The sequence below is a fragment of the Callionymus lyra genome, chromosome 6 (genome assembly GCF_982586985.1).
Source record: "Callionymus lyra chromosome 6, fCalLyr1.hap1.1, whole genome shotgun sequence".
In the NCBI taxonomy this organism is placed as follows: Eukaryota; Metazoa; Chordata; class Actinopteri; order Syngnathiformes; family Callionymidae; genus Callionymus; species Callionymus lyra.
The window spans coordinates 9,355,958-9,644,315 of NC_141823.1; the positions used below are offsets into that span (position 1 = coordinate 9,355,958).

Below are 288,358 nucleotides of genomic sequence, written 5' to 3' on the forward strand. Positions count from 1 at the left end.
CACCCAAAATTCTAACTTCACTTTTTTTCTACTCAACCCTCATGTCGACTAAGGGTTGGGATTATTTTCAGTCATATTTTACTTTTTAGAGTTAGAGACACAAATGTTTGTTCATTTTAATGTAATGCCTGGAGCTCAGGTGTCTTCAGCTTCGTTCAAAAAGACACTGAAAAACATCCAAATACCTCCATACTGCTCGTCTGTAAAGTCCATCTTGTGTTGAAGCCTCGACATGAGAAATTGTTTAAAAAAAAACCCATAAATAATTCTATATTTTAATCTTGTTTTTAGCGTAAATCGTGTTTACTGACACTTGCAAATTTCTTTCATTGATGAGACTTTTTCTCATCATTTTTTTTCGTAACAATTCCTCATGTTGAGGCTTCAATACAAGAGATGTTACAGACGAGCTGGTTGGAGGTATTTGGAAGTTTTTAAGTGTATTTTTGGACAACTGAGCTCCAGTCGTTACATTAAAATAAACAAACATTTTTGTCTATAACTCTCAAAAGGAACAGATTACACCTAAAATAATCCCAACCCTGACATGTCGACACGAGGGCGAGCATAAAAAAAAGACAGAAATTTGAATTTTGAATGAAGTATACCTTTTAACTACAGTCGTGAAAATGTTATGAGTAGCACTTTTTTTCCTTCACCCTCCAGTAGAAGCAACACGACCTGCTCGCTGACCTGCACACACTTAGCCTGAGTAGTTGTTCCTGGCATCCTCCCACCACTTCCCTGCCCTCCGCAGACGTCTCTGCAAAGCTGCTGCGCCGCATGTACGCGTCTGAAGATTTATGTCAAAGTGCGAGTTTGTGTCCACAACATGACACTCCCCGTGTACTCCCCGAAGCGAGAGGCTACACTTCCTGATCAGCAAAGGCTGACACGCTGGACAGCTGACCTCCGACCCCTCATTTCACCTGCCCTCGCAACAGTGACCCCCCCACGGCCCGTTTCTGTGGCTGCTGAAGGGGTCGTCCGGGGTCACGGTTGACACAGCAGTACTGGTGTTCTGCTGAGCCATGAGCCTCCGCACATCGGCGCCTCTTTCACTCAGTAAATCAGTGTCAGGCCACGTTTGACGCCGAGACGAGGTGTCCAACAAAATATAGAGACAACTTTTTTTTAGAGTGACATGTTTTTGAAGGACATATTTCTCAACACGTTGACTTATTTCAACATAAGCAGAAATGCATTGGGACAAGGAAAAAAGACAGTCCCTGACAAGGGACTCATTTTTGAAGTTTTTTTTATCCATCTATCCTTTCACATGACTTTCAAAAAAAGGATTTTTAAAAATTGTATCCTCATGGTCATTATGTGAATTCTAAATCTGTAGTATTCCAGAGACAATATATATTTACTTACAGTCATGAAACACATTTTAAGTTTTTTTCCTCTTTTTTATTTTATAATTTGATTGAATAAACAGTATTCAAGTCAAGTTTTCTATTTTTTTTTATATAGATACATAGTACATATGGGTCGAAGCATATCAAAAACATTTATTCAAATTACTTTTTATATTTTATTACGATTTTTAAAAGGATAGAGTGTTTGGCCTGTATTGAAGTCATAGTAGCAGTTTCTTACTATATAGTTATGCTGTGAAAGCATAAGGGTTTTTATTTATACAATCTGTTGTAGTATTTCTCACGAACCATTCAATTACAACTAATTCCTCGTCAACATTTTAATTTATGAAGAATTATACGCTAAACTTATTTTAAATTGAGAGTAAAATTGTTCAAAGAAAGACATGGAAACAATATTATAATGATAAAAGCTTGGTGAAACACAACCCCCAGATTCATCTGCAGGATTTTGTTTAAAACATTTTGTATTGTTCAGGTAAGTTTCATAGGAAGTAAATGTCTAATCAAATGTTTCTGTTTCTAATGTAGCCCAACAGAGAGACGTTAAACCCGGTCAAAAGTCGGAGCAAGGTCAGAGGCATATAGTACATGGTGACCAAATAACTTGCATCTAATGTAGTCGAGGTGAGTGAGTCAGAATAATGAGAGAAAAACATCTTTGGACTCTTGGGTCAATTTCTAGATCTTTAAAGAGCGATTCCTCTTAAAAATGTCTCAACTTGAGTCATTTGTGTGGCCCTCAAGAGCCTGTAAAACATAGACACTGTTTTCTGGCAAGCAGGGGTCGTAAATATCAACAATAAATCTGAAATCTCAAACATTATTGCAGAAGAAAAGGAAGTTCAAAGACACTGAATTCAAGAATAAGGTGAAGTCTACAAAGATAGATTAAAAGTAATCAGAACTAATGGCACACGACTGGTCACCAATCAAGACGCCTCCTTCCACCACCCGAGTCCAAGTCATTTTTCCCTTCTATGGATTATTCCTGTTGGATTTATTGTGCTTTTATCCTCTTTGTTTCTTCACCGAGTGCTAAGGTTGATTCTTTCATAGCGAGAGTTTTGACCTCCATTTTTAATTTTCCATTTTCCCTGTAGTTTCTCGTTTGAATTCCCTGGTTTGGTGGACGCTTTGGTTTTTGGACATTTTGAGATTTTGGCCTTTCCATGTTTAGCATGTGGTTTTGTGTTTCTTGGACTAATTAATAAATTGTCGTTTATGCCTGTAGTAAAAGTTGTCTTCTTGTGTATATATATATATATAATGTGACATATATTTAAATAGTCTCAAATTTCCTGTTTAAACGTGGCTTGTTGAAATTTGTATCCGTATGGTAGTTTTGGTTATTATATCATATTCTCAATTAAACAAAATAAAAGCTCCATATTTGTCTCTAACGGTGATTATTGTTGATAGTGCACGTTTTACGAGTCCCCCAGTTGACGTCTATTGACCCTGGCATGAGGAATACTTCCATTTCTAAACATAGATTTTCCTCCCGGCCAGCTCCACATATCTCCAATAGTAATTAAGCTGTGATATTGTAAAACCAAGAGGAATGCTCGGTGGTCGGCGGACACAAAAGATTTAGCGCCTCCTGGAAACAAATGGCGGCGGCGTCGGCGAAACGAGCCCATCTGTATGATCCGTAATTGAGCGGGATGACGGACGGCTGGAGGTGCCGCGGTCCTCGCTGACGAATGACTGGACGCGACCTTAGAGGCCGACCTCGTGCGGGGAAGGGAGGGCGAGTAAACATCCGAGGCGGGGCGAGGATGGGGGGAAGAAGAGAAGAAGAAAAAAAAATCCATGCGGCTGAAAAGAAACGCATTTGGTCTGATGAGTGATGTTAAACAACAACTGGAGTGGACGACCAATTACCATGATTGGAGTGCGCTGGCGTAGATCCTCGCCGGCCACTCGCGCTCATTAGCATGTTACGCTTTTTACGGGGCCCCCGGCCCCCCGAGGCAGTCGATGCCGGACGTTTTATTTATTAGTAAATAGAGACAGATGGCGATGAAGAGGATGGTATCGACTTCCCATAGCCTTTTAAACAGGAATCAATGGAAGGAGTGGAGCAGCAGAGACAAGAGCATTAACTCACTAATACACTGTTATGAGAGCAGGACTCGACAACTCTTGGGCCAAAAGTAGCTGTTTTTTTTAGCTGTGTCTCGCGGTGAAAGGGTTAAGCAAAGGGTTAACCGGTGACATCTTACGATGTAGTTAAATTGGTTACAATACGCCTCCGATGGTATCGATCGGCTGAGTCGACATGTTGGAAGCGGAGAGTGAGCGGCGACGGGTCGGATCGAAGGTGGAGGACGTGTTGGAGACGTTTTGAAGAGCTTCAGTCGGAAGAATAGACGTGTATATCAGATTATATCAATAATGCTACATAAATCATGACACAAGAGCAAGTTTTATATATATTTCCCAATGTGTAGACCAGTAAGTAAGTTAGTAAGTAATATTTATTGATATAGCGCTTTTCGAGACCAGGGTCGCAAAGCGCTTAAACAATCAAAACAATACTCAAAAAAGTTCATACTTTAAAGATCAAGATAATACTGAGAACAACACAGGAGTTCCAGAAAATCAAGGAAAAGCCTGAACAAATAGAAACGTCTTAAGATGTTTCTTAAAGGAGTCAGTAGACTCCATCAAGCGCAAAGAGAGAGGAAGATCGTTCCAAAGCTTAGGAGCAACAGCCTGAAAAGATTTCTCTCCTCTGGTCCTGAGCCGTGTGCGTGGAACCATAAGTAGATTCTGATCCATAGACCTCAGAGCCCGAGCTGGGGTGTAAGGCTGGATCAGATCAGTGATGGAAGGTCTGACCATGAATAGATCTGAAAGTAAGAACCAGAATTTTAAAGTTGATCCTGAAAGAAACTGGAAGCCAGTAGTTAAACATTTAGAGTGTCTCCCAAGATCGGGGCGACATAATGTCGCTAAAAAGGTGGTTGGTTTATGGCCCAAGAATTTCAGTTAAATTCCGGGTGAGAATGTGACGTTGGTTCCTCAATGGTTGTGTCGTAGCCTACACCCATCAGTGTGTAATTGTGCGTGAATGGATGACTTTGTGCGAAGAACTTATAAAAAATTAGAACTTAGAATGAATGAAAAAATGAAATTGTGCAGAACACTGTTCAAATCCACGCCACTTGAAAGAGTGAAGCTAAAAGGCAAAGCTCTCTGTATGTCGGTCATTCTACGTCATTTCCCTCCTCTATGGTCACAAACGGTGGGAGTTGACCAGAAAAACATAAGTGGTCAATATTTTTATTTGGGATTTATTGCATTTGGGTTATTGGAAAAGCCAGTGGTTATAACTCCCTGGAGACGTTTAGGTATCTTGAGGTCTTGTACACGAGTGAGGGAATAATGGAGTGTGATGATCTTGGACAGATTGGGGGCCGGCGATCGTTGGTGGTGAAAAGAGCTAAGCTAAAAGGCAAAGCTTTGCTATACTAGTCCATCTACATCCCTACCCTCACCTATGGTCATGGACTGTTGGTAACAACCTACAGAACTAGGCCACAATTCATTTTCTTTTGAATTCGAAGCCTTTAAGAAAATATTATTTTGAGACTACCGATCTTGGGGCCTTGTTCTCGAGTGAGGGAAGAATAGAGTGTGAGGATGACCGAAAGAACAAGACAGTACACATTTGTTTTTCTTCCGGAATTTTTTGTGCATTTCCAAAGGTATTGCTAGGCCAGGTTTTTACTAAAGATTATTCTAGGCTTCTATGTCGGTGGATTCTTGCTCTGCAACTTCAACAACAGCAGAGAATCAGCGGGTCGAGCTCGAGGGAAAGACCAGGACAGACGGTGTGAGATCATGTCTTCCTTTTTCCCGTCCTGCTGCTGCGCTCCTGTCAGAGGTCATCTCCATCATCTATATTAATATGTCTTTAACTTCTCGCCGCCGACACAACGCAACACAGAACGACCGCTCGCCTCCAATAACCTCGCCTGCTCTGGGACCCGAGCGAGCCGGCGCCTTAAACCACCCACCGCCGAGGCAATTAAGAGTTTAACCTGGACGTGGCTCGGGAGATTCCGGAGAGAGAGAGAGAGAGAGAGAGACCCTCCAGTCGATGGAGCGAGAGGAAGACAGGGAAAGGAGAGAGAGAGAGACGGGGAAGAGCTGGGAACGTCGGGAAAAGGCTGAGAAACAGTAGGGAACGAGCAGGAATAGGCGATACGACAAGGAAGTCAAACTCTTCTCCACCATGAGAAGAAGGTCACCATCTCTCCGAGGACTCCCTTAAATAAAATCCCCCCCCTCCAGCCCACCCTGCACTTCTCTTGGCAAACAACCCTCTGCTGCTCTTTATTAACTAAATATGAGGAGGACTTTGACCGGGGGACAAAAAATTCAATATTTTTTCCCCCCCTCGCCAAATATTTAAACCGAGCAAATAAACAGACAAACAAATAGAGCTCCTCTCCGCCAGGGGATGGAGGGCCAGCCGGTCCCCTGGATGTAATTTGACGGCCCACTTACTCGGAGGGTCGGAGACCGGTGCTACTCGGATACCCATTTTGAGAAGCTGTCAATCAAGCGGCGGCAACGTTGGGATGTGTGTGTGGATCATGAGGCGAGTGTTGGAGTCGGTGTGCGTGTTCTAGGATGGGGTGTTTGAAGATGAAAGATGATTTTAAAATAGATCAAATTTTGAAAGTTTTTGTTCATGAATAAGGAAAAACACATGATTCCAATCACATCCATGCCAGACCTGGTGTTATGTGTGATAACCTATGTATCCAAGCTAATTTTAAAATGCTTAGCGATACAAAAGATATTTTTGGCATTTTTGAATGTAGATAACTTAGAAGATATCCCCCAATCTTAACCACTGTTCTTCTGTTTACATACTTTACATTTAACTTTTTATACAGTGGATCTTTATGACGAAGTTAATTTAAAATAAACTATATATAAATGTTTTCATATTTCACTGTTCAGAGAAAGAGTCACAAAGTGCTTTAGGTTTAACAAATGGCAAAATAGTACAACAATATCAAACCAGATAAAACAGGATAGATACCATTTTCTAAATAATTTAACATTCAAATATTAATGTAAAACACAGTAAAAAGTATACAATGAAGAAAAAAAAATCCAGTTAAGAGTTAAAAGGCTACATCATATAGAAGACAAAATGTAAACGTTTTTCAACAGGAAACAAACGAATAGTAGAAAACCCTCTAATGGCATATATTATTATCATTGATATTTATTTTACATATTTGTGTATAAAATGAGACCATTTTACCTCTAATGGTGACCAAAGTGAGCTTCTGATAAGGCATGATGTGCATCAATAGCAGATAAAAATGATGACCAGTTCTAAAATATTGAAGTTAATAAACATGAAGATAACTAAATCTGTGATGCCGTATATAGGCGTTTATGACTGACCTTCATGTAATACTGACAAAAACATGAAAAGCAGATAAATGCACAGAAATCAATTAGAAAATACGATTAAAAAAACATCCTAATTTATCTGTACGAGTCTGATGCATTACTTCATATCAGAAAAATCTGGTAAATAGTCATAATATTAATGTAGATTTTTAATGTTAATTATTTTATTGTGACACAAATATCAAGAGTCAATTTGACCACAACTGCCATGCAACATTAAGTTTCACAAAAAGTAACAATCAGATGTCTTCAAGAGACAAATAAATACACCCCAAACAATATTTCAGATCAAAAAAAACAGTTTTTAAACTCCACATTTTTAAACCCGACTGAACTTCGTAACAAAACACAACCTGTCACAGTTGTACTCGCTCTTTAGGTACCATGACAGAAAACAGACTTCCAGGCCTCGAAAAAAGGTGTAATTTACAAACAATTTTGACCCACAACTAAACATGTACTTGGGATAGTCTGACAAACTCAGACACCACATGTGTCGCCGACGGATTTTTGTTCCTTTTTTTTGCGATCGAGGTGTGCAGAGCAGCAAAGTAGAAGCAAATATTTGAAGGTTTAAGAGGCTAAAGACACGTGGAAAATATGTTGTGAAGTCTGATGTTTGTGAAAGTGAATTAAACCTTTAAAAAGTACTCACTCAAAAGAAGACCCAGAAACACTTTACAGGAGCTCGTGGCTGGAATGTTTTTCAAGATGGCCGCTGATTAGAATCTGCTGTGTTGATCACTGACTTCCTTCAGGTGCGCACATTACATATTAAACACCCCCCGACATGATCAAAAAAAAAAGAAAAAAACACAAACCCGGCACACATTCTTCAATGAATTCCTACAGATTCTCTGCCATCTCCATTGTTTCCATCCAGCGCTCCAGAAAGATCTCGCCCCCGAAACTCGACTTCCAGCTCCCGCTGTGAGAGCCAGGGAGCCGAGCGGCTGCTGATCTCGGATCAAAAAGTCCTTTTTATCAATTTTAGATGAGATGTAGACGACTCAATTATGCCTGGCGCTGACATCAAGATCACCCGTGAAAGTGATCCATTTAATCGCTCAGGATAACCGGAAGGTAAGAGCGAGAGACGCGGGAGAAATGTTTGAAATAATATGTTTTATTTCAGATTTAAGAAAGATTTTTGTGTGTTTAAAAGTGGGTCAGAATCTGAGTTGTGGGTCAAGACTATATCAGCCACGGTGGTCACCAGAGCCGACCCCCCTACCCTCCCAAACATGCTCTACATTCGGTCAAAAACCCCGGCGTTTGATCTGCGAGGGGCCGCCCCTCCCTCCGGACCTCCTCGACCAGCCTCGCTGAAAAAACCCCCCCAAAAACCTTCACCCTTCGCCCCGGGATCGCTCGACTGCCAGAATCTTCTGACAGCAGCAACATCAGCATCAAGTCGGACCGGAGCGTAATTCCGAGTGAACCGGGGACCAGTGAGTGTGTCAGCGGTGATCAGCCCCCCGACAGACTGGGGGTTGTTGTTGTTGTTGTTGTTGTTGTTGGTGCTTTGTTTGCAGGACGTTGTTTAGGAAGAAAAACTGAGGCTCGGATGGAAATCAAGAAATTAAAACGGATTGAACTGGCATTTAAGAGATCGTTAAAACGGTGACTGACGTAAAAGTAGGACGACTTTATTAAGTGGAGCACACTCAAGTTAATAAATCAACGTTCCTGAGCGTCTCGTAATTTCGCTGGAATAGACGGATAAATGACTGCTTTTATTAAGCCTCGTCTACTTAAAACGCCCACTCGAGGTTGGTCACCGCTTGTCATCAATCCCGAAAGCCTCCACCTCCCAAAGGGACTCGTTGTGTAAACAAAGCGGGGTGTGATTACAGCTGGCTGGAGGAGGAGTGAAGCCATTATTACGTCATGATGGAATCGGCTCTCGTAACCTCTCGTTCGCTCAGATTTTATACGGCGGAGAACTTTATATAGTAATAAATTCAAAACATGGTCATAATGAGGGACTTACTGCATCTTGGAGAGGAATATTTCTACATTTGAAACATGTGGGTGAGTCAGGAGAGTTGGGTTTAAACATTAGTTGGACTAAGACGGCCTAAAAGAGGGAGTGGGAAGGAGGTGGGTTGTGATCCATGTACAAGTTTTGCAAGTATTTGGCCCAAGTAAGATGGCAAGTTAAATCTAGTTTTAAGATTGGATTTTAATGGTGCGTCGGTCCTTCAGTTTCAGGGTCTTTTTTTGGTCCTCCAGGTACTCCAGTTTCCTCCAATAGTCCAAAAACAGAAGTTGATCACTCCATTTTCCAAACCTTAATAAAGACCAGGGGCCGCGTTCCTAAAGATTCAAGCTAAAGCTACAAAATGCTATTCATACACAATACTAGTTCGTAAGGAGGACTTGCAGATTCTTCTAGCAGAGAACAAAAAGAAGCATTTCTTCAAACATTAGACTACAGTAAATTAATAAAACACAAGAGATTGGATCATGAAGGAAACTTGTTTTATTTGGTCCCATAAGAGATGCACTTACTTTTCCAACCCAACGTTAAAATGGAAAATCTGGAGCAAATAAAACGTTAGAAAGGATAGTAAATTATACAAATATAAAGAATCATTTTAACGTTTAGCTTACAATTCATTTGACAGATGTTTTATTTAATGTAAGAACAACTATAAAGATAAGATTTGATGTTTAAATGTATACATTTTAGGGTCTTACCCTGGAATCACAGCAACAATTAACTGCTGCAAATCCACCAGAGAACTCACCTGAAAAACAGGAGCCCATTCTGGATCTTGTCAGGGATGTTGATGGGATGTTTCAGGCAAGAAATGAGTGATAAAAGTAAAGTTCGTCCGGTGAATTAACAAAATAAAACAACATTTCCAGATGATAAATGTTTTTTTATTAATTCATAACATTATTTCATAGCATCTTAAAGGATGATATCTAATGTCCAGACACCCTGTGGAGAAGAAATAATTCACCTGCTTATGTTTTTCTTCTGACCGTATCAGAGCAGGAACATGGATTGACAAAGAGCTTTCCCTTCTGGCTCAGCTCTTTTTTCACCCAGATAAATAGTCCTCATGACTTAGCTGTGTCTTCCCCTCACTTGTGATCAAAACCACAAGACAATTGAGTAGAAATCCCCTATCTTTGTTTTGGTAACGGTTTTAAAATGTTGCAACTAATACTAAAGCAGGGGTTAAGAACTAAATAACAAAATGGGTCCAAATCCTTCAAGATGGAACCAAAAAAATAAGCTAACAGGAAGTTTAATTTTCAACTTTTAGAATCAATTCTCTGCGTTTGTCCTCCTTCAACAAATACCTATAATAATAATCATTTCGTACCTTATCTTAAACATAAAACTAGAATGTCTTGGAACTTGTGTACTAAAGCATTTTGAATATACTGATTGTTAATAAGGTAAAATTGTCAAACTTTCATTTGATTATAGAGAATTTCAAGAGTTTCATTAAATCATTTGTAACCATGAACAGGAAGCAGGAGTTTAAGTGATTCATGTCAAACATGTCTCCACTGATTCAACCCATCGATTCCCAAACTGTCTTCTGAGTATTTAAAGTTGCACAAAAACTGGTTAATTATCGAAATGAGTTCAAGTCTCAAGACTTCAAAGCCTCGCAGCTCATTTAAAAGGAATCTACCTGAAACCCGCCGGCCTTTGTCTTCACATGAAACTTCATGCCTTCCCCGTGACCTTTAAAGTCCTTAACAGTTTCAAAACATTAGCGTCGGTGTTGCTTCACATGTAGTCAATCAAGCGCTGAGTGGTGTTTCTCCGCGGCGCTGACAAATGAGCGCCGCCCCGCCCACCGCTGACAGCCGCCCCCTGAGCCGCGATACTATCTCGGCCCGGCTTCTACTATTACTGGCCCGGCCTCGGGGCCCTCAGGAGCCGGCCCCCGATCCTCGCTGGTCCACTCAGAGGCTTTACTTCCATATGGAATGACACCTGTGCGCGGTTTACAAGGTGCACTCTTGGATGAATCATGATGTTTCATCTTTAAGAATGATAGAAAATGTGCATTTGCAGAAGAAAATGAGGATCTCAGTGAAAAGGTTGAGCAGAAGAAAAAAGAAGAAAAGGAAGAAAAAAGTACAATTTGTAGTAGAATAAGTAGAAGTAGAATAAGTAGTAGTAGTGCAAGTAGAATACGTAGTAGTTATTAGTAGAAGTAGAAGTAAAATAAGGAGTAGACGTAGAGGAAGAATTAGTAGTATAAGTACAAGTAGAAGTAGAATTAGTAGTAGAAGTAGCCGAATTAGAAGTAGAATAAGAAGTGGGAGTAGAAGAATTCGTAGAATTAGTAGTAGAAGTAGAATAAGTAGTATAATAAGTTGTGGGAGTAGAAGAATTCGTAGAATTAGTAGTAGAGGTAGAAGAAGTAATAGAAGAAGAAGTGGGAGTAGAAGAATTAGTAGAATTAGTAGTAGAAGTAGTAGAAGTAGTAGAAGTAGAATAAGTAGTGGGAGTAGAATAAGTAGTAGTAGTAGAAGTAGAATAATTAGTTGTAGAAGTAGAATAAATAGTAGAAGACGTATTTGAAGTAGAATAAATATAAATATAAGTAGTCGTAGATGTAGAAGAAGAAGTAGTAGAAGTATAATTAGAAAAAATCAGAAGTAGAATTAGTAGTAGAAGTAGAACAATTAGAAGTAGAATAAGTAATAGAAGAAGAAGTGGGAGTAGAAGAAGTAATAGAAAAAGTAGTGGGAGTAGAATAAGTAGTAGTAGAAGTAGAAGAATTAGTAGTAGAAGTAGAATAAATATTAGAATAACTAGTGGGAGAAGAAGAAGTATTTGAAGTAGAATAAGTAGAATAAGCAGTCGTAGAAGTAGAAGAAGAAGTAGTAGAAGTATAATTAGAAAAAATCAGTAGTAGGATTAGTAGTTAAAGTAGAAGTAGTAGTAGTATTAGTAGTAGTAAGTAAACAAAAGTGTTTTCAAAGTTAAATGAAGTTTCTAGGTATGAGTAGATGAAAGTACCTGAAGGTCAAAGTGGAAGGAATTGAAACATGAGTTGAAGATTTTTCCAATTCAAGTGAATGGAGAAATAAAGGGTAGAAAAAGAGGAATAAAAGAAAGAGTGGAAGAGATAAAATAAAGCTAGAACTTGGCCCTTATTTCAGGAACGAGCCGAGTGGATAGAAGTTTAAATGGTTAAAATTGGATCAAATTAGTTTGAGGAGATGCGTCACAAAGTTTGGATCATAAGAGCAACAGTGGCAACAGATCTTCATCATCTGAACCTCGGATGAAACACTGACTTGGACGTGACCTCGGAGCGACACCTTCCTGCAGCACACCTGGTCATCTGATCTCCGTCGCTCCTATTGTCGGCCCCCTCGCTGGATCGCTGACCCCGGTCGGAACAATGCATACCTGTGGCACTCACCAGTGCCGCTCTAATAGTGAGGCCCTCTTCTTGTCGGTGGGGGGGGGGGGGGCCTGAGGGCCCTTCACGCTCATCCATCACTCACTCACTCACTCACTCACTCGGCCTCTACAGGAAGTAGTTAACACGTGCGACCTCTGGGATGGCATGAAGAAAGAGGGAGGGGTCTGTTGGTCTGGCATTCAGAGCTTGAGCCTCGTCGTCATCGCCGCGATTGACACCAATCAATCAATCAATCAATCCATCAATCAATCCATCAATTAGCCTGTTGTGGCTTGTTTACCCTGCAAGTCGAGGCGGGTGCTTTGAACTCTGGGTAAACAAAGAGAAAAACATGAAGCAACCTGGATTAAATGTGACGCATCAAAGGTGTTTTTCAGGATTAGCGAGAGATAAAAGGAATGTCAAACTCGAGCCACTTTTGGCCCTCGATCTTTTTGATTTTTCTTTTTTTTTTTAATAGTAGGTTTGATCTTAATGTCTTTATTTTAAACTCAAAAACTTAAAAAAATGTCTCGAAAATGAGGTTATAGACTATTAACCCTTCAGTAAAGATCGACTTGATTGAAGGAAAGGGGGGACACAAGGGGGCGGAAGACCCCTGTAGAAATTCAAAAATGTCCAATTTTTGATGGAATATAAAACATATATATATATATAAAATTAATCAGGATTTCAACCCCTTACTTACTTACTTAAGGTATGTAAAGAGTTGCAGGAGACCCATGAATTATAGTCAAAATGTAGGAACATTTAAACCATTTTTAACACATTTGAAATAATGATTATTTTTTTCCTTTCAGTTATTGTGAGTCTCACTGGTAACGGCGGGTATTTCCGCTCGTATCATTATCAACTGGGAAAAAACCCCCCCTCATTAACGGAATCTTCGGCCAATTTTTGTCCCACGTTTAAAGCTCATTCTTGATAAGACTGTTGATCATCAATGAGATCATTAGTTACAGGAAAAACTGCTGCTTTCATAACATAAATAACTGTCGTGAAAGCATTAAGTCACAAATTCTTAAAAAGACTCCTGGATCCAGATGGTAATCCAGGAAAACACTCACCCTTTTTGAGAAATGTTTAATTGACTTTAATGAATTTAAAAAGGTGTTTTGTCAACAAACTAAACATAATTTTTTTGACATGAATCTCCTTTAAATTAGTTTTAGCTCTTCAACATTTAAACCCGTTGGAAAAAGTGTGTTTTTTCCTAATTGAAATAAATTAATTTCAGATCATTGGAAAATGTCGACCTGCAAATTGTCTTTTTCTGTTTTGACTGTAATGGATGGTGTTGACACAACTGTTGTGATTAATGTTGAACGTCTACACCAACAAGAAACTCACCTTTTCATTCTGAAGCGATGAAAATAGTATTCATCGCTGTGTTCCGTCCGTACTAACAAGAAATACTTAATAGTTTCAGATGAATCCCAGTGAAGCTTTTGTTAATTATTATTGTTTCTTGAGTTTAATTGAAGTATAAACTGACATAGTAATAGTTTAATTTAGGTTTATTGTAGCGACTAATTTATGTCCATTATACTTATGTCTGTATTATATCATGTTTTTGCAAAATATTGTATTAGGCTAGTTGAGTATAATAAGAATAGAATAGAAAATAGAATAGAAAATGTTATTCATCCCCAGAGGGGAAAATAATAATAAAATTTCTTAAGATTGAAAGTCAAACAAGTATTATTACTAAAATGTTTTATCTGGATACCACACTTTTTTTTTCGGGGAGTATCAATACAATTTAACCATTATTTTTTTATTTCAATCTATTTTTTGCTCTACCCGAGATGTTAAACTTATAGTTTATTTTGTACATTTCTTTGATTATAAATATTTAACCTGTTATATTTGCATATTTCTTTTTAATAAAAGTATGTATTTTAATTTATTTTTTTTTGTTTATCCTTTGATGGTTATGAAAATGGTGTATTAAATATTTTTCCAAGTATCGGTAGTGAATACTTCCTATCCAATTAAGCTTTAATGTTTTTTTTGTTTGTTTATTTACCAAAGAACTTATTTAAAAAAAAAGAATCACAGAGATACATTTAAATGGTAACTTGTTTCTGTACTTAAACGCATCACGTTTCTAGTACTTTAAGTTGTAAATATAAAACAATTATTTATTTTCACTTCATCCACAGTTTAAGTTTTTTTTTGTGCTACTTGCCTAGTTCTCACCAAAGTATATTTAAAAAAAACAATGTTTAATTAAAATATCTAATACCAATATTGACTCCTCGATACAGAGTATAGTTACAGTTGTTTAAAGTACTCATCTATTGTCGAGTCCATTAGCAGGCAGTGACACAAATGATATGTCGGGTAATAAAAGCGCGTCGCTCCGACAAACATTCATCATATTATTCATGAAATGCAAAAATAACAAGGGTCAAGCATCGTTTGCACTCGAATCCATCGACGCCCTTTAATTCCTGTGTACTTTTCTGTCTCGACTGCCAGACTTCTTGTGCGTTACTCAACCAATTTGGGGCGTGATGGAGCGGAGCACACGAAAGAAACACAAGTCACCGGATAAAACACTGTATTTTTTTATTTATTATTTACTGCCATTTCTATTGCTTCAGACAGACAAGCTGTGGCGCAGAGAGCACGGAGGGAACCGGAACGAATCAATGCTGCTGCCAATCTACAAACAAATCTCTGTGACAACAACAAACAACAGAGGTGCCGCAAAAGAACAGGCAAAAGACAACAGTATTTGGCAACCATTAACATCTGGAGAAAAGAAACTTGTGAAGATATAAAAAAAAAAAAAAGGAATCTGCATTTTTTTTTTAAAAACAGTAAACAGCGCGTCTACTTCACCGTGAGTCAAAAGATGAGGGCGGATGGTTTGGCCCTGATTTTTTCAACCCATCTCCTGGATCTCAACGTTTTTTTTCTCCATTATTTTTAAAGGGGTGGCTCGCAGCATTACAGGGGAATGATACGCCCGACAAAACCTTACGCTGTATTTATGAGTGACGGCGGGTCATCCTACCAGTGGCGCCATCTGTGGCCCCATGATTATCGGCTCTTTTATCTTTAAAACCCCTTCATATGGACGAGCGGTCGACTCACAAACACAAGACCGTGGATGAAACATACATTCAAAACCTTTACCTTCTTTGGTGTCTCTGAGCTTATTTTTCCAACTTTTGAACACGAACACAAAAATGACACTCGTCCGACACGAGACGGGTTGAAAGCAGAAACGTATACCGAGGAAAAAAGATTCTACTCATCTACGTGATATTGAAGAAAAAAGTTACACGTAATAAATAAGTGAAAAGTTTCCGTTAATGCCTTGTTAGCTGCGCCGCTATTGTAGCTTAGCTCGTACTGTTAGCGTAGTTACTGAAGCGCTGTCCTGGCGAAGAAATCAAGCGACTGTGGCTAAGATCGTGGACTAGTTAAGGAGAGGAAAAAAGGGTGGATGTGACCTTCATGGTGATTGGTTTTTTTCAACTACTGTCTTCCACGGGCGGCTCAGCTGGTGTTTCCGTCGTTCCGTCTTCACATCCTGTTGGAGGAGATGTGGACGTTATTCTTCGGATCAGATGTTTCGACGTCATTTTGATTCAGCCGATGGTTTTCGGATCCTTTGCCAAGGACCTGAACCGAGGGCTAACAATTGCTACGCCCTTTGTTGCATTCCGCATTCTGAGTATTTGGGTAGAGCAGGGCTGTGTCCCAAGTCGTGTACTTCTGCACCTACACTTAATATTTTGAGTGCGTTTCAATTAGCAGTGTGCGAAAATGTAGTACGCAATGGCTGGAAAATTGAGTGTGGATCGATGCTTTCCAACCTTAATTGCCGCCATCTTAGTGACGTAGATGACGCTAAACAGAAGCTACGCCGCTGACGACGCGTCTTTGTAGCGGATACTGATGTAAATGTCTCGAGAAAAAACTAATTTTACTACAAAAAAACACAACAACACTAATAACACAATGAAACACAACTTAATGACTTGTTTCAATTGGTGAAAAGCGATGTCAAGTGTTGGTGATAGTGTTTCCACTTCCGGTTGCGATCAGTGTTAAAAGAAGTAGAAGAAGAAGCTGTTGAGTCATTTCCTGTAAGTGTGTAGCGCCAGAGTTTGATTTGAGACAGTACTACACTGTCGAAAATTTGCACACTGGCCAAGTATGTGCACTGTCTTAAAGTTTACTATTAACCAGTGGACTTGTTAAGTGTGCGATTTGGGACAAAGCCCAGTGCTGCGTCTTCAATCTCATACTTCTCTTAGTGCACTGGTGGTTAGTATGCATTAGGATAGTGTACACACCAACTAGTACGCAAATTAAGTAGTCGAATCAACTAATAAACTAGTACGTAACTTCCGTTTACAGCGCAACGTCACTAAGCTGGCGGCCGTTGAGGATAGAAAGTGTCGATCGATCCATATTCAGTTTTGTGGGCGTTTTAGTACGACACTTTAGTGTGCATGGAGCACTACTTTTTGCAAACTAAGAATTGAGACGCACTTAAAAATACTTTTAATTTTAGACACAGCTCGGGGGATTTTGCAACATCAATTTGCGTATAAATCAGGAAAATGGTAATACACACAGCAAGAAGTTTTACTTCCAGTTCAGACAACTTGCGTCCTTTCTTTGTGAATTTTGTGTAGTTCAGTAGGTTTATTCCGGGCACTTTTGCTTCCTACTACCATCCACAAACATACAGAGGTGGAGTGCGTACTCTAAATTGTCGCTAGTTGTGAGAGGTTGTTGTGTTAGCGTCGTACCTTCTAGCTAGTCTTGGTGGGCATGTCCTTCGTAACATAGTGCAACGAAACTTGGAAGCAGTGGTTTACCTACCAGACACCAAAAAAGGTCTGGACCTGCACGGATTAACTTTATGGACCGACACACAATACTTCTACCCTTCATTTAAGATTGGCAGGTTTGTTTCTTGCGTTTGGTGTCACGCTGCTAACTCTTCAGTGTCATCAATGTCTGACCAACCAGTGGCTAGCAGTCGGTTGACGTCACCTTTTTTTAGTGCCCGCTAGCTTGGAACCAAAGCGGAGCGGGTACTTAAAATAGTATCAGACAGTGGGTTCAAATGTGACTGATCGCTAACATCGGAAGTATTTTGACAAAAGATCAAAATCAAAAGTAGTTTTTTCTTTGTGTAGTTTATAAAATTCTGTGCGTGAGAAGACCCACCTCCACAGCAGCGATTCCACTTTGCTGATGATGTCAGCCAGATCAAAGGGCAGCGGCATGCCGGGGTCATCCACACCCCAGAAGGGTCGGTCCACCGGGGCCTCCTCGGGGGGTAACGTCTGCGCCAGACTGGAGTGGCACCTGAGGCGACACAGGAAACAAACACACGGATGAAGCACTCCTCATTAAACTCAGCTCCGGCGTTATGACGCGTGGTAAAACAGGGAAGGTGTCTGGTCCACTGCCTTAAAGTCCCACCACTGGTGTGGACCCAAGGACCCCAGGGGGCCGACTGACAGAACCATAGCAGTTTATCAATGTGTTTTTTCAAGCTGTTTGTACAACAAACAAGATCTTGAGTTTCAGATGAAAATCAGTGTCCAAATATCACACAAAAGTGGGTATTTGTGGCCCTTGAGTAGCTTTCATTTGGCCCTCGGTTTCCCTTTATTGAAATAAATCTTTTACCAACAACATCCCATGATATATTTAAACATCCACTCATTTATACATCCATTCATTACCTCATCCAGATAAATAAAATCAACACATCGTCGTCAACCTTTGTCTCTTGGTATATTCTTTGGCCCTTTTTCGTTTTCCTTCCTTTTTTATATATTTAATCTACAGGGAAAAAAAACATTATTGTTTTCAGAAGTGCTTTTATATTTTTATTTTATATGTTTATTCTTATTAAACAAAAAAACATTAGCATTTAGTAACTCATTTTGTAAAAAGAAAAGTATTGACTGTTACCAACTGTTCACAAATCAAGCTACAAGTTACACCTCATCATCGTCAACCTTTATCTCTTGGTATGTTCTTTGGCCCTTTCTCGTTTTCAGTATCAAAAGTAACCCTTTTAGAAAAAAACGTTAGGGAATCGCTCTGAATAAACATGGAAGAAAATAAACAAATACTCATAATAATCTTCGTTGATCAACCAAATCCACCCAACAAGAAAATGGTTAAAGCCAAAGGGGTCTTGATAATTTGGACATTTAAAAAACTTGTTTGAAACACATGATTGACAAAGAAAACATCCTTTAGCAATTTCCCGCTTTCGAGATCTGTAGTTACTGAAAAATATTGAAAAAGTTCAACCAAAACATTTCTTGATGTGGTTAAACATCTCATAGTTTGACGTATGGAGCCACAGTTGGTTCACTCCAATACAAACGCAGCGATATGGTTTGTAGAAGAGACTTTTTTGGACATCAAAACTGCTATTTAAGTTAAAAAAAATGTCTTTGAACATTCGAAACTTAGTTGTACTTTTAGAAACATTGTGTTTTATCTTGAGAAACATCTGAGCATTTGAGTAGTTTCTTATCTCTTAGTCACTGTATGACATTTATGACAATTATGAATCAAATGATGAGCATTTTTAGTTACCAATTTTAAACATTAAAGCAACTAAAGAACCCATTTTCAAAACAAAAGGTATCAAGATAATTATATACTCATTAAATAAATAAAATGCTCAATACAGACTCATCGTTTTAAATGGACAAAAATGTTACTTTTGCATCTTTTACAGGAATAACCAACTTAAAAGTCTTAGTCTCTGAAAATCTATAAGTAGCTTAGCACTTTTTTTCCATGAAAAGCAATCAAATCAAGTTTTTTTTGTTGTTTTTATATTAAGTTAGTTACATGACCAACTAACTTTGACCCATCAGTTGCTAATGAAGTCAAGATTATCTCTTGAATCTTCAAATCAAAAAAACCTAGTTTTCTTGTTCAACTTTAACATTTTAAAGCAACATTGTGACAATTCTATAAGGTGCTGATCTACTGGTTTATTTCAAGTACAAATTAATTGTTAAGCCGTCAGAAGATTGAAAGTCAAGCCAAAAAAAAAGGTGAATCACAGATGTTGACTCAGCGAGGTGTGTGTGTGTGTGTGTGTGTGTGTGTTTTAACTGGTCGCTAAACACTCGTCGTGTGTTTGACCAGGAGGCGACCGGACTGTTTGCTTCCTCTTGATTTTTACGACGGCTAATTATATCGGCCACAGATAAACCAGCCTGAAGCACGAGTGTGTGTGTGTGTGTGTGTGTGTGTGTGTGTGTGTGTGTGTGTGTGTGTGTGTGTGTGTGTGTGTGTGTGTGTGTGTGTGTACACCAGCAGAAATCAAAAGTAGCACAAGTGTGAGATTAGCTTTCCAGTTAAATAGACATTTGATATCCTGTCTAATTGCTTCGTGACGGACACTTTTAACTCAATTAGAGCGAGTGTGTGTGAAGCAGGTGGAGTCGGAGTCACTGGAATGTTGAAGCGGCTGAACTGAAGCCAATGAAACATCAAAATCATCACACTGACCTATTTATCAACAGGTTTTCAATCATTGAAATAATAATAAACTTGAAGAATTTAGAAAACTCAAATGGGTTGGTTGTTTAGTGATCTCACTTTAACTTAATGAAAACCACAGAGAAGCAGATGGAGTGAACGAATGCTCCTCCCATGATGCAACACTAATAGACTCAGGGACTCATTCATTCCTCATGCTATCCATCTATCTATCCATCTAACTATCTATCCATCTATCCATCTACGTATCCATCCATCCATCTATCAAGTTAATTTACAATAAAAAAACAAACATTATTATTGTTTTCTTGTAGTTATATATTTTGTTATTTTTATATAAGCTTGGTTTATTCTCTATGAATTAAAATATGTAATACTTTTTTATACAATCTTTTATTAGAAAGTTTAATTAAAAACATTATATAAGATAAAAGATATACAAAGAAGCAGGACCTCTTAATAGTATATATTTGTATGAAATGTTTATATTTGTATTAAATGTCTGTTAATGCTTGTACTATAAAAGTTTACAGTATTGTGACTGATAAACTGTAATACTAATACTATTTAGTACTATAAAAAGGGCATCTTATATCAGTCATTTTATATATATTTGTTTATTTAATATGCACTTTTATATATAAAAGTGTGTTTCCCCCCTAGGGAGGAATAAAGCTTTTCTATTCTATTCTATTATACATGTTCATACTATACTGTATAATAAAAATGAGGTAAAAAATGTATTTTTTTTGTATTGTTTAACCAAATAAACCTGATTTAATAGTTCAACGCTTGTGCTGTTAGTTCATTTAACCGAACACTATTCATCATTATTTTCTAAGATATATTAATGTGATTTTTTTTTTACAATAGTTCAGTTTAATCTTTATTAATTGAAATCCATTCATTTGGAATTTAGTATTTAATATACACTTGTATTATACATTTTCATTAAAGAAACATTAGTTCCTTAAAACAAAGATTTTCAAAATATATATTATATATAAATATATAACACAGATTTGAATTTATAAAGTATTAAATATTCACAAATCAAGTTTTTTTTTCAGATTTAAGGAAAAATACTGTTAGTTTGTTTTTCAATTCCTTAAATTTAGGAATAAATCAGCTGAAACCAAATACTATCATCAAAGTTTGTGCTTTTCGAGTCGACAAAACAACGTTAATGTACGTCAGCGAGGACGTCCTCACGCCTCGACCACATGGACGAGTGTAAATATTTACCGCGGCGACGACTCTCTGCTGTCGTCGTAAATCTCTCGGGCAGACGACCACCACCACCTCTGACCCGGAGGTTCCGGGGGGCCGCGACACCGAGGGCCGGCTGCATGTTTCGAGTGTTTTTCCTCGCGAGCGACAATCTCGCCTCAGATGTTACGAACCCCGCGATAACCACCGAGTCAAGATAAATGAAGGAAATCGACCGAAGCACCAAGCGGCTCCTGCATATGGAAGCGGGTTCTACCGAGAGGGATGCGAGGTCAGGTATGGATCGGACAGAAAGGGGGTGGGAGGGGATGATGTTGGACCACCACAATTTGTGGTTCTATATTTTAAGCGGAGCCACTTAATGTTTGACTGGCTCTCGGCCCTAAGTGCTTACGTTTTTGGTGCGGTTGGCAATTTGAAGGGCCGCCCGCATTACGGACGTGAGCGGAGCCGCATTAACAAGCCGCCGCTCCAATATATCTTGGCCGGCCCTGGATCAGCGCCTGATAATAGCATCTGTTAACATGCGCTAAGTACCATTATGTAGCACATCACTTCATAAATAATACGATTAGGCGACCTTGGGGCTTTGCAACGAGCCGCGTGTTTAAATGTTCTCATTATTTATTTAGGCCGTGAATTAAAGGAAGCGCCACTTCAGAACGAGGAGGAGGACGAGGCCGGCATACGTTTATATCCACCAGAGTGTGAGAGAAAAAAAGAGAGAGACGTCGCTAACCGACCCGGACAACCAGACCCGCCGACATCAGCGTAAAAGACCAGGAGATCATTTTTACGCATCAGAGCTGGTTTTGGTTTGCTGATGATGACACCCTGATGTTTCAGTCGAGGGAAGTGTGGTGAGGACTATCAGAAGAGACAGAAAATGCAGAAAAAAAATATACATTTTTTTGTAACAGTTGCTATTATGACACTATGGAACATTTGGGCAACATTAATGTTCGTTCACATGATCCGCCAAATATAAAACTATGGTTTTAAGACATTATTTCCCAAATTTTGGAGACGTTGATTGATTTTTTACCATTTTTTCAACAAAAATATGTCGAATTTTCCTTTTTCCTTTTTTGATGCTTCAGAAAACTACTTTATCAACATTTTGGGCAACATTCATTTGCGTTCACATGATCCAGGAGATATGAAACTGTCGTTTTAAGACATTATTTCCCAAATTTTGGAGACGTTGATTTTTGACCATTTTTTTCAACTTTCTGCAACAAAATTATGTTGAATTTTCCCCTTTTTTTGATGCTTCAGAAAACTACATTTTCAACATTTGGGCAAAATTCATTTGCGTTCACAAGATCCACCAAATATTAAACTGTCGTTTTAAGACATTATTTCCCGAGATGTTTATTTTAGACCATAGGTGAAAATTCAACATATTTGCGTTACCGAAAGTTGAAAAACGGTCTGAATAATTTAATTTCATACCTGGTTTGGTAAACGCAAATAAAAGGTAAGTTCAAATCTTCGATCTTATTGGATTAAACATGACCTACATTCAGCTGACAAGTAATAAAAACTGTTTTATTTCATGATATTAAAACAGAAATTAAGACTGATATAGTGAAAAATTCCGACAATGGAAACCAAAATCAACATGAATGTCTTAATACACATTGACGATTTAAAAAAAACAAACTTTTTACAAGCAATTCTGGAGTCATTTTTGTCTTTTCAAGTTTTTAGGTCTCATTTTAAGTGATGATTGTCTTATTACACTGAACAATTAGCTATAATCACCTGAAAAGTACAGGAAATAATTTTATTTGAAGATATTTAGACAAAAATTACGCTGGAATTAGTTCTTTTTACTCTCTTTAATTTTTAATCATGTCAGTAGGGAAGTCAACCCTTTTCTTGTAAAGTTTGCAATGTCTTGTCAAATGTATGTATGGTATGTTTTAAAGAAAAAAAGAAAAGGCTTGTTAAAAGTACACGGCAGGTCCAGATAGGATCTTATTTTAAGACTATAAGACCAAAATGATCCTGAATCACTGAATTAGTTTGAAAATTTCTGTCAATATTTATTGTTAAAGTTAAAATAATGTATTTAAAAGAATAAACTTAAAGTAGTTTGAATTACATTAAATATTAATATTATTATAACCTTATATTAATAAAGTTAAAGTAGTTTTATATCTCTTTTTTTGCCATAAAAACACATAATTCTGTGTCATTTTGGACTTAATTGTACTTTACTTTATTAAGTTCAGAATTCATCTACGCACAGAATCCTGCTGCTTATATGGACAAATACTTGCTGAGACATAAAAAAACACTGTTTATTTTTGCACCTAACGTGTTAGAAACCTGACATGGCAGCTTCCAGCGGGCGGACGGATTTATCTAACAGGATCTTGTAACATTAGCGTTCTAATATGGAAAGTCCCTGCTTAACCGATGAGTCCAAAGATAAGGAGCTTGGAAAACCATCAAACAAAATACAGGAGATGAAAAAAAAACACTAACGTTTAACATAATGTATTAGTGTTCGTAGAGTCTAAGGCAAATGTTTTCCTTCGTATAAAAAAAAAACAGGAATGATCCAAACAAAGATCAAACATATCCAGATGTGAAATACAATATATTTAATTAAGCAATACATTCAAATTATGTGAGGGATGGTCTTTAAAATACTTTATTTTTACTTTCAACCCATAAATAAATACTATTTAGTAATTAAAGTGAATAAAATGACATCAAAATCTAAATAAATATAGTGTTATACTTATAAAATGTTTCTAAATTGATGGTACGAAGTAGTTAATTAATACTTATAATATAAATAAACTAAATAAATAACCTAACCAAGAATACAGAGCACAAAAATAAAAAATAATTACAATAATGGTTGAAAAAATATGTATAATAAATAAATAAACTTTATAATATTAATAAATATTAAGTTCTTTAAACTATACCGAGAGTACAAAAAGAAAAAAATACTCAATAAATAATTACAAAAATGGTTGAAAAAATATATATAATAAATAAATGAAAATAAACTCTATAATATTAATAAATATTAAGTTCTATAAGTTATACCTAATCCAAGCAAAATATTTCGGATTTGACGGGAGAAAATAAACAAATAATATATTTTAGCTAGTGTCACAAAGTACTCAAATAATACTTATAATATTAATAAATTAAATAAATAACCTTACCGAGAGTACAAAAAGAAAAAAATACTCAATAAATAATTACAAAAATGGGTGAAAGAACTGTTAGAATATTAACATTATTAAGTTCTTTAAGTTTGATATCATAGTTAATCTACACTAAAAACGGTAGGTGGTCTCATCAGGTACACGTGTTACTGATACCGGGGCTGAACTCGGGAGGCGTCGATAAGAAAAGTCCAAGCACTTAATGTGCAAGTCTGGCTGAATTTGGGACGGAATAAAAAGTCAATATCCAGTGAGAAGCCATAATCTCCCCGAGGCTCAAGGAGAAGACCTTCCCGCGGAGGAACAGCCTTCCTTAGACTTGAGGTCAAAGAAAATAAGGTGTGAACGAGGGGAGAATGTGTTTGTGAGTCCAGTCTGTTCCAATGGATTAACCCCAGACAGATATGGGCCTAACTATCCCATCTGGCGCTCGGTCAAGAGAGATTGGCTATACAATCACTCATTTCAATTTGCCTTGAAACCCTATAGCCCGGCGAGCTCAAATGGTATGCTAATGTGAAAGGTATCCAGGATTCTATCGCCTCTATTCCACAGAGGCATCTCCTTCCACGCGGCACTTGAACTGCGGCCGGGGTTGGAACTTGGACGGCGATGAACGGGGGGCCGGAGCCCCCTTTGCGCTCAAACTAACCACTTTAGCTAAAGTGAGTGTTAATTATGGACAGGCAAAGCAGTCAATAAAAGGTTAATGTAAAAGTCAAAGGATAAATTCCTTAAAGCATTGCATCATTCCACCATCTCCACGACCAACACGCCGCTCTCGCAGGTCTCCTAATCAATACGTTTTACTGTAATGCTCTCGCCATCGATTTTCAACCCCCTCCAACCCCCTCCTACCCCGCTCACCGCTCCACAGTCGTTGCCCCATCATCTTGGTTTAAGAAACACCAGAAGAGATAAGTAAATAAAATCATTAACCTTTGTTTCACTTTCACGGTGAAAGTGCAACATTGTCGCCGAACCAAGACACACAAAAAAAAACCAGCATCTTCAACAGCGAGCGTTGAGCGGTAAACTGGAACCGACCCATACATTAAAAGGACTCTGCACTTAACAGGATGGAAATTCACCTCCTAGACAACATCAGCGCTTCCGAACCCGAGCAATTACACTGATAAATGCACGATTGTGTCAGGCCCGAGTGAAAAAGAATCCACGCAGCGTAGATAAGACACAACACTTAAAGCCATGTTTCAGTTGCAGGTCATTTGTAATCTCATGGGATGATACCCGGGTCGGAATTTTTCTTGGGTGGGGTCATGCCGTTGTGGACTTTTTTTTTTTATATTTGAGTTTATTTGGGAGACGAGCTAAATGCCACGGAGATGAGACGTGATCGCTTTTCTGGGTGCGTCCACTGTCAGGTGAAATTGTTCAAGGTGTGGCAATGCTCGAGTGATCAAAAGTGACTTTGTGTTGACATCGTATGAGATCGAGATTTTCTTTGTCGGCAGAAGAAACAAAGCTTAAAAGGTAGAGAGAGAGAGAGAGAGAGAGAGAGAGAGAGAGAGAGAGAGAGAGAGAGAGAGAGAGAGATAGAACGGAGGTCGGTAGGTTTGTTTGAGCTCCATCCACACGTAAGTATTGAGCTTGTTGAATCTGTTATTTATTCTATAAACTCGTTTTCCCACGATAATCTCAACGCAACATTTCAAAGATTATGTCCTATCACTGATATACTGATAAAATCTCGTCCTCCAAGGTAAAAACTACAGTTCTACCGCACAATTCCAATCGGGATCGGTCGACTCTCGCCGCAGACATAACTATGGACACATCGAGAATCAACTTAAGACACTTTTATTCGTGCAGGCCTTTCCTTGATTCTCTGAGACTCCTGTGTTTGTCTCGATGGTGTCTTGACCTCTAAAGTATATATTTTATTGGAAATTGTTTTAAGCGCTTTGTGACCCTAGTCTGGAAAAGCTCTCTACAAATATTACTTACTTACTTGCCATCCTACTCTAGGTCAGGGAGTGTGTAACCAAAACAGCCCAATTTAAGTTGTGCGTTTACCCCACTTAGTGTGTTAGCAGATGCATCTGGACGGTTTGAAGATTGGTGGGAAGGTGGGAGTATAGGTGGTGACTATGAAGTAGCCTAATTGATTGGTAGTGGTGAACTAAGGCAAGAAGGTAGAAAGATATTAAGGCAGAAATGTGGGTAAAGAGGCTGTAACGTGTAAATACAGTACATACTGTATATCAGGACAGCTTCCAAGGCAACATGCTTGGTATTAGGTAGGTAGGTGATTCTGAAGGTACGTAGGGGAGTGGTTGAGGCCTATGTAGGTACGTAAGTAACTAAGCAAACAAGTATGCAAGTAGGTACAGTGGACGAGTCGGCAGGTTGCTTAGCCATATTGCTAAAGACGTGAATAGGTGGGGAGGCAAATTAGTTGTAAAGTGAGTAATATTAATATAGCGCTTTTCTAGACCACAGACCTCAGAGCCCGAGCTGGGGTGTAAGGCTGGATCAGATCAATGATGTAAGGAGGAGCCTGACCATGAATAGCTCTGAATGTAAGAACCAGAATTTTAAAGTTGATCTTGAAAGAAACTTGCAGCCAATCCATTTTTTGCATGAGTTTTAGGGAAATGTAAGTTCTTCTACTAGAGCGGGTCAGAATTCTCGCTGCAGAGTTCTGAATCAACTGTAGGCGAGACAGCTCCTTCAGCTCTTTATAGACTTGTGTAGTACGAGTGGTTAAAAAGTCGTACCATATAGGCGAGTGGTTTGATGCTTAAAAAATGTAAAAAAAAAGAAAGAAGGATAAACGTGAAATGACACGGGTCAAACATTGCAATGTGCAACGTCATCAGTGGGTATAGACAGTATGGACTGCTTGGTGTTGGACGATGAGGTTAGGGACAAGGATTGGTTGTGGGTAGCCTGGTTATTTCTTGAGAAAAAAATAATTGTAGGTAGTTGGCTGTGACTTAAAGAATTTGTAAACAAGCTCTACATTGATGGAATGATCACCTGCCAAATACCTCGCTCTGTAGTGTTCATTACAACATAAGTATAGTTGCAACGCAGCACATCAACAATCACTCGTCATTGGGTTCATAAAGGAAGGTGTAATGTCCACGTCACCCGAGTCTTCAGTCAAACGAGGCTCCTGTGCAGGTGTGAATTTTATGGCCTTGGCAGGCCCAGCGCCCCGATCTCTGAGAATGCAATCAAACAAGTCAAGAGAAAACAGGCCATGTACCATAAATCAGCCCCAGGGTACGTGAGGTATGCAAACCAGCCCTCAAGTGAGACGCGTATCCTCCCCGAAAGTTCAGTATCTGTTGCTGAACAATAAATGTCAAACACGATTTTACGCGATCCGTTTGTTTTTCCTAAATACTTCGCTGGAAATGGGAGGGTTTTAAAGATGCGCACCAATGATTTCTTAAGAAAGCTACGAGATAATTAAAGTGGTTTTCTTTTCGCCAACATAGGAACTCTTTATATCTATAAACTTACTGATAGTCTTGACATATATCACCCTATAAGTCATGTCCAACTGTTAACCTTTTAGCCATTATTCTCCTCTTTACCTCTGGGGATCTCTTTCCATTGGTCTAGATAAAGGGTCCCCAAAGTTTTTAATACTCACGGACTGACCTTTAGCTAAAAACAGTCAAAATAAATTGGATAAAGTTTGTAGCTCATTCATTTTTCAATAGTTTAAAGGTTCCAACAAGGGCCTTGACGAGTGTCAAGAGCCACAAGCTAATTTTTCTTAGGAGAAAACCTCATATGTAAAAACAAAACGCATTCCAGACTGTAATAATCAATCAAATAAATCTTTATTCTTTTTGTGCGGCTGGTAAAAAAAAAGGCCCTTTGGGACCCGTGCTCGGTCGGGGAGTTTTGGGGACAACTGGTCCAGATGACGGAAACCAAATACCTTAACCCGCTAGCAACCTCACTCCTGAATTAGGTGCACGATAGTGGTTGGCTGTGCAGCTTTTTAAGAAATCTGGACGGTAAAAAGGAACAATGGGGACCTTAACGGTGTAGTTTGATCTACTTTGGGTACCCACAAGTCCCAAACAAAGTCTAGTCACCCATGTTGTGTGTGTTCGACTGCCTGTTTTACAAGTCAGCGAGGTGGGCAATTGTGGGCAGCCGAAATAATCGGTGTGTTCAAATCCATGACATGTGTTCCTTTCATTTTAATGCCACCATCTAAGCGTTCTGCTAATAAAACCGACATCTGATGCACTCGATCCCCCTTTAATTAAAGGTTGTGCAAAACACACAAAAATGCAATGGGGGCGGGGGGGAGGGGGAAGGAGACGATCTGCTGTAAGGACTCCCCCGCAGTCCATGTGCCAGTGCGCTCGGAACAATGAGTCTGGGTACCACGGGAACCTCTGGGTGGGGCAACCCCTTTCCTTAAAGCTCTGTGAGGTCTCCTTGTTACCAGCTGCTGTCTGGGCTGCTCATTAAACCACATGAAACAAATAAGGCTCATTATTGGCATCACTTGCCTTTTGGGAACGCGGGGACTTGAGATTTCATTGGCCCTACGCACCCGAACGTAAAGTCTAGTCGAGTGACCCTCTTTGTTTGATGTGGTCTGGCTGCTTGCCTCATCCAGAGCAGGGCGATCCAGATGTAGCCGAAAAACACACACACGGCCAGGTAGCCGCTAAATTGCCTTCATAATTGGCGGCAATAAAACACTGTTGCAGTCTGGAAGTGCAAAGGAGGTAAACCCCTGAGCTGCAGCTACTGCTCTTGAAAACCAGGTGGACGTCCATTAGGTGCTTAACAGCGTAACAAATTACTGAACACCCTGGCCTGCTCCCTTTCTGCTCCTAGGGCTATGGGATGGAATGTGGCCCTAATGTCAACACCGGCGCAAAATTTACGAGCAGACAACGATGGTTCAAATGCAATCAAGCCCCAATAAAAAAAGAGGTAGGAGAAGGACAAACAAGATAGCACGCTCCTGGGCGTTTGCTCAGCCCCGAAGGGGGGTCTCTGAAAGTGTGTCTGCATCTCGGCGTGGGCTTTGGGCCGATCGTAAAACAATGAGGTTGACTGTGGCCTTTGGCCGACTCGCCACCTGTGTCAGGTATCTCTCGGGGCTTCCCTTTAGGGAGACGTTGAATTAAACAAACATTTGCACAGAGTTCTGCTGGTGACATCTCAATGTCTGCTGTCAGCGTGAGGCAAATAGCACGGAGTTCGCAGGTTTTGTAGCATTCTTCTTGAGATAAGAAGGTTTGATAGAAGTACTTGTTTTTAATAATTATACAACATTTTCAGGACCATTTGAAGTTGCTTGAAGAGAACCAAACAAGCGACTTTTAATTTTTTTTATAAAGAAAACTATAAAATATAAATACTTTTGATTATTTAGGGATATTTAAAAAAAAAAAAAAGAACATTTTTTGCGAAGAAATTTATCCTTGTATATATTAAATATTTGAATATAATTTTATTTTAGTGGATCCCTGTGAAGAAGTTTGATATTTAAAAAGTGTAGGAGTAAAAATTAAACATTATGAGTTGCTATAAGATTACCAGCAAGAATAAACATTATATACATATTATATCTATCTATCTATACACTTATATTTAATTTAATAATAAAATATAAATTAACATCTAATATTTATTCATAGACCCCCAAAAGTAATATTAATATTGTAAAAAAAAAGAAAAAGAATTTGAATAAAAACAGAAGCAACTTTTTTAAAAACATTTCTAAGAATGTTTTACAGCATAATTTTAAGTAGAACTTTTATTAAAACACATACATTGAACATTTTCTTTGTGTATTTCTCATCTAGAGACATATTGGTTATATTATTTATACTGGCATAAACAGACTACATTTCCAGGATCTGATAACTGCTTAAGATTTCCTACTCTTGAGCAAGATTAGCGGTGAACTTATACAAGATAAAGTCTCCAATTTTACATTAAAAGATTTCTTTCCATTCTTAATATCTATGTTAAATATATAATCGGCAGGTCAGTTGTTGTTGTTGAAGGTAAATATATGAACACCTAAACTTATTGTAATTCAAATACTTGCTTACGTCAGCAAGTTAACGTATACATTTAAATTTTGGTAAAGGTTTTTTAACTTCGCTGAAGTACCAGGTGAAGAGAAAAGTATCAGTGTGGCAGTCGAGGGACTAGTTACCTGATATATTACTTCTTTTATGTGGTATTTATTTCATCATCTCTATCAAAGATCGTTTCAGTTTCGAACCTGCGGCTGAACTGGTCGCTCGTCACCTCGACATTTAAAGGTTGTAAATCTGCCGAGATAGCATCAAGGAAGAGGTGAACCGTGAAGCTGAGAACTCTGGGTAAATCGCAGCTGCTTCGCGAACGTTTAAAAAATCTTCGTGTAAAACAATCACTTTAACCTCTTCGCAGTAGACCAAGTTTCGGCGCCCTGTGGGCATCCGAGGGTTGCAATAACAGCGGTGATGGATGAGCTGCGTCCTGACAGCTATACGGCCCCAGTCATCGGACGCCACCTGACCCCGGTCACATGACGGGGTCCGCTCTGACTCGGGCACAATTCCCACCTGTCTTCAGGTGACAAGGCAGGGTCAAGCTGGCCCGGCTAATTATAGCCTATTGTAGCTTTGATTGCCTGTGCGTCATGTGTCGCGCTCCGGGGCAGACAGTATTAAGTTCACAAGGCTTTTTTTTTTTTTTAGGTCCCATTGAGAGATGAAAGCTTCTTGTTCCAGTCAACAGGTTCCAGCAATACGAATGTTAAACTGTCTGACAAAAAGAGAATATGAATTTGTTGCAGACCGACGGGTGGAGAGCGGTGGAATAAGGGGAGGCTTTGTTCAAAAAAACCCCAGAACTGTTGCTGACAAGATGAGATCACATTTAAGGTTGAGACAGAGGTGACTGTTAACTTCTCCAGCGAAAAAGAACCTCATAAATCTTGAAGAAACCCGTAGATTTAAAGGCCGCGGGCGAATTTTAATCTGATCTTGAACACAGCAAAGGTTGTCTGTTGAAAGGCTGGAAATTATATCATCTTGTTCGGCGGCTGTTTTTTTTTTAGCTGAGCTACCGAAGCACTTGAAGCTCATCCAACAGTTTTATTGACAAAGATGTTATTGACAGACTTTAATTTAGTTGTCAACTTTATGACGGATACAAAAAAAGTAACGACCTGAGACAGTAAAAAGCAGTTACACAAATAAATGTAACTTTATGAAAACAATACGATCAATAAGCAGTTCAATGATTTAAAGCTCAACTCGCATGTTTCAAATGTTGAAGTCCTTCTCTCCAAGATGCAATAAGTCTCTCATCATGATGTTATGAACTTATTACTTTATAAAGTTTTCCCTCAACTAAAATCTGGGTGAATGAGAGGTTACGAGAGTCCATTGTGACGTGATATATAGCGCTTTTCTAGACCACAGACCTCAGAGCCCGAGCTGGGATGTAAGGCTGGATCAGATCAGATCACTGATGGAAGGTCTGACCATGAATAGATCTGAAAGTAAGAACCAGAATTTTAAAGTTGATCCTGAAAGATGGCAGCCAGTGAATAGTTTTAAGGATCGGACAAATGTGAGTTCTTCTACCAGAGCGGGTCAGAATTCTCGCGGGAGAAGCAGAGGACCCTGTGAAATAAAGAAGTTAAAGATGCCCAGAACTTATTTGTCCTGAAAATGTATAAATAATATTCAGGAAAATATTCAATAATATAAAAGAACTTTGAACATGTTTCCATAGTAATACACTTTATGGTTTTGGGGCTTCATTTAAAGAGTTGTGAACAACAATCTGTAAATAAAATTTCGGGGCAAAATATTGAAATTGCAACAGACAATAAGTTGCATTTTGCCAGAATATTTTCTAGAGAATTTTGTCTGCAAGAGACGACGTAAATGAGGGTCTTTGCCAGGCGAATTCAGACCCAAAAATTCTGGAAATCAATGTCATAACATGTTGAGAGTTTAATTACTGGGGAAAATGAGACCAGAACCAAAATGAGGCGCCGAAATCTGCGTTGTCAGAACCTGTGACATTATGGTACAAAGTATACTTTATTAATCTGTCAGAGGATTTCAAAATAGTTCTACACATCTCTACCGTCAGCTGGTCACAAGCGTTTTATATGACACATATAGACAGAAAGAATATTCACACACACCTGTGGACATTTTGACGGTGGGAGGAAACCAGATTAACCAAAGAAAACCCATTTAAAAAGCCAAATAAACTGAACATAAGAACAGTTGGCACAGACTATCAACCTTCTTTCTTTCAACTAAACCACTGCATCGCGACGACACCTTTTCTCATCCCTTCTTTTTTTCCCTTACATTCGTGGCTGTAATAATATTGTCACGACCCTTTCAATCACGATTCAACAGCTCGTCATGTGAACTTCATTTAACAACAACTAGCCATCGTTTCAAGTTTGCCATTAAACAAACGTCAAGCATAATCCAAACACAATCATCGTCACCTATTTTATTTGCATTAGAGGCCGAACCACCTTTTGGAAATGTCAAACCACATACACTCCAATAAAAGGTTAATGTGTGTGTGTGTGTGTATGTGTGTGTGTGCACCCATTGCCAGTGGAGCTCCTCCGCCAGGTGTTTGAACCGGAGCGTCACCTGGTGCGCCCGCTGCGAGAACACGAGTATTGTTTCACCCTATTAAGTGAAAAGTGTAATTAAAGGGCCTCGGCGTTTAAAACGCTGTGAACAGCCAGCAATTTGTTTGGAAGAGCAGGCAGCGAGGCCCCGGGGCAGATCGCTCGCTACACAGGCTGCTAAGAAGGGCGAACACAGCAGAGACTGCGAGAATAATGGTGTGTGTGTGTGTGTGTGTGTGTGTGTGTGTGTGTGTGTGTCAGTGTGTGTGTACTTGTACCTCCCTGCGAGTTAAAAAGCATGTTTATGCAGGTGTGTGTTAATAACTTAATGGCAACTCGCCGGGTGTTGAAACGAGCCGTTTGAAGTGGAACAGGTATTTAATCTGGCTCCGTTTGTTGTCCGCTGACGTAACAGAGCGCACGCTAATGTGGTATTTTTAAAATGCGACACGGTCGGAACAAAGACAAACACCTTCTTTCGCTTGACAGCTTTTGACTGACTCCCTCCTCGTCATACAACATATTGAGAGACATCCATTCATTTGACGTTATACCCTGGTCTAGAAAAGCGCCTTATAAATATAAATTACTTACTTACTTTATGAATCCCAGCTAGTCAGGGCAGAAGGCGGGGGTCACCCTTAAAAAAAGGTCGCCAGCCCGCCACAGAGACAAAAGTCATATACACACTCAAACTCAAGGGACAAATTTGGGTGTCGTCAATCAACCTCGGTGTGTTTCGGGAATGTGGGAGGAAACCGGAGTACCCGGAGTAAATCCAAACAAATACAGGGTAGAACGTACAAATCCACGACATTCTTGTTGTGAGGTTGTTGCAAATAAATGTTAAAGAAAAAAAAAGTTTGTGCATTAAGGATGAATTTAGTTTTGAAAAAAGCTCACTCAAGCATGTTCACGTAACTCACGCAAAGGATCATGGGATTGATGACACTCCACAAGGAACCTCACTGAAAAATGTATTTCATTCTTCTTAAAAAAATCTCCAAAAATACAGCCCGGCAAGTCGTTCTATGCTGATCAATGTTAATGTGCATAATATGACGCATAAAACTGCCAGTGTTTAAGATAAGATAAGGAAGAGTCAACAATTATACAGAGACTTTCTATAAAAGTAGGATGTTCAAAAATTGTAATTTGTGAGTGAGTTACTGGTGGATAAAAAGGGTAAAGCACAGAGATCATTAAGATCAAATATACCAGAATATAAAGATTGTAATCTTACCCACTGTCAAAGACAGTTTGGTACGTATATTTGTTCGAAACAAACCGAAAATTAGTTCAAATGTGACATTTTCATATGGACTTTTAGCAGGAGTAATAAAAGTATGAATTTATCACAAAATCGACCTCACATTTAGTCCATAACGGGCAGATAAAGATGATAAAAAGGGGAGTTATATGTGTTAAAATAGAAATTCTTATACATCCAAAAATGACTAAGATCCAATAGAGTCACAGATTTTGGGCGACGGTGACAAAAGGTTGCGATCCTGGCGACGGAGCGACCCGGAGACAGCTGTGGCTGAAAGTGAGGATAACTTTTCCTTCCGAGGGGCCAGATGGCGGCGGCGGCAAAGCCGCGGCTCCACCGTCTAGCTTACCGCTCCGCTGGCCGCGGTTCATCTGGTTTTACAGTTTAACCCCCTTCCCGTCCGACGTCAGCCAAGGTCACAGATGCTCGCCCGGAAGAAGTCAGTGGGCGAAAGTGCTGCCAGGGTCGGAGGAATTAGATCTTAGTGGCTCCTCGTCTGGCTAAGCCTGGTAAGCAGGCAAGACTAACAGGCTGAGGCACGGTCGCTTTCAGGGTTCACACACACTCGCGCGAGAGACACACAAATTAGGGGGTAAACACTCTCACTCTGAGGGGTACAGATGGTGCGCCCAGGGCCGGGTGGGCTCTGACTGAGCTGGTTTTTAGATCAAATGCCGCTCAAGGGTTAGGGGCGACAAAGACAAAAATGGAAAAAGGGGGCGCGACAAACACAAAAAAAAAAAGAAAAAAAGGGGGCGCGACTATCTCCCTTCTCAGCGTGAGGCCTCCGTACACTTTGAGTACAACGTCAACATGTCACCGTCCATCCGTCCGATTGCCCACGTCCGACTTCCCTCCGCGGACCTACAAGCGTTCACCTCACACACACACCCCCCCCCACACACACACACACACGTAAGGGAAAAAAGCCAGCGGCCAATTCGGCGATAATTCCGCCTGACTTCTGCCGCCTGACTGGCAGGAGACGGAGAGGGTGAGGACAACAAGCTGTGAATACGGGAAGAGACAGAAAATCATTGAGAACCCTTGCCTCTATGAATCTTTGATGAGAGAGAGTGAGGCTCGACCGGGGCTCTTGCCTCTGGTTAAATCAGAGCAGAGAGTGTGTGTGTGTGTGTGTGTGAGTGTGTTTGTGTACGACTGCCAACAGAGGTTGAGATAAACAGGGCCTGGACGGGGCCCAGACAACTGCAAACCTCACTGTTGAGAAACGTTTGTCGCTGCAATTAGTTCCTGTCTCGGCCGTTCACGTTGCAGGGATCTGCCCGGGAGGAGACGGCGGAGCGGCTGGAGAGGATGTTGGCAAGTTATTTAGAAGGATAAAAACATCTTTAGACGGACCATTAATTAGGTTTTTAACCAGTTTCTTTTACTTTTTGATCAACTCTAGGAATGCGATAAAGAATTTGTTCTGTAACCTTAAAAAACTTAATGATTACAGAAATAAATTGATGAGTTTGACTTCGGCAGTTTTAGGTCTGGATGATGAATGTTTGAACAAAGAAGCAACTCAATGAACTCCCATGATAGTCTTTTGGACTCTAGATTAAAAACAAAATTACACATTTTCCACCATACATTAGTACATTTTTATGTCTCCATTGTCATGCAAAACTAAAGTTGATTTTCCTTTGGTTTCTTTGCTATAAAATACATTTTTAATTTCCATTTTTTGTCCTGCATTTTTGTTATTATTTTAGATGTTTCTTCCTAATTTCAAAGCAATACACGTGATATAAAATCATTGTTTGCAAACTTCTCCAGCATTTGGGTTTAGCAGCAACAATTTTAACAGACCATCCGTAACGTTGGTTCATAGATCGCCAGGATGTTTGTCTTTAGGCAAAATATTTCAAAAACACAACGACTTCAAGTTAATAGAACTTGAAAAAAGTGGATCCAAAATTATTTTGGAGGATTAGGCAGTCGCAAATGTATTGTTTTTACCCCTAAATTTGTCCTATTTTAAAGCTATTATAATGTATTAATTTCCATCTAATTGAATTTGGCTGGATTTTGGTCATTTTTTATTTTCTATTGACGTCTTAAATTTTGTTTTCTCAGAATTTGAGAATTCACTTTATGCAAATCACTTGCAGGCTTTTGTCTTTAACCACAACAACATTTTTCATGACGTTCATAATGTTGGCACCAGCAGGTTTGGATGATTTCCAGGAGAGATCTTTTAGAAAAAATATTTAAAAACAGAACCACAAATGTAAATTATTATTATCACTCCCAAATGTTTAGTTATTACTAGCTAAATGTGTCTTATTTTATAGCTATTATCATTTAAATATATATATATATTTGATTTTCCTTTGTTAGCTATCGAATCTAATTTGGCTGGATTTCAATCGGTTTTATTTTCTATTGACGCATTTATTTTCTCATAATTTAAAGTGACACACATTATGCAAATCACTTCACAGGAATTTGTCTAACGTTCATATTGTTGGCACCAGCAGGTTTAGATGGTACAATATATCCAGGAATTATCTGTCTTTTTAGAAAATCAATTTAAAAACAGAACCACAAATGTAAATTATTATTCTTTTTAATTTCGTTTTTTATTTTATTATTATGGTTTTAGGAATGACCATCTGGATCTACAAATAATTTAAAGGATTAGGATTGGGTTTCTTTCTGCTACATTTTTGTATTTCTGAGCTATTATCATGCTAAAAGGATGTTACAATTTTTTTGCTATCAAATTGTATTTGTTTCTATTTTCTTTCCTGTATTATGATTATTATTTTTTTATTTATTATTTTTCCGATTTTAAAGTGACACATGTGATGTAAAATCATTGGAATTAAGGAATTAAAAAAAAAATGTTTACCCTTAAATGTAAAGACATTAAGTATAATCAAGTATAAAAGGAAGTTATTCATTTATTTTTCATTTATTTTGCTATCAAATATATTGTCTAGATTTCTGTTATTATTTTCCATTTACTTGAGGATGTATCGGTCTTTGACCAAAATAATTCAAAAGCAGAACAACCTATGTAAAGGGAATTTAATACAATTTGATTTTTAATTATTTATTTATTGTGGTACCATCTGGATCCACAGATCATTTGAAGGATTTGTCAATCAAATTTGTCTTATTTCATAGATCTTAGAATATAAAAACTACATTTTAATTTAATTTTCCCTTTTATTCCTATCAAATCAATGTTGTCTAGAGTTTAGTCATTTTTATTTTCCATTGACCTCAGAATTTATTTGCCTTTTCTTGATTTTTTTTCTTTCGTTTTTGTGGTACCATCTGGTTCCACAAATCATTTGAAGGATTTGTCAGTTCCCTTTTTTTTTTGGCGTTAGCCTCTTCCCACACTCTAATTTTGCGTTTTGTTCAAGCAAATTTTGTCCTAATTGTACTTCAGGTTTCAAATACTATCAATACAGTTAATAAAAAGCATCAACATTGAGAAAATGCTCTAGTTCTAGTTTGTTTTGCTGTATAATTTCACAAACGTATGGAATGAATGAAACAATTCCACTTCTCGTGTTCAATTATTCCGAACAATGGTAATAAATTTCCGAAGAAACGACCTGAGTCACAATATGCAAATCAGTCAGAGAAAAAAAAGTTAAAAAATAAAATAAACTGTTGTCATTGATTTATTATTTAACTACGACTTGTCAGCCTTTTTGTCAAAACCTGGCGTAAAGACTTTTTTATTCAACGGCGAACCTGTTAACCTTCGGGAAATCTTTCCCTAATGACACCTGACAATCAAACTATTTTGTGAGGAAGCGAAGAAGAGACACAAACGTGTCGCTTGTGTCATACATCAAAGTAATGAGACGAACAACTCCGGAGAATGCGGCCGCGACTTTAACGAGCCTTACACGGAACCGTGGGAAGTTTGTGACGCCCACGCCCTCGTCTTTTTCGTTTGTCGACATTTGTTCTACCTTTCACACCTGTCGGTCACATGACGGGAAAGTAAAGAAAAAAAAGAAGAAGCAGATGATGAATTATGGGCAGTTGTCTTAATTAAAAGAAAACACACAACGTGTTACAACAACCAGCTTTCAATACGTGTGAAACATTTTTTTTTTTTTTTTGAACAGACGTCAAGCTGCCAATTTTTTTCTCCCCAAGACGAGTTGAGTTACGAAAACCAGACGAGCAGGATCTGATCGGCGACAGCTCGCAACTTTCTCCAGGAAGTCATGTTCGTGTGACACCGAGAAGCCTTTTTTTTTTTTTTTTTTTGAAGACCTGATTTAAGCATCCATCAAAGCCGAGCTAAAAGTCACGCGCGCCGACTTCCGATGAGACGCGAAGTGTCGCGGCGAGATCAAGAGCGAGCGGCGCTTCTATCGATCGCTGTCGTGTTGATCACAAGTTCGCTCCAGCAAAGGCGACATTTTCAAACAGATGTTTGGACTTGATGAGGGACTAAGATCTCGTCTTCGTTTCAAAGCTGGAGAGCATGGATTTTTTTTTTTTTTTTGGGGGGTGATTTACTTTCGGATTTTACCGTCGCCTCCATGTTGCCAGGTCAGAAGGAAGTCAGTCGAGATAATGATACGACCAGCTTTACTTTTCCAAATAGATGCAGATTCAATATTACAAACTGAAAGAAGATAATCATCAAAGTCACTCGTACTTATACACGCCTTCAAAATAAGACCCATGAAAGTCAATTTCTATCTTCAACTAAATTCACCTTTTTTTCCCCCTTGTTAATAAAAAGTTACTAGTAAACTTCTCTAAAGAACTTTATGTAATCGTTGGTGTAAATTGAAATAATAAAAAGAAATGGATGAACACATGTTTCTTTTTTTTATTATGAAACGCCGGAACAGCTACATTCATTTTTGTGGTGTTCTCGATTACCATCTGGATCCAGGAATGTTTTGAAGGATCACTTTTAAGATATAATTGTATTCAAACAAATACTATCAAAAAGTTTGAAATATTTATTATATTATTAACATTTTACTTTAGGCCCATATTTGCAAGGTTGCTGGATTTAAATAATAACTTTTGAAAAAAATTATCATTATCATAATTAGTATTATAGCTTCTTAAATCTCTAAATAAATGGTGAAGTTTTATTCAGTCATTTTATTTTCTCTTTATTTTTTTTATTAAAAATGTTGATTTTCATTTATTTATTGTGGTACCATCTGGATCCCGGATCAATTGAAGAATTTGTCAATCCAAATTTGTCTTATTTTATAGATCTTAATATGCATTTTTATTTTCTATTTAACTCAGGATTAATTTTTTCTTTTTATGATTTTTTTTTATTTTGTTTTTGTGGTACCATCTGGTTCCACAAATCATTTGAAGGATTTGTCAGTTCCCTTTTTTTGTCAGTTCCATCCATCCATCCATCCATCCATCTATCTATATTTAAACAAAAACAAGAAGGTTGATGTTATAAGAGGAACATTCTTTTATTTTTAAAGCACATATTTGCAAATTTACTGGATAAAACAACAAATAATAAAAAAAATGTAATGTATTGAATAAATATCATCAATTATAACTGCTTAAATTTAGCATCATTTAGCTTTTTGTTTTAATTCTGTTCTTTTTATTTTCTCTTTGTTTTTTGGCTTCAAAGAAAAAAAAAATAGATATAATTGAAAATATTAGATTAGCTATTATTTTTTAGAAACTTTATTAGAAAAAAATATGTATTTACGTGAAATATAAATAGTATTATTTAAAAACATACATATATATGTATATATATATATATGTATATATACAGTACATGACCCTCCACTTATCTTCTGGGCTCGGTCACGTTCTGATCAATAAACCGCTCGGTTCCCCCTCGACCCCCTGATCCTCAAACGTGGTCTGGACTGTCACCCCGGCTCCCATTAAGGGGCGAGAAAAAACATGGCCACCTAATGTAAGACGTGGAACGGCCTTTGTTTGCGGCTGAAGCGAGGAGGGGAAAAAAAAAAGAAGCTGTTCTGAGCAGAACAACTAACCTGTGGTCTGCTGAACAAATCAATAGCAGTGTCTGAGAGCAGAGCAGAGTATGCTAGGGGGGAAGCTGGAGGGCTACCCTTGGACCCGCTGCCCCGCTCCCCGGGGCCCTCCCGGGGGGTACCTGCCTGTCTCTTCACCCTCCATCTCTTCTGCCTCGCTGAACCCGTCCTGCAGCTCCCACGCAACAAGACCGGTGTCCAGGAATAAAAATGCAAAGAGTAAAAAAAGGCTAAAAATGCTTCTGAAGTCAGACGTAAATGCAACTTCATAAGCTTCACTCCATCAGCAAGGATGAGGTTTTTTTTTTAAAAACTCTCGACCGCCTTCTACCTCTACTCTCAATCACGGTGAGCGTCACGGGACGGGAGGTGAGCCGGCTGCACAATGCACTTGTCTGGCAGCTGCTGGCTGCTGACATTTGAGGCCATGGGGACCTTGTTGAAAGAGCAGATGCTCGCTGATGTACAGGCGCAGGAAACATGGCAAGTACACATGCAGCCCAAGCAGAAGCGTCTGCGCTAACATATGACAGAGACGGAACAAGGGAACCGAGCTGGAGATGGATTGGGCATCCGAGTAAGAGCACGAGTACACGGTGCAGCGGACATGGCACTTTGACACCGACAGCAGATGGAGGAGGATGATGTATGAAGAAAAAAAAAGGGGGAAAAGACAACGACTTCATTTTTCAAACACAGAGAGTGTTGGGACAAGTCGTTTTTAAGAATCCTGAGTGTTGTCAGTAGAGTTCAAGACGGCTCTGTCCACCACTTCCTGTGGATTTACTTCATAATAAGAACCTCTTCTACTTCAGGAAGGAGGTCATTCCACTACTTTACAACAAGGGTATTTTAGAGACTAATGTAAGATGGTTTAGACTAGACGAAAGATCGGGTTTTATGATGCAACTGACTTGACCAATTCTGTGTTTTTGTTATAATTCCCAGCAAAATAAAAGCATGATTTCAAGCATTCTATGTTTCCTTGGTCGTGCCGGTATTGTTTGTATGACAACGTAGTGCGTTACGTGTTAAAGAGATCATGAAGGGTAATCTTGAATGTTGAAATCGTGTACAGTAAGTTCCTCATCACGACCATATTTTGAACTTATCACTTTATAAAGTTCTCCACCGTCTGAAATCTGGGCGAATGAGAGGTTACGAGAGTCCATTGTGACGTAATAATGGCTTCACTCCTCCTCCAGCCAGCTGTAATAACGCCCCGCTTTGTTTATACAAGTAGTTCCTTAGAGGTGGATACGTATGGGATTGATGACACGCAGTGACAAACATTGATGTTTGACCAATCACAGCAGAGTGGGTGTGGTTATGGTAAACACTATTTTATCACTAGAAAAAAAGGGTTTTCAGTGGGCGGAGCTTAAGATTGTTTTCTAATGTCCATATTTCAATGAAAATAGTTTTTTTTTTACAAACAGACACTGATGATACAATAGAGTCCAACATCTATTTAAGACACACTTAAATCAATACATTAGTTGCCCTTAGAAATTGATGAACGCAAAAGAAATATATAGAAAATGTTTCCCCCGATTATGTGAGCACGAAGACGCTCCTAGAGTAGATATTTCTATTCCAACTTTGTTGAGTTGTTGTCTGTTTTTAACCATTTTAATTAAAGGTTAGCTTGTGAAAACATATTTGTAACTTCTGCCAAGGACTTCATGTAATTGTTGGTGTCATTTAAAATAATTACACAAACCTGAAGAACAGATAAAATGTTTTTCTTTTGAACACACAATAGTTGACAACACAAGTGACCTAATAAAATATTTTTTGGCAAAGGTTTTTGGCAACTTATCAACCTGTAATTGAAAGTAAAGTTAGTAAGTAAGTAATATTTTTAGAGCGCTTTTTTAGACCAGGGTCACAAAGCGTTCAAACAATCAAAACAATACCCAATAAAAATTGCACTGTATTTCAGTATTAAAAACTTCTGAGTCGGACCGAAAAAAATATCTATATACAGGAAGAAAAGTTAATTTGCAAAGGGGAACTTAAAAAGACAAAAAAAATATCTTCTGTATATTTAGAAATAAAGTAGTTTTTATAGTGATGCCACTTTCTTGAGGGACATCCATTATATACGTACAAACCGAAATCAGTTCCTTTTTAGAGTTATAGGCAAAAATGTTTGTCCATGCTAATGTAGCATCCGGCGCTAACTTAAAAAATAAAAAACACTTAAAAACATCCTAATACCTCCATACTGCTCTTCTTTAATATCCATTTTGTGTTGAAGTCTCAACTTTAGGAATTGTTTCGACGAAAACATTTAAAATGAAGTCCATAATTTCGAAAGTAAAATAAGTAAGTAAGTAATATTTCAAGATTCAAGATTCAAGATTCAAAGCGTTTATTGTCAAAAGTACTACGTACCATGAAATTCTTACTGTGTACCGCCAACAAAAATGCACAGTAAAATAAACATATATATGTTTATATATACATACATATATTAATAACTATATATACAATTGAAAGAATAAAAATCTAATAAATAAAAAAAAACCGAGCAACAAAAGTACAAGTAGTGCAAATAGTTTGTAGTGCAATATTTGTAGAGAACTTTTCCAGACCAGGGTCACAAAGCGCTTAAACAATCAAAACAATACCCAATAAAAATGTCGCTGTATTTCAGTATCAAAACTTCTGAGCTGGACCGAAAAAAATATCTATATACAGGAAGAAAAGTTAATTTGCAAAGGGGAACTTAAAAAGACCAAAAAATATATACATTTAAGCGTGAAAAAAAGTACGTACACCTTTTTGAATATATTCTCAACTTGTCAATATGTTATTTTTGTTTTAAAAAATGAACTGCTTCCTTCTGCATATTTAAAAATAAAGTCGTTTTTATAGTGATGTCACTTTCTTGAGGGACAACAAACCGAAATCCGTTCCTTTTTAGAGTTATAGGCAAAAATGTTTGTCTATGCTAATGTAGCATCCGGCGCTAACTTAAAAAAAAGACACTTTTCAACATCCTTATACTTCCATACTGCTCGTCTTTAATGTCCATCTTGTGTTAAAGTCTCGACTTTAGGAATTGTTTCGACGAAAAATTAAAAATGAAGTCCATAATTTGGAAAGAAAAATAAGTAAGTAAGTAATATTTGTAGAGAACTTTTTTAGACCAGGGTCACAAAGCGCTTAAACAATCAAAACAATACCCAATACATATTTGCGCTGTATTTCAGTATCAAAACTTCTGAGTCGGACCGAAAAAATATCTATATACAGGAAGAAAAGTTAATTTGCGAAGGGGAACTTAAAAAGACCAAAATATATATATACATTTAAGCATGAAAAAAAGTACGTACACCTTTTTGAATACATTCCCAACTTTGGTTTATGTGTCAATATGTTATTTTTCTTTTAAAAAAATGAACTGCTTCCTTCTGCATATTTAGAAATAAAGTCGTTTTTACAGTGATGTCACTTTCTTGAGGGACATCCATGAAATACATACAAACCGAAATCTGTTCCTTTTTAGAGTTATAGGCAAAAATGTTTGTCGATGCTAATGTAGCATCTGGCGCTAACTTAAAAAAAAAGACACTTAAAAACATCCTAATACCTCCATACTGCTCGCCTTTAACATCCATTTTGTGTTGAAGTCTCGACTTTAGGAATTGTTTCGACGAAAATTTTTAAATTAAGTCCATAATTTCAAAAGTAAAATAAGTAAGTAAGTAATTTTTATTTCTATAGCGCTTATCCAGACCAGGATCACAAAGCGCTTAAACAATCAAAACAATATTCAATAAAGTATATATACTTCAAAGGTCAAGATAACACTGATAACACAACAGGAGTTCCAGAAAATCAAAAGTAAGTAAGTAATATTTGTAGAGAACTTTTCTAGACCAGGGTCACAAAGCGCTTAAACAATCAAAACAATACCCAATAAAAAATTGCGCTGTATTTCAGTATTAAAACTTCTGAGTCGGACCGAAAAAAAAATAAACGTCTACAACCTCCTCAGTTCAACCGAACAAAAACGCAACAAGAGCGATTGTGTTAATTGTGTTCCTGCAAGATCTGTGCAAGTACCGAAATAAATGGAATTATTCAAAAGTTTCAAAAGGCGACGCTGAAGGAAAAAAGCCGAAGAAATAGAGAGATGATGCGGAGATAAAAGGAGGAACACAAGATGGAGGAGAAGAAAAGTGGGAGAGGAGGCAGCATCACTCCGCATCTCCGGCAGAGAGGAATTAGTTTCCGCACAGATCCGCGGGCGGCGTTATGGAAATGGCTGGCTGGCAGCTTCTGTGCGCGACTGTAAACAGGATCTTGCTAAGGCACATAGCCTCTGGTGAGGCCCTGGGAGGCTGGCAGCGTCGCGCCGCAACCCCTCGGTTTCCCGGCTCCTCCGCTTCAACCCAACTTCCAATCGTGAGTAATTCATGAAGCGAAGAGGCGGGTGCAGCCGCTGCGGAAATGGTACGCACACATCCTGACACGACGGATACATGACATGTTCCTCGTGTCTTTGGCGTGGAACTACAAAGAGCTCTTTTGTCTCACCCAAGAAAAAAATAAATAAATTTAAAAGTGGTGGAGACGTTTTTCAGTGCTTTGCGTCAGCTGGAAAAAAAACAAGTGTAAAAACCAGCGTCAAAAGTTGTGAGAGTGAAGACGGCGGGAATTATTCATGGCGGGATAATTATGCTGATCTTCTAATGAACACGCCGGGATCTGACGGTTTCGTCCGTCTTCGTGGTGAGTTCAGACGACCGAAGTGAGCCAGATTACGAAAAGAAAATACGTACGTTTCAAAGATTATCAGATCAAAGACAAAACTGAATCAAACTTTTTCACAACCAGACACTTTGACAAATGTATTTTTGTATTTCCTTCTCCACACAACTGTTATGTCGGCTGGTTTGTCCAGTTTCACTTTAATTTTTTCAAACCCACGACATGCTGCCGCAAAAACCAAGATGGTCAAATAACTAAAAATCTCTTCTTTGCAGCACAAATAATAAAAAAAAAAAAATATGGATAAAAGTTTCAGAGCAAAAGTACGAAACCTATATCTGACTTTAATGTTTCATTTTATAGAAATCTATAAGAAATCTATTAAATATCTTTTTTACATTTTTAACTGCCTTTGTTGTCATTATTAACATAGAACATATCATTTAATTTGTAAAATATGTGAATTTAAGCGTGAAAAAGTACTTACACCTTTTTGAATATATTCTCAACTTCGGTTTATGTGTCAATATGTTATTTTTACTAAAAAATGAACTGCTTCCCCATATTAAAAAAATAAAAGAAAGTTAAATTATACATATAAACATTTCCGACCAAAAGTAGGAAAGCTATATCTGACTTGAATGTTTCATTTTATAGAAATCTATAAGAAATCTATATATCCAGGGGTGAAGAATATCTTTTTTTTTACATTTTAACAATCTTTTAACTGCCTTTGTTGTCATTATAAACATAGAAAATATATTTTAATTTGTAAAAAATCAGATACCACAAAGTATTTTATTTTAACACAGGCTCTCTTTAATAGACAATACTATAACACTAAATATAAAATAAACTACTTAAGAACGCTTTAAAACATAGAATATGAATTTTAAAATGAGATAAAAAATATCCATATACACGGAGAAAACTTAAATTGCAAAGGGGAACTTAAAAAGACCAAAGAATTAAGCGTGAAGAAGTAGGTACACCGTTTTGAATATTTTCTCAATTTTGGTTTATATACGTCAATATGTTATTTTTGTTTAAAACAATGAACTTCTTCCTTCTGCAAATTAAAAAATAAATTAGTTTTTATAGTGATGTCATTTTGTTGAGGGACATCCATGATATACGTACAACCGAAATCCGTTCCTTTTTTAGAGTTATAGGCAAAAATGTTCGTCCATGCTAATGTAGCATCCAGCGCTAACTTAAAAAAAAGACACTTATAAACATCCAAATACCTCCATACTGCTCGTCTTTAACGTCCATCTTGTGTTGAAGCCTCGACTTTAGGAATTGTTTCGAATGGAAAAAATTAAATTAAGTCTATAATTTCATAGTTTTAGTGTAGCTGGAGCTGAGAGACTGGTAGCTTCTTCTTCAAAGAAGCTTAAAATATACAGATTTATTTAAGTTTTTCAGGAACAATTTCTCACGTTGATGCTTCAATTCAAGATGGACGTTACAGACGAGCAGTACGGAGGTATTTGGATGTTTTTAAGTTTGTCTTTTTGGACGAAGATGACGAGCGTCAGTCACTACATCAGCATTGATATACAAAAAAAGTCCCATCACAAGTGTTTAGTCTTTATCATCCTCTTCTTCCCGAGTCACTCTTTGTTTGGCCCCAAAGAAGCCGTTCTTTCGATGTAACGTAACCGTAAACTAAAGTAAACAACTTCATCTTAGTGTCACTGTGTAGCTGTCCATCGCCTCAGCCGCCTCGACTCCCAGCAGCATCTCCTCATTAAGGAGAAAAAGAAACCGCTCCGTCTTCAAACAAACACTTCCTGCGGGACCCCATTGTTTGGACTGAGGCATCATGGGTAGCCTTATTTACAGATTTTAATTGCTCTGGTGATCTGCGGGTAAAAGCACCCGGGTTCGTAATCACCGACAATAGATTCTTTTTGGTACACTTTCTGACAATCCTAATAAAATGCTCGACATTGTCGGAGGGGGAGCGGCGAACACGGCGGAGGGCAGGGACGCCGATGGAACACCATGTAAAGGAAGGCGGTGAAACAAAAAATATAAAATAAATAAGGGGTTGGGGTTTTTCTTTTGATGCAAATACCCTCACACAGAGGAGCTAATCCGAGCAGGCGAGGACGGGACTGTTGTCCAATGAAACGATCGCTCTCGCACCTCGACGTGACAACCGTGAGGAGCTCACCGGTGCCGGTCCTCCCAAGCGGAACCGCAGAGGAGACACATCACACACACACTTACACACACACACACACACACACACCGACACACACACACACACAGATGGGATGGGGAGGTAGGTCAAGTACAGGAAGAAGATTAATGTCACCGTGTGAAGGTAAGAACACGGGACTGTCAGCTCCATCCAGGTGTCGCTCGTGCCATTTATATATATATATATTAAAAAAAGAAGATTTAAGTCAAGTTTGAGTCGTAACATCAAACATTAGGGAATATTTTCGGCGAGTTAGGATTCTTTAAAATCACCAGCGTGTGTTTCAGTTTCTCGGCTGACGCCGGTTATATTTGAACCTCCTAAATCCTGAAATGGACGAGAACACAAGCGTGTATTTAACTATTTCAACTTTTTATATCATTTTTTTTTGGACTATAAGGCGGAATATAAGTGAACGGGTCTACTTTCAAACATGAGGTCAGTTAAGTCCTGACTTCTCAGAGTACACTATATACTATGGCACCTCAACGAGTAATACCACGGGATGCCTTGCTTGGTAAACTACAGCGTCTTGCAGAGTATACTTTGCAGACTTGTAGGGTCATGCCATTGCATTACACGGAGAAATACTACTTAGCCTCATCGCTAATACCATAGCTCTTCACATTGTGTACTAGAGGACATTTCAGAGAAATAGCACAGTGTTCAAGGGAGTAATACCAGAGTACCGAAAAACACCGTGACGAAGTAATACAACGAGGCCTCACAGAGTTATACCATGGAACCTTGTGAAGTAATACGATGGGACCTTGTGAAGTAATACCATAGAACTTTGCGGAATAATAAGCGGGACCTTGTGAAGTAATACCACGGAACTTTCCAGAGTAATACGCGGGACCTTGTGAAGTAATACCACGAAACTTTGCAGAGTAATACGCGGGTCCTTGTGAAGTAATACCACGAAACCTTGCGGAGTAATACAACGACACCTCATAGAGTTATACAACAGAACCTTGCAAAGTAATAGCCCGGAACCTTGCAGAGTACTACGACAGGACCTTGTGAAGTTATACCAGGGAACCTTGGTGAAGTAATATCATTGTGTTTGGCTGGGTAATACTGTGGAGCCTCGGTGTACTACCTCCAAGCTAAAAAGTCAGTAAGTACTTTTGAAGTATAGGATCATAAGTGCTCCTTGTAGTCTGAACAATATGGAATTGCCTTGAGTCTTATTAACGTACACCCTTAAGATTTTGTGTGAATGTTTAGTTCACATTAATAGCTTTTCATTTGTAATCTTCAAATAAACTACAATATTCGAGTTGAACATTCAAATGATCCCACAAACTAAAAGAAAACCAGCTCATGCTCGTGCAAAAGTGTGTCAAACTTCATCCCATCTCCACGCCTGCTGATGAAGGTAATGCAAACAGCCTGCGCGGCGAAGGCTCCATGAAAAATTAAACAGCCAATCAGCTGGCAATTATTCTCTTTAATCTCCTGGAGGCAGCCAATGGGCTTGTGCCTGCGGTGACCACGGTCTGCCCAGGAATTTCTCGTTATCCAAACACTTTTTGCTCATCTCAGGCTAAAATGAAGTGCAAAGGAACTTTGAAAACGATGTTACTTTAAAGAATAAAAAGACAAATAGCTTGCTATGGAGTATCGTGTCGCTACCAATGGAGATACATCTAGTCAAGACCATTTTGACATCTGGTTCAGTGTGTTTGAATCCAGATTTGAGACAAGATTGTCCCTCTGGATACAACAAGATTGTCCCTCTGGATACAGATGTTCGTGCACGAGTCTGATTCCTGTCATTCCCGTGCACGCTGCCCTCACAAACACCAGCTCCCGTCACGTCCTCAATCGATGGGCATGTGGAGCGGCTCAATGCCAATGATCCAGTCCTGATCTCGCTTAGAGCAAGGCATCAGAAACAAACATCTCGGATCAATTGACAAGCAGCATCCACGCGGCAGAGGCTCCATCTTCCTGGAAATATACAGTTGTTTCGCCACTAGAGTACCACTGATTTAATAAACAAAAGCTATTCAAATGAGTACAACAAATGGTTAAACAAAGCAAATCTTTCGTTTAAAATAATTTAAAATATATAAATATTATAGATATTTTATTGTATAAACTTTCTAAATTGGTTTCATGTATTATTATATTTAGATGTTAAAAAGGATGGATGGATATACTTTATTAATCCCTTTGTATGTAGTTCTTATCAAAGGTTTGCCAAAGTGCAATGTAACACCTGATTCATTGTTTTTAGAGGCGATAAAAGACTAGAAAAATACCCTAATAAAAAAAAAAAAAAAAAAAAAACAGTCATTAAATATATATATATATATTTGTATTTTCTAAGGTTAAAAAAGTAAAGTGAAATTAAGAAAAAGTAGGAGTATTAGTCATGGATAAATATAATTACATTTTCTCAGGGGCCACAGCATATACTTTGGCCAGAGAGTTTAAAAAAAAAAAAAAAAAAATGGGCCCAAATCTGATGGAATAATCTTTTTTAAAGCTAGTAATAGATATATCTTAATACGCTAATTAAATATTAATAATTATAATCTCTTTGTATAAACTACGATTACATAAAACAATATCTTCTTCTAAATATCGTCTTAAAATGTACTCATATTATTTTTAATGGCTAAGAATTATCCACAAAAAGGACAAAGAAAAAAACTATGGAACATATATCTTAAGTAAGTTTTATTCAGAGTTAATACAATAATAAATGTGAAATAAAGTTGCTTCCTGTCAATAACATGTTCTATATATTCCACTGTCCTCGTGATAAATACAGATAAAGGTATTAGATACATTGATTGATTGATTGACTACTGACTCCTTCAGAGTCGAAATATTATTATCTTGACCTTTAAAGTATATATTTTATTGTGTATTGTTTTGATTGTTTAAGTGCTTTGTGACCCTGGTCTGGAAAAGAGCTATATAAATAACAATTACTTACTTACTTACTTATTATATTGTATTTATTCAGCTTAAATGTTAGTACTTTATATTTTAGAAATCTAATTATACATTTTTGTGTTACTATACACCAGGAAATGCAGTTTTTTTTTCCTACAGTCCCTCTCCGCCTGCCTGACAGTGGACGAGTGCTTCACAGCAATAATAAAAAAAACAGGCTGACAGGCTCTTTTGCTGCATGGCTGAGTGTATAACTAGCAACATTAGCAAACACCTCCACCCAGGATCCTCATCAACGACGGGGGTATTTAGCTCGTCGTCTGGGGAAATACACGCCAGACACCAAATGCTAAGTACACACATGTTCATTTTATAGGCACACGTGTGCAGATTGACGTTGATGGTATTGAGTGTGTAAGTATGCATGTGGACACATTGATGTGCTTGCTGAGGCAGACACACACACACACACACACACCGGTGAAGAAGGGACTCAATAGTGCTGATTTTCCTTGTCAGCTCCTCAACAAGCACTGGTCTAAAGAGACATCAATCTGTGATGTCAGCACTTACCTAATGAACCCTCTCCGATCGATGGAGGCAGTGGTCCGCTACATGGCCTGCCTTCACTGGCTGCCCTGCTTTTATGTATACACTCACTCTTCAGGGATCTATGGCTAACCAGGCCGTGCGGAGTGTCCGGGCCGTGTTTCTTTGTGTGGCGTCGACGAGAAAAGGAAAAAAAAAAAAAAGTCTGCTGATACGCTCGTTTATTGTGCTTGGCGTTGTCAAAAGAATCACTTTGCAGAGGGAAACTTGATCGTCGCTGTACTCTTGTGTGTCTCGCGGTGTTTGTCGGGCGAGTGCGACCCAATCGATGCTGCATTGTGGGCGTAAATAAAGTGACTGCGGAAGCAAAAGATACTTTGACCTCAGGATGAGACGTCAACGGACCGGAAACTATGAATCATGAATCAGTGTCTTGGTTTTTTACATGTTTAAATATGGCGTTTCAATATCATGTTCAAAGCACTTGACTGTAGAGAGTGCCATCTAGTGGCCTCGGAATAAAAGGTCGATGCTTCACGAGGCGTCGTCAAACCTTCAACTGCAATTATTCATCCCAGCTATCTGGGTTAAGACACAGGAGACAATTGATGGACAACCATTAGAGAAGGGGTCTTTAAAAAGACATTTCTGGCCCCATGGGGTGAAATTCTGCAGCCTGCCACTAGTCTTACCAGCACCTAAAAAACTTTATCTCTGACGTCCCCTCATCAATTTAAGTTTGAGATCTAGGCGTCATGAATGAACCTCGATATGTATTGGCCTGTGGGAAGTGATCAGAAAAGTTCAAAAATTAAATTTGAAAATTAGCAAATAAAATGTTAAAATTACTCCAGTTTATCTACTACAAAATTAATATATTACTCTTGGATACACCTCATGAAAAATATAAGAATAAAATATATTTTGCGATAAGCGAATCCATCCATCCACCAAACATTTTTCCATAGAACTACATGCTTAAAAACAATTTGATTAAAACTTTTTCTACACTTTTATACATAGATATATATTTGAACATCATTATTTATTTTTTTCCCATGAATCCTAAATAGTTTTGTACATTTTATTTATACATTTGTTTTGGTAAAATGTCAACAATAATAATAATAATAATAATAATAATAATAATAATGACTGTAGTGGTTCGTGCGATCGCCTCACGGCCAGGAGGTTGCTGGTTCGCTTCCAGCCATATTGTGTGGAGTTTGTATGTTCTCCCAGTGTTGCGTGGGTTTACTCTGGGCACTCCGGTTTCCTCCCACAGTCCAAAAACATACAGAGGTTGATTGGGAACTTGGGGAAATTGTCTGTACGTATAAGTGTGTGTTTGAATGGTTGTGTTTCTTTGTGTTCACTGAGACGGACTGGCTTCCTGTCCAGAGTGTCCTCCGCTTCTCACCCAAAGAAACTGGGATAGGCTTCAGCCCCCCCTCCTGTGACCCTCATAAGGGATTAAGCAATAAAGAGAATGAATGAATGAATTACTGTAAGTTCCGACATTAGGATCAATGAGGAACATTATTGGATATTTATTGATCGACACAATTGACTGGCAGGCAGAAAATATGGTTCTGATAACGTGAAGGATTAAGACGGTGCTTATTTAATTATTGTTTTTTATTTTATTTGTATATGTCACGTATTGTATTGAATTTGACTTGATGTCAATTCATTTATTCATTTCAATATGAATTTAATTCACTATATTTTCATCTTGTCAACACAACAAATCACTGTGTTGCTAAAATATTGGAAAATTAAGATTTTTCTGATTCAGATTCTTCTACTTTTCTTAACTTCTATAACCATATTTTCCCTTCAACGATGGCCGTGTACCTGGGAACACCTCGGGATCAGATAGGTGTCCCGTTTTCCCTTCGACTTCCAGGCGACACAGACGTCTCGAGAAGGCGGCGGCGGCGGCGGCAGCGTGAGCCGGCGCACAATTCGATTAGTTCCATTTACTTTGATCGGCCCCTCGCCCCGGCCCCCGTCTTCCATGTGACACTTCGGATGCAGGAGCCTTCCTGTGCCACTTAATTGACCAGAATAAACATATTATATTGTGATAAGTGTCACGATTGTAACAAATTGTACGGCGTGACTGACACAAATCATGGCATTAGCCTTGCATCTCTTATCAGCGGACCCCCCTTGTGCCTTTTCAATAAACAATCTGGTCGACAGAAAGAGAGAGAGAGAGAGAGAGAGAGAGAGAGAGGCGGCGGGCGAAGGGAGGGATTGATGGCGGGCGAGGCGAATGGGAGCGCCGCAGTCGTGATCTAACGTTCACCCACTTAACCATTCAAAAAGTCATCTTCCTCCATCAGCGCCTCACTCAGCGCCGCGCGAGAAACATTATCTTTCCCTAGGAGCTATCATTCACAAATGATTTCTCCTATCTCAGCAGCCTGCCAACGCACGCTTGCGACGCCGCCGCGTTCCTGCGTCTGTCGAGGAAACCAGTGCGGCGAAAAGAAAAGGAGGATTAAAAGAGACAAAAAAACGCTCAGGACAGAGTTCCAACGCCTTTTTCTTTTTTTGCTTAATTCATCGAAGTAGGAAGACGAGTTGAGATGATTGACGGGTTAAGAAGTGGCACCAGTTTAAGGCAATGGTTGACGCTACAGAAACATCGTAATTCACCATTTATTTGACTTACTTTACAAGGCAATCGCAACCAGGCAAAAGATATTGGGGGAGTCAGAGTTTACTAATCTTTAAAAATGTTTAGTAAAGAAGGAAAACATGAAGAAAACTTAATGCCTTAAATTTAACTCTGCTGCGGTGGAGAAATCAAGCCCCCCTTTGTGTCATTTTTTTCCTTGCTTGTTTAATAAAGAAGGTAAATCACAGAGTGATCAATTCTCTTAAAGATCTAATGAATAATGAATTTAGACAACTTTAAATGTAAAGGACATGACATCATGATTATCACCTACTTTTAAACAGGAAGTTGATTGTGGCGACCGATACACAAAAGCAGTTTCATAATTTCTAGTGCATTTGTGGAATTGCCGAATTGTTAAAGGAGACTAAATGAAAAAAGCAAGTCTCAGGGCTTTATAAAAAGGGAACATCTGTCAGAAAACATTCTTAGATAGATGAGTGACGTCTCAGGAAAAAGGGGAGGAGCTAAGGGAATGGGAAAGGTGTCATGTGCTGAGGTGTCAACTTTAATTAACAAATGTAGCTCAAAGACTTAAAAATACATTAATTACATCATTACATCGAGCAGGATCCATATTGTACTATTAAAATACTGTCAGGACCTTAACAACAAACACGATAAGTTCCTTCTCCAGAAAGAGGTATAGGTTGTGACAGTGAATCAGGAAAATGCATGTGATGAAAATGAAAGTGATGTTTGTGCTTTAAGGAAAAAGAAAACGCATGATTTCTCATTTAATGCACCAAAAACAACAAGTTTTGGATTAATTTGACATAAAATTAGTTCATGATTTATTTATTAATGAAGGCATTTTGGTCCGTGCATAAACAAGTTTGAGGCCAAAAGAGGAATCTTCAACTCTTAGACTTTCTTTTATTGTCATTACACAGAAGAACACAGCAGTGAAACTGGCAACGAAATGTCATTGCCTGGCAACCGTTAAAAAAACACAACAGCTTGAATGTATATATAAAAGTATAAATATAAATATAAATAAGTTAAAAATAGTGCAATATGGTATAAAGAGAATAATAGATATTTTTGTTTAAGTATTGCACAGAATTTATGGACATAAAAGTATAAATATAAATAAGTTAAAAATAGTGCAATATGATATAAATACTATAATACATAATGTTTTAAATATTAACGCGTGTTTTAAATATTAAATATAGTAGCTTGAGCTATGCAATGTCTTTCAGTTTGCAATGCATGCTGGGAAAGTAGGTTGTCAATGACCTATCATTTCCAAATGAATCTATTTAAGTATTTTTTGTTTAATTTAAAATAATAAAATGAAATAAACTCTTAATGCAAGAATCATTTAATTTAATCAAGACTCAAAATAATATTTTGTAAAATTTAGATGTACATCAAAATCAAAGATGTTGCAATGATTTCTACCTGTCAACCTGAACTTTTAAATAGTTTTTCTTTGAAAAACTATGAAATACATATTATCAGCATAAAGTTTATTTATAATAGGTTGTGTGTAGGATATGGTTGCAGGTGATATTGTGTATTTTTCGGTATTGTCTGACGACCCTTCAGCTAATGTGGCTAAACAAGCAGCAGCTGTCGAGCGACACCGAAGAAACCTTCAGTGTTTTTGTCGCTCCTGGCGTGGATCACGTCACCACCTCCCCGACTGAACCCACGAATACATAACGTCTCCACGAAGAGGCGGAAGAGGACCTGCTGGAGGGTCTGCTCGGGGAAGGGATGGAGGGCGGCGAGGCGGCTGACGTGTTAATCAGTGAATCAGCGTCCGTCCACTAATGTCTGCCAGTGTAAATAAGGCCCTCATCTCCTGCCGTCACATACGCCGGCTTTCCAGCCCATTAGGCCCGAGCTGGCTGGCTGAGACGGCCCACTGCTCGCTGGAGACTCATTTACGTGTCTATAGGCATCTGTGGCTGGTGATAGGGAGCCCACGTGAAATTAATGGGAGTGCGGGCGCTGCCAGCCTGCTCTCCAGTGCCTCTTCCCCCGACACACACACACACACACACACCAATCACCGGTGTTCACGCATGAGCTGGCACACCTACACACACACACACAGGGTTTTAATGTGCGCCGGGTAAACTAACCTTTGCAGTAAAGATTTAGCAGCTTTATTAGTTTAGGAAATGGCCGTAATTAAGGATAATTCATAATGGCTGCTTCTGCGCTCTCCGCGGTATTAAAACGGGGGCCGGGCCTAATTTAGCCGCCGCTACGTTTGTGTACCGAGGCGGTGAAGTGGGCGAGGCGGGCGAGTCGGCCTCTGCAGAACTAAGATACCAGAAGAGAACGGGCTAATGTTGCCGCATTGAAGACACAGTTTTAACGAACTAAACCCAAATATTTTCTTTTGTATTTACTCCCATCCAAGTTACTTTCTTCATTCAGGTTTTTATGCTTCTTTTAGTGTTTTTTAACGTTCTTAAATCCCCAAAATAACACTGATAAAGCTAATGCTAACAGACAGAAGAACGGTAAAAGGTATTATTCATTAATAAGAAAATAATTACATCCTGTGATACTAGCAAAGTTTTAGGATTCACTTAAGAAGACTTTATTTTTTTTAATCTCTTTTATGATGAGCTTCCATTATTGTTCTGCCATCGGCTGCTTTTGTCTGAACAGATGATACATTTTAAAGTTATAAAGGCCATTATTATGTTTGAATTTTTTAAAAAGTTGCATTTATATAAAAAATACCTATTTTGTATCTGTTGTTTAATTATTTTTATAGATATTTTTAAACCTAAGCAATATTTTAATAACTTTAACTAATTTTAATATATATATATATATATATATATATATATACAGTATATATATATAAAATATAAATGTATTTGAACAAATTTACAAAATGTTCTCACTTTAAACTGTTAAGTTAATTTAACAAATATTTCAGTACAATTTTGGTCTTTTTTTATGTTATTCAAAAAAATAGTTTAATTGAAAAGTTACACCTGGAATATATTTTAGTAGTATTGGGATTTCAGGCAATTTTACATTTGAGATAGAATTTAAAATATATATTCCAAAGTATTCGTAGTTGATGTTTATTCTTTATTATTTTTATATAATAGTTGTTATTGTAATACTAATAAATATTCATACACACATACATATGTCCACTGTAAATATTTGTGTTATATATATATGTATATATTATACTTAAATACTTGAATAAAATATATAATATTTGCAGATTCTCAAATAATATGAGATATATTGAGTATAAATAAATAAAAATAAATATGTTGAAATATGTCAGCACAGTGTTTACTAAGACATGTCTATGTCTCAATGATATTTACTAATAATATTATTAAACAAACGACACCACAAGGCCAGTCAAGGACACTTTTCCTCGACCCTAAAAAAGCCAAAGAGAACATTGCGAGACCACCTTCCTCCCCCACGCACTGAAGCTGCAGCTTGAAACCAGAGCAGTGGATCAATAAGTTCACAGATGATGCCAGGTCCTCTCATTCATTACCTCCACTGAATAATAGACGACCGACCTCAGCCTCCTCCAGACGAGTACACATGTGCAGTCAGACGGACACGCACAGGAGAGTCACGACACTTTCAGACGCACAACCACACACAGATTTGGTTTGCAGGAGAAGGTCGAGCGTAGTCCACGGAGATCTTTCCATCCGTACATCCATCTTTCTTTTTATGATTCTGTGTGTGTATGTTTATTCATCAACATCCATCTTTGTTAGGTTATCTATTTTGCACATATATGTATTTATCAACATCCATCCATCCATCCATCCATCCATCCATCCACTCATTCATTCATTAATTTGTCCTTCCATCCATCCATTTTTGTTTGGTTATCTATTTTGTGTGTATATGTATCTATCAACATCCACCCATCTGTGTCTGTCCACCCTTTCATTTCATCCATCCATTCATCCATGTGCCTGTCCATCCTTTAATGCATCCATCCATCCATCCATCTATGTGTCTGTCCATCCTTTCATTTCATCCATCCATCCATCTATGCGTCTGTCCATCCTTTCATTTCATCCATCCATCCATCCATCCATCCATGTGTCTGTCCACCCTTTAATTTCATCCATCTATCTACTCATGTTTCTGTTCACCCTTTCTTCCATCCATCCATCCATCCACCCATTTGTCTGTTCACCCTTCTTTTTATTCATGCATCCATCCATTCGTTCATTCACCCATGTTTCTGTCCACCAAATTAGTTTATCCATCCATCCATATACTCATGTTTCTGTTCACCCTTTCTTCCATTTATGCATCCATCCACCCATCCATCCATACAACTACCCATGTGTCTGTCCACCCTTTTATTTCTTTCATCCATCCATCCATCGACCATTCCTGTGTCCACCCATTCATCTTTCCATCCATCCATCCATCCATCCATCCATCCATCCATCCATACAACTGCCCATGTGTCTGTCCACCCCTTCATTTTATCCATTGATCCACCCATGCATGTGTTTTATTTCATCCATCCATCCATCCATCATCAGTCTGTCCACCCTTTTATTTCATCCATTCATCCACCCATGCATGTGTTTTATTTCATCCATCCATCCATCCATCCATCCATCCATCCATCAGTCTGTCCACCCTTTCATTTTATCCTTTCATCCACCCATGCATGTGTTTTATTTCATCCATCCATCCATCAGTCTGTCCATCCTTTTATTTCATCCATCCATTCATCCAATGTCGGTCTAACGTCACAGTCCATGGGCCTTCATTGATCGTCTGCATCTCAAAACTGTTTAGTTTTGTGTGTGCGGCAGAACAACCGACATACAATAGTTGCGTTGTGTTTATCAACAACAGAAACTGACAGTATTATTTAGCGCGGCATCCGTCTCACTCCCAGCGACCCAACGCACCGAAGCCCATGAAAAATACAACAGGATCAGCTTCCAGGAAATAACTAGGAGACGGATTCAAAGTAAGAGCGGAAAAAAACAACAACAGAAAAAAAAACATGTATCAAGTTGAAGAATCACACACAGAGCCTCCCTTTTGGCTCCGACAGATTCCTCCTTCTTCTTCTGAAGTCTTCACAGGAGCCAGACACTGACCCTAAAGCTTACACTTGATAAAAAGGGGGGGAAACATCGGCAGCTTAAAGCTAAACCCAATCAATTATGGAGTAGAAAATGTGATTTCCACACCGTCGGCCGCATCCTTCACACCCTCATCGATCAGCTCACTTGTAACGTTTTCTGTTAATTCGGTTCACCCGCACAAAATCCATACGTGTGTATTTCAAAGAGCTGCCTCGGCTGTGCAGGCCAGACAATCACTGTCAATCTACCTAATGACCGAGTGTCTGCCCAGGCATTCTCGTGAAGAGGAGCGGGTCCCCGGGTGCAACATGAAGCAGAATGGCGAGCATCCTCGTTGAAAGGGCATGTAAACCCCCCTGCTGGAGCCTTCCCGATGCTTCCCCACTTTCCCTCTGTAACTTTGGTTAGATAAAAAGAAATGAGGCCCTTAAGTAGTACAGATCAACGAGGGGTGGGGTGAGTTGAGTATTCTGTCAGAGGGCATTTCCTTGGCTAACGAAAAAGTGTGTTTTTAACAATGTATGGCGCAAGGAAATCCTTCCCCCCCGAGGGGTCCGGGTTCAGTCGGGAGGGAAGTTGCAAGGTGTGTGATGTCGTACAATATCGGCCCCCGTTCCTTATTTCTGTCTCAGCCGTGATGTAAAGATGTAGGGATTCTTACTTCCTGGTCCTACAGCCGGTCAATTTATCACCTTTTTTTTTTTTGACAGCCATGTCAAATGTCGACTTCAGATTTCAGATTTCACCGTTAGTTGGTGCAAAGCAGACATTGTTTAAGTGCAAACCTTGAGCAGATGACACGCAGACAGAAGCTTCCTTTTTAAACTGTGTTTCACAACCAAAGTACAAGTACCAGCGAGTAAAGTCAACCCAACACAACTCTTTTTGTTCACTAAATACTACATATATTTGTACACAATACAAAAGAATATCAAAACTAGAATCTTCCCAATGATTTTCTCACTTGATATTATCATCTCTCTTTAATAGCTTGTCATTAAATCCATCATATAAGCAGCGACATTAAACAAAGTTATGCTTCTAAAATTTAAAAATTCAGACTGCCCCAGCTACAATAAAAAGAAGATGAAACATACTTTTTTTAAATTGTAAAAATCAAATAAGAAAACCCCCCAAAAAAGTGAAGCAAAGTGAAGCTTCTAAGTGTCGAAGCTAAATCCCTAAATAATGGTTTGGCCCTCGTTTTTCTTTTTTATTCAAATGTGTCCCTCAATGGAAAAGGTTCAACCCTGGCAGAAGGTACTATTATATTTTATAAGTACCTTTTTGTTCATGTTTTATTTGAAATGGACATTTAAAATAAAAATGTAATGATATAATAGATACATGAAAGCAATATCATTATAGAAGGCAAGACTGTCATCAACCAGTGTGAAAACTATGAGTGCAAATGTTATTGTACGGTTATTATTATTATATGGACAGTTTTCTTTGTTTTATATTTGTATTTGTATTTATGTGTATTACGTCTAATTCTTCCGATGTGCTTTTTCATGGAAAACTTGACTAGGTTTTGTGCAAAATTGATTCTCAGATACATAATGTACAAAAGGGAACCTTATTGATTAACTTTCACTTTCTTTCCCATATTTTCTTTTTTTAATTGTCTGTTATTATTATAATGTTGAAAATCATTAGAATTGCCGATTATAAAAAAACCCCAACAACAATAAATGTATTTTGGAATTTGTTTAAATTAAAATTTAAAATTAAATACATATTTTTAAATGTTTAAATTAGTTCTTCTGTAGTGTTTGCATTAGAAATGTTTAATATTATAATTATATTTTTATTATCTTTATTATTGTTTTTCTATGAGAACTGCATGTCTTAATATGTGTTTGTACTGATAAAACAACTAACAATTTGGAATGAATAAAGATTTATCATTTACTTACAATGATTGGTTTTATAGTCTCAACAATAGCAATTTTAAATGCTTTTATTTCGTATTATTTTTGTATTACGCTTTAAAAAAAAACCACCAACAATATCCGACCGGCGTCTGTTGATCTTAACTTGTTTTTCGTTTTGAGAAAGTATTAACTCGGACCAGGAGCTTCTCTTGTCAGACACATCAGTCTCTGAATGAAGGAGATTGAATCAGAACCCGTCGCTTCTCCGGCCACTTCAGCGGTGAAAATAAACGACGAGGCGAGCGAAGGGGTGAGAGAAAAAACAAAAAAAAAAAAAGCAGTCTAAAGGTATGACCCCCCATTGATGTGATGAGAGGGAGTCCAGACCTGCCAGGCACACTATTAGACTCGGAGACACAGATAGGAGATGGAAGACAGCGGAGCAGATAGCGAAGGTCCTGGTATGACTTTATCAAATTCCTCCTTGGCACACGGTGACAAAGGTCAGCGGGAAGAAAAGCACGAGGCCAGAGTGTAAAGCTGAGTGAAAACACAGTGCTTCTCTAATACCTTTCATAAAGAGAAAAGCCTCCTCATCCGCTCGCCGTGATTAAATATAACCTGGGCGCTGAGAAACTAACCCCCGCCACCACACCAGGCTTACGGTCTGTGTGCATGTGTACACTGGCCGGGTCCACGAGGGGAAAAGCAATTTGTGGAGAACCTGGCGGGTGAGTGGAGGGAATGTTTGGGCAATGCTTGGAAAAGTGAGGAAACATTAACACATCTTGGCTCTTCAATAATAATAATAATAATAATAATAATAATAATTATAACAACTCTGAACAGATGGAATAACATTAGTTATTATTGACTGCGATTTTGCACATGGTACTGCTCGTCCAGCTATATTACACAGTTCAGTTTATTTTATTTTGTTCACACCGTTACAATCAGACGATATTTTTTTTTTAAATCAGCAGGAAAATCTTAAAAAAACCACAGACCTAATGAAACCTAAGCTTTTAAAGTTATAAAACCTAACCTTTGGAACGATCTTCCTCTCTCTTTGCGCTTGATGGATCTACTGACTCCTTTAAGAAACATCTTAAGACGTTTCTATTTGTTCAGGCTTTTCCTTGAATTTCTCGAACTCCTGTGTTGTTCTCAGTATTATCTTGATCTTTAAAGTATGTACTTTTTTGAGTATTGTTTTGATGTTTAAGCGCTTTGTGACCCTGGTCTCGAAAAACGCTATATAAATAAATATGACTTACTTACTTACTTACTTATAGAATTTGGTGAGAAGCAAGGATTGCGTATTTGTGGCTACAGTACCGTATTTAAATTCTAAGTCCATGTGACTATGAGAAAGGGATTGACGGCTGTGTTTGGTTGGCTGGGCGGCCAAGCATTACGGGAGCTGTTCAGGTCACCGTAACAGAGAATGTTGTTGAAAAGGATGGCACCTATAATGCAATGTAGAGTTTGCAAGTTCAAATAAATGTTGTTAAATACTTTTGTTAATGTCTAAGTTAGTATGAGAAAGTGAACGACGGCTGTGTTTGGTTGGCTGGGCGACCAAGCACTACAGGAACTGTTCTGGTCCCTGTTACGGAGAATGCTGTTGAGTTATGTAATGTTGAGTTTGCAAGTTCAAATAAATGCTTTTAAATAGTTCATAACTAACTGGGGCCACTCTACTATACTACTCTTTGCCGCTAAATTCTCTGGGGGCCGTCTATGCCAAACAAAGTACCAATACTAAGTAAGTATGAGTCTGGTTGTGATATTATGTTTTATTCTTAGAGGCTCAATTAATGTCATTTATCTATGGGTTCGTCCTTGACTGTGAAACAACGACCTGGGCCTTGAGTCGGTGCTCTAAGCTGCTCCTCCGTATGATACGTCTCGGGATATCTTAGGGATTCCTAGGGGCCTCCCTAGTGACGTGTTACGGCCATGTCCAACCATGAGGAGGCCCCAGGGCAGAGCCGAAACACACCAGAGAGTTCCTCTGTCAGGGTCAGACTGGAGAAGGTTCCCAGAGAAGGTGAGGGTGCATTGATGTGATAATAAATATTGTGTTTATTATATGTGATAAAAGTTATCTTATCATTGTTAGAAAATCATTAAAAGGAATATCATCAGTATGTAAAGTTTTCAAAACGACAAAAAGAGTAAAACAAATTGTGAAACTGAAATATGACGGTACTGACGAATTATTACCTGGAAAAATAGGGAATACAAGGTAATAAATCCAGGGTAATAATGTTGGGATTGATGTCAGCATTACTATCCTAGTATCTTATTCATCAAACAACAGAAGTGCAGCCCTGGGGCCACACGGGGGCCTCTTTGACTGTATTGATTTGGCCCTCATGAGGTCCAAGATAATGTGGATTTGATTTTGTGTTTTTATTTATTAGTCATGGTCAGTCTCTAATTATGACTATAGGGAAGGTTTTCAACTCAATACTGATACTCAGGAAAATACAACTGGCGCCGTTTTTATTACCACAAGGAAGAAAAAGTAAACCCATAATTTAAAATAAATATTTTACCATAATTCACTTTGTTATTTTTGGAGTATTTATTGTGCCTCAAAAAGAATGACGTGAATATAAAAGAATATTTGAAAAGTTGTTTTCATATTAGTTTATAAAATTGTATAATCCAATAATAATTTTTAGCGTACTTAACAATTAACAGAAGCACATGTTATAATAATAATAAATAAACAATTTGATGGTATCAATACTTTTTTTTTAGTTTCGATATTTTTGGCAATCCTACCATAGGGTTTTTGTTTTTGTTTTTATATTTATGAAAAGAATATTTGGAAAAAAGGTGTTTTTATATTATATATATATTACGATATATTAGAGGAAATGTAATTACCAACTATTGACATTAAAACTGTGTTTGTGGATGAGTATTTTCTTCTCATACTTTTCCATGTATAACACTAAACAAAAGTCTATTCAAACATGCAACCTCTATATCTGACTATAGGGTAGGTTTTCAACTGAATACTGATAATTGATACCTGATACCATATTAATTACCACAAGGATTAAAAACAACAACCAAAATTTAGAAATAAATATTTGTATCAACAATAAAAATGCAATTATATACCGTAGATAATGTTACATTAACTTAACAATTAACAGATCCACACATAAAATATTTATAATAAAAAAAACAGTTGTCCAGAAAGTAGTTGCAACTATTTAAAGAACGGTTTCTGGTCTTATTTAGTGCAAAATAAATGAATAAATTAACAATTTGATGGTATCGATACCTTTGAAAATGAGTATAAATACTTTTTTTTAGTATTGACACTTTTGATTATCCTACCATAGGGTTTTTGTTTTAGGATGTTTTTCTTGTTATATTTATGGAAAGAATATTTTGGAAAAAAAGGTGCTTTTATATTATATATATTACAATATATTAGAGGAAATGTAATTACCAACTATTGACATTAAAACTGTCTTTTCTTCTCCTTCTTATTCCATGTAAAACGCTAAACAAAAGTGCATCTGAAATCATGGATCCAAACGCGCCAAAGCAGCAAATTCAAAGAAGGACGATAATACCACTGACACTTGCATGCCAGCAGCCAATATGCAATAACCTTATTTCTTATGCCTATGTGGTCTTCAGACGGGGGGAGAAATTGGACCATCAGTGTCACTCTGGGCTCCTGTGTGGAGCCTTGTTTTCTTGATCTAATAGAAGGTAATGATCCAGAGAGAAGGGGGTAAGGCTTCCTCTACCACGGATCGGGCCTCGGGGGGCTACTCCACCCCTGACGACGGCGGCGCCGGTCGTGGCGGTGCAATAAGAAGGAACACGTGCAGGCAGGGGAGTCTATTTGGCGGAGAGTGATGGCCAGCTTGTTGCTTATCCGGGCCCAATAAATCTCCATACAGGGCCGAGAGATGAGCACCGCTTATCTCATCACCGCCGCCTCCAACCAGGTCCCGTCACTCAGACCTCTGATTTATCAGGAGCAGAGGAGCGCAGAATTTCCTGGGATACAATAGCAGGGAAATGAAGGGACGGTGCGCAGAAATGCACGGCGAAGGGCGGCGAGGAGGCGGAGGGAAAATGAAATAAACAGGGCGAGGGAGAAAAGACATATTGAAAAGCAGAGGGCAAAGGCAGGTAATGGAGAAATATAGAGCGCAAACAGAAAGGTTTTCAAGGGAGAACATGGGAGGCTTCAGCGCGATGCGACGCAATAAACTAAAAATAAAAACTCGGGAGTATGAGAGGGGAGCGCCGGGGTAAATGTCACTATCTATGTCAGGGGGTGGCGGTGAGGGGAATTGCACTTGACGGCTGGATTCTGCGGGAATCAGCACTTTTTTCCCTTCAATGAAGACGAGCGATGTGGTGGGTTTTTTTCTCGATATGAAATCGCAGCCAATAATGCGAGTCTCTCTCTGCCCTTCAATTAGGCAGTTTCCAGAAAGGTTTCGTCTCGTGGTCGTGGGCTGATCAGTCGCCGGATGTTTTTCGATGGGGTTAGTTAGAAAATAAAAGTCCTTTTATTTGTATACGAATATAATTGATAAGCTAGGAACACCACGGTGGTGTGTGTCACTAGTATTTACCATAAAAATCTAAATTGTGAAACTGAAAAACAACTACTTAATTATCTAAATGCAATTCATTTTTAAACCAAAGTAGACATATATTCTTTCTGATATGGTGATGCCAGAGTTAGAGATAAAATTGTCACTCTCCCCTTCCTGGGGCTTTTTTTTTGTACAGTCCTTTCCTGTGTTTCGTAGCTCCCTGACAGTCGGTGAGAGCGGTGCTCGGCGAGATCCACGATCCAGGAACACCACGATCACCGACTGTCGAATTGACAAACTATCAAAATAAAAGCCCCAGGAAGGGGAACGTGAAGAAGATAAGGAACAGAGATGATGGACGTCAGCAATACAAATGAGAGTAAAACATTGGCTTAGGTAAGGAACAAAGATAATTAATTAAGATGGACAATCACGATATCTGTCACAGACGGTAAATACATTCATTCAACGTTTAAAATATTTTGGACCCTTGCATGATTGGGTTTGAATCCCCTTATTTAGAGCCAGAAGAGCAGTGAGCTGCATCTTGTCCTAAGTAGCTGGGAAACGTACTAGGAAGTGACCAAAAGATCACGGATACAAGCGCGTGGAATCAGTTTTATTCGACTATAGATGACTGGATTGTGAAGATAAGTTGAGAGACTCTGTCATCCAAGAGAGACTGGTAGAAGAACTGCGACTACCAGAAGCCAAGAGAGGTCCATCTTGAGATGGTCTGGGATCAACCCGGGACACGCTCAAAATTCGATCTCCCAGTTGGTCTAAGAACATTTTGGTGCTCACCCCCCAAAAAATATTAGAGAAATCAAATCTTAATTTAGGGCTGATGACCCCATAACCTGACCTCTGATGAGTGCGACGAAAATTTAAATATCTACCGCCCAATAATGACACAAATTGCCAAAAGTCTTATAACACAAAAGCATAGAGGTTATTTGATCATCTATATTTATCCGTCTGTCATTAAGTAAATAACAAACAAACGAGGATTTCAATAAATACTTTATAAAATGTTGGCTAGTGGACAAACAACAGATTCGTACTTTGGTACCATCTGGATCAACGATGTTAGGTTCGAAAAAATGTTTATTTTTGAACAGGTTATGGACAATAACAGATACAAGTCAGACTTGTTAAGATCATTTTAAAATCACTTTTTTAAATAATGGTTTAAGGATTTTTAATAAGTATCAAACTGTGTAGAAAAATAAATGTAGGTCAATAACATTAATTAAAATCACGATATGGGTGAAACTGAGTAGGTTGGCAGAGGTCTGCGCTCAATAAGTGCTATTATAGTTTAATACGCGACTGTTTCTTTGCCCTTCAAAAATCTGAAAAAGTATTAAAATTCAAAATATCAAATTAACTCTGTTTAATATTTCCATTCTCAATGTATATTTACTGACACAGCAAATATGGAATTATTAGTATTGAAAACTTGATTTACCACATTCACCAGTCTTGAAAAACAAAATGTTACCAGACTGCTTGTTTGGTTCCAAATAATTTTTTAATTATTTCAACAATCGTTACAAATACTTGTGTATGTTATTGTATATATTCTTTAATCTTGTTTTTTTTTAATCTAAAAACAATTGAATCAATTCTAATTTTTGTCTTAATATCTTGATATAAGACCCTTTTTATGAACTTGTCAGGCAAATCTATCTGATTATTAACTAAAATATATGCATTTACATTAAAATTAATTTAACCTGTATACCTATAGTAATATATAAACACTTGCTTGTACTGTTTTGTAGTGTATTATTTAATGTATTTGGTGTAAGAGTCTACATTCGTGCAGCTCCCCTGGTCACCCTGTGGTAAAACACGGACCCGGTCAGTGCTGTGATGAATAGTTGGGGTTCGGTGACACCGGCTCTGTAACCCAATAAACCCCTTTCTCAGCAATATCTGAGCCGGCGGCGGCCGGATTGGCAAAAAAAAAAAAAGAAGTGTGTGTCGCGGTTGAAGTTGGCGGTGTTTGCCGTCCGCAGGAAGGGGGGGGGGGCGAGCGAACAATCACAAAAGACAATGATTGTCAATCACAATGCTGTGAAAGTTGAGGACACAGAGCCAAAGGGGGGCGACCGGTCGTTCCTGGCGTCGGCTTCATCCTTTTCCGCCCGCCTCGCCCTCCATCTCGTGGCCATGTGAATAAACGTGTAGGGGGTGTGAAGGAGGGGGGGGGCAGGCCGGTATAATATTCTCATCACTCTTCACTCAGATGTCGTCGGCGAGGAGCGTGGCCCAGGGCGCTCGGGCGGCCCTAGCCAAGCCGCCTCGCAGACCCCGCAAATATTCCTAAATCTCAATTTTTCATATTTCCCTGTATGCATAAGGAGATGAAAAATCATCCGATCATTTGTATTGTCTGACTGAGGTTATACACAAATATTAGTTTATATACTCCACCTAAGATTGCCTCCCTAAGCAAGATGGATTGGTCTTTTGGAGAGGGCAATATTCCCAGGGAACATATTCGGTCCATCTTTTATGTGCCGCCGCGAATTCACAGGAGCGGCAGGTACGAGGCTCTGTCTTCAGACGGGCTCGATAAAGCGCGAACGTTACCCCACGAAAAAAACCGAGACGCCGCCGATGACACACGACGTGGCTTTAATTGCCAAACAGTTTTTCCGTTGGGCGGGATTTAACAGTAAAAAACTGATGTCATGCTAAAGAGACGTGCTAGCAGGTGTCGCTCTGAAGGGAATATCCAAGGCAACAAAAAACAAACAAGCAAATCAATTTGAGTTTGAAAACGATGGGTGAAAAAACTTCAAATCAGAGGCGGCGATTGATTTCCGTTACCTCTTTTTCCCCCCCGACCCGGGCGTCGGGTCTTCTTGCTTCGGAGTGGAAAAAAAGGTGGAGCGGTGAGAAATTCTGGGTCAGGAAATCACTATCTTATTATTTACCACTCAGCCATGTGTGAAGCTTATTAGACAACACGTTTAATCAAATCGATGACACGACACAAACTAATGGTCCTGGTGGAAAACTCGGGAGCCGGCATGTTAAATTTCTCATTTACTTAGTGAAAACAAACGCACGGATGGGAATTATTCCTGCAAATAGAGTGTCGGAAGAATCGATAGTTTCGGCGGGGAATAAATGGCTCGGACAAAAATAACGTGGAAAATGGATAATGGAGCGTGAGGTCGAGGAAAATTATCACTTTTTCCACTTTCATAATCAAATAAGTATCGTTTTTAAACTTTGATAGTAATTTGTCGAAAACCGGTGTGTTATTATGAATTTATTTTTCATTACAGAAAAATGAGAACTGTGGACTTTCTCCTAAAAATAAGTGTCAAAATATGTTTTAGACACTTAAGAGGATTCGAGGTACAAATATTAGCTGCTATTAGACACAAAGTGATTTGTAATTTGTAAATATGCACTTTTTAGCTGATCTTATTGTTGTCGGACGACAACAAAAAAAGTCTTCTCGACTGAGGTCTGGTTCTGCTCGAGGTTTCTGCCTTTCTAAAAGGAAGTTTTTTTCCTACTGTCACACTGTGATTCACTCATTGTTGAGTCACTGGGATCCATTTTTCTTTTCTCCAAAATAGTCTTACTTAAACTGTAAAGTATGTCTTTTTTTATTTTAATTTTTATTGCATACCTTCACCAGTTAAACACAGATAAGAAAGAAAAATAAAAATCACAGGGTATAATAGTATTGTGTTCATCCTGTGGTGAGGTATCCATTGTCCAATACAGTTTTTCATAGATGGCTAATTTAAGCTTATTTGTTGTTGTGGTTCATCAAATATTGGACCTTTTAGGACCAGAGCTGCATAGCCTACATTTATATGTGTATAAGTGAGTAATCTTTGTATTATTTTTACAAAGATTTGATCATGTAACGTGTATCTTGAAATAAAGACTTAAAATAAAATTGAATTATACAGTATACTGTAGCAAGTAGCAGTTCTTAGAATAATTTATGCCCCAATTTGAAGATTTTGTGCTTTGTTCTGTAATTTATTGAAACATGTTTTGTGCTATTGAATCATGTGTTTAAAGGCTAAAATGTTAAATGTTGCAAATCACATTCCTAACTCTCAGCATGACATAACAATCGAGACGGTGCTGATGCAGCCCTTTCCAAGTAATGGAAAGCAGGCCGACTACTGTCCAATTAAATGCAAGTTGGTGACAAAATAAAGGTCTGATTCATTTAAAAAAAAAAAAAAACCTGGACTATTAATAAAAACGTTCCATCTCAAACATATACTCGGGGCGGGTTTCTACGCCCGATTGCTGAGACAGAACAACAAGTCAATTTCAGAGCTCAATGATCAAAGGGGTTTCAACCTCCATATTTTCACAAGTATTTTCTTCCAAGTGTGTTTATTTCACTCCCATTCGCTGTCTATGCACTAAAAACTCAAGGCAACATAAGCAAAACCACAGAAGATATCCACAATATTTCCCTTTTAAAAAGTCACGTTTTTTTGGAATGGAGAAGTAAAGCAGGCAGGTGATGCCTTCAGGGACTCCTGGCAGGCTCGGCAACATTTCTCTATTTGTTCGCGAGGGAAATGCCAAAGGCGTGGCCGACACACTGTCAACATACAAACAACCTCACAAGTCAGTGACGAGAGACAATACAAATGTGATGACAAAAGCAGACAAAAGAAAGTTATTAACCGAGAACAATAGACAGATAAACACCGAGACCAAACCAGAACATGACATGTAATATTACGTCTCTGTCGCAAGTGAAGGTTGGCGACAGATTCGGAGGTGGTCGGGCGGGTAGGGGGGGGTGTTGTTTCGTGGCTAATTAGCCGGTTTGAAGTACAGATGTTGGGCTGTGGACGACCCGGACCGGGGACACCGAGGCGCACTGGAGCGCGAATAACCCTGCATCTGCCAGCTCAAAGTCGCTTCTCTTTGTTAGAGACGGGGGTCTTCATTTTTTACCCCTGACAGGCCATGTTATTTCAGATATTTTGCGGCAGCTGGTTAGGCCGGGTGTGAGAATACGGGGGGACGAAACACACACACCCACACACACACACACACTTTAATTAATTGCAGGGAGATTACATGGTCTTCCAACCGTGTAGTTTGTCATCAGAGCCCATTACACACTTCTATTAGATGTTTCTTCACAGTGTCAAGTGTAATTTGAAGGAGAGTCTTGGTTGAGGATCTCAGAGTACGGCGAGAATCGGAGGCGGAAAAAATAAATAAACTCGGCCACACCTCAATTAGCCCGAAAAAGCATAAACAAATAGGTTGGAATTGGACGACCGCCCGTTTCCAACGCCGTGACATCCGGGGTCGTATCTCCAGACTCCGGTTCCTCATGTGCCATTGCTCTTCATCTCCGTCGGAGGAGCTTTATTTTCATCGGGCGAGCAATGAAGTGTCTTTGTATGACTCCGGAATCGCGCCCGCAATCAATCTTACGCCGGCCGAGTTAACAGAAAGCGATGCAGCCGTTACTCTGCACAGAACATTACCAGTGTATGGACTCATTATTCATCAGAGGCTCCATTAGACACCAGTCACTACACCGCCACGCTGGAGCGAAGACAGACAGCGAGTCAATGCTGCGTCACTGATCGCGAGGGAGAACGCGGAGGAAGTGGAAGCCACCGTGTTTTTTTTATCATCTTTACTTTAACTTGATCTTTTCATGATCACGGACGCAAGGTTACGTCCTTTCATTCGTCTACTGAGCCATTTGGATTTTTAGATTTCGTGCTTGAAAATTCAATCAGTTGATTGTAAAACTAACATTGAACGTCTCTAAATGTTCTTGATGAACTTATGTTGCTTCTGTTTTCTTGCTCAGAACAACAACAAACCCCTGAAACCCAGGCTGAGCAGTTTTCTTTTTAAATTCCTTACATTTGTTTTTATCTTAAACTGCTTTAATTTAGCTTTGAAACCTTGTAACTTGTGTTTTACTCTTTCGCACATTTCAACAGAAGATGATTTGGGCCACTGAAAAGAACAAAATCTCAAAATTCAAATGGAAATTCTTACCTCATAATTCTCAGTTTAACCACCATCTCTCACTTTGAACTCAGAAATCCGACTTCAATCTCACAATTTTCATTTTAATCTGACATTTTTCACTTTAGGTTGAATAATTCACACTCAAAATACTCATTTTATTCCTAGAATTATCAAATAAATCTTAAAATAATCACTTTAATCCCCAATATTCATTTCGAGCCAATAATTTTCAGATTTCTCAATTTAATCTTAGAATTATTACTTTTATCTTATAATTTCCACTTCAGGTCGACTATATTCATAATTTACACTCTGAGTTCTCAATTTAATCCAATCATTCTCTATTTAATCTCAGAAGTTTCACTTCAATCAGAGAAATATCACTTTAATCTTGGAATACTCATTTAAAAGTTTCACTTACAGTAATAAATACATTATTGTGATAATAATGACAGCCTTTGTGTTCCCACATTTGGGAAATTTGAGGTTATAAATACAATAAATATACAAATATATATATATTTTTTTTTTTTTAAACGAGCGTGACCGCAGGACGTGATGTGATGAGTAAAATGGTATCATCTGGTTCTTCTTAGCATACAAGAAAAACATTGATTCTGAATTGAAAAATCTGAATTCAAAGTGAAAAATCCGAGATCGTTGCAACAGAGACGTAATATTACATGTCATGTTCTGGTTTGGTCTCGGTGTTTATCCGTCTATTGTTCTCGGTTAATAACTTTCTTTTGTCTGCTTTTGTCATCACATTTGTATTGTCGCTCGTCACTGACTTGTGAGGTTATTTGTATGTTGACAGTGAGGAATTTAATGTCAGAATTATACAATGCAATTGATGCTTTAAAGAAAGACTTCTGATTATTTCTTTTTTTATTTTATTTTGAGTTACAACAATACATTCAAAATGGTAATACGGTGATTGAAACGAGAATTCTGCAATAAAGTGAGAAGTTTAAAGTAATACTTTTAGGTAAGATTCTTAATCAAAGTGAAATTAAAGTGGGAATTGTGATTTTTATAGTGAGAATTTTGATATTACAGATGTATTTTAAAGTTAGTTCTGACTATTAAGTCGCTTCAGAGATTCAAGTGAGAAATTTAGTATAATTCTGAGATTGAAGTCATAATTTAAAGAAAATCGATCTGGATTTAAATTGAATTTCCAGAGACAAGTATGAAATTGAAGTGAGAATTCTGGGATTGAAGCAAATTTCTCTGACTATAACGTCCATTTTAAAAGCATGATATAAAGCAGGAAATACATTAAGTTTCTCAAGTCAGAATTCCAGGACCTTTTTTTTTCTATTCTTGTATAATGTTTAGAATAGAATAGAATAGAATAGAAAAGCTTTATTCATTCGTTTACATAAAGTTTTGACATACAATATCTGTCAATCATCTTCCTCCCGACTTATGTCATTCATTAGGCGTGAGCCAAAGTTCTTTGCTACCGAAACTGAAAGGTTTACGTTTGTGACAGCGGCGCATACCAAACTACGTGTATTGTTTCCATTATGACATTTAAAAATAACTCTTGTAAGCAGTGTTTTCGGTTTGAATCCCGGACATTACGCGTCGTGGAGCCGAGATTAAGAAAACGTCAAGTCGTCAGTATTTCACGCTCTCGAAACAAAAGCTCGATTCATACGCGGTGAAAAAAAACTTGGGTGACAAGCCGAAATCCAAAAATTACAACATGGCAAGACTTTTCCAATAAAACCGATGTACTTGTGTGTTTTGATTTAATGAGAGCGCAGCAACACAGAGCGGTTTCTGGTCGAAAGGCTCCAGAGAAGTGTCACCGTTTGCGAGCGCATTCTTGCATCGGGAAAAGCCGCAGAGAAATGTGTCAGACAGACGGGTTTTTTTTCTTTATTTCGTCTTCCTGTGCCACCACCACAGTTGGTAAAGTAACTAATGACACAGCAGTTAATGGTCAACATTAGGGAGGAAGGAATAATAGACTATAATCCACGTATCTACCTCATAACCCCAGCTCTAATTGGCCACACATACTGTGTCAACTTGCACACGGTTTCAGTCGCAGTCTTGGCATCTGCCGCTTCGCCACAACAGACACCGGTTAATCGTCGCGGGGAGACAGAACCGATGGTGGCACTGTCGAAAAAAACCCAACGAGAGGGTTCTGCCTTTTTCGCCGTCACCAGAATCTTTTCCCGGGAACAGCTGCTCGCCAGAACCCCGCGACACACACTTAAAGAAGCAGCCGGCAACTACAACCAGGCCCCGAGAACCCTCGAGGTAATTGGGTTTCTTTCACGGCAACAACGGCCAACAACAAGTAATGGCGCATTCCTGTCTTGCCACAATGGCAGTTAAAAAATGGCGTAGTAAAAGACAAACAAACACGCCAGAGGACCGCCGACGGTGACGTTCAGATGCTCGCAAACCAGGCGATAAACACCAGAAGGAGGAGGCCAAGGCATATGGAGGCGATTCAGAGTTATAGGGTTTAGCTACTCTCGGGTTCGGGATTGAAGAAAACATATCGAATGTGATCCGTCATTAGATGTTTTTGGACGTTTTTTCATCGGGTACTATTTAGTGAACCATCTATTGACCAGTGCACCACCGTTACCCATCTTCAGTTTCTTGTTTCTACATGTAAAAAAAGTAAATGGACTTGGTTTCGAAGGGTTTTTGAAAGACATAGGTATGTTTTATGGCGTTAGATTAGTTTAGATTAGATTGACTTCATTAATCCCTCTGGAGATCTCCTTCAGGAAATTAGGTTTCCAGTTCACAGCAGACAATAGAAGGTACACAAGAACAAAGTGCAAAGACATACCAAAGTGCAAACAGCATAGATCAAAGGAGAAAAACAAAAAGACCTTAAAAGGAAACAAAGATGACCACACAATAGAATACATTCTCTCCTCCTGGTCCTTAACGCAAAGTTCTAAAGTCTAATAGCACGAGGAACAGGTACAGGTTGTTATTGAAGTATTGAAAATTTTAGCATGAACTTAGTATGTCCGTGAACATCTGGAGGAACAAAATCCCTTCTCATGAAGTCTGTGTCAACAAAAGAATGTACTGTAGATTTCCAAACCACCATCAGTTAGTCTACAAACTTTATTAGATTAAGTCTTGCCAGACTCTCTACTTGAAACTTAATGTCACAAATTAAAGACTTAATGTTATTTAAATTTGGGTTAATATTTGTTCTAAAGTTTTACCAAGTAATTGGTATTTTTCTAAAACATTTTTTTACACAGAGATAGTTGATGTTTTTTATTTATTTTAATTAATTGTGTTATTTTTTGTTTCTAATGAGGGAAATACACAAAACTGACATACATGTGAAATATTAAGTTAGTTATGATTATTTTTATTGCTGTTGATATTATTATTAATATTGATAACAATATTATTTTGACAGTTTTTAATTGAACATCAGAAAACAAAGATACATACTGTATATACATCGATTATTTTCACAAATGTTCATTTGGGGAATGATCACAAATTATGTATATTAAAATATATATATATATATTTAAAATATATAAATTAATATACTAATGTTTTTTAATCCCCAAAAAATCTGAACTTAAATAAACTATATAATTTATGACTGAATATGCTTTTTTCATTTTAATGTGAATAATAAAAACAACTGTAATAATAATTAATACATATTTAAGATTTTTGCTTCACTTTGGCAGGTTTTTCTTTAATATTAAATACTACAGACTTGTGAGGACGTCATGGAATTATTATTATAATCTTTGACTGCACATGTGATTCCTACAAAAACACCAGAGGAAGTTACCAAGTGAAGAAAAAGGACGATACTCATAGGAAAGTTATTAAAAGCTACTTATACATACAAACAATAAAACAAATACGTCTCTCAGTGCAGTTCTGGATCAAAACTCTACACTATAGTCAATTGATTTATGAATTACTAACCATCAAAATGGTCCTTAACCTACAATTATAAACATGTTTTTACATATAAATAAAAGCAAAATGACACCAAATATTAATAAATACAAAATAAATCAAAGATCACATCCAAATCATTTCCAGTTCTCGTCTTAACTTTCTTCTTCAATTTCTCATTTGAACATCAAAACCCGGAACTTTCACATCCGAGTGTTTGTTTTTTAGGTCGCCCGACACGTGACCCCGCCTCGACCTATTAAAAAATAAATAAAAAAAACGGCCTGGAAAACAGGGAAGCACAAACAGGAAGTGACATCGCTCCCTCTCATCTCAGCACGCCTAATACCACGAGGATAAAAAGAGAAACTAATAAGTGGAGAAAAGAGAAAGGTAGGGGTTGTTTACAAGTGTCTGCCTTTTAATTTGAGAGAGAAGTGAAAATGGAAATTGAGGACAAACAATCAATGCCTCATTATAATCTGGCATCTCGGTGCTCGGGCGTGTTTTTATACCCCTGTCAGTTTACTGTGGGAGACTAATTTTGGCTTGTGTTTGTTATGCTGTTGCAATTACAGGCCGACGTGTCCTCATTCTTAATTTCTGTCCTACTTTTTCTTTTTTTGTTTATCTTCTGCTCAAATATACTTTGTATTTACTTCCACCGTCCCACCCCCTCCAGTGACACACTTTAAACACACATATGTGAGCTTTACTTAACTTAATATCTCCGTATTCTCAAGGCAAAAAAAAAAGGTTGAAGTCTGCCGCTACCTTTTCGAGTCGCGCCCTCGATCTCGACCCTAAACATTGCTTAACAAGAAAAATATGCCGATACGCCGCAAAAAAAAAGGCTTTGATTCGGGCGCTGAGAATTAAACAAGCCGCTCGGAGCCATGTTGTAAATTACCCCGAGGAATGTGCAACCTGGTGCAGACACAAAGGGAACCGCACGACTCAACGGCAGTTTGTAACATTCGGAAGATCTTTATTTATTTTTTAAAAAACTGCTCTTTTGTCCGACCTCGGCGCACACAGATCTTATCTGATCAGGGGTGTCATGTCTGGGATTTGTCTGAAAAGAGTCGACACGGCACTTTTTTTTTTTGACGAGGTTTTTTTTTTTCCTCAGCGTGTGAAGACAAAGTTTTTTCGCCCATCGCTCTCCTCGGGCGATGTTCGTTTTTAATAACTCTGTCTTCGTTTATCACGATAAATCATTTGACGAAGTTTGACTCGAGTTCATGACGACGTCGCCTAGAGTCGACGGAATGAGAAGAAAAGCAGCGAAGAACCATTTTTCATTAAAAAAAAAAACCCAAACAAAAACAAACCTTTTACCGTTACGCATATCTTTACATCTGGTGCAGCCATCTTTTTAATGTAACTGCACATTGTCCTTTTAAATAAATAAACTGAAACATCACTACCTTTTGCTTTTACCCTTTACTTCAGGGGCCCCCAAACAGGGAGGCCTAAAGTAAACAGTTTTTGCCTGAGAAACCTGGGTGTTGTGTTTGAAAAAGACGTGTCTCTAGTTCAACACTGCAAAAAACTGACCAAAAACTGTTTTCTTCAACTGATAAAAATCTCTAAACTAAGAAAAATGTCTTCTCGTTTAGACTACTATAACAGTTTATTTTTGTGTCTAAACAAGAAGGATCTGTCTCGCCTGCAGATAATAGAAAACCCTGCAGCAAGAATTCTGACCTGCTCTAGTAGAAGAACTCACATTTCTCTGATCGTTAAAAATCTTCACTGGCTGCCGGTTTCTTTCAGGATCAATACAATTCTGGTTCTTACTTTCAGATCTATTCATGGTCAGACCTTCCATCAGTGATCTGATCCAGACTTACACCCCAGCTCTGGCTCTGAGGTCTGTGGATCAGAATCTACTGATGGTTCCTGAACACGGTTCCGGACCAGAGGAGAGAAATCCTTCCAGATTGTTGCTGCTAAGCTTTTGAACCATCTCTGTGTTTGATGATCTACTGACTCCTTCAAGAAACATCTTAAGACATTTTTATTTGTGCTTTTCCTTTGTCTTATGTTGTCTTGGCCTAGTAGAAGTTTATTATTTGTAGGTATTTTTAACTGTGTATTGCTTTGACTGTTCAAGCACTTTGTGACCCTGGTCTAGAAACTTGCTTTAAAAATAGCTATAATAAAATAAACATCTTAAAAGTTCATGCTGGGAAAGAAAGTAATAAATAAGATTCATAAAGATGTCTCTGGATCCAACAGTCATTACAAGCTCACTGCTAGTTTTACACAAACGTTTTACTTCTATTGATATTCCCAGACGATGTAATAACAATGTAATTATGGAGTGTCATGTTTACAAAGCAGCAGCTGCAACAACTAAAAAAAAAAAAAAGAGTTTGGACACTGCAGCGCCACCAGTCATCCGTCATTCTAACCCGCACTTGAACGTTTGGCGGGCGATCATTTAGAAAAAACGTTCCGACCACAAGGACCCGAGGGCAAGGACCGGGGCCCCTCAGAACAGGGCCCTTAATACCTGACTCCGTGTCCCGCCCCGGGCTGCTGTCAAGGCGTGATGGAGCAGACACACAGATGGCTTTATCTCTAACAAGGATCTCTGAATCCTCATCAGAGCACTTTACCCAATCGTGATTAATTCTCGGCAACGCCGCTGACAGACAAGGTGCTTCATCTGTCGCTGCTCACTTGCCTGGCAGGGCCCCGAGCAAGAAAACACACAGAGATGGAGACCAACACAAAAAAAAAGAAAAAAGAAGTCGGTGTAATGCAGTTTAGCTGCTGGTAAAACAAACAACATCACGAGGAGCGCTGAGAAAAGGTGGGGAAAAGAAAAAGAGTGAGTGATCTGTTGGCAAAACCTCCTTTAACAAAGGGAGTACTGTGAGACCAGCGGAGATGGAGAGACGGATGACAAGAACAAAGCAGGAGAGGGAAAAAATGAAGGAAGATGGCAGGCGAGCAACAAAAGGATTACGGGCGAGACATGATGAGACGCGGAGATGTTTGGTTACGCGGTAAACGGGGAAGACAAAGACAATCGGCTTCTGACACCTTTACACTTTAATTGCCAAAATAAGAAATTAGTGCTGGTTCTTTGGGGGGTTTTCTCCGGAGGAAATGAAGACAATGAGGGGGAGTGAGGAAAAAACACAAGTTTCGAGGAGAACACCCGGATGATCGGGGTTCAAACCCCACGTGGATATTCAGGATGTATGATACGAGTCGGCCATAGATAGACACGTATGAACATCAAACTATTGCAAAAAAGTTATTAATACCTATAAAATATATGTATTTTTTAATACATTTTTTGTTACATTAAATAATATATAACATTTACAAACAAAATATTTTCACTGCATTCACATCAAGATTCTGAAACTATATACATTTTAAAATGTCAAATTGTTGATTGTATTATTATCTTAATTGTATCTACATTTAATGCATCATTTTATCGCTTACATTGATTTAATATACTCAAAGGAACATTGTGCATTTATTCATCTGTTGTATTGCAATTATATTGGGAAATATATATTTTTAGGTTTGTTTATATTGGACATGCAACCAAAAAATATGTTTTTATTATTATGATTTATTGATTTACTATCAATAAATAAATTGTTTTTTTTTAAATATATAAGCTACTTTTAAGTCTTTAATTCCCCCCAAAAGGAATATTTTTAATTACTTTTAAATATATCTAAAAATGAAAACGAAAATCCAAGGAAATCATATTTACTAGATGAATACTACGACTACTAACAATAACAATTACAATAGTTTTTGGTAATTAACTATTAGAATGCAGTATTATATTGGGACATATTCATTTTAATATGTTAATATTGGATATATACCCCCCCAAAAAATAAATAAAAAAGTAAAACATTATGTATTTGTATATGTATATCCCAAGAAAATATTGTATTATTATCAATAAATCAATTTTTTTTTTGTTTTATTTTTTTATATTAGCTTTTCTCACGTCAGGGTCCGCATATAGCATTTAAATATTTTGTCTGTAATTACTAATAAATATATATACATATATATATAAAAAAAAAGCTTAAATTATATATAATGGATAAAGTTCATGCATACATTGAATTATTCTGATATTTATCTACAGTATATATCTGATATTATTTATATAAACAATATACCAATAACAAATTATAAAAAATAGAAAATTAATGTTAAAATAGAAATAAAAGTAAAGGTAAAAACAAAAGTAGAAAAAGTAAGGAAAAATAAAAGCAAAGAAGGCTGAACGGAAATATCAAATCCATCAAACGTACTTTTACAACAATAACTGGAGTATTGGGATCCATATTTGAAGTTCTATCAGAAACAGCCGGCTGCTTTGACTAATCGTTTCCTGTTAGCTACATGGATTTCGTGCTCGATTACAGCGTGAGAGGTTTTCGGGAGCAGCCGTTGCCTCGGCGGCCGGTCTCAGAGGCTGAAATGGAGCGTCGGCGAATCAATGGGAGCTGCTTTAGCGCTGTCATCGCTGATATCATAAGAAAGTGCTAATTAACTTACTGCAACCTCTGGAACAGCTCTGACCAGAGGGCTAATGTAGCCTAATCGCTCGTGGGGCCTCGCGCTTACTTCCCCAGGACTTTTGCAAACCCCCCCGCCCCGCCCCGGCCCCCTCTTCCCAGTCGGAGTTAATCGATTGTTAACTGCAGCTGGGGTCACGGAAGCCCAAGACTTCCCTCGCTGACCCTTCCACACCCCCGGGCGGGACCTTAATGGAGCCTTTGCTCGCCAGAAATCAATACTCAAACTGGGCATGGATCACGATACCAGTCTTTTTTTTTTTTTTCCTGATGGGATCCGACAAAAAGGTTGCACTTTGAATACAGGAAGCAAGAGAAGAAGAAGAAGAGAAAAAAAAACGCTGCTGTCAAATGTTCTCTCTTGTTAACTGGAATTTTTTAGAGCAGAAAATGATGACGAGAGCTGCTGCCAGCGAAAAGAAAATTTGAAACGGCTGCATTCTTCATCTGATTTTCATCGGCGCCAGTGTTTAGAAGGTCATGAGGCTCGAGCGAGACGCATGATGATAGTGACTTTATGGCTACATTTTTTGACTTTAAAGTAGCAGCTAAATAAAGAGAACTTTGACCGAAATTTCAGGCCCTAGAAACCAATATTGTGAACTTAATGATACAAGTTAAACATGAATGATGTTTAATCTAAGTGTGTTTTTTGGTTTTTCAAGATGTTGTTTATAGTTTTAACTGAGAGTTTGAACTTATTTTGTTTATTATAAGACAGAGGTCTCTAACACTTTTGACAGTTTTGAAGATACTTGGTTACAGGTTGTGGGATCTAAAACAAATTGTTAAAAAAAAAATGTTCTCGACTGATTTTCTTAGATTTAAAAACTTTACTTGGATTTTGTTATTCAATATATTGTGGATATTGTTTTGTTGTCACTTTGACATTTTTGACCATTTTTGACTAATGATCTAATCCATCTCAACAAATTTACAAGGGCCAAAGAATATGAACTTACCGGCCATAAATGCCAATTAAATTAAAGTATAAAACCAGGTTTCCAAGAAAGCCGTTGATAGTTTTCCAAGATCTTTTTCTACCTCTCTGGTATTTGCTGTCATTAGAAAACATGAATTGAAAATATAATCAAGAGTAAAAAGACATTTTCAACATCCAGACTAAAAATGATTTCCATAAATTGCCAGGGGAGTAAATTTAATTTAAGTTTACTATTGACATTTTTTTTTCCCTCTGGGTCCGAACGAAATGAGTATTCTTAAAAAAACTGAAACGTCGTAACAAGAATGATTGCGATATTGTTTTTTATTCTTGGAGGCTCAATTTATCGTGATTTTCTTTTTGTTTGCCTCTTCTATCAAACACTCACCAAGTGAATTCATTCCTTCAACGTTGTTTTTGCTCTTATTAGAAGCTTAGTAATCGATAACTTATGTTACTTATCTTATCTTAAAGAGTGGCCTCTTATATATCAAAATAAAAAATTAACTACCAGAAGAGACTTTAAACACCAATACATGTGTTATATATGTAGACAAATGTGACTGAATAAAGGATTCAGTATGTTTGAACTCAACTCCTTCCATTGAACACTACTACTTCTACTACTAATACTACTACTTCTACCACTAATTCTACTTTCATTTTTCTACTATTACTACTACTAATTTCACTTCTTCTACTTCAAATACTAATTCCAATTAATACTTCCACTACTACGTCTACTACCAATATTACTACTACTTCTACTTTTACTACTGGTTCTACTACTACTTTTAATTTTCTACTACTTCTACGTTTACTACTAATTCCACATCTTCTACTCTAAAAACTAATTCCACTTATACTTCCACTACTACTTCTACTTTTACTACTAAATTCTACTACTACTTTTATTGTTCTACTACTTCTATTTTACTACTAATTTCACTTCATCTACTTAAACTAGTAATTCCACGACTAATACCACTTCTACTTTTACTACTAATACTACTACTACTTTTAATTTTCTACTACTTCTAATTGTACTACCAATTCCACTTCTTCTGCTTTAAAAAACTAATTTCAGTAATACTTCCACTACAACTTCTACTACTAATACTACTACTAATTCTACTACTACTTTCAAATGTTCTACTACTTCCATTTTCAACTACTAATTCCACGTCTTCTACTTTAACTACTTACTCCACTACTACTTCCACTACTAATACTACTAATGCACAGCAGGGTCAGCATTCACTGCACTTTCTTCTGTAAAAGGAACTCTTTCTAGTGTAACATAAGACAGTATTTGTTGAAGACTGAAATACATCCATCACGACTTCCCACCAAACGAAAAGAAAAAGAAAAAAAAGAAAAAAGGCAGCCAATAACCAAAAAGGCAACCACATTAAATCCTCTTCACCTTGGGAGGACCTGTTTGAGTGGCTGTGTCCCGTTAAGATTAATTCCCCCCTAATACTAATTGGTCCTTTGGCTTGAAGGGCCCTGGGGGACCGGCTCCCTTTGGTTCACACTCAGAGGGGCTCGCCGCCATTGGAGGGGTGCTGATGAGCTCGCCTTTTTTATCAGTGGCAGCATTCCGCCAGAGCTCCCCCAGGGCTCGGCGCAAGCTATAATTAAGTCTCGCACAATCCATAATTGCTGTGTTTACAATTGATGTTGAGGCGCAACAGAGAGCGAAGAAGAAGGAGCGGAGACAGTGGTCGAGACACAATTGTCCCGCCACGTCCCCGTCCACGCCGGTAACCATTTTAGAAACGCTTATTTGTCGTGCCGGGAGAGAGAGAGAGAGACCGTGAGGAAAGTCAATCTATTAGTTCAAGGCGAGGTTAGAAAGTTTGAACTGTTTTACAGTCTAGGTGACCAGGAAAAGTGGCGTGAAAAAGAAGGTAAAAGGAAGTCAAAACGCCGGGAAATCGAGCGTGGCCCTGCATTAAAAGGTGCAAATTTCATATTAAAATGGCTTCTCGGGCGTCCTCGGCTCACTTCCCTCTGCCTTAATAAGCTCTCTGGGCTGTTTGGCAAAGGCTAAAACCCATCACTTATTTATTTTCTCCAGATAGCCCTATTAATTTTCCCCAGGCCCGGAGTGCTCCGGCAGACAGCGCCGAGGACTGGATCTGCTGTCCCTTGGGTGCTCCTTGAGGAAGAGCCATAAATGACCCAAATAAAGGGGTACTTTTGAAGGCTGAGGAGAGGCGCTGGGACCATTAAAACTAAATGAAGTGTTTATTAGCCGCGCCGACAGCACTCTAAACACCGCCAGATCAAGGGCGGGAACAGCTAATGCGTCTCACCAGAACCGCTAGCTGTTTGTTTAGCCTCGCCAATGCACCTGCATCTTTCTTTTTTTTCTCTTCATGTGTAGTTTTCTTGGCACCTATTATCTCCTTTCAGCACATCTGGCCTTTCTTGTTCTAGCCTCTTCACTGTCTAGTCGTACCTGAGGGGGAATCTTTCAGCAACAATTCAACGTTTGGTGTACAAATGAAAACGTGCTTCTCCTGGATTCGTTCCTCCCATTTTGACAAGAGACTAGAGATTTATCTTAAACTTTCTTTATGACTTCAGAAATTGGTCAGAAATACAAGTAGAGGGTAACAGTTAAAGGTTTTATTCTGACCCTTGATTGTACTGAAAGTAAAGCTTTCCATGCTTGTCGATATTACTCAAGATATGGTAAAGAGTGACCTGGGATTTAGGGTTATCTATAGGTACCTGGTTTTGAGGTGTGGTACAAACACCAAGCTCTTTCCCGTGAGCCTTTTAAAAAATGATTTTCCTGATGATATAATAACATTGACTCACGGAAAGATAAGATTACAGGGTACAGCTTGAAGAGTGGATCTTAAAGGGCAATAAGATCCTTGCCCCAAAAGTTTGGAATTGATACTTTAGAGTTGGGTCACAAGATCTTGCACATTACCTGAATAACTACCATGACGAATAGTTTCTACTCTTACTCGAGCATTGAAGATATTAGATACAACTGAGTTTAGATACTGTGGAAGATGAACTATTAGTATTCCCTATTATTTCCCTTGGTCAGTGCGCTGTAAAAATGACTGTAACAGACAAATTAAAGTTCAAAGTTGAAGCTACAAACATGTGCTGGTATGCAACTGCTTATCAATATTTGCCTTCCTTCGACTACAATTAAAGAAAAACAAGTACCTCAATACTAGGTTCACTAGCAGTACTGTTGGTCTTTTTCACTTCTACTTCTATTCCGTTTCATATAGAGTAACTTCCTTAACTAAAGTTCGGATTTTGGACTTCTCTTCCTACCTGTGCCCAATAATGCCCGATCAAAAGTCAACACACTAAAGTCGACCCTATGCACCAAGACAGTATAAAATCTCATAAGATGTATGTTTTTTTGTTTCGGGTTATGTTTTTACTATTTAGCACATTATTAATTGTGTTTAACTTGAAGTTTATGATCATCTTCAGGTCTAGCTACCACTGCATTGTCTTCTTCCACTGATCCAGGGTTGGGTCAAGAGAGGCCCAGACTTTCCTCTCCATAGCTACATCCTAGGCCATCTAAGGGATATCTCTCCAGCGTTATCTGGGTCTCCTACCAGTGGGACATGCCCTGAACACCAGGACCAGCGAGGTGTCCTGGAGGCATCTTAATCAGAAGCCCTGGAATATTCTTATTTCGTTTACTGTTTAAGGTTTTTAACAAGTGTCTTGCTGGGTAAAAAAAAGTGGCCACGTTCTCTTAGACAAACACATGGTCACACTTGGTCAATAGCATAGAGCATCAAAACGTAAACTCCATTTCCTCTTGAAAGAATCTTCAGAACGCTTCTCCCTTTAAGTTGGGGTGGGATTTGTCGGGAAGTACCCAAAAGTAACTCGACCATAAAATAGATGTGTTTTTCAAAAACCAACTCACTGGGGTCTTTTCAAAAAAAAAAAAAAAGGAAAAATGTGGGAGCTACACTTTAAGGAGGTGATAATGAGGTTTGAGGTTCTCAGTGTGTCATCTCAGTGTACCAAAAAGATCCATATGCAGCCATGCCAAAGAAAATGTGGTGGTTTCCTGGGACCCCTTTAATGTTAGGGAGGTGTGACAGCAGCAAAGCGCACCCCATTAGCGAGAAGAATAAAAACAGTGCGGAGTTGTACGCCTGCGAGCGCTACACTGTGTGCCCTGACACCATCTGTGGCTGGGCAAGAGACGTTCTGATGGGGAACCAAAAAGTGGCTTTTTTTTAAGGCTCTGATTGCTCGGTATTCTGAAATTCCCCTTAAAAGTCCCCCCCCCCCTAGTCCCTCTAATTACATTCTTCATCGCATTTAGGCTTTCAGACAAACTGCCAGAGAAGCTTTTGGAGAAAAAGTGAAGCTGGGCTCAATTTCACTTTTTTCTGCTATGAACTGCAATGAAAAATAGACTAGAATTAGTTGAAATATGGTATAAACTGTGTGTTTATATTCTATAAATAGTAAGTAAGTAAGTAAGTTATTTGTATTTGTATAGCGCAAACAATAATTAATAAAGTATATACTTTAAAGGGCAAGATAAAACTGATAACAACAGGAGTTCCAGAAAATCAAGGAAAAGCCTGACCAAAAAAAACATCTTAAGATGTTTCTTGAAGGAGTCAGTAGATCCATCAAGAAATAGTCCAACTTATATGCAGAAGTACTTCACACGTGGAATCCAACAAACGTTTACATTGATACATTTCGTGGAAAATAAATAAACAAACACCTGGAACGGCGGCTTGTTTCTGGAAATCCCTTCCTCAAGTCTTATTTTCTCATTAACTCATATTTAACTTCTTAACGTGATATTTCTTTCTCATAAATTCATGGTAATAGAGTGCGTGAGTGAGAATAATGACGCTCATTTGGAGCCGAATTAAAAGTTCAAACAAAAGAAAAAAGTTCCATAAATCCCCCCCCCCCCCCAAAAAAACACTCATACCCGATCTCTAATTATTTTTCATATCCTCAAGCAGTCTACGGCAATATCTCCACTTCCTGTTACGGGCGAACGTATGTGGAAATGCTTGCGAAACCCGTTTGTGAGGCGCCGTTTCTAAACCCCCACTTTTTCCTCGACGCCGTACCTGAAAGAAATGATGCGAAAAGTGGCAGCAAATGAAGTTGGCGGTTAAATTGCAAAAAAACGCTTTCTATGAAGATTGATGTGGGACACAGTAGACTTCTGAAGTCGGAGGTGGCAATTACGATCCGGAGTGATTATCCTCGCCCATTAATAGCCGCAGATAGCATGTCACAATCAAGGATGTGCATAATTAATCAGCGGTTACTCTTTGTAGCCCCCCCCTCGCTCTCCTCTGACTCCTTTTCCTCTGGGCTATTTCCAATGTAAAACAGGGTTACGGACAATTCCCCGGAGTGGAACTAAATGCGTCGCCCAGAGCTTACAAGACAAAGTGAATCCCGCCATTGACAAAAACATCGGTGGATGGTAATGAACTCAAAGTCAACTAAATAATGCCTTCATTCATCATCCTGGAGATTTACATACGGACAAAGTTTTCGAGACTTTCTACACTTAAAAGTCAGTTCATTTAATATACAGTATTTGTTACAGAAAAAAGGGGAAAAAACGACTTAACTATCCCAATATATCTGCATTTACTTTTGCCTCAATTTCATTTTAAGGACATGATTTTCCCAAAAGTCCACATGAACATCATTCATCTCGTCTGTCTTCATGTTTTCATTCATTATATCTATGATAATTTTTTGGGGTCCATCCTTTTCTTGGCATCTCAATATTACTGTGAATTCGGTCCCTCGCTTCACGCATTTAGCCTCCTTTACGTCATTTCCGTTTTTCTCTCCACATGAGCTAACACTTATTAAGGATTTCCATTTTCTTGATTTGTATTTAGCCACCTCTAAACATAAACTAGGAAATCATGAATGAGAAAAAAAAAAAATCTTTCTAGCTCTACTCATGTTCCCCAGAAATATGTGACCGTAATTTCATGGCTCCTCTGTTGCGCCATTTCCAAATACGGCATGTGTATTTGTTAACCAAAAAAAGGGAAAAGTTCTGATTTTGTCAGTTGATTTATCTTCCAAGACACATCAAAAAGTATCTCAGTGCTTCATATGAAAACACTGTCTCTAAACAACTGCTGTCTGCTGCCGTGGACACTCACAGACTTCATTTTCGTCCAAAAAGACACTAAAAAAACATTGAAATACCTCCGTACTGCTCGTCTGTAACATCTTGTATTGAAGCCTTTACATGAGGAATTGTATATAAATAACTTAAACAAGTCTATATTTTAAGATGTTTTTTAGCGACACTGCTAGGCCAACATCATACACAGACAGGAAGTACTCTTGCGAGCACTTCCAGTATACCGTCTACACCGGAAGCACTCGCGATGTCGAGGCGTCTTTTTGGACAAAGATAAAGACGAAGACAACTGAGATCCAGTGGCTACATTACAATGAACACATATTTGTATTATAACTTTAAAAAGGTACAGATTGCTCTGAAAATAATCCCAATCCGACATGAGGGTGAATAGAAAATCAGTTTAGTTTGAATTTTGGGTAAAAATAGCTTGGAAAGTGAAAAAATGTATTCAATTGTACTTGACCTTTGGACCCAACACAATATCTCGTCACACAGAGAACCATTCCAACATTCCACGCACACACAAGACTCTTTTCTGGCCGGCGAAGTAGAGAAACCCAGAGCCTTCCATCAATGCCAAAGAACTTCCAGCTTCAGCCAGAGTGATTTATATAAGTTATTATAGTTAATTATGGAACAAAAACATAACAAAAAGCCACTTCATAAGAGACGCAAACAATGGGTGTTTGGGCCGGTGACGTCCGGCACGAGCCGCCACAGCCGCACACTCGTCCTGCATTGTCTTTAATCAAATTCTACACATGGTTTCGTTTCAATCCGACTCAAAAGCTCTCGTGTTAACAAACCATAACAGATCTCCCTTAATCCGCCTGGCAACAAAAGATGGATGCAAGAGACACTCCGCCTCTCCATCCCTGGAATCACTCCTCATTTGCATACAAAACACTTGCTTGAGGTAAGGGCATATATTAAAGCCATTATTTCCTCTTGTTCTCATTGGAGAAAAAAAGTTTGCATAATTGTGTTTAGCACGATGTCTTATGAAGACGCCGCTACCCACGAGCAGCTTCGCAAATCCTTCCTGTTGCTGACGGCCATTCAAACTCTGTCCTGCAGATAACGAAGGCACTTCCACGTTCCTCTCTCTCGATAAATGAAACAAACTGAAAGCTGTGATTGATGCGCCGTTACGACTGGTGACCTTCCACAGCGAGCAAAATTGGAAATATGATTATCGTAGTTGCACAGGATGCCGGCTCGAAAATCGGAATTTTATGCCGACACAGGTCACGTGACTGTTTCGGTCCCCGAAAACATCTCGGCAAGTTTCTACCGAGGTTAGGCGTATCTAAGTTTCCAACGTTTATTTACGTATAATTCCTCAACTTTTTAAGCATTTGAAATATTGCTCAATATTATAAGCATCATCGGAAAGTAGGGAGCAGTTCAGTTATCGTGACACATGCAGTACAATCCAGGAAAACAGGGTGCTCATAGGTGGACAACTACATTTCCTCAGGGGCCACATTGTATACTGATTTAAAGGGGCCGTCAAGCTCAAAGAAAGATGGTAAAAAAAAAGTAAAAAAATAAATAAATTTCTACACAAGATTTAGTCTTAATCAAATTTGAGATCATTTCCCGTGTATAACGTATTTTATTTAAAGATTCTAAAGGAAAAAAAATGCATGTTTAATATATTTCAAAAGTTAAAACAAAGTACATCAAATTAAAAATAAATAAAACGTACCTACTACTTAATAAAATCTATTTCACTTAAAATGCTTTTCAAAAGGAATAAAAATACATGAAAAAAGGTCTATAAAAAAATCTTTAAAGAGTTATATATAGGGTCGAACCTGTAATGAAATTGTGAGATATCCGTCAGAAACATTTGCGGATGGTCAGTTTTACAGTAATACTAGACGTTTTAAATTATATATATATTTTCCTGCCCCTTTAACACGGTAGCATGGACTTAAAGGGTCCTAGCGTCATCTATTGGCCAATCATGACGATTCTGAAAAAGATGCTAAGAGCTAAAACATATTAAAACATGAAGGACTTGAGACTTAAAGGCTGTAACTTTTCTAATATTTGAGCTACACTAATATCAAAGTAAAAGTAAGCGCACCTTTGTGGAAGAATAAACCCAAAAACATACGTCTTAGTCCGGACACTGATCAGTTCATGGCGTCATTTGGGGTCCGAGAAGTTCTCTGTAGCCCCTGTGAGATGATTACGGAGCTGACTTAAGGGCCCTTTATAGATATAGATGCCGAGAAAAAAGAATATCAAGAAGTGTTATGATGACACGATGCTACAAGCTAAGTTAGCTGTCAGAAACATCTTTTCATTATTAGCTTTACCACTTTAATCTGTACCCTTGAGGGCAAAGTAAACACAAGCATGCGACCACCTGGAGGGTGTCCCGAAAACTTTTGGTTCTAGTTCGGAAGTTTGGAGAAAAAAAAAAGGATAGGTTTGACATATGAATGTCAAGGTATGCGCTTGACATTTTAACTAGGGGTTCACTTGAAGTACGACCCTCAATAAAACTCCAAAAAACAAAGACACAAATCTCATTACTGACTGACAGCTCAGCAGCTACTCCGCGGTTCTATAAGGAATATAAGAGGATGAAAGGATGTAGAAAGTAGCACAAATCCAATCCCATTACACATTCAGGAGAGGGAATGGAGAGTGTGCTGTTTTTTAAAACACAAAGCCAGGGGAATTAGTCAGCGCTAATGTGGCCACTTTGCTAGATCAAACGTGGAAGAGGTGCGTCGCTGGCACCGGGACGAGGGGGTAATGAGCGTCTATCGGCGTGTTAGTGCAAGAGGCCTTGTTTGCCCAGATCTTCCCTCGGTAACGATGAGAACCCGACGTGTACAGCTGTTCCTGACAGCCACCTCGGGCGACAGAGGTTCGATGAAAACATTATTCATTACACTTTTTTTTTTCTCTGTGAGTGTGTGTGTGTGTGTACAGGCTCCGCCCACTTTCCCGCACACCCCGGCCGTTCAAGTTTGTGTCGATCCCTATCCGTGGATGTGTAGAAACTCACCCGGCTCGACTTGCCCTGTTCTGTCCTCGCTGGCTCCGGGGTTGTTTTTTGTTTTTTACCGCACACCTGCGACCAGGAGGCATTTACAACGGTGTCCCTGCCTCCTGGTGGTTTTAAGCAGCATTAAAAAAAAAAAAAGGGATCTATTTGACCGTAATTGCATGGCTCCTCTGTTGCGCCATTTCCAAATACGGCATGTGCATTTGTTAACAAAAGAGGGAAAAGTTCTTGTTGTTTTATCTTCCAAGACACATCAAAAAGTATATCAGTTCTTCATATGAAAACACTATCTCTGAACAACTACTGGTGGTCCCGTGGACACTCACAGAGTCGCATGGGCAAAGTTAAGCCGTACACAGTAGAGTATCAGCTGCTTTTAAGAGTTATAGGAAAAAAAAAGTTCATTTTAATGCAACGGCTTGAGCTCAATGGTCTTCGTCTTCATTTTCGTCCATAAAGACACTGAAAAATACCTCCATACTGCTAGTCTGTAACGTTTTTCTCATATTGAAACCTGGACATTGCAAGTTGCAGGAGGCAGTTACAACGGTGTCCCCGCCTCCTGGTGGTTTAAAGCAGCATTAAAAGAAACAAAAGGGCTCTATTTGACCGGAATTTCATGGCTCCTCTGTTGCGCCATTTCCAAATACGGCATGTGCATTTGTTAACAAAAGAGGGAAAAGTTCTTGTCGTTTTATCATCCAAGACACATCAAAAAGTATCAGTTCTTCAACTACTGGTGGTCCCGTGGACACTCACAGAGTCGCATGGGCAAAGTTAAGCCGCACACAGTAGAGTATCAGCTGCTTTTAAGAGTTATAGGGAAAAAAAAGTTCATTTTAATGTAGGGGCTTGAGCTCAATGGTCTTAGTCTTCATTTTCATCCATAAAGACACTGAAAAAAACATTGAAATACCTCCATACTGCTAGTCTGTAACGTTTTTCTCATATTGAAACCTGGACATTGCGAGTTGCAGGAGGCAGTTACAACAGTGTCCCCGCCTCCTGGTGGTTTAAAGCAGCATTAAAAGAAAGGCTCTATGTGACCGTAATTTCATGGCTCCTCTGTTGCGCTATTTCCAAATACGGCATGTGCATTTGTTAACGAAAGAGGGAAAAGTTCTTGTTGTTTTATCTTCCAAGACACATCAAAAAGTATCTCAATACTTCATATGAAAACACTATTTCTGAACTTCTACTGTTTGATGGTCCCGTGGACACTCACAGACTTGCATAGGCAAAGTTAAGCCGTACACACTAGAGTATCAATTGCTTTTAAGAGTTATAGGATAAAAAAAAAGTTCATTTTAATGTAGGATCTTGAGCTTAGAGGTCTTCGTCTTCATTTTCGTTCAAAAAGAAACTGAAAAAAACATTGAAATACCTCCATACTGCTTGTCTGTAACGTTTATCTCATATTGAAACCTGGACATTGCAAGTTGCAGGAGGCAGTTACAACGGTGTCCCCGCCTCCTGGTGGTTTAAAGCAGCATTAAAAGAAACAAAAGGGCTCTATTTGACCGGAATTTCATGGCTCCTCTGTTGCGCCATTTCCAAATACGGCATGTGCATTTGTTAACAAAAGAGGGAAAAGTTCTTGTCGTTTTATCATCCAAGACACATCAAAAAGTATCAGTTCTTCAACTACTGGTGGTCCCGTGGACACTCACAGAGTCGCATGGGCAAAGTTAAGCCGCACACAGTAGAGTATCAGCTGCTTTTAAGAGTTATAGGGAAAAAAAAGTTCATTTTAATGTAGGGGCTTGAGCTCAATGGTCTTAGTCTTCATTTTCATCCATAAAGACACTGAAAAAAACATTGAAATACCTCCATACTGCTAGTCTGTAACGTTTTTCTCATATTGAAACCTGGACATTGCGAGTTGCAGGAGGCAGTTACAACAGTGTCCCCGCCTCCTGGTGGTTTAAAGCAGCATTAAAAGAAAGGCTCTATGTGACCGTAATTTCATGGCTCCTCTGTTGCGCTATTTCCAAATACGGCATGTGCATTTGTTAACGAAAGAGGGAAAAGTTCTTGTTGTTTTATCTTCCAAGACACATCAAAAAGTATCTCAATACTTCATATGAAAACACTATTTCTGAACTTCTACTGTTTGATGGTCCCGTGGACACTCACAGACTTGCATAGGCAAAGTTAAGCCGTACACACTAGAGTATCAATTGCTTTTAAGAGTTATAGGATAAAAAAAAAGTTCATTTTAATGTAGGATCTTGAGCTTAGAGGTCTTCGTCTTCATTTTCGTTCAAAAAGAAACTGAAAAAAACATTGAAATACCTCCATACTGCTTGTCTGTAACGTTTATCTCGTATTGAAACCTGGACATTGCGAGTTGCAGGAGGCAGTTACAACGGTGTCCCCGCCTCCTGGTGGTTTAAAGCAGCATTAAAAGAAACAAAAGGGCTCTATGTGACCGTAATTTCATGGCTCCTCTGTTGCGCCATTTCCAAATACGGCATGTGCATTTGTTAACAAAAGAGGGAAAAGTTCTTGTTGTTTTATCTTCCAAGACACATCAAAAAGTATATCAGTTCTTCAACTACTGGTGGTCCTGTGGACACTCACAGAGTCGCATAGGCAAAGTTAAGCCGTACACAGTAGAGTATCAGTTGCTTTTAAGAGTTATAGGAAAAACAAAAAGTTCATTTTAATGTAGGGGCTTGAGCTTAATGGTCTTCGTCTTCATTTTCGTCCATAAAGACACTGAAAAAAACATTTAAATACCTCCATACTGCTTGTCTGTAACGTTTATCTCATATTGAAACCTGGACATCGCGAGTTGCAGGAGGCAGTTACAACGGTGTCCCTGCCTCCTGGTGGTTTAAAGCAGCATTAAAAAAGGGATCTATTTGACCGTAATTGCATGGCTTCTCTGTTGCGCCATTTCCAAATACGGCATGTGCATTTGTTAACAAAAGAGGGAAAAGTTCTTGTTGTTTTATCATCCAAGACACATCAAAAAGTATCTCAATATTTCATATGAAAACACTATCTCTGAACTTCTACTGTTTGGTGTTCCCGTGGACACTCACAGACTTGCATAGGCAAAGTTAAGCAGTACACAGTAGAGTATCAGTTCCTTCTAAGAGTTATAGGAAAAATTAAAAAAGTTCATTTTAATGTAGGGTGGTCTTCGTCTTCATTTTTCTCCAAAAAGACACTGAAAAATACCTCCATACTGCTTGCCTGTAACGTTTATCTCGTATTGAAACCTGGACATCGTGAGTTGCAGGAGGCAGTTACAACGGTGTCCCTGCCTCCTGGTGGTTTAAAGCAGCATTAAAAACACAACATAAAGGCCTCGGTAAAGGCTTTTATCATGTTACACATTAGCCCGGCGCCGACTCAAACATGCGAGCGTATTCCCTCAAAGGTGCGCTCGTATCGTTTGTGTGCAGCCCTGTCATCTGCATAAAAGCAATCGCACACATTCAGAGGGAAAAAACACGGTAGGCATTAGCATGTCGCGGCGGCGGCGGCGGTGAGTGGCAGCCGGGTGTAAATTGCGCACAGGTCTACCGTAATGAGGACTGATGGCTTGTGCCGCCTGTATATTCCAGGAGGGGTGTCTCTTCTGACAGCTTTGGGGAGCCGATAAAGTAATAACTAATAATGTGCGGATAACGGCACCGCGGCGTGACAACTGCGCTGAGCGAGTGTGCGGGGTGAGTGATTGAGAGAAAAAGAAAGAGAAGGAAGGAGAGAGAGACCGAGAGAAGGGAAGGCTGATGAGCGAATGGGGAGGGAGCCCCCCGTTCTACCGGCGGCTTCCTTTCAAGTTTCAAACACAACCTCCGGTGACGGTTTCAAACCTAATTCGCCACCTCCAATAAACACACAGGCAGAAAGAGAATACATAAACTGTTTAACAATCACTCACTTTGAGAAAAGAACAGAAGGGGGGAAAAGAAGGTATCCACCTCGGCGTTGCTTTTTTTTTTTTTTTATATAATCCGTCAAAACTATAAACAGAAATTGAAATAAGAAGAGATAAGGAAGGTGTGTAAAGAGAAGCACCGGGGACAGAGGAGGCAGCTCTTCTCGTCTTTTCTTCCCGCAGAAGTGAGTGATCCTGCTCAGGTTCTTACAACCGGGAGACTTCTCTGTGAATCAAGAGTCCCGGCTCAGAAGTGACAGGAGACAGCGGGGATAGAGACATTTTCCATTCCCTTCCAAGCGGATTTACGGGAAGGCCTTTGAGTCGCAGTCGGATGGCGGGACTGATTTCGGTGTGTCCACCGTAGGACGACGACGCAAGGAAGTTTTCGTTGAAGGGTCGGCCATTTGTACTGTTTTGATGTTTGAGAACCTCTCGGTTCTGGTGGACCCAGTCCTGATGTTTAAGTCAATTCACAATAACAAACTTTTCCCACTGTTGTCTTTGGCAATACTCATCTGGAGGATAATGCTAACCATGAATCCTATGGGGTTAGGAAGCTTTCTTAAAGGCGTGCGTGTAAGTAAGTAATATTTGTAGAGCACTTTTCTAGACCAGGGTCACAAAGTGCTTAAAAAATCAAAACAATACCCTATAAAATATATACTTAAAAGGTCAAGACACCACCGAGAAAAACACAGGAGTCTCAGAGATTCAAGGAAAAGCCTGCATGAATAAAAATGTCTTAAGAAGTTTCTTGAAGGAGTCAGTAGATCATCAAACACAGAGAGAGAGGAAGATCGTTCCAAAGCTTAGGATGAGGAACCATCAGTAGACTCTGATCCACAGACCTCAGAGCCCGAGCTGGGGTGTAAGTCTGGATCAGATCAATGATTGAAGGTCTGACCATGAATAGATCTGAAAGTAAGTAGAGCAGTAAGTAGAACCAGAATTTTAAAATTGATCCTGAAAGAAACCAGCAGCCAGTGCAGAGTTTTAAGGATCGGGGAAATGTGAGTTCTTCTACTAGAGCAGGTCAGAATTCTTGCTGCAGAGTTTTGTATTAACTGCAGGCGAGACATCTCCTTCTTGTTAAAACTACAAAAATAGGACTTTTTTAAACTTAAACGTTTTTTTATTTACAAACTATGACGTCACAAGGTCATTCAACGGTCGCAGGTATTACTTATCCAACCCAGATACAATCAAGCAGGGCTTGAGCATGAACATGAATCATGCGCCGGAGGGAGATGGTGAAACGGCAGAAGAACATCAAGAGCCTTAAGAAACCCATGTTGTGACTCAGTCTCCGGAAACACAAGAACGTCGCTGATCAAAACATCTTCACAGAACCATTGATCTACAGATCTATTTCAATTGGTTCGGACATTTAGAAGGGTCGTGATGATCGTGAACGATCCATCTGGCGGAAAAAAGAAAGAGTTGGAAAGACGTATTGAGAGTGCGGTCCTGTTTCAAGAGGTAGACCACAGGTTGGGTCCAGTGTCGCGGCGCTGGTCCGACTTTTTTCCCTTCGGTGTGATGGAGCCGAGCTCGTAACTAGAGACGAATCTAATGTCTTGAAGTGTTTAAAGAGGCAGATGAAGATCCATTGTTCAAATATAACTCATTATACAATACAAATAAAATTTAGAATTGAGTTAAAGGACATTATTTATTCGTATTTATATTATCTTAACTTATATTTGATGTTCAAATCGAGAAATTGTTGATTGTTTTAACCTATTTCTAAGGAAATATAAACCCTATATTGACAAGCCATGACCCACATGTATTAAAATACCTTCTAAAATAATTAGACAATTACTCTCATATATATTTACTCATATCAGAAATTATGTTAAATTAAGCTACTTTATTGTTTTAACCAAGTGTCAAGTATACGAATTACAGATTCACAAATTTGAAATGCATGTATAAAAAAGAAAGCATGTTTAGAACAGAAGTGTACGCAGGTTTAAACTCATAAATAATAAAACATAAAAACAAAATTAACTTTAATTAAAGTAATTAAAAAAAATATATAGATACTGTTATGTATTTGTTGCTTAGATAAAACAGTTGAGTACAACATTAGCAGACATAACACACGAATAAAAAAATATATATAATAACAATCAAACAATGAAAAAGGTATCTACTCTGGTGTCTCACCAATACTTTCAAAACATTGCGAGTGCTTTAATGGGGTTCTGTCAGTATAATTTTGGGGCTTAATTGTGTATTTATTTCAAGTGCACCATAAATGCTTCTACCATGTCTGTATGTTTTAGTTTGTCAATTACCATTACTTGTTACTAGAACTGTTATACTGTAGTTATATACTAATGCCAGTATCTCATTTGAGTGCACACTGATATATACGAAAAGCAACTCAAACAATATGTTAAGAATATAATAAAACCGTCCTTGGACTTTGGTTTATAAACTCCAGATTCCTCTTTAGTTCCGAGCTAATTTGCAGTTAAACTGCCGAGGCTGGTTCATTCCACACAGATCATGTCACACGATAAGCAGCTGTCTTCCTCACTTATCTGCAGATGACTACTACTCTTTTTTTTTTCTTTACACAAAATGAGCTTGTTTTTGCGCCCGGAGCCGTTCGACTGTTGTTCAAGACAATCATGTATCACAAAGACTTTGGGCTGACACGAGTTCTGCTGACATCAACCGGCGTAACCTTGGAATTTTTCCATCCTAATGAACACGGCGTCTAAAGTGCTGACGCCGTCGTGCCCCGACTTGCACCAATCACCATAATGAGTGTGAAACTGTGTAGCCACTATGTTTTCCGTGTTCATCATCGAGGACGTTTCACGGTGGACGAGTCCAGTTCCCATGGCTCGGATGAGAGCGGGCGAGTCAGTCAAAGGGGTAACAAGGTTCGGGGTCAGGAGTGCGGGGTGTGGACGCACCTAGAGTTCAGAGCGCCACGCTCCGGGGGACAAGACCCGTCAGAAGGGGAACGGGCCACCCGGTTCAGAACGGCAGCCCGGGCCCCTCGGGGGCCCCAGCCAGTGACAGCTCCCATGTCACAGTGAGTGCTGTAGAACACAGGTAGTCCACCCTGGGGGCCCGCCCAGAGACAGAAATGCACCGGGACACCTGCGTCTGAAACTGTAATTTGTCTTCTCTCGTGTTCAAGGTGTTTTATGAGAGCAAGAGGACAAGGTGAAACAGCGAACAAAACAAGCACGTACGTATCCGAAAAATCCTTCTGTTTCCAGTTTTTCGTGTTTCTAAGAGCTTAGTTTAGTAATTAACTGAACAAGGTGTCATTTAATCTTTGTAATTATAGTTGTAATCATAGCTACATATGGGATTAGCTGCTATAGAACAAACCTGATGTACACTCAGCTACACACACACTAGTTTCTTTACTTGATATTGAACCGTGAGCAGAGACCGCAGTGCTTCATGGGAACCATCTGAAGAAGATAAAAACACAAAGATAGAACCCATGTTCAAGTGGACCGGTACCAGCAACCATACGTTGTTGTACAATGTTTCCAAATACTATAGTAGTCTAAGTCAGAATCAAAATAACTTCATGGGAAGTGATGTCAGAACAAAACAGGAATTTTGTAAAAATAAAACAGGGATTTATCGTACAGAAGTGAAACAAACACTCAAGTCGTGAGATGAATAAAATATATGTTTGCCCAGAAAGGGATGGTAGAAATTATATCCCACATTATATGACGTCAGCTTCACCTCCGAACCAAAGTATGATGGAAAAAATGAAAAAAAAGGGAGGTACAAAAAAACTAGTGAAAAAAAGATTTTAAAATTAGAATGAACCGAACTACACCTTTGTTTAAGTAAACATTTTATAGAAATTCAATAAAACGGCGCAACCTACAGTCACCACGGGCGCAACCTTCAGTCGCAGCGACACAACCTACAGTTGCAGTGACACAACCTACAGTCGCCGCAACGCAACCTTCATTCGCCACAGCGCAACCTACAGTCACCACGGGCGCAACCTTCAGTCGCCCCATCGCAACCTACAGTCGTCATGGCGCAACCTACAGTCGCAGCGACACAACCTACAGTCGCAGCGACACAACCTACAGTCGCCGCAACGCAACCTTCATTCGCCACAGCGCAACCTACAGTCACTACCGGCGTAACTTACAGTCCTTACGGGCGCAACCTACAGTAACCACCGGCGCAACTTACAGTTGCTACGGGCGCAACCTACAGTCACCACGGGCGCAACCTTCAGTCGCCCCATCGCAACCTACAGTCGCAGCAACAAAACCTAGTCACCGCAACACAACCTTAATTCGCCACAGCGCAACCTTCAGTCACCTCGGCGCAACCTACAGTCGCCACGGGTGCAATCTACAGTCGCCACAGGCGCAACCTACAGACTCCACGGCGCAACCTACAGTCGCCACAGGCGCAACCTACAGACGACGCGGCGCAACCTACAGTCGCAGCGACACAACCTACAGTCGCCACGGGCGCAACCTACAGTCGCCACGGGCGCAACCTACAGTCGCCACAGGTGCAACCTACAGTCGCCACGGTGCAACCTACAGTCGCCACAGGCGCAACCTACAGACTCCACGGCGCAACCTACAGTCGCCACAGGCGCAACCTACAGACGACGCGGCGCAACCTACAGTCGCAGCGACACAACCTACAGTCCCCGCAACGCAACCTTCATTCGCCACAGCGCAACTTACAGCCAGCACCTGCGCAACTTACAGTCAGCACCTGCGCAACTTACAGTCGCTACGGGTGCAACCTACAGTCACCACGGGCGCAACCTTCAGTCGCCCCATCGCAACCTACAGTCGCAGCAACAAAACCTAGTCGCCGCAACACAACCTTAATTCGCCACAGCGCAACCTTCAGTCACCGCGGCGCAACCTACAGTCGCCACGGGCGCAACCTACAGTCGCCACGGGCGCAACCTACAGTCGCCACAGGTGCAACCTACAGACTCCACGGCGCAACCTACAGACGACGCGGCGCAACCTACAGACGACGCGGCGCAATTTGTTAATGTCCAGGACATTTCCTCAACATTTGATTGAATTCCATAGAGAACCTTCCACATTAACAGACAGAAAGACGGACGCATCTAATAACCATCTACGCTGACCTAAAATAAAGTACAATTTCAGATCAAATTTTAATTACAACCTCCCACTCGTTACTGCGCCCGAGTTACTGACAAGAAAGTTTGGCACTAGTGAAACTAGCAGCAACACATTTGGGGAAAGTTGAAATGGGAATATTTTCCCTTGTTGTGTAAATGCGTGCGTGTCTATAGGCATGACTGTGTGTGTATTGCTCGGGGTGACTTCAGATCCCTGCCTCTTGCTGTATATCTAATGCTGAGGTATTAGTGAGGGTCCCTCCCAGAGGCAGCGACTACACAGGCTCTGCCGAGGAGGAGCTCATCAACGCCCCGACTTTCAAAGGCAAGCTTTAGCCAGCGCCATTCAAAGCAATCAGCCCAGTCAGGGTCTGCCCATCCAGCCCAAATCCCTTCATGGCTGTAAGAGGAACTTTGAGTGGAGCCCGCTGGGGGCGAGGCAGAGATGGAGGGTGGGATTTGCTTATAAGGGATTGTGAAAAGCCCGTGACACATGCTTATTCATGCCCCAATAACCCACAACAAAAATATAAACAGCATGTAAAGGCACTTCATGAAATAATGAAGAGTATGGAACACATCAAGGTGACCGCACTTTAAAGACGATTCATAACTTGTGGATGTTGACGAAGCCATTTAAAGTGTCAGGCCGGATGGTTGGCTGGAGAACAAAGTAGATGAATGTTCATAATGACGATATGTTAAGATGAAAGTGTCACAGATGATGGATGTTCACGGTAAGAGTACATTTCATGTTGAAGGGAAGGAATTTGTTTGAAAAGAAAAACAGAAATAATTAGTATAATTTCAGTCACAAATAATGAAAAGGTGACATTAAATTGAGACCGATACATTCTTTTAGGTGTGGCCCCCGGGCCCTCGTGATGACAGAGTCGATACAGATACAAATGAAATGAAATGAAATGCAAATGAAGAGCATTTTTAAACAACACTTTAATTTTGTATTTATTTTTGTTTTAACTCAATATATGACTCATTACATTCTTTGTTCAGGACATTTTCCTTTATTTCGTTGTCCTTTTAATGAATACCTCTTGCTCAGAGACATTGATTTTTTACTATTTTTTCTACTTTCTGTCACAAAAATACGTCAAATTTTCCCCTTTTTTACGGCTTCAGAAAACTACATTTTTAACATTTAGGTAACATTTATTTGCGTTCACATGATTCACCATAAATTAAACTATGGTTTTCAGACATTTTTTCCCGATTTCGGAGACGTTGATATTAGACCAATTTTTTTTTACTTTCTGTAACGTAAAATTTTTAGAATTTTCCCGTTATTTTGAGGCTTCAGAAAACAACATTTTAAACATTAGGACAACATTTATTTGGGTTCGCATGATACGCCAGATATTTAACTATTTTTAAGACATTATTTCCCAATTTCGTATATGTTGATTTTTGACCATTTTCTTTAACTTTCTGTAACAAAAATATGTCTCATTTTCCCCTTTTTTGAGGCTTCAGAAAACTACATTTTCAACATTTAGGCAACATTTATTTGCGTTCAAATAATCCGCCAGATATTAAACAATGGTTTTAAGACATTATTTCCTGATTTCGGAGAAGTTGATTTTTTCGCTTTTTTATTTTACTTTCTGTTACAAAAATATGTCCAATTTTCCCCTTTTTTTGAGACTTCAGAAAACTACATTTTCAACATTTAGGCAACATTTATTTGCGTTCAAATAATCCGCCAGATATTAAGATCATAATTAGAAAAAGAAAGTCCTCCTTTAAGAAACACCTTAAGACGTTTCTATTTGTTAAGGCTTTTCCTTGAATTTCTCGAACTCCTGTGTTGTTCTCAGTATTATCTTGATCTTTAAAGTATGTACTTTTTTGAGTATTGTTTTGATTGTCTAAGCGCTTTGTGACCCTGGTCTCGAAAAGCGCTATATAAATAAATATTACTTACTTACTTACTTTTATGCCCATTTTTCAGTTTCCATGAAAGGTTTATTTAGAATAAATGTCATAATTAGATTCATTCTAATTTTGAATTGACTTGTTTGTTGATAGTTCTGTTTAAATGTTTTCCATCGTATTTTAATTCTTCGCTGCCTTCTTTGGATTGAAGGAAGTGATGGATGCTCGACAGTTTGGACTGAAGAAGAAGAAGAAGAAGAAAAAAAGTGTTGGAAAGAAAAATCCCAGATAAATGGAAATGAGGAAAACAAACAATTAGGTTCATGATTGGGAAATAGGACGAAACTAAGTAGGTAAGTAAGTAAGTTAGTCAAGAACAATACAGAGTTAAACTATCGAACCACATAAGACAAACACAGGAGTCCCAGAAAATCAGAGAATTGTAAGTAAGTAATTAAGTAAGTAAATTATATTTGTAGAGCCCTTTTCCAGACCAGGGTCACAAAACTCTTAAACAATCAAAACAAAACTCAATAAAATATATACTTAAAAGATCAAGAAGTCTCAGAAAATCAAGGAAAAGCCTGCAGGAATAAAAATGTCTTAAGATGTTTCTTATCAAGCCACATTACTGTGGAATAAATGTGAAAGAAAAGAAGTTTAACTAAATTAAAGACGCACGCAAGACAAACTACAATACAGTAGAAATAAAAACAAGGGAGAGAAGATGTCAAAAAAAATAAATTGTACATTTTAAATTTGTTGACTCATTCAAACAACTACTGTTTGGCTAAACTATTTGGCTAAAACACTACAAGATTTGTAACAGATCCATTCTTGAAACTGTTCAACTGTCCACGCTTGGTTTCAATTCTCATTATTCCAAAAACCCTTTTTGATTTTCTTGACCTGACATCACTTGAAAGAGAGCGAAGGAGTAAAAAGGCGGAAACTTCCAGATACTACACGCTCGTCCAGATGAATCATAACGTACGAACAACAGAACAGGTTGACCTGAACCAGGATGAGGGGTCCAGGGGAAGGGCACCCACAGGAAGGAGGCTGTTGGCCTCACACTTTACAAAACAAAAACTCTGCAGAGGAGTGTTCGCCAAGGATGGATTCAATTCTCCTTTTTTTTCGAGATCAGGGAGGGTTTGGTCCTTTCAAGCCGGGGACAGTTGGGATATTAGGAAGGTAAGAGCCTTATTGAGTGTGGAGTTATCTGGCCCTGGCACTTAATCAAAGGGATGAGAGCATGGGAAGCCCGGCTCACAGGTTATCCACCAGGAAGCATACCAAGTAGTTATCAAAAACAAGACAGTTCAAAGCGGCTCCATTTTTTTTCTATTTCAGAGGTGTTTTGGTCCGAGCCCCGAGCAGTGATTACGGGAGGAAAGTGTTGTCGACGTTGAGGCATTAAAGGAGTATGACTTGAAAACAACACCATCGATCGCTAACAGAGATTAGCACAACAATTAAAGTGGTCTAACAAGGCCTTTTTTTCCTTTTATTTACAATATTATTTCATAGGTTGAATAATAATAAATGAAATTGAATAATAAATATATATCTATATAAATAAATGATAATACATTTGAATGATTTTGTATTGGTTTCTTACCATTTTCTTTCTCATTATGCAGTGGGTACAAAGTTTACAAAGTTGTTTTTTGGTGTGTATTCTTATATTACAACCAAGGTTCTGCTCTTTCAGATACACAATTACATTTTTTTTTTGTTTAGTTGGTTAGTAAAATTCCTTTATTAGTCCCACAAGGGGTAATTTCAGGTTTACGGCAGAAAAAAAGTACAGGAAGGAACAGAATAGCAAAATTGAAAAATAAATAAAAAATACAATATAATAGCAATAACACACAAAATAAATAAGAATACCCATTTTCTAAACAGAATTAAGTGGAAATAACATTTATAAATAAACTTTTTTTTTTTTTTCTTAAACTTTAACTTTGTTTATAGTTTTTAAGTGTGTTTTGCCTTTGAGTTATAGTTATTTCTTTCTTTTTTTTAAAATTATATTTGATTAAAAAAGACACAAAACTGCACTGTATAAATTCATGAGAATAAGGGTTGAACGAAGTGATGCCCAGTTCAGTACTTTAGTACTTCACTTGCTATTTTCTACAAAAATACAAATCAAGTTTTATCAGTAATAAACGTGATTTGTATTTTTGTCCAAATAGAAAAAATAGCTACTTGAGAAAGCTACAATAACATAAAAATAACAGCAACTATGAGAACAACTGCGCCTACAACTCGATGAATACAGTACTAGTTCTAAAACACAAAATGTTTCATATTAAGCATTAAAAAAGAAAAAAAAAAGGGGGAAAAAATGTTTCTTCTATAAGCTACATGTAGATACGACACTGTAGTAATGAAGTTAAACCTCGTCAACAGCATGAGGGATGTTTAAATAAAGTGGTTTTTGTCGTACTAGAGTCACATGAGCGAACAATTACTTTAAAAATTTTACTAACATCAACTAGTTATCAAATTATATAGAGATCTAAGTTGGTGAAAACGAAAAGGAAAAGGTTAATCTTTATTACCACTGAAACCAGGAAATTCCAATAATTGAAATAAGGAAAATAACCTCTTCCTTTTAAACAATTGTATTCTCAGATCCGATAAAAAGGATCATGTTGAACCAGACCAATGGGTTATGGGTAAGAGATTTAGCTTAAACTATATTTTGTATGTATAACATGTTTTTCAAGAACTTGTACTTTTCAAGTACTTTACAGACAAAAATATATTATCCTTGTATACATTTTTGCTTTGTATTTACTCATATGGACTAAATTTAGGATCAGAATAGGAATTTTAAAGTTACATCTGTAAAAATAACATGGGGAAGTGGAAACTTTTTGTGTTTAAAGAAGGAAAAAAAACTCATTGTGTCTGTATATGAGTTGATGGAAGATTTGTTAAGGATGGATCGATGATAACATATGAAATAAGTGATAAAGTCAAACAAACAAACTATGATTAACATGTAGTACAGCGTATTTAACTGCATAAAGTACATCTTTTATCGAGCCAGCTCTCCCTCTTTCGTCTGAACTTCAGAATCTCCCACAATAATCCAAAAAGAAGGAACAGCCGAGGAGACATTTTTATATATATTTCAGACCAAATCACACGACGGTATAAACAGTGAGCCGAGAGCACATCTCCCATTCTTTTTCAAAGTAAGTCCTGCTGTTACATTTCAAAAACCTCCGGGTTATGGGTCATAATGCTGCTCTCCCGCTTCTGAACACGCTTTATTCAGGCGGCCCACTGTAAATAGGGGGAGATCCAACATCAAATATCTCTATTCCCCACGCTGCCCCGCTCCTCTGTTCTTGCTGGATTTGTGCTTTTGGCGAACAAAGTAAAGGTTTCTACTTTTCTGCGAACAGACGGTGAATAGCGAGTGACAAAATAATTGAGGCGGGTGTGTGCGGCTGGCTTTGATGTCTCGCCGCATTAAGCAAACACTTTAACAAAAAAAAAAGAAAAGACTCCAAATCAATCAGTTTGGCAAACGCAAACCCAAAGACAACATAAAGCCAATATATGTCAGAAAAATTCATTAGTGTTGCCTCTGTTACGACTCAACGCTCTGTGGCCGTTAAAAGTGGTAATAAACGTGTTATAAAGCTCTCGCAAAAAACCCCGGAGGCCATTAAGGACTGAGAGTTGTTTACGAGTTTGGCTTTATTAGAGTCTGAGCTTATCACCGTTTACCATGCAGAGAGCCTCGAATAAACTTCATCAAAAAAAAAAAAAAAAAAAAAAAAAAAAAAAAAGGCAGGCAAAGCTGAACACGGCAAGAATATAATAATTGTTCTGAAATGCTTCACGAAACAATAAAGAGGAGGAAGTGGAGGAGAAGAGCGAGGATGGCACGACAACCCTGTGGCTTCACATCCCTGCTGTTGAGGAGTCACTCATTGAAGTGCGGCTTGACTTTGTAGATTATTGAGTTCAATATTCAGTTGGAGACCACAGTGTTCGCTGGCTAAATCACTTTATCGGGTCATTTTAGTCGACAAATACCTCAAGAAAATAAGTAGGATTGAAAAAACTTTTACCTTCGTAAGGAAGAGTCAAATCGACCAAATGCGATAGAATTTACCACAAAACGCCACAAAAGATTCACCATATTTCTCAACAAATCTTTGAACTGTGTTCCTGCAAAACCCCTTTTTCTATTTCTACCTTTTCTTTCATTTTAAAAGCGGTAGATTGTCCGCCTGTTATTGACGCTTTTTGTTTGGCAGTAATATGAGGAAGTTGTGTAGCACGAAGGGAACCCATCAGTTTATGTGTCTTATGTTGTAAAGTACAGGGGAAAACGATGTATTGTGATCCATACAAGGATATATTTGTAGTATTGTCGAGTACTTGACTCTGGTGTTGCAGTATTTACAGACCACATGATTCTTGATTAAGTCGTAACTGCTTTCAATTGTTTTGAAACCGAAATATGTCAAAATATCAACTTTAAGAGCTGCTGGAGTCGAGTGTATCCTCTCGTCCTCAGTCATCGCCAGGGTCTCGCAAGATTTATCCATCCCTTTAGATTATTAGCAAAACAAAAATAAGAAAACGCTGTGAATATTTGCAACATATATATCGAATTAGTTTATTTAAAACAAATGCTTACTAACTTACTTACGTTATATACAATAAGTAAGTAAGTAAGTAAGTAAGTAAGTAATATTTGTAGAGCGCTTTTCTAGACCAGGGTCACAAAGTGCTTAAAAAATAAAAACAATACTCAATAAAATATATACTTAAAAGGTCAAGACAACACTGAGACAAACACAGGAGAATCCTGCACGAATAAAAAGCGTCTTAAGATGTTTCTTGAAGAAGGTAAAAAAAAAAAAAAAAAAATTGATTATAATTTCAGAGCAAATGTATTTCGTTTTAGAGTCATTCCACCAGGATACAGAATTATGAACACTTACGGTCACTAACCTCCTCGGCAGAGGTAATGACGGAGATTTAAAGAGCCACAAATGGATAAATCAGTTACAGGCGTTCGCTCCAGTCACTCCTGGCGTCGACGGCTCAACCACACCTCATTATTAAAAGTAAACACCATCACAATTGCCTTCTTTATTGCATCTTTTATGCGCTCTGACCGTCACCCCCCCCCCCCCCCTAACCACCTCCTTCATCTCCGCTCCGTCAGACAACATAAACAGTCGTTCGCCTCATTTGGATTCCCGGTGAATGAGGGAGATTGGTATTAAGTCCTTTTCCGCGGCCCTGGCGTGTTTTCCATTTGCATATGAGAAACAGCGTTTCAAAGGACTTGTCTATAATGCATAAGAGCCTTTTAGGCTGTGTTTACCACGACACCCCATTCCTCCCACTGACAATCCATGCATAGGTTTGCATCATTTTGTGAGACATGCCACTTTTGAATTATTCAGCCCCGAACTCGTCTCTGCCACGGCACCGCATTTAACAAACACAAACTCACATGTGAACAGACAAGAGTGGTCTACAAGGAAAACCACCTCCTCCCCCCCCATCGGAGAGGTGGGAGTTTTTTTATTGCCTTCCGACGTCAGAACCGTGTCAGGAACTTCCTTTTTCAGATTGTGGTTTTAACGGGGAATAGCGTGTACACCGGCCCCGGTCCGATTAAGAGGCGCCCGGGTGTACTTTTAATGGGGGCTCGGGGCCTTGAGTGTCATGAGGAAAAAAATAAATAAAATAAAGTGTTTAATTTCCCCTTCGCCAGAGCTTAAAACAAGCGGCGATGCATAATTCAGCGGCTCTGATGTGCGTCTTAAACGCTGCTGAAATATACATGCCGGCATATGCAGATGTGGCTCATGCTGTAGCTGCTAAACAGACAATCAGGAGAGAGACGAGCGTGTCATGCAGGGAGTCCCTGCTGGACCGGAGAGAGTGAAGTGCAGTTTGGAATTGTACGTCTGGTGGTTGTTGTTTTTTTTTTAAAGATGGGGTTTAAATGGTGACGACTCTTCGTTTAGCTCAGGAAACACTGAGAGTGGTTTTTCGTGGTTGACTCGGGGGTCATCTGAGAAGTTTAGACTGGAATGAAAACATTTAGTGTTTGTCAATATTTATAATGTATTTTTTAAGGGGAACACGTGTGGATTTAAGTGTGTCTTAAGTAGATGTTGGACTCTATTGTATCATCAGTGTCTGTTTGTACAAAACTCTCTTTTCATTGAAATACTGACATTAGAAAATGATCTTAAGCCCCGCCCACTGAAAACACTGTTTTTTTCTATAGCTAAAACCTTGTTTACCATAACCACGCCCACTCTACTGTGATTGGTCGAGCATCAATGTTTGTTAGCATCAGTGTTATTACGTCGTAACGGACTCTGCTTTTGTAACCTCTCGTTCGCCCAGATTTCAGACGATCTTTATAAAGTAATAAGTTGAAAACATGGTCATGATGAGAGACTTACTGCATCTTGGAGAGGAAGACTTTAACATTTGAAACATGTGAGTCAAGAGAGTTGGAGTTTCACATGAGTTGCCCTTTAAATAAAGGTTTGTTGTTGTGAGACAGTTCTTTATAAATTGTTCATGAAATCAAAAAAAATCTATTTTTGTGTTGAATTTGGAATATCCCATAGGCAGGACTGCATTTATACAGTTAAAACTGAATAGTACTTAATTATCTGTATATATATTTACCTATGACATTGACTATGACAATTTTTTTTTTTACATATATAATGTACCTATTCACATATTTACATCTATATATACATCGTTTATATATACAGTATATATATATATATATATATATATATATATATATAAATATATATATATTCACACGTTTCATGATTATCAGCTTTAACATGAGTAAAATAATTAATATATTGATAACGATCATTGCATTTCATTTAAGACTAATAACAATATATTTTTCTGTTCGAAGGCAACTTTATATCTAAGGAAAAATGGTACATATTATGGTTGATGACAAATTAAAAATGAAAAAAGGCTAAAATAATGACAGTAACTGAGACAATTGTAACATTAATGCCAAGAAAAATGCAAGTGTGTGTGTGTGTGTGTAGGTGTGTAGGTGTGTGTGCCGCGGTGATGAGGCGGGAGGCGACGAGGCAGATTGCTGATGTCAAATTTTTATAAATGACTAAATATCTTCATCCCAAGTTTTTGGAAACCCCCCCCCCCCACACACACACACACACACAACCCTTACTTAACAATCCCACCCGGTGTGTGTGTGTGTGTGTACACACACATGTGTGTGTTGTGTCTCGGGCCCTCGCTCTGGCTCGGTCCGATTCCCAGCAGTGTATCTTAAACAGGGCCGTCCTGCCGTGCTGCCAGCCTGTTCCCCCCTGACAGGACAACAGCCCAGCTGACGCCCCTCAAACCTGCCAACACAACATGAGCCTTCGACCTGCAATCTGCTCCACTGATCCCGGAGGCGGGGATGGGCAGGAATATCAAGCTACAAAAAAAAAGACACTACAAAAAAAACAACTTTTTCTACGCGTTAAGATGTTATTAAGAGACCGTTGATGGTCTGAAGATACACAGTCAGGTGACTTTTTTAAAACCCAAACAGATCCGAAAAGTGAGTTGTAATTGAAAAATTAAGTGACCAATATTGAAGCTGAGGACAATGTTCGTCGATCAAGTCAAGGGAAAAGGGTTGTAAGGTAGACATAAAACCCTGTTTAAAAGTCCAAATACCTCCAATTTTGATTACATGTATAGTTATATGAATAGAATTCTAAGTAAAGTGGTGTGCTCCAAATCACGCTCTTCTGCACTTACACTTAGTGGAGTACACAAGTGTGTTCACAGTGAGCAGTGTGTGATAATGTAGTGCACTATGCGCGCTCAAGTGATGCACTCAAACTGACAGAAAATTGAGTGTGGATCGATGTACACTTCCCACCTTCGACAGCCGCCGTCTTAGTGACCTAGATGACGCTACTGTTGTGTCTCAAATCGCATACTTGCCTACTCAAAGTTAGTATTTTTAGTGCGTAAGTGCATCTCAATTCTTAGTATGCGAAATTTAGTGCGCCATGCCCACTAAATTGTCTTACTAAAAACGCCCACAAAACTGAGTATGGATCGATGGACACTATCTACCCTAAACGGCTCCATCTAAGTGATGTTGACGTTGTTAACGGAAGTTAAGTCATAAATATATATACAGTATATATATGTATATACTAACAGGTACATTTTCAGCAGCAGTAGAAGGATGAGACGTCTTTGGTGTTGATACCAGCTTAAATATCTCGCGAATATTTCGATTTTCATATTCTTTTTCCAAAATGTGCTGCCAGCAGGTGTCGGCGGTAGCGTTCAAACAGCTGGTTGCAACCATCTCTAAATAGTAGTAGAAGAAGAACCTGTTGTGTCATTTCCTGTTAGTGCGTAGCAGCAGTGACGTACTATCTGTTGAGAATTTGCGTACTAGTTAGTACGTACGCAATCCTGATGCATACTAACTTCTAGTATATCTTATAATCTATCTTATGAGAGAAGTATGCGATTTGAGACACAGCATAGGTATAGAGCTTGTTTTAATTTGGCGAAAAGCGCTAGTAAGTGTCAGTGATAGTGTTCCAACGGCCGGTTGTAATCAGGGTTAAAAAGGAGTTGAAGAAGAAGCTGTTTAGTCATTTCCTGTAAGTGTGTAGCAGCAGTGTTTGATTTGAGACAGTACTGCACTGTTGAAATGTGAGCATTACCCAAGTAAGTGCACTGTCTTACAGTGTTCTGTATAGTAGTGCACTTAGAGAAGTCGATTTGAGACACAGCAAGGAAGATTTTCAGAACTTCAGCTCAATATTTTTGAATTAAAATTCCGCCCATTTTCATGAAATACTAACTGTAAGTAGTACATGCCAAGAAAGATAAATTTCCAGAATTTCAGCTTATTTCATCAATTGTAAAGAGGCACACATGGAGGAAACGGGCTCCCAAGAATATTTGAATGGGTCAAAATTAACTTGGATTCAAACCATATTTAATACATATGAAATAAGAGTGATTTTCAGGCCCAAATACAGCTGAATTTAACATTATTTTACACATTATCATTACAAAGTATTTTCAAATATATATTTTTTTGTATTTATTCCTTTTATTACCAACCTAGAAAGTTACAATCGGCATATGTTATAAGCATATATAGTTGTTGTTTTTATAATGTAGCCATTAGCACCAACGGTACATTTCTGTAATTTGGAGTATAACATTAATTTATTTATTATATGTGGTTGGAATCAACTGGGATTCAAAGCTAGAATATAATGTAAGACTTTCTTGTCTCTCGTTGTCCTAACAAAGTGGTTCATCAAGTCACTTTGACTTTGACTTTGACAAAGATCAACGGGCCCCAAAAGAGCACAGCTGCCCGAGCGTCGGTGTCAAAGGTGTCGGCTGGTGTCGAACAGTGTGTTAACAGGATGCGCGAGTCCTGGCCCGCCGGAGCTGCAGCCGGAGCCGGGTCGGCGGGCGCTGCAGGACGGGCTGGGCGACAGTATCGCGAGGCAGTTATGTCGCTTCTCTGCTGGGCCGGTTTAATTACAGGAGAACAGCGTGCACCAGTCTGGGCCTCCAAATGGCACCATATGTTTTCCCAGACTAACCGGCTGAGTAAATGCCATTTACTCGTTCACGATGCTCCGTGTCTGGGAATCAGTCATTCACACTCTTATAAACCCCCCCTCGGTATAAAACTCTGTCTGCCATTTTCTCCTGACTGAGCTTCCTGTTCGGTTTAACCATTTACCAATCTCATCAGACGTGCTTAATGGAGGCAGATTTCGCTAATAACTGTTTGCTTAACCATAGGTTTGGTCGTTGCTTTTATTCACATCTGATCGGCTTAATTTAAAGTTTACATCATGTGAAAAAGTAGGTGAAAGTAAGAAATATTTAATGTTTTTACGACAATAGGATGCAATTATATATTAATTATACTATAATATATTATTTAAAGTTTTATATCTAATATAAAAGATTTGATTTAATAAAAATAAATCAATATATACTATATTTTGTTATTCAGATGGATAGATATACTAAATATATATATATATATATATATTTTTAAGTGTTTCAAAAGTCTCAGAAAAATATGCATGAAATAAAGTTGGAATTAACACCTTATGAAAAAAATAAATGAATAAATAAATAAAATAATAATATATAATCCATATGATATACAAGTGTTAATGCAAACTTTTGAAAAATATGCATGAAATAAAGTTTGTATTAACACTTTATGAAAAAAAAAATAATAATATATAATATATATGAATATAAAAGTGTTAATACGAATTTTGGAAAAAAAAGAAGTGATATAATGCACAAAAACATACTTTCAGATAAAACTATCCACAAAAGTACTTTAATACATATGTTTTTGTAGAGTCTTATAAAACTTGCAAGGGTTTCTTCTGTGTGCTCAGGTTTCCTCCCCCAGTTAAAAAAAAATATATATATACAAGTTGATGACTCATGACTGTCCACAGGTTTGTACGTGGTTTAATTAAATATACTATATGTGTTCCTAGTAGTGAACTTGTGACCCCCCGAGGTGTCCCCTGCCTCTCACCCTTAGTAGCTGGGACAGACCCCCTGCCAACCCAAGAAGTAGAAGACGTTGAGCGGATACAAATGGTTAATTTTAAATTGATTTATGAAACTATACTGCACAGAGTAGATGTCAGGGTTTACGTTTAGGATTCGTCACTCAAAATGTTTTAAAATACAATTTTTTAAATTTTAATTTACAATGACAGCAACTCAAGAAGAGTGACATCACCAACTACTATATAATAACTAGTTATAATCTGGGCCACACAGTTGAAAGTCTTTTAATACAGAGATATTCAACCCTGTGTGTACCAAAGACAGGTTTAGTATCTGCAGTATTATCATGGACCGACAAAAAAGATAAAAACAGGAAAAAGTAAAATGGCAAACACGAAAAGTCATGGAATGGTTTCTCTGCAACAAAATCACTAATTTTTTACTAGTTTACAAGTTTATTTTTTGAGTAAATGTGACTAAAAATAGCATCTTGACATGTCAAGAGTCACGAGGTAATGTTTCTTTTCTAGAAAATCAAGTATTTTGTTCAAAGTAAAACACGTTTTACACACTAATAATCAATATTAAATACAGTATGTTTCTTATTATCTCTCTAAGATCGGCAACAGGCTCTGTGGTCCGATGGTTGTCCAATTTCCAACTGTTCATCGCAAGCTTTAAAAGAGCCTAAATTAATTTGACTTCAATTTGAAAACAAACATTTCCTAACTGGCAAAAAACCCCACAATCACACTGTCACTGATAACACGAACATAATTCTTTGTGCTGACAACATTTGTATCGTGACCTCTTTTTTTTTTGGAGGGGGGGTGTGAGAGATAGACCTATCAGTTAGTTAATGAGAAGCGACCGAAGCGAAGTGGCTCGCAGATGACTATCGAGGGCGGAAAACAAAAAAGAGATTGTAAGTAAATACGGACTGTAATTAGTATGACAAGGTTGAAAAAACAGATAACACGCCGCGGCAGCCTCGGGGGCCGCTTCTCTTCGTGTACGAAAGGAAAAAAAACGGTAAAAAAAAGTGGTGCCGACACTTGCCGATCCGGGCTCACTCTGGGAAGGAATCACATGTTTTAATCAGCTTGCTACAGCACCTAATTAGGATCCACTAAGCCGCGGCTATCAGTCGCCATCGGCCGCTTCCTCTCGCCTTCAAAGAGCTGGTTTTTCGACTTCTTCTGCGAGCGACGTGACGCGGCGAGCTATCGCCACCGAACACTCACATGTGCGACAAACCTGAAAAGTGTAAGTGATGTTTTTAGGAGAGAGAGGGGGAAGAAGAAAAAAAAAAGAAGGGAGGATGTGTAAGTAGACAAGACGTGCAGCCTGCAGGGAGAGGATGAGTCGCAGCACGTCGATGATAATAGGATTTGAGGGATTCGAACCCATGTTTAATGCTGGACGTACGACGCTGGTCTCTCCTCCCGCTGCCGTCTGCCGGTGACCACATGATGCCTCGCGGTGATTCCTGACTGATCCAAAAAGTCTTCAGGAGATGATAAGGAGGAAAAACTTGGGACTAAGAAGTTTTTCCAGGCAAAGGGGAAAATAAACTTGAGAGTTGATCTTTAATCAACGTTAAATGAGAAAAAACTTTAGTACACTTCTGAAATGTACCTGTATGTGCTTCCTTGACCTACATTTATAACTACTTTAACTATATAACGCCTATTATTAATGTGCTGCTGGACCACTTATAGTCAAATACCCATATTGTACTGCCACAATCGAAGCTTCAGGGTCTTTTCTAAACATGTTTCCTGATTAAACTACACTTCTGCAGATTCAGATTCTTTTTTTTTTTTGCATTTTCTTTAGCCCTATCGTTCACAGCCATTCATAATTGTATTATAATTATTTTTTTAAACAAATTGTTTTAATTATTTAAAGTAAAAAAAAAAAAATCACTTAACTCATATGCTATGCTACTGTGGTGTGTAGCATCCTAGCTCAACACTGCGCCTTATTTTTTTATTTTAACATTTTTTAAATCTTTTTAAAAACATAATGAAAATGATCAAGCAAAGAACTATTTAGATTCATTTGGCTAACTCGGCCTTAGGCTTATATCACACATTACACCTACTACTTTGAATATTTTTACTCATCACCGTAATATATACTTACGTTTCAGATACAAAAAAAAACATATTATTGGTATTTTAATGAAAATAAAAGACAATTATTTGGTTTCATCGTCTTGTTTTTGTAATAAAATGGCAAATTTACTATAAAATTTGACCGAAATTGATTTAATATATATATATATATCGTTGTGCAAGACTTAAACTCCAACTGACACTTATATTAACACTCTAATTCATTCAGAATTACTAAGCCCTCTTACTTGTTAAGTAACTTGGCGACTACTAGTCAGTGGTATGTTTATGAACTTGTGAAATCTAGTTAGAACTGTGTCTGAGACTTGGTTTGGTTGAGGCAAAATCAATATAACATTTAAAAATCATACAAAAAAAGTCACTGATGAACAATCTTCCTATTTGAGTGACACATGCATGACCCGAAGAAAGATGTGAATGTGATCCGTCCATGCATGGAGTGTTAAGTTTCCTGAATTAAAGGCGTGTTTGTCGATCGTGGGAACGTCACAGGAAGACCCCGAGCGATCGTCGACCTCCAGGTTCTGTAGTTGAGATCCTTAAGTCGGAGGCGCTCGAGTGTCAATGTAATCAAAACTTCCCTGAGACGCTCAAGCATCTGTGATGTTGATCATAAATCTCTTAAGTGTCTCTCATAACTACAGCAGAAGTATCAGGTGTATCCGTGAGCACCTGGACGCTCCACACCTGCCGCTGGAGCGCGAGGTGAACGCATGAATCAGTCAAATGTAGACGTCAGGCATGTAGAAAACATGTTTTACTCAACATTCCAGGTGTGTGTGTGTGTGTGTGTGAGGTGAGCAGGTTTTCGGCTACGATGACCTCTGAGGAAATGACCCCCCGCCACCCAGCTGGAGAAGAAGTGAATTATTTTCAGAGTAATCTGTTCCCTTTACAACATAAAGGTCTTCGTCCAAAAAAGACACTTAAAAACATCCAAATATCTCTATACTGCTCATCTGTAACGTCTCTTAAAGACTGGAGTCAATCCCAGTTTCATCGGGCAAGAGGTTGGGGACACCCTGGACAGGACCCCAGTCCGTCGCAGGACACACAAAGACAGACAACCATTCACACACACACTCATACCTACGGACAATTTCCCCAAGTTCTCAGTCAACATCTGTATGTTTGTGGACTGTGGGAGGAAACCGGAGTGCCTGGAGTAAACCCACGCAATACAGGGAGTACATACAAACTCTACACAATGAGGGCCACAAGTTGGCTCCTTCCTGACTTGGAAGGTAACCGGCAACCTTCTTGCTGTGAGGCCCGGTGAGAAGTTGTTCCGAAAACATTAAATGAGTCTAAATTTTAAGATTGTTTCAGAGATTGATTGAGAAAATCTAAAAAAAAAAAAAAATGTATTTGGATGTTTACCTCGTGTGTCTTTTTGGATAAAAATGAGTGCCATTTGCTACGTTAGCATGGACATACATTTTTGGTGAACTATCTCTTTAAGGGGCCAAAATCTTGTAGCAGTGAAGAGCATGGGCAAGAAAAAAATATGTATTTAACACAAATTAAAGTCCGATTGTGACGTTAGATTTACCGTTTAACTCTTACTGGATGTCTCTTTACATTTAATGACATCAAATATCTTTGTTTCTTATCTTACCTTAACACAAAAACGTATCTACTTATTCTATTTTGAACCATCTGCCGGGGCCCCGTGAAATGATGGCGTTGCTGGATCTAAACCCGAGCGCCGTCCATGCCAGAGACTCGTCACACGATGTGAACTAACTCAAGCCTCTGTAGCAACATCCGGAGCAGCATCCGCCGTAGAATAAATGACGTTGTTAGCTTCCATCTCGCAGGTGAGACGCGGCGCTCGCTACAATCACTCCGGTGCCAGAACGCCAAATGCTGCCGTCAACCCAGGGGTTTAATTAGTTTGGCACGTGAGCCTCTTATAATCACCTGCCATTACCAGACCTGGCTGCATCTGCTTACACTGCTGTCAGGCGGCGGCAGGTCATGCGTGTGTGTGCGCTGAGAGGAAGGTGTGTGTGGGTTGAGATGAATGTGTGTGTTGGACGATGGGGTTAAGGAGGAGCAAACAGGATTTCAAAATCATATATGGGAAGCTTCGCCTCAGCTCTTTTTTTGTTTGCATCGACAACAGAGAGAGGAGACTCATTTATTTTTCATGATTTAAGTTCTCTTCCTCTTCGTCGGAGTTGAAGTGGAATTCTACCCTCACACTTAAAAAAAAGTCACTCTGAGTTTAAAGAGTGAAAAATAACCTGCACTGATTTTAAAGTGATGTGCTACACTGTTAAAAGATGAGATTTCCAAGTGAGAAAAAAAAAAAACTTGATTCCGTATGAGTCACATTGACTTGACAAGTGCAAAAAAAATGTAAATTTTCCAAATATTGAAAGACAAAAATAAAATAACTACTTTTAATGAGTTAAATACTCAATAAAATACTTATGGAAGACGTTAATCTAGTTTTTAAGAACCTAACAAGAAAGTTTTCATTGTAATTTTGTCAGGATTTTCAACAAAATTGCTTTAAAATTCTCATTGAATTTTAAAGCAATTTGAATTTTAAAGCAATTTTGTTGAAAATCCTGCCAAAATTATAATGAAAACTTTCTTGTTAGAAAGTTTTCATTATGGGGAAATGGGGAATAGAAAGAGGGCATTGAAATACATTCTGTATCGATTAGATTTATCTCTCTACATACTGATGTATGATACATTTTTTTCATTGTAAAGGGGCTCAAAAGGGGGCAAAAGACACCCATGAAAAAGTTATATTAAATTTTGTTGACTTCTTAGTGAAGGTTTTAGTGGGGAGAGCAACATGATCATGTCAATAGAAAGAAGTTACAACAGGCCTAAGGTTTTGATGACATTTACCCCTTGTTTTATTCCAGGGTCAAGGTGACCCTTAGGCTGACAAAACAAACGTGTTTGTGGTAATCCCTTGTGTTGCCTCAAAGTCAAGGGATAAAACAAACACATTTGTTTTTCTTGTTAAACCATATACAGTTTATAATGCATAAGAAATATTTGAAGATTTTCAGCATATTTTTGGGCAGAAAGTGAGACCCCTTGAATATTCAAATATGTCTTATTTCAATTGAATTCAAAGACATTTATTACATATTAAATAAGGATGATTATCATCATTTTACCAACTAGTTAAGTCTTTAAAACTAACTTTGCAGCGTAAACTTTTGATCACCCAAATCAACACAATTTAACAGAAAAAAAGGACTTTTTTATTCTCTGTTCAGACAATTTTGGACATAAATATCGCTAAGTGTAGTCGGTGCGAGCTCCTACGTATCCAGTTGTACCTCGGGCTGAATACATCACATTGTGATTTCATGAGCGCTGCGAGGAATAAAAAAAAACTTCAGCCCAAAAACTGCAGAAAACCGAAGTTTAAAGTGATCATCCAGTCCCGCCGGCGTAGCAGCAGCTACCTTCAGGGCTGAAGGAAGAGGCCTCCCATCCCCTGATAGTCGACCACAAAGGCGAACCCGAGGATATGTATTCAGCTATTAGGTCACGAGCGCGTGTGTGCACGTACAGGTGGTTGTATACACTTGTGTGTTCTTGACGTTTCTTTTCTTCACCTCCAGCAGCACAATGGCAGCTCCCTTTTATTTCCACTAAGTTTCCCATTGAGCACTAAACCGATGCTTCAATATTGTGCTGCCTCGAAAACATCTGTCGGGGACTTGTGTGGCTACACTAATTACAAATATCTGCAGTAATCCGCCGCCGATAACAGAGTCATTACTCCGGCAGACATTTATCACTATGGGATTGATGACCCATTTCACAGGGAGCCTTTGTACCGGGGAAGTGAAATCGCGGATATCCCCCTTTATCCTACATCGTGGCTGAAACCATCCATTCGTCAGGAGGCGAGCTAGTTAGAATTGTAATTAACGGCGATGGACTTTGCCCCCTAATAGAATTTTCACAGGAAACTGGAGAACAGAGAGAGCGAGAGGAGGTTAAGAGCAGTTTTCTTTCTTTGACTAATTAAGATCACGAGAAACTGTTGGAGAAGGAGAAGGTTAGAGGTGCGACCAAAAGTCCATACCTTGACCATTATTGAAACACTAGGACGACGCTGAATGGTTGTGTATGTCAAGGGTCCTTCCAAACTTTTTCACTCCATGAATTGGTTTAATGATGGTTTTCTTATTCACAGACTTTAGGTGAAAATTCTAATAGTCACTAAAAGCAGAAATTATCGGACATCAAGACTATTTGAAACCAAGAGACTACCAAGACTGAAGGGAGTCAGTCTAGACCAAGAAACAAACAAGACCAACATAGTTTAAGTCCAAGTCTTGCGAAAATGACACCTAGACCTAGACTGAGACCCCCAAAAAAAGCGAACGAGAGCCAGCATTGTACCTTGATACTACTATTCGACACCAGGCCAGGAACCCAAAAGAACCCTAACCCTAAAAACAGCAGAGACCGAGACAAGATACAAACCACAGACGGCTAAGAAAGCACCCAATACCCAAGAGTGCATCCCTTCATTTTTGCATCTTACTTATAAATGGAAAAATTCTCAGCTAAAGGTGGCAACAGATTTCGATAGAAGGGATATCATGGAGAGGGTCTCAGGACAAATCCGGGCCACATATCGTCAGAGAACTTGGTCAAAAAGTTACTGTTACATTTTAGAATGAGTTATGGGTGACTTAAGAGTGTCCTCCAAATCCTGGGTCGACGTAAGCTGGATAGAAAATTCACTGTCCACCCATTTGTCTGATATGGGACCTAGTTGGATGCCAATGGGACCAACCACAGACACATTGGCATCGTTGAACCTGCCCATGTTTAAAAAAGGAATGTGTATTTTATAGCTAATGGTAAGGGTACATCATATATGATAAGGTCAAACTCTATAGCTTCACACCCCAATGGAAATGTGGTGCTCCGTATGTCCCTTATCTTAATAGTACTATTACCATAGAAACATCCATCAGATACAAACCCAGAGTCAACATTCAAAGAGGGGCCTCTCTCCCGACGCACAAAGTGGAGCAGATGATCACAGTGGGTGGAGAGTAAAAGGTCCGGCCACCTGCTGGCCACGTCCCGTCTCCGTGGCGGTAATGAACAGAGACAGCTTGGGGACCGCCCTGCGAGACCCGTGTCCCCCCCACTCCCCAGTCTCAGAGCCAGGGGGGCCCTCGGGTGACAGGGGACGCCAGAGATGTTCGGCGGGCGCTGACAGCCGGGGTCTTACCTGGACTCAACCCCGGGCCAGGATGCACGAAGACAAGCCCTGCACACAGGAGTGTGTTTTCAGAGCGTTCACACACACATGCGCTGACCCGGTTGTAATTCCTCCAGCACGCGCCCGGTGACAGCAGCAGCTGCGGCCGCTACGCCAGACAGATGAAATTTTCATAACTATCTCCTCCAACTTCCATCCTCACCTTCAGGATAATTTATGACCTGCCTGCCAGCCTTGAAGAGACAATATGCTGGCGATGAAATGAAGTGTTCCAGCGGTGTAGGTTATAATTAACACGGGAGGGTAAGAAGGATGTGTGTGTGTGTGTGGGTGTGTGTGTGTGTGCACATCACCAAGGGAGGAGGGTGTAGGGGCGGCGGCGACCCAGGTGGGGTGATGAGGTAGATCAGGTGTGTGTGTGTATGACGGTGTATTACATACTGGTCATTACTCCGTCTAATATTATGAGATCAGCAGGTGATTTCATTTCAATCTGCACACCCAAGGAAAGTATGCCAGATGCAATTTAGCTTTATCATCATTAGCTCGGGTCAACGGGGCAGCGGATTAAGCAAAGACGCCCAGATGTCCCCCACTCCCATAAACCCACCATATAAAGCCACCAAAAATATACATTTTCTCAAGCTGGTCCTGGGTCTGACCGGTGACTCCTTCCATTTGGACATGTCGATACCAGCTCACAAGGGTTGGTAATACTGGAGGCGGTTGTGAATAGCTTCCCGGGATCTACTCTAGGCCTCTTATGGATGGCCATCTTCTAACTGGGTATTCATATCATTATCCAGAGAATTTTTTTTTATTGCAGTTCAGGGTCCAGTCGCCGCCCAAAGATTGTGATCGTGGTAAGAACTGGTAAATAAAGATCCTTCACCTTCCCTTCACCCATAAACAATAACCCTAGATTGAGAACCATGGTTCAAGACCTAGGAGAGACCCTCACAGTCTCTGGAGTCTGCAAAATGGCATATATAATCTACGAGGTAATCCTTCACCTTCTAGACATACTTAATACGTATTAGAGAATGAATGAATACCAATGAAAACCCGTTTATTGCCAGTGTTGTATTTATAACTAGACTACTTATTAGCGAGAAAAGTCCTATTAATGCTTAAAATCAAATCAATACAACAACTTTTGGGGTTCAAGAATTCCGGTCCCGAACCAGGGTGTCTTGGACTGGTTCTGGTCCGTGATAAAGGGTTTGTGACCAGGATAAAGAACTTTATCTGATTTCTATTTTAGTGACTATTATTTCTACATCTTGGTGCCATCATTAAACCGGACCATGGAGTGGAAAGGTTCGGAAGGACCCTTGCCCTACAAGACGACTTAACACATGGAAGGTCAATATATCCGAAGCCAAAGAAGGTCTAGTTAGTAGGGTTAGGGTCTGAGGGTTTGAGCCAAAATTCTTGAACCCCAAAAGTTGTTGTATTGATTTGATTTTAAGCATTAATAGGACTTTTCTCGCTAATAATTATTCTACCAGAACCAGTCCAAGACACCCTGGTTGGGGACCGGAATTCTTGAACCCCAAAAGTTGTTGTATTGATTTGATTTTAAGCATTAATAGGACTTTTCTCGCTAATAAGTAGTCTAGTTATAAATACAACACTGGCAATAAACGGGTTTTCATTGGTATTCATTCATTTCCACTCCATGGTCCGGTTTAATGATGGCACCAAGATGTAGAAATAATAGTCACTAAAATAGAAATAAGATAAAGTTGTTTAACCCGGTCACAAATATATCACGGACCAGAAACAGACCAGGACACGGTTGGTTGAGGACCGGTGTTGTAGGTAGCCAGGTGCACGAGCAGCAGTAGGATGCCATTAAAATTCAATGACAAATTCTTCAAAGCCATTCCGGATCCAGGTGGACACCACCAAATACTACAATAAATCGTCCCTTGTACAGACGCTTGTGTTGCTAACGCCTTAGCAACAAGGAAAACACAACCACTTGAATAACCTTTAAACAATGTACACAAGTTTACAATGATATTTCACTGATACACCAATTGGATACACATACAAGAGAAGTAACTGCTAATAAGCAGAATACTTTGCTCACATGTGGATCCTAACATGCCAAAGAAAGAACACCCGGTCTACGTTAAGACTTTTTGAACCAGAGCTCAGTTTGGTCATGGATAAAAACACTTGAAAGTTTCCAGGCCTAATATAAAGTTTATCTTTAGGGATTTAGTTCTGATATCTGACAAATAACCAACTCTAAGCTTTTTTAACAAGGGTGTGTTTCGCGATCACGCCCCGTGTCCCCTTCAAGGAACAAACCATGTTATTTTTTTTAATGCCGTTTATTCCTTGCCAACACATTCCCGCCAAATCATACTCTATCAGCTCTCCGGGATGTCGACTCGGACCACAAGGAATGTCCTCATTTTCTTAACTGGCAGTAAAACGGGCAACAAAACCCCGTTTCTCTTCACCACACACACTTTTTCAAACACAAATCTTGTTTCCATATTAAAATGTTTAACAGGCATCTGTCTCTGCGACAAGTGCGTTTAAATATTTGCGGGAGGATTTAATGGCCCTTTAGAAACTTTTCCTTTTTCTCTCTAATTTGGAACGAGGCTTGGTCGTTAAAAAAAGAAGGAAGGGAAAAAAAGAAAAAAAAAGAAGTTGTTGATCGCTCGATCAAGAGATTGATACGGATTATATGACCGCAGTGTGAGAAAAGAGCAAACGCCTTCTAATTACTGTCTGAGAATCCCTGCATATTTACACAAGCAGAACATGTTTGTACAGTAAGTGGAGGGTGAGGGAGCAGCTAGCATCATCCGTCATCTCCCTCAAAGCACATTCCTACATGTAGAAGACACGCTCGTGGACTTTCCAGCCTGGAAGCGATAGCAGGGGATGAGAGGAACGATCGCCGCGATAACAGCAGCTGCCGAGGTCACGACGTCGTCATGCATAACTGAACCATTCGCTCAACCCGGGGTGGGATCTTTGACGAAGAAATTCATAATTTAACAATCGCAACCAAACGGACCACGGTTTTTTTTTTCCGGGCTCTCGCTGGATACACATGTACCTTGTCGGCGAGGACCACACAGACATGTTTTAGATAAAGACAGACAAATTAGACGACAGCGTCGCGGCCTAACCGCCGGGCTAGCGGCTAATTACAAGGCTGGCCGGCGATGAAAGAGACAGATGACATGTCCTTATTTGTTTTCTCCCACCGCAGAGCGAGTAAACACGGGGGGCCGGCACGACAACTTGGCCCGTATCGATGAGGCGTTCACCCGCCTGTGTCGGGCGGAACATCCCACAACTGTTTACTGTAATCACGTTTGTTTTTGGTGTGGAATGTGGCGATGATTAAACTTCTGTCGTCAATAACACGATTACTGGTGTACTATTTTTCTATTTCTTATTGCGTTTCTGCTGCCGTTACTTGAAATGAACCCCCGTGAGATTAATAATGTACAAACAAAATGTAAGGTAAGGTAAGGTAAGGTAAAACTTTATTGATTGAAATTGTTTTTTTCCAATAGCCAGCAATTTTTCATAAACAATAAAAAATAAAATAAGAAGAAGAACATAAAGAGAACAAGATGACACCATCTAAGTCTAAAGATAAAGATAAAGAACATAGGTCAAAGAAAAACAACAAAGACAAAGGATACAAAGACTAACATAGAACAGAACATCCAGATACTTTCACTCCACTCCTGCCCCCAAACTCAGAATTGTACAATTTAATAGCCCGAGGAATGAATGAGTCCCTGAGTCTATTTGTTTTGCACCTGGGTAGGAGCATTCGTGCACTCATTCTGCTTCTCTGCTCACTGATGACAGTGTTCAGAGGATGTAATGTATATTCACTTATCATTTTAGACAATTTTAAAGTAGTTGTAACTAAATCATTTAATTATCATGACTTGAACATGTAGAAAATGAACATATTTTGAATAACAAAAACAAATATTTATGTATAATTAAAGTCTTTTTTTAAAAATATACTAGTGCACTACTTTGCAAAACTATAAATAAATGTATATGTATTTATTTTAACCCAAATAATTATTTCTCATGATTATTAACTAGAATGAAATATAATTTGAGTTTGGAGAGAAGTACAAGGGCATATTCATCATACTACCATAATAGAATAAATGTTTTGTTGCATGACAATGAGTGATAGATATAGAAATACTTCTGTATAGTTGGAAAAAAATGTTTTGAATTATCTATTGAATATGACATAAAAACACAAATAATTGATTTATTGTAAGGAAAGGCAAATGTTGTATTGAATGTGTTAAAAAACAATAGAGATTCTGTCTAGAAACATGGATAGACGTTACAGTTACGTTAAGTGAATGATTGAACTTCTGTCGTCAATAACACGATTACTAGTGCGATGACTGAATGAAATATAGTTTTTGTTATTGTATGTATGGGTGCTTACAACACAATTTTTCTATTTTCTATTACGTTTCTGTTGCCGTAACTTGAATTTAACCCCCGTGGGATTCATAATGTACAAACAAAATGTACATTTACTTAAAATTTTAGTCAACTTTAGAGTAATTGTAACTTAATCATTTAATTTTCGAGACATAAAAAAAGAAAATCGACACATTTTGAATAAGAAAAACAAATATTTATGAATAATAAAGTGTTTTCAAAACATAAACTACTGCACTACCCTGCAAAACTATAAATAAATGTATATTTATTTATAAATCTTTCACCCAAATAACTATTTGTCATGATATTAATTTTAATAAAATATAATTTAAGTTTGGAGGGAAGTACGAGGGAATATTTCGTCATACTACCATAATAGAATGCATGACAATGAGTATTAAATATAGAAATACTTCTGTATAGTTGAAAAAAATGTTTTTAATTATCTTTTCAATATGACATAAAAACACAAATAATTGATTTATTTTAAGGAAAAGCAGATGTGGTGTCGAATATGTGTTTAGAAAAAATAGAGATTCTGTTTAGAAACATGGGTAGACGTTACAAAGTATTTCTTATAAAGAGGTGTGAATATAAACATGATGTACTATTGTGAAATGTACTAACTGAGTCAAATTCTAATCATAAAAAGGCCCATAGTTGTGAACTTTACCAAGATACATTCTAAAACCAGAGTAGAAGTCAAACTTGACTTGTTCTAAACGTTAAAACAATATTGCAAACTCAATTTTATCCTCTTTAATTCATCACCTCCAAGAACTGGAAAAATGTCTGTCTCTGAAAGTGATAATACACGAGAAGATAAAAATAAAAATCCAGAAGTCAAAGCTCAAAAGCGAGACAAGGAGAGGTCAACGACTCTCCGAAACCACCTCCTCATCTCCATGCGGTGAAAGACAGCGTCACATTGTGGCGTCGCCGCTCCATCAGTGTAATTGAAAGCACAACAGATGTCCTGAGAGTGTTTAAGGAACTTGAATCGAGGGCATTAATGTAATCTCGGGGCCGTGTTGTCGCTCCATTACTTAGACTTTCAAAAAGTCATTCAGCAAATTAGACAAGGCTGTCCTCTGTCCGTCTTAATAGACGGGACAACACTGACGATGTTTCCAACTCCCATCTGGGACCGGGTTCTTCCATTGTGCCCCTAATGCTTTGTCCCCTCCCCAGCGAAGCAATGAGGGTGGGATGTAAAAAAAAAAAAAGACAAAGGAAATGTCACCACTCTTGGAATGAAGTGCGAGCCAATGAGGGTCTCCCTGCTTCTTTTCAGGGGTCTCCTCGGAGATGAAGCCGGCGGTGGACAACACCAGCGGGGTCACCTCCAGCCGGGCACCGCCGTGACTCCGGCCCTCGCTGACCTTTTGGTTTTGATGACAGACTGGCGTCTTTTGTGGGGTCCCGTCCAGGTGAGGACAAGAGGAGAAGACAATGCCAGGAAACATAAAGCTGGAAGAAGAAGGTCCAGCTAGGGAGGGGGGGGGGGGTCACAGGTCAAGCCCCGGACAGCTGAGTGACGAGCGCAGCTGTGGACGTGAAGGACCTCCGTCCGGGGTCCCCTCGTACCGTGTCAGCTGATGATGCCTTTTGTTTTTGGGATAAAGACCTGAGAAGATCTTAACGACTCGGGGAGAAGTAATAAACACGAGTCGACAGATGTAGTGAGCGCACATCTATCACGCTGACACACAACCACTGCAACGATACGACACACCCGCTCAAGATGTTGGACGTCAGTGAGGTCATATACAAATGTGAGGCTCAATTCTGTGTCGACGTTTATTCACTTTTCTATCTTTTACCTCCTTCTTCAGCAGGATTTACTCGCTCCTGATACATTTAGATTCAGTTATGTTGAATCATCTGTTCAATCCTAAAGCAGATTCATGCTAATGATGGAACATCAAAAACACCACTTTAGTTTGTAGAAGAAAAGGTTGTTTTCAAAAAATGTCTATCAATCAATCTATCCATGAATCCATTCATCCATCAATCCATTAATCCTTCCATTTATCCATCCATCTATCCATTCATTCATCCATCTATCTATCCATCCATTTGTCGATCCATCCATCCATTTATACATGTATCCGTAAGTAAGTAATTTGTCTATCCATCCATCCATCCTTCCATTCATGTATCCATCTATCTATCTATCCATCCATACATTTCTCCATTTATACATGTATCCATCTATCCATCTAACCACCTATCCATCCATCCATCATTGTATCCATCTATCCATCTATTTGTCCATCCATCCATCATTGTATCCATCTATCCATCTATTTGTCCATCCATCCATCCATCCATCCATCCATCCATCCATCCATCCATCCATCCATCCATCCATCGAAATAATCACAGATGATAATCGGGAGGCATAAAAAGTTGAATTTTTCTTCAATACAATAGATTTTTTTCCCATGCAAAGAGTTTTTTTTTTGTGTGTTTTTGTTAACTTCTTAACTAACTTAACCCATGTACAAGGAAAATCTTACCCAAAATGTTTATCTTAAAATAAACTGAACATAACTTTGTAGTTCACTTAAAATATTTTCATTGACTCTCATTGTTCAGAATTTGAGAAATTTCCAGAACAAAGTAAACTGTGCCTCATACCTGCTACTACTTTCAGCCATGAAGAAAAAAAAATGGACAGAAAGAAAATTCCCCAAAAATGTACACTTTCCTACATTACTTGAAGCAAACATCTGACGGAGCATCTCATGTTGGTTCCGATATTGTGATTTCTCGTCATTCAGTAAATCATTAAACATAAATAAATTAATGTAAATATTCGCCACATGTAACTTCCTGTCATTTATATTTGATTCAAGTGTAGCTGAATAAAGTTATACCGTTGCTCCTCGTTTATTAGGTGTTCAGTATTACACAAGCAATATTTAAACTAATACATTTAATGATACATTACTGTCCAAATGAAGTGATTATTTGAGATGTTACTCAAGAGAACGTATGACTACAGCCTAAAAAAACACCAAACTACCGTCTACACTCTGACAAAGCCGACAGTCCAGACGCGGGAGGTTTACCAAGTCGGGCACAAATCTTACTCGGGTCATAAACACTTCCGCCTGTCGCCCCCCCCCCCCTCTCCTCGGAGGTGAGTCGGGGTTTGCACTCTGTTAATCGTTCACTTCAGGCCCCTCTCTTTTTCAGGCTGGCCCACTGGAGAACAGAAGAGAGGAATGAAATGGGGTAGTAAAAGATGTGGCTGGATAAAAGAGCTGGAAGAAAAAGCTATACAGAGGGCCAGATGGGCACCTTCACAGTCCATTTATCAAACCCAATGTGGCCCGTCCCTCCCCTCCCTGCTGCTCTCATGTCCTAAACCCCCATGTAATTCTGTAATGATTTTCATTATCATATAATGACCTTACAAAGCCTACAGCAGTTTGCATGGTCAGTACAAAACTCGCAGCTGTTCCCTTTAGTGTTTGCCCGACGCTTGTGACAAGCTTTTCTGGGTCGCTCTTTTCAAAACACCGTCGGTCAAAGACGTGATCCCCGGGCTCAGGAAGTTCAGGTCGAGGTCAATGCATCATAACCCCCGGGTGATGACACCGATGACGACTCGTTTGAGGTATTTTTAGTCAAAGGAAACTTGTATGCGTGCATCTCTCCAGTGTAGAGTATCAGGTGCCTTTGGTTTTTGATGAGAAAAATAAACAGAAATCATATGTTTGTTTGGCAAGAATTGGAAGATGTTTAAGGACTTTAACACCTTGACTTTACATTTAAATGCAGAACATTAGTCTTAAATCTCAAGTAAACACTGAATAGATTCAATATGAGTCACATTCACCTGATAGACCGAAAAACATCTTATTTCAAGAAATTGAAGCTTGTAAATAGTCAAGAATTATCTTCCTTTTAAGTGAAAATTCTTGGAAATTCTTATTTTTAGAAACTTTGCAATAATATGTTAATTACTTTATCGGCAATATTTTTTTATATTAAGTCTTATTAAGTAAAATATGCATTTATTCTACTTCTTAATTACATAAATTCACAAGTCAAATGGACAAGTCCATCTTATCTCAAGAAATTGAAGCTTGAAAATAGTAAAAAATAATTTTCCCATGAAGTGCAAAAATACTACTTTTTGAATTTTTTATTTAAAAAAACTTTACAATAATATGTTAATTATATCAACTGTATTAAGTCTTAGTTCAAGTAAATCATTTATTATTCTACTTCATAATGTGATTAATTCAACCAACACATCCAGAAAAAGTATTTGTTTTAAGATATTTAGAAAGAAATAATGCCTAAATTACTTTTATATAGTTATAAATTCTGCTAATTCTGATATTATTTTAAAATAAAGATTCATGATTTAATTAAAAAAAACTTGTCACTCTATTTCAGGATTCTATTTACTCTTAAAAAATGCAATTCTGGTCTATTTTTTGTCTTGAAATACTGTAAAACAAGACTTTATTTCAGGATGTCAGGTAAATTATTGTCTCATATTTAATAAAATCAGGGACTTTTGACTATAAACAAGACGTACTCTTATATTTTAGTTTTTTTAAGTGTAAAAGTAATTCTGGAATCATGTTTTCTTTTTAACAAAATGTGAATTAATTTACTGGCAATATTTTTTTAAACTGTATTCAGTTTTATTTCAAGTAAATCATGTCTTATTCTACTATATAATGAGATAAATTCAACCAATACATCCAGAAAAAGTTCATAGTTTAATATATTGAGAAAAATAATGCATTTATCTCTTCTATAAAGTTAGAATTTCAACTAATTCAAATCAAGACTTGATACAATAAACTTAACTAGTGTTTTTCTCACTCCATTATAAAACAATTCTGGTCAAATTTTTTTCTTTAAATACTGCAAAACAAGACTTTTTTTTTTTTTTTTTTAGGAATTTCCAGGTAAATGTGTCTCATATTTAATCTAATCAGAGACTTTAACTTATATTTCAGTGTAAAAGTAATTCTGGAATCATGTTTTTCTTCATAAAATATGATTTTATATACTCGACTTCAGGTGAATGAAGATAATAATCAATATTTTATCTCATAATGACTTAAGTTTCAGCTCATATCGATCATATCACCAAGTTTTAAAAAAAAAACTGTTCTTTGCTGATTCTCCTGTCCTTTGTTTTGTTTTTTTTCCCCTTGTCCTCACGACTCGTGCAAAAACTCTCTGAACCGCCGCCCTCTCCTCATATTAATCCATCTATTTCCCGGGCCACTCAAGGGCCCTTCACCACAGGGACGCGGAGGGCGGCATCTATCAAAGAACTCACCGTATGCACGGACGAGAATCCGGTTACTGGAAAGACTCATAAGAATAAAGAAAGATCTCATAACTTTGTTGTGAATGAATGGACTGCTGCTGCACGCAGGGCGATCCCAAACATCACTCACTCTGAGTGCTTATGAAAAACCACTGGTCACTGAGCGCAATTTTTCTTTCTCGACTCCTTTTTTTTTTCTCGCCGGTGCTAAAAAAACGCCCCGGAGGCAAGAAACGAAAAAAAGGGGGGAGAGAGCGAGCAGGTCTCTGCTCCAGCTCCGCTTTAACTGGTGTTTAAGAAACAAAAGTCAGCAAGAAACTTAATCAATCAGTGCTGGTTGTTTATGTTTATCTGCCTTGAGCGAGCCGTCATCAATCATGCTTTTTTTTTTCTTTTTTTTTCAAAGAGCTCAGCCATTCGCCGGGGTTCGGAATTGAATGAAAGCATGAAGGAAGGAGCCATTATTATGATAAAAGTCCGCCTGTTGTGCAGGAAAACCTCGTTAGAACGGACCAATCGTCGCAGGGAAAGTGAAATGAATCAGCAAATTAATTTCAATTGTACTTTTCGGTCGAGTGCTTTTCGTGAAAACAAGTCTCTCTGTGATAAACAACGGCGAAAGAAAAACAGTTGTTTGTACAAATGTATGACTTCATTAGTTTTTTAAGAAAGTCAAAAAGTGGATTGAAAGATGGAGGGTTCGATTTTTAAAGTGAATATGATGGTTTAGTTTTGGTTTCAAATATCCTCCATTACTATAACTAATATTATTTCTATTTTATAAAATATGTATTCAAGCTTTTTAGTCCACAGAAATATCCTTGTTATTTGGATGAATACAGAAGAAATACATCTTTCTTTTTTCTTTAATTATTAATACGTTATAATTATCTTGAGCCCAACAATCATACACAGCTTTTTTTCAAAAGGTGTGTTTGTGTGTGTATTTGTGTGTGGGTTTGTCAGTGTGTGTGTTTCTGTGAGTGTGTCGGGGTGTGTGTGATTTTTGTCAGTGTGTCGGTGTGTGTGTATGTGTGTGTGGGTTTGTCAGTGTGTGTTTCTGTGAGTGTGTCGATGTGTGTGTGTGTGTGCATGTGTGTGTGATTTTGTCAGTGCTGGTGTGTGTGTATGTGTTGGTTTTCGTTAGTGTGTTTGGTAGTGTTTGTCTGTGTGTGTTTCTGTCAGTTGTTCTAATAGTTTTTATTGTGCATGTGTGTAGGTTTATCAGATTGTGTGAGGTTTTTTTTCTGTCAGTGTGTTGATTTCTGTGTGTGTGTATGGGGATGTGGGTTTGTCAGTGTGTGTATATGGATTTTTTTTGTGTGTGTTTCTGTTAGGGTGTGTGTACACGTGTGCAAAAACGGTTGCCTTCGGAAAAACACTAAGTAAATAAGTCACTATCGTGTTTTTTTCCGTTATTATACAATATTTGACTCAAACGTGTCCAAATAAACCTGCCTCTCGCCCCGAGGAGCTGGGATAAGGCCTCCAGTTTAAGTGAATAAGCGGATAATAACATTTCCATCGAAAGGTTTGCTCACTGCAGCCTCACGATGGAAGTCAAAAGTGAAATATTCTTGATCTAAAGACACATATTGGACGAAGCGCCAACGATCCCTCTGATCAGAACCAGCGCTCGTCACTTAACATAGCAGCTCGGCCATGTGTTTTGTTTTGTGTAAATGCTATCTGTTGACAGCCACTTGAAAGGATGACCTCTGGCTTCTCGTGAGTGGTGTGTGTGTGTGTGTGTGTTCCTCCAGCACTGATATTTAATGTGGCTGATGGCAAAGACGAGCTATCAGGAGCAGCTGGAGTTCAAACACATCGTGTGGGACGCTCGCCCTCCTCGACAACTAATCTAATCAGTCTCTCGCTGCCGATAGAAAAACCCTTCGCTGACAAGGACGAAGCACTTCCTGTCCCGGTGTGATACGGCGAGTCGAGATCTGAGGGTCAGAACCTGGCAGAGATTGTAAGTTGCATTGTGGGTGGTAGGGCGACAAACAACATAGAAGGCGGGGGGGGGGGGGGGGGGGGGGGGTGATGATGATGATGATGTTTGGGGGGGGCGGGGCCAAATGGTTTCTAGCTTTCAGCACCTGACGCTGGAATGTGCCATCAGAGCTTCCTTGAGAGGCGGTGGGCGTCCATGCAGCAGAGCAAAGGTGTGTCAGAACAGCGTGTTTACAGGGCGCATATGGACCGGACGGAGCCCCGGGGTCAACCAGAGGGGACGTCACAAGAACTCACGAAAAATAAAAAACTAAATAAAATAGCGACGCAACTTAACCGACAGCATCATTTTCAACACATCCTTCATAACAAAGACTTTTTTTAATCATCAACTGTCATTTTACTCCGACCAAGGGAGTGAAAAAAGTGATTTTAAAAACATTTAGGAATGCAACTTTAAAAACTGATCACCTTTGTTCTTAAGAATAGAAAAAAAAAACTAAAGTCAACTTTTGGAATGTTTAAAAACACTGAGAAACTAGCTCGCACAGCGTTTTTAATTATTTGGTTTTTAGGCGTGCTGTGACCCTTAGATTGTATGTCTTTAATAAGTATTAGGCATTTATTTGTAAATCACTGTACACAGTGAACCAGGTCAGTTTATTTTTACGCCAGGAAAGTAAGTGAGTAAGTACTTAAGAAAGTAATGGTTATTTCTAAAGCCAGGGTCACAAAGTAGAACTAATACAAATATAGTAAAGTTTATCCGGTGACTTGACATAATAAAACAACATGAATTTTTAATTCAGTGACGATGGTCGAACTTTACTTTTTTATAAAAATTATCATGAGTTTATTTTCATCTTCAAAACGCCAAATCAGCTGTTTTGATTGACAGCTGACTGATCAAATTAAATATTTCAGTGCTACGACTTAATAGGAGGAGCTTATTACAAATAAAAGCGTCCCATTGGTTCTTTTACAATCAGCTGGACCTTCACACACATTGTTTTCTGTGAGCGTGTAGTGTCAATAGAGTTGTTAATGTTCTTATATTTACAGAATTAAATAGTCAAAGATGAACAAAGATCAAAGTTATATTTGACAAGTACAGTCCCATCATCTTTTCGTCTATTTTTAATTCTAGGGGTCTTTTATTTCTCTTAATTCATTTTTTAAATTAGGATGTTATTGTTATGTATTAAGGTATTTTGCTGCAATAGGTGTTAAACTGTAGGATAAAGTAGTAGTAGTAATTATTATATTATTTATTATCAATAATTTAATAATAAATATATACAAAATTAATCTTGAAAACCAAGTGATCTTAAAAAATACAGTAACCGAACAAAGAATTAATGAACTACAATATTTTGATTCCGAAGTTGTCTTGATCAAATACCTTTACGGTTTGAGATTTAAGATAAGTTAAGTCGACCCACTTTATAATTGTTTATTTTTTTAATCGTTGCTGACTTTGCAATTTTGAGTTTGTCTCGGTTTTGTTCTCGAAGTCTACTCATTACTACTTCAATAAAATCTAAAGTAATTGGTCTACAATTATTCTAACAAGGCCAAAGTATGCAACAACGACAAGAAAAAAGTCTAGTAAGTCAACAGTTAGTTTGTGTGTATTTGTGTATTTCTACGAGACACTGCGGTCGACTCTGTTAAGAAAGACAATAAGCAACGAATGGAGACATGGTTTACGCACACATGCCAGTGTTTGTGTGCGTTCGCCAGTGCTGAAGGGCGAGTGGTTGAGAGAAAGAACAGCTAAAACAACACAGATGTGTGAGTGTGTGTGTGTGTGTGTGTGTGTGGCCCTGGCGTATCTGAATGAATGGCCAGTGTTCCGATCCATTCGCTCCTTATCTTGCAGGAAGGAAGTGAATCCACTTATCCCAGACGCACGTGTCGTCGGGAAGAAGCTTTGATAGCTTCTCACTCAAGGACCCGAAGCGAACATCAAAAAAGTGTGAGTGAGTTTGTGTTCAACAACAACACTCCAGATGTTCCAGGATCATGCCTCGGTTACAGACAGGTGTTCACCAGTTTGTTGTTAACGGTAGAAAAGATGAACTGTGGCCTAACCTGTCCCTCCACGTCTGCCTCTCCTGTTGTCTCTCAGTCAAGGCGGCCAGCAGGATCTCGGCCATCTCTCTCCTGCCCTCCTCGGCCTGGCCTTCTTCTTCTTCTTCTTCTTCCACTCGAGCCAGGGACAGCATCGTCTGAGGACCACAGGTTTCAAGTTGAACTGACAAGATCCCTCAAAGATAATCTCAGACATCGATGTTTTAAAAGATGTGTTGATTTGTCGTAATTCACATATTTGAAATGACAGATTTTGGGAATTTCTTTAAGGATATTGCAAGAAGAATGAAACAAGTTGTCAACTTAAAGGTTAGATATTCCTGAAGAAGACATTCCTGAAAAATAAATGACAAAATCAAAATACATTTGACAAATAACAATCCAAAATATTAAGAAAGTGTCATAGTTTAGAATAAAGAAAGTAAAATCTGGTGAATAATGTACCTTACAATTGCCCAAACCCTGAAAATCATTGTTATTTAATATGTACTAAACATGGTATACAGTTAATGAACATTGACCTATTGACCTTATGATATAAAAAGTAGCCCATTGGTTCATTTCCTAACTTGTAGGGTGGGACTGGTACAATCACCTCGACATTCACATTTACATGTTCATCTTTTTTTGTGACCATGTGTTGTCAATAAAGAATAAAATCTCCAAGAGGTCAACGAAGAAAAACGTTATATTTGACAAGAACTATGTGACTGAGTGATGAACTGTGACGTGCGAGTCTCATGACTCTCTGGTCGAAAAATATATTTAAAAACAAATAATAAAAAATAAAAAATAGTGTTAAACGTAGGATTATAGGCCTTACAATTATCTAAAGATGCTAAAATTCTGAAAATCATACCTGTTAAATAAGTATCACATTTGTTTACATTTAATTTAAAGTTGAATTCTCAGGGGAGGGGAAACTTCACCACCTCAAAGCCCCCCTTACAATTTGCAAGATGACATTTGGTAAATCTTCTTTACTTAGTATCATAAATATGGTTTAAATTCAATCGAAATTAGACTTATTTGAGTTGTCATCGGGATCTTTTTCCCACCGTTATTCCCCCTCTTTCCCTTGACCTGATGGAGTTGCATTGCATTGCTCAGATGATTTATATACGTTTAAAACCTGGCATCCCTTCTATTAGGTGGAAAAAAAATATACAATTTTGACCCCTGGCATATCTGACGCAACTGCGATGACCTCGCCGGTCGTAATGTCACGATTCTCTTGGCGTACCGACAGCGGTTCAGTTCGAAACCGCCAACATCTCAATTAAAACACATTAAAAAGGACGACATGTGTTTTAATACATTTGGCAGCAGACGATGAGTAACTGCTGCGGATTCCATTGAAATACTCTTGTAAACATTTACGGCTTAATTTTCCTCATCAATATTAAACGAGATGAAATCAAGCGGGAGGAAAGACTCGACTTCGAGAAGCTTCTTTTTTTCTTCCTCCTCTTCTCCATCCTTCAGTTCCATTAGAAGATCCCCGGGACAGCGTCGTACAGCGAGTCTGGTATGAAGTCAGTTTCACATCAGAGGACGGGCAAATTACACCCAATATTAGAGTGTGAGTCAATTAATCACGTCCTGCACAGCGCAGTGTAATGTGCGAGTATCCCCCTGTTGAACATGAATTACAGGCAGGCTTAGAGTGTGACGTGGCACATCAGCGCTAATCTGAGACATCCTGGCAAACCTTCGCCTCCAAGTCCTCTGCAGCCTCTAAGCCGGTTGAGAGGGAGTCAAATGAAAAAGGATCTGGCAGTCCAAATTAAATGCAGCGCTGTCAGCCGCACTCAAATCCCCGTTTCCCCTCTCCCTCGTCTTCTCTACCCTTCACAGACTCCCCTCTTTGAATATCCTTAAATGCCCCCCCCCACCCTCCTTTCTTTCTTCACTTCTGAAAAGTGATGGATCTGTAACTCTGACTGACTCTGACGCCTTGTTAAGAACAGTCTCTTCCTGTCATATGCACCAGTCGAGCGCATTCATTCTCCCCCCATTAACAGTCGTTCGCCTCCCGAGTCATCCAACACTTCTTCTTTTTTTTTTTTAAAACCCCACAATGTTCAGGAGCCTTCATTTCTTCTCCTCTTCATCCTTTCTTCTAATCCATCCCTGACAATCTACCTGTCTGTCTCCATTCACGTGAAGCCGGGGTTTGATTGTCTCCGTGTGTTTTCCCGGCGAGCGGCTTTTCAAACAGTTACTTCTGAGGGTGTCAAAAAAAAAAAAGATGGTGGCGGCGTCGTGTGACTGATTACACTCGACTCCGGGCGGACGCCACGAGTCACGGTGAACCGGGGAAGGAGCAGCCGGTGTTTCCCGATGGAAACTGTACATCTTTGTTTGGATCAAACTCGGGGCAGAAGAGTTTATCACGACCACGTCTCTGTGTGTCAGGAGTAAGTGGCAGTTATGATACATAGATGAGGCTCGAGTGAAGACGGAGACCGGCTTGAACCAGGAGAATCCAACCGTTATTGCGTATATTAGGTTTAAAAAAGTAGGTTTTTATGGCAACTCAAAACAAGTCAGGGATCAGTGTCTAGATATAGCAACTCTGTCCAAAATTAATATCTTGTCGCCCAAGGATGAAAAAATAACAGTTGAAAATGTATCTTTCATGATTGACACATTAATAAATTGCATTAATATTAACATAAATTGAAGGAGATTTTGTTTGTAGTTTAGATTGAACCTATAATTTAATAGTTGTTGAAAGCTCCATTTTAAATTATCTGGGTTTTTTCCCCAGTTATTCTATTAAAATTTGATTCAAAATTCATATTGAAACATAGTTATTGTATTAATATATAAGTATATTTCATAAGCTATAGTCTCTTTAAACTTTGTATTATGAAAACAAACAAATTTAACTTTTTTTTTTACATTTTTAATAAATTTACTAACATGTTATTCAAAACAAAAAAGGGCGACCATTTTTTTTTTAATGTAATAGTTTGTTTTTATTTGGCTTTACATCCAAACAAAAAGTAGTATATCAGTCAATTATATATTACTATATCTATTTTGTGATTAATTAGAGATAAAGAGTATTTTTTCATTTTACTAAACGTCTTATTAAAGTCAATTACATTTTCAATGACTTTGATATGTCCGTTATATCATTTTTGTTATTAATCTTAAGTCAAAATATAATATGAGTTTTAATAAATGCTACTTTCTATCAGTGGTTTCTGTTTGATGTTTATTTGAAAGTAGAAAACATAATAATTTGAGGATTCTTACGATGTACTTAGGGTGGTGTCGTATTCTTATATCAAAATGACTACACTGGGCTGCCGTTTATTAAATAAAAAGTCTCTTTAGGGAGCACAACTCCCAAAAGAAAGTAATATTAGTTGAGGGTTTCAAATTCAACACATCCAGATGCTCAAGATTGTCGCTCTCTAGTGTTGGGACATGAAGATAAATAAAAAATATAAGTCTCCTACATATTTATGACTGGATAAATGGATAAACAAACAACAAAATATGCTTTAAATATATCATATTTATGTAAAATAGTTTCACAATGAGAAACATTATCTATTATTAGAATGCTGGAATGCCAAAGAGCTGCGTAGGTGTCACTAAAAATGAGATCCTTTGGCTTTCAAGTACTCCGTGAGCCTCGCTATCCACCTCTAGAAACAAACAAATCAAGCTTGTTTCTTTGTTAAAGCCGAACAATCCCCATCTGCCAACCTCTCCATGCAAACTTGCTAGATATTTGTTTGTGTACCAGGGGTGTGTTTGTGTGTCATCCTGTGTCCAAACGACTGTGCGTTGAGAGAGTCCTTCAGGGTTCGCCCTCGGGCTGATCCCGGGGCCATTCAGACACCCCGTGGGTTGTTTACTGGTCAAGTCTGGCCTGGGCTCAGGCTGAACGACGGCCCTTTATCTCCGAGCCAGTGTTAGCACTAATCAGTTCCCTTCTCCCGGTTCTATTGACCGTGTGATGGCAGTAGCTGTCGGCGAACCCTCGGCCTCCCTCCGCCCGACGCTGACCACAGATGTCCGCCTCGCCCCTCGTCGCCACCTCCAGGTGAACCGGAGGACGAGCCGGATCGGATGCCCCATCATCTCGAAACCAAATACCCACAGCTACCCCCTTAAACGTGTATCTTCAAATTTACATTGAAACTGCTGAGAATTCCGCAGATGATGGCGCCTCAACCTGGCCGGAGGGCGGCCCGGGGCGGCTCACCAACACCTCTCGCATGGACCGCAATTTAACACCAACAAGCATGTGTCTATTCCATCACACAACAACACGCCAGTCACAGCGCTGGATGAGAAACAGGCTGTCGAGTAGACGATCACGTAATGATGCGCGCTAACAAACACTGCAGAGGCCGAGGGCGAGGAAAAAAGAATTGGTGGGTCGCGGAGCTGAACTGAAGGTTTGCACTCTATAAAAGATTACAACCAGCTGACCACCAGCATTTTAGAAATTGTTACCGCCTCACGAATGCTTCAGTCGACTGAAAAGAGAGCTTCGGGCAAACCGGAGCGCCCCAGAGAACATGCACTACTGCTGGGGAACTTGAAAAAAAAATGAAATTAAAGAGATAGCAAGTGAACAAGATGGTGGAAACAGTAGAAAGGAAAAGTACTGACATACCTTCATAGGATCACAGCATATAGTCGAAACTACTTCCATGATTCAAGAATTGTGTAGGAAAAGAAATGTACTCGGAGATTATCGCACCTACATTTGAGTTCAGCAAAATATATATTTTTTAAAATGTTCTCATTGTATTTTAATCATTTGATCGTTTAGTCGAGGTTTATTTGCCATCAACATTTTTAGCAATCCAGATGATCCTATCTACGTATCCATCTATCCATCCATCTACGTATCCATCTATCCATCCATCTACGTATCCATCTATCCATCCATCTACGTATCTATCTATCTATCTATCTACGTATCCATCTATTTACTTATCTATCCATACAGATAGATAAAAACATCTATCTATCTATCCATCCAACTACCTATATTCTATCTATCTATCTATCTATCTATCTATCTATCTATCTATCCATCCTTCTACATATCCATCTATCTATCCATCCTTCTACATATCCATCTATCTATCCATCCTTCTACATATCTATCTATCTATCTATCTATCTATCTATCTATCTATCTATCTATCTATCCATCCTTCTACATATCCATCTATCTATCCATCCTTCTACATATCCATCTATCTATCCATCCTTCTACATATCCATCTATCTATCTATCTATCTATCTATCCTTCTACATATCCATCTATCTATCCATCCTTCTACATATCCATCTATCTATCTATCTATCTATCTATCCATCTATCTATCTATCGATCTATCTATCTATCGATCCATCCATTCATCTATCTATCTACATGTCCATCTATCTACTTATCTATCCATCCGGATAGATAGATACATCTATCTAGAATACCATCTAAATATAATCAATTGAAAATTAGCCAATTAGATGGAAGGATTGGACAGACTGATGGATGAATGAATGGATGGAGGGGACAGACTGACGGACGGATGGATGGACAGACTGACGGACGGATGGACGGACGGGAAAGACTGGACAGATGGATGGATGGAAGAATGGACGATGTAGGATACATCAATACATAAATAATTCTAACATTTCTTCCATCCAAAGAATAGATATGTGTTTATAAGTTTGATGAACACAAAAATAAGTATTTGTATAAAATATGTCCAGTTTCCATCAAAGAAGATTCTTTGGTAATTTCTGGGTATATTTTGGTATTTGATTCATACGTACAAGTCATGAATGTCAGGCAGGCTGACGAGTGCGACATATACATTTGTGAATACTGTAGAAACCTGCTAACACATATGAGGGAAATAAAAATTTCCCTATGCTTGCAATACACTTTCTTATTGCCTATTTTTTTTACATCTATATCCTATAACAAATAATGAATAATTGTTTTCGGAAGTACAGGAAAACTCAATATAATGTATATAAAAAACTAAAACAAAATGTTAATATTCCATTAGTAAACATTTTCATAATCTTTTGGATTTGATTTTGCTTTCACAATAAAAAAAGAACGGTGGTATGTAGATAAATGAACTGATTATATTGACCACTAAACGCATTTTAAATTAATAAATTAACTTTTATTTTAATTTATGAAATGGTATAGTTTTGTAATCTTCAGATGATAACTGTATGGTCCAGAATAACTTTTTCATTTCAGCCGGTGTGTAGTGAGGACTCTGTGGATGAAAAATCATTTTCAAGCATTTCAAAGAATTCTACAAGTTCGCCGTTTTGTTATAGTGCAAGTTAGGGTTTCTCGCAAATGTACTTGGCAGTCGACCCAGTCAGCAAAGAGCTTTCTACTGGCAGGAGAGTCGCTGATCACAATCTTTTATCCAGGGAGGATCTGGACTCGGCTTTCATACAGTGAAAGAGAGAAACCTGATTTTGAGCGAACAGAAGGTGCCGGAGTGTCACGCTCATCAAGTGCGTCTCTGTCCACTTCTGTCTTCTTTGTCTCAAATGAGTCAAACCGAACTCTCGACGTCCTCCTGATGGATGGGTTCTGCATTCCTGCCAGGGCCAGTAAAGAGTGGGCGGGCGCCCCCTCTCTCGCTGTATACTTATTTCTTTTAAAGAAGAGCTTGATGGTTTGGCCCCTCAAGCTCCTAAAGACCCCGACTCGGACCATGCTGGTAGACTTTTATGGTATTTGTGGCCCTATTGGGACCGCGACCCGACAACAGATTTCCCTTTCCTTCCAACTGCCAAAAGAGAGCGCCTCGCAACAAAAGCCCGAGAGTTCTGCTTCATTTGATGCTGTGGAAAGCATATGTCGCTCCATCCCGCTCTCATTCTGCCCAGAAGATGGACTGCTGTAGGGGCCATAGAAAGTGTCCCTGCCCTCTTGACTGTTCCACAATGCCTTCAAACGGAATCACTTGTCTGAGGTCTTCCCTCTATGGGAGTGGCCTCTTTCTCCTCGGCCTTTTGTTGCTTCAAACATGTTGCTCTGATGTTTCAGACACATTTTTCTAATGTTTTACACTCCATATAATTTGCTGTGTGTGGTGAACCCCCTTTTTTTTTTTACTGCTGGACATAATTGATGACGCCCTGCAACGCTGCGAGGGTCAATCTGGCGGAGTGGGTTCAGAGCACCAGTGGAGGCGTGATCATGCGGCTCAATACCCAAACAATAGCTCGGAAACTTAGTCCACAAGTCTACAAATATGTAATTTGTTAGGTTAGAAGTTTTAAGTGTATCCAGTTGTCCAATTAGGAAGTTTTACAATTTTGTTTCTAATAGATCGACCGACTCGTTTCATTTTTAAAGAGCAGAGGTTTGATCAGTTGGCCTACATTTCCAAAGGTTTTCCATGAACAAAACCTCCTAAACATTAGTCCAGCAAGTGTGGCATGGACCAGATGTATGGTTTTATTTTGATTGAGCCGCTGATTCAAAAGGGGGCGCTCTTTGTTCACTCGAGTCGACTGAATAAAGTGAAGAAGACGCATAGCAACCGCTCTCTCTTGTTGTTTACAAAGATTACATTTAACCAAAAACTCTTTACATGATGTCAAAAGCGGCCCTACAGTTTTTATAGTTAAAGCCTGCTCTAGATTTCCCGTTTCTCCGGAAGATTAGCTAAGTTTTCGCCGCCGGATCAGTTCAACTTCACCGAACCGGAGGACTGGCCGGACTGTAAGCAACGCTTTGCAAGGTACCGGATGCTACCAAGCTCAAGAAAGAACCGGTGTGTGCGTTGGGTCCGGACGTCGAACAACTTTACAAAATCTTAGGGTTGAATAAAGAAGAAGCCAGGGATTATCCTTATGTTTTCAGACTGTATGACGTCTATGAATCACTTCCAAATCTGAGTCCATAGTTCTTAGACGTGATAAGGTGGGGTGCACTCTCTGGGGCATGAGATTCTCTTCCAACTGGAGGGGTTCAAGTATTAAATTAAAAGCTAAAGCTCTTAATATACCAGTAGATTCATGTCCCTACAATTACCTCTGCCATCAGGTAAGCAGCTAACATATACATCTCAACTGTGATTGGTTATTTGAAACTTGGTCATCCTGGATACGCTTTGAGGGAAGTCAGTTGAGGCGGCATCTGAATAGGTCGCTGTGGTCGGAGACCACAGGGAAGAGTCAAGGTACGCTGCAGAGACTATTGGTCCTTTTCCACTGTTGTCTTAGCCCTACTTGAGTAGCGTTTACACTATAACGGTAGGTCGAGGCCACGTAGGACCTGTGAGCTGAGTCGACACTAAAAAGGTGACGTCGATCGACTGCCAACCACTGATTGGTCAGAGAGTGACAACACAAGAGTATCAACAATATAAAGTAGCCCGCCATTAAAAAACAAAAAACAAACACTAGTAGAAATAGTACGTCGGCCTGAAAAGTCGTTCTGTGGTTCATAGGCAAGGTCCAGATTGTTTCCTGGTAAGTACTCAATTGCCTCCTAATTTTGAGGGGCTATGTTATGACTGGTCCGCCAATGGCTTTTCTCCTCGATGCATAAATCAGCCTCTGCCTCATCTGTCATTTGCTCACTTTTAATTGATAAGTTAAGCCATGTTGAACCAGCTACAAAGATGTTAAGGTTCCTTTTTGGCCTCTTGGAAATACTCAACGCACCAGTTTTGGCCCCAAAATCCTCGAGTCTGAGACGATCGTAAAGCTGACCGTCATCCGTCTGAAATGGCAGTGATTGAAAACCGTCACTCTCGCTGCACCTTCAAACCCTATTGATTGGCCTCCAGATCTCTATTTACCTTTGAGATGTCAATTCCGAGCTTATCGATCACCATGTGACGGCAAACAGAAAGCGGGAGGTACGTGACAATCCATACACACTCACACACACCAACCAACACATTTGTGGATACTTTAGTGACACACACGTCATAGTAATACACACAAATTACTGATATATTAAACAGAAATTGAACTATATTAAGTGATCATGCATCATCTAAAATATGTATATAAAGTATGTTAATACATTTTGTGTTACAGATATACCTTTTTCTACCTAAAATTATGACTTTTGTAAAAGCGGTTGCAAACAGTGGCCATTATTTAAATAAAATGCAAAATATGTCATTATATGAATCAGAAGAAGTATTAAAACATTTACATAAAGATGTGTAGGCTGTTGATTTCATTTATGTTTTTATTTGTGTCATCATACACAGTGTATTCAATATTTTATCAAAACGAAAAACGTCAAAATCCAGCCTACAAAATAATATTAAGTCTAGATTTTGTCATGATGATATAGTGACTTATAAAGATGTCAATTGAGGTCAACAGTAAGAGTAATACTCACATTGAAGTACATTTTTTTTGTTTTGCTGAAGGAACACAAATGCAGTTATAATAATAATAATCAAAGCCTCGGAGAATGAAAATGGAACACTAAAATCAGAGTCATACTTCTTCTAAAGTTAATGTCAATTTTGTTTAACGCATGACTTGAGACTGAAGTATATAAATCACAATAAATAAGAGCACCGTTGTTAAATTTGCTGCTACATATGAAGGTTTCTTTACAGGTTTCCATGTATCATTGGTCGGCTACTGTGTGGTGTGTGCGTGTGTGTGTGTGTGCGCGTGTGTGTGTGCGTGTACGTGTGTGTGTGTGTGTGATGGCTTCACCTCCCGTTGAGGCTGATGAGGAGAAAAAGGGTGTTTATGAGACTGTTAGCCAGTGGAGGATGCCTCCCTGCAGCTCTTACCCAAATAAAAGACTCATTTATTACATCCAACATGACCCTCTCATTATACACAAATAGGAATTAATGAGTGCTATATCGGCTTCTCCCAGCGGAGCCGAGCAGTTCCGCTTAAGGACTGACGGTAATTATCCCGTCCTACATCTCACCCATTTAACACCATGCATCAGATCTCTCTACCGAGACACGGCGGAATCAGGTGTTTTACTCGCGGAGGACGTTTCAAAGCGACGAAGATTGTTTTTAAATTAAAGAGGTTTTTCTGTACATGTTGGATGTGGTTAACGTGTTTTAATTACCGTTTGTTTGTAGGTGCTTCAGTTTAAGTGTTTCACAAGAGTCTTAGTTCTCAAGTCTGGGGAAAGAAAGTGAATCCTTCTTCTAAACTTTAAGGTTCTCTGAAGGTTCATAAAAGAAGATAACTTTATTTGAAAACAACAAATTAAAAGTAGTTTTTCTGTTTGGCAGAATAAAATGTATGACTATTTTCTTTCTTTTGAAGGGTTTTGGGCAGAATCCTCTGAATCCTTTTGAAAAATTTCCCACGAGAACTTACTGCAGGAAGATGGACCTTCAAAAGAGCCTTATTTGCTTTTTATTGTGACGGTAAATATTCTCATATTTGTTCATAGTGAACATCAAAATGTGTGAGAACCCTTATCATGAAAGCAACAACTACACAAAAAAAGATAATTTTCTTTACATATTTATTCAACTGAAAAGGCAAGAAGATAATGTGTTTGTGAATATATAAGAGCAGGACCGGTTAAATGTCAGCGTTAGATTCATGGGCCGACATTAAGATAAAAAGATGTAAAAATACCATAGAATGACCTAAAAAAAAACTCCATTAAGTGAAAAAAAAAACCTCAACTATGGATCTATGTATATATGATTGTATGCTGACGATGGTGTTCTCTATGTGTGTGTCTCGTAGCTTTAAGAGACTTTGCCAATGTGTGAGCATGATTGTGTTTAAGCATTTTTTTTCAAATATAATGATTCTGAAACAAAAGCTTTGTTTCTAGAGTTTGTATTTTACTCATATGTACCAGTCAAGAGCCACAGGCTAACGATCTTTTAGAGAAAATATTTTTCTAAATGAAACAACAATGAATATCTTTTTTCTTTCTGTGCGGCCCTGTAGCAAATACATCACGGGCCGGTACCGGTCACCGGACCGGGGGGGGATTTTTGTGATCACTAGATAGATAGATATATAAATAGAAGGGTCTCCTTGGGGAAATTGTTACACTACACAAATTGTGTTTGTTCAATTTTTTGTTTCAGTAGAAACCAGAGACAATTCATCCTGAAAATGCGTTACATTTTAGATGTTAGCAACCCAGTAAGAAAAGGCTATTGCCCAATTTCCCATTAGCTCTTCTTTACCTTAGTTACTTAGGTTACTTAGTTTCTCTTGTTCGACACTGCAGAAAACTGACTGAACTGAAACTGTTTCCTTCAACTGAGAGAAATATCTAAACTTAGGAAAATGTTGTCGGAACATGATCTGGATCTTGTAATCCACGCGTTTGTTTCTTCTCGTCTGGACTATTGTAACAGTTTGTTTTCATGTCTTAACAAGAAGGATCTGTCTCGCCTGCAGTTGATTCAAAACTCTGCAGCAAGAATTCTAACCCGCTCAAGTAGAAGAACTTACATTTCTCCGATCCTTTAAACTCTTCACTGGCTTCCAGTTTCTTTCAGGATCAACTTTAAAATTCTGGTTCTTACTTTCAGATCTATTCATTGTCAGGCTCCTCCTTACATCACTGATCTGATCCAGCCTTACACCCCAGCTCGGGCTCTGAGGTCTGTGGATCAGAATCTACTTATGGTTCCACGCACACATGTTGCGCTTCCACCAGCATGGTACGTCGAAGCAGATACTATTTTTACTATTACTGTTTAGTACCTGCTCTGCTCCGGTTCTAAGAACCAAATCAGCACTAGAAAGTCGACCGAACTGCCGGCCACTGATTGGTCGGAGGGTGAAGTCACTGACGAATCAGTAGCTCACCTCCCAACACAGAAAAAACTGCCAAACTTAAAAGACAGTACAAGAAGGAGTACGATATATCAATCCCAAAAGTTGTACCACGGTCCTTAGACGAAGTCCAGACCTTTTTGTGTCTGGTAAGTAGTTTCATGGCGCTATGTTATGATGGCCCCGTCCCTTGTGAGTAGGTAGAAGGGTCGATGGAAACACAACACAACATAGTAGTGTCAAGTAAGGCAGGAATTGTGTAGTAGAAGAGCAACACAACTGGAAAGTCGTCTAGTGGGACTATGGAAAAAGGTTGTTGAAATTTTCATGTAGATAACCAGAGAAAGAAGGAAGTTCGAGTTTTTAGATGCATAGTTTCGGAGATAAATTAACCAACAAAGAAAGGAAACATCCGTGTATCCAAGTCTGCTGTCTCGGAAAGTCAATAAGCTATTATGATCGACACTGGCTTGTTCAAAACAGCAACAGCTGAACCCTAAAACTGACACGAGCGTATCAAATATTAAAGTAATCAATAGGAAGTAGTGGTTGGAATCAGACTTGTGTTGTCGGATCGTGGACATTTTTCTATTCAGTTTTGCTCTAAGATGGTGTTTTACCAGGAAACTCGGATATGTGTCTTGATGTCTGTTTGGTTATTCTCTTCACACCTCGTATTGCTTTGTTTTGCAAGATGCACAGCAGACAACAACATTCCCCCGGAATGCTCGCAGGACTTGTTCCTCTTCCCGACTCCACTCATATCCACTTCTCCACTGGAATCACTTTCTTTGTGTTTCTCTCTCGCGCTCAGATTCTCACTAAAGTCTCGACTCTTATCTCTTTCCTTGCTTTTCACCTCTGATAACGGCAACTTTTTTGTTTTTCTTCCTCATTTCATCCTAATCCTCTCTAACCCATTAAACAGAGGGAATAATCAACAACATCTTTTTCTTGGGTTTTATTTCATATCTCTTCACGCGAATCAAAGACATTCACACCGTCTTCCATCTGGATCAAGTGTTTATTTCGCTCATTGTTTTCAAAGCCGGCTTTGTCTCTTAAATCCCGAACACGATAGACGCTCTAATGATTTTGAAGAATTAGAGGTTGCCGTGGCATTAAATGCTACATGTTTTCAAAGTCATTGAACCAAAAGCTGATTGCGGATCAGCTTATCAAGATGTCTTGTTATTTTAGTGCTGCTTATTTTATGTATCGACGATTAGGACGGGCCCTTCTTTTAAAACCACAGGACTCAATGAAAATAATTGAAAAATACTCAACAAAAGGGGTGATTTCAAGTGAATTTAGTCATTTAAAAAATGGTCATCAATCCCAGAAATGATGTATTAAGTATGTCAATCCATCACAGTTAAACTGAGGAGATTGAAAGAGTTCTCAAAATAAATCAACATCATTTTATTTATTCATAATCATTCTTTTGTCTATGTGTTTTGATTTATGGGGGTCGCAGGAAAGGCTGGGTCTATCCCAGCTACTTAGGGCATGAGGTAAGGGGAAACCTAAACAGGTCAAAAAGCCTGTCACAAGGCACATAGAGACACACAACCATTCATACACACACACACAAACATCTATGGACAATAAAGAGTGCTCAATTGACCTTTGTATAATTTTGGACTTTGGGAGGAAACCGGAGTCCCTGGAGTAAAACCACACAAGCATGGGAGGAAAGGATGCTTCAAGCTCTACCGATTATTTTGTTTGAATTTTGCGAATGTGTAAATATTTTATATTTGTGTGCTTCAGACAAATACTTTTTACTGCAACGGAAAATAGTTCTTTGTGTTGGATTCCCCATGTTAGTCGGAAAATGTGTGAAGTTAATTTGATTTGATTGAAGCATATTTGTTTCTTTTGTAAATTGTAGAGAAAAAAGGTACCTAATTTTGTATCCAAAATAAACCTTTAATAAAATCAATTAATTTGTATTTTTTTCTGTATTCTTGGTAAACTGTGCAGCGAGAATTCTGAGTGCTCTAGTAGAAGAACTTACATTTCCCAAAACCTTAAAACTCTTCACTGGCTGCCAGTTTCTTTCAGGATCAAATTTAAAATTCTTGTTCTTACTTTCAGATCTATTCATGGTCAGACCTTCCATCAGTGATCTGATCCAGCCTTACACCCCAGCTCGGGCTCTGAGGTCTGTGGATCAGAATCTACTGATGGTTCCACAGACTTCTTTCCGGACCAGAGGATAATGGCCCGCCAGTATTAAATATTAAAATCAGACTCGCATTTACTCATCCTTATACTTCCTCATACTTCTTGTCGTAATTTCCATTCCCATTTTATTGATATATTTCAAATTAGAGACACAAAACTTAATTGTATTGCAAGGCACTATCTCTGACTCCAACTATAAAATTGAACATTTTAAATCATTTCTGAAGGCTATGAAACATTTTCTTTTACGAGTTCAACTTTACTTTTTTCTACCCATTTATCTTTCCTTTTTAAATATTTATAGTACTAGATCTATTTTATTGAAAACTGTTAAATATATTAAATATATTACATTTGTTTAGAAATTAAATGAATAGCAAAATTTATATAATGTAATCTACACAATAACATTAAGACTAAACTTTATTTTAGAATGTCATTTTATTTATTATTAATTCTTCCCATCATATCAAATCATTTATTTATACTTTATTTATTTTGGCTTTGACGGCCCCATACAACCAGATCCAGTGCATAATGTGGCCCCCAGGATAATTAATGTCCCAGCCCTGGTCCAAACAATGTTGTTTTATGACATTCAGGAGATTTTATTCCAATCTATACTTTTGCTCCGACAACATCAAGAGATTAAACGATTTGGTCATCTTGAGTGTTTTACCCTCAAGTTTTAAATACTTCAAAAATACACTTGATTGACATCCGACCAACATGTGATCACAGATCAGCCTCAACATCATAATTCAGCTCTTAGTCAACAGTCTCATCACAACATGTTGACAAACATATCTATATTTTCTTCCCCCAGATATCCTCTATGATTAAGCTTTCACACAAACGCATCAAAGACCATAATTCCGATCTTATCCGCGGTGACAAATCCATGTGGTTTCTCTTGTGTTCGTCTCTTGCTCGCCACTTTGACGCGATTGCCTGCGAGAGAGTAAACAATTACACCTGGATCAAAGCCGCCGTATAATTATACGTGTCTGTCTATATATGCCAAGTAAGAAATATGTCAAGTGCTGATTAGTGGTTATGTCTCCAGTCGGGGAGTTTAGACGAGGGGCGGACTTTCGCAGCGAGATCCTCTCGAATCTCTCTTTCATCATTCCATACTTTTACACCACATCAAGGCGCTTTTTTTTTATAAACACACACACACACACCATCCTTGCATCTCCCTCCCTGTCGGTGCGACACAGGAAGGAGCCCACGGCGAACCCCGGCGTCCGCGTTGAATGCGATTAAACTGAGCAGTGATTAATCTGCGCTGCCCCATAATTCCTCTTTACCACTTTAATGGATGTTATCTCTCCTCCTCTGAAGGCTTATCTTGCTGATCGGGGGGCCTGGGATGAGGGGAACGAATGGGTGAAGTGGAAAAAAGGGGGGTGGGTTGGAAATCAAACCAGATCCATACAGGGGTGAGTAAATAAACAAGCGAGTAAATAAGTGAGGAAGGTAAATAAATGCAAAAGGATTGAAGGAGCCGCTAAGCGGATAAGGGAGATCAGGCGCTGTAAAGTGCTCATTTGTTTTCTAAGAAGACGAGACAAACCGCCCACAAAGCCTGACGACACAGTTAAAACGCCGTCGACGCTACAATTTGCCGGCTGACTAAATGAATGATCCGGCGCCGCTTACCAGCAGATCTACTTGGAATGATAATAGAATGTTTCACGGAAGTTGGAATTAAAGAAAAAGTCTTGCGGAGTTTCTGTGAATTTCCGTTTCTGCTCTTGAAGGAGACGACTTCTTAAGGTACTCTGGAAACTCTTGAAACTTTTCGTGATATATTATATTAACAGATGGAACTCTCGGGAAAAACCGGTGTCAGAACATTTGAGAAGGGGCCATATTTGATAAAGTAAGAGCAGGCGGGGGCCAAATGAGAACACTGACATGAAACCATAAGTTATCTGTTTGATTATTAAAGATATAAAATCTCGGATATATTCAACCAGTTTGGATCTAAAGGGAAATTGTTTTCGGACCGAAAGGAGAAACATTTTTAAAAATCACTTTATGGTGTTTTCACTCCACTCAGTAGTTTGTTTTCAATGTTGCAAACTTTACTTTACTATTGTATTTTACTGATATCATTGTTATTCATTCATACTATTTCATTATTTTATTTCGTAATGTCACCACAAAAAAAACAGTTTGCATTATAAACATAAACACAGGTTATGGTTAGCCTTTAATGAGTTCAATATATTTGTTTCAAATGAGACAATTGTCTCCTTATGTTTAGATTATTCAGAATTTAGTTTTGCATATATGAATCCTGTTCAACTTCTTAACATTCTAACAAAATGCTGATTGTGTTTCCACCTTTAAATCTTTTTTAGGTAGTTAAAAATAAGTAGTTTGAGCGCCTACAGAAGTGTTTATATGATATAAAAGCGCCACTAACATTAAACAAAAAGGATTTCACTCCTCAGACCTCAAAGCTGTTGACTTGTCTTAAGTCAACAAGGCCGATACTAGGGTTACTATTACTCTGAAAATAATCCCAACCCTTGGGGTGACTAGAAAAAGAGTCAAATTTGGTCAAACCAGCCCTTTAAAGACGACTACAACTTTGTGAAATATGGTAGAGTAAATTATTATCCTCATTTTCCCAAGGGTTCCGCACTGTTTCATATTTATATATAATAGAAGACACAATCGAACAAGTTTATTTGACAAAATGCAGCCCAATAGAACCTACTTAACACATGTTTTTAGCATCTTTGTGAGTGACACAGAAAATATATACCATCACAGTTATCTTAATAACTCCTATCAAATGACTTGGACATCAAAGTGCCAGATAATTTTTGAAATCCAAAATGGCATCACTACATAAACATAAACATCTACACTCAAATCAACATTCATTATCTACTGGTAAAGACAACATGAGAGATTGTTGTGTATTCACCCTGTTATTCTGCTTTTTACTGTACATCTTTACATGGATTAGATTCTTCTTCGATGGAGCAAAAGTCAAAGCAGCTCCCGACACGTTCAAACTTAAATCCCGGCAGCGGCGAGAGTGTAGTCGCCGACAAACCTCTGCGGGATTCTGCTCACGACGAGTAGTACATCTGGAGGTAACAAAGCCGCAGTGGCTTCAGGTAACATAAACGCTCCTTTTTTTCTTTTTTTATTTCCCGGCCACCACATCTCTGCCCATGGAAATTCTCCAAAGGGGTTTAAGCATTTACGCAGAAACACTATCAGGCGCTGCTGAAAATTCAGCTTACCCTGTTGAATGGGGGACTTCAAAGAGAATAGCAAATACCTTCGCAACCGCTACGTCTTCCCTCTTCCTCGCTCATTCTTTCCATTATATATTGCAGCAGGATGTAGAAATGTATTATCAGGCATATATTTCCTCTTTAAATGAATAATAACAATAATCTCGGAGTAATTTTTTAATACAGCTCTGTCTAAATAGGGCGAGCCGTGCTCGCTTATACAGAGTTAGCAGGTAAACAACATGTGCAATTATAAATCCAGACCAAGGTAATCGCACAAGCTGGCGTTTAACTACACAAAAGAAAATATAATATGGACCAGCGCTCGTGGCTGCGCGAGCTGAGGAACCTTTTTTTTTTTTAATATATTTTTGGTGAATCTTAAATCAAAATATTGCCGCTCATCTAACTCTGAAAAGCTGCTTAGTATGTGATAAATGTAATATTTGCATAATACTTTGGATTAAAGCGCTGGATGTTGTGATGTCCGAGGAGACGACAAGTGACAAGTAGATTAAATATGGACTCAGCAGAGAAGCACAAACAACTTAAACATGTTTATTTTAGTGTTTATCCGGCGATAAAGGAGAGAATGTGCCAGTATTTACTGTGTTACGTATCACATACAGAGTGCACTATCCTAAGCTGTTGCAAAATTGAAGGAATATACAGAAATAAAAAGTGACCATTTTATATTTTTGGATACTGATAATATATCTTCCATCTACCCGAGCTTGTATGGGTTTTGCCAGGCACTCTGGTTTCCTCCTAAAACATGCAAAGGTGAATTAATAATCCAAGTTGTCTACAAGTGTATGTGTTTTTCTTTGTAAATATTTGTTTCAACGTTACTTTTTACTGTAAAACACTGATAAAGGAGAACTTTGGTTCAAGTCGGAGAGACAGCATTATATTTTATCTTTTGTGGCCATTTTAAACTTTTCCATTCCATTTATAAAGTTAAATGCATTGAACCTAGTAGCACAATTTAAACATGGATTTATTGAACCTATGATTTCCTTTATGTCTTGATGCAATACAGTAACAATAGCATATGTTAGCTTTGACTCAGTTAGCTTTGACTAACATGTTCTAAAATTAAATATATAATAAGAGATTCAAAGAAGTTTTAGCATAACTTGTTATGAATGAATTATCTAGCTTGAAAAAAGAGGTTAGGAAAAGTTTAAAATGATATTGTTCCTTATTACAGTGGGAAGATGACCGAATATTGCTAAACGTAGCAGGTTGTTAAAAAAAAAGAAATCGCAGAATTGCTTTTAGTTCGCCATAACAGATAGCTGCCTAGTTTTCATGTACTTGATGAATTGTAGATTTTTTTTATGCGGCACCTGAAGAAAAGCCATTCACACCTTTAGTGTGTACATAATCATCATCCTTAAATCATCCTTGATATGCGCACATGCTCCTGACTGGACACACAAGATATTCCATAACATAATTTCTCAACATTTTATTTCTACTATAGAACAACAGATAGTTTTGAAATCGAAGTACTAAGATTCAGGTCTAACAAATCTAAAGTTCAAAAATATCAATGAGAAAAATGTGTTACTGCATTTCCTTTTAAAATGATATCTTTTAACAACCGATGCCACAAATGATAGTGAAATTAAATTATTTTCTCATTTTAATTCATAATGTATTTTATTATTATTATTATGATTTAACCAGATAAAAGTCCCAATGAAATCAAGATCTCTTTCACAAGGCGACATACAGTAGCCAAGAAAGGCAGCAGCACACATCATATATGAACAAAAGTAAGGCAACAACTGTAAAACAAACACTGAAAAACAAGAGAGTAAACCAGACAAACAGAGTGCAGTGAGTTTTTGTTACGGTAACTATTTTAAAACGTAGGCACTGTTGACTGGATTTCCGTTGTCTGCCTTTTAAGATGGAGCTCCAAGCGAAAATAATTTGCTATTTTAGTTCAGTTTGGAGAGTATTCCAAGATGATGGTGCCGAGGAAACTGAAAGATTTACTTTCCAATTTAGGTCCAAACATGTTGAATTTAATCAATTTAGGGTTTAGCTGCTAGCTTAGCATTAAGACTGACCATTTTTTACATATTTATAAATTTATTTTATTATTTATATATTTTCTCAGAAGGGTCGAATATGGCACATTAGAAAGGATCTTAAACACACATGTATATAAATATCGTTTATATAGATCAAAAATGCCGATAATAAAAAAGAATAATGACATTTTTTCCATAGATTTAATGTACTTTTGGGGATTATTGACCAAATAAACAGTTGCCTTATCTTAACTTTTGTGTGCAAAAATACATTTATAAAAATAAGTTTTTTATTTTAGAGACTGATCAAGACACATGCATTTCCATCACATGAGATGATAAATAATGTTTAAAAATACAAAATATGACTAGGAAACCACAGCTCGAATCCCAAATAAATGATTTTATATTGTGTGGTTCAATAAGACTAGTAGAGGAGCATTTAAACGTATGTTATTTCCATGAGTGCTGCATTAGATGTAAATATAATATATGAATAAGCCCATTGAAGCCTGAGAGGGCTTCAAATGCAAAACAAAATAATGAATCAACACAGTGTGATTGAATGTAGGAGATAATAAATGGCTTCATAATGAGCAATAAAAATGCTCTTTAAACACTTTACTGCTTAGTTCACACTTATAATTAATCTGGGTTCCATGTGTGCATATAAAGTGGGTATAAAAAGTGGAGAGAAAAATGAGTGCCGGTAAACATCTGCAACAATGATTCAGCGCCGGGCCTCTCAGCACATGCTGCCTCTTTTATTTCCTTTCGGCTGGTGAGCTTCGACAAATAATACATGACACGCCGAAAAACCAACAGAAAAACCATAACATTTATAATGTTTTACAAAGCCATCACATAAATGGAGTCGGGATTAATTGCCCCGGCCCGACCTTAAAATAATTATAGCGAGCGGCGCGGGCTCCAAACTTCAATGAAATTGATACACTTTGATAATTAGATTCTTGGCACTGACCCCTCCAAGTCAATAAAGGTTATTAAGGCCAATTGCTGTCTAAACGCATTACAGGCGGGGTAAACTGTCCGTCCGAGGCCCCCGCTACTCCGGTGCCAATATGATAATCCATTCCCCCGTCCTGGGGGGTTCTTCGCTCGCGCCTGTGTCTCCACTCTGCCATACAGAACCAGATTGGATTCGCTTAACCTTTCCAGGACTTTGATCAAATGAGCTCACACAGCAATAACATTTACATTGACCCTCCCCTCGCTATCTCTCCCCCCCCCCTTTACTCACTCCAGACCTCCTTCCACTATCACAACACCTGCCCCTCGCACACCGTCGCCCATGATCGCAGGAGGAAGTGGACGTCACACAACTTCAAGAATAGCTATTATTACATTACCTTTTCATTTATTTAATTGTAAGTTCATCATAAATATCGCTGAAGGTTCGTTTTTTTAACTGCTTATTTTGTATCTTATCTTTTATTTCATTGTTTTATTTTGTAATGACACCACAACAATTCTTATGATCAGGTTAAAATACAAGTTTCTACAAGAGTTTCCTGATTCTGATCATCATTATTGTGGTGCAGCGCCTACTCCCATCAGTATGTGTGAATGGCTGTCAAAGCGCTTTGTGACCCTGGTCTAGAAAGGCGCTATATAAATAGAGATTATTATTATTATTATTATTATTATTGATGAAGTATTTACTTTCCGGAGCTCCAAGTTAAAAAAAATGCATTTATAAATAATTCTACAATTTTGTGTCAATGTTGTTTATAGGTTTTGAGAGAAAATATCGATACACTGTTAAAAACAATGTTTTTTCAGGAAACTGTATCTATATTACGCAGCAATGTATACATTTTTTGGCTTTCAAACATTGATTTTATTTTTGTCTTAGTTTTTCATGCATTTATTGTGTTGCAATTAAACTCATTATGCCGTCTGCAGCTAAAGGAAACATGAAATCCAGCGAGATCCCGGCGATGACTGAGGACGAGAGGATACAGTCGACTCCAGCCGCTTTAAAAGCTGATGTTTTGAACATATTTTGGTTTCAAAACAAATGAAAGCAGCTACGACTTTAAGAGTCATGTGGTCTGTAAATACTGCAACACCAGAGTCAAGTACTGGACAATAGTACAAATATTGACTTGTTACCACAGTATCGCAATATATCGCAAAACATGGTATCTTTGACAATGTAAATTTAAAGTTGTTTTTTTTTGTCAAAGTTGGTCTTTTTTGTGTTGCAATTTAACTTCTGTCCGCTGGATGGCAGTAGCCCCCTGATGCAAAAGGAGTCATGAAATCCTGGTGATGACTGAGGACGAGAGGATACAGTCTACTCCACCAGCTTTTAAAGCCGATGTTTGGACATATTTTGGTTTCAAAACAAATGAAAGCAGTTACGACTTCATCAAGAGTCATGTGGTCTGTAGATTCTGCAACACCAGAGTCAAGTACTCGACAATACTACAAATATATCCTTGTTACTACAGTATCACAATATATCATTGACCCTGTAATCGTGATACGCATCATATCACACATCATCCCTCTCTCTCTCTCTCTTAACATCCAACCCTTACTTCATAAATCACTCGTCTAAATGATCATAAACTGTAAATTCTGATTCCATTAAAGCGTATAAATGTTATTATAATATCTTATGAAAGTGATCATAACGTATTATCCACGAGACCTTCGCGGCGTCAGTGTAACCTGATGTTTATTGAAAGACACAGTGTTGTGGCTGTGCCGGGAGGAGATGAAAATGAATAATTCCAGTAAATAATGTAAACCTCGCACACACACACACACGCACACACACACACACACACGGAGAATAGCTGTTGTCGAGCAGCAGAAAGAGCAGCGAGCGTATGCAAATGACATGTGACCAAACTGTTAGGAAACAGGCGCCGACAGTCGGGGCGTGAATGGAGAGCGAGCGAGACACGTTGGCCCCCGATACCACTTCCTGTTTTGTACATCTTGAATTATACAAATGTATTCAAGTGAGTGGCTCCCCCATTTTTTTTTATTTTTTTTTTGAAAGTAGATTAATTTCCTTGATACGCGTCCAACGATCCGACGAGCGTCGCTCTCCTGTCGCCGCCACGGGTAGGAAGAAGAGAAAACAAGCGAAAAGAAAAGAGCGAGGGGTTGCATTGAAAATCTCGCCCCGTATCCACGGTGGGCTTTTTGAAGTTTGAGCGAGATGAGCAGCTACAGAAGTCAGGAAAAGTGACAAATTAGCGGCGGGTGGAGAAAAAAAAAGGCTGTAGCTTGCGAGCCGAGCTGCTAAATCAATTAAAGTCATGCCGAGTGCATGCATTAGCATCACACACTCTTTTTTTCTCACCCTTTTTTTTTACAGTGGGAGGATGTGCGCCACACAACAAAAAAGATATTTCAAAATATTCTCCATGAATATGGTTATTGGAGGGAGATATCGGGGTCAAAAAAGTGGACGCCGGATCCCAGGTTCAAGATTATTCACAGAGCTGTCGCTTTTGATCAGGAGAGCATATGCAAGGCCGGTTTGTACCGGACCGGTGAGAAAACATTTATTTATGGATTTTATCAGAATGTCATTCAAATGGAAGGATGAGTATTTGCATGACAGGAGCAGAAGGGACCCCCCCCCCCCCCCCCCCGACAACCCTGAGGGTGAAAGAGTGGAGGGGTGGGGGGGTACATCAACAAGAAGGTCCAACCAATTCTGAATTAGATTCATAAAAAACGAACCCGATAAAGAGACGCATGTTTAGAAAATGACTTTTTTTTTAAGCATCTCCTCGTTGAAAATAAATAAACGACGCAATAAAAGAACGAGGGATCCCCAACGTTCATTTGAATAACTCGAGGTCGTAGGCGAGGATTTTTTAATCTAAACCGGGGGGGGCCACTCGGCGAAAAGTAAAAGCTGCAACAAAAAAAAAAGGATCCATAAGTCACATCGATGAAGTGCTTTTCATCACCGTATCAGCGGAGGTCGATGCATGTATGTAAATATTGCTTGTGAGGGCAATAACGCTGCGGCGCGAGCGACGGGGAATCATTACATCTGGAGCCGTCACAAGTGTATTATTTTGGCTCAATAATCATTCCAGTGTGGGGGGTGTGGTGGGGTGAGGGGGGGGAGAAATACTGTCTGAGGTGACACGACGTGATGCTGCGGTAAATCATGGGAATAATGATTTTAATGCTCGATATATTCGACTTCAAATTCAAATCTGTTTTACTTAAACAGGTTTAGCAGTTGAAGAGGCCATCCCACACACACACGTGCACACATGCTAGCAGTAGCTTTTCATATATATTTATTTATTTATTTTGTACGCAGTTTTTTGTATTATAAATCGCCTTAAAACACACATGTATATAAAATACATTTATAGAGATCAAAAATGCAGATATTAAAAAAATAATATTGAAATTATTTCCATATGTTTAATGTATGTTTGCATATTTTGGGGGATTATTGATCAAAATAAAAGCAGCTTTAAATAAACTTTTGTGTGCAAAATGATTTATACTATCCTACACACACTTACACACATGCTAGCAGTAGTTTTTCGTATATATTTATTTATTGTATTTTTGTATGATGTTTATTTGTGTTAGAAATCATCTTAAACACACATATATATATCAATATATGTTTATATAGATCAAAAATGGCAATAATAAAAAAAATCGAATTATTTCCATATGTTTAATGTATTTTTGAATATTTTGGGGGGATTATTAACCAAATAAACAGTTTCCTTATCTAACCAGTGTACACAATTATTTATACATCTATAAAAATAAAAGAATTTTATTTTGGAGACTGATTAAGATTTAAGTGATACAATGTCGAAAATCTTCTTGTACATATAAATCAAAAAATGTTTTGTAGTACTATAGTAGTACTGTAGTAGTAATAACACAAAATGTGTGGTAATTGTTGCTATAATGTAGGTTATTTTGTAGTTTTGTATTGAGATACTTGAGTTTATTTCAATATTATTTCATTTTAATTTGTCATTAATTTTATTTGAATATTTTGAGGATATGTCGACGGGGTAACCACTACTCTCTGTAATTTCTTAACTGAATGCAAAGAATAAATAAGATATTACTCAATAATTACTCAGGACTTAAGTAAAAAATTACTTGGTGAAAAATCTACCCAAGTAATCATACGGTCGACTACTCTTAACTCTTACTCGAGTAATATTATTCTGAAGTACTCGCGTACACGTTGTGGCAACTCACAAAAACATCTTAGATCCACACACTAATGCAAAACATTAACATAGAATTAGTTATATATATAAAAACATGTATATAAGGTTCAGAAAACCTGTTAAAATGTAGAGTAATTCAAGCTTTCTCTGCAATGATGATGGATAAAGGCGAGAGCCAGCAGACATTTGACCGATGCTCTCTTCTTAACACACTTGTGTGTGAGTGTGTGTGAGTGTGTGTGTGTGGGGGGTGGGGGGGGCTCTAGATGAGTTCAGTCTACTAAACCGGACCCCCATAACCACCCACCTCTCCTGTGCCAGAGAGAGCCAGAGTAGAACCATGACTGCAGCTGAGCGGCACTGCTCTCCTCCAGCTCCTGTCTTTATCCCCGCCTGAGCATTAGATGTGATTACTGCTCAGCGCTCGACACTGACAGAGACGGAGAGCTCCCCGAGACAGCAGGAGTGGGGAACAGAAAGAGATGGAGGGAAGAGGAGGAAGAAGAGACGTTCCCAAGCTTTCGGTGATGCAAGAGTGCCCCCTGCTGATTCTCCTCTCCTGGATGTTAAACACACACTTGCACCGGAGTGGCTTTTTTCTTTTGACACAAATCCAGTGTGTGTGTGTGTGTGTTGCACAAATAGTCTCCGTGAGCCGCTGCAAATACACCCCATGACTAAGGTGACTTAATTACAAGCCGGGAAAAGTGATTCCTCGGCGCGTGCGGATAATCACGTCTCTAATAAAAAAAAAACCTCCGGGAGGCCAAGATGAAGCCAGTGACACATCTGTGATAATGCAACGGAAAAGTTAGACAAGTCATCGTCTAAACACACACACACTCCCTTATGTGTGTGTGTGTGTGATGACGGTAATAATAGTGGTGAGTTCCTCCATTATTACGGCGAGCATGATGAGTGTTATTATCTCTCAAGTAGTTGATATAAAGGGAACTGAGAAAAAGGAAAATGTCGGGATTGACGCCTGCGGCTGCAAGTTTTGTGTTGTTGGAGGAAGAGAATGAAGGATTCACTTTCGCATCGTGATAGAGTTTTAAGAGTCGACAGGAGTTGGTTTTAAGTGGAGAAATACATGGTAAATAGTGGTTGTAGTATTTGAGAAATACACTCGTATCATACAGTAGCAGTTTGATTATTTAAAGTGGGTCTGAAGAGCCAAACTATAACCACCATTATTGTTATTTATATTGTAATCATGACTATTGATCATGAATATATACATATACTGTAAATATACTACACATGATACTCCAGAGAAGGATATTGTTCTTAAGAAAACAATGGTAATAATAGTGAGTGTTCAGGGTGGAGTCTTTCAATATAATAATAAAATAACATATAATAATCACAGTCGATCCATTTAAATTCAGTTCTCAGCCCTGATTCCTAGTAGCCGACTAGCTTAGCAAAGAAGGTGGCGTTGGCAGTAGGATTGTAGCATAAGTGTTTGAAGTAAATGTTGCAGGTATATTGTAGAAGTCGAAGTGTTTAAAAGGAAGTACTCATACGTTAAAATGTACATGGAAAATAGAGGGTTTAATTTGATCTATTACGGTTAGTTGTTGAATCAATAATATACAATTCATTTATTCATTAATTTTCTGTACCGCTTAATCCCTTATGAGGGTCACGGTACCCCAGTTCCATCGGGCAATAGGTTGGGGACACCCTGGAAAGGACGCCAGTCCGTCACAGGGCACACAAAGACACACAACCATTCGCACACACACTCATACCTACAGACAATTTCCCCCAAATCCCGATCAACCTCTGTTTGTTTTTGGACTGTGGGAGGAAACCGGAGTGCCCGGAGTAAACCAAAGCACAAATCCACACAGAAAAGGTCACAAGTTGGCTCCCTCCTGACCTGGAAGTGAACCGGCAACCTTCTTACTGTGAGGTAATCACTTTTATGTTGTGTGCGTTTTTCTTTGTGTTGTTAGATAAAATGTTGATTTACTTTACTAATGAAGCAATAGTTCTTGAAGGCCCAGAACTGAAACAAGTCATATCTCTTTTATAGTACTGTGTGCAGATTTGTATTCTTGCGTGTAAAAGTTTTCAGTTGAAACTGTTTTTAAAACAATTATTCTCACATTTTTCATAAAGAATTCTACTCAAGAGTTTGATTCCGGAACGTGGTCCTACCATGGTCTCCATCAGCTTCCAGTCCTTCTCCAGCTGCTCCATGGGCCCGGTCCACCAGCTGCAGAAGCGGGTGTAGCGCTGCCCCTGGAACCAGTACTGCCTCAGCCACTCGAACTCCACCTGCACAGACGAACCCCATCGTTTGAACCCACTTTTCTTTATTTTCGATACATCATGAGGTACAAGATTACAGTAGTTTTTGTTGGAATCAAACCTTTGAAAATGTAACACAGAATCCTGTCTCAACACACACACACACCTTCCACTCGGCACACCTGAAAGCTCCGCCCCCGTACCCCCTCATTGTCCTCCCTCTCGCTCCCTTCCTCCGTCTGGAGATGACAGTCCCGCCGCTCCCCTCTCCTCCGCCGGGACTATTTTTGTTTCCTGCTCGTTTGAAGTGCTGATTTAAATCCTCGCTAAAAAGCAAGCCTGCTGCATCCAGGTGTAGCCTATCTCTAAGTGTGTCTGTTTCTCACGCTTTGCATCTGCCTACATGAGTATTTCAGTGGCTTTGTTAGCGCCTCTGCATAAAAATTTGCCGATGTAAGCGTTTATGTCAAAGGGGGGCGCCCCGGTCTCCGCCGACGTAAACGCAGCGCAAGGTGAGTTGCCCTCCCCTCTTTAAGCGCCCCGAAACAATGCAGGTTTGATTTTTATTTTGACGTAGACGACGATGCATAACAAGGTGTAGTCGCGTAGAAAGGGATTGAATATCAAATAGAACCAAGAGCGCCCATTGTTTCTTTTATATGTGTTTTTTTTATGTACAGACTTGCTAACAGAGCATTAGCCACGCGCCGCTGCCGGGTTAAGATGCTGCGGAAGAACAAATCCTTGCAAGAAGATCTTGACGTAAAGAGTTCGTTCACTTGTTTTTTTGGCTGAATGGACTCTTTTCAAAGAAGGCGAAGACAACAATGTACCTTTAAACCTGCTCTCTATACAAGAGGCTTGAAAAATAATAGACAAAAACAGAAAATGTTTTTTTTCTCATAATAAAACGTCATTATTAGATTAGATTTTTTTTCATTTAAAGGCTCTTGAGTTTTTGAATGTTTGTTTGAATTCAACAATATTGATCTTTTTAACGAATATTTTTCTTATGTTATAACTTTAAATTGATAGTGTTTTTTTTATTTTGAATCAGTTGATTGCCACATTACAAATGTTTTTACATTTTATATTATCTTACATTTCTTTTCTTTTTTTAATAATCAAAAATAAATTTCAAGAAGGTTCGCAATTTTCTCTATGCAGCAGTATTTGTCCATACGAGTGTTTGTTTTTGATTTAAGCATTAATATATATATATATATATATATATATATATATTTCCGGCCCCGTTGGTAAGATGATATTATATATATATATATATATATATATATATTATTCAACATATTTAATATTATTTATAAATGGTTGGAATGGCACACGTTTTAGATTTTAAACAAAATGTTCATATATATCATATATATCATATATATAGTTAAGAATTAATTTCCATTTTGTTGTATTTTTATTATATATTTGATAATATATATTTTAAGTTGAAAAGCAAAATGATGTGAATAAACAACAGTATATGGCCTGACAGAAAAAATAAAATGTCCATCAATTTTTTTTCTTTAGTTTAACTTTCATTAACATTTAGATATACTCTGATAGAATAAATCTTTTGTTATCGCAGGGTCAAGTTGACCCGAAGGCCCGAACTCACACGTGTTTTGGTATCCATCATGTTGTCACTGGATCAAGGTATTTATGGAAGCCAGGGAGGTCGTTCACCTTGACTCAGAGACAACACAAAGGATACCACAAACACATTTGTTTTCAGGCCTATGGGTCACCTTGACCCAGAGACAACACAAAGGATACCACAAACACATTTGTTTTCGGGCCTTTGGGTCACCTTGACCCAGACACAACACAAGGGCTACCTCAAACACCTTTATTTCCGGGCCTCCGGGTCACCTTGACCCAGAGATAACACAAGGGTTAACTGTTCGTGGGAAGGTCACAACCTTCTTATTCTCAATGATGGAGGGCCTTAAAGCATGTTTGATGTCCACATATCAATATGATATATTTGGCATTTTTGGATTAAAAGAAAATAAGCATTTTCTTTAAACCAGTAAAGCTATTTCAGCAGCATGTGAATGCACAAATCAAATTAGATAAATATATATAAGTTGCATAATGAATATAAATGTTAAACAAGGTTGTAATTAAAGAAAGAATGAGTAATAGTTAGTCATAGTCTATGTAACCTTATTATCAATAAATGAGACTCAATCATTTATGATGCTGTCAAACTGCAAGTATGATTGACTGTCACAATACAAATTATTTTACATTTTACACTATATTTCGGGTATTTGTTTGGTGCCTAATCAAAAATTTATGTAATGAAAGTTTGTCCGTATGATTGTTTGTTCTAGAAAATCAACAAATATACATAAAGGCTAATATGAAAAGCTAAAGTCGTACATTTGAACGTCAAATCTGTTCAATTTAAAATCAATTGTAGAAACTATAAACCATAACGTTGTTGCCGTGACAGAAGAATAACATGTAAAAAAAAACCTTCAAATATCTGTTGACGTCGGAGTCAAACAACAACAACAACGATAGGAAGAGTCATCAAAATTCTCAAAGACATCACCGCGCATTATCCGAGCACGAGCCCGACAAAACAAAGGGCGAGGGATATTTACACAAACAACTTGAGTGAAGTGTGTCGACGCTTTGCAGAGAATCGTCGGCGGGAAAACGCTCTGATCACAGCGTGGGTTGACATGCAAAGACCGGGGCATGTCAGGAAGAATACACAGCCAGTGGCAGCCCTCGCCAGCCCCTCACTCGCTCCACACAACACACCCTTCAAAGAAATGTCATCCTTTATGGTTCCCTTTTCCCCCCAAATCCACCGCGCTTCGATCAGCGCGGCTCAAACGCGAAACAAAGCCGCGAAATATCGGACTTCCTTTTCCTCGCCGTCCGTCCCTGCTCTGATTGTCTGCCTGTCCTTTAGTGGGGAAGAAGCCGGTCGGCGTCCTCCCCGCTTTGAGTTGACATGGTTGCCGGTTCCCCGCTGAGCAGGCCCGGCTGCGGTCGGAAAAAAAACGGGTCAGGAAAAGCGAGCGAAGGGTGGAATGGCATTTGGAGCTACCAGCTAGCGTTAGCTCGTTTACTTATGGGTCGCAGATCCATGACTTTAATGAGTCACTTATATACCGTTAGATGTGTGTATTAGCAAGAATCTGGTGATACGATATCACATTTGTTTTTATAGTCACTTTGTTCTTAATCTTATTTTTATGAATCTATCATCTGTGTTGCTGTGTGCTAATTGGAAAAACTGTGATAGTGATACTGTAGTATCAAGGATATATTTGTAGTATTGTCGACTACTTGACTCTGGTGTTGTATAATTTACAGACTACATGACTCTTGACAAAATCGTAACTGCTTTCATTTGTTTTCGAATCAAAATATGTCCAAACATCAGCTTTAAAAGCTTCTGGAGTCGACTGTATCCTCTCGTCCTCAGTCATCGCCAGGATTTAATTTTTCCTTTAGCTGCTGAGGGCTACTGCCATCTAGCGGATAGAAGTTAAATCACAACACAAAAGAGACTAACTATGACAACAACAAAAACAATCTTTAAATTAACAGCGTCAAAAATACCATGTTTTGCGATATATTGCGATATTGTAGTAACAAGTATATATTTGTAGTATTATCGATTACTTGACTCTGGTGTTGCTAAATTTACAGACCGCATGACTCTTGACGAAGTCGTAATTGCTTTCATTAGTTTTGAAACCAAAATATGTTCAAAACATCAGCTTTAAAAGCTTCTGGAGTCCACTGTATCCTCTCGTCCTCAGTCATCTCCAGGATTTCATTTTTCCTTTAGCTGCTGAGGGCTACTGCCATCTAACGGATAGAAGTTAAATCACAACACAAAAAAGACAAACTAGTACAATAAATCTTTAAATTTACAGCGACAAAGATAGCATTTTTTGCGATATATTGTGATACTGTGGTAACAAGAATATATATGTAGTATTGTTGAGTACTCGACTCTGGTGTTGCAGAATTTACAGACCACATGACTCTTGACAAAGTCGTAACTGCTTTCATTTGTTTTCAAACCAAAATATGTCCAAACATCAGCTTTAAAAGCTGCGCGAGTCCACCGTATCCTCTTGTACTCAGTCAACGCCAAGATCTTATGGGATTTAATTTGTACTTTAATTGCGGGGGCAGCTGCCAGAAGCTAGATTGTAACATCAAAATAAATTTGGTGAGTATTTGCATGTTAGTTGCCAAAATAATTTGAATTATTTTATATACAATTTTTTTTATATACAATTCATTTAAATATAAACAAAAAAATAAATATAACAGAAATAAAATATGACAATGAAAATCATCTAAAAAAATTGCTACGATGCTTTAAAATATCAGTATCAAAAATGTTTTCTCATGTTTCAAACTAACTAAGTGAAAAGACATGAAAGTCAATCATTTTAATTGATAAAGAAAAAAAGGAAACCATAGCATTCATTATTAATGTAGCCATTAGTTGAATTATTTTTATTTAATTTGGCAAAAGGACTACTTAAAAACTGCTGCCTGATGATAACAAACACCAACAGAATAGAGTTAAACTCTGATCCAAGCCTCCCTGTGTCATCTCTCCTGATGCTGGACACACTAACTGCACATTATCCCCACATTAGTCGGCCCTGATGCCCACCTCGGGAGTTAAAGAAAAGTAGCCCCTTTTTTTTTTGTCATCCTCCAATTTAAAGAGGCCCACACTTCTTTTTCCCCACCTTTACGGCGGTCCCTGGGCGGGCCCAATCAATTTACAGGGCCAGACCCCGGAGGTGAGAGCTGATGAGAGCGAAGATCGATTCCTCTCAGCTGCGCCGTGTTTACCTCTCGATACCAGATGGAAGGAAGTTGTCGCCACCAGTTCCTGAGTAAACACACTTTCCTCTCGGACACTGGGGCTGATTCGACACACTGACCGTGAACACATCACGTACTGACAGGGGGGGGGGGGTTATGACCAGTGTCTCAAGTCGGTGATGACTTCTCAAAATAAAGAATAAAAACAAATATGAATATATATATTATAGCAAGCTGCAGTCAAGAACGACAAAAGCTCATTTTTGACACTAGAAACAGGTGATTAAGAACTTCTGCCAAAAAAACGGTGAACTCCCATGATGCCTTTCTACACACCGCTTTTTTTTTTTTACTGATGACTGATTGGTGGCTTCAATACTGTTTTTGAATTATACCTCTGTAGCCATGTAAAATGTTATCGTCAACTGTGATTGAATGATACACTAGGTAAGAGAGGTTTCCATTATTTAATAAAAATATATTTTTAATTCAATAGGGTGTCAAGGTTTCAATGATATTTTCACCAAATTTAATAATAAATAAATAAGGATCATTTACTTATTTTTAATTTCAAACAATTCCATTTTTTTAATTAACTTTTATTAAAGTGATCGACAACTGTGATTGGTTGGCTGGGCGGCAAAGCATTATTGGAGCTGTTCAGGTCACCAATACTGAGTAAGTGGTTGAGAGTGATAGAACCTCATTTGCAATGTTAAGTTTAAAGTCCAAATTCAACCCATATACAGTGTATTACATACTAGGTGAGTGAGATTTCAAAAATGTCAAGTTTCAATGTAATTTTCACCATATTTAATACCCATGAAATAATAATTTAAGCAATTTACATATTTTCAATTTCAAACAATGACGTTTTTAAATTATGATTCTGCCAGAAGTGCAGCTAATGACACCTGTGATTGGTTGGCTGGGCGGCAAAGCATTATTGTAGCTGTTCAGGTTACCATATATTTTTATATATATATATATATATATATATATATACACACACACACACAGACAAATAAAATCAGAAGTTATTTATTTTGACATTTTGATATTTAGTCAAACATTTATTTATTTATTTATTTATACATTTAGTTGTGTATTTATACATTTATTTATACTTGTGTCATTTATCATCCTTCATAGGATGGCAACTCCATGCATTGTTGAGTTAAAAAGTTGAAATAAACGATGGTAAATGAAACAAGTTGAAATTAAATGGTCATAATTCAGAGAATTCTGATAAATGTTTTTAAAACGTAACCTCCAGTAATAAACCGGGAACCACTTTATAAAGAAACAAATGATATAAAACATTATATAGAAAACATCCTTCAGGAAACGAAACTATATTCCAAAAAAAAAAAAAAAAAGGAATTAAAGACATTGTCAGTCGATCGGCGAAGGAGTTCCTTCAGGGATTTTGGCCGCCACACTGACAAGGTCACACTTATGAATTTGCATTCAGGCTTTCTGTCAGAACATGTGGGGGGACCTCGTCCCTCCTCTGAATATTTGCTGTTGAGGAGGGGGGGGGGGGCTTAGGATCATTAGAAGGGCTCCCTTAGGGTCCTCTGTCACACACCCACCTGGGAAGTGACACAGTATCTTTCAACGAGACAAGACGTTTGCATCTCGGATTAGCATTTCAAAGCCAAACATGCACTCCATGGCCCCCCCCCCACACCCTTCGACAGGAGTGGAGATTAAAACGAGACAGTGACTGGGACCACACTTGGAAACAGGTGGGAACTGCCTTTGTCTCGGGGTCCCCCCCCCCCCCACTTTAACATCCTCTGGCAAGTGTCCACCTCCATCCCTGCCCACCTTACACCACATTAGCGCCACGTCTGCGCGAGCTAGTTGAGTGTTCAAGCAAAAAAAAAGGCCAAAGAGACGCCGTGTCTCGGTGTTTGTTTCGCTTCCATGTCGAACACGAGTCCACCCACAAAAAAAAAAAAACACACACACCCGGAACACATGCCGAAGTGGGCCGGCATCATAAATAACTCGGCTAACAATACATCATTTAAGTGGGTGTTCTACTCTCGTGGGCAGCTCCGAACAAATGGCTACATCCATCATCGGCGGATGCCAGGTAGGGTGGGCCGGGCCCCTGAGAACGACTGCAAACACAACACAAACGCCGTATAAAAAGCTTTTTTTTTTTTCCTCCAAATACATCTTTAGGAAATGAAAAACTTTATTAATAACGCCATCAATTACGCCAACATAATGATGACCAAATTCTCTTCGTCATCGAGTTTGTTGACCCCATAACCTCCTTTTATCGCAACATTTTTTTTACTTTAAAAGACTTTAAATTATCGCTACAGAATGCATATTGCTAAAGAGCTACGGCGACACGTACCGTATGCCGTTAGCCAGCGACTACCTGAGCCGTACCTGAATAATTAATATCGCCGACAACCTTTAAACAACCTCAGGTCGAGCTCATCTGTCATGGCGTCGCACCGAGGGGTGCTCAGGGTTGTCTAAAGGGGGGAAAGGTGAAGTGCTATATTAACTGTTGGCCTGAGGCGAGCTCACACCGAGGGCAGGCGTTGCCCCTCGTCTTCCCTCTCCGGTGACCCCGATCTGCCTCCCGATACACCAGGACCAGGCCTTCGGAGGAGGAGGAGGAGGGGGAGCGGGGGGGCAACGGCTCTATCTTTAGACAACATACCAGAAAGCCGCCGCTTCCTCCATCCATCACAGGCAGAGCGAGGTATTGTGGTTGAGGTTCGGGAAGGTAAGACGAGGGTGAGAAGCTGGAGTTAACAGTTAAACTGCTGTCGGAGCGCTGGACGAATCCCAGGATGAAGAGGAACCGTAGGTGACGTGGTCTCAGGGAGAAGTTAAAGAGTAGATGTAAAGAATACGTGTTTTCTATTTGATGAAAACAACACTGATGATTTTGAATCCGTCGTCCTTTAATATGAAATTATCTATTTAATTCTCTGAACTTTGGTTTATATGGGTAAGATGCTTACTATACATTTCACTTTCTATACCACGATATTGTTGTCGACCAACAGTATCATTCTTTAATCTTGATTTTTCATTTCACAACTAGTTTTCTCTACCATTTTAATGTTTATTGTGGAAGACAGAAGTCAATTAAATGTAGACTCACAATCGGCTCGTCAAAATGTCTTGAAAAATAACGACAAACTGGGGGGAGGGGTCACAGGATGATTAAATAAAATATTTAAATAAAATTTAAATTCAATTAAATAAAATTCAGTTGTATTAGATACCAAAGTAAGAAAGATTTCCAAGAACCGCCTTAAAATTCAAAAAGGTCCAATGTTAATCTAATTTTCACTATTTTTAAAACATATTAAATAAGGATTATTTTCAAAAAAAATGTATATTTCCAATGTATTATTTTAATATCCAGGCTAATCCAGGTATTTTGGCTACTTAAATATAAATGTGGAAAATAAGGGTTGACTAACACAATGTTCAAAAACATTATTATTTTGAGATCTAGACATTTGGAAGTGAGAACCTCATGTTCATGAGGTCTTTGATTTAGATTTTTAGTAGTACTTTAATAAAATGATTTGAAACGGGTGAAACAAGAGTAAAATAAATACAAAAAGCCTTTGAATTAGCTTGATTTAAAGGTCAATTGAACATGGTTTTGTTTCATCACCGTCTTATTTACAGCATCTGTGATGGTATATTCCATTTGTAATTGGACATTATTTTCATTTTCTTTTCATTCCCAATACTGGCAGATATATAAATATTTTTCATGAATAAAAATCGATTAGCGTCATAAAAGTTTGATGGAAAAAAACTTTCTCAACTGGTCGCAAGATTAATAAAACAAAAACCAAACAACACAATGTAAAACAAGCAAAACAGATGTTTCAGAATTAATTTGTTCTTCGCAGACATCTGAGTTCAATTTTCATTTCATTTTTTTTGGGGTGAAACAAAAGCCCCTCGAACTGCAGCCGAGACACTTAACTGCAGCCAAATGTTGTAAAACTTCCTTCGATATTCTAACATATTAATGAGTTAGTCTTGACTTTTTGTGTCACATTGAACCTCCTCACAGATGGGCACGAAACACACACACACACACACACACACACACACACACACACACACACACACACACACACACACACACACACACACACACGCACACACACACACACAAAGTCGTCACCTCATTGTGAATCTCCTCACAGTGCTGCAGCACCGAGGGCCGCAGGGCCAGCAGGCTGTGGGACCCCGTCTCCGGGTCGACGTGCAGGCTGGACAGGGCGTCCTGGCAGCGCGAGCGGATGTAGGTCAGGGTGCCGCTGGAACACTGACACGGACAGCAACACACAAGTGTAAAACACAAACTTGATGTGTAGCGATTAGACACCTGCGCGTGACCCTTTGTCTCATCGGATAAAAAAAAGTTGAATTAAACGAGAGAGAAAAAGTCTATTGGGTTAAAATATTACCGGGGAAAGTACATTCGATTAAGTCAGGACCTCAACGTTCTCTTAAATTGAATAAATAATAAAGTGTTTATTAACTGATTAAACACACGCCTTTGGAAATGTGTTTTATATTTGAAAACTCGCATAATTTAGCAACAGTTTCATTTACTATAGAAGCACTAGTACATTCTAACAAGGTTAGGTTTCATGCTAATGCCGCTAATGGCTATTTAAAATGGCTAAAGAGGGAATTTTTAAAGATCACCTCTGCAACTCTGTGCGTGGAACTGAATCGTGCGACGTCTCCGACGAGGACACAGTGTTGGTGTGTGGTGTTCAGGTCGTCTGAAAATAGAGGAAAATGAGGAATATATGGACATCAATCCCACTTGGAATGATCCAAATATCATTATTAGAACATGTTTATTACCAGTGATGATGAAAGTATAGAATAAAACCTCATAATGACATGAATACATTAAAGTGGCATATATATATATATATATATATATATATATATATATAATAAAACAAGTAATCAGTAAAATAAAATACATTTTATTCAATACTATTAATAATATTTAACATGATTTTCACTATAAAACATATTGAGCTATACAGACCAATGCTGCTATAGGTTCAGGACCTGAGAGGACTCGTTCTGCTCAAGGTTTCTGCGTGTTAAACACATTTGTTTCTTGCCCCTGTCGCCAACTGTTTGCTCGTTGGGATTTTCTCATTGTTTTTCTCTCCTTTTATGCATTTTAGTTTAAACTAAAAGTGTCTTAAGATGTCTTGGTTATGATTTGACAACTTTGACAAGTTAAACTAATGTGTTGATTTAAGTGTGTCTTAAATAGATGTTGAACTCTATTGTATCATCAGTGACTGTTTGTACAAAACTCTTTTCAATGAAATATTGACATTAGAAAATGATCTGAAAACACGTTTTTTCTTGAGAGGAAAATGTTGTTGACCATAACCACACCCCCTCTGCTGTGAATGGTCAAGCATCAAGGTTTGTCACTTTGTGTCATAAATTACAGGAGTCTCTACCTACAAGGGACTCATTGTATAAACAAAGCGGGACGTGATTACAGCTGGCTGCAGGAGGAGTGAAGCCATCGATATGTCATTATGGACTCCGCTCTCGTAACCTCTCGTTCGCCCAGATTCCAGACGGGGGATTAACTTTATAAAGTAATAAGTTCAAAACATGGTCATGATGAGAGTCTTACTGCATCTTGGAGAGGAAGACTAGTTGAAACAAGTTCATTCAGGAGAGTCGGAATTTCACATTAGTTGCCTAAAATATGGGGGCTAAGGAAACAAATACACATCTATTAAGAATCAGATTCATCAAAGAAGCCCAGAAATAACTCCAGAAAGTATCTTTATGGACAAGGTCTGCAAATCATGTTCATAGCACTGAACATAGTTATTTTTGCAGTTTCTTCTCTCAAATGTAACGACAACAGATCTGTTAACAAAGAAAAGGAAAAGCTTCCTCGCTCACACCGGCGACGGCGATTAGGCGAATCATTCATTAAAGAGGGATAAATACGAGGACTAAATGACAGATTGAGCTCGGTCCGTCCAGGCCTTCTCAGATTGCCGTCCTCGTCGTCGTGCAATAATTTTAATTAACAAACACAAGCAAATCACTGTTAATCTGTCAAGATGGAGAAGCCATACCAACAAACATTTGTCCAATATCGCGGCGGCTTAAGCCGGCAGTCGTACCGCGGTTCTCCGGCATATCCCTCAATGTGTTTCTCTGTGTGCGGAGATGTTTCTCAGCGCCGCCCGTTATTTGCCTCATACCAATAATTAATTTAGCCGTGACAGAGCTGTCATTCTCAGCACATGTGCATATTTACACCTGCCTTGAGCGAGAGGACACCAGCTAATGCCTGTGATTTGAAAGTCAAACAACCAAATGCTTTTGGAGAGCGATATTATTGTTTGGTTGAGTCGAGGCGGCGGGAGGTGGGGGGGGGGGGTAGAGAGACGGTGACAAAGAAAACAACTTGGCGTTGTTTTCCCCTCACTCTGATGAGATTGTGAGGGATTAGGTCTCTGGGCAGAATTACTCGGCGTCTTTAAAACTGTTTATATCCAATAACAAATTATCTCCATCAATCTGCTCTTTTCTTGGCACGTCTGTTGCGTCAGTGGGATCAGGAGGGAGTCGAGGCAAACTCAATAACTGTAATAAATATTTATCTTTCTTTCAACCCCTGCGCCTGCTGCCACTTGTCCTCCTTTTCCAGAAAGCAGGGCTTTTAAATATATTGGGTCAACTCTCTTCTCGAGTCCCCCTCTGTGCTTTGGGGAGCCGGGAATCTGATTATTGAACAGTCCCGGTGTCAGGACTTGCATTGTTCTTCTTTAACCAGCGAGATTCCATTTGTGTGGAGATGATGGTGATTGAATTTGCCCGAAGAGGCTCAGACATTAGCGGTTCAAGAGGGGCCACCAGACGACAAATGGTGCAGGGGAGAAAAAATGACATGGCTGCGGTGAGACGCCGCGGTTGAATCGTAACGCCACGATAACCTTTGATTGGATGATTGATGTCTCAACATTGTTTTCCTTTCTCGTCTATCAGCTGTCGAGCTTGAGACTTTGTTGGGATCCGCTGTATTCAGCACAATGAAGCTAAGAACAGAAAAGCAAACAAAAAAATAGAAAAGCACTAAGATAACACATACCTCTGCCAAGGTATTTAGTTCAAGTTCAATTAAGAAACGACTTTTCGAAACGGCGAAATCTGCCTTTGTGAAAATGAACTCATTTACAACCGGATTGTTGAATTTCTAAAGTTAAGTATTTTTACGAAACATCAGCAGGTCAATTAGCTACCTTAGTATTCAAACTTTACCTTTACCTGATACAACTTGAACTTTCTGAAACACGTGAAAGATGACTTATTGTAGGCATTTGATCTTTGTTTGTTTTTTTAAGTCAAAGTTCTTAGCAGGACAGGCCACATTAGCATTAGCAGTGAGAATCCATACAAAAGTCCATTCAAAACAAAAAAAAAGGAAACAATGTTAGTGAAAACAGAACGACCTTGGATGCAGTAGATATATAGTCAACAGAGTGGATAACAAACCCAAACATCTAGAAGCCTTTTCAAGCATATTTAACCTAAAGGTTTGCACTTTAAATCTGCATTCTAAAATGCATAAGATCAAAATATCAAACATATTTTAGGAGTTGAAAATTTAACTAAGATAACAAGAGGGAGCGCACACAAATAAATACAACCATTCACACACACACTCATACCTCCGGACAATTTCCCAAAGTTCCCAATCCACTTCTATACGTTTTTGGACTCTAGGAGGAAACCGGAGTACCCAGAGTAAACCCATGTAACACATAAGAACATACAAACTCCACACAGAAGGGTTAAAGGTTGGCTTCCAGCAACCTTCTTGCCAAAGGCGATCATCACTGCTCCACCATGCGCCCCGTGGTGTATTAACAATGATAGCATAATCTGGTACCCACCCAGTAATTTTTTGGTGGGTATGCTCAAAAGTAAATTAATGTTCACGATATCCTGAAGTATAAAGATCCCAGTGATTAAGGTAAGAAACTAGAGATTATAGATGTGAACAGTTTCGCTCTAGTAGAAGAACTCACATTTCCCCAATCCTGAAATCTCTTCACTGGCTGCCAGTTTCTTTCAGGATCAACTTCAAAATTCTGGTTCTTACTTTTAGAGTCTGCGCTTGATGGAGTCTTTTTACTCCTTCACTTCCAGCAGGCTTTTCTTGATTTTCTGAGACTCCTGTGTTTGTCTCAGTGCTGTCTTGACCTTTTGCGCATACAACTTATTGGGTATTGTTTTGATTTTTTTAAGTGCTTTGTTACCCTGGTCTAGAAAAGCGCTCTACAAATATTACTTACTTACTAATTATCTAGAGACTTACAATAGCTACAGTATATATAGTGAAAGTGAGGTTGAAAGACAAGAAATAAACGAGTTACTCATAGTTTGAGACCGTTTGGTAAGTATTAAACTTAACAAACTAAACAAACCAATGAGAGGCCTTTAGAGCCCTTTAGTTCTACATCTTCAACATTAATAAATACTTTAAAAGCCGTTAGGAACCGCAATTCGCAATAAATAATCCCTGTGTAGCAATGCATGCTGGGAATGCCATCTAAACTTCAAAATATGAATATGATGAGTCCATTTTAAATGCTTTACAACCATCACAGCAGCACTTACAGTCTTAAAATCAATCAGAGTAGGTGGTTGTGAGTTTTTTTTTAACTACAATTATTATTTTTGCTTTTAAAGTGCATCTTTATACGTCATGTACGACGGTCTCGACTCAGACAGACGAGGTCTGTGCTAGACACTATCATGGCGAAGCAGGCCGACTCACCAAGTGGAGCATAAATCCCCGCTGATCCGCGACAGTCAGGTCCTGTTAGAATATTCGGCACAACAGCCCATCACTCTATTATCATGGCTGGCCTGAAACTGACTGTTCTATTGTAAATCTCATCCCCGCTAAAGGAGGTCAGCTTCAAGCTCTGTCAAGACGAATATTAGGTGCAGACGTCTCTGCTCTCGGAAGAAAACACAGCCGCTTCAAAGAGTCAACTTCAGGAATTCATTACAACCTTCCTATGTTTTACTTGTTCAGAATGATTCAGATTGACAGACGCTTATTATTGGGCTTTTGTGAAAAGCTGCTCGACCCAAACCAAAAAGGAAAAATTAATCTAATCATATAGACCACAAACGAGTCTTCGACATTTTGCTGATTTCAACAGAATCTTTGGATTTGTAAGCAGCAGTTACACAAGTTTGTGTAGAACATCTGGAGCGTACATGTGTTGCTGCACCTGCGACGTGCCAGAGCTACAGCCACTTTAGCTCCAACCATAAATCACTCGCACATCTTGGATCCTGACGCCCTACCTGGGGAGATTAAAAGAACCCGAAGAAGGGCCAAAACAGAAGACAACGGTATAAATACAAGTGTAAGCAACATTGTGTGTCAACATCTGCTGCGCTTGCTTTAAAGTCCAAAACAAAAGTTGTATCTGAGAAGATCAGAGCAGCTCAGGTCATTATTGGATGATAAAATATGATGAGGTTTGAAAAGATTTTTGAATTAATTGGCCCTAAACTATTACATTAAAGTGATTAAATAATATATTTTTTTGTATTGTGGATTTGCAAGTATGGTTTTAACAATCTAAAAACATTTTTTTGTTACGCTAAATAATGTTAAACTTACACAAGGAGTAGGCAAAGGAAAACTTGATATAGAAAATAGAGCATTCATATGATTGGTAAAATGTAAGGAAAATACTCACCAAAGGACAAAAAATTCTGGTTATGTTGAGTTTTTAACTAAATTAAGTTTATTGTCAGCAACATTCTTATGATCAGTCTAATAGTTTGATTCTGACCTCCATGTGGGCCACACTTTACCCAGGTCTGTAGTACACGTTAAATCTTACACAGTAAATAGTATAAAAAATAAAAAAGGAATCGTATTAACCGTATTTTCTGGACTATGACAGACCGGCCAAAAATGTGAAAAAATATGGAGGGAAAAAATGTTTAAAATCAATTTTTTATTTTTATTATAAGGTAATTATTTTCATAAAATAAAGACCAAGAACAGAAGTTACAATTCGAAGGCAATTCTTGGAAATAATAATAGAAAAGAGAACAAAAGGACGAACATGAATGTAGACAAAATAACAATTAAAAAAACTATAGCATAAACGACATAATAAAACAAGTTGACCATAGTCTAGGATCTCACTTCAAATCACTAAACCCATTTAATTCTGGATCTTCATGTCTCTTCTGAGCAACTTCGCCAACTCAAGAGGAAGACGAAGCGAAACTTCCTATTCTGCGTAAAAGCCTAAAGCGCCCTCTAGTGGGTGTCAGTGTAACATAAAAGTCACACCTAAGTATAAATCGCAGGAGTAGCCACACTATAAAAAAAAGAGTAAGCTACAGTTTGAAAAATACGGTACCTAGAAATCAATCAAAACTTTTAGATGCTTTGAGAACCGTAACTCAATATGTTAAAGACTTCAGTCTATAGAAAATAAGTCAATTCAAATATAGAAATTAAAGACATCTTAACTTTAAAAGGATAGCAAACAGTGTCAGGCTTTTTCCTCGCCCACAAACGTCTGCGTGTTAAAAATGTTTCACTCTGTATAAACTAAGTGAAATAATAGTTTTACAAGGCAAATCGGAGTAAAAGAAATCAGCCCAGTGTGCTCCAGCCAAGGGTCCTCTGTCCTTGTAAATCTCACCAAACACTTCTCCTGCAACGCAGATAAATGTCTGCACACTAAATATGAGAACACTTGGGATTTCCCGTGGAGACTGAAAAGAGAAAGTCTGAGGTGTCCGCTGAAGCCAAACGCATTAAGCTTTGATTTACACTCTTGTGGCTTGCACTTCGTCCTCTCCATAGAGACATAGACACCGCTAGGTCGCAAAAAATAACGTTTTTCTAACCTTTTAAATGCACACAATTTCATGGAACCTTAAAGCGCCTTGTGTTGGCCATAACACGTGCCAGACTGTCTGATCTGCTCCAACCATAAATTACATCGAGCACTCTCCTCAAAGGAATTCAGGGTCTCATGTCTCAGGAAAGTGAAAAAAAAAGAGAATTATCTTGGCAACAGAAATTTTTCTTACACATTGACACAGCCACCGACTTTGGCCCAAAGGCACGTGAAACCACATCAGCTGTGGTGGGAATTGGGCTCGACTCAAAAGAAAGTGCCAACTACTTTGTAACGGTTCGGGTCATGTAGACGTCGCAGATGAGTTCCACGAGCGGAGAAAAAATAAATCAAACTAGTTAATTTTAATAGATATGGAACTTAGAAAACCACCAGCACGTACAGGTCACTGAAGGCCACAGACAAAAAAGTGTCTCTTACAATGAACATTGAGTAACAAAACAAAAACATTTTGAGATTGATACTGATGCTTTTGGAGTAATTCTTATCCTGCAAACCTATGTTTGCTCTTTTGTTGCTTAATGCATCAGTTTCTAATAAACAACTACAGTCCTTGATTGTTTTCCAGTTGAACCTCGGCCTCTTAAGATCCATTGTTTTATTGTTATATATGGTTGATGTGCTTTAGGGTTTCAGTTAAACAGGTACATCCAAATCGCAATCGAAAATCCACCAATGAGGAATTTGTTTTGATAAAATAGTGCATCCATGAACATGAAAAAAAATAATATCAAGAATTAACTTAAAAAAAACAAAAAAAAAACATAAATAAAACAAATTTTATAATGTAAAAAATACAGTTGAACTATTTACAAAGTGCAGAGAAACGATTGAAAAGTGTGAACAGTAGCAGTGAACAGTAAAGTTTGTGTCCATGAGTCTGATTGCCGTTTTCTATGTACTAGTTCTAATCATAACGCGTTCATCCACTTTTCTATTTGAAAAAGATGATCATGTCCCACTTTCTCCAATTTCAAAAGTACTATTTAACTTAACATGCTTGTGTTTTTGCTTTCTGTCATTTGTATACGGCATGTCTTTGTCACCGACCCAAATGAAGTGTTTCACGACGCCGCAGTCAGGCCTGGTATCATTTTAAGGAAAAGTCTGAGAATTTTTGAGTTTTTTATATGTCGTGCTTTTAAATCCAATTACGTGGTATTTCTTGGACAACGCCTCAATCACTCAATGAGTAGATCTGAACATTTTAAAACCGAATGTTGTCATACCAAGTGGGAAGGTCATACTTTCAACATATTTTATAGAGTTTACGGAACTAGGTCACACAGATCAAAATATATCTTGTTTGATTTAATATTTAAGTAAGTTTCTCATTGTTTTCTTGTGTAGTCAGTTCAGTGGGGGACTAAATAAACATAATACAAATATTGAGTTTAATTTGTCAACTTCAGGAAATTTCCACTTCAAGCTGTTTCCTTACAGAAATAAATAATTTCCAGTGCAAAATAACACTAAAACGTGACAAATAAATCTGATTTTTACTTTTTATTTTTACTTACTAATAAAACACACACTATTATAAGTTTCGATCACGTGTCGGTATCGGAATTTGGCACCAAAAGACAAGGTTTGTGTTGATAATATCGAAGCATTTAGGTCGGTGCCACAAAAGAACAGAAGTTTGATACCCAGACCTACCCATTCAAGCACACACACTGATGGAAGTAGGCCGCGACGCAGGTTGCCAGCTCAACTATCAATAACAATCAAGGTTAAATGTCTTGCTCAGGGACAAGATAGAAACTGGAGATTGAACTGGTAACCTCTCAGTCACAAGCTGATCAATAGTTTTCACCATCATCACTTGATACTCAAGTTACGGTAAAGCTATGGGTGAGTGTAGTTCAGAGTCAGTACCTCTCATGTAGTAGCAGTCTCCAGACTCCAGTGGCAGCATCAGGCCAGGTGTGTGGATGTCCCAGGCCACTTTGAGTCCAACCCTCCAACATGCCTTCTCACCACTGCCTCCTTCTGCTTTCTCATCTGTGGAGCACATTTGTTCTGGTTATCGTTCAGAAAGTTCACGGCTTCATGAAAATGTGTCACAACACGATCTGGAGCTTATAATCCATGCGTTTGTCTCATCGTTTGGACTAACAGTTTATTTTGTCTCAACAAGAAGGACCTTTCTTGCCTGCAGTTAATACAAAACTCTGCAGCGATAATTCTGAGCCGCTCTAGTAGGAGAACTCGCATTTCTCCGATCCTTAAAACTCTGCATTGTTTGCCAGTTTCTTTCAGAATCAATTTTAAAATTCTGGTTCTTACTTTCAGATCTATTCATGATCAGACCCCTCCTTACATCAGTGATCTGAGCCAGCCTTACACCCCAGCTCGGGCTCTGAGGTCTGTGGATCAGAATCTACTGATAGTTCCTGAACATGGTTCAGGACCAGAGGACAGAAATCCTTCCAGGCTGTTGCTCCTAAGCTTTGGAACGATCTTCCTCTGTGTTTGATGATCTACTGACTCCTTCAAGAAACATCTTAAGACCTTCTTATTTGTGCTTTTACCCTAATTTTCTGGGACTCCCTTGTTTGTCTCTATGTTGTCTTGACCATTAAGAGTTTTTAAATGTGTATGCATTTTAAACCGTGTATCGCTTTTGATTGTTCAGGCACTAGAAAGGCACTTTACAAATAACTGTTACTTACTTACTTACTGAAAGACTTTTAGAGTTATTTAACTTAATATAAATTACTTACACGCCACTTAATGCGATAAGGATGTCCGCGCCAAACACCAATCACAGCAGGTGATGCAACCAACAAGACTATTTTAAATAGAATAAAAGAGGCAGACTTTCAAGTGTTAGGAGTGCGATGATTCAATTTCGTCCTCGCAAACAAAGTATGTACCGAGAAAGAAAGAATCACTTAACGGCAGAGAGAAGCCGATACGTGTTTCTGTGGTATGACTAGCTGTTAGCGCCAGGATCTTGATGATATCATTATGCCGTGCAAGAGGAAATTGTAAGATAAAAGCTCCTGATGTTGTTTCGTAAGTGTGTGAGGTTGTGTTATTGGGTGGTAGCGATCCCATGATATCCCTGTTTCTGAACCCATTCGCTGTAACCACCTCGCCTGTTCTACCTTCCATCGGAACACGGAACACTGAGACAACAAGATTTAACCGGGCCGGCCAACACCCTTCACGAAAATCAATACTAAAGTCTTTCCGCGCCTCTCTGCACGCACAGCTGCCTTTTCCTTTACTCAGCACGGATAAATAGTAACTTAATTTCCAGCCATCGGGCTCTCAGAGCCAGCTAATGACAGCAATCCCCAAGGCCTCCGGGATGGTGGAAGATCATCCTCGGTGCCGGAAAACACTCAGCCACGGCAGATTCCTTTGGATCGGCGGGCGGCTGGGAAAAACACATTTCGGAACATTTCTATTGTTGAAACTGATCCTACATGTGGGTGTCGTGCTAGCGTAAAATGGAAGCAGAAGTTGATGCTAAAAGAGGTTCAGGTCTAGATTGATACGGTACTGGTTTCCTAAAAGTCTTAACTCGTCTATTCATCAAAAACTATGGGCACAGTTGCATATTAAATATAAAAAAAATTATATCAACCAATCTATCTTTCGTTTAGTGTTCATTAAAGGTTGGGTTTCGAGTTAAGAACCCTTCTCTAACCAAACACCTTCAGCCCTTATGGCTGCAATTATTTTGAAAACAGTCACTTGAACCCCGATTGATGTTAATGATAAATGTCCAAATATAAGTAAGTAAGTCATTTTTATTTATATAGCGCTTTACCAGACCAGGGTCACAAAGCGCTTAAACAATCAAAACAATATTCAATAAAGTATATAATTTAAAGGTCAAGATAAAACTGATAACACAACAGGAGTTCCAGAAAATCAAGGAAAAGCCTGAACAAATAGAAACGTCTTAAGATGTTTCTTAAAGGAGTCAGTAGACTCCATCAAGCACAAAGAGAGAGGAACTGAAATGTTGGATAATTATTGAAAATGAGCTGCTTGGCAGAGGTATGCACTATCTAAGTGCCATATTTTCAAAGTGTTTTGCTGCAAAAAGAAACAAATAGTCAATACAATACCATATTTTCCAGATTATAATGACCGGGTCTATTTTATACACAAAGTTCACTGGAATATAAAGTGCAATAAGAGTGGTGTGGCTTTGTAGTAAGGGTGTTAGAAAACATCAAAATATCGTGACAATTCTTTTTTATGATTATTTATCGATATGTTATACTTTTGTGTCGCAATTAAAGCTAAATGGCCAACGCTAAATACAAATGAAATCCTGCAATATCCTGCTGATAACTGAGGACAAGAGGATATAGTCCAGCAGCTTTTAAAGCTGTTGCTTGGACATATTTTGGCTTCAAAACAAACTAAACCAGCTGCGACTTTGTCAAGAGTCATGTGGTCTAAACTGAAAAATACTCAAACAGTGCAAATCAACAGCAAAAATACCAATTGTAACTGAACCAAAAACCAAGAAACTCAATTAATTCAAATGAAGAAAAGAAGTTCTTCCTTTTGAGAATTGTATTCTCAGATCAGAGAAAATTAAAGGATCTGGATGAACCAGACCAATGGATTGTGGGTATATAAATTTAGCTTGAAATATTTCTCGTATGCATAACATGTTTGTCAAGATTTGTTATTTGAGTATTTTACATAAAAAAAACCATTGTTTTTTAACTTTCCTTGGATACATTTTTGCTTTGTATTTAGTCATATGGACTAAATTTAAGATCAGAACAGGAATTTTAAAGTTACATCTGTAAAAATAACATGGGGAAGTGGAAACTTTTTGAGCTTAAAGAAGGAAAAAAACTCAGTGTGTTTGTACCTGAGTTGATGGAAGATTTGTTAAGGAAGGTAGATGCTAGCAAATGAATTAAGTGATAAAGTCATACAAACAAACTATGATTAACATGTAGTACAGAGTATTAAACTGCATCAAGAATAGTTGTTTTCGATCATTATCATTATCAGCATGAAAGGTTATAAATGCTGATAACAGTCAATCATAAAACCAAATGTTTAATTGTTGCCACTTATTGAGAATAAAAAGTCTTCAAAACATGATTGATCCGACAGTTTGTTTACATCTCGTCTCATCAAGATACTCTTTATCGACCCGGTCGGCCGCTGCGATGGGCGGTCTTGAGCAGGACCTTCCATAATTAGCTGACACGGCATTATCCATACAGTAAAGTCTGGAGACACTTATCCAAGTTCATTATTCCATATCAGATAATTGCACATTGATCATCTCTCTGTGAAATGATTCAGATGAGATGCAGGGAGTTTGATAAAGGCCTGTTTGTGAGATAGCGCCATTCAGAGAGTGTTAAGTGCTCGGATCCAAATATCTAGGATCTCGCGGCGGCACAGCGAGAGATAAGAATGTGTGCAGTTAGTCAGTGATTACATTTTGCTAATGCTTCTACAGTATCGCACGCATGGATCTGACGGTCTGCACACCAAAGGCCATGTCTAGACTGTGTTATAGGGTCATAATAGAGAAGGTTAGTAGTTTGAACTCAACTAGACAAGGTTGACAAAAGCAAACAAGCAGGAACTTTGAAGACCATTTTCACATTGGAACACTTAGCGTTTTTAAAACTCATCTTAAAACTCATCTTTTTAAACTTGCTTAGTCGCCGTAATTTTATATTTTCCTACTTTTATTGTTCCCTTTAAGAACCTTTTTTATCCTTCTTATCTTTAAAACTTCTGTTTTTACATGTTGTCATTTTGCACCGTTGTTTTATAATCTGTTTGCATGTGTGTATGCGTTTGTAGGCGTTGTCCTAAAAGGCACCTTTATAAATAAAATGAATTATTATTATTATTGTTGTTTTTCTCCTATATTACTCAATCTGAACCTTCGAGTTATCTTCTAATTTATACACAAATAAAGTATATTTTATTCGCAAACTAAGTATATTTTATCCTCAAAAATATACAAACATGAATTAAAAATAAGTAACAATTGTGCTACTAGCGTGTCATGCAATGAAGTGCTACCCATTGGTCAGTTCCACATGCATAAATATAAGACAAGATAACCCTTATTTAAAACATTAGATTGGGGAAATTTGAGTTTTCACAGCATCAACTTTTAAACCTATATCTGTTTCTATGCCCATGTGATCGACAGCTCTCATTGGCTGGGCGGCAAAGCACCACGGGTTGTGTAAGTCACCGTTAGCAAGAGGGTGGTTGAAAGGTATGGCACCTCCTATGCAATGTTAGGTTAAATGAATGTAGATTTTACTAAATTAAAATATTTCAAATAGAAAAATATTAAGAATACAAACATATTACATTAAACAAACTGCACAAATATTTAATTATTATTTAAGTTTGAGAATATGAAGCAACAATAAAGGAGTAAAACAACTGTTATGAATTGAGAATGAAGGGATTAACATGAGTGCTTCAAGTTTACCTGTACACCCAGGTTGGTACAAAGGCAAAAATGTCCTGCAATTATTTTAACTATAACTTTTCCTCATGCCTGTGAAGCTCACCTGAAGCGTCGCGACAACTGTAGCTGTACACCGCCACGGGCGAATGGCTGATGAGATTTTCATCGTGGTGCCACCCGACGGCCATCTTCCCCATGCCGTAGTACGGCTCTTCTTTGAGCTGGCCCACGGCTCCCGGGTCCATGTAGTTGAGCAGGGTGACGTTGAACTTGGTGGGAACGGGCCTTGAAGAAGAAACCTGCTCGCCCGGCAACGTCTTGGCGTCCTCGATATGATAATCGGACAAGCTGTGCTTGAGGTGGTCCACGGGCATCTCCAGAGACCCCGGCGCCACGGGTTCGCACGGTGGTTTTCCTCCGCGGCTTCCTTCGATCAGTTTGCTTTGAGAGGATTCTCCTTCCTCGCCGCTGGTTTTTGAGCCGCTCTCCCACTCCTGTTTGGATCCACAGCAGCCTTCCTCGCTGTGTTTCGACTCCACGTCCCACTCCTCGCTGTGCTTGGACTCCATATCCCCTTCCTCGCTCTTCTTGGAGTCGTCTCCGTCGCTCGTCTTCGAGTCTTCGCTGTCCTTCGACTCGGAATCGCTCTTCTTGATCTCCGCCAACTTGGGGTACGGCGTGAGCTTCTCCCCGTCCTTCAGCTGGTTGACGTCGGTGCAGAAGTATGTGTTGAGCTCCCATAATGCCTTGCAGGCGGCCCTCAAGTCGAGGTCGCAACAGTTGGGCCCCTTGGCGTCGGCGTCCTCGCTGTGCCACGGTATGGCGAAGAGTCTGGTGTCCAGGTAGCGGTAGGTGTGGCCCGGCTCGCCCAGCAGGAGCCGCGACACGGAGGTGAAAACGTCGCGGTCCCGTATGCGGACCAGATCCCGCAAGAGGCAGCCGTTCCGTCGGAGGGTGAGGAAAGCCGCCCCGACCTTGCTGTGGAGCTCGGACGGCAAGGAGCCGGATCTTCTCAACGCGAGGCCTGTGTAACTGGAATCCCACTGGAAAAAACCCCCACAAAACACTGGTTAAAAGAGCACAGAGCGAGCTTTTGTTCTCGACTGAACGTTGGCGTCGACCTACCAGCTCTTGAAAGCCATGATCTGTAGGACCCAGAAAGGGAATCTTCTGGTCTCCCAACTCCTGAAGCAGCTTCCGCCTCTGTCGAATAGAAAAATATATTGTTTTTAATAGGTTTTTGACAAAAGGAGAACATGGATGATTTAATATGAAAGTCATACATTGATATATCGAGAAATAATTTTTTCTACGATAAGTTTTATAAGTTCTTTTTTGGACTTATAAAACTTATAAAGTTGCTGATAGTGGTGTAAGAAAATATACACTTAAATATCACAATATCAACATGAAAGGGAACTTAATCGATTTTAGTTTTTTGGTTTATTTAAATTGTGTAAACAACAAAAGCATGATTATTTATTTATTTTAACCAACAAATAACATGCAAATATCAATGGCGTTTGTTTATTTTTGTGTTTTATGCAGTTAGGGGCGACATAGCTCAGATGGTAGAGTGGTTGCCTGCAGTCCAAAAGGTTGCAGGTTCAATCCCAGCTCCAGACAAGCTTGTGTCGTTGTGTCTCTGAGCAAGACACTTCACCCTGATTGCTCCTGATGGTGAACTTGGCGCAAGTGTGCAGCCTACTCCCATCAGTATGTGTGAATGGTTGAATTACCCCTCGCGGGACTAATAAGGGATTCTAAAAAAAAACTAAAAAAAACTTCCAGCCCGCTAGATGGTAGCAGTCAGAACCTTGATGACTGAGGACGAGAGGATACAGTGACTCCAGCAGCTTTTAAAGCTGATGTTTGGACATATTTTGGTTTCAAAACAAATGAAAGCAGTTACAACTTCTTCAAGAGTCATGTGGTCTGTAAATACTGAAAAACCAGAGTCAGATACTCGACAATACTACGAATATATCCTTGTTACTACAGTATGATAATACATCGCAATACATTTTATTGTTGCTCCTTTATTTATTTGATTGTATGGATGTATTTTTACTGCTGGACAAAATCATTTCTGCTCCACGATATCAATAAAGTATCTATCTGTATCGCGATGTGTATCATATCACCAGATTCATGTCGATAAGAAAGAATTAAAAACCTTCTAAAACCAGAAAAGTAAAATATAATCAAAAGTTAAACAATTTCTTACCAACCCGATTAAATTAAATTACATTGACTTTAAAGACAAAGAAATAGAGAAAAAAAACTAATATTTAATTATACAAATGGAGGAAGTTCCCAGAAATATCTGATCAGTTCCACAGATGCCTCGTAATTTTATGATTTTGTGAAGACGACCAAAAGACTGGTGAAATCTCAGACGATACCGTGTCTGTGAGAGTTATTCAATAAAATAAATACCACCCTACTGGAAGATTTAATCGCCACATTCCGGCGTGACCCGTAAACTCGCGGGGAAGCGGAAATAAAATTGACAACTGTTCCTCTTCCCTCTGGCCTGTGCCCGTGTGAAGCATGTAGATAATCCCCTTTTATCGGCGAGCATGTGGCTTCATATTCCCCGTAAATGACGCGCAGGTGCAGGTTATGGAGGTCGTGCAGCTTCTGGATGACGTTTAAAAAAAAAGAAAAAAGAAAAAGCTCACGTGTGAAGGTGCCATTTTGAGATCTTAAAAAGCTTCGAGGGAACGCTGCGAGAATTAACGACATAGATGAAGGAGACTTTCCATCTATATTCACTTTTCAATGAGTGTATCATATTCTCAATGACTCAACAGGGAGAAATGACTCTTGAGGTATTTAGGAACTCAGCATGGATCTGGGAAAAGATAAGTTTGTACTGTAAGTATTATAAAAACCTTGTTTATTTATCTATTATAATGTAATATAACAATGTCTCTCCTGAGAAAACTTTATTATTATTAGTTACAAAGTATTTTCTTGAGGAAGGAAAGTTTGACTTTTTCCGTTGGTGACATCAATTATTTATTTTAATTCAAAGCATACAAAAGTAAATGTATATATAAAAATAAAAAAAAGTTTATTTTTATTAAGTAATATCCCTCCTTTTTTGTTTTAAGGGCCAATTACCTTATATAATGTGGCCCTTTAGGTGTTTATTGCCAACCCAATGGCCCAAAGAATACAGCATGGCAACACTAATTCCACCATGCCTGCATTTTCTTCTTCGCCTCACTCAATCACTTTATTTGAGCGATACAGAAAAACAACTTTATTGAGACGACGCAGTTATGGAAGTAATGTAAGTGAAAGTCCAACCGATTGGACCAAAAAAATTAACCAATAAACCAGTTTCTTTTTTATCAAGTCCCCCCATATCGAGTCGGACCACTAAATAGTTTGATTGGATCCACTACCGCTCTATTAAAACAGCTAATTTGGTGTTTCAAAGATGAGACTATCATCGTGGAGTAACGCGTTAGCTCTGGTTACGAATTAAAAGCCATTAAATGTCAGTAAATACATTTTTATTTTGAATTAAATTCACCAGACGCACTTCACTTTTATCACTCGTTTCCTGCCAGAATGACCGTGTCAACATCGACGCCAAGAATTTTCTGAGACTCCTGTGTTGTTCTCGGTTTTATCTTGACCTTTTAAGTATATATTTTATTGAGTATTGTTTTGATTGTCTAAGCGCTTTGTGACCCTGGTCTGGAAAAGCGCTCTACAAATATTACTTACTTACTTACATACATGACGCGACTAAAATAGAATCCAATCCAATCAACCAATCTTAATTTAGGTGTTGAAAACTTGCGGATAAATGTACCTTCGTAAGATTTTCCAAGTAAAGTGACTTAATTTTAAGTCGATGTCATGACTCAAACTTGCATCTTGTCAAAGGTTGGTTGATAAAGTTACGTAAACTTGTTGAAGTAAGTAAATTAAGAAAAAATATAACTTTTAAATTATTTCTGATTTTAACAACGCTACCCCTTATTATTTTGTGACATTTTGGTGGTAAAAAAAATCTTTGTGAGTGAAAGAATCTCCACTCACTCCTAGACAACACAACACCTGCCGACTGTTTTCCTAATGCTCACATCAGAGTGCTTTGGCTCGTCTGAGTCTCGCTGAAACAAACAGAAACAGACTTGCAGACAGTTGGATCCCGACTACAAAAAACAAAAACCCAACACGGATTCTCAGTCCTGAAGAATCCGACACATTTATTCCGTTAAGTATCCGATTCTTGACAAAAAAGATTAAGGTATCAAGGTGAGGCTGTGACTTAGCAGGAGTTGAAATACTTTTGTTGTTATTTTTCGATCCAATCTTTTTATGTACCGAAGCTTCTTCCTACTACGCTTTAGGAAGTGGCGCTAGCAGTCGCACACCATCAGGGGCTGTCACACATATGTCAAATACATCAAGCACCAAAGAAATTCCTCCAAAAAAAAAAAAACATGCCAAGAAAACCACAGATGGACTCTCACTGCGTCTCTTTTTTCTGGTCTGCACCTGAGGAAAACCACAAGAAGAAGAAAAAAAAAAAAGAGGGTCTGCATTTACACTGGAAGCCAGGGAATGAGATTACCAATCCCATAATAACACGGATGCTTCATGGACGCCACGCCGGCCGTCTGCGCTGAGTGATATATCTGATGTTTTTTTAATCTCTCCCTTCCTTGATGGGATTATCCCCTCGACCGGACTGTTTATCACAGAAAAACATATTAGGTAGAAAAGAACTCAATTGGTTTGCTTTGATCCCGGCCTAGAGGAGATATCAAATTGTGTACCGTAGATTTATTAATTTCATTTATTGCCATCTGTGACACATCAATGGACACTTTCTTCAAAGCTCTCCTTTCAGAGTAGATTAATGTCCGGCGCTTAGCATCAGTGGCTTAGAATAGCCTGATAACTTTGCCGCCGCAGGGATAAAAAATATTCCCGTCCGAGTGATGTCTGTGTCCGCCGGAATGTGTCGCGAGGCGAGTGGATTTCCAGCGGGTTGTGTAGGTTCAACAGATTAACGTGAGAATGTACCCGAAGAGTGATTGTACACATTTAATGGTGTACTTTTTACCACTTGCTAGAAAGCTGTGAATAGGAATTTACAAATTAAAAAATATTATTTTATTTCAATCTTATCTTCTCCTTTTACTCCCGTTTACAGTAAACATTTTTAAATAATTGTACACTTAATTTATTATTTAACCATAAACCAATTTTTGTTTGCATCTTATATGTCAAATAACTTCCTTTTCAGATGTAATCTGAATGTAAAACTTTACAGTTTAACAACTTAAATCAAACAATGTTCAACTGTAATCGAACAATTTTCAACTAAAATCGAACAATTTTCAACTAAAATCAAACAATTTTCAACTACAATCAAACAGTTTTCAACTTAAATTAAATCATTTTCAACTTAAATTAAATCATTTTCAACCGTAATCAAACAATTTCCACTAAAATCAAACATTTTTCAAATGAAATCAAACTATTTTCAACTATAATCAAACAATTTTCAACTTAAATTAAATAATTTTCAACTTAAATCAAACACTTTCAACTGTTATTAAATCATTTTCAATTGTAATTTAACATTTTTTTAATTAAATCAAACAATTTTCAACTGTAATCAAACAATTTTCAACTGTTATTAAATCATTTTCAATTGTAATTTAACAATTTTTTAATAAAATCAAACAATTTTCAACTAAAATCCAACATTTTTCAAATGAAATCAAACAATATCCAACTGAAATCAAACAATTTCCACTAAAATCAAACATTTTTCAAATGAAATCAAACAATTTTCAACTTAAATTAAATAATTTTCAACTGTTATCAAACAATTTTCAACTGTAATCAAACAATTTTGAAATGTAATCAAACTATTTTCAGTATCAAGGTGTCAAACTCAATCACACAATGCCATCAAAATCTCCTCTAGAAATGAGAGACACCCATTGGTCTGAATCCTTGACTCCACGACCATCTATGAAGAAGACATTCCGTTGCCTTCAGGCGAGGCTCAGAAGTACGTGAAGACGACCCTGACATGATGAGCAATGACTGTGTAAAGCCCTCTGTGTTTGGACGCTAAACCATTGGTGCTTGTGCGATACCCGTTTCAGAACTGACCCGCTTTTGCAGAGCGAGGTTGAATCAACAATTTTGACATGTCGGCAGTAAAGAAAAAATAGTCTGAAAACGAAACAGACCGAATACCTTGAGGACATCTAAGGAAGCTTCCGTCCCAGTCTGTTTGACACCAGGTCGTGGAACATGGCGAGGTGCTGTGAAGTGACTCAATGTACTGGGAAGGCGGCGGACTAGCAAACCGAGGAACATTTCGTTCTACTGAAGGGAGTAAAGACTTTGAATATCAAAGAAATCTAGTTAATGGGTTTCTTTATTAACCTTAACTGATGTTCAAGGTGACTTTTTTATTTTTACAGACTCACTGATGGGACCTGAGAACAGTTACTTTAGTTATGATGAGATTAAATCAGGAGGAATTTCTCTGTTTCTGAACAATTTTCAACTGTAATTAAACCATTTTCAAATGAAATCAAACAATTTTCAACTGTAATCAAACAATTTTCAACTGTAATAAACAATTTTCAACTGTAATTAAACAATTTTCAACTGTAATAAAAAATGTTCAACTGTAATAAACAATTTTCAACTGTAATCAAACAATTTTCAACTGTAATAAACAATTTTTAACTGAAATCAAACAATTTTCAACTGTAATAAACACTTTTCAACTGAAATCAAACAATTTTCAACTGTAATCAAACAATTTTCAACTGTAATAAACAATTTTCAACTGTAATTAAACTATTTCTTAACTGAAATCAAACACTTTTCAAGTGAAATCAAAGAATTTTCAACTGTAATTAAACAATTTTCAACTGTAATAAAAAATGTTCAACTGTAATAAACAATTTTCAACTGTAATAAACATTTTTCAACTGTAATAAACAATTTTCAACTGTAATCAAACAGATTTGAACTGTTATCAAACAATTTCCAAATAAAATCAAACAATTTCCAAATAAAATCAAACAATTTTCAACTGTAAATAACTATTTTCAACTGTTATCAAACAATTTCCAAATGAAATCAAACCATTTTCAACTGTAATTAAACAATTATAAACTATAATCAAACAATTATCAACTGTAATCAAACCATTTTCAACCGTAAATAACTATTTTCAAATGTAATCAAACCATTTTCAACCGTAAATAACTATTTTCAAATGTAATCAAACTATTTTCAACTGTAATTAAACAATTTTCAACTGTAATCAAACAATTTTCAATTGTAATTTAACAATTTTCAACTATTGTTTGTGAACTTGTGAATACATCCTAAGCAAACCAGTGTGTTCACATGATGTCTAACTTGGGCAAACGGGTATAAATGAGTGACAGGAATGTGTCGGGAGTTGACCCGTGAGCCGGGTCGTGGTTCAATGTTTAACACTCGACACCAACCTGAGGCTGCCATGTGAATATAAATGAGGGTTCTGGGATTCAATGAGTGGCGAGGATGACCTGTCTTTTTCCAGTTCCGTGTCAACAAACATGGATCACATTTTTATGTTGGTAACCTGCTAACTAGTCTTACGCACTGGTGTTAAAATCCATGAAGTATAAATGGTATACATACTTATGTACTCAGCCCTAAGGTAAGTTAAGGCAGTGACTGATCTGATATGTCGACAGCTCCGTTAATTGTTGTCGGGAGCGAGAGAGTTGATCATTTCACCTCCCGACAGGTCGACGGGGGACGAGACCATTAATATCAGAAGCGTCTCATCCATCTACCTGAACACCGGGGCCGGTCCATCAGACCTGGCGCTGGGCAGACCTTCCGTGCCATGTTCCCAACACTGATCCTGGCACATTACCGGAGCCGTGGGGGGTTCGGTCATTAATTAAACTCTCTTCCTCACGCGGACTTTACATTACAGCCCGTGTTGTTGCACAACCAGCACGGGTTTTTGAAAAAAAATGATACAGATGCTGTTCTAATGTAAGACACATAACTGAAGTTTTAAAAGTTTGTCATTAAATGGTCCTCGATTTGAAATTAAAACATAAGTCGTGTCATTTACATTAAGATTGACCAAATTTTGATTCTAATCTTTAAAACATGCAAGGATATAAGATGTTACAAGGTACTATATTCTTACACTTGAATGTAAGTATAAAGTTCAGTTTAAAATGGCCTTATTATTTTTAAAAGTTGTCTATTTGTGTTAAGAGTTATCAAGGTTAAACTTCTGAGACAATTTTCAACAGAAATCAAACAATTTTAACTGAAATCAAACAATCTTCAACTATAATCAAAGCATTTTAACTGAAATTAAACTATTTTCAACTGCAATCAAGCAATATTAAAATGAAGTCAAACAATTTTCAACTGAAATTAAACAATTTGACTGTTATTACACTATTTTCAACAAAAATCAAACAATTTTCAACTACAATAGAACAATTTCAGACTGAAATCAAACAATTTCCAACTGAAATAATACAATTTTCAACTGTAATTTAACAATTTTCGACTATAATCAAACAATTGTCAACTGTAATTCACTTTTATACAATTTAAACAAACAAAAATCTTCACTTACTTTATTTAGACAGAATGTCAGACCAATAAGCCAACATGTAGGACTTGATTTACCTTGAGGGTTTTTTTTGTTTACTTATTTTGTTTTTTTTGTTTATTGTGGTCACAGCTTGTTATTACTGGATCCCAAAGCCAAGACAGTTGACTTAATTTATTGATAAAGTCCTTGTAAAGTTCATGAAAGGGTGGTTACTAGGTGCTGATTCTAGGTAGGACTTTCCAGATAAACAACACACAACAAAATAATGTCCAGTATAAATCAAGATGTCTTTGGCAAAAGCTCTTGCTTGTAAAATACGCTCAGGCGAAGAAGAAAAGTAAAAAGGTCTACGACGTCATGGTCTTTCTTTTGACACTTGGGTTTTCAGATCAATCATTCAAAAGTATTTACTTTAGCACAGGAGCTGTACACATGGCCACTCAGTTTAAGTGCTCTTCTCAGTGTCTGAAGTGTCAACATCTATTTCACACTTATCCACACCTCAAAAGGGGAAAAGAAAATCATGTAGCATGTGACCTTTAGCAAGTGGCAGAGCTTGAGAAATGGAGATGGACAGCTGGGAAAATGTGGGGGAAAACTTTTGTATTTGTGTAAAAATGAAAGGTCTGACACAAATATAGACTATGGACTCAAGACTTACTCGATTTTTGCTACAAATGGTAGAATTGCGTATCCAAATGTACATGTTTTGTTCAAGGGTATGTTAAGAAACTCGTGATCTTGTTGAGCAGCACCATTTCCGTGAACTTTTATCATCCCGGATATGTCGGGGGGGCCATTAGCGATTTTGCCTTAATTGTTAGTTTGCAGGACAGGACGATAATGTTTCCATTAAGCCCGTGTCGATCGACAAAAAGCGTTTTAGTTTTCACCTTCGAATTACACAATGCTTTCATGAGGTCAGCTGTTTTCCATGCGGAATGGCCGGTTTTAATGCAGACGCAGTCCCTTGGTATTCACACGAGGTCCGGCCGAGAAAGAGGGGAACGGGAGTGAGAAGATGGGGTAGAAATGGAAGGAAGAGATAAGACGAGAAAGTGCACTGTACTTATTGAAAAGACCGTGATTAGCAGTTTTCACCCGGAGAGCCACCAGAGTTTCTTCTAACAGGGTTGTCACATCTTGAGGTGCAGTCAAGGAGAAGTCAGCTCTTTAGAAAGCATCCTCCCTTTCTCCCATTTTCCCCTCCCCTCCCCGGATTGCTCTTACCATCCAACCACACTTTCCTGCACCTCCAAAAAAAATCAATATGGCTGTGCAAAGTGCAGCTTGGCCCATGGGGGGGGAGGGACGACTGACTGAAAAAGTGGACTGTACCGCGAAGACAACAGACGTCCTCTAGGCATGTCACGAAGGCAAAGCCAAGGACGGAGCCTAAAGACCAAAGGATCCTTATGTCGTACTTTCCCTTTGCATCTCACTTTACCCCTCTCTCCCCCCTGCTGTATGGGCGGTCTCAATGGGGTGGGTAGAGATCGATAAGCAGGTGGAGTGTAAATAAAATCCCAGGCTCATCCTTCTGGGTGTGATTCTTCCCAGAGCCTGAGCAGAACCAAACCGAAAACACTCCGACAGGTTGAGTGAACGGACGAGTGGCTGTGTACAGTGTTTGGCACCAAAGTGTTGTGATTCATGACGAACGACGATTCAGAAGCACTTACCGGGTACGGCGAGATTGCGTGTTTTTGCTAACATGACACAAATCACCAGCGATCTCAGACAGAACAACATCGAAAAGGACAACGCACACAAACACGTGCACACAAAACGGTATATACAGCAACAGAATCCTTTATATTCAGCAAAGGAGCCAGCCTTTGTTTGTTGTGGTAATTCCCGTCTCAAGTAGCTAGGTATCATAGGTATTATCTTAATGCTATTTCATCAACCTTCACAGCTTGCTTTTCCACACCAAAAAGGTCAATCTTTTTGGATTAGCTTGAGTAACTTTTCCCCCCAAAAAAAGTATATGTACCCATACATACATATGGGTATGTACAGGTTTATCCATATACCGTATTTTCCGCACTATAAGGCTCACTTAAAAGCCTTTAAACTTGACAGTGCGCCTTATAATCCGGAGCGCCTTATATATGAACATTACCTGGTGGGTGACTTGTTTACAAACACTTTCATGACCCTGCGCCGACTGAGCCGACACACCGTGAGCGGGATTAGGTCATTGCGTCATCGTGGGGTGGGATTAACGACACGTCACATCATGGCGGACAATTATGGAGTAAGATTACTGCCACGGGTTTGAGTGAGTGTGTCTTGGTTGTTGTACACTCAAAACCTTTTTTTTTCGCGCAAAATCACGTTGCTGCACACTAAACCAGTCATACACGTGTGTTCAACATGTCAAAGACACGAGCACTCTAGCCGTCATACACGCGCTCAACTTCCCTGCTGCGCACTCAACATGTGTCTGCTCACAACACCAGTCTCACGCGCAGCTGCTTTAAGCCTTTTAAACATCATTTGAACATCGTTACCATGGGAGTGAATGGAGCTGTCAGAACGCTTAATAAAGTTTGACTTAATCTGACTGTTTTGTTGACATTGCCTTTAGCACAGCTTTATCTAGTAGATGCATAACGCAACCCCAGTCAAATGTTTGACTTTATCTTTTATTCTATGAGCCTTATAATCCGGTGCCCCTATTTATGAAAACATTTCTTTAATAGGCGATTCATCGAAGGTGCGCCTAATAGTGCGGAAAATACGGTATTTGCCATACTGGAAGTATGCGTCTGATTTTCATGTTGTCTTTTTCATTTTTTGAGACTTAATTTTTCGTAATTATTCCTTCCTTTCATTCAAAATCAGTTGTACTCTTCATCTCTGTTATCTTAAATACTGCCATCTTTATAGGTCACCACATCAACATGAATTTCTGGACTTCATAGCAACCTAGGATAGCAGCATCAGAGACGAGTGCGACTATGTTGTCTTTGTCAAGATCGTCTTAATTTCAAGTAGAGTAGGTGAACCACGATGTGGTTGAAAATGCGGAAGGGAGGATTTCAGCCCTGCCGGGTGTCTCCATCTGTGAGTGACTGATCACAGCCGGAGTGGCTTGTGTCTCTAATCCAGTACCACTGTACGACAGTGCAAAGACCCGGCTCTGTGTACCGCGGCACCGGCTGATCAAACCAATCATGTGACAGGCAAACCTCTTTCGAAATGACTACGATTTTCCCAGCTCTGTGTCCTCTCAAGCAACACATCCGATCAAACCAAACCCCCCCCGCCGATACCGCCAAGTTGGGTACTTCAATCCGGGATAAAGACGACGCGCGATCCAGCCCGAAGAGGTTGAGAGTCAAGGGTAAACCAGGGGTAATACTCGGGGTATTGTGCTTGACAACTGTGACAATTATCGTGTGGAATATTCTAACCTTATGCTAAACATACGATTTGAATCCGAATGTTCGCCTGACAAAATACTTCAAGTGTTGTTAAGCTATGTGAGTATCGCGATGGTATGAATTAGACGCACAGTTGAAAGAAAAAAAACAGACGTGACGATTGAAATACAGAGATCATCTCGCCTCGTCTAAATTACCGGCGAAACACTGCCAATCCCTGCGAAGGCTTTTTATTGCAATATCTCTTGTCTCTCCTGCGGACAACTAGGACAAACTCCTGAATTATTTATGGAGTCCATCGCTTTTTTTTCTAATATGGCATTATTAACACGTTGGAGCAGAAGCTGACAATCACCTCTAAGCCATAAGGAAAAACACGAGGCTCAAAAATGAATCTAGACGCAACATTTAGGTCAACTTCATCCCATGTACCTATGACCCAAATAACCTGGTATTACGATCGCCTCCTGGGATTAATATGAAAATAATCTTCATAATCATGTGCGTCTGTTTACATTGTTTTCCCCTCTTTCTTATTCTCTCCATACTTGACGTCAAGCAGACGGCGCTTGTCTTGCTTTTCCAAAGCCAATTCTTTATTTATTTTTCCTTCACTCATTGCGAACAAAGGGAAATATTCAACTAGGAATTGAATAGCTTAATCCTCTTTTTCACTCTTCCCAGTAGCTTGAATGGTGACAGATTAACACGCCGGAGGTTTACAAACCCAGCCATTTGAAAATGTAATTGCTGGTGGCACACGGCACGCATGTGTTTAAGAGGAAAAAAAAAAAAGGTTAATGCTAAAGCTCAAACACCTCGGCCCCCCCACGAGGAGGAGGAGGCACTGGGTCCCAGACCCGGGACCGCTACCTGGACCCGAAAGCGTCCCCCCGCCCCGAATGGTTTGCCGGGTCCGCATAGTTACTGTTCACTTCTGCTAATTATTACAGCCAATCAGTGAGGTTAACGGGGCGGAGCCTGGCCAGACCATGTTCTGGGGCATTTAACAGCTGGCAGCAATGGAGGTGAATGCATTACACACTGCCCTCATCCAATAAAAATAAAACACCCTGACATCTGAGGTGTAGTTAGCGCAGGAGGGGAGGGGAGGATGTGATGAAGACCAGAGGGGGGGAAGAAAAGGAAGGGAGGGCAGCAGAGGTGGACGGAAGAGATATGATAACATGATGTCCAAGTGCCACCTAGTGACAAGTCCCAAGGTTTATAGCGTTTTTGGATGTGAAGCAGGACCGACTCATCTGCAGGACTTTGTTTATAATCATTTTAATGGTAAACCATAAACAATAGAGTAGAGATGGTTACTGTTGTTAAAAAGTAAAAAAAAATAGTAGCGTTATTTTCTGTCCTTCTGCCTGATATTAATGTCTTATAGACTTTTTAGAAATAGATAAATGTCTTGAAGATAAGGATCTAAACTACTTGATCTCTTGAACCCACTTTACATTGTTTTAATTGATAATATACATTTTTTTGCTAGCAGTGTTAAGAGTTACAACAGATTTTTCATAATTTTAATTTATCTTACAGATATTTATTATTTGTATAATGCTATTTTAACGATGTAAATAGATTGTAATAAATACTTCTTATACCATTTTTATCCCTTTTCTTCTTACAAACAACCTACGATATAACAGGAAATACTTTTATTATCTATAATTTATATATTAATTTCCACGTATAATGAACAGGTCAGGTACAGTACACTTAAATTAAACTTGATCTTCACAAAAACAACCAAGATTGTACCTTCCCAGGTGTACTGCAGAATGGAGAAGCTCATATGCAAAGGAAAAGACAGGATTTGATTTGTTTGATCCAACAGCCAATAACCTGTCGACTTCTCTCCTGCAACCTGACTCATCCGTTCTGATCGGGCAGCAGATCCGTAACAGTGTACTGGAAGAGTCCACCGGGGCCCCGGGGTCCCCTCCCCTCATTAGCCCCGGTATAAATCACACTCTGCCAGTGCCCGGAGGTGAGAAGGATGAGAGTGGAGGTGAGTTTGAAATAATGCTTATGTCACGGCGGGTCAGGCCTCCATTATGGCCGTTTCAAAAACTATTAATCTTGCTTGTAGTCAGCGGCCTAGAAATAATTACTTCATCCAACCCATGTAATACAGCATGACCAGCGGTCCAGCCTGGTCAATTTGAGACTGGGGAGGCATGATGATGGGGGAGATGGAGGGAGAGAAATGAGGAGGGAAAGAAGGGGCAGGGCCACAAATTATGGGGGCCAGTTTCTATCGCCTCGGTGACTGATGGCCTGCTCGCTTTAGCGACGGCCTCTTGATCCCACAGCACTGATTTACAAAGGTACGCACACGTCAAGAGCCACATGTATGCATGCATACTAGTGTACCATATAGATCTAGAGGCGGAGCCACAAGTTACATTCCACACACATAGATATTGACAAAAGATGTCTGATATATATTTACATGCATTTTAAGTGTCAGAGAGAACCTAGTAACATATTCACAGTGGTATTAGTCAATATAAAAGCTGATATTGTGTGGCCGTCTTTCTCTTAATACTCTCAAATGGTAAAACCTGGTCAACAGATTGAGCGACCCAGGTCGGTTTGGTATCACTTAAGGTTTAGCTTTTGATTAGAGAAAAAAAAATGGAATGTCTTGTAACTGATTTACAAGGAAATGTAGCATAACAATTCCTAAAACGTTTAGGGACAAAAGGCTTTAATATAAACAGATACAATATGAAGATAAATGCTGTGTATATTGGAAAGTATCTAGCGACGCAATACATGTCACGATACAAAGTCAACAATACGATACATAGTGATACTGTAGTAACAACTATATATTTGTAGTATTGTCGAGTACTTGACTCTGCCTGTTGCAGAATTTACAGACCACATGACTCTTGACGAATATCCAGATGTATCGCCATTGCGATATTTTCTGACACCCCTTATCCATACCCCTAACTTCAACTTGACTTAATCACGTGATTCCAATGTTGTAGTCTTCCTCTCGAAGATGCAGTAAGTCCCTCATCATGAAGGTATTTTGAAGTTAACTTTATACATTTCTCCATGTCCAAAATCTCAGCAAACAAGAGGATACAAGAGCAAAGCCCATTATGATGTGTAATAATGTCTTCACTCCTCCAGCCAGCTGTAATCACGTCTGCTTTTTTTATACAACAAGTCCTTTGGAGGCGTAGACTTCCGGGACTCATGACATGCGATGACATTCCTTGATACTTGACCAATCACAACAGAGTGGGTGTGATTATGGTAAACAAGATCATATCTCCAGACAAACAAAGCCTTTTCCGTGGGCACATATTCTAATGTAAATATTTCAATTAATAGACCGTTTTTTTTATACACACAGAAACAAACTAATGAGTACAATAGAGTGTGAGTGTCCTGTGTGAACAGACTTTACGTAAAGAACACGAGAAGCAGGAACTCATTGAATTTAATTATGGCCGCACGTTATTGAAAATAAGTGCGATATTTCGACATTAATGTCTCAAATTGCAATATCGATATTAATGCGATATTCTTTTACTTTCACCTAAAAATTTAGCCTCCTTGTACACGCGTACATAACAGGTTATAAATGACCTGAAGCTAACAACTTAGCCCATTAGCATAGGGCGAAGACGGACAGGTTTACACTTGTTTGGAAGTTCCTCGATCATATAAAAATTGCTGAAAACAACTGAGACGAGATGAAAAGTACTGACAATATGTTGCTTTAGCAAAAGGGGGTCGAAAGAGATGAGTGACTGGATCACTCGCGTTTGAGTAGCACTCATTAGTTAGTCTTACTTCTGTGTATAAAATGATATACTTTATATACTTTCTTTTTTTTTAACGAAAAATTGCTGTATTTGCTGTTGCTAATTAGAAAAAAAAAAAAATCATAAAAGTTCTACCTAACCTATATATACAAGACGCGTCACCATAGCAACCGAGCTTAGCAAGCTGCGCCGCACAGCTCCAGACGGACGGGGACGTAAACAACAACGAGACATAGAAGTACAAATTGACAACTTTACAGAACGTGACACCGATGTTCGCGCCTGGTTGGTTAAAGAAATGCTTGATTTATACAAAAACAAATTATATATTGTCGAATGTTTGCATGTGCAAATATCGCGATATCGATATTTTTTTTTCGATGTATCACGCAGCCCTAATTTTAATATCATAATATTTTCCACTAAAGCACATTTGCAACCAACTATGCTATAGTAGAGTGCAGCTTGAATAGCGGTCCACATGCCTTACGCCACCTTCTCCCTACGTTAAGACGCCACAGATCCGATGGCGCCGACATCACGGCAAACGCAGCGGTCGGAATAAACTCCGGCGCTTGTGCAAACTCAGCCTGGGTGAGCGTCACAGGAAGTGACTGCGGAGTGACACAAATAAATGCGGCGCCGCAGTGGCTGTCACAACTGGCATTGCAGGTGCAAATTTAATTAGTCAAGGTGAAGTCTCCCTTGTTGTCTGCGAACGGTGAGGGGTTGGGTGGTGAGGGGGGGGAGGGGGGGTCCTCGCCATGCACGACTGTAAACACGAGCAATGTACTAATCAGGTGTCACCGCCGCATTTGATCAACCCGCGGAAACTTGTCACGAATCCCCCTTCGCCAGGGACCGGGGGGCCGACGGGGACGAGAACAAAGGAAGGGAAGAGCTGTCACGGGAGAACACGGTGGCGCCGAAGTGTGGTGGATGAAGAGGAGTCTTGCCCATTAGTGGTCTCCATCGTCTCTCTTTTCCTGCCGCCTAGCATCGTGCCTCCCCTCGCTCCAACTTGTTTTTCCCTTTCTTTTCTAATACACTTCCTTGTCACCGAGTATATACATCCAAAACGTGTGGATTTCTTATCCCGCTTACTTTTCAAACAACAAGGCAGAACGGAGGGTGGGTAGGCGGGTGGAAAGAAGGAGTTTTTTGTTTACCCTCAATAGTACCACAGAGATATAGCTGCGCTCGTTTTGTTTTTGTCAAGCCTCGCTTCAAGTTTTCATGTTAAAAATCTGCAGAACTAGAGCAAACATGACTTCTTTTTTTTCTTTTTTTTTTGTTGGCTCTCAAACAAGAGCAGGACCATTTACTGTTTACCTTTTTTTCCGGAGATATTGAATGCATTAGCCGAGCGAACCTCCTCGGGAACACGGGCGAGTGACAGGGCCTCGATCGTCTTTTCTTTTTTTTGCGCGACTGTCGTGGTAACGGGCGATTACGAACAAAGAGAAGACGGGAGGAAAGAATATTTAAAACCTTCCGACTAGTGATACATAAATTAATTAAAGGACAAAAAAAAAACAAGTGGAGAATTAAAGTTGGAACATCTGTCAGCGACTTAGCTTCCCAACGTAATACCAGTGTTAGAACATTTATACCCTTGAAGTTAATGATCCCCTCTTTAATTGACAGTCAAGAAAAACGGGCTGCGGCAGCATCCTGCCGAGGCGCCGATAAGAACGCTACCCCCCCCATCACCACCACCACTCCTACCTCCTTCCCCAAAAAAAAATAAAATGGAAAAAAAAACAGTTTAAAGAACCTTGGCACTAATCCCTATTGTCATCCCAGCGAAGCAGAAGGACTTACAAACACAGATAACTCGGCGGAAGCTGTCTCTTCCTCATGAGTTATGGGGACAGCGGAGCTGCTGCGCTCCTCGAATCAGTCACTCAGATTAGCCCAATCCCTCTGTGCTGTCAGTCAAGCGAGACACTAGCCTGTCAGCACATTTACATGAGTCCATCTCACATGTGACAATGGCCCCCTATATGTGACAATGACGGTGAAAGAAGGGGTCCACTCGCTGATAGATAGCGCCGTGTGCCGCCGGATTAAGCTTCTGGTGTCACCGACAACTGTTTGAGGAAAAAGTCTTCGGCGTTGCTGTATTTTGAAAGGGAAGCATGTGTGGATGATGCGCACGCCTTCACCCACGGATGAATATATCATCAGAAATATATATGTTACAGTATTGCAACCTTGGCTTGTGTATATGTTCTATTGCGGGTCGTGCATGATTGAAGGATGAAAAATAGTATTTTTGTTACTTTTAACGCTCAGTTTTGCGGGACTTGCTTTGGATTCGGACATCAGAGAGGAGCCGCCAGCGCGTCGCCAACCAAGCCTAGCTAGCTACGCCACACAGCTCACAGACAGACGGAAACGTAAACAACAACAAGACTTATAAGTACAAATTGAAAACTTTATAGACACTGATTGGTCGAAGTGCGAATTTAAGAAATGCTTGATTTATACAATAAGAAATTGTAAATTACCGCACTTCTTCAATATGCATATCGCTCGTGCAGATATCGTGATATCGATATTTTGTCTATATATCATTTAGCCCTAATTTCAAGATTGGCAACTTCAACTAAACAGTTCTGTTATACCAAGATTTCGGTAGTCGATATAAATACCAGTACATTTCTTCAACACATTGAAATACGCACCCGCAAGCATATACCGTCTACGTTGGTTCTGCCCAGAACACGTGTACTCGGTACTTACGGTAACAAAACAAGCTGGTATCCTTGCATTTTTGCGTGCTGCTACTAAATTGGTACCGAAGTATCGGTTCTTATCACAACCCAAGCTTCTAGTGTCAGAGCTACACCTATGAACTGGACACCATAGCACGTCTTATTCTTATTCGTCAAAGGTGTCACGGCAAGTTATCTTCTCCTGTTCTTAATCTATTGTGACCCTTCCTAAAAACACCTTTACTCTTCATATCTTGCTATATCATCTCCATGATTGTCGTCCCATTTTACACAACGCTACACTTTCACTTCATCTTCCGTCAACCCAATTACCATGTTGCACCCTGCCTGCACTCTCCTCTTAGCTTTTCCTGATCTGGTTTGGAAATTAATATCAATACTTTGGTATGTTAATAGTAACTCAAATTTATTTGTTTTGTGGTTCAAAGGTCATACTACAACACATTATGAATGAAGAATGTTATTAACCATTAATCAAAGTATGACACAAAACGCCAAACGAACCCCCAAAAGATTAAGTGGAAACCGTGCTATGAATTATTGTCATTATTATTTATTTATTTATTTATAAATATTTTTGTTATAATTTCTTAATAAGGGAACTTTTTTCTAATGGCCATCATCTAACGTGTATGCATGTTTAAACGTTCTGCTGTGAAAACTCAAATTTCCTGGCTGCGAGACAAATAAAGGACTATCTTATCTTATCTCCGAGTAGGCGTGTACATCACTGCATTGAATGGTGATCAGATACAAATCTCAATACATGCATTACTCATAATACTTATCAATTGATGTGATTGCAGTTAATCTATTTGTGAGGAGAAAATAAAGAAATAGTTATTATAAAGAATTGAATTAATTCATCAACATCAAAAACTATTAAGAAGAAACTATTCAATGTTTACAAATAGGGCAAAAAAATGTAATAAATGAGAATGAAAACAACCCTTAGATATTACCCTTAGATAAGTTGCTCTAACTTTTTCTTTCAACTAACCATAGTTCGACTTTTCAGATACCTTTTCCCTTGTTGTTACTCACAAGCGAGAGCCATACTCTCGTAATATAATATCATCACAAACGCCCACAGAATTAGAGTTGCTATATTTTGAAGCTTCAATCCACCGAGTCACACTTTTCAAACGAGCAGTCGGAACTAAAATTCAACTGATCCAGAAACTATGTATTCGTATTATAGACATTTAAAATGTAAATAAATTACCCATTTTCGTATCTGTTAATCTTTAAACCTCTAGTTGTTTTTTTACACTTTGTTGCATCATACGTTTAAAACATGCTTGGATAATATTTCTATTGTTGTGTTCGTCAAACACTAAGAACAGTTAAGACGATTATAAGGAATTGTCTGGAATAAAAATAATATAAAAGTGTGTTTTTCAAGTCGTCCTTGTACCGTTTTAAAGTTGTGGCTCCCTGACAAAATAATCGTTTGGATCCTCGCCTCGACAGCTGGCGGGGGGACCTGTCCGAGGATCGGTCCGTGAGTTCCGCCCGGTCCGTTTGTACTTTCAAATAAGAATACGAGAAGAAACCCAACGGCACCTGAGAGCTGGCGGCGGTGCGGCTGATTTGGTATGCTTGTGTGACTCGCTTCTCTTCAAACAGTCCTGCAACAAATGACAGTGGATGCCCTCTACATAACAGGGCCAGGGCAAGCATGACACAAGGGTTGACAACTGAACCCCCTTACCACACTCCCTAACCCCCGATGCCAAGGGTGCACGCACATACACACTCTGCACTGGAAGCAGCCCAGACATGACCGCTCACGAGCCCCTTTCCTAACCCCTCCTTGTGTTTCTTTTTTTTCTTTTTTTTTTTCTCCATCTCACTGGAGACAGCCCTCAATTCAGGACCACTTTTAGCCCGGGCGAGTGGATGTGACCCGCTGCCCCCCAGTCAAGCTCATCTGAATAAACAGAGCCGAAAGGAGCAGGCGAAAAGGAGGGGAAAAATCTGCCTACATTATGAAAGGAAGCAAGGATTCAGCCAAGGGTGTGCTTTTCTTTTATGCACGTCTGATCAAGTGCTTGACAGCGCCAGTGGCTGGAATTACGGACTGTTGAACAAAAAGTTTAAGTGTGTGTAGCCCCCGTTTTGTGCTCGGTTTTCGGATTTCCGCCGGGAATGTGACAAGCCCTGAGCGTCACCCCAAAAAAAACATAGAACCCGCCCACCGACCATAGGTAGTCCATGACCAGGTATGGCCAAAAGGAAAGTGCCGGGATGAGAGGTCGGATGTGTAGGCGAAGGGAGGGATGAAGGAGGAGAGGAAAAGGAGGGGATGGTCGGGCTGGTCAGGGGTTAAGTGTAGAGAAGACAGCGATGAAAGGCAACTGTCATGCACCAGTGCTCGCCCAGGAGCACCTGTCTCCAGAAGAACATGCAAAGTGTGCCGGTCACGTCCTGACAATACCACCCTTTTTTTTTTTTGCATCTCAACACACATTCGATGGAAGAAAAAAAAAAAAAAAAAAAGGGGCCGATGCTCCACCATTGGAAAAAAAAAAGGCATCACGGGCGCTGACAGCATGCCAGTCAAGCTGTCATTGGCTTCTTCGCATATGCAAGGAAAAGTTAGGCTGATGAAGGAAAAAACACAAGAGGTGCTCGGAAGCGAGAACCACTGAGACATGAACGGACTACCTGAAGTGAGCAGACACTTCTGAGACACTTGATGCGCAGTAAATTCCGGGCACGAGAAAAACAAAAAAGGCTCCACACCGATCGAAAAATACAACATTTTTACCCTGAAGTTGGAAGAGTGAACTCAAGTGTTATGAGAAGATAAAAAAAGGATTAATGCCAAACGACAAATTACATCACAAAGGGATTAATCAATGATCTGTTAAAAAAATTAATAATAATAATTGAACCTGTGTCGCACGTTCTACATTTTAAGACTTAGGTCTTGGTTGAAAAAAAAAATAAAAAAAACATATTTTCATCATAATTGTGTTCTTTATCTTTAGGATTAGACTTAGATTGTATCATCTTGTTCTTTCTCTTTATTTCTCTTTGTTCTTGTTCTTATTTTATTTTTATGAATAATTGCTGTATTGCTGTGTCTAATTGGAAAAAAACTATTTCCCAAAGGAGACCTCCTGAGGGATCGATAAAGTTCTACCTAGCCTAACCTATAATAAAGACAACATATTCCATGTGTGCTTGCTAAAATTAAATATCAGCAATATCCATAAAACTTTATATATATTTTTGACACACACTCGAAAAGAAATCAATAAATAAAATCACAATTAAATAATTTATATTAATATAAAGAGGATTTCCTAAATGCAACATCACACAGTTGAATTACCAGTTCAAAGGTACTTTCTACTTGATGTCTATTAGATGTTGAGCTAATAAAGCCTCAGATAAATATGAAAAGCATATGCGTATCAAGCCGTGGAGTGACTTTGTGGAACTGTCTGGAGACAGAAATAAAGTCAACTTATAAATTTGTTTTTTTGTAGGTAAAAAAAATACCATTTCTAAATAAGTTTAATGGAGAGAAAGCAAGGATTATAAAGGGATACATCTAGAAAAAGAATATTGTTGATAAGTACCATATTGCAATTAAATTACCATATGGTACTTATGTATAGTGATAATAATAATCATACTGTAGTTTGTATGTGTATATGTCACAGTACAGATTGGAATTCCAATCGGAATCAGGACAATCTCCAATTCTAATAGGAGAAATTCCGATTACATCAAAATGTTTTAGAAAATAGACTGAATCAATTCACACCTAAAATTAAATCATAGGTAAGCCTACATTCAGCATTACTATTCTAGGTGAATTATTTCATATTTTAGATCTGATAACCCTTCTGTCAATACATATTGGAATTCAATCTCTACTAGTAGGATTCAAGATCCTACTGGATTCAAACCTGTAATACATTGATATCTGCCAAGTTTATCCATATAAAAGATACTATATCATGTAATATAGATAATATAGATAATACCAGATGAGATCTATGTGATCTTTTGCTATGAGTGTTTGTATATTTTGTATTTTATGGATATGGATGTGCAGAAAATATGTGGCAAATTGGTACGAACTGAAGAATAATTAAAAATGTGGTAGGACATTTTCCTACTACTTTTATCAAACAACAGTGATTTGTTATGTTTTATTTGGCTTTATTTTAGCTTAACTTGTGATTATAATAGATGAAATAGTAGTAATAGAAAAAAAAATGCATTTATAACAACAACTAAACAGATATTTATTGTTTTGTTTTTTGTTTTCTAGAAATATATACGATCACCTGCTGTTGAAAATATCTATTACTGTGTATCACATGCTTAACGATCCGTAAAACAATTTATTACTAGAGATAAACGAGTTTTCCCCTTTTGTAAAAGCTTCATACAAAGTCAACAAGATGATCTCACCACCTAACAAGAAGGCATAATAACAGCAACAAGAATAAAACACAACACCCCGAAACATTCCTAATGACTATCCGACAGAAGAAGCCGATTATCACCCGCTGGCCGAGCCAATGGCAAGTCTCAAAACTTGACTCACTTCCTATTTATGTTCTGCCACTTAAGAGCAATAAGCCAGGTATTTTTACACACTTTCATTGTTCACGTTTATGGCCAAAGACGTTTTATGTACAAATTAGCAGCTAGTCGTTACAAGGCCTCGTGAACCTGGACTCCAGCGGCTTTTCCTAAAAGAACGGTTTTTGGACTTCGCATTGGATCCAGATGTTGACCAGAGGTAGTAGCAGGTGTTTCGCTTTAGTGGAAAGGTGAGTCATTCCTGAGCAAATAAACCTATAAATTAAAAGTGCACGTTGAAGTCATGTTTGCTGGCAGACGTTGTTATTTTCTTTTACTCTCAAACAAGAATTGCTCATTTTAAAGCGTGTGTGAGTAATACTGTACAGTTTTAAAGTCTTTACACCGTCAATAAAGCGTGCTCGATTAAATAAACATACTGTCTGGCAAATATACGTTCAATTACAGCTTGTGAAAAAGGAAACATGCAACAGGTTGAGAAGGATAATTACTTATAGATGATTGGCAGGCTTTTCTATACAAATGGAGGCAAAAGGGACAACTTTTCATATTTCCTGTAATGATTGGTATAATTTCCTTTTTTCATTTAGAACAGACCCTATAACCACGTGACCACAAAACAGTTTTACGGCTGTGGGTCAGAGACGGAGGTTGCGTTAATTTCTACCAGTTTCCAGGATGAGAAAGTGGTCGCAACAAGAGTCCCCGTTCTCATTTTCATAAGAAAAAATAAGTACATTTAAAGGTGAAAAGGCCTAGCTCTGTCGATGTCGGAGAAGAGGGCAGTGTCGATGGAGAGATCGAGATGTTAGATTAGGAAAAATATATGGACTACTGCGACAAACTACGGGAGATGAAGTACCCCTTCAGTAAGAGACGTATCATCCCCAGGGTCTGTGTTAGTAAGTAAGTAAGTAGTTTATATTTGTAGAACCCTTTCCAGACCAAGGACACAAAGCGCTAAAACAATCAAAACAATACCCAATAAAATATATACTTAAAAGGTCAAGACAACACCGAAAATAACACAGGAGTCTCAGAAAATCAGGGAAAAGCCTGCACAAATAAAAATGTCTAAGGAACTTCAGTTCTTTGGAGGAACATGCCTCGTCTTTCGCGGCCAATTGTAGTACCCAGATGTTCATCATGTGCTCAAGACTTGATAATGCTGCCGATCATTGAATGGTAAATGTCTCTTTTTCATGCTTATTTAGCAGCCAAAGCACTTTAAACCAAGTTACACATTCACCCATTCACACACTGATAGGAGTAGGCTGGAGTAGAACAACCAGGGTAAAGTGTCAAAATCAGGGACACAACGCCACATCCAGAACTGGGATTGAACCCGCAACTTCTCAGGCCATAAGTCAACCACTCTACCAACTGAGCTATGAGGCCCCCCCCATTGTAATGTCTTCTCTTTGTTAAAATTGATCTTATGAAACTATTATCTAGAAAAAAAAGGTTTTCTCAGGAAAAGGGATTGGAGTGACGGTATCGGTACTTGTATTAAAGGTTTCGATGGATACCCAGTCCCATAAGCCTCTGGGATGAAGACATTCAGTGCTACTTTGTGCAAACTTCACAGGACTATTTTTCAGTTCACTGAAGTAAAGCGTTGCTTATTACATATTTGACGGTAGTTTTTGGATTCAAATATATACTTTACTAATATTTAGTAACTGACATCTATACTTAATGTACCATATTTTAACTGCTTTAAAAACATGCCATAAAATACTTAAAACTGAATGAATGTTTAAATTAGTATTAATTGTAAGTAAGAAAGTAATTTATATCTGTAGAGCGCTTTTCCAGACCAGGGTCACAAAGCGCTTAAACAATCAAAACAATACTCAATAAAATATATACTTTAAAAGATCAAGACAACACCAAGACAAACTCAGGAGTCTCAGAGAATCAAGGAAAAGTCTGCACGAATAAAAATGTCTCCAAGTAAGAAGGAATTAGTACATTTGAAAATTGAATATAAAAAAATGACAAATGTACGTCTTAATAAGATATATTGTCAATATCTTTAACTTTCTTCTTCTGACATCCTGACTGGAAATTGTAAAAACGACATACGAACATGGCTACGACAACACAGATATGGACAAAGATAGCCTTGAGTGTCTAATGAACCCCCTGGAGGCTGTTGCCTGTATGTTTGAGGTGAGTGGGGTCACCCCCATGTTTATTCAGCAGCATCCAAAGAGCCACCAGCGTCTATTGATTGAACTGATTATTCCCCGTCTCTCTTGTGACGGGACACACACTTGACAGACGAACCCTGCCTGAGCAGGTCCGACTCGCAGTAATCTCATCGAATCTGACGGCTGATTTCGGCCCGTACGGTTAAGCATGATCCACGCGGTGGCCTTGTTTGCGAAATATACTCTTGACATCCGTGGCTAATGGCTCAACACTACGATGAGCTGCTCGGCAGGGGCTGTCAGGCGCGTAAGCTGTCAAGAGCTGTTTGGACAATGAGTGTATCTGCTTTTCCGTGGGAGGGATCGTTGCAGGTGGTCAATTGGAAGTCTCGCGAGTAGGAATCCGTCAATCAAGCTACCATCATCTACACCCGATGGACGGGACTGTCCGAGCGTTTCTAGAACGAACCGTGTTAATCAGCTTTAACGTCACGAATACCACCGACAATTATGTGGCACCTGAAGCTGTCAGCTGTTGATTTACCTGATCTAGAAGAAACCTGTGCATTATTCTACTACCTGCTGAAACACATTAATGGTCAGCTTTCCAAAGGGATGATGGCACTGGACAGACGTGTCTTATCTTGTTAGCCGAGAGGTTCTGCAGCGAACTAATGAACATCCTGAGAAATGTCTCTTTACATTAAGTAATCATGTGTAGAAATGAAACCTTAATATAAGGTAAAGTAGAACTTTATTGAGGTCTCCTTCGGGAAAATGCTTTTTTTTCCAATATCCACAGCAAATATGGCAATTTTTCATAAAAAATAAATCAAAATAAAATAAGAACAAGAACAAACAGAAATAAAGAGAAAGAACAAGATGATACAATCTAAGTCTAAAGATAAAGAACATAGATCAAAGAAAAATTAAAAAAAAGACAAAGGATACAAAGACTAACATAGAACAGAACATCCAGATACTTTTCCTCCACTCCTGCCCCCTAACTCAGAATTGTACAATTTAATAGCCCAAGGAATAATAATAAAAATAAATAATATTCATTTTTTTTATTATTATTGCAGTTTAAGTAGCCGATTGTGATTTAATTTAATTTTCTAATCAGAATCAATTAGTTTTCACAACTGGGTAGTTAACCATTCTGTAGACTGTTATATGCATTTTGGTCAAACAAAGACAACAATTTTAAATATTTTTAGAGGAAAAAAAACAGGGAAAGTTATTAGAAAGAGAAAGACAGAAAGTGCCACCTGTACCTAAATACATAAAAAAGTATTTAATACTAATAAGTCATATTATAGGGTGTAAGTTGAACTGTTTTTTTTTTAAAAGAGATGTACAGTAAACCAATTTCCATCCTTGATACATATTTCTTTTTCTTATTTATTTGTGTTTGTTTTGTTTGTAATAATTTCTGGCCTCAGAAATAGCACTTTCTTGCTGAAAAGAATAAATAAAACATGGCAGATGTTTGATTAGAATTAGTGTTAAAACAGATAAATGTATTTTTCTTTAATCTGCAATCCCGATACGATGATGATGGGGGCGGTACTGAGAAATTTGTATCCTGTTCAAATAGAATTATTATAAATTATGACACTGTGGATTGTTTTTTTCGTAATTTTCTTTCAGTATTAAGTAAGTTAATTTATATTTATAGAGCGCTTTTCACAAAGCGCTTGAACAATCAAAACAATACTCAATAAAATATATACCTAAAAGGTCAAGATAGTACAGAGAACAACACAGGAGTTCTAGAAAATCAAGGAAACGCCTGAACAAAAAAAAAAGGTTTTAAGATGTTTCTTGAAGGAGTCAGTAGATCCATCAAGCGCAAATAGAGAGGAAGATAATTCAAAAGCTTAGGAGCAACAGTAATAAAATGTTTGTTTTTAGGTCTTGACAACTGGGTACTTGATTCAACTATAGAGACAGTTATATTGTACACATGTAACATTAAATTATGTTGAATATTTGACTGGCTCACCGGAAGTTTTTATCCTTTCTTTGACAAAATCTATAACAACAAATTAAAAATATTTTTTACTTTACTCTTTTACTGACGATCTATCTCCAGAAACACATTCAGATACAATAACTACATGATAATGCAACATGAAGCCACTCAAACCACTGCTACACAATCAAAACGACACAACTAATAGAAAAAACATCCCTGGCGCCAAATCTGTTTTCGCCATTTTTTGGTCCGAATCGCAGCCCAATTACGACACCACGGCCATCTCAAAGACGGAGAGACAACGCAGACGGAGCTGTTAAAGTTGATACCCTTCCAGATGCAAACCAAATGTGGACACCGTGAACCTTTTAAAATCATCCGTTCAACACAGGCCGTTGTAAAAATGGAAACAGAAGAAAGAGCTTCTAAGGTTTCTCACATTTATCACCGAAAAGACGATTGAGCCCGCGATCGAAAAAACAGACATCATCTTAAGGATAATATCACGTTTCGATCATTTGATTTACGTCCTTCGGATATAACGCGATCGGAACATATGCTTAGAACTTCAAAGTATATCGACTTCAACCGCTTATCCTTTGTCATGAAAAGTCCCGTTTATGCTGAGGTTCCAAAGACGCCTCAATTCAACCTTTCAGTTAAGGATAGGAAAAGTCTCTACTGTAAGTCACTTATGAATGAATGGAACACGTAATATTTAAGTAGCTTAGATCACATATTATCATATATACAAACTCAAGGAAAGATCTGGGAAACAACAACATTTTCCTTGATCAATGATATCTAACCTTCAACTTGTGTAGAATAAGTTCAAATAAGTATGACCCGTGTCTATTTTAGACTTATTATAAATGAAAAATAAACTTAAAACATATGCTTAGAACTTCAAAGTATATCTTCTTCAACCGCTTATCCTTTGCCATGAAAAGTCCTGTTTATGTCGAGGTTCCAAAGACGCCTCAATTCAACCTTCCAGTCAAGGATAGGAAAAGTCTTTAATGAAAGTCACTTATGTATGAATGAAACATAATAATTAAGTATCTTGAATCAAATGTTATCCTATATACAAACTCAATGATGATATACAAACTCAAGGAAAGATGTCTATCTGGGAAACACAACAACATTTTCCTTTTTTTGTTGATATCAATAATATTTAACCTTCAACTTGTGTAGAATAAGTTCAAATAAAAATGACCCGTGTCTAAATATGTTTCAGGTAATGTTCACTCCAACAAACCAGGCTACTTACTTGACACCAAAACATCTATAAAATAAGCCAAGGATCAAGACGGCGAAGGCGTAGATGCTAAAGAAAAACATCATGAGTGGCAGACTAATCAGCCCCTTCCAATGTCGACATCGCCGATCAATGAAAGACCCCTGGCCTCGGGCCCCCGAACCATATTACACACCAAAAACTTCATATTCATTCATTGATTTTGATTTTCAGAATAGTACATCATTGAACTCCAATGGGAACAAAAAAAATAGAAGCCGGGGCTGAGGTCAAGCCCTCATTGGGCGAAATGTTTCCGCGTTATTGATGGTTCACGTTGAAAGAAATGACTCGGATCAATAGCAAAAGGGTTTTCCCGGCAACGACAGGTTGTTCCAGATGGAAATGTATAAATACATCTTGGAGTGGCTTCACCGAACGGGGCTAAATGCCTCCCCTTAAGGTAAACTCTTTGATTAGCCGGGGCCAAAGGTGAGTGCTGATGCTAGTATGCCACACTTCCAATAGCTCAAGGACGCTAATGCACACAGGGGCCCTGTAAAGAGGCCACGAATGTGACAGGAAGCACGCCCTGGTGGAGCCCAGAGCCAATGACCTGACCCGCCTTTTCATTTGTAATAATGTTGGGCCCTGGCTTATCTATTCTCTGTCATGTTCATATAATACTTTCTATTAATTATGAAGCAAAGTTGCTATTTTAATGGAATAATAGTTTTTATAATTCAAATGAAATAAAAGCAAGAATCTTTTAATATATATTTTTAAATGATATCAAATTTACAAAATGATTTAAAGCTCATTTAAAGACGACTAAATTGGATATTATACATCTTTTTTATTTTCCCTTGAACCAAGCGCAGGACTCTCAGGTAAGGGAGCCCAACCTTGCTCACACAGGGGCCAGATTTGATGGAGAAGAATCAAAAATAGGTCCTAAGGACCTAAAAAAACACTCCACCCTGGACGTGCCAAGAACAACTGACCAGAGAAAGTGTGAACCCTGCAAAATATCTCAAACAGCCCTCTCATTTAGCTCTCTTATTTCATATCCCAAGGTCATGTATTGTTATTCTTTTAAATAACTTGAACCTTGTATATACCATTAACTAGTTTGACTAACCTTGCCCATCATACAGGATTCAGATTAAGTCATTTTTACAGATGTCAACATCATTGTGCAATTTTCACATATTTTAATGGACTTTCTATGGTTAAAAAATGCAGATGAACCATAGATAATAGAATTTATGCGATGAGCAGTGAGCATCAAGACATTTTCGCAAGTGGGATCAATTGTACCCCTGGCCTAAAATTGGGGATTATTTTGCGAGTTATCAACTACAAACATGTCATTCACTGACGCTCCCTTGATCACTGGAGTATGATTTAAAATGCCAATGACTTAAAGAGTTCATCGCCAGGATTATTGGAACAGAAAAAGCGATTTGATGATTCTATCATCCCTCAACGTCCTGAACACTTCCAAAGCATGCATCCCTGGCGTGCACAAGACCTGAGCTGTGTCTCAAATCGCATACTTGCGTACTTAAACTTGGTATATTTTAGTGCATAAGTGAGTATGCATTCTTAGTATGCAAAACGTAGTGGGCTATCCACACTAAATTGTCACTAAAACGCCCAAAAACTGAGTATGCACCAATGGAAACTTTCTACCCTAAACGGCTCCATCTTAGTGACGTTGATGTTGTAAACGGAATTTGCGTCACAAACACTCAAATGAAGTGCATTTTCAGCAGCAGTAGGAGGATGACACGTCTTCGGTGTTGATACCGGCGTAAAATATCTAGCGAATATTTTGTTTCTCATATTTCCTGATCCAAACAATTGCTACCAGCAGGTGTCGATAGTGTTCCTACAGCTGCTTGAAATCATCGTTAAATAGTAGTAGAAGAGGAAGCTGTCGCGTCATTTCCTGTTAGTGTCTAGCAGCAGTGTTTGATTTGAGACGTACTATCTGTGGAGAATTTGAGTACTAGTTAGTACATACACTATCTTGATGCATAGTAACCGCCAGTGCACTAAGAGAAGTATGCGATTTGAGACAATACTGGGCTGTGTCCCAAATCGCGCTCTTCTCCGAGTGCACTGCTTTACAGTACACTGTAAGACAGTGCACTTACTTGCGCAGTGCTCAAATTTCAAAAGTGGGTAGTACCGTTTCAAATCAAACACTGTTGCTACACACTTCTCCGGGACGCACTTGTGTACTCAAAATATTAAGGGTAGAAGTGCAGAAGCCCGCGAAAATAGGGAGGACCGGCTCACTAGCACCGCTTCAGTATCAGTTGTGTAGCTGCACAATTTAAACCATGTTCACCAATCGCCTTTTTTTCTTTTGTTGACCAATATTATTTTCATTTGGCGCCAGTGTATCGATCATCACCGTATATAAGGGCTTTTTTTTTCGCCTCATCGATATTTCCGCCGCACGCCTCGTAATCTGAAGAAAGCAGCTGTAAATCCCGTGGCTAATAGCAAAAGAGCTGCTCGCTCTTATTTACAGCACAATTACCGGCAACAACAACCATCCTCACAGCTTCCCTTTTGCTCAAACAGCAGCCAGTGGGGCCATAAAAATGGGAGGAACCAAATCATTGCCTACTCCTTAATTAAATGAAAGCTGTTAGCTTCATTTGCCTGCCGTCTTTTTTTTTCACTGAACCGAACGGCCCACTCTTTTAAGACCTCCCAGACGCCATCCCTGCTCGGCCTTAAATCACGAGCGGATAAATGGGGCCGGTGGGGGGGCGGGGGGGGTCCCCTGCTGGACTCGCCGGTTCGGGGCCACCCAGCGGCAAGGCCGGGGCTAGGGGGGGGGATGTGGTAGATCGACACCTCGCCGGCGATAAGTAATTCTGTAGGAGGATTAGCAGCATGATAGCCTGATCAATACTGTGTGCTTAGGCCATTAGGAATGCAGCGAGGAAATGACCCCCTCCGGTAATAAAGTAGGGCATCAGGGTTCTCCTTCATTTGCCAGCTCCATTAGTGTAATGGTATCATTATCTGCCACAGCCGTATTTTTTGGAAGTCTGGCTTTTCCAAAGCTCGACCGGTGGGGGTCTGATGAAGCTGTGAGAGCCCCCGTTGTTTGCTCCTTTTTATATTTTTTTGGCCACGAGGCTGAGGTGTAAATCCGGCTCTGTGGGAGCTCATGCGATACTCAGCCTCAGGTTTTCGGTGCTCATGCTTTATGTCGCCATCCAACACTATTTCTCCATTATTGACTCATTAATAGAGCGTGCGGCGTAGAGCTCGGGTTAAGAGGTATAGAGGGAAAAAAGATGGCGAAAACCTGCTGAACGTGCAGAATCGGACCACCCCCCCACTACCCCCTTCTTGCTTAAACACCGGGTCTGACATGACAGGACGTCGGCATTAGTCGCCATAAATCGTTTTCCTTTACACTAATTCACCGGCGAACATTTTGTGGGCGAGAATCGATTAACCAACGTCTGGATGCGCGGCCACATAATCAGCTTTTTTTTACCTTTTGCTAGTTGTTAATTTAACAGGATTGCCAAGGGAAACACAAACCATTTTAATGAGTGTTCGGAAATTAAAATCCCTAAACAGCTTGCACGATGTGCCACGACCAGAACAAACCAATGAGGCTGATCTAAGCAATGAGGCTGAGGCTGAGCCCAGGACCTCACAACATCTGGTGACCCTGTGCGATCATTACTTAGCCTGCTGCTCGCACACACACTTCCTGTTTCGACACCGCACTTTATACTTGTCATCGCTCTGCAAATGGTGAGCGTGCATCAAAGACGGCGTTTACAGTTAAAGGGACGGGGGTCGGTGTTTTTTGCTCACACTTGCCGAAAACACGAGCAGAAATCATTCTGCGTTGACATGGACGATATAACATAATGAATTTTGAATTTATTGTGATCACGGAGTGACAGTTTTTACCCTTTTATGAAGGACACCAAAAAGTATTTCTATTATTTTTGAGGCGAGTGTGAGAAAATATAAATCATAATTCAACAGCATGTTCGAAAAAAAATGTTAAAATACATTTTGTATGGTTAATATTTCAACAAGGTGTGTATAAAATAAAATGAATTGAATCATGTTATTTACAATTCACGTGTGGTTATTCGCAGTATTTGTTCATTTTTGTGTTGCGTTTAAAATTCCAGCCACTAGATGGCAGCAGTCATTACGTCCTCTGTAGCTAATGGATCAATAAGATTCTGTAAGATCCCGATGATGACTGAGGACGAGAGGATACAGCTGGTTTTAAAGCTGACATATTTTGGTTTCAAAACAAAAGCAGTTACGACTTCGTCAAGAGTCATGTGGTCTGTAATTTCTGCAACACCAGAGTCAAGTACTCGGACAATACTACAGTATATATTGTTGTTCCTGCAGTATTGCGATACATCGTATCCTATCGTAAGATTCTTGCCAATACACACCCCTATTTTAAGGTGTAAAAAATCCTTCATCATAATCAGAAAACACTTGTTAACAAAATCAAGAATGTGTTGTGGTGGCGTTAATTAAAAATGAAACAATACAAGTTAAATAAAAAGACATTCACTAAAATAAAATAAGAGGCATTAACAAGTTAGTTACTTGTTATTATAATGGCACCGTCTCTGACATAAACATTAGCAACCAGACTAAAAATTGTCTTGTTTAAATGTGCTTATACACTTTATTCATTACAATATCCATTACAAGCAGTTGCAGAGCGCACTCTCACTTCGCTCTAGAACTCCCCTGAAAAAAGGGTGTCATATGTTTTTGGTGAACTCAAAAAACACAGCATACAATCGATAATAAACTTAATGATTCAAGGATTATATTGGCATTAAACTCACTCAAACTAAGTTTTTTGACGGCAAAAAACACAAACCAAAACGGAGAATTGAACCCGGACCAAGGAGGAAAATGCAACAATACTTATTGCTGGACAATCAAGTGATATTTGCTCAATCAAGGTCAAACAAATTAATTGAAAATTCTTCAAATCCCCCCTGGATCCAGGTGGAACAATAGAACACCAACAAATTGCTGCAATCCAAGTTATTTTTTAACTAACAAAAAGTCATGATCACATGACTATTAAATGGTTAAAGTTATAACTAGATACATTTAAACCACATGGGGTGCTTCTGCACACACTTCTCTGACGGATGTGTTAACATCTGATGGTTGGAACTTCAGGAGGATCAGTGTGGTTTAAATATAAAAAGCAGTGTCATCATTTGACTCTTTTCCTGTTTCCACACTCCCAATAATAACAGCATCTCAATCACTGCGATCCCATCCAAGCCACCATCTTAACTGTATCATCGCTAAATGACAATTGGTACAATAACAGAGAATATAATTCGGGGCAGATCTGCAACCATATACTCATGTTGGCTGTTCCTCTTGCTCTTCTTTTTTTTTTTTCTGTATTTATCTAAAGAGAGAGGCAGATAAGCCATTAGGTTCTGTGCTGCCTGAGCGCCCGAGGGCCAGCTGGAATGAGTTCCCTTCTCTGAGCCGCTCATCTGGCCGCCATGGCTGCTTTCATAAACAGGAGGAACCACGTCCTACATAGTTTCACTGCTGTCTAACATGATCCAAACACATGTGCCACAGCAGACAGCATCCAAGTCCCGAGATAAGAGCAGAAACAGATGGAACAGTCAACAGTAAGAAAGATAAGATTGATGACTTAAGGCTAAATATATATATATATATATATATATATAAGGATGCCTTGGGCGTAGCAAAGTCCTTCCTTCCTTTCTGTCAGTGTTTCATCAGTTATAGTCAAGTTTAAAATAAGAATATCCTACTAAGAGCACTTTAAAGCAGATGGTTCTTTTCAAGTTTATGGAATATAAGTAGGTAAGTAAGTAATAGTTATTTGAAAAGAGACTTTTTTTAGGCCGTTGTCAAAAATAGTAATACTTTAAAATGTATTGGTACTGAAAACACTGTAACTGGATATGATAGCGATTTGTTAATAACACACTACTATGGTCCGTCCTAGGTAGTTTGCTGCTCATTTGGGTTGTTTTATTAGCCATTAATTGTGACGAGCAGCCAATTAGATAAGAATATGAACTTTGTACCGCACGTTTATAAGTACCGAGTCTACCTGAGAAACTGGATTGAAGAAGACGGAAATTGATTTGCAACTAAACCCAAGAAACCACAGTCAACTCTACAAGTATTGTTAAAAAAATATATATATAATACCTCATTAAAACGGTGTCAGATTTTGTTCTTAATTAAAATAATGTTATTTTTTTGCATTTAGAAGCAGTAAATTTAAAAAAAACTGTAAAGATATTTTTTGGATTGTTTTTTTTTCCTACATTTTATGAATATGTTATTATTTCTATGTAATTTATTATTTTTATGTTTCTACATTTTCATTTTATAACTTTTTTTTTTTTTTATTTATCTTTCTTATTTTTATCCCCTCAAGATTAAAAGATTAAAAATGATATCAGGTATTGAATTCCTACTAGGGTGTTGACATGTTTTTTTTGCATCTTTAATAAACCTTTAATGAAACATAAGCACCTCAGCAGGAGGAAAACAAGACAACCTACTTTTGATTTAATTTCCTCAAATATCCTTAGACATTATATGGAGAATGTTAAGAGGCCAGATATCAGCATTAAAGCATGTTTTATTTTAAGGTAATTTAAAACTACATTTCAAAATTACATTGACAACATAAAAGTTGATTTTATAAAATGAAATTACATTTAAGAACAACATCTTATATTATTTCTGGAAAAGCCTTTGGTAACATGTTATTATTATTATTATTTACATTAAAAGAAAAAATATATATATCAATAATAATTAAACAGGGAAACTGGTAAAAAAATATATATATATATTTGATTACTTGTATGGAAGTACATCAGTGCCATCAGAATATTGAATGGTTGAATTTATTTTTTCAAATATTCAAATAATTTCAAATATTAAATATTTGTTATATTTTAGTTTGAATTATTAAATATTTGTTATATTTTAATTTAAATTATTAAATCTTTTTTTATTTGTATCCTTTTGAATTCAATATTAAAAAAAATCGTAACATTTGAAATTCAATATAAAAAATACGAAGCCCTTTAAATTCAATATAAAAAATAAATGAAACACCAGCCAAAGCTAAACAACTACCGAGTTACTTAATAGCACTTGCATGCATAAATGATCAGGTGACAACATCACTGCCATTACTGAAAATATCTAAACTGATGCAGCAGTGACGTTGTCACCTGATCATTTATGCATGCAAGTGCTATTAAGCTGAATTTAAAAGGCTTTGTATTTTTTAATATTGAATTTAAAAGGCTTCCTATTTTTTAATATTGAATTTAAAATGCTTCAAATTGGTTTTATATTGAATTTAAGAATCTTTGAATTGCTTTATTTAACAAATATTGAATAATTGAAATGAAAATATAACCGATATTGAATAATTGAAATGAAAATATAACCAATATTGAATATTTGAAATGAAAATATAACACATATTGAATAATTGAAATTAAAATATAACCAATATTGAATTATTTAAATTAAAATATAACAAATATTGAATTATTTAAATGTATAACTTTTACCAATATTAAATAATTTAAATTAAAATATAACAAATATTGACTAATTGAAATTAAAATATAACAAATATTGAATAATTTAAATTAAAATATAACATATACTGAATAATTTAAATTAAAATATAACAAATATTGAATTTTTAAATTAAAATAAAACAAACATTGAATAATTTAAATAATTCAACCATTCACTATTTGAAAAAAATAAATTCAACCATTCAATATTCTGATGGCATTGATTTACTTCCATATACTTGGATGACAATAAAGTATATGCATAAGGATGAAAGGTAATCAAATACAAATACACAATATCCACTACCAACTTCAAAAAGTTACCTAGTAAAAAACACATGTCAATACAGTGAAATATAGATTTCTCAAGAAAACACATCAAATACACAACTAAAATAAAAAACAATCAAACTAAATACAACATTATTTCTTCAGATGTCATTTTTAACCAGTGCATGAATCCTCAGTAGAATAGTTATTGACACGTGATCACGTGACTGCAGGAACTCAAACCAAAACTTGTTGAACCTTCAAAAGTGTCAACAACGTGGTCGTACTGGGGTGTGTGTGTGTGCGTGTGTGTGTGCGTGTGTGTGCGAGCAGCAACTGGAAACGTTGTTGCAACTTTTATTATCATTTTTGTGTCGTTATTTCAGGCATCATTGTGTCGTGCACGTACACGCAAATAACGGCTCTCGCAGTGATGCACTTGTTTGTTGTTGTTTTGTGTCAACAATGTTGTGAAATGGACACAAAAGAGCCCAGAAGACAATGTGAAGAATGCGCTGATATTTCGCCACTTCTGCGCCTTCGAAACCAGCGGAGCAGCTCAACACCCGCCGCCGGAGACGTTCACTCGGACGCAGGGCTGAGAAAGAAAGCAGACCCGTCGGAGGAAAAAACGCTATCAATACCTTTCTTCTCTTCTCCCTCTCACTGTCACCCGATCTTTTCATCTTCCTGGACTTGTGTTTACACCGCGTCGCACCCGCGCGCTTCTGCTTGTGGTTGTTGTAGTCCGCCCGAGGATTTAAAGATACAACTTATTCTCGTCTCGCAACGTGTTTCTACTTACAAACATCATTTAAGTAACTATAAAATATAGCTCATGATTAATTATTGGCGACATCTTAACTTTAAAAGACGTAAGCGTGGCGGAGAACCGGAAGTTTCAGTTCGGTGAACTACATATTCCAAGATGCTCGTCAGTTTAAAGCGGAAGTGGCGTCAGAGAGCGCCAGATGATGAGCCGCGCGGCTTCAGCGTAACATGATTTATTTATTCACCTGTTACGCACTTAAGTTTGAATTGTTTAATGAATTGACATTTTATTTGTTTATCCCGTATTATTTTTGAAAAAATGTTGGTGCTCTTTATTTATAGATTTAAAAAAAAATGTATATATAGAAGCTGTATTTTCAATCACCATTTTTGCAGTTAGTTATTTTACAAACTATACAGTTAAATAACAAGAATATATTTTCCTCTAAAGAGTAGAATATATATATATATATATATATATATATATATATATATATATATATATATATAAAAAAAATAATAATAATAATAATAATAATATATATATATATATATATATATATATATATATAATATATATTATATATATAAATATTGAATGCATGCATTTTGTAATGAAAAAAATATTATTATTTGAGCAATTGATTAATTTGTTGTTTGATACATTTATTTTTCTCACGTTGGATACATTTTGAGTTGTCACAGCAGTTCACAGAAAAAGATAATCACCGTTCAATCTTCTTTATTATAAAATTATGCAGGTTAATGTCAACACAGAACACAAAAACAGTTGATGTTAAAAAAGTAAATAAATGAATACATTTAAAACATATATATAATTCTTAACTGGTAGTGTTTATACACATTTAATAAAAAATAAATAAATAAAAAGAATAATAATTAGAACCAAAACCATCAATGCTAATAAAGTAAGGGATTTATACTGTAAACATTAATTAAGAAGTTTTTTCAAAGTTAATTTTTTCATGAAATATCTTAACACATTTGAGTGACATTAGTCACTGAATACATTTTTGTTCTTTTATTTCTATTAATGAAATTCAATTTGAAAATACCAGATATTTAACTTATCAGGAATGTTCATAATGAGACAAGGGACAGTTGATGTTGGTGTTATTAGGGATTACCATCTGGATCCAGAAACATTTTGAAGGATGTTTTACTCACTCTGGAGAAAGCTGTAGCTCTTGATTTGATTGTTTGCAGTGGGTGTTCCGGGAAAGTTTCAGAATAAAAGTTGACACCTGCTGTAACATTGAGACGTGGTATTGCTATCAATGGATACAAGCAGTGCAGAAGTCATAATGTTGGGTAAGAAATGGAAATGGGCCACTTGGGTATTTTTTGTTGTTGTTTAGAAATGTAAAAATAAATGGTAAAAGTTGTGCAAAAATAATGCAAATAACTAATTAAAAATGCCTTTATTATTGCTCGTATTATAATTATCTTTTGAGGAGTTAGGATATTTGTAATTTACACCAATTCTGTATTTAGATGCTGAACGCCAGATGTATACAGATGTGAAAATGTCACATACAGGTCAAGCCTCATCCCACAAATATAACATGTCTATCTTTATATTCTACATTTCCCTCATTTGTTGAGTGCGTAATGCAAAACAGTGCCAGTTTTATTTAATAAAACTCCTGCTTTGAACACGCTCCAGCTCACGTCCAGCCAACCTTCTTTCCCCCCCTGTGTATAAATCTTAAATCCAGGTGCTCATCTGCCGGTGTGGGCTTCAACCGAGTCAGTCCTTTCAACTCAATTCGGGTCATGAACGAGCTCAATAAACACAAGGCATCGCCGAGGCTGGATTTATGTCTCAGCCGCAGTCGGGGTTCATCCAGATTTTCTCTTAACGTGTTTTGAACGCTGCAGAAATGTGCTCTGTCTGCTGTTCCCGGCATCGCACATGTGATATACATGAGAGATTTTCACGGATGAAGCAGTCGGGACGGTTGGAAAAAAGGAGAACGCTTCTGAACACCTGCTATGTATTACCGTAACAGACTTTGATCAGTGTCTTCATCAGTTTCCTTTGTAATTTCTGTTATTTCTTTCATGGTAAAGCCGTCCCAAGTTCTCCGGACACGGCAATTCAACACACGTTTCTTTCACCTGTCTTGTTAAAATGCTCAAAAGCTTCCCCTCTTTCGAAGTTCTGGAATCCCTCTCTAATAAACCGAGGGGGTTCTTTTGATACCTATTTATAGCATACATTTCCTCTCCTCCTTCCTGCTCTTCCGAGAAGAGCGTCTTTTTTAAAATAGTCTTGGTTCCTTCTGTGAAAACCAACTCCATGTGCGTTTCCCTTAACCACCCCCTCATCCACCCCATGACCCTCACCACCCCCCCCTCACGTGGATGTGTCCGATCAAAAACAACCCCTTGCAAAGTTGTAGATTTTAAAATTTCCTGCCACAATCAGTCATTCTCTTATATTCCCTTTTATGTGTCAAACCTTCATTCACATTGTGTGCTTGTCTGTCGTCTTTATGGGAAAACATTTTCATGGTCCAGGGATTACCCTGTAAGAGCTCAGCGATCATTGGTAAAATATAGGGTCTTCAGTTGCAAGAAGTTACATGTGCAACAATTCCAGCAGAAGCTCATGTTTCTATTCCACGACTGCAGGTATTTACAATTATCAGAAGTACCGTATTTTTCAGACTATAAGACGCAGTACTTTGATTTTGTGTGCCTGATAATTTCACTGAACCTTATGTATTATTTAAGGTTGTACTTACTGACCTGTTACCTATTTTATGTGTAACAGGGTACAGAAAAATAATTTCAAGTATTGGTTTGCTCCAGTGCCACACCGCAGGGCCCCCTGGTATTACTCCGAGAGGCTCTGTGGTATTACTCTGCGAGGCCACGTGGTATTTCTTCGCAAAGATCTGTGGTACTGGCCCAACTACGTGAAGCAATGTGGTGTTACTCTTATTACTCTGCGAGTGACTATGGTATTACTCTGCGAGGCACCGTGGTATTACTCCACAAGGCTCTGCGGTATTACTCTGCGAGGCTCCCTGGTATTACTCCAAAAGGTGCAGTTGTATGACTCTGCGAGGCTCTGTGATATTACTTGACAATGCTCCATGGTATTATTCACAAGACTCTGAGCTATTAGTCCGGCCAGGCAACGTGGTATTACTTTCCAACAATCTGTGGTATTGGGCGTTGCCCAACTACACAAGACAGCGTGGTATTACTTCGGGAGTCGACTTGGTACTTGTCCGCTAGGCTCCATAGTTTTACTCTGCGAGTCACCACGGTATTACTCCACAAGGCACCGTGGTATTACTCCACAAGGCTTTACGGTATTACTCTGCGAGGCTCCCTGGTATTACTCCAAAAGGTGCAGGTGTATGACTCTGCGAGGCTCTGTGATATTACTTGGCAAGGCTCTATGGTATTATTTACAAGACTCTGGGGTATTAGTCCGCGACACCCTTAGGTATTACTCTGCCAGGCACCGTGGTATTACTTCGCAACAATCTGGGGTATTGGCCGTTGCCCAGTTAAGCGAGGCAACGTGGTATTAGTCCGCTATGCTTCACAGTTTTACTCTGCGAGTCACCTTGGTGTTACTTCGCAAGGCTGGTGGTCGTGGTATTACGTCCCAAAAATATGTGGTATTGCCCAAGTACGCAAGGCAATGTGGTATTCAAGGAGGCGATGTGGTATTACTCCACAAGGCTCTGCGGTATTACTCCACAGTGCGGCGTGGTATTACTCTGACGGGTTGCGTGGTATTACTCCGTAATCCAGTTTTTTCTTAGGCCCAAATGTACGGTACATCAATCTTGTGCACTCACAAAACAATCTGGATTGTAATTCTAATATTCCATTTAAATAATCTCTTTATGGTAATAGTTTATAAACTATGATGAGATGAAAGCAATTGTCAGTACTATAACATCAAAAAGCAGTACAGCACAAGGCTTACTCCACTTGTGAGTAGATCTGCTTGACAGCTTGTCTATGTCAAGAAGGGAATTGTTCTTGAGGCGCAGCATTCCCGCTTCTCTCCTGCTCTCCCTGTTTAGCTTCACATAAAAATTGGCAACATCTCGATCAAATCTGTCCCAGATTATCAACGTTGCATCCAAAGACCCCGGCGCCGTTACCCTCTTCAACCTGATCTATGACCAATCATGTTAAGAAATGAAAGTTTCATACTCATCTTCAAACTGCTTACAAGTTGCCTGATCTTTCAACGGGGGCCATCAAAACAGTCCCTTCAGCCAGTACCGATGAAGAGATCCAAAAGCCAGTGAATGCATAATCGTCTCCGTCTTGGATTTGTTCTTCATTGTGGCTTTCTTCCCGCTGGACGCTTTTTGGAAAATGCAGACTTGTGACATACCCACTAAATATTCTTCTTAATATGTGGATGAACTTTCCAGTGAAAAGGTCGACTGAACTTAAAAAAGTTAGTTGACCTTCGGTTGGAAAAGATAGTCCGATGTGCCAAGTTGCCGTTGTTGGGTTCATTTCTGAATACTCTTTTTGGAAAACAAAAATGATTCAGCTAGTAGCATTAGCGCTCAGGGCCCAATAGGAATAGTCAAAATGATTATCTTGCATCTTAGGACTGAAGGTTTAGTTGATATTACCAGTATCAGTTTTTAAGAGGTTCAGTAATAAAGTAATAACATGTTTTCTGGTTAAGTCCTATTTTATTTTTGCTTTTTGAGTAAAAATATAGATCGGGCCTATTATAATGGTGGTGGAACCTATTGACAAACCATTGTACTTACTTACTTACTATCTAGGGTCAATCTAATGTAAGCATGTGTGTGTTTTTTATGCAATAGAAAAAATACATACAACTACCTGGAAAGCAGGATTTCAGCTTTTACTTTGACACATGCCGCCTAGACTTAAACGTCTGTTACCATCAAGTGGGCTACAAATAATGACCTGATAAGCCAGATTTGGCCTCCACACCTTGAGTCCAACTCATCTAGCCTATACTCTTACAGTAGTAACTATTCACTGGGCCACATAAAATGACATGTTGGGCGGGGTTTGGCCTTCACACCTTGCTGTTGACTTATGTAGCCTGAGCCAGGGGTCTTTAAGGTAAGGTAAGGTAAGGTAGAACTTTATTATGCTTTAACCCTTTTTTGTACTTCTAACCAGTTAAATGTCAGGATTATTTTCACGGATTTACGGTCAGATGGTAAAATGAAAATACAATAGCTTGACCTGCAAAAAAACTACAATTAAGTGCATGAAAAAAAAAATCTCACCATAACGCTGAATCATCAAGATCTCTGGACTGGTTACGACAAGATGTTTGTGTATTTGCATCTATGTGTATTTTATTGTATGCCGACGATGGTGTTGTGTATGTGTTATCTAACTCTTTAAGCTCTCTTGGCAGTATTTTTTTTTTCCGGTTAAATGTCAGGATTATATTGACGAACCAATGTGAATATAACGCTGAATCAGCAAGAACTCCTGACTGGTTACAACAAGATGTTTGTGTTTTTGCATCTATGTGTATTGGATTGTACGATGGTGTTCTGTATGTGTGTCTCTCTCTATCTTATAGATATATATATATAGTCAGTAGTCACAGTAATAACCATTATAATCAGAAGGGATTTCTTTTTTTTTCTTTTTTTTTGCGACCCAATAACAAATGTCTCCCGGACCAGCTGAACGGAGTACCCAAAGTAAACCTAGGAAAACACTGGAAAACATACTCACCAGTCCCCAAACTGTTGGTTGGGCACCACTAGCTTAGGCTGCAACGGTGGTTACCATCCGGAGGGCAACATAGAATGATCTGGGGGGCCAGGTTTGGCCCCTAGTAATTGAGTTGGACTCATATAGCCTATGCTGTAACCATGGTAACTATACAGAGGGATGGAGAGTTCTCCCCTTTTTGCGTTGGTTTACTCCAGGCACTCCGGTTTCCTCCCACAGTCCAAAAACATACAGAGGTTGATTGAGAACTTGGGGAAATTGTCCATAGGTATGAGTGTGTGTTTAAATGGTTGTGTGTCTTTGTGTGTCTAGCGTCCTGTCCAGGGTGTCCCCCGCCTCTCGCCCGATTTTAAAAACTGGGATAGGCTCCAGCCCCCCGCGACCCCTATAAGGGATTAAGCGGCATGGAAAATGAATGAATGATCTCAGATATCCCTTGATATTCCCGTTGGTAGGAGGCATTATGGGAAAGTTCAAGGTGTAATAATCTTTTGACTAATTGGGAAAAAAATGGTGAAAACCATTGGTCAAACCTTAAACGTGCTATTGTATTATTTTTTGCATTGCTATGACACTGGATCAGAGGATGAAGATGTGAGTTTGCACATAATGTTCCATTGTGATGCTGAGTTTCCAGGCGTCCGACCCGGTGAGGACATGTGTTCGAACCGTTGGAAGAAGCTTTGAAATGAATAAATTAGTAACTGAGGTAGTGCTTATGACGGAAAGCTGTTTTGGGTTACCTTCAGAGGGCTCCAGGGTTGTGTCTGGCAGTGTTTTGCTCATATTCACTGGAACGATATAAAAGCAGCGTAAAACTTCACATCTTGGTGTAGTCACTAAGTTATTCGCAGTACGCTGTCATAATAAATTAGGTATTATATTTTACAATTTTAAGTGCGCTCCCTTTGTTCTCCTTACACCCAGGACCGCTTCCACGGCCCGAGACGTGAAGTAAATCCGTCATTACTTGATCTCACCTCCGTGCACATGTCGAACTCTCATTCACATGTTGTTGCTGTCAGACGCATGAAAGCCGAGCCGATGCCGATTTCAACTCGGCGGTCGGACCCGAGTCTCTGCGAACGATTACAGTTTACAAGTCCTTTACAAGGAGACAAGCCAATTACCTCCTTCAACAATGCCTGTCATTTGTCCCCCAGTGAATCAGCCTCCGCGGCAGACACCTCTCCTGTCATGTACGGCCTGTATGGAGGCGAGGTCGACCCTCCGCTCGCTCTGATGTGGTATCATATGGGATGGATGGGTGCAGAAGAAAAAAATCACTTTGAACTTTTTTTTTATTAGATTTGGTCTGGTCCGATGTTTCCACTCTTGATAGCGGTATGTTTTCTGTTATTGTTCATTGCATCAGCTCTGGATGACCCTTTGACAAGGCTTCTTTTTTTTTGTGATCTAATGAGCGTCTATAAAAGCCGTGGAGGAATAAAAGATGAGGCCAGACTGTACTAGAGCAAAAGTAAAAGAAGACAGAGACCATTGTGTTTCGTCTGAATTAAATCCAGAGCTCGCTGGACGGCAATTATCTGTTGCTCACGCTTCAACTACAGTACAACATGAAAAGGTTTTTAAGTAGAGCCTCCCTTGGAAAATATTTTTGTTATTCATGAATTGTTGCTACGCCAGTTTGATTCCAGAATCACAGAGTTAGTGTTTGAAGAAGGTGAATAAAACATTCTGATCGGGATATTTGCTTGCATTGATCAGTCCATGCATCCAATGTTTATATGTTTGAGGATCTATTTATACTTCATTGAATTAAATAGTTCGGATGGATCCCTACATATGGTTGATACAAGAACAATAGTTTCAAGCATAACAATGAAGAGCACAATTTGGGTTGGACACAAGTGACCAGAGACCAGATGACCAGTAGGCTGTACCGCACAGTGTCAGTGGAGATTACAACGACTGTTGCTTCTGATAAAAACGACCAGGAAAATGACCAAAAGTGACATTAATCCAGTGCAACTTCCAGATAAGTCAATTGAGACCCTAATACCCACTTTTCATAAGTCTGCATAGATGTCGTATTTACCTTAGAAAATTATAAACAATCTCATCAGTGTCACGTTAAACTGCAGAACAAACATTAGTAACAAGTTTTATCAAGTCGACAAAACCATGTGGATTTTTGCTCCGAGGCTTCATATCTTCTTTATATTTACATCATCAATCCCTAAAATATATATTTATATCAGAAACCTCCGACCCTTCATGTATGACGTTTGTATGTTCTCCCCATGTTTGCGTGTTTACTCTGGTTACTATGGTTTCCTCCCAATGTGTAAAAACATAAAGACCATCAGTGTGAGTATTAACGGCTGTTTGTCTCTTTGTGAACTACAACAGGCAGGTGACTCTTTCAAGGTTTCCCCCCTTCCTCTCGCCCTAAGTAGCTGGGATAGGCCTGAGTCCATTTGTGACCCCGATATGGGTCGGTGGAAAATTACATTAATTATTATGTCCAAAAGGCCCCTGATGCACTACCTCCACATGCTCTCAAAATGATGTTGCCCTAAAGTAATACTGACATATTACTAAACAATATATGTTAAAATGGAAACATTTTCAAAGTAAAATTAGATTTTGGACACATTTTGTATATTCTTTTGCATTTAGAAACTAAGAGAAATTACTTGACTGGACAAAAATGGGCACCAAGGGAACTTAGTTGGAAGGTTAATTTATCAAACATGTTCTTTAAGCAGTTTAATAAACTATACTCTAGTATTATCAACCTCCTGGAGACATGCTAAATTTTAGATATACTGTAACTATAACATATTAATGAATAAATATGCAAGCAATAAGCAATTTAAATATAAATTTAAATGAGGATGTAAACATGGACTCTTTTTTTTTTAATTGTATAAAATTTAATAAATTGGAAGAATAAAAACAATGACAGCAAAAATGCAATTGAAATGAAAAGCAACATTTTAAAAATATAAAGTTCATATAAATAATTGTGATGAAAATTCAAAAACTGAAGAAAAAAAACACTTCCATAGGACTGTTAGCAAAGTGTCCTTAAGTTTCAAAAATCTCATTTATTTAATCGTTAAATGACGAAGTTACTTTAATAAACTTTACCATTTTAATTAACGCATTAAGAGAAAGGAAAAAACGTTCCCTTTGAATCACAATGAGAATCAATAACTAGTAAAACGTCTTTTCAACAGGCAGAACTTCGATTAGAACCGGACTCATCACCTGATTTCAAAAATAATTGGTTTTGTTTGTTGGATTGTTGATTTTGTAATAGTTAATAAAAAGAACTTTATACTCAAACTCATCACCTGCTGTGACCAAAATCACATTGTTGTGCTTCATGTCGATCTTGAGTCAGATCCTGTGCCCAGGTTCGTGTCCACGTTAGTAAAGTTCTTATTAAGAAAGAGGATTCTCACGCATCATAACTTAAAGCGAGGACGATCCTCCACATGCTGCGGTGACGTGACTAAGACAAGCTTCTTTTTTATTTTTATTTACAAGCAGAGAGCAGATGGAGCAAGTATGAGTCTCTTCTCCGGCGTCGACGCTGAGCCGTAGGAAACTGTTATTAGTCGGCGCTATAAAGCAGATTGCAGGCCAGTGGTTTCAATTATCATCAAAGAGCTCTTCACAGGCAGTAATAGCTATATCAAAACCTGAAATCTATTATTAAGGTTACGTGCCGGAGTAAATGATTACGTCCCCCCGGTTCTGAAGAGGGCTTTTCTTTTTCTTGCCGACTTTTTTTCCATCCCATATATTTCGCAGCCCTCGCCACGCTTCTTTGAAGCACGCCCACATCAGCCCTGTGTAGTCTCTTTGTAGCAACAGGGTACCTGTGTGGCTCTCGCCCCGGCGGCCTATTAGATCCCCGAAGCTGAAAGAGTGCCTCTTCAGGGCTGAGACGCAGGAGATCAAACGTCCTCGTGAATGGATAAAGGGGTTGATTTAGAAATGTATATTTGGGGAAGATAAATCCGCCATCTGTAGCTGCTCAACTCCCTGTGGATCTGACGCTTCATGCGCATCACTTACGCGAGAGTTTATCCAATTTCTACAATATTCAGGTCTGACAATGAAAAATTCTGTTTTATTTTCATTTCTACCACTTATTCACAGGGTGGAAGGGGGGCTGGGGCTTATCCCAGCTAGTAAGGGTGAGAATCGGTGGACACCCTATCATACATAAAGGCACACAACCATTTATACTGACAGACAGTGTTGAGTTCTCAATCAACTTCTGTATATTTTTGAATGTTGGAGTACCCAGAGTAAACATTTGGAAAAACAAACTGTCCAAACTCCATAAAGTTTGTGTTTTAATGTTCATTGAACTGTGGTCAAGCTTTTCATGGTGATGAAAAATTGTGAGAGAATGAGTTTATTAACTGGGTGGTTAAGGAAGGTCGTTCAGGGAGTACTCAAAGTAGAACAGCTGTCAAGAAAAAGCCAGTTGAATTATCTTTCAGGATGTCTGCAGGGTTCTTCGTAGGAAAGGTAGAAACCTTTGAGGAAAGGAGGGACAGTTAGATTGTTTTTGAATGTCATTCTTTATTCATTATTCATTTTATTCAGATAATGTTAAAAAAAAACATAATACCATTTGGTTTAGTTTTTGAAAAAAAGTTGTTTGTCTGATTTTTATATACAGTTTAATGATTTACAATATACCCCCTTTAAGACTAAAATAAATATACTAAATAAATACATAAAATAATACATACATTTAATGAAGAAGAAAAACAGACAAATATTTTTAAATTAATAACAAAATATTATAAACATGTTCATATTCCATAATATTTTTAACACTGGAAAAAGCCTTTAAACATATCATTTAGAATTCATATTTATGTATCGTAGTTGTTCAGGAAGGTGTTAAAATTATCACTTACTGAAGTTGTCGTCAGAAAATCTCGATTCTCAGGTACGTTAATGATGATTCATTAATTAAAAAAGTAACTGTTTAATTCCTGCTTTTCCAGATTGTATACTAATATCGGAAATTATTTAATTAATAGAAATCATTTTTATATTCCACTTTTAGGCGTGTGTACATAGTACTTCAAAAAGAGATGTATATATTTTATGTACACAGTACATGAATTCTGATTTACTTAAAACTATATTGGATAATATTAAGAAACACTTGATTACAATTTTTAGCCTAACTAATAACATGTTCTGAACCATAACTGCACCACTTAATGGAATAAATACATTTAAACCAAAGGTCGTCATTTTCAGGCCAACATTTTAAAGTTTTATTCGATGTTTCCCCATAATAAATGTACATATATATTAACATTTCAACTCTTTAAAGAGCGTTGGCACGGCTACATTAAGTGTGCGTTTCTAAGTTATAAAACATTCTACCTTTTTCCCTAACAATGAGTGACAACCGAAGGGCCCCAGACAGACCGCAGTGGCGCTCAAAAGTTCAGGACTTAGCAGAACCTGCAGCTCATAAAACTACCTTTTCTTCAATTCCTGGGGAAATAAGATTCTTAAACCACCATGAAAGTTCTGCAGTTCTGCTCCGAGTCCTCAGCTGGATTATCATTAAAACCCTCACCACCCCGTGGCCGGGGCTTAGAGCGCACACAGGGCCCTTTAAAAAAAGCTTGAAAAAAAAAGTGCATACAACGCTCAGTACATGTTGATTAAGCCTCCATAAATGATCATATAGCACCACAGGAAAGAGCCCATCGGTTAGCGAACAGTAAGAGCATGCAGCTTTCCTCTAAGATGTGGTACACCTCCTCGCCCGGGATCTCTTCCAGATACCGAAACGAGGAAGCGCTTTGCTTTTGCTCTGATCTGAATATCATGATCACTGAGTACTTTTATAAGAAACCTATTAAAAGTGAGGTTTTGACTTACAAAAGAGGCTGTGTTTAAAGCTCACGCACAGTCTGGTGGGAAACAAAAAAAAACACATCCACCATCTCCTCCGTCGATATTTGATGTATCTCCAACATATTGTTCGACACTTTGCTTCAGATTAATAGCACATTTGTTCGGCATGATAACAGGGGGGGGCCCCCCCCTTGAAAACTAGACTAATAACAGATTGAAACACACGTTTGTCAAAGTAGGATCTAAAGGGAATCAGTCCCTCTGAACAGGACCAGCTGAGGTGGACACGGCGGCCCAGCCTGACCTCACGCTTCACCTTCTCCTGACAGTGTTTATAAAGTGCCAACTCCTCTCATTAGTGCTGCTATTACCCCAGAGTTATAGCAGCCGCGCACATCAAACGCGCTCGCAACGAACAATGGCTGAAATGGCATTAATACGATATGTAAGAGTTCAACAAATATCCCCCCCCCCCCAAAAAAAGATGGCTTTGATGGGGGACTGTTTTACATTAGAGGCTTTTATTAGGGCTTTTTTTTAATGTGCATGTTTTCCCCCTGACTCATTGTTACCGCGGCTTTAGGGTCTTGTTGTGTGACCGGTCGCTGAATTAGGAAGCACATACGGCGAACATACGTCAGACAAATGCTTGTACAAACTGGAGCTGGATGAAGATGATGATACGCAGAGTTGTCCCGGACTAATCCGTTTTTTCTATTTTGTGTCTTCCAATGGGCGGGTTCTTCGTGTCCAGGCTTAGCCATGACTTAAACATACTTAAAGAGTGTTTTCAAAAGTGGGAAATGATGATATATCTTTGCGTTTCAGCCTCTTGTTTAGATGAAAACAGTTTTTATCACAAAAATCCTGAAAAATGCTACGTATGTGTTTCCGAGTTTATTGGAAAAAACTACTTTCTCTTCCAAGAAGGGTTGCCAGATCTGAGTCCCCGGTCCAAACACAACACAAAACCTGGCCAATAAACTGAACAGTAGTACACAATAAAGCTGTTTTTTGGACAACAAGTTTTAAAGAAGCCCACCTGGCAACACCGCGACGCAGGTTCAGATGCCTATAAACAAACTATAAACTGCATTGACGGCTTAATACGTCACTGTGTGTTACTATGGCAACAAGAGGCTTAAGTAACTAGTACTTTGGTACTTCAATTAATCAATAGTTATGATAAGGTTCTAGGAATTTTCAACTGGAGGGAAGTTTCTACAACAAATATGAAGTGTGTAACATTTTGACACAAACTTAGTGAGTCGTAAAGTGCACTGGTTTGTGGTAAATAATGACTTCTTTTTTTTTACATTATAATAGCTGTCATGTCTTCTGGCGTTTGATTGGCAGTTGTATTCTTGGCTCAGCATGTGGGGTAAGTCGGCCCCTATTTGCAGAAACCTGCGTCCAAAAAAAAAAAGGAATCGCCGGGTGTCGGAGCGGAGTTGGCGAGTTGATCCAGAATCCATCTGACAGCCCGAAACCCACTGGTTTGAAACCAACCCTGAAGAGTGTTTATTTATCCATTCACGTTTCTCCGCGTACTTCCAAATGAGTTGACATTACGGCGTGTGCTGATGGTGACAGGTACATTTAACACACGCCGAGAGTTGTAAATCAAAACCCACAACTTCACATATACACACTTTTTAACGCTGCCTTCGCATCTAATCACCGAACATCCAAATGAATGTCAAGTGTGTTTACAGCAGGGAACCCCAAACTTTCAAGGCCCTGGCCTCAGAGGTTAAGATTCTGTCTTTTATGGTTTCATTTTTTAAGCCATTTCTCTGTACTTTCCTTTCTTTGAGAACTTTATTTGGGTCATTTTTCCATCCTTTTCATCTCAGCTGTGTCGGAACTGTCCCCCCGTCCGGAATATGGCTCAGTATAAAGATGGAAAAAGACGTAGCTTTGATTATCTACGCAGTATTTAAAGAAAACATCCTTTGTACGCGAGGCCACATGTGTTTGCATGTCTGTTTGGTTTGGCCAGAAATTGACAGCAGCTTCTGGTTATATCCAGAATCCATTAGATGCTTTGATCTCAAATGGGCCTTGTTTCCATTTGCTGGGAATAATGTTCCGTATTTGTGTTGCGGTGCGCGGACGGAACCAACTGTGATTTGTTCCAATGTGTTAACTCGGGTGTTTAGCGGGATCGTTTTACATACGGCGACAGTCGTACGCACCAAGTTGTCTGCTTCACATATTTCGGATCAACAACAGGACCGAACTTGTGGCCGCTGTAGGAAGAGGTCAAGACTTTTTTAGAACTTTTTTTTAAATGACCATCTTAGAATGAAGTCATTCTTCTTGTGTTAGCCTTGATCAGAAACAAAAGTGTTGTTTTACGCAACAATTTAATTGTTTTGTTGCCAGACATCTTGGTACGAGTGACATCAGTGAGTATTGCTCATTGTTATGGTAACAAAACAGTTTTTCTCGTTTCAGAAAAAGCGTTAAAAGATGAACAGATCTCCACACGACATCAGTTAAAATGTTGTAGTACACTTCCATCAACTGTGTTTATGTGGTAGTGCTCTTGTAAAAAATGAAGAAAAAGGCCAAGAGCTAGTGCTTCGTATACACATGGATATAACAAGAGCCTGACCAAATCGAGCAAAATTTAACTAGGTTTAGATGTTAAAACATAAGTTAGAGAGTGTCCTAGGATAGTAGTGGTTATGCTAAGGTAATTCATTGAAAGACATTATTTGGAAACTGTAAAAAAAATTCTTCATGAACGTCAAAGTTTTAAAGTATTAATCATGTTTTTGTGATTCAATCTGTTTGCTGCTCATTATAATGAAAGTGAATGAAGTGATTGCCTTTATAGTAAAATGGTGGTATTTGGAAGGGAATTATAGCATTATTGTTTATCAAAAGCTCAATTTCTAAAGAAAAAAAACATGGTATTGCCATTTTCAAATTTATCCACAGACTCGTTTCACTGTCCCAGTAACTAAAGTTGGTCGTTTTTCGTGTTGACCAAAAGTTTCGGGCCACTTCGCCTGATTTTCAAGGACACAACTTCATCAAACACAGTGTAGCACAGAATCATTCAGTCAAGTTCACTTAATCACAGAGTTATTCCGACTTTTACAGATCTATCTAAGTATATAAGTATCTTGATGTCTCCAAAAGAAAAATACTCAACTGAACTTTAAAGTGACACTAGAATATCAAAAGTCAACTGTGGTAAGTCAATCAGAACAGGTCGATTTACATTCCCAAATTGCGCACTTCTACACTTACACTTAATAAGTGCATCCCGATGAGCAGTGTGTGAAAATTTAGTGCGCAATGAGCATTCAATTGGCGCACTAAAATGGTGTGGATGGATAGATAGTTTCCAGCCTCACAACCTACGCTAAGCTACATCACTGACGACGTTATGAAGTCTTCAGAGCAAATACTGGAGTAAATGTCTCAAGAAAACGCAAAATTTGACCAAAAAACAACACAAGAACAGTAATAACAAAATGAAACACAACTTAATAACTTGTTTCGATTGGCGAAAACACTGTCAAGTGTTGACGATAGGGTTCCAACGGCTGGTTGCAATCATTGTTAAAAAGTAGTAGAAGAAGAAGATGTCGAGTAATTTCCGGTAAGTGTGTGTAAAAGTGTGCGATTGATAATGAGACACAGCACTTGTGTCATTCTGGACCTCTTTCTGCGAATAGAAGAAACTAAATATTTATCTCCAAATGCCCCCAAAAATATTTTACAATTCTGATATTTGAGCGTATAAAGCGTTACTGATCTATAGGTATAAACAAAACACCGTTGTTGGTTTAGACCTGACAGCCAGCTCGTTTCACACCTTAAATCTTTACCACGGTTTTTAAGAGTCATGTGTGACGTCGGTTGCGAACGGATTTATGGCGAGAGCCTCAAGTTCACACTTGTCTTTGGATGATGTCACAGAGTCAACTAACGTCCTGACCTCTGGAGATCTGTGTAACATCCACCGCGGCACCACACACCTAGAAGTAATACTTTCCATGCGCCCTCGACACAAACGCAGTTCTAGTTTCGAGGGCAATTATCGTGAATTATGTTGTTCTGCGGTGGACGGTCGGGGCGGATTAATAGAGAATGCAGTTTGAGGACGGGCGACTGACAAAGTCTTTGTTTTTTGAAAAGCCACAGCTTTTATACACATGCAGATTCTGTGTCGGCGAGCCAAGTCCCCCATTTCAACATGGTGTCAAAGGCTGATCTGGACCGCATCCCGAGCTCTTTGCTTGTTTGTCTTTTGTAAAATAGGGACAACTATCCTGCCAGAGCCAGAATCCTAAAGCACCCCGGGCTCTTTGATACCAGAAACAGTGGGACGGCTCCCGACTCAGCTGGTCCACAGATGTGTGAGTGTGCACGAGGCGAGCCCACCGTCTGAACCCAAGCTCAGATTAGTGACTCCTTTTTTAAAAAAAAAAATCCTAATAAATAAACCCCAGTGCATGCTGGGGTATGTGTGAGGGGGAAATAACATGCCACTAGCCAATCAGAAGCAGGTGGTCGGGCTCGGTGGCTGAACAAAAAAAAACAAAAAAAAAGCCTGAAGCTCTTATCATAAAACAACTGCACTTTAAACTTTAATTGTAGTCGTGGATAAATGTTGCGGTTCGGGTTGGAAGTGTTTTATTACATCAGGCCTGAATCAAAGTGGCAGAAATGTAATTATGACAAAAGACGATTTCTGCTGGCACGGTAGGCGCAAGTTATGGCCGCAATAAAAGATCAAAACTGAAACCAGAACATGCATTTTCTAACATAAAGAAAGAGCAGCGTCGAGCTCAACTTTTAAATACATTCATGTGCAAACGTTAAAATGATGTTTTGGCCGGAGGACGAGGTTCATGGGTGTAATCATCATTAGGTTCAGTATTTACAAAACGTACTATTTTAGTGATGTCAAGCTAAGAAGCTACAGGCTAAACAAGAATGTTGTGGATCTATTTGACATTTGGACCTGATGGATCTACTGAACAATCAAGAGGAATCTGGCTGAACTAATTTACTACCCGACCATGATAATAAAAACTCAGAACATGATTTAAAAAGTTTTAAAATACATTTTATTTCTAGTTTTACAGCCATTTCTGGACAGTTTTATTGCAAGTATCTTTTGGCAAACAAATTAAGAAAATACATATTGAAGGACAAACATCAACTTGAGAAAAAAAAGTTATAAATAAAATAGATTTTCAACTTTTAACTTACTGACCAAACAGAAGTTAGTTTAAAGTATATTTAATTCACATTTTTCTGTATAATTATTAATTTTGGATTATCACTTTTCTATATAAAATGAAGATTTTAAATTAAGAAAATTAACTATGAACTTATAGGTAAATACATATTGAACATTTTTCATCTTATTACACATTAATAATCATAAGTAAATCGTTATATTCTTGAAACACCTCAATGTAACTCTGCTTTAGTAGCTGTACCTGAAAATATAGTGACAAATATTTTATAGATATACATTCAATGCAATGTGTTACATTTTTGATACGTTGGAAGTTATTTAGTTTCTCTTTTGCTCAACATTTAATTAAATAAATAGCGCAAAAATTGATTGATTGGTTGATTGATTGTACTTTATTGATCCCACAGCGGGGAAAATTCACTTGTGCAGTAACATACATGTAACAAAGTCAGAACAGAACACTTCAAGAAACAAAAAAGAAAAAAGAAAATGAAATGAACACTATGCATTTTGGATATGTAGAGTAGCCAGAATACAGTGAAAGAAAGTAAAGCTTACGTTGTGACTTATGCAACTAAGTATTGCACAGACTTTGATTTGATTTCACGGGGCTAAATTGCACTAATATAATAAATTATATAAATTAAAATAAACTTTTTTTCTAGAACTAGATTGCAACAGTTTGGATAAGCAAAAATGGAAAACAAGCTTTATTTCATCTCAATTATTGAGTTTATCATGACAAAGTTATCTCAACACAATTTACAGTTTAAGTAAGTAAGTAAGTAAGTAATATTTATTTATATAGCGCTTTTCGAGACCAGGGTCACAAAGCGCTTAAACAATCAAAACAATACTCAAAAAAGTACATACTTAAGACTATATTTGAGAAAAGAAAAACAGATCCCAGCGACTCAACGAGTGAATCACAGTGCGACAGTGGAGAGGAAAAAAATCCTTTAAGAAGGCAGAAACCTCGAGTAGAACCAGACTCAGTCTTGAGGTTTAAGTTACTTAAAACAACGAGACGTTGGATTTAGAGGCGTTGAGGCGTTGATTCGGTAAATGGCTCGGAAAGACATCGTACATTTTAATTCAAAAACAATGCATCCGTGCGCCCTAAAATTGAAAATTGAAACTTCAAAACAAATAATTAATGCTACAAAAAGCTTTTTCCCTTAAACTTCCAGCCAAAGGCTTCTAAAGTAAAACTTAAAACAGACTCTAAAGTAAAACTTAAAATAGAAGCTCATGCCATGGCTTTTGAAGACGTTCACCGCACTTCCTGCTCCGCTTCTGCCGTGAAGTGAGTCTCCATTGATTGGCCGTTATCAATCATCTTCACCGCTCTGTGATCAGGGTTTTCCACGAGCGAGGAAACCTGACGTCGCGCCAGAGCTTCCATTGATGTGCGTGTGAAACACCTGAGGTGACTGACTCTTTTCGGCTAGCCCAGTGCGTCGTGACATGTATGATTCTCCGGAGAGGAAAAAAAAAGAAAAAAGAGGAGGCTGCTTAATGCCTCTGTTCATGATGAAGCCTGGAATTATGGAGACAGGGTGTGTCATCTCATTCTCTGCTCCTTTCATCATAATCTCCCCCACCACGTTCAGAGAAAAGCTCACTGGAGGCCATCAGCCCGCATTGAACCCTGGGACATCAACCACAGATCTACCTATGGCCCAATTCAACTCTTCCCTCTAAAGACAGATCCTGGATTAAACGCCACCATTTTCTCTCTTTTTTTTTTTAAAAGTCAATCGTGACGCATTCATGTGTCAGTGTTCCTGACAGCTTTTTTTTAAGGAGTGTTACTTTGAACGACGGCTCCGATTTCGTCATGTGGCTGATGATTGACAGATGCTCACTTGCGTGATCAGGAACTTAAATGTAGCAACAGCTGCGAACGCTATGAAGGTTTTACGCTCTTAGTTTTTTCTAATTCATTATTGAAGCCTTTTCGTTTAATCATTGTTGACCACAGCCCGTCAAGTTGATGCTCTTCATGTCTCTGACATCAGACTCCCAATGGCAACCTCAGGATCTCCAACTCATACACAACTACAAACTCAAGAGTCTATATGTTTCTCTCTTTAAAGCAACAATTTGTAAGCTTGAAAATATTGCTTCTGGCTCCCCCCGGTGGCTGCTGATGCGGTGGTGCCGTGGATTCTCTCAGACGCCAGGGGTTGGTTAAAATATCCTTAAAAATAATTTATATAAACTTATATAATAGTCTTGGAAATTAGTGAAGGTTTTAGAGGGGAGTGAACGTTAGGTTAGGTCTAGAGAAAGGGGTCGTAAAAGGGGCAGAAGACCCCCATAAAAGTTCAAATCTTTATGAAATAAAACCATAAGTATAACATAAGAATGTAGGGAAATTTCAAAGGGAAGTGCAAATTACTTATTTGAATCTTCATTGGGGAAGAAAACCAATTATTGTTGAAGTTTATTCCATATTTAATACTACTAACTACATTTAAAACCCATAATCCACCTGGACCTACTTTATTCTGTCCTCCCTGTGTCTCTTGGGGTTTTCATTTAGATTTTATTTCAGTGTTCAAAGTTGGGTAAGGTGGTTGTTTTGTGGCCTAAGAAGTTGTGGGTTCACTCTTTGTGTTGCTGAACAAGGCACTGATGGTGAGCTGGCTGCGTCGCAGCCTACTCCCATCATTGCATTTGGGTTTCTGAATGGATACAAAAATGCTTAGAAATGTAAATTTATCTCTAATTTCTATTTAAGTGACATGTGTGCCAAACTTCCTTGGACATTTCAGCAAGTATTACTTTTTTTTTAAAATATCCATAGAGTTCTATTTCTTTAGTCATGCTCTAAGTTTAACCTTTATATTGTTACAGACCAGAAAGTACTAATGTTATGTAGAGCTGATTTAAGAGGCAATAAGAGTCGACACAGACTTTCGTTTCATGTTGTCATAAAGTTATTATTGAAATTCCCTTCAAGATCAAGAATTATGTTTTCCCATTTTGATCAAATATGAGCTAAAAAACAGCTTGTTCAGTCTTGAACATCTCACAGTGTTGAATTACATTTCAACCCTATGTGTTGCTAAAGCTCTCGGGGGCCACATCAACTGGCCAGGATTGTCCCCTCGGTCCATCAGTTTGACACATGTGTTCTTTCTTTTTAACTCATAATGGGTGTTGCTTCTGTTCCTTGTCACCATCATAGCAACAATTTTCATATCCCAACCACATCATCGCATTTCTGTTTCCTAACGTCGTCCAGTCCTCGTCTAATGACGGAGCGTGGCGGCCATATGTGTTTACAACGCACATCAGTCCACGCTACGAACCGGGGTTTGACCCCGGAGTGACCCCCGGGTTCACATCTGACTCCGGTCTCAGCGTGTAAATCAACAGACAATTTGAATAAATGTTTAAAAAAAGTCAAGCCGTGCAAACTTCCTCGCCGCAAGAAACATCAAGACTGCCACTCCAGTTTCGGGGGCCCTTCCCATAACCCCTTGCACTCGGGAATTAGAGATAAAGTGGGAGACGGTGAGGACAACGTGGAGGATTCCTTCGGGAGGAGACATTGGATTTAGAGGCGTTGATTCGGTAAATGTCTCGGAAAGACATCGCCTTACATTTGAATTCAAGAGAGAGTTTGGATATTTGAGCGACACATAGAACAGTCGTCACAATTGTTCCTAATTGTTGTCTTTGCAAAGTTTTTTTAAAGGATAAATAACATGTTTTTCTTCATGAATCTCATTTAAGGTTCAATTGTAGTATTAAATTACAGCATTTTAGGTGTCAGGAGTTTTTCTTTATATCGATAAAGCCATAAATAAGTGTTGATATTTGATATTTTTATGATTAAATTGAAGGAATATTGTAGGTTAGGCCCATGAGGTCCATTATAAACTGTGTTAACATTTCAAAATTAAATTAAAATAAATACATTTTAAAATAAATAAATAAACCAGACATTTAAAAAAAAAAAATTGACTTTTGAATGCTAAAGAAATGGTCTTTGTTTCATTATTATTTGATTAAAAAAAAGTATTTAATCTAAAAAAATTAATTTAAAAAAAAAGAAGGTTTCTTTAATTAAATACAATCATATAATTGAATCACTAAAAAGTAGATCGTATTTAAAAAAGAGAGAAAAGAGAGAAAAAAATATTTTAAAATAAATGTAAATATATTTCTCTTCTCTTCATAAATTGTCGCCCTTCTATGAAATAAGTCTGTAGGTGATTATGTTGTGTTTTTTTCCGTGTGTCATGGTCTTTTTTGTGTATTTCTGTGAACTGACAACGCCATCTTTTTTCCCGCAGAGACAGTGTTTTTGTGAATATAAAACTAGAAACTGACACGGTCTTGATCTTGTTTTTTTAAACAAATTCACATGCGGTATTTGGCAACAGAGGTTTTGTGACATTACAGTTAGACTGTTTTGACAATTGTTCTGCCTTTAAAATAAATTACAAATACAATTTGAACCAGGCATCTGAACAAAACTGAAACGTAGGAAACAAAAACAGCACTGAATTCGAAGACCTTGTTTATTAATACCTTTTTAGGTTTTTATAATATAGTGTCTGCATATGTATTGTATCGATATATATCATATTTGTCAATACCTTTTTAGCATTTGAAATAGCATTGATATCAATGCGATCAATGGCAAAAAAAAAAACAGCACTGAATTCCTAGTCCTCTATTACATTGTTTTTAATACCATTTTAGGTTTTAATTTTTTTTTAATATAGTGTCTACATATGTATTTTATCGATAAATAGTATTTATCAATACCTTTTTTAGCATTTGAAATAGCATTTATATACAAAAGAAACAGTGTCCATGAGAAAGAACAGGAGATTGTGCTGCAATTTTTGGATAAATTAAATATAAAATAAAATAAAACAATAATCAAAGTAATTGATAAAAACAAAACATTATATGTTGAAAAGCGAAACCAAATTAAAAAAACGTTTAAAATGTAAATATCTTTGGATATTTTCATATAATATGTTTAGTTAAAATGTTTTTAGATAAGCGATAGATGTCATAAGATAAAGACATTTCTATTTAATTCCATAGTTTATCATGAATTCCTGACACACAATTAGTCCCAGCAACACAAAGAGCCGAGTTTGTTCCTTTCTTTTATTGTTGTCTTCCAAATATAACTCGGAAGCCTCGGTTTGATCTGATCTGAGAAAGAAAATTTGACAATTTAATCGACTTTGTTTTGACGACTCTAAAAAACATCCATTCATTTATTTTACCCCGCTGTTCCTGCGGCTTGACAAACGACTCTCACGGTCGCCACACTGTGTTCCCCAAAAGTGTTGATAAGTGCAACACAAGTCACTTGGCAACCGGAGCCGCTGTGGTGGATGAACGTGTCCGGGCACCGTGTTGTGGACGGATGTGTCTTCTTTTTTTCTTTTTTGGAAATGTGTGAACCAGAAGTTTGTGCAAGTGCAGTTTCTAAAGTCTTAATGACATGTGTGTGCGTGTGTGTGACAAGTGGGCGGCCCTGTGGTGTCAACAAACAAACAACAACAACAACGACGACGACGACAGTTACGCCGGCTGCTGCTGAGCCTCAGCTATGTTGTAATTAGAAGAGGATGAAAGTTTTTCCTTCTAAACCAGAACCAACTTTTCTCTCTCCGAAGGACCAGGATTATAAGAGGGGGAGCGAGAGGAGGAGGAGGAGGAGGAGGAGGAGGAGGAGGAGGAGGAGGAGGAGGAGGAGGAGGACTCTGCTCTGTGGCCCACATGTCGCCACTCTCTCTGGACGCCGATGCAGTTTGTCTTCTCAGCCACCGGCTGCAGATGTTATGGTATGGTCACCTCTGATGTGAGTCACACTAGAGTGGAGTGTTAATCCTGTTTGCTCCAGTCTATACTGCCCCCCACAGGAGGGGTAGGATAGTGACGGCGTCAGAGCTCCCTTGTTGGGACAGGTTTGACTAATTTTGGGGGAAATAAAGTTAATTTTAATTAGTTTGGTTTGTTTCAAATCACACTAAATAATATAACTGCATATTAAAAAGTAGTTTCACATCATCACATTCAAAAACATTTTTATACAAATTAAATCCCTTTTTTTTAAATTCATAATAAAGTGTTTATTGCTTTAGAGTAACTTAAATAATTTAATTTAATTTTAAATAAACCTGAAAATGAATTCAATATTTTTGACAAATGGCTATTCTAGCACAGATTCTACTATTTACCAAAAATCATTTTAATCAATTAAACACTTTTGTGAAACTTTAAAAAACAAAAAATGTAATTGACTAATTTCTCAAAATAAATGTATTAAATGTAATAGTTTTATTAAGATATGTTTCACTAAACTATAAGACAAATACAAATGGAGTTCACTCATTTTACAAAATACATTTCTTTAAAACAATTGTTGTATTACTATGTGTGTTACAAATCTATAACAAAATAAAAATGGAGTTTACTCATTTCACATAATAATTTATTAATTACAGTAGTTTTATGAATGTGTTTCCCAAACTACAACGGATACAAATTAATTTACTTATTTCACAAAATTATTTAGTAAATACAATAGTTTTATTACAATGTGTTTTACAAAACTATAAAAAAATTAAAAACGAGTTACACAAATTTATAGTTTTTGTTTTATTAATAAATAAAACAAAAACTATTAATTTGACAATACATTTTTGGTACTACTTTTGTAAATATTATTGTTCCAAAATACTTTATTATTTTCTTTTAATATACAAGTATAAAAATATGGATTTAATAGGTCAATGAAATTAAATATTAGAAACATATTTCAACAAAATAACTGCATTTTGAAATTCAATTGGACACAGAAAGGATTTATTAATGATTTAAAGCCAATAATATAAAATTCATGAGGAGTCAATAAAAAAAATGAGTCCACAACAAAATATTATGAGCCCTCAGAGGACCTATCAACACTTTTAACTATTAATAAAAGTTATCACAGGTTAGTTTGTTGTTCAGTTTTCTGCCTTGACTTGTTAGTATCAACCAGTTAACATAAAAAAAAGAAAAAAAAAGTACTTATTCAGTCACAGGCAGCAATAATTTCATGTTCTACCTAAAAAAGAATGCAAACCTGGTCAAACTGTGACCTTTAATATCAGGCTGTAGAACTAACCACTATATCCAAGTTCAGCTCATTATTTGGTCTTGTTTTGTTTGTTTGTTTTCATTCCTAATGAAGTGCTACATATTTTCACAACGTCTAAAATGGGTTTTTGATGAAGACAACATTTGTCCTAAGTCGTAATAAAACATCATCTGACGGTTTAATAGCATCTGTTCGACGACAGAAACGACTGAAGTCTGTCCTGGAGTGACTCGTATCTGTAGTTGGTTAATAACAAGCTCACGGTTCCGAGCGCCATCTTTTCCTCATTCTCGAGGGCAAACGACAAAAAAACACTGACGTTTTCCCTTCCAGTCCATGTGAATCTTTTTCTTGTGACTGAATAAGTGCTTTTGAGCTAAAACAAGACCACCACATGTGTGAATGGATTTTTGGGGCTCTACCACGATGTCCTGGCACCGAGAGCAACGACTGAGCAAACTTGTAAACAGTCGACCATAATCACATGTCGCTTGAACGGATACACGATTAATCTAATCCCAGGCTGTCTTTTCGGGAACCCCGGGGCTCGCCCACTGGGTTCCACCGACTTCTTTTCGGGAACGATCGAGTTTCCGCCGAAGGAGCGTTCGCCCGTCTCCGCTTCCCCTTCCTTCGGCTCGTCTCGGGTCGACCCGTCGTTCCTTTTACAAAAAAGGCGGATCGAATTTTGAGAGTTTAATTGGCGGCGATGAAAAAACACAATGGCTTCTTTGTTTACCAAACACTCCGGTAATAATGAGGTTCTCCAGAGATCTGAGCGGGGGGGAATGGATCCCAGTGGGAAAGTGGGGGTACCGGGAGCGGGTCAGGTGGGCATGGCAAAAAGGGGGTTTCGAGTGTGGACAGAACGGTTTGCTCGACAAGCCTGTTGCCGGTGGTTTTGTTCGGAGCTGCGGTCCCTCTTCTGGAATATGTAACCGAATTCCTTTCCCTGTCCCACAATTGGGAGTTCGCTGCCAGCTTTTCTGGCAATGAGGCCCCGAATTAGGCCCCAGTCCTCCTGCTCATCCCACAGACCCTTTCATGTTCCCAAAACCGCAGCCTGAGCGCGGCGCCTCGGTTTCAACAGCAGCAGACCGGCATATGTTTGCCTAATTCCAGAGACATGATGACAGTGGTCTCCTCGCCGCGAGAAGAAAAAAAAAAAAGGTTCAGGTTCTTCGACGCGCTTGAACTTTAATTATTTTTGTTGTTGTTGTTGTTGTTGATGATGACTTCCAATAGTCGCTCGACCACATGTTTTCTCATTACGTTTCATGAGCGATCCAAACCCACGCCTAGTCACCCGTCCCCACGTACCGTGGACCCCTCTGACCCAGGACCAGCAGGCGGGAGGATTCCACAAACTATCCCTGGTTATTATCCGCCAGCGTTGGGTGTAAGAGCAGATGAGATGGACTCGGTCTTGCCTGACACGGGTCACAGTGATTATCCACAAACAGGCCCGGGCTCATAAAGTCGGGGCGTTAGAGGGACGACGCCCAGCGGCTCACCCGGAGATGCACTCTTGAACTTGGATTCACACTTACTAGCAGAGAACAGCATCGTAAAAGTCTGTCTGAGCTCCTCATGCGAAAGTGAAATATCAGCGATTCAGTCAGAAATATAAAAAAAAAAAGATTTGAGGAAACATGTGTTCGGTTCGATGAACACATTATAGATAAATATTATTTAAATTGAAAGTAAAACACAACGTTTGGTGACCTTTAGAACCAAATATTAAGTTAGCATTGATGCTAAACAGTATGTCGTGCTCACCGATCAAGAAGGTCGGAAGAATAAAACTTCTTCAACTTACAGAAAATCAAAGCAACAACGTCGTTGATGAACTAAAAAGATCAAATATATTTAACAACAAGCACTCCACGTACAACTGGTTGCTATCACTAGTAGCGTTAAAAAAAAGGAACATGTTGTGAAACATATAGTTAGTATTTGTGTTGATAAAAGTGCTAATTCTTTAGTATACGTAACATCACTTTTTAAACTTTTTTTCATAATTAAACTACTTTATCAACGTGCTATTAGCCTATTAGCATAGCATGCAAGGGCTATATTGTTTACTCTATTTCTGTTTATTTTTTGTAATTTTTTTTACATTTCTTTGTTGTATACATCTTATATATATTATATACGTTTACATCACTTACGTTTGCACACACACTATGTATATATATTTTTTAATGTAATATTGTTTGGGATTTTAATGACATGATAATAATGCGTACATTATTCCAATGTTTGAATAAGATTTACTTATTTATGGCATAAAAAAACCTCCGGGCTTCAAAGTTAATGTACATAAAAAAAAAAACATTTTCCAATATGTTCTAGAAGAAGTAATACTAAGTAGCAATAGTCACTGACAAAGACGCTGAGTGAGTTTGTGTTTTTCAAACACTAGGTTTGCAAAAACTATTTTAAATAGAGTTCTATTGATAGAGTTTATAATTGGTCTTTCTGAAGATATTATTTTTTCACGCTTTGTCTTTAGCTATTAAATGAAAATTAAAATGATATGTTAAAGGTACACTTTAAGGGGGTTGCCTTAAAAAAAGGTCAATACCTGTAAAGTATTTACTCTACATTATCAACGTGCTATAAGCCTATTAGCATAGCATGCTAGGGCTATATTCTTTACTCTATTTTTGTTTATTTCTCATATTTTTTTTACATTTCTTTGTTATATACATTTTATATATATTATATATGTTTAGATCACTTACGTTTTCACACATACTATATCATTTTTTGAATGTATTATTGTTTGGGATTTTTCATAATAATGCGCACATTATTCCAATGTTTGTATAATGTTTAATTATTTTTGTCATAAAAAAAACTCCGGGCTACAAATTAATCGCAATGTACATAAAATAAATACATTTACGAATATGTACTAGAAGAAGTAGCACTAGTCACTGACAAAGACGCTGAGTGAGTTTGTGTTTTTGACACACAAGGTTTGCAAAAACTATTTAAAATAGAGTTCTATTGACAGAGTTTATAATTGGTTATTTTACAATGTGTCCTGCTGAAGATATTATTTATTCACACTGCAGCTATTTTAAAATAATCTCCTATTTGTGGGGTGGAAATACGCTTATTTTTAACTAAGAAGAAAACAAATTGGTATTTTTGCGGACGGTTGGACTTGAGAGTCTATTAGAGGCTCTAAAAAAAGTCTCATTGACGACAGAAAAAGAAATTTAACAAGCCGAATTAGACCATAAAAATACAAGATACAAAAAAAACAGGATCTGAAAATAGCTGACAAAAATACATAAGGTCTAAATCCAGAAGTCTGAGCGGGTCACTGAATCGAATGAACTCGGCGAACTCCTCGAAAAACTCCTTGATGACTATTTTCAAAGAATTAAAGTCGTAAAATAACAAGAGCGACACCCATCATCCCTCCTCGACCTCGGCCTCACACTCGCTGGCGCCTGCAGAAGTGGAGCATTTATATTTTGTCTTTGCCGTCTGTTGTGGCTTCAAAAGATGGTGTGATGATCGTAAAAAGGGGGAGAGAAAAAGAAAAGCCGCCATTAAATGCCCACACAATCTCCCGCCTCATCATCAACCTCTGTCTTATTAAGAAGAGAAGTTTATATAATGGCGAGGTGAAACGGTGAGCGTTTCGGCGGCGGCGACCGTCTGAGGCCAAGGAAAACAAGCAGGCGAGTCGCAGTGAAAATAATCAAAAGATTTCAAGGCACAGACTGGTTCACTTTGAAGGTATTCATATTTTTTTTTTCTGCTCCTCGTTGCATTTATCAGTAGCCCTCCTCTTTCCCCTTAAGGCCCTGGTCTTTTGGGGGAACTTAGACTCCTTGGCTCGCTCGGAAATCGCCCGTGGCTGTCGTTGCATGTGTTTAGTTTCACCGCCGGTTTCCGACCGGCTTAGGGTGCCCCCGCACTCCCCTCGGAATGGCGTGTGACACGCTCTTATCCACCGGCGAATCGGCGCATCCCGTCCTGCCAAGTCAAACAGCTCGGCATATTGCTGACGTCGGACTCAATATCGCTGGATTTTCGAAGGATTTTTTTTTTTTTTACTCGTAAGCATCGGGCGATACTTTCAAGACGATTCTCAGCACTTGCTTTGCTTTGAGTTTATTTTATTCCTGCATGTTCAGACAGCCGCAATACATTTTTAGCAGCCGCAGAAGGAGCCCGTGTGTATTTTAACGCACCGGCCATATGTGGCACTCTGACCTCTTTCATAAACAGAACAGTCTGCAGTGCGACCGCAAGTTTGATCCACCGGTTTTTGGAAAAAAAAGGAAAGAGAGAGAAAGGGAGTGGTAAAGGGGGGCTTTGAGAACGGGGATCTGTTGGGTTGGCTTGAATGGGAGTCATGTTGGAGCCGGTCCCCCCCTTTTGAGAAAAAAAGATGGGCAACACTTGAAACTTTTTTGCGTTTTAACTGAGGTCCAGCTCATTCTTGTATCCCATAAGCCAGAGACTTCATCCGTCTGTTCACCAGAAGGTTGACAGAATTAACTTAAAAAGAATTGCCTGTCGCGGAAACGGCCAAGAAACAGCCAGTCCTTCAGGCGCGTCCAAATATATTGGACTATTCCATGTCCAAAATCTTCGCGCTTTGTAGTTATGCTCTTGGACGCGGAACAGTGGCTAAGGTAGAACAATTAGCTTCCCCATGAATAAACAACTCTTTCTCTTCAAAAACAAATGATCAAGTCTCTGTGTTAGGGGGTCCGCCATTGACGTGGGTGGCCAAAGAGGACTTACTCTAAGGCCTCACTTATCATTGCCGAGCCCCCCTGGAGCGTCTACCTGCGGGTATCAGGTGTTGGGAGAGTTTCTTTTGGGGGGGTGGTCTTGGGGCAGGGCGGGGTGTAATTACACTTGCATGTGAAGCGAAAAAGTCCTCCGAGGGTAATGAGGTTTGGAGGATGCTGCCATCTCAGCGGGTGGTCCCGTCCTCCTCCCTGACACCGATCCCCCTGTGTCTCTGTCTGCGGCTGCTCACGCGAGTCGCCTCCATCCCCTCCTCCTTTTTTATTTTTTTTACCAGCGCTCGGACAATCCCTTTTTTTCCTCGCTGCCCCCTATCACCTTCTGTTGCTTCAGCCAAGCAAACCCCTCAGAGTGGCTTCCAGGCATTTCATCACATTACATCCGATCAAAAGCAATAAGCTAATTACAAACGACTGCGGGCGCACGAGCGGTAAACACCGAATCAACATAATTGATTTAATCCTCTCAATTCCGAGTGAAAAAAAGTATCGACTGGCCAAAATAACCTGCTGCCGGCCACGGTTGTTTTGACGTCCCGGCAGAGCCCGAAGGACTTCAAGTGTCGCGACACAGTTCTAGGAAAGTAGAGGTTCAATGTTGACGATGTGTGGCGGCAACTGCATTTTGAGGCCTTTTGTCTTCAAAACTAAACCAGAAAAATGCTGTACTGTGTTAGCTGTTTGAAATAATACTAGTTGATACTAGGGTTGTGTATTGGCAAGAAGCTAGCGATACGTATCACGATCCAGGGGCAACAATATAATATATATTACGATGTATCTTGATACTGCAGTAACAAGGATACATGTGTAGTATTGTTGAGTACTTGACTCTGGTGTTGCAGAATTTACAGACCACATGATTCTTGATGAAGTCTTAACTGCTTTCATTTGTTTTCAAACCAAAATATGTTCCAAACATCTGCTTTAAAAGATGCTGGAGTCGACTGTATCCTCTCGTCCTCAGTCATCCTCAGGATCTCCCTGGATTGTATTGTCAATTTAGCTGTAACGTAATATTCCTGCAAAAATAAATGAACAAACGCTGTGAATATTCGCTTGTTGATTCCAATTAAATTAAAATTAAATAAATAAAATTACTTATTTTATAATGTTTTAGGAGAAAAAAACAACACTAAATAACTATGAAAAATCAAATAAAAAATTGCAATATTTATATTTTCTTACGTCTGTAGTTGAAACCAATGTACAGTATGTATGTTATTCTGTGTTAATCCGTGTATCCTTTTCTTTTTGTTATTTCCTTTAAACTGTGTTATTTATATTTGCACTTTCTCATCCCTTGCACTTTGTTCTTTTTATTTGCACTTTGTTCTTGTTCTTGTCCATCTAATCTAATCAAAACCGTTCAGTTTTTTTGTTAATCCTTAAATTTAGTTTCATTTTTGTGAGTTTCTACCGCGCCTCTGACTTCGTGGGCTTCGCAGGTCATGACCAGCAGCTGCAACTCGTCCTGCAATCATCTCTGGTCCACCTGCTCAGAAGCTCCAGAGTTCCAGCCTCGTCTGCCAGATGGACCTCGATTCAACACTCTTTTCTTGATTCTACCTGTTTTTGTGTTTTATGAGTTCAAATCTGTCTAAGAATATTTTTCCACTGCCAAGCTTCTTTTGTTCTGGATCTCTGCTTGAACGTCATGTTCCTCCAATTGTTTTTTTTAGACTTTCCAGCGATATTAGTTTTGTCTTCTAGCTCTTTTATCTGTTGTCAATTTGTTCTGTGAGTGTGTATTGACCGCTGTGTGTGTTGTCTTTGGTTCTTATTATGTTTAATTTGATTTTTTTTTTAATCTCTTGTGAATTAATACATTGTTAAATTATATCGATGTCTGTCTGTGAGACATTTTTATTTGTGTTTATCCATTTTGAGACAAAAACCAATAACATTACTTTCGTAATAACTCTTTGTCCAGAGCATTTTCATTAGTTCGGTTCTCATTTAGAGGTAGTACTCAAAGTTGTGAGATAGATACCTCTATCTCTGGGAAAAATATATCAATAAATCCTTTATGATTTGGTTTATTTAATGATGCATGAGGGACGTCACACCCTTTTAAATCATGCTTTCTGTGATTGGATTTAAATGTAGTAAAGAAAAAAGTTACACAAAGATTAACAAAAAAGGTACCGGATCAGGATTCTCTGTACAGAAAACCACACTTGCGTAGTTGAAACATTTTAAAAGAAGTAAATGAATCTCAGGAATATGAAATCTCGAACCTCATTCATAACACATCTCTGACTCCTTTTTTTTCGTTTGTCCTTCCGTTGTCTTTTTCACAGAGGAGAGTAGTTCCCTCCATCATTTATCTGCAGAGAAGGAAGGTAGCGCAGGGAGATGTTTTATGCATGCCTTTAATATGCATCTTAAAAGCAAAAGCATTAGCAACGTTAGTGGAAATGCAACGGGTTTTCGTCAACGTTTACTTATTCATGACGCTGGGAGAAAAAAGCAAGATATTTTAGAGCAAATCCGTGTTATCATTGGAGAAGCTCCCCCACAGAAGTCATTTTCCACCTGAGGACATGTGCTTTAATGACAGTTTGAGGTGGTGCCGCTGGAGCAGAGATACACACTGTGTTCACAACACATGCAATATCAAAGCGGAGGGGAGGAGGGCGTCTCCGTATGAAAGTGCCGTCGTGTGATAAGGCTTCCAGAAGTTATCCGCCCCTTAATCACAATACAATGATGGGAAAGAAAATTGAATTTTCTGGATTCGTCGACCACATATTTGCATCTGCTCTTCGGCTTCTGACACCAGCTATTGGGAAATTTCTCCATTGACTCAAATAAGATCGTTTTTGAATCAAATAGAGTTATAACTGAAAAGTAAGTGAGTTGTTCTGTAGCTTAACCGCTTTTGCTGCAAGATAATGATATAAAAAATGTGCAGTGATTTGTGTTAAAATAAGCCATTTAAGTGATGGATGTTAACAGCAAATTGACCAGATTCTGATCCTGTTTGAATTCTGTAAGTAAGTAAGCAAGGCCAATTCAGTTTTAACGATCGGGGAAATGTGAGTTCTTCTACTAGAGCGGCTCAGAATTCTTGCTGCAGAGTTTTGTATTAACTGCAGGCGAGACAGATCCCTCTTGTTTAGAGACAAAAATAAAATGTCAAGAGTTCCCTCCATGATTTTCTGCCACAGTCCAGAAGAGGTTCAGTTCTGTAACTAAATTGTTCGTCCATGTGCTCTGTGATGAACTGGACATCCAAGCTGTCATAAACATAGATCGACAGATGTAGATCAAACCCTGTGACGGATATAAGTATCGAAAATTTAATGAATGATTAACCAATTTAATTTGAATTTTTACTGACCTTCACTCCCATCACTGACATTTGATTTATTCTTTTAGATTCAAGATCTATTGTCATGAATAGTCAACTAAGGGTTGGGATTATTTTTTAGAGTAATCTGTTCCTTTTTAAAGTTATAGACTAAAATGTTCATTTTAATGCAGGGAGTGGAGCTCAGTTGTCTTCGTCGTCATCTTGGTCCAAAACGACACAAAAAAACAACCAAATACCTCAATACTGATCGTCTGTAATGTCCCTCTTGTGTTAAAAAAAACCCCCTGAATACGTTTGTATATTTTATACTATTTCAAAACTATTTTAATTCAAATTAAGAGTACCCCACAAATTAAATAGACTACAATGAAAATAACCCAAACCCTTAGTCGACATGAGAGTGAGTAGAAAATCAGTAAATGTTGGGTGAACTAACCCTTTAACCCCTTCATTGGTTTGTGCTGTAAAGGAAGTTAAACCCGGTCAACAGCCAGAGCAAGTCAGGTCTAAATATTCACACATCTTTTGAAAGACATCTGTTCCTATGATTTTTTTTATATTATTTATATTTTCAATCATTTATTTATTACAAATACATCTACTTTGTAAATGTACTTTTTTTAGTTTCTAGAGACTAAACACATCCATAAAAAAAACTTTTTTTTTTTTAGTTTTGTTGCCATAAACTAAGCCTGTACTCGTAACCCTCACAAGATTGTTTGGCTAGTATCATTGTTGAATTCGCAAATATGTCGTCCAATATTCAACAAATATTCTAGTCACATGAGAGGAGATTTACTTTCCTCATTCGACCGTCAACTGGTTTGAGGAAGTATTTGAAGGACAGAACCAACGCTGGGCGGACACATGACCTCCTTGGCTGAGGTAATAATCTTGTATTTGACGTTGAAACTGAAGTCTTGACACATCTATTAACAAGTTTAAAGAAAACAACACACGTCATTATTCGTACAAAGCCAACGTTAAATATCCAACATCTGCTTGAGTCGTGGCTTCTCTTGAATACGATCAACATTCTTGTTGTTGTAGCAGAAGGACCGACGGACCCGGGCCAGAGGAACCCACCAGTGGAGTGTTTGTGGTTGTGTAGCTGCAACGGAGTGTTGAAAGCTGCAAGACAGAATGGGTTTTTTGTCTAATTGGCTTGCCCTCTTTGTTCTGTGGCGCGGCGATGGCAGCCCTCTCTCTGACCTCTGGTGTGTCGTACGACGCACTGATCCAGCATTGTTTTCCAGGGGAAGGATGTAGGCCGAGGCCCGGCCGTGAACCCGCCGGCGTCAATGCTTTTAAAGTGAAGTTCGTAGTACAACCAAGCCATCTATTGGAGGACATTGGAAGCGGCTTTTTTTATCCACCCTAACCTCCCCCCCCGAGGGGTCCGCACGGTGTCTGGCGCTTGTTACTTTTTTTTTTTCTTATCCATCCTGTATAAATACCCACAAATTATCCATAAAAAACACGACGTCTAAGAATTCGAACCCACTTCATCTGGCTCTGATTAATGTTTTTACGGCGAGGAATTAACTGTGCTGGAGAGACGACCCGTGCATGTACGAGCGACTCTTTCAAGAGAAAAAAGAAAAGAAAGAAAAATCCCTTTGTTTTCAGTAAAGCGACACGTCGTTCTTTAACGGCTTCCATGTGGCCCACGGTCGGAGGAGATCTGAGGAGCGAGGTGGCAACAGATAATAACGCAAATAAAACACACGGCAGTTAAATTACGCCAGCTGTGCCGGCGTCGTCGCCCACTCAGCCAATGGCGTGATCGCCGGGACGGGACGGTGGGCGCGATAAACTCGCGAGCATTTTTTTTTCGCTTATGGAAATGTTTTTGCACGGGGGTCTCTCGACGGATGAGCGGAGCGCTTGTGTCGCTAAAAGAGTTAGCCTATCTGTGCCGCAGTAGCAGGTGTCTAATGCGAGCCGTTTTTTGGTTATTCAACACATGAGTCCATTACGACCACTGAGCCGTGAGAAGAACGGAGGGAGGAAAAAGGAGGAGGAGGACGAGGAGGAGGAGGAGGGCTTCTTTAAATGGAATCTTTAATTTCACAGCTCTCTTGATATCCCTCCGCAGCGGCGATTGTGTAACAGAAAAGAGGAATCAAGGCTTTTGAAAGCACATTAAGCAGAAAGCAATTAAACCAACACACAGTAGTTAATTTTTGTATTAATACTTCAACAGCTGGCGCCGATTGCTTCCTCGTTTTTTTATTTTTTATCTCTTCTCCAGCTGTTCTTCCGCCGACAAGAACATTAAAGAGGATTTGTCTGTAATAAAGTGCTTCCATATATAGATACCTCGCTGAGAATCGGGAGCCGAAGGGAAATGTGGATTTACATATAGAAAAAAATAAAAAAAGTTGAGGGGAAATCGGACGAGCTTCTGAAAAAAACCTCTGCTGGTCTTCCTATCAAGCGAGTACCTTCCGATGGCGTCGGTGTACATTTCAAAGTCCGCTATTGACATCCTCCGCAGATCCGAAGAACATTCGTTATATCACGAGTCCGGGGTCCTGAAGTCAAATTCTTTTTGATTGCCGCTTAAAAACATATGGTTCTCCGCAGCACGTCGTGGACGTTCTTCAACTGAGATGATCCGAGTCCATTTACACGTCAGTCGTCGTCTCGTATTTACAGTGTTGGCGTCAATTAGACGATCTCTCGCCACGTGTCCAAACCATCTGGTCTCCGAACTCCAAATGACAGAATCAGGATCTTTAAACTTCAGGAATTTTTAACCCGGTTTTGGGCCAAACAAATGAATCATTTTCTTATGGTTAATAAAAAAAATCAATTGTACTTCTTTCCCTGTCAACATTATTTTCCTACGGAGCAGAAATACACTTCGATCTCCATCAATTCTTTTTTTTACATGTATTTATAAATAGTCCATATGAAATGTTATTGTGATACAAATTTCCTGGCACGTTGAATCAGGATTTGTTTTTTTTAATTATATTATCATGTGTTTGTTGAGGTTTCCTCAACCTTTCCTGCATCACGGACGGCTTCACAAACTTCAACAGCTATGAATATAATATCATGACTGTCAAATAAAAACCTTAAGTGCAGGAAAATACACCATAATGCTGAATCTGCTTCTACAAAACCATATCGTTTTTTTTTTTTAACCAATTTTCACCAGTTTATAGGCTTATTTTTTGAGTAAAAATTAGTGTCTTGACGAAGAGTCACATGTTGATGTTGGTTTCGAAACACTCCGGGTCTTTTCTTTCAAAATAAAACACCTTTCAGAGAGTAATAATCAACATAACAGAAGTTTAATAATATGTTTAAAGTACTGGTAACAAGAGCTTTAGGACCAAAATCATACCAGTGATCACAAGAAAATGAAAACACTTTAAATGCACTCATCGATTTTATAATTGACTTTTGCTGCTACTCGTTTACCACAGTTTTCTTCTGTTCCACCCTGCCCGCAATTTCTTCTTCGCTATCTCTGGATGCAACACATTCAGCATTTGAATGTATCAACAACAATCATATAATTAGATACATTTATAGTATATTTGTGGTTAGATTTGGGAAGAATTCTTACTTTTAATTGTATTTTTATGCCATTTAATGTTTATCTATTTTTAAGTAATTAGTATTATTTCATTTGTATATGCTGTAATTCAACCACAACAAACCCCTGTGTTGTGTTTACAACATCGGTAATAAAAGTTTATGATGAATATGAAATATTTTCACTCTCAATTAAGAATTGTATAAAAAAAAAAGTGTTTCCATGTCTGGCAGGAAAGAGAAAGTCAACTCAAGAGGTTGATGTGGTTGGATTCACGGGTCGGATCAGCCAAGATAGCTTTAGGTTCAGGAGTTTATGTGGCAATATCTGACAGCAAAGAATAAAAAACATGTCAATTCAGACATTTTTTTCAACCAAAACAATCGCCAATGAAATCCTGCGGCTGCCGCCCGACTTAAGGAAATCACCAGCGTCTGAAAAGTGAACAATCCACTTGAAAGAAAAAGGCAAAGGTAAGCGTTAAACACGACTTAAGTTTCAGCAGTTTTTCCATTTTAAAGAGATCTGTGGCTTCTAGTTGAGAAAAACCAAATGTTTCATGTTATTTCGATCAGCCACAGCCAGAGAGAAAAAAAAGCGGGGTTTTCGGGGGTGGGGGGGGGGGGGGGGGTCTCAGCGAACTGTCAAAACAAACATACGAGGAACAAGTAGAGACAGGCTTCCACCAGTGCCACATCCGTCCCGGCTTAAACCGGCGTAAACCACAAGACGTGTACTCATGCACTCGGCAGTTGCCACACTCCGCCACATGTCGGCTGATGAAGTGAGTGTTCTGGCAGGACGGCTGACACCGACTGTACGTCGAGGCGAACGTCCGATTCTTTCGAGTAACTCAGAAGATAACCTGCGAAATAACACACGACGTTTCAGATAACCATCTGGATACAAGAGTCGTTTGAAGGATGAGGTTCGGGGGGGGGGGCCGAGCTGTTGGACAGAAACTAAACTTTACGAACTGACTCCTACAACAGCTCATTATTACTAATACAACTAACATGTGGTCGACGCGCCGACACGTGTCCTTAAGTTCCATATTGTTTTAAGGTTGCTATAAAATACTTGCTGACTCAGGAACTTTTCCGAAGATTCTGCAACAAGCGATCTCACTGGAAACGAATTGGAAAAAAAGGTTTAAAAGAAAATTGTAATATGGTTGTAAACGAGCTGCTTGGCTGGGGTCTACGAAACGTTCTGACAAAATTAGTTTTTTAAATCCACTTACCTTTAAATATCTGTTGTAACACAATTTGAGCTACGAAGGGGTAGAGCGTTACCCAGAATTCATAGCAAAAACGGTGGAGGTGCGGAATTTTCTTTAAGACCTGTAAAATAGAAATAAGAAATTTCCACCGAGGACTCAAAACAAAGATCCCGGGCAACGTTTTTTTCTATGTTTTCCACTTCCTGTTGGTGCAGGAAATTGGCGATGAAAATAAAGTGCCTCCTGTGAACTTAATAATAATAATAATAATAATAATAATTCATTTTATTTATAAGGCGCATCCCCAGACACACAAGGACACAATAAAAACAGATTATAAAATCAACAGTGAAAAAGACAACAATAAAACAGATGTTTTAAAGATAAGAAAGATACGGAAGTTAAAAAGTTTCTTAAAGGGAACAACAAAACAAGGAAATTATAAAACAAGTGTTAGAGTGAATAAGCCAGTTTATAAAGATGAGTTTAAATTTACAAAATAAAACAACATTTGCAGATTTTGATTCACAATGTTACTTCATAACCCGGACACAAGTGCACAAGCAACCTAGTCTTAATCAGCTGTTTTGATTGACAGCTGATCGATCCAATTGAATCGTTAAACATAAATAAGCAGGACCTTATGACAAAGAAAGCGAAAGCATAGTTTTTTTTGTGTTTGTGTCGTGTTGATAACGTTGTAAATGTACTTGTGTTCAACAGTCTACAGACAAAAATGTGTGAGACAAGAATCATGTGTGAGAGAACTGATGATAGGTTTTGTCTCATCACTCTCTGGACGCACAACTTTACAAAGAGTCATATTCAGGCTAAAAAACTCACTTTTTATTAAAGGCAAAAATGAGAGAAAATCTTTGCTTTGGATACTCAGTTATGAGTTGAAAAACCACAGGTTGAATTTTTGGCTTCCAATCATATTTTACTTTTTAACCTTGGTTCTTTTATGGGTTATAGTTCAACAAAGTGTGTTCAATTTATTTTAATCAACAATTAACATACACACACAGTATTTTTTATTAGTAATTAGTATTTATAGAGCGCTTAAATAATAAAATACCCAATAAAATAAATACTTATAAGGTCAAGATAACATTGTAACCTCTCAAAAGGAATAATGAAATATTGCAAGATCCCGGAGATTACTGAGGACGAGAGGATACAATCACAATTACAAATACATTTATCAATGTTAACTTGTCATTTTTATAAGGCTGTGGTAAAATTGCACTATGGAATGTCCTTTCTCAACCCTTGTGTTGTCTCTGGGTCAAGGTGACCAGCAGGCCTGGAAAACAAATGAGTTTGAGGCATCCCTTGTGTCGTCTCTGGGTCAAGTTGACCCGAAGGCCCGAAAGCGATTGTGTTTGGGTTGTTAGCTCAAGATGAACAAGGGATACCTCAAGCACATTTGTCTTCAGGGCCTTCAGGTCAACTTGACCCAGAAATAACACTCAACAAGTTCAGAAGTAAGTTAGCGAAGACCTTCAAGTTAATTGAAACGACCATTTACGGCGTCGATCATTATCTTCGCTCCGCATTAATGACGGCGACGTGACGAAGAATCGACGATAACAAAACGTTACGAGGTCAATAAAGACGGAAACAACGTGAATTTATGGCTCTGTTTGTCCTTCGGCTCCTTCGCGCAGCCATGGGTGGTTGACGAGGACCGTGGACGCCTTTTTTAAAAGTTAGAGGGAAAACCGATGCGTGTACTTTTACGAGAGTATTTCCATGAGTGCGGATTACAACCCTTTGTCTGATAGTTTTACGGCCCGAGAGATGGTCGGCCTGCGGAACACATGCTCGGGACACACCAGGATTTATTGGCGACAGATAACCTGAATTAACCCTGACACACAATCAAACCGCAATTTTTTTTTTCCCTCCAGAAACTCACGCTACACCTGACCTTTCATGTTTTTACTATCACTACAAAGCCCCTCAGATCGTCTCCCCGGCTTCGCCTAATGCACCCCGACGTCCTTCGAGCTACAGGCTGACCCGCAAAAGGCCCGAGCCACGAACTAGGTGTTACTTCCTCCAGCGCTTTCTCTTCTTCTCCCCGCTCCAGGAAAAAGTGAAGGCCTCGCTCCAGAGAGGATGGAAGACATTAAGGCCCAGATGCAAAGTCAACATCTTTGCCCAGCTGCTCGACATGAAAGCCAGGACACATATCAAAAGCATAGCTGCACATTTATTAGGGTACTTCCTTTTTCGCTGGAATAGCCACGTACGCACTTTTTCACTCCATTTGTCGGAGGCAGAGAGTCTGTGTCCATCGGATCGAATCATCCTATTTGACGACACGTGCTTCTGCTACGAGCTGCTACTTCATTTGTGTGTAATCTAGTTTTTAGTGTTTGTTTTTATTAACGCTGTTGTTGTTTCTGCATCTGTGGAGCTTCCAGCACATTTTTTTATTCAAAAGAAAACACATTTGAAAAATGGAAAACTTACTATAAGACTAACCTTTAACCATCTTTAAACTCTAATTGGAAATAAAAATATTGTAAATATACAATAATGACGCAATTTGCAAATAAGATAAAATATTTCAACTTATATTTACTGTAAATGCTCCTGTTGAATATAACATGATTTATACGTAAATTTAATTTGATTTAAAATGCATTTGACATTTATTGGTTAACCCTGGTTTGGTTCTTTATAAAATATAAACAAATAAAATAATTGTAGATCCTTAAATTTGACCAACTTTGAAGTATAAAAAAATCTTAATAATAGTTTATAATGAAGCACACATTAATTACACATTAATTAAGTATAATATACAGTAATAGAATGTGTTCACTGTAAGGGACATAAAGTTAATCTTATTTTTCCAAGTTTCTATTATTATGGAACAACAACTAGAAATGTTATTTTTATAATTTACAAGAGGAAAAAATATATATATATACATATATATATATATAAATATATATATATATATATATATTCCACCTAATTATTATTATTACTATTATAGCTTCTTTTAATATGTAACAAAAACAACAACAAATAATTTTACAATTTACAATATATATATGTCAGTATTGTCAATAATCATTTATTAATAATAATAATAATAATAATAATAGCTATTACTATTAGTAGTAGTAGTTTTTGTAGTAGTAGAACTACTTCTAGTATTAGTAATTATTATTAATAATAATATATATAATAGTATAGTATAATGTTTATATAATAGGATTATTTAAAAACATATATTATAGATGATAATATTATTATTATTTTCATTATTGTTGTTGTTGTTGTTGTAACTATTATAGTTTATATTATTACGTAAAAACAACAAATAGTTTTACAATTTATACGAAGAAAAAAAAATAGTATAATATAGTTTATATAATAGGATTAATTCAAAAATATAGTTTATATATGTAATATTAAAATAATTAATCAAGAAAATACATGGAATGATATAAATAACTTCTACCAATTGTATATACCTTTGTATATATATAACCTGTATATAATATTTAAACTAGTAACTAATTTAATTCGTTTTAGTTCGTTATACTTCGTATTTGAAATACCCAAGTATTTATAAACGTGTGTTTTGATCACGTATTGGAAACAGTTGTGTGGTCGCTCGCTTGACTGTATTTTCCCTCGTTTTGTTTCTTTATGTGTATTTTTTATTGGCCTTCTTGACCAGCTGCTGGTGTGGGTCATCCTGGTGGTAATAATAGAAATCTGTGTAACATGTTGTGTTCCTCTGGGAAATGTCTTTTACACAGCTACATGGTCAACCACATAACACACACACACACACACACACTAGCAATTATTCTTAATTGACAGAGCCGGAGCTGTATATTTCTGTGTTTCTCGATACAACGTCCGTCGCCGCCGTGTCAACCACCGGCGCAGCTGCGGACGGCCATTATGGCGACCCGTGCGCCTCTAACTATAGGCCTCGACGCCGGCGTTTGTGCTTAAACTCCCAGGCGCTGTATAAATTCTTCACGGTCATAAATCCACGTATATGTGAGAAAAAAAAAGTGTTTCTTTCTGTTCGTCTGCTTTAATTCTACCGAGTCTCCTGTGATCACCTGCGATCTTTGAAACGACCCAAATGATGATTATACGCCTCGTCTGGTCGAGAGAAGAGAAAGTTTTGCTCCTTTGATTTTTCCATTTCAAAGTCTGGTATCAGACAAATATGTCGGGCAGAGTTTTTTTTCTTCATACATGCGGCTCTCATCACCGAGAAGGCAGTGTATCTGTAATAACTTGCACATGTCTCACTTTTGTCTTTGTGGTTTTCATTCGCCTATAAATTGAAGGTAGACGTTTTTTTTCTTCTTCTTCTTCTTCTGTTGCTTGATGTGTCGGACAGGTTTAAATGGATGTAATTTCACTTTGAAGAAGTTGTATGAGTCATTAAATGGTGCCAGTTTGCGTGTTCTTTGGTGATTTTTTGGGTTGGGGGGGGGGTTACACTCTCAGGTCTGAAGGGAAAACACGACATCTGGCATCTATAAGAACTGGAGTGCCAACACGAACACATCAGGGCGACGGCCCAAACGCCCTCAAACCCGATTTCTAACAAAGAACGCATGACAACCGAAAATCCCGAGCTTTTTTTGCACTTAATGCCGCTTTAAAAGATTCCCCTCGTCCGGTGCCAGCGCTCGCCCCGGAGTGAAACCGACACTTATTGAGTTATGAAGGAAGCATCGCGCTGGTCGTGTAACGCGGCCACTCTCAAATCCGCTGTGGTCGGCATGAAGGGGGCCGGTTAATTTGGGCATTAGGGACCGACTAGGGATGATTCCGGCGAGTGGCGTGTTGTCGGCGTGTTCCCCGCGTGACCCCTTTGGAACTTCTGGTTCCGATTCCACGTCCTTCACAGTTAAACACTCTCTTCGGCTCACGGAGCCTTTTTTTTTTTTTTTTTTCCTCCAAGGAATTGGTTCCAAATTTTCGCACACGAAACAATGGACAAACAATGCGATCAATTTTCATAGTTGACTCTTTTCCCATGGTGCCGTGCAGCCGAGCCTATCGTGGATCTGTTTGCGGCTGGACTGCGTCTCACGTATGTCGACTAGTTTGTGTACATCAAATATAACGGTGCCTCGTAAAAAGCCCTCTCTTAAAATTTTTACACTTTTAAGTCGGCTGCACTTTACAGGATTCAAACGACACTATTAAAATGGCTTAAAAACTCGTTTTTTTTGTTATTCGAGTTTGGAAGAAAAGAAATACAGGATTATTTCGGCGCCAAGATTTTCTTACAGTTTCTCAAGATGTTGGACAAACCTTTTAGAGAGAAGAATTAAGATTTATAGTTCATATTCGGGCAGCGATAACTTTGATTACACTGTATTTGCTGGAACATTAACAAATAATTAAACACAATGTTGGAGATGGTGTTAAAAATAAAGCTTCATTTTTATTTTTGTTGTATTAAAATAACCAAATTGGACAGACTTTATTCATCCCTCTGGAGATCTTCTTTGGGTAATTTGGGTTTCCAGTACACAGCAGTTGACAATAGTTTCATAAAAACAAGAACAAAGTGCAATTTAAATAACAAAGTGCAAATTTAGTGTAGATAAAAAGGTAATAACGCAAAGAAAAAGATAATGCAAGGATATCTAGCACCAGAGAATGTGTGTTGTTTAGCATGTTACATTCCCGAAGGACCCCCAAAAACGTGACCCTCGGATCGACATCTTTATTGACAGTAGGCAAGGATTTTTATTTTATTAAGAAATGGATTCAAGATTGAATCTCCAAGACGTGAGGAGTGTCTACTTGATATAGTATAAGACATATTTCATGTAGGAAGATTGACTGGGAATAAAGACACAGATAATAAGTTGAACAAAAAAAAGAAAAGATCATACGTCCTATGATTGATTTACAATGAACAATTTTAAATTAACTTTGTTTTAATTTGTTTTAATTATTATGTTTGTTTGTATTTGTTATAATTTCTGTTTTAGTTTGGTCTCATCTTGCGTCAGTTTCACGTACAAAAAAGAAAGTTAGCGCTTTCAAAAATGTTTACCGGGTTTTTGTACATTAATTTTGATCAATCATAGTATTTTTTTTTAAATGTGGGCCCGACTGTGAACCCCCGGATCAATGAACCTCTGTAAATATTTGAACTTTGGGAGGAAACCAAGAGCATTACCGAGTAATGGTTTGGTTTGTGGTCGCAGCATTTTATTTTTGAAAGAAAATCTCCTCAAACTGAGACGTTAATTGACAAATAATTCAAATTAAATGAACTTTATGGTGTGATTTTGATAGTTTGAAGTGGTAAATATTCAAACAAAAACCCAGAAATGTAATTTTTTACTGTCAATAATGACATGTTTTGGGGTAAAAGTAAAAAAAAAAATGTAATACGTTAGAAATAAAATAATAAAAGTACAAAATGGAAACTTTACTTGTTCTATTATAAGATTAAAAATAAACTATAAGTCCAACTTTGTGGTTTAAACTTGACTTTTATACTTAATTAAATGAATTATTATTATGATTTTATTCACATGAATGCATTTATTAGCTTTTTTTCAATGGAAGAAACTTCTTCAGCCAAGCATCTGTCATGTTTTTTTGTTCTCAGACTGACACGACAAGCCTGACCTCGGATAAAAATGCTAACTCTGTGGTTCAGAGGATCTTCAGCTCTTGTCATCGGGACATCAAGCTGCATCTGGCTGTAAGACAATAGCACTGAGAGCCGCCGCTCATTGAAACACTTGAGCGACTGGTTTCTGATCAACATCTGCACCATAAAAGAAGCGCAGCCTCGCTGGAGTCCTCGTAATGGTACAGTGAATATCAGTTATGCCAACGAGCCGTTTTCTGCCGTTCATTTCGAGGCGCACAGCTGCAACTGATCGAGGATTATTGGGTCGAGATTGAACGGGCTTTTGTGGTGGTTTCCATCTCTTTAAAAAAAATGATGATTGGTGAATTATCGGGGCCACGATTCTCCGTGGAACACTATCGCTGGACTCCTCGCTCTCTTTATTGGAGATGAAAGATTCTGATGACGGATCAAAGGTAATCAACAAAAGGACGGTGCTCGGCTGGTCTCGCTCCATGTACTGTCAAGGTTTTAGTTTCGTTGTTTGAACTCAAATTTAACAAATTATTTTAACCATTTTAAGACTACAATTATTTACAAGGTCTTGCTGTTATTTGGATTTTTTTTTTATAAAAGGTACATTTCAATATTAGTTAGTTAAACATTAGTATTTGATTTTCTTATGATAATTTTAATATAAAAACAATAAACATTTCTTTCATTTTCTTGAATGATGGGTAAAAAGAAGGTCGCGGGTACAAGAGGCAGAAATAAGTTTTCTACCTTATAGATAGGGTGAGAAGCAAGGTCATCCGGGAGAGGCTTGGAGTAGAACCGCTGCTCCTTCGCTTTAAGAGGAGTCAGTTGAGGTGGTTTGGGAATCGGATTAGGATGTTTCCCGGACGCCCTTGCTGGTGAGGTGTACAGGTCCCACTGGTAGAAGACTTCGGGGGCAGACCCAGGACGAGCTGGAGGGACTATGTTGACCCGAACCCGGATAAGTGGAGGACGATGGGACGAGACGATTCGAGAACAATTCAAATCTAAATGACATATTTACAGTAACAAGATTTGACTCCTGGACTTATCCATTAGTTTTTTGGCCAATTGAAGTTAAAGCTGGTGAGGTAGGACTTGTAAAAACTTACTTACTTCTTAACTCTTACTTCACCTACAGTATGGTCGCAAGGAGTAGTGACCCAACAAAAAATATCACTGATAAAAGCGGCAGAAATTAGTTTTCTTCACAGGATGTCTGGACCCTGTATAGAGAGAGGCCATCCGGGAGTGGCTCGAAGTATAACCGCATTGGAAGGTGTCTTAGACATCTGAGTAGAATGTCCCTGTGAGCCTCAGTAGGAGAACACCAGCCCAAGAAAACACCGGAGAAATTAATGAAGCTTTTCTATTACCTAGTTCTGGACCTACTAGGCTCAGCTCAACTTGACTTGTTGTTTTGTGTTTCCACCGGCCCTGGTACCTACTGGTGGTCAGGGTCGTCGTAGCATAGCGCTCTGATACTTGAAGGCAATGATCCAAAGGCATGGACATTGTCAATGCACCACAGAACAATTCTTCGGATTGACATATCGTACTCCTTATAGGATTGTTTAAAATTCTAAGTTCATTTCTTGTGCTTGAATCGTAGTAGCATTTTTTGGAGGCCGCTTGATCCATGTACAAAGTTCTGGAGCGCGGTGCCTCACAGACCATTTACAGCAAACTCAACTATCTATCTTTACCTTGTCCCTCATGACAACATGCTGTCAGCAGACTAAATACCTCAATGGGTGGATAGGCGAGGGAAATCCTGGTCCTCAAGGGTTGCAGTAGGTGCAGGCTTTTCTTCCAACTGATCGAGCAGACAGTTTAACCAATGAGGTTTCAGTTAAAACACCAGACTGACAATCAACTGATGACACTGATAAAACACCTGGTCAAAAGGTGTCCTGTGGATTGGTTGGAACAAAAATCTGCACATGAGGACGGGAATTTACCATTCCTGGGGTAGAGCATATTGGTTTTAGGAATCACTCCTGCACAAGGAGTGATCCAGTGTAGGACACCAACTGGTCGCGCTGACAACTCCTCAGTGACGTTCTCTATGACCGATCATTGGCCGGCAGTTCGTCTACCGTTTAAGTGCCAACTCGGCTCGCTCGGAACCAGAGCGGGGAAAGTACTTAATATAGTAACTGCTTTGACAAACTGTGCTGGTGGAAACCCAACACAAACTGGGTAGAGTCTAGTGCTGTGTCTCAAGTTGCTTGACTTCTCTTAGTGCACTGGTGGTTAGTATGCATCAGCATAGTGTACATACTAACTAGTATAACAAATTCTCAACTTATATATCAAATCAAACACTGCTGCTACGCACTAACAGGAAATGACGCGACAGCTTCTTCTTATACTACTATTTAACGATGATTGCAACCAGCTGTAGGAACACTATCGACACCTGCTGGCAGCACATTTGGCTTTCGATCAAGAAATATGAGAAACAAAATATTCACAAGATATTTACGCCGGTATCAGCACCGAAGACGTGTCATCCTCCTACTGCTGCTGAAAATGCACCTGTAAATATATGCATATATATATATATATATATATATATATATATAAAACGTAACTTACATTTAAAACGTCAACGTCACTAAGATGGCGGCCGTTTAGGGTAGAAAGTGTCCATCGATCCATACTCAGTTTTGTGGGCGTTTTAGTGACAATTTAGTGTGTATGGAGTACAACATTTCACATATTAAGAATTGAGACGCACTTATGCACTAAAAATACTAAGTTTAAGTACGCAAGTATGCGATTTGAGACACAGCTTAATAGATCGGGGCTAAAAGGAGCCGGTGATATGGTGGCATGCGTCTCCCAGCTAGCCTGGGAACATCCTAAGAAAGTAAATTCAGAGCATTCAGGAAGACAAGTTTCTAAATCTACCTTTACCTTCTAGATAAAAACGACTTTATTTATATGTATTTCGAACAAAGTGTAAACTGCAAAGACAGTAAGTTTGTTCACTTCCAAATCCGACACTCCGGTGAAACGTCCAAGACGAATTTCCCTGTGGAAATTAATTTGTCTCAGAGCATTAAAGCAACTCTGGAGCTTCTGTTCCCCCGAATCAATTCTGGCTGGGAGAAAAAATAAGTTTACTTAAATTGAGTGCAGGAGTCAATTCGATCACTTAGCCAGTGAGATCTGACTGAGGACAGCGTCGCAGAAGACATGAACTCAATCTGTCCTCGTTCACGCCACCGTCTGTTCCGCTAAGTGGCAAACACAATTTGAAAACTCTGCGAGCGGAGTGATAATCAATAGGCTTCTCTCTGGCCTGTGATATCTCTAATTGCTTTGTTTGTTTGTTGTTCACATACATGGCAGCATCTAGAATAACAATGAGCCCCAGAGGTTCGTCTGGCTTTGGTTTGAGTCAGCGTTTCGCATTGTTAACACTTCACAAGTCTTTCTAATAGAAAGAAAGAGGTTTAAACGCGGCACAAAAAACTATTTTCTCTTCGAGCCGTCGTCATGAAAATGGTTTTCGGGTTTGGCCGCGTGACATGGCGGAGGCCTTCTCCCCTCCTGCTGCTTCTCTGGCTCTAAATCAGGAGAAACAAACAAACAAAGCCACCAAAAAAAAAAAGAAAGAGTGTGGAGCGTCGTAAAACACGGTGACACGGGTGAGAGTTTCCAGAGCTGCCACTCCGGCGAGTTTTTGAGATGCGATAATGCACATAAATGGAGGATTAGTGGTCAACCTTGGAAACACATGTGCTGAAAGCGAAGGAAGTGCAGGCAGCGAAGGCAGCGAAGGCTCGTGCGGCAGCTGCACGGTTGTCGGCACGACGCCGCTCTTTGATCCTCGCTGCTCAGGTGTGACGGGGCTTCGGCTGACGGCGGCCTCGGTTCAGACCCAGATGGTCTTAGCGAGAGCGTGAGAAAGGGCACCTGCTGAGGGGGAACTCGGGGTTGACTTCGGCAAAAGAGTTACAACGTTTTCTCGAGAGTTTTCCTACGATGTGTCGTGGAAATTATGAGCCTTGTTAATCAAACAGCTCCACAATAAATTGTCGCTTTGACTATAAATTCGGTGCTGGGATCCTTTTTTTCTTTTTTGGTGTTGTTGTTGGTTATTTAAACTTTTTTATTTCTTAATTATATGCTTATAAATGCAGTTGATTTCCATTAAATCTTTTTCTTTATTTCCATTTTAATTATTTCATTATTTTAGCGTCAAATTATCCAATTTACTATGAGCAATTTCGTTTATTCAAAATAAGTTGCTTTTTTTATGCGTTAATCTAATTTAAAATCACAACTATTATTGTTACTTATTATTGGTTATTATATTATAGGTCTTTAATACGTCTTAATACAGAATAATGAATCATATATATAAAATCATATTATATGAAATAACATAATAATGTTATATCTAGTTATTCTTAATTCTTTATCTCGTCCCAGTAATACTTTATTCATTTAGTGTAGCTTAATATTTCTTTTGGTTTATTTAGTATGTTCCACTCATTTCATTCTAATTACATTAATATCTGAATATACTGTAATTACCACTCGACCAAAATAACCTTTTTTAATGAACATGAGAATTCAAACTATACTATATCTGTCGTACAAATGAATTCATAATGACGTGTTTGAAAAACACAGATATTTATCTTAACACACGTTTCTACATCTGGTATTAAAAAGTGAAGCTAGTGCAGTGCAAAAAGATGCAGTTCATCGGGTGTCCACTAGAGGCTGGCTGCAGACCGGAAGTCACTTAACACACTCAGCCAAAATGAAATAAAAACTGACTTTTAGGTTATAAAACTTTAAAAGTTGGTTCATAAAATGTTCAAAATGTTTTTCAACATTTCGTTTTTTCAGTTCGGTGTGGTTAACTTGACTGACAAACTCAATAATTTCCAAGATGGCGGCAACCGCAATTTGTTTCTAAAACCGTGCTTAAATAACAGACGGGTGACGTCATAGGTACTACCTCTGTATTGAATGAAGTCTTTGGTCCATATCTGGTTTTAAATATTGACAAAAAACAAAAAAAAATCCTTTGATTGGTCCGTTTACGTTAACGTACGGTGGCAACCGATTTATCGAATTTTCCCAAACTATGTGGACCGACTACAAAGTTCTGTAAAATAGTTGTGTGTTTTACTCAAATACTTATTTAGAACTGTAATTTTATACAAAAGCAACGAAAACAAGGAGTGTTCGCTCCTAGACTTCAGTGTGTATATCTAGAAGAGTTTATTGTTTTTCAGCATAAATTGCCTCGTAAAAAATAAACGATCGCAAACATTCATTCTCAATCATTGTTTAATTGTTTTTGCATGGCTTAGTATTGCTTTGTACATATTTCTCAAAGGGCACCACTATCTAAGATGATTACCTCGGCATTAATGCCCGCACGGCTCATTGCGTCTGATAAAGCAACCGTCATTGCATTGACCCTCTCAGCGCTCTGAAGGAACCTAATAGCCTGTGGCACGAGGAAAGAATAAAAACAAAAAAAAAAAACATGGTACCATCATCAACTCAGCAAATTCACAGTTGGTCTGGCAGCGCCGTCTTAAGGTCTTACAATAAATCAGTCCGAGTCGGGATTTATGAAAATGACTGAGTGAACCCGGAGGTCACCGCCGGTTTAATTTGATACTTGGCAGTAAATCCTCTAATTGTTTTCCAGCGTGCCCTTACAGTTGTACAATAAAACCACAAGAATACAAGCTTGCATATCTGGAAACATAAAAGGAAAACAAAATATCATTTTATGTGCTGTCTGCAGGGACACACCTACCTTAATTAAATTGTATTTTTGATTATTTTTTTTGTTCGCTTGTTAAACTTTGTCTGCAAAAAAAGATGGAAATTACACTCGGGCTTAACGACTTGTTCAGGAATCCTCGTGAACCCCGCGCGAGTTCGGAGGCTTTTAGTATCGTTCCTGGACTCTATTAGGGAGCAATTAAGACGTTTTTTGCCATTATAGAAGAATTCCCCGCAACATATTCCCAGAGTCAAAAACATCATCTTTTGACTTCTGGTGCCTGGACAGAACTTCTTTTTTTTCCTGTCTCCGTGGCTGAGATTTCTGTGAGCGAAGACACGGGTCGGTGACCACGTTGACCTTTCGAAGTGAGTCAGTGTCCGTCTGACGAAAACAACCTGGAGATCCAGACGACGTGGAAGTCGGAACCGCGGCGGCTCTCACTGCCCACTTACTGGGAATTTGTAGCGCCGTCGCTCGCGAGGGAGACTTACAAAGGTCACTGTCTGTGTATTTTTCATTAACAAGTCAGCGAGACTCACTTCTTAGCCGGATAATGAGAAGCGTCGCCTCGGCAGATCCGCGAGGGATAGCTCCGGTGTCAGCAGAATGTTGCTGCTCGAGAGCATATAAATGTAATTCATCAGCGTGTTTATGTTGCCTGTTTAGTAGGACATTTATCCGCCTCACTGGAGCAGGGATGCTGCGTCAGTTCGTAATGACAATGTCACTCGCGGTAACGGAGAAGATTCGGTGTTTGTCGCATCGTCTCGGAACGTCACTCTGGATGGTTCCGTGAACTATGACACCGACGATAGAGTTTTATGGCATTGTTCGGAACAGGAAAATGGACTCAGATGCACGTAGTTCAGCTTCGCCTACGAGTCAAAGTCGCAATCATTTTACTGGTGAAAGTTTGACAATGTATCCAACCACGGCCACTCAAGTTCTCGATAGATGGCGCTAGTCATGTAAAGTTGTAACAAGGTTGTCTTGAAGTGTTACGACTCAGAGGCAGTATGGCTGGAATCATACCAAAAGTTATTTGGCTTTGGTCTTAAATGAACACTTTATTGACACTAAACTGTCCCAGAAGCAACGATTGAAGGTCCAGTTTGATTGGACCAGCCCTGTACTAGTTAGAAAATTGTTAAATTACAATGTATATGTTCAATGTTTCATATTTAATTGTTGATAATGTTGTACGGTTGTACCAGAGTATATTCTTAGTTGTTGGAACCCTTTACTGTCAATGGGAATTTAAAACATTCTGATTCCAATTTCTCCGTCAAAGGAGCTACCCGATGAATACTAGTGACCTTTAACCTTCTTGTCGACCTTCATTTTCTGCTTACAACCCAGTTTTTTCTTTTGCATTGGGACAAAACAGACCATGCAGAGGACGGGAGCGCAGCTGCCACTGCATATGTATTTATGGAGGCCAGGGGGGACGTTCACCTTGACCCAGAGACAACACGAGGGATACCACAAACAAGTTTGTTTTCGGGCCTCCGGGTCACCTTGACCCTAAGATAACACAAGGGTTAATTGGATCAACCAGTTGTCAATTCAGTAGGTGAGTAAGTAAATAATGGTTATTTGTAAGGTACCTTTCTAGAGCAGGGTCACAAAGAGCTTTAACAATCAAAAGCAATACACAGTAAAATATATACTTAAAAAGGTCAAGACACATAAGACAAACACGAGAGTCCCAGAAAATCAGGGAAAAGCACAAATAAGAAGTTCTTAAGATGTTTCTTGAAGGAGTCAGTAGATCATCAAACACATAGGGAGATAAAGATCGTTCCAAAGCTTAGGAGCAACAGCCTGGAGGATTTCTCTCCTCTGGTCCTGAAGGTCCTGAAGTGTGTTCAGGAACCATCAGTAGATTCTGATCCACAGACCTCAGAGCCCGAGCTGGGGTGTAAGTCTGGATCAGATCACTGATGGAAGGTCTGACCATGAATAGCTCTGAAAGTAAGAACCATAATTTTTAAATTGATCCTGAAAGAAACTGGTAGTGAAGAGTTTTAAGGATCAGGGAAATGTGAGTTCTTCTACTAGAGCGGCTCAGAATTCTCGCTGCAGAGTTTTTGCATTAATTGTTTTGTATTAAACATCCGTCAATTAATAATGCGTACCATTCCCACCCTGGTGTGAAACAAATTAGTGTCTCTGGACAACCTAAATGAACCAAAATAAATCTTTGTTCTTCCATAATCGCAAGTTAGTAAAGTTGATGAACATGCCAGTTATGAAGACATTTTTAAGCTTCATATTTAAACACGATTGAAAGTGTCAAGCTATTTTTTCGAATCCTTCTCGATGTGAAGTCAACATAAAGTTAGTCTTCTTAACCCTTGTGTTGTCTCTGGGTCAGGGTGAACCCGAAGGCTCAAAAACAAACGTGTTTGTGGTATCCCTTGTGTCGTCTCTGGGTCAAGTTGAACGACCTCCCTGGCCCTATGTAGTGGTGGAGGTTTGTTTTAGGGCCTTAAGGTCATCCTGACCCTAAGAAAACACAAGGGTTAAGAAGACCAACTCCAGGGTTAAGTGTAAGACTTTTTGTTTAGTTCTGATCCGTGACTTGATGGACCAACTTCTATAAATTTAAAGTACTTATGGATGAACATTTTTTTTGAGATCATGATGGGGCCAAGGGTGGATAGACCGGCACATAAATGTGGTCAAATGTTCTCCTTATTTACCTGAAACCTCAATGTCTACCATACTACCTACATCTCTGAATCTTTGATTTTGTACCCAGTGATTAGTTAGACTACTGTCCAACTTTCCCTTCCAACCCATCTTCTATTCTTATTTTACAGATCATCCGTATACAGTATAATTATATTAGGTGAAGTACATTTTCTGATCAGATAGTGGCTAAAACACGCCGTGCTGATGTTAGTGCTTAGTGCCCTACATAAAAACTTAAAAGTTACATTCTCAAATACTATTAAAAGTATCTTCCATCGTTTGTCATGAACCAAGAAGAGAAGCTATTTTTTTGCTCTTTCCGACATCGATCTGGCACTCACTCTACATGCTTTATTCCACTCACTCATTTATGAAATATCATGAATAAATAGACCTTAAGTCCAGATGGACGGATCCACTCAAAATTGTAAGCCCCAGTCTGCTGTTATCAAAGGATAGTTATTAGCGATGATTGCTGTCATGAGGTTCCTGCGGCTGCTGGCATCATCACATCGGAAGTTTTCAGACTGAAAAGCATCGCTCATAAAAAGACAAAAAGCATGACCGAAACGGAGGAACATGACCAAAGAAATGGCGAATGCACGCAGCCAGAACCTCAACGGTTCCTTTGGGTTTAGGTCTGATCAGTTATCATCATGTGCCGTGTTTCCAGTAAATACGTCCTCAAGGAAAAACAAGGAAAAAACACGTTTTCTTTTTCGTCTTCAAACCACAGAATTTGTTCAGTGTCCAGTAATGACAATGTCAGACGCAGCCTTGCCTCCAGCGGGTCATTCCGGGCTCGGGTTCTGAAGGCCGCAGGCTGACAGATACAAGCCGGAGAACAAAGGCCTCATCATGAGTGTGCAACCACCAGCACCCTTTGGCCTGTGGAGCCAAGACATGTGCAGTGACCGGGACAGCGAAACCTCAAGTGGATGACATACTCCGATGGCAAACGCTCACAGAAAAAAAAAATGACTGCAGTTTTTCATGTGTTTATTACCGTCAATTTTCTGTGACTACAAACTGTCAGTTGCTAAATCTTTGCAGTAAATTCAGAATAATGATGTACAGTGAAAATAGCAGCCACATGTCTCCGGTTTGATTTGCAATGTTGTTTGGCTCAATGGTGACCCACAGGTTTTTATTTTCAGATTTTACTATGGGAAATGTATATTTCCTTTTCTTTTTTTTAAATCTTTAACTTTGATACACAAATACAACAAATATAAATGGGGACAACAAACAAAATATAATTTATTTCACCCTTTAAAGTAGCTTTGTTGTTTTGAGAAATCCTAAGAAAGTGATTAGATGTGTATATTGTGTTTTTTGGTCCACCCAATACCAAAGTTTTTTTTACTTGATGGGAATTTGAAGATCATGGTTGTGCACTTATTGTAATGTTCAAGAAACCAGTCAGAGATGAATTTTACTGGAAGTATCCAAACACTAAAATGAAAAGACATGGTCAGCAATAATACATTAACAATATTCAGTTTCAAAGGGTCTTAAAAAAGTGACAAAAAATATCCTCAACACCATTTCACCACCAACAAAAGCCTTACGTTTTAAAACAAGGAAGAATAGATTCATGCTTTCACATTCTTTATGTCAATATACACCCAACCATCTGACTATGCTGCAGGAATCTAGACAATGTTTTTCTTCTAGTGTGTATTTTTGGGTGCAAATTTTAGCTTAAGTTTCTACCTTCATTGCTGCCTGCATTGGAATGTATAGTATGGTCTGTTGCTGTCAGTGTTTGACACAATAATAAATGGTATTTAAATGCCAATTTAAAAAGTTTGAACTTCGCCGACAAGTTATGTTTACAACCAAAATTATACAGTGACGTGAATTCCATATACAGAAAAAAGAATAACTGAAAGAGACTCTGAATAATAGGAACCGCCATTTTGTATTTATATTTAAATGACACCCATGACTCAGCAGATTGACCCGCATTATTTAATGCAAGTTTAGAGGCAGGAAGTCGGGTACAAGTCGCCCAAGTGTCGCCAAACCAAAACCAAATCTTTGTATCCTTATTTTTGTGTTATTACCTTTGATCTATATTCTTTATATTTTCACTTTGTCATTCCTTGCCCTTTGTTCTATTTATTTGCACAGTTCTTGTTCTTGTTTTATGAAACTATCGTCTGCTGTGAACTGGAAACCCAATTTCCCGAAGTAGATATCCACCCATCCATCCATCTTTGTATTCATCCATGCTTATATCCATCCACCCATCCTTATATATATATATATATATATCCATCCATCCATCCTTATATATATATCCATCCATCCATCCTTATATACTGTATATCTATTCTTATATCCATCCTTATATCCATCCATCCTTATATATTCATCCATCCATCCATCCATCATCATTTTGTCCAACTTTTCAAGTGATATTTACTGTTTTTTACATCAACTCTTTAGATGGTTGGGTGTGAAAATCCCAACCATACCATTTTCGCTTAAATCTCTCTATTTTAACATTATGATGCTTAGATTGAACTTCAGCAGGTCGTCTTGACTTTTGATTTTCTGGAACTCCTGTTGTGTTATCAGTTTTATCTTGATCTTTAAAGTATATACTTTATTGAATATTGTTTTGATTGTTTAAGCGCTTTGTGACCCTGGTCTGGAAAAGCGCTATACAAATAAAAATGACTTACTTACTTACTTACTTACATCTTCATCTTTAAAGACAGTGCGTTGTTGCCTATTAAAGGTCTTTTTGGTTCATGCTACCAGGCAATTGATCCAGAGTACCTAGTTAAGTGTATCAATATACCTGTCATGAAATTATCTAAGCCTAGGTGTGTTTAACAGAAGGTTGGCTAAAATAGTCAGTGTTGTTTTCCATTAGATTATATAGAAATTGCAGTGTCCTCCGGTCGTTGAGATGCGCACCAACAGGCCCGGCAGAACTGTAAACACGCGGCGGATGAAGTAAGATTCCTGAAAGTTTGCTGGAAGAATAGACGTCTCTCCGGCCCCTCCGAGTATTACACCGGTGTCAAAATGCTCATCACATCTTCACAAGTTCCCTCACAAGTGCAACTTCTGCACAACGGTAAGATTTTCAAAGAGTTACACCGAGAGCTCTGATAGTACACATGACTGCTGTGTAAGTGATGAATCTTTACAAAGAGGCCTTCAGCGGCTCCCAGGAGATCGTCCTCGTCTTGGCGGAGCGAGGTAACGCAGAGGACAAACCGCCGCAGATACTGCAGAGCTCTCTAATGTATATTTATAGAGCCGTGCTTGTGTTTAAAAAGTTTAAAAACCCATCCAAAGGCTGCTCAACACATTTGATCTCCTTTTGAGTCTAATGCAAACCGATAATTATGTTTACTTTCTTCCCACCTATTGATATATACACCGTTTTCCTGATGAACGTAAGATACCGTATCAAAGATGAGTCTGTTCCTACATGATTCGCTTTGGTGACGGCTCTCTCTCGTCTGCAATTTGTCACTGTGATATTTATATTTGCTTTCAAACCTGCGCTAATGGCTCACGGTCAGATAATTAAGACACTTGATCAGAGACGAGTGCGGAATTAATTAGCTCTTTATCTATAAATAACTTCCTCAGATGGACTCGTTTGTAATTCATGATACCGTTGCTGTCTTCGTCTCTGCTTCCAAGTTAACTTTCCAGAAGAAACGTGGGCGACTTTGGCGGTTATGGATCACAAATAAGCACCTTTCGGGTGAGGAGAGAAAAAAAACATAATGGATAAACTCAAACAGTAGCTAAAACACAAATTCCTAAAAAAAAAAGAAATCCAGATTCTCATGATATGAGCTTTCACCGATTCAAGGGTCTTTTTATTGTCTTAATACTTAAGAATGGGCTCAGGATTATTATTTTAATAACTTTGTTGCAAGGGAAATAAATTAATGATTCAACCTAAAAATTCCTATAAATATCAACAATTCTTCTTGAAAAGGGAACAGTACTGAAGTAGTGAACGACAACAGTAGTGAAGTAGTTAAGCGTCATAAATAACCATCAATTTGGTTGTTGTTTATTAGGACATATGTTCAAGGATGAACGGTACTGGTTTAAAAAATGGATCTTGTCTACTTGAGTTTCAGCTACAAGGTTTGAGATTCACAGAAAAGATAAGGGGTCGATAAAAAAATTCTAGAAAATCCGTTGCGGCTGGATTCTCCAGATCACTTCATCGTGCAAGGATTGCAACATTGTGCAAAGGTTGTACACAATGGGAATCTTGAGGAAACAATGAACCGACAAAAGGTCACCTAAAATGATTGTTCACCCAAATTTCACTTATTTTCTACTCACCCTCAAGTCAACTAAGAGTTGGGATTATTTTCAGAGTAATCTATTCCTTTTTTAAAGTTACAGGCAAAAATGTGCGTCCTTGCTAATGTAGCAACTGCAGCTTAGCTTTTTTGTTATGTATCTTCAACCAACAACACACACTTAAAAACTTCCAAATACCTCCATACAGCTCATCTGTAACGCTCCTCTTGTATTGAAGCCTTGATATAAGTGCTACATTATCAATGATATACAAGGTATGGTGAGTAGAAAATTCATTTTTTTTGTGTAACAATTGACCAGAATCAACTGACACAGTTTGAGGAAATATGAATTGGTCTCTTTACTAAAGGGGAAGGAGAAAGAGTTGTTTTGGATGTTGAACAATGTAATCAAAAACAGCGTTTATGGGGGGGGGGGGGATTTGCCTCGGCTATAGTAAGTGTGCATCAGTTATCAAATAACGTTATAAAAACTAAAGACCGTCTTGTAGCCTCGTCAGTCTTGAATGTTACAGTATATTCAAACCCTTGTTTTAACTCAAGGTCAGCGAAACCTCTAAGGGCTTACAACAAATGTGTTTGTGGTATCCCTTTTGTTGTCTCTGGGTCAAGGTGACCCGGAGGCCGGAAAACAAATGTGTACGTGGTATCCCTTGTCTTGTCTCTGGGTCGAAGTGACCCGAAGGCCGGACAACAAATGTGTTTGTGGTATCCCTTGTGTTGTCTCTGGGTCAAGGTGAAACACCTCCATCACTTCACTTGTATCTATGGAAGCCAGGGAGGTTTTTTTTTTTGATTGTCCAGGGCATTATGCCTTTGAATATAAAGATAATTCATGTATGTGTTAGTTTCTCATTGAATCCACTTATTTATGAGATTTTGTATCGGGATTCCACCCCACACTTGACATGTGGCAGCATGTCATAGTCAACAGGTTTGTTTCTGGGACACGCAGTTTAAGATGGGATTAAAAATCCATGTTGTTTTTTTTCACTCACAGCCTTCAGGTTTTCACCAGTATCACTTTTTTTTGTCCCTTTCTTTTTGAAGATAAAAATCAACTCCTGTTTCACTCCGGCTCGCAATACAATCGGCTGATATCATAACAGCGTTCCGACCAGGAAAGACAGCGTGGTGCCGGGGTCTACCTCTGACAGCCGATCAGTCACGCTCCCTTCTTTTCTTTTTTGTTGCCTCCGATACCATCGGCCCGCCGTTGCATGCTAGTCAATCATCCGCGAACGGCAAACTTTAAGTCGCTGGAGGCGTGGCGGGGCGATGAGACGGTGGAAGAGCACGGTGGCTACTTGTCAGACTAATTAAGTGTACAGACGGGGCCCGGCGCCTTAACCCAAGACAATTCCAATCTGAAGGGCTGTAATTGAAGTGACAAGTTAATTACAGGCTGATATTATCGTGTGTTTCTTGTAACACCCCCCCCCCCAACCCCTTCTCTCCACTCTTTTTCCTTCATCCCTGTTTCTCTTAGACCTCCTATCCTCAGATGTGTTAATTAACAACGTTTTTTGCCCACCAGGGTTCGGTCTTGCTCGTGCCCCCGCCGCGCCCCCGACCCCTTCACCTGTGGTGGATCCATAATTAAAGGCAAATAAGTCCACTTTGTCTTTTCTCGTTTACAACATTTATGAGCTGCACTTTGTAGTAGTTCGACTTCCCCGGCAGTCGCCGCCGCCCCACGGCTCGGTCCCCCCCCGATCCCACCTCTGTGCACCTCTGTAATTAGCGTTAGCATCTTTTTTTTTAAACAAGCTACATAAAGTTTAGTGGCGGGATTAAATCAGATCATTACCATAATATAGCTGTGCAATTTGCCCCTATCTCTGTGCTTTTCCGCCACATCAAAGCCTGGCGGAGCACTGGTGTAATTGGGCCATGCCGCCTTGTCAAGATGATTCAGCCTGATGGCTGCTCCTCTCCCTCAAAAAAAAAAAAAAAACCTCCTGGGCATGATAATTAATGGAGAAGAAAGTCAAGTCAACGTGAACAGAAGAAGGAGGAGAGAGGCGTAAAGAAGTGAGGGGTGGAAAAAAAAAAAAAGTTAGGACGAGCCTTACATGAATATTTCAAAAAGAACATTATCAATTTGATTTGTCGGAGCTTTCTGAATACAGATGTTTTTCCGCGTGACCTCGCGACTGGCTTCTAATAAGCCACCGAAAAGAATCAAAGTTTGTTTTTTCGCTCGTCGTCGTCGAAACCGCCTCAGATCATCCGCTGATGAGGTGTCGTCACGAGGACAGCTGCCATTCAAGAAGTTCACATTAACATGATTTCCTGGTTGATTTCCCTTTAGAGTTAAGCTCACAGACACAAACCTTCGTCTCTCTATTATCGTTTTCCTTTTTTTTTACAAAATAGTCTCGGGAGGAAAAAAAAGGGCGAACGAGCGCAGCATCTGAAGAGAAATCATGCTCTCTTTGATAATTTACATCATTATGTCACCTTGTAGGGGAAAGAATGCAAATGATAGTTGTTGTCGACGCTCCTTCGCCGACGCGCTAATGAATAAGGGGCGAGGGCTTCAAACGCCCGACGGGTGGCAGCCGTCGACTCCGGCAGGAAAAAAAAAGTCAGCTCGGGTCAACCGTTGATTTGTTGAGAATTAGCACCATATGTTTTATCTGTTTGTTTACATATGAATGGCTCCCGGAAAAAACATGAACGACGGGTGCCTGAAATAAAAAGGAAAAAAAAGGGGGAAGATGAATATTAAGTCTGTCCGCCCTTGTTAGAGGGAGCTGTCACTCACTTGTCCGTCAAACGTGAGGGAGGCGGAGGGATGACAGTGACAGTTGGTCGCGGAGAGACAGATGGTTTGCTACGGTTAAACGTCAGGATTCTGTTCGACGACCGACATTCAGATAGAAATAGTAAAAAATACAATTATGTGAATGAAAAAAAACATCTCACCATGACGCTGAGTCAGCAGGAGCTCTGGTCTACTCCGGTTACAACAGGATGTTTGTGTATTTGCATCTATGTATATTCAATTGAATGCTGACGATGGTGTATATGTGTGTGTCTCCTATCTTTTGGCCTTCATGCGAATGTGTTTATTTTTTATTTACTGTATTTTACGGACTATAAGTCGCAGTTTTTTCATAGTTTGGCACATACTTATGTGTGAAATTATTAATACATTATTACCGGTATATCATTTCACATGTTATTTTCACACTAAACCGCAAGAGGGCGCTCTAGGCCTGTGTTGATAATTTCGACGTAGAAGAGGAAGCGCCGCATCTTCTTCCTCCAGAGTTAGCGGAGTTGTTTAAAAGTGACTTTTCGTTGGATTTTAGTTACTTGGAGTTACACGGATGGTTTGGTAAACTTCTTAGCATGTTATTTATGCTATAGTTATCTGAATAACTCTTAATATGTTATGTTAACATACCAGGCACGTTCTCAGTTGTGTCATGTAACGTAACATACGTACAATTATTCAGCCTGTTGTTGCCTCTATTCTATTTTTATTTTAAATTGCCTTTCAAGATGACATGTCCTTGGTGTTGGATTTTATCAAATAAATTTCCCTCAAAAATGCGACTTATACTCGAGTGCGACTTATATATGTTTTTTCCTTCTTTATTATGGCTGGTGTGACTTGTACTCCGGAGCGATTTATAGTCCGGAAAATACGGTAATTTATTCATCCTTTATTTATCCAGGATAGTCTCGTTGAGATTAAAATCTCTTTTACAAGAGAGACGGACTGGCCAGGATGGACAACAAAACACAGTTACACATAAAAACAAGTTCAATATTAATTGCAATAGCACAACATAAGAAGAAGAAGAAACAAGATTTACTGCCACATGGAGTCCGTCGTAAAATTCCTGACAATCCTTTAAAAGACACTAGATTCTGAAGCTTGAGCTGCTTCTGCAGTTTATTCCATGAAGATGTCGCAGAAAACTTAAAAGCTGTTTTACCCAGTTCTGTACGAACTAAAGGAACAGTCATAAGCACCGTATCCTGAGACCTTAACGCCCCGGGGGACACATTTTTCCTAAAATAGCCTTGTAGATAAAATCATGCCAATGACTAAGTCGTTGCTTAAAGAGAGAAAAGCCAGTTTACTCTTGAGTAAAATGATGAGTTCTGCTGTTTGTAATGAACCTCAAGGCTCCAGGATATACAGAGTCCAACATATGTAGACAGTGAGCCGAAGAATTGTACAACACATCACTATAATCAAGAACCGGCCGAAAGGTTGTTTCGGTTAGTTGTCATCGTAGCCTCAAGAGAAAAACATGATTTATTACTAAAATAAAAAATTTAGTTTCAGTTTATTTAACAGGTTTTGTATGTGTATGTATGTTGTGATTTGTGAGTTTTTGTTTAAGCACTATTTATATGCAATGAAGACTCTGAAACAGAAGTTTATTTTCTAAAGAGTTTGTGTTTTACTCATTTACAATCAGTAATAATCATTAAAATGGAATAGTGGTATCGTTTTTTTCGGTGCGGTCCAGTAACAAATGTTATCTCACAGATCGGTTCTGGTCCCTGGACCACTGCCCTTTTTTTGGATTAATTCTGGACATGATGAACTCGTGACATTTTTAGTACGTTTTGATATTTTAACAATTAAATCTTTCTTTTGTTCTTGAATATCAAAAAATAATACAGATACAGTACCTGCTACTATAAAACTATTGGCCTTTGGATTAAAGGGTTATTTTACCAAAACCTCACTCATTTTCTACTCACCCTCATGTCGACTAAGGGTTGGGATTATTTTAACCTGTTGCTTTTTGAAGTTAGTTAAGAAAAATGTATGTTCATTTTAATGTTACAACTGGAGATCAATTTTCTTCATCTTCATCCAGAAAGACACTTAAAAACATCCAAATACCTCGATACTGTTTGTCTGTGACGTCCATCTTTTACTGAAGCCTCGACGAATGGAATTGTTCCAGAATAACAACAAAAAGTCAATATTTTAAGCTTATTTGTAGCAGATGTTTAAAGAATAACATGCGATGCAGACAGGAAGTACTTCAGGTGAATATTGTGAGCGCTTCCAGTGTAGACAGTTCATTGTTTGGCCTCCGGAAGGAACAGATAACTCTGACTATAATCCCAACCCTTCGTCGACATGAGTAGAAAATTGACAAATTTTGGTTCAACAATTACTTTTAGCCTGTCACGGAAAAAACAAGTTGGTAGGAAACATGATGGGCGAGGGAGGACCGGAGTCTGGGTCGGACAATACTTTCTTTTTCCATCTGCCCTTCCTGGAGTCACTCTGGAGGGGGGTTGTCAGCTAAACCATGTAACCTTTCTCGCTCTTTTATTTCATCCAGGCCCAAATTTGAATATGAAAAGGGACTCCAGTCAAGAGACCCTAACTTTAATGACATTTGGCAGCCATTTGATTTATTGGGTTTTAGAAGGAGGGAAGACGAAATCCACTAAATATTTCATATGCCATGCTAATCCTTGTAATATTGCCGGCTGAAGCCTTGTACCTGCGCCGCTAAGACGCCAGGCACGTGGATTCCTCGCAGTCAGGCGGCGGAAAACGCCTGCGAGTCTCCTGAATAATAAAATAGCCGCATTGAAATATTTAGACTTTGATACCCATTAAAGGAATCTTTTAAACATGAGATTTACATTTGAGGAAGAAAAGAGGCGCGATACGGCAATCACGGATTGAACACAGATGGAACTTCGGGTCTCCCGCAAAAATAAGCAGGTTTTTTTGGGGGGTAAGCGACGTCCCGGTTCAAACAAAGAGCAACAAAAAATGTCTCACAAGGAGCAGTTTGCGTGATAGCATGTGTTGTGTCTTCGCGGTTGATGTCGGAGGGAAGTGCGGAGAGATATAGGACCCGTGCGTCTAGAAAACACTCGGTGACAAAAGTAGCTTCACAACCGGCGAATGAAAGGAAATGAGGTGTCAGCAGTTTCATCCCACTCGCAACACTTCTCTCATCTCGGTCCTGTTTGACATTTCCACAGCTGCCGCGAGAAGCGTCGCACTGAGGATAGAAGCCTTTCCTTTTGTTCACTCCGTCCCGTTCCAGGCAGACGACGAGGAGACAAAAGAAGCATAAATGAAACCATGTGAGGGGGGATATTATGGACCAGAACCTCCGGGTCTGACACTTGGGTGACGATATTTCAGGCGTGATGTCGGCATGTGTTTCACATGTTGCGTGTTGACTTTATATTTTGGCCGGACGGAACATTTGTGGGAAATTATATACGTTTTTCGCCATCAAAAATTGCAGATACCTGTGTTTACATGTGTCTAAACTGGCAATTAATTATCCCCAAAGAAATTGGCATGTTGCGCTAAGGACCTTATCTCAGGGACTAAACTGGTAAACTTGGCAAAATTCTATCCACGAGATCCGATGATTGCGTTTTAATCTCTTTGAACCATGCACTTGGAAGATGGAATGACATTGGATCAATTACATGACATCCACATATTTTGCAAAGTATTTACACTACATACTGTATTTATTACCACAATTATCGTCAACACTGGTATGTATATCATGACAGCCCTAAATGATCTCCATGACCACTGTTGCTAGCCAGCTAGCTAAAAACAAGGCTCCCACTGATCCTTTAAAAGTCTTAAAGGTTTTTCTAAATCAAAAAAAAAAGTTGTTAAATTGCATTAAAATGTCAAATCAAAGTGTAAAAAATCTTACAAATGTGACATGATACACGATTCATGAGGCAACTTTGTATATAGACATTTATTTGGGCGAGATTCAAAGAGAATTGGCTTCACAACCAACATTTTTATGTATTAAAAGTACCGGGCAACATGGTTGTTTTTATTTAAGTCATGCTTATTTTATGGTTAAATAAACATTTGGATAAAACGTGTTCTTAAATGTAATTTTAAAAGGTATTATATTGTCTTCAAAAGTCTTACATGCATCTTTGCTTCAGCTTTAGGAACTCTGAAAAAGACACAAATCAAATCTTCAAAAGAAAATTGTTCAAAAATTAAAGGTGGGTCAGATGTTCTTCAGAACACTGAGCTGTGCAGTGTTTTGAATTCAAAAGTCCAACACACTCCGTGCAGAACATTCACTGAAACCACTTTGAAATATGTATCGGGACGTTTTTTTCAAGGTCATGAAGTATCAACTGGGACTGAGGATTCTGACCAATCACAGGCTTTGTATGCTAGGCCGGTTCTAGTTAAATGCAAGGTGCCTATGTAGGTACCATTGGGTCCGCCTGAAGATTTGGGTCCAGCTACTTCCTACGTAATGACATCACACGCTGCAAACGGGAACAACTGAAATGTGTATGTGTAAATAATTCACTTTCTCAACTCTACTACCTTCAAGTTACCAACAGGGATGACCAAATAAATATCTGTTCAAATTTTAAATGTTGAAGATTACTTGTCAGAAACTAGCATGGGGACACGATTCAGCCAATCAGCTGTGTCGTCACATGTAGCTGGACACAGTCAGTTGGGGTGAAAGTCACAAGCGTCTTTTTGTTAATATTAATGTTTTGTGTCGGTACAAAGTGCTGCTTCACGTTTTAGTCACTTAGAGTAAATCACAACCTGCTTTGTTTATACAAGGAGAGGTGGTTACTACGGGGATTGTTGACGTGCAGTGACAGATCTTGATGTTTAACCAATCACAGCAGAGTGGGCGTTGTTATGGTAAACAAGACTTAATCTCCAGAAAGTGTTTTCAGTGGGCAGGGCTTAATATCATTTTCTAATGTAAATATTTCAACCAAAAGAGAGTTTTCTACAAACAGACACTGATGATACGAAAGAGGTCCAAGATTACTTTAAGACACACTTAAATGGCTTTATAAGTTGTTTTTTTGTTTTTGCCTAGTGCAGCTTTAATGTCCTATGTTCTAGTTAACTTTGATATTTTATTTATTCTGTGAATAAAAATAAGTAGTCTAGTCCAAAATCAGTGTTGGTATCTTTAGCAGCCCTGACTCATCCTGGTTCATTTGACTGGTCTAGTGGTAACATTTTGCAAAAGGCACTATATTTAATTCCGAGCTTAATATAACATAAATAACAAGACACTTTGGTTAAATTTGGATCCGACCACAAGTTCCCGGCGGAGTCACGACTGCCCTCCTTTCTAAAAACGACAGTGACCTTCCCGTGACTGGTGGCATCAGTCAGACGTCTGATAAAAGCAGGCCACCGTGACTGAACACAAAACAGACGCACTTTGAACTCGCCGTCTCTCTTTCCTGTTTTTGGCTGGAGTTTGAGAGTCAGAAGTCGGCGTGATACGTGGCTCACATGTGGCCGAGCTCTGAGTAACTCTCTCGGTCAGTGCGAAGAAAAGAGAGTCGCACATTTCCAAGGACTAAAATAGCAACAATAGATGCTACAGATTTCATTTAAGCATCCAAATGCAGCTTGCTTTTTCTCTCCTGCATCGCTGTAGGCTGTTTGCGCTGTGCAATACCCAAAAGGCTTCGGAGCCGCTAACACGAGGCTTCTCTCTTGTTGACAAGAGAAGAAACTCTGATCTCGCTGCTCCCAGAAGACTCGTTCGACTTTGGGAATACGTGTCAGAGTGGCACGTGTAATGGTGTTGTTTGTACGAGTGCTTCACCTGTGTTCCCTTCAAGAGGAGGTGACGTGCTTCAGATGTACCGTAAAATGTATATATCGTACGTATAGATCGCTGCTTATTAGGTGATGATGCAGAGCAGACGTGAGGCCCCGAGGAGCCTCGGAGGAGAAGACGAAGACCCAGAGGAGATGGAGCAGGGAGGAAGGGCGACAGTCAATGTTTGTGTTGTATAAACATGTTTTTATAGTCATATCCTGATTTATTTTTATTAAACTACGACTGTGTTTGCACTTCAGGAAAATGGATTTAGAACCAAAACATTATTTATTATTCTATTATTATTCTAATCACGCAACAATGCTTCTAAAAAGAATAAAATCGAAGAAAACAATACATATTTACATTATTTTTTTCTCTTTGTTTGACATATTTATTATTATACAACAGTTAAAATAATTTTCGTGGACCAAATGTATTTAAAACCAACAGGTTACTCTATATGCTATGATTCTAATCACGCAACAACGCTTCCAAAAAGAATAATATCTAAGAAAACTATACGTATTTATATATATTTTTTCTTTTATTATTATACAACAATTAAAAAAATATTTGTGAACCAAATGGATTTAAAAACTAACACATTACTCTTTACTCTATGATTCTAATCGTGCAACAAGGCTTCCAAATAGAATATTATATAGGAAAATTATACATTTTGACATTGTATTTTTTCTCTTCACATTTATGATCATACAACAGTGAAGCAACTGTAAAGAATTACCATTTACTGAATATTAGAATCCTGCAATTCCTATTTCAATGATATACAGTATCTTTTTTAAACATTGGTAAAAAAAAATAAAAAGCGCAAAAAGGTGGTTAAGCACCTCATATTTACAAAATCATCAAAGGATTTGAGAATGGTATTTAATTCACACAACATTAACACAAATCATACATATTTATGTTGTTTCATTTTTGCACATTTAGAATCATAAAACAGAAAAGAAAAATGCAAACTAACAAGGGTCTCAATTTGTGTTGCAATAAATTCCGATATTCTTTTTAGCATTGGGTAAAGAAAAATGTAAAGAAAGGAAAAAAAAAAAATTAAATCCTTATTTAATCAAACAATGACATTTTACTCAATATAAGAAGCTTATCTTTATTCATTCATACATTTTCTACCACTTTATCCCTTGTGGGGGTTGCAGGGAGACTGGAGTCTATCCAAGTTTCATTGGGCGAGAGGCAGGGGACACCCTGGACAGGACGCCAGTCTGTCGCAGAGACAGACAACCATTAACACACACACTCATATTAATCATCAGTTAGATTCAGTGGCTTTTTTTTATATATCATTAGAAAAAGATGAAAACCAAGATGACGCAGAGGAAGAGAGCAACTGCTAAGCCTGGACGTATGAGGCTGAGCTAATGCTAGCTAATAACCAGGTTTAGTCTTCAATGTTGTAACAGCTCTTAGTTATTTTTTTTACAGCAAATAAAACATGTACTTATGTCGCAAGATGGTTCCAAAGCTTAGGAGCAACAGTCTGTGAGGATTCCTCAGGAACCATCAGTAGATTCTGATCCACAGACCTCAGAGCCTGAGCTGGGGTGTAAGTCTGGATCAGATCACTGATGGAAGATCTGACCATGAATAGATCTGAAAGTAAGAACCAGAATTTTAAAGTTGATCCTGAAAGAAACTGGCAGCCAGTGAAGAGTTTTGAGGATCGGAGAAATGTGAGTTCTTCTACTTGAGCGGGTCAGAATTCTTGCTGCAGTTTTCTATTAACTGCAGGCGAGACAGAGCAAGTCTTCTTGTTAAGACACCACAATAAACTCTTACAAAAGGAGAAGACAAAAACGCATGGATTACAAGCTACAAGCTTTAGAGATTTTTTCTCAGTTGAAGAAACAGTTTATGGTCAGTTTTCTGCAGTGTTGAACTAGAGAACACCAGGAAGTGCCTACTGTACTGTACTTACACCGGCAATTGCCCCAAAACACATTAAAGTATCATTTTGCTTGGAACTACAGCGGAGCAGGTACTAAAAAAGTAGCTTTTTTCGAAGGTTCCCCGATAGTGGAAAAAGTAAAGCTAAGGCTGAAGTTAGTGGAACGATCAACAGTCATATTGCACAATTATAAATAGTATATTTCGTTCACTACCTCACATAACTAAGTTGATGGGATCTATTTTTTCTTTCTCCACTATAGTCTTATTTTAACTGTAAAGTGTCTTGAGATAACTTTGTGTGTATGATAAGACACTTTAAATAAAATTGAATTGAATTGAATTGAATTGAATTGAATTGAATTGAACTGAATTGAATAATGACTTCCAATAGCCATTGAGGCAATTCCTTAGTAAAAATGGCTGAAATCACCAGTATTTATTGTGTTACATCGTTTGTCCATGTGTGTGTGTGTATGTGCCTTCAGGAAAAGACTAGTTATAGGTGGTAATCACAATCGCCGGTTGAGTAATTGGACATAACGCTGAGTAACTTGGGCAGTGTCGGAGGGAAGAGGCGGCGCCGCAGCTTAAAGGTTAACCAACTCATTTGCACACACGGTTATTCCCTCACTGGGCGACAATAAATGAGCACGGGAAAAGGCAGCCAGACGCGATGCCGAAGCGCCAACAAAAAAAAAAAAACGCCGCTTGATTTGCCACCAGGGCTCCTGCGACCAGGTATAGCACAATTACCGCCCAGACTCTCTTCCCCAAATTGTGAAGCGGAAGAGAAGTGACACCCATAAGGCGTGCGTCAGCGTAATGGATTCTAAATGAGGCCCGTGCATAACCAGAGCTCCCACCTGAGACAGCGTGAGAGATGTGACCGCGGCAGCCTGTCAACACCGTGTCAACACGCCCGTTCACAGGCCCGTCCGCATGCATAATCACACCCATCATTACGGTGTCAATGATGATGATGTAAATATGAGGAGCGAGGGAGGAAACAGCGGGAGGAGGGAGGGAGGGAGGAGAGGGAAGTTGGAGAGACGACAAAGTCACAGCGAGGGAGAGATGGTGACTTTAAACAAGGCAGGTATTGTTTGACTTTATCGTATGGATTTAATTCTCGATTTCAATGAGGTTTTCGGGACAATACCTGAGATAGATGTGCACTTGTTTAAGTAAAAACAGAAAGTCAGCTAACACTTTACGTTTTACACAATAAGAAGCACATATTTACAAATATTAACAAGTGTAGTAACTGAAAACTATTAATGAAATAACCACTATAAAGTGTTAACTCGCACCTTGTTTATTGTGACTATATTCTTCCCTTAATAGTAGATATTACAACAAGTTACTTATTAATAACAAGAAATAAAGAAGTTATTAAAGATTAACTTTGGTGAAAACTAACTTCTCTCTATTCAACACTAGGTTTAAGTATCATGAGTGAAGTAGTTAACTATTGATAATACTGTCTCTTTTTAAAGGAAGAAAGTAAAACTATAAGAGTATAAATGGAATCCTTATCACTCCAAAATAAGAAAGATAATTTTGAATATGTTCCCTATTCTACAGTGGCAGCATATTCATATTTAAAATGAAAAGTATTTGACAGTTATTACGTCAAACATGTTGAACACTAGGGAAAAATACTAATCTAAAAGTATTAACAGCATCATAACTACTGTACATATTCACAATCACAAATACTTGTGAACTTTATTAATTAATCATTTAATAATTATCTAAACAAGAAGGAGCTGTCTTTCCTACATATAATACAAATTCTGCAGCGAGAATGACCCGCTCTAGTAGAAGAACTCACATTTTCCCGATTCTTAAATCTCTTCACTGGCTGTCAGTTTCTTTCAGGATCCATTTTTAAATGCTGGTTCTTACTTTAAGATCTATTCATGGTCAGACCTTCCATCAGTGATCTGATCCAGACTTACATCCCAGCTCGGGCTCTGAGGTCTGTGGATCAGAATCTACTGATGGTTCCTGAACACGCTTCAGGACCAGAGGAGAGAAATCCTTCCAGGCTGTTGCTCCAAAGCTTTGGAACCATCTCTGTGTTTGATGGAAGTTATTACGATTCTATATAAACTATTATAGTTCTTATTTTTCCTTTATAAGAGACAGTATTATTAATAGTGAATTACATCATTTATGGTACTTACTAAGGAGTAAAAAGAAAGAAGTTAGTTTTACCAAAACTAATCTTTAATAACTTCTTTATTCCCAAATAATTAATTAATTTCAAAGAACTCCTTAATACTGTATTAATGGAAGAATATAGTGACAAAGAAACAAGATGTGAGATCGTACTTTATAAAGGTTAATAAGTTGCTCAGTTGCTGTTAATATATACATGTATAAGAGGATTATTAATAGTTAGAATATGTTCCTCATTCTAAAGTGTTACCGGAAATCATAGTGTAAACAACAACATCATATTTTGTATAATTCACCTCCTACATCAGCCTAATCCACGCCGTGCTCGTGTGCAGTGTCACCGACAGGATCCTAATTTTCCTTCCTCTCGATCCAACAATATCTATCCGAGCCGGAATAATGAGCTGATGTGCTAAAAATACGTGCGGGAGGATGACACCGGCTGACTGGAACAAGACGAGCGCCGGTCATTGCAGTTGTTAGCTTATTAGCTCCCAAATACTACACTGGTTGGAAGTCTGCTGCCACCAAAACCAATTACTTCTATTGAGAGCTGTCCAAAAGAAATAGCTGTACGAGTTAAGTAGCTCCAACTGTCATGGTAAAGCTGCTTGTGGAACGTAATGAAAAAGGAAAAAAAACAAAACAGGTTATTAATCAAAACTTTTTCACAAGCCATGAAGAATTCTGTTTTTTTTACTTGTAATTTTGTCTTATGAGTCAGATATATTTAGATAGAAATGCTGATACAGCAAATATTAAACATGCTTTTCAATGGGGTTTTTTGCAATTAAATAAATTATTTCTGTTTTGTTTTTATTAGATTGTTGCCCTAGACACCATTCTTTATGAGCCGCCAGTTCAGTTGAGATCTGAATACTATTTATTGTAGTTTAATGATGTGTTTGAGGGACATTGGAGGCGAGTGTTAGCCACACATTTTACAAAACCGTTTTCCTCTCAGTGGTTGT

The 288,358-nt window shown here is 38.5% G+C and overlaps 1 protein-coding gene across 1 annotated transcript; it reads right to left on the reverse strand.

Moving 5' to 3' along the window:
• Positions 1 to 14,798: 14,798 nt before the first annotated feature.
• fto (FTO alpha-ketoglutarate dependent dioxygenase) lies at positions 14,799 to 218,404 on the reverse strand. The gene is made up of 10 exons (XM_087793536.1): positions 218,257 to 218,404; positions 182,281 to 182,358; positions 181,259 to 182,198; positions 176,595 to 176,720; positions 168,445 to 168,524; positions 167,915 to 168,058; positions 158,797 to 158,916; positions 132,117 to 132,253; positions 17,447 to 17,587; positions 14,799 to 15,791 (listed from the first exon to the last, which is right to left on the reverse strand). The coding sequence occupies exons 1-10, from the start codon at positions 218,296 to 218,298 to the stop codon at positions 15,785 to 15,787; spliced, it is 1,815 nt and encodes a 604-aa protein (XP_087649662.1). The 5' UTR covers positions 218,299 to 218,404; the 3' UTR covers positions 14,799 to 15,784.
• Positions 218,405 to 288,358: the final 69,954 nt, after the last annotated feature.

Excerpts from the sequence above, each read along its gene's own strand:
- fto (XM_087793536.1), bottom strand. The coding sequence starts at position 218,298 with ATGAAAAGATCGGGTGACAGTGAGAGGGAGAAGAGAAGAAAG. Across the intron at positions 168,525-176,594 it reads AGACTGCTACTACATGAGAG|ACGACCTGAACACCACACAC; the intron begins GTACTGACTCTG and ends CTCTATTTTCAG. Across the intron at positions 132,254-158,796 it reads GGAAGCTGATGGAGACCATG|ACGATGCTGTCCCTGGCTCG; the intron begins GTAGGACCACGT and ends TGTGGTCCTCAG.